The sequence below is a fragment of the Antechinus flavipes genome, chromosome 5, assembly GCF_016432865.1.
Source record: "Antechinus flavipes isolate AdamAnt ecotype Samford, QLD, Australia chromosome 5, AdamAnt_v2, whole genome shotgun sequence".
NCBI classification, from domain to species: domain Eukaryota; kingdom Metazoa; phylum Chordata; class Mammalia; order Dasyuromorphia; family Dasyuridae; genus Antechinus; species Antechinus flavipes.
In genome coordinates, this window is record NC_067402.1 from 34,676,569 (window position 1) to 34,964,926 (window position 288,358).

At 39.3% G+C, this 288,358-nt stretch overlaps 1 protein-coding gene and 1 pseudogene across 3 annotated transcripts; both read right to left on the reverse strand.

The window, feature by feature from the left end:
• Nucleotides 1-18,563: 18,563 nt before the first annotated feature.
• On the reverse strand, nt 18,564-235,467 carry PLCL2 (phospholipase C like 2). Of its 3 annotated transcripts, none has more exons than XM_052001846.1 (7): nt 235,337-235,467; nt 233,271-233,806; nt 100,519-103,005; nt 96,535-96,738; nt 62,641-62,716; nt 34,572-34,681; nt 18,564-19,489 (listed from the first exon to the last, which is right to left on the reverse strand). In XM_052001846.1, the coding sequence occupies exons 2-7, from the start codon at nt 233,598-233,600 to the stop codon at nt 19,307-19,309; spliced, it is 3,390 nt and encodes a 1,129-aa protein (XP_051857806.1). In that variant the 5' UTR covers nt 233,601-233,806; nt 235,337-235,467; the 3' UTR covers nt 18,564-19,306. The 3 variants fall into 3 exon arrangements, with proteins under 3 accessions (XP_051857806.1, XP_051857808.1, XP_051857807.1); XM_052001848.1 differs by lacking the exon at nt 235,337-235,467 and adding an exon at nt 234,260-235,219; XM_052001847.1 differs by lacking the exon at nt 235,337-235,467 and having other exon boundaries at nt 233,271-234,148.
• LOC127564738 (40S ribosomal protein S4-like) lies at nt 145,926-149,153 on the reverse strand (annotated as a pseudogene).
• Nucleotides 235,468-288,358: the final 52,891 nt, after the last annotated feature.

A 288,358-nucleotide genomic window follows, 5' to 3' on the forward strand; every position in this document is an offset into this window, starting at 1 on the left:
CTTGGGACCATTATCATTATAATATTCACATAGTTGATCTCCTACAAGTTTCCAATTGTCTAAACATATCTCTTCTTCATTGAAGAACCAAGGGGACGTACATTCTAATGTATCCAGGAATCCATCAATCTGCTCCCAAATCATAAATAAGCCCTGTCTCTTTATCAGTTTGAGTATGCTTCTTGCTTTGGGGTGAGGGTGAGGGTGGGGGAAAATCTTTTCCCAATATCTGCCCCATTTCAGCCAGAAAAGATTACTAGTTTAGCCCTTAACAAAGTAAGTTCCCTGTTTGTCTATTAAAATATTCACCCAATTTCCTGGTCACTGAAGACTTCTTCAGTGAAAGTAGGGTCCTTGGTCTCACATTGGGGCGCCAAATGTGGGGACTTAGTTTAACACCCTGGATACTTTAAAATCAGCCAGAGACAGGATAAGCGAAAGTCCTTGATTTTTATTCTTTGTGGACGTGAACTGAATGGCGATATGAAGTGAGAGGAATTGTGACACGAATGGCTTTCTCACTCCGAGCCACCTTGATCATCCTACTCCACCCTCTAAATCCTGCCTCAATCTCTCTATAAGCCAATAGATTAAAATCTGCACAGAGTAGTGGGTAGGGGCATTCTTTCTCCAAGCATATACTAATAGAGTATCATCCAATTGGTAATTAGCTTTAAGTGCTTGGACCTCAGTGCATCTGCTCAATTTCAGCCCATTACAAATTTTTCTTTTGCATGGATGAATAAGACATTTGTTAAATACTCACTATGTAAAGCACCATGTAATGCATTGGGGATACAGATAGAAAAGCAAGAAAGTCTGTTTTCCAGAAGGAGACAATATGGAAGGTTTGAGCTGCACATCAGCTACAAAGGTCCCATGATCTTTAGAAAACAAGAGCAAAGCAGATGATAAAGACCCCTTTTAAAAGTTTTAATATAGTTTGATTTTGTAAACAGTATTTTATTTTTTCTAATTACATGTGAAGATAGTTTTTGACATTTTAAAAATAGTTTATTTTTCCAAATTCATGTAAATATAGTTTTCAATACTCATCTTTGTGTACCAAATTTTCTTTCCTCCTCCTCTACCTTCCCCCTTTCCAAGACAGCAAGCAATCTGGTATAGGTTAAATATGAGCAATTATTTTAAACATATTTCCATAGTTTTCATTATGTACAAGGAAAATCAGTTAAAAAGGAAAAGAGAATGACAAAGAAAGAAAAAACAAGCAAATAACAACAAAAAAGGTGAAAACCCTGTTTTCATCCACATTCAGCCTCCATAATTCTATCTCTGGATGTGGATGGCATTTTCCAACCCAAATCTATTGGAATTGCCTTAAATCACATTCAACATTCATTTTTATAAGATTTTGAGCTTCAGTTTTTTTCTTCCTCTGTCAGCTTGGTCCATATTGCTTTCTGCCTCTCCCTGAGGGTGCCCCATTACCTCAGCTGGGCTGGTTTGATCAGAATGAGACAGTTGGTGCAGATAGCTCCCCACTTCTTTAGTGAGGACCTCTTTCACAAGAGGACTTCAAACATAAGTTTTATTAACCAATACCCTGTCAACTTGTAAAAAGAATGCTCTGGCCATCTCTCCCAGAGTCAGGTTACCCATACCTACCCCTCAAGGTTCTAGAGTCTAAGAGGCTTGGGGATGGTGAGGTTCTCTCTTCTCCACTATCATGAACTGGAGCCCCCATAGGTCCCCTATAATCATTAATGGCCAGAGATCACTGTCACCAGTTTCATTTAACCATTTAATATTATTTATTTATGCAATAAATAATTTCAAACACAGTATATACTGCAAACAAAGGAGTATAACTGCAAACAAAGCATGGGAAAGGATGGAGGCTACATGACAGCGAGGAGCAGGTAAGCCTTTTTGATGCCTCTGCAGTCTGTACATGAGCCCCCATTAGTGTTCTGGCTTACCAACTAGAGCCAGCTACATAGCATCTCTGCATGTTTCAATTTCTCCTTAAAGGTATCATGATTGTCCCAGAAAGCTCCGGGAGGGAGCTGCCATGCCAAGAGGCGACCAGGCACCCGTGGTATCTGATCCCACCCCAAATCCTAGAACATTTAGTCTGAACTACTGAAAATCTAAGATGGGGAAGGAAAGGACCTGGGTTCAGATCTTAGCTTTACTCCTTAGCAGCTACTGACCCTGAAAGAAATCCTCTGGATCTCTGGCTCCTTACTCTTAAAAGGAGAGAGTTTAATTCTGCACTGGAGACTCTGCACCTGGTAAGGTGGGAAGACAAAAAGTCCACTAGCTTTGGATTGCATGTTCTGATAAGGCAGAAGTTGACTCGGGGTGGATTTTTTCCATCTCCCAGCTCACCTCCTGCTCACTCAGCATTGAACGGCCTGATTTTTTATGATCCTGTATGAAACGGGACTTTATCTTGGCATGGAAGGGCTCTTATTTTTCTCTACAGGAATTTATGGTATATTTGTCATTTGGAAGAAAAAATTGTCTTACGGCAACTGAAGCAAGGAGAAACCCCCAGCCTCTCCGTTTACTCAGCGCCCTTCACTTAATAAAATCTGACACCACAAAAAAGACGCAAAATTTATGGGCTCCTGGTGATTCTTAATTTTCACGTGGCAGATGTTTAGGAAGCTTGTTAATCTGGATTGATGGCTGGCTTCATTGTGATGGGGATGCAAGCAAATGGAGGCAGAAGATCATTGACAGGATTCTTTCAGTGAAGTGCAGTGAATAGTGTCTGTGGTTTGAAATGAGGGTGCCAGGTTCAAATTCTACCTAATATTATCTGTGTGGCCTCAGGAAAGTTACCTTTCCTCTCTGGGCTGATTTCTTCCCCAGCAAAATAAAGAAGTTGGATGACTTTGTATCCTTAGGCTTTGCATTCAGTTGGTACTTAATAATTTTGACCAATTCCCTCATTTTGCAGAGGAGGAAGTTGTAAAATAGAAATATTAACACCTATCTGTTGTGAGATAATATACAGAAAGTACTTTACAAACCTTAAAGGGTTTTATAAATACTGGTTATTGTTATTATCATTACTACTAATAATAGATAACATTCATAGGGGGCTGTTAAGTGGCATAGTGAATACAGCGTCAGGTCTGGAGTCAGGAGGATGCGTCTTCCTGAGGTCAAACATGACACTTCCTAGCTCAGATACTTTCTAGGCAAGTCACTTTACCCTGCTTGCCTCAGTTTCCTCATCTGTAAAGTTACCTGGAGAAGAAAATGGCAAATGCTCCAGTATCTTTGCCAAGAAAACGTCAAATGAGGCCAAAAAGAGTTGGACATGACTGAAAAAGTGACTGAATAACTAAAATGGTTTTATAGCCCTTACTATGTGCCAGAAACTATCTGAAGCACTTACGATTATTATTTCATTACATACCCATTTATCCTAGGAGGTAGGTGCTATCACTGTCCACTCAAGTGGGCGAGAAGATCAGGTTGGAAGGATGGTAGGCTGCCCTACAAGGACTCATTGGTTCTGGTCATTTCCCACCTCTTGGACCTTTGTTTCCTTCTCTGTAAAACGAGTTGGACCTTAGGAATCTAGTTAGCAAGAATGAATTGCTCAAATGATTGTAATGAGTCTTTTGTGAATCTTGAAACAATCTTATACATAAAGAGTAATGACTTTATAAATATTATACTTTAACTACAATACATATAAATAGCAGTGTGTGTATATATATACATATACAAATATATAAAATTTATACGTGTATCTGTGTGTGTATGTATGCAGTTGTTCAGCCTTTTTCGAACTTGTGTCCAACTCTTTGTGATCCCATTTGGAGTTTTCATGGCAAAGATACTAGACTGTTTTGCCATTTCTTTCTCTAACTCATTTTACAGATGAAGAAACTGAGGTAAACTGGGTTAAGTGAGTTGCCCAGGATCACATAGCTAGTAAGAGTCTGAGGCTGTATTTGAATTCAGGAGAATGTTTCCCTGATTCCAGACCTAAAACACTTATCCATTGTAGAAGGCCAGGAATAAGAATTTATTCCAGATCTTGAATCTTACAGCAACTTGGCTCACCAAAAGCTCCCTTTTGTTATTGATACAACAGAGACATACTTGTTAATATGTGATTAGAAATCTAGTGACTGAAGCAAAGTGCAAACTTTACTATTCAAGGGATCAAAGGCTTACTTTTGATATTAGGGCAGGAAAAACAGAGACAAACAGAGGCATTTGAGAGAAAGGCACTTGAGGACATTGATATGATGTTTACTCTGATGTTTATCTCAACTATTTACATCTCTAAGTAACCAAGATTAGGGCTTAATCATTTATATCTCACTAGATCGTGCTTCTTAGAAAAGGTATTGGGACATCAAAGAATGCATCTTGTATCAAGCCTATAAGCATCGGAAGTATATGTATATTAATAATCTATATTGGATTATTTTCCATCTAGGGGAGGGGGCAGGGAAAAGGGGGGAAAATTGGAACACAAGGTTTTGCAAGGGTTAATGTTGAAAAATTACCACGAATATGTTTTGAAAATTAAAAAGCTTTAATAAAAAAGACCAAAATGGTGAGTTTCCAGTATGGTAAGATCCTGTCCAATACCAAAGGAAAGACAGTGAAGAGAGAGAAGCATGAAAGGGCTGATGGGATTTGACTGTCAATATTTGCTGCTGTCCAGGGAGGACTAGACCCTTCCCCAAACACAAATTTATATCTTACTGAGTTTTCCTTGCTTGAATATTTTTTCTCAAAGGGCTTTATTTTTATGACAAAGAACTTTCTGAGAGATTTTTCTTTTTCTTTTCTCTTTTAAAGAATTCTGAGAAAAACACAAAGTATCTTGTTCCTCTACTGCATTTGACAGCTAGAGGTAAGCAAAATTAGATTCTGAATAGTTATCAAAGCCTATTGTGCTGCTGTAGCCCCCAGCTCAGCCCCTCCTAGATCACACACTCTCAGTTCCTTCTCACCTTTCCTATCTTATATCACTCAGTCTAGGTGCCTTGTAGCCTCCCCTTCTGCTACCCACCCAGTCAAAGTCACAACCCCCAGCTCAGGAGATGCACATAACCCAGATCAGCCACCTGCAAGCTCTCAGTTGGGGAACCTTATATATAACCACTCAGCTACCTTACAATGCCCATTTCAGCTCTTACAGCTCAGCTCATTTTCACTTGTGCCCGGCTCAGCTCACCTGGAGTCCCCAGTCTGGCTACGTTATATAACTGGGCTCAGCTAATTTACAGCCGATGGCTCGGCTAATTTTCACCACTCAGTTTAACTCCCAGCATCCAGGTCAGCTAACCTTCAGCACCGGCTCGGTTTTAGTTAGAGCCAACATATGGTTGGGTTAATTTATAGCATCTCCTTTTGTCTACTGGGTGAACCAGGTCAGCTCGTTTGTGCCATTCCGTTTAAATGCCTTACCTTATACTGGTAGGAGCAAAGACTTCCCAACAGAGCCATCTAAGCTGCTGTATAAGGGCCAAAGAACATCAGGCTTTCTTCCCATTAGGCTGTTGTTCAGCCATGTCCAATTCTCCATGATACAACTTGGGGTTTTCTTGGCAAAGGTTTGAAGCGGTTTCCTTCTGCAGCTCGTTTTGCAGGCAAACAAGGTCACACACCTCATGTCTGAGGCCAGATCTGAACTCGGGAAGACAAATATTGCCGACTCCAGGCCCAGCATTCTCTCTGCTCATCATCTCGTTGCCTTCTTACCTCGTAGCTTAATGCAACTTTCTGAAACGCTCTTCTTTCCTCCTCTTACCTGGACAGTTGGAAAAGGGGATAAATTCTTATCCATAACTTGAATCATGAGTCTTGCAAATTTGTTTTTCATAAAGAAACTATTCAGTCTTAAGAAGGAAATAGACCATGTGGCCCATCAAGTAGGGACAGTCCACAGGAGACCGCACCCTTTGGCTGAGGACTCTGTGGGGCGAATGAGTCAGTGGTTGGGAGCATTTACTTGCCCATCACTCACCACCCTCCTCCCCTCTCCAATCCCAGTCTTGGCTGTTGCTATCGCCTCCCCATGCTCCTGCCTTCCACTAAATTGTGCTTCTTTCTATTGGAACAGTTGAGTTTATTTTCTCATTCAACTCAATCCATAACTTGAGAAAACTCTTAATATTTTGTCTTTCAGTAGCTTCAGTTTCTTTCTGATGAAGTCTCTTGTTTCCCCCTCCCTTCACCTCCTGCTGCTCAAGGAGTCTCTGTTGCCCATTCATTTCCTATTAGGTTCTTCCCTTCTCCTTGCTTCCCTCCAACTCCCTGGAAATTGAGCTGGGGATGGCATATTTGCTTTCAAGTCCCCAGTTCATTCTGGTATTTTATATGTCAATAAAAATCCTGCTTTGTCTTTGTATATAGCAAATTCAAGTTACAAAGCCTTTCATCTATGTTATTTTATTTCAGAATCTCAGAATTTCAGAGTTGGAAGGATCTTGGAGCCTACTTAATTCATATCATTGCTGAAAAAGACCCCCTCTTCTACGCACTTGAGACTTATTAAAGTCCTCAAGAGAGGAGCATTCATTAACTTCTGATGCAATCCAGCCTACCTAGGGATCAACCTAATCATTAGGAAGTTTTTTCTTTACATGAAGCGTACATTTGTTTCTTCTCTTTCTCTTTGGGGAAAAAAATCTAATTTCTCTTCCCTAAGACACCCCTGTGAATACCAGAAGACTGTTATCATGGCTATACTCCAATATCTCCTACTGATGAAACATACCTAGAACCTTCAACCATTTCTCATATTGTATAAAATAGAAGTCCTCCACCATCTTGTTTACTGTCTTCTGGGCCTTCTCCAGTTTATTCATGCCTCTATTAAAATGTGGGAGCCCAAACTGAACCCAGTACTCCCTACATGGTCTTACCAGAGCAGAGCACAGCAGATTTATTTCCTCTCTGCAGATAGTACGCCTCTCTTTTAACACAGTGTAAGATTGCATTAGTTTTCTCAAGTGATCTATCACACTTTTAACTCATATAAAGCTTAAGGTCTGCTAAAAACTCCAAATTTCTTTCATCTGGAACCACTGTCCAGACACACAATCTCCATCTTGTATTTAAGAAGGTTGTTTTTTGAACCCGTGTGAAGACTTTGCATTATTCCTATTACATTTCATCTCATTCCATTTGACAAAATGTTCTAGCCTGCCAACAATTCTTAAAATCTAATTTGTCGTCTAGTGTGCTAGCTCTCCCTTCCAACTTTGTGTCATCCATAATAGCAGAAAGATGTGAATATTCTAAGAATTTATACAAGTTAGAATAGCAGATGTTCATCCATGAAGGCATTCAATATTCCTGAAGCTTTCAATGTGTTCCAATGAAAAGTTATATAACATTTAATAATCTCATATGGATGGTAGAGTTTATTAACATACTTAAATCATCCAGAAAACGTTCCACCAGCACAACTGTATGAGCTGGGATTCTGAATGTTCTATGGGTTACAAAGGTGACTCGCCTGCAGAATTTATACTTCGAAATAGTCTGCTGAAAACTGCAGCTCTCCAAAGCACCCTCTTTATTAAAAAGGCAACAATAACAGAATGAAAGCAAAATTCTCAGTCTTGACTCCATGCACCTTCTATGAAAGTGGAGAAGGCTTCATAAAAATAGGATTTTCTGAACTGAATGAGATTAAGAAAAACATTTTTTGTTATTATTTGCCCAGACTAAATTCTTACAGGTACCATGAGTAAGAATGATGATTCCAAACTAGAAAAATATGTGGATCTAATCAGAGCCATAAGTAGAATGGAGAAACCAAGGTTTTTCCAAGGCACTCTACAGTAGTGACTTCATGGTCAACTCTCCCAAAGTTGCTACATTTCCCCTCCTCACCACCATAATCAAGGAATTTTCCCAGAGGTCTCCCTTTATCACCTTACCTTACTATCTCTACTAGCTTAGGACACATTTTGTGGCATTCTCTCTCTCTCTCTCTCTCTCTCTCTCTCTCTCTCTCTCTCTCTCTCTCTCTCTATATATATATATATATATATATATATATATATATATATGTATGTATATATATATATGTCTACAGAGAATTCATCTCTTAGTTCATCAGAGTTGGAGAGACCTTAGAGATCTGGGTTCTAGATTTGTTCTTTATAAGTCTTAATCAACAAAACTATTTGGTATGGGTTTAATAACTGAAAAGTTGATGAATGAAACTCAGTGAAGTAGGCAAGAATCAGAAGTCCTCAAACCCATTAGCTTAATATTTTATAAATACAAGAACATGAACTTATATACAGATAGAAAGCGTTCCTTTACAACAAGAACAAGGAAAACTTGAAAGCAGTCATTTTATATCTGGCACTTAGAATAATGCCTAGCAAATAGTAGGAGCTTAATAAATGTTTATTGATACTATATAAGACCTTAAGATCCAAAAACAATTAGAGGAGAGTGGAAGAAGGAACTTTTTATAATCAGGATTATAGGGAAGGTTCTTAAACAGAGGACATATAGAATCATTGAAGAACATAAACAATTTTCATCATATAAACTTAAAGTGCCTTTGCACAAACAAAATCAATTTGGCTAGACTAAGAAATAAAGATATTGATTGTAGGAAAAAATCTTTGTAGCAAATATCTGAAAAAAGTTGTCTAGCTAAGATATACAGGAAAAGAATACAAGTACATATGAACCAAAGTCAGTCCTCAATAGGAAGTTGTTTAGTGATCATGAATAAATAATTTTAAAATGAAAAATATCAAAATTATATGAGTATTTCAAATAATGAATAATAATATAAATGTGTATTAAAATAACTTAGAATTCACTTGATTCCCATAAGATTGGCAAAGATGACAAAAGAGGATGATGGTGAATGTTGGAGGGGCTGTACAAAGATAGGCAATCTAAAACACTGTTAGTAGAGCTAGAAATTTAATTAACTGAACAATCAATAAACATTTATTAAGTGCCTACTATGTGCCAAGCATTGTGCTAAGCACTGAGGATACAAAAAGAGGTTAAGGATTGACCTGCCCTCGAGGAGCTTACAATCTTATAGGAGAGGTAACAATTTAGTCGTACTATTCTAGAAAACTATTTGAAATGATAGTAGAAAAGCAATAATTGTGCATATGCATTGATAGCATTACCAGCAATACCACGACTGGGAAGGTGCTCCAAGAAGTTCAGAGGCCCGGGGAACAACAGTGCCTTATATGCCAAAATATTAATAGCAGCATGTTCTGTGTGTTTGTATGGTAGAAACAGAATGCTTACTGATAAGGTGTCGAATCTATCAGCCCTGCCCCTGATGGCACTCCAGGAATATGGGTACCTAACCTTGTTTTTCATATACCCAGCTATGGTGAATCCATCTCTTAGCTCATCAGAGTTGGAAGAGACCTTAGAGATCATCTGGTCCAACCTTTATTTTATCAAGCAAAGAATCTCCTTTGATGAGACACTCTACGGAACACTGTGATTACTACATTTCCTCTTGCATTGTCATGCTATTTAGTTTACCACCACAAACCCCCCAAACTCTTCTGGGAAACGTGTGCAAACCCAGCCATAGCTCATTTTATATTTATGTCCCTTCCAACTTGAAAATTCTGTGATTCATCTAAGTCATTAAACAAATATGACTAGAACACAGTGAACTCGGATGAGCCGTGCTTGGTGACGGAAAGGGAGGCATAGATAATTTGATACAACAGATAGTCAAAAATAATTTATACTTGGCTTAGGAAGCAGCTGAGACAGAGTCAGACATACATTTGCATACACACACAAATTCTGACATGCACACACTCAGCTCATTTGTTCGTAGATCTGATTTCCTCCCAGTTCAATCCTACCTATGGCAGCCAAACACAGGAGAGACGGTGACTAAATGAACCCCCCCCAAACATCTCTCTTAATTGTCCATGGATAGATAGATTATCTATGAGTGTCAAGACTGATCTTTGTGAAATTCTACTAAATATATCCTTCAAGGCTCCTTGGATGTAGCAATTTCTTACTAACCAGTACAGGACTTACCTGCTAGGAGGATAGTCTAAATCACAATAATCAGTCATGTAGAAAGGACTTGAAGGAATGTTGGAATATTGCCATCTTTGTCGTTTTATACTCAATATCAACACAGCACTTTGGATACAGTGGGTGCTTAATAAATGTTTACTGAATTATTGAATTTATTCTTGAATTGAATAGAAAATAATATAGGAAAAAAATTTTTTTTAGTAAACACTAATGACTATTTTAAAGAGATGAGGAAGAGGAAGAGTACAACATTCAGTGGAATAAATTGTGAATTGCTAATCCAAATGAAGGTATCTTGTAAACAGAAGGAGAATATCTTTTCTACAATCATCCCAGATGAGACATTTACTTTACACTAAAGATCAAGGATTAGTAAGTTGTAACATTATTCTATTTTAATATAAACTAATTATTCAATATTAGCTACAACATGTAATTCAATATTTTGAAATTGTTGTTAAATTATTCCTACTCCCCCCAAAAAACAAACCTGAGCAAATACATACATACACACAACACACACACGTACATACACATATATACATATCATCGATTCAATTAGCTATATTAATTGAGTACAAAGAGGAAGAGCTGGGATGTAGCTAGAATTAAAATAATGCTTAATAGCTTTGTGACCCATTTTTTCCTTGAACATGGATAGAATTCAGTTTCCTTACCACGTGATTTTTCACTGAAAAGGTTTAATATGAAGGAACTTGAGAGCTGAAAAATTTTCTCCATCTTGCCCCTTGTTCATGTTGTTGATGCATCCCACCCCATGCTGATTAAGAACTGAAGCTCTTCTAAAATTAATGCAAAGAACCAGCCCATGAAGAGCTACAGTTTCTCCCTGTCTCAGCTATATTTCCAGTTTATGCATTTCATGGTTGAGGCAAGATAATGAAATACTTCAGTTTAATAGATAGATCTTCCCATCTATTGGACTAAAAGTTGCATGCTTGTAACAAAAAAAAAAAAGAAAGTATCAAAGCTCACAAATAACGTAGTAAACATTTGGAGTGATAAATTCAAATAAAGTCTACTTGTCTTATGAGATTTTAAATATACAAACATGACCCAAGTTATTTTTTCAATAATCTGCTGGGTATTGACATCAAGAAGGCAAAAAACAATTAAAATATTTTCTATTGTTATGGATGACGTCCAGTAACAATGGTAAGAAATGATTTTTGAATTCTCCTGTTTGTGAATGTTAAGCTCTAGAATACTATAGAGCCTTCTTAGGGAACTCTGGTCATTCAAGAAGATATTCTAGCAATCCATTCTGGAAAAACAAAGTAGAGGGAGAAAGTAGACTGCCCGGATTCTAGGCAACACTGGGAGAGGCAGCCTATTGAGTAATTTCACTAGATATGGATGGATCCACATACATATGCCCCTTCTACCTAAGAACTATTTATCTTCAACAGATGTATACCCACAGAGATGTATATATGAATACATCATGTATATGTGTGTGCATTTGTACTCACAAATCTATATTCCCTTATACACGTACACCCAGATATTGTATCATGGATAATAGGTTTGATCCTGAAGTGCCTCTGAAAACCTAAGGGATTTTACTGTTGCCAACGTACTCACTGCCGAGTTCAACTCCAGCCTTCGACACTTGGTAGCTGTGAGACTGGGCAAATCACTTAATCTCTATCTGCTCAATTTCCTGAAGTGTAAAGTGGGCTTAAAAACAGCATCATCTCACAGGGCTGTTGTGAGGATCGAATGGAATAATAATTGTGAAGTGCTCAGCACATGGCAAGCCCTTAAATGCTTAGTCTCTCCAACATCAATATTTTCCCGATGATGCTTCTGACTTCATGGAAGTCCAACTTATTATATCTCCTCATGGCACAAAAGCAAGCATGGGTTCTTGAAGTTATGCCAGCGGAATGCCAGCTTGGGCAGATCTGGCCAGAAATGCTCAAATTAAGGATCTGATGAGAAACTGCACATGCTGCTGGGATCCGAAGAGTCAAGTTTTTGAGCTGTGGGAAGCTTCTAGATGACAAATATTTTGGGCAAACTCTTAAAGATCACTTAATAAATTACAGAAGAGCCTCGATCTGTGTAGGAGTAAGGAGAATAGGCCCTGATGAAATCATTGATCCTTGAAGCTGTGAATTAATCTTCCTGTGAGCTATCCCTGTGTGGCTACCATGAATTGTGGAATAATAAGATCTCAGAATCACAGTTACAGATGGTTCCACTAGAAACACGATGGAAAGACATGGTGAGAAAAAATCAACCACAGCCTTTTATCAAAGATCACTTATGAGGGCTCCAAAGACATGATCAGAGACAGATGTGACTGAAAAAGGAGATAAACCAGAGATACAGTGAGAGTGGATGGTCCAACTCCTATAGGAACGTCACGAAATCTCAGCCCAAGGGGAGGAAGCCCTCCAGTGCATTGGGCAAATCCTCTCTAGAGGATTATATATGGAAAAACATGTGCAGGGTGAGAAGTTGCTAGTGGGGCTAGAATATATTCTGGTGAAAGGAATAAAGAGTCTGGCGAATCCAGGATCCATCCAAGAATCAAAGAAGTGGAGTTTAAAGACACAGAGAAAAGCCATTCCAATGACTTTGTATTGTCATTCTTCATTTGGTTGGGTGAAGGATTAGAGGTCAGTTAGTTTTGAGCAAAGGAACACTCATTCTTCTGTCCGTGACAGACAGAACCAAGAAAAGTAGAAGAAAATGAATGCACTATGTTTTGCAAACTTTAATGCATCATGTAAATGTCAGATGGGATTATTTTCATCATCTTATCATTTTAATTTTTTGGATGAAATACAGATAGAAAATGGTCTTGGAAACTGCTATCTTAATATTTTTCTTTTATATCTAATTTTCTAAAAATTGTTGCACAGGAGGATACACTTTTTATTTTTGTAATTGGACAATTATTGATTTTCAAACTCATCTTCTATAGACTATGGGAAAACACCAGCAGCAGATAGGACGATGGGATGTACCACATCCTGTTATCACATGGTTTTGATTCCATCTGCTAGGTCTCTATATTTTGACTTTTTTTTTTTTTCATTCCACACAAGTGGGAGATGGTGAATATTCAGTATGGCAATATCTATTAAAAACGTGTGACCAACAGTTTTGTCTGTGATAATGCTTCCGTTATAGAACAGTTTGTCGAATTCTCCAGGAGAGTTTGAGCTCTGTATTTCAGTATGAGGACTTGTTCGTTTATGAATGATAATGAGCTTCTGGAGTATAATCCTGGCCTCTAGATTTACATTTTGGCTACCTGCATTCTGGTTGCTGTTTCTAGCATTGACTTGTTGACGTTGTTATCCTAACCTCAGCCTCCTGTCTAATGAATATTCTTGTGCTTATATGACAAATATTCAGCCCTTGAATAGATCCATGATCTCATCTATATGGGTTTTCCCTTCAATGATGATTATAAAGCTCGGCTTTCCTGAATCTCTCATCTGGGGCCTCTCCCTAGAATGTTGGTAGGGGTCTTACTTAGCAAGCCCAAGCCCTTCCTCATGTCTTCTTACATTGGGCTCGGGAAGCCTGAGCTCTGCCACTGGCTACCCTTTGCTCTGGCTGTCTTCTCTTTCCTCAATACGTTTCTTGGACGCCATCATTTCCCCCTCTTTGCAATCTCTTGCCTACAACGCGCCACAGCCCCTGCCCATGGCCCATGTTCCCACTGCCCACTGGATGACCTTCAAGTTCAGTTATGCAGAGATGGGAGGAGATCCTGACTTACAGCCAATCAACAATACTGGGAGAATGTATTAAAGAGAGATACCTTTGTCTGACGGGGAACTTGGCAATTTGCAAAGGCAATTCAGCCTGCCTTCCTTCTCTTGTTCAATTCCCGGATTTGTCCGAGATACATATATGTGTATATATAATATAGATAGGCAGGTAGATATGTATAACACACATACACCCATATATATAGATATGCACACATATAAATACTATACATGTATATACATACACATACATATCTAGTCTATTTAGTGAGCTTATAGGCTGTCCATTCAACTGCATGTCTTTGATTGGACAAAACACAGTCTTCATCCACTTGGTTTTTCCTACGTGGATGGTTGGGCCAAATTTTTCTGACTGATTACGGTCTAATTTACAAGGATCCATACCATTCAGGCCCTTGATGCCGTCAGCACAGGGTCACCTCCAGAGAACTTAAAGGCAACCCTAACTCAAGCCTCTTCAAAGACTTTAGTAAATACATTTGTTAACATAGTTCTTCTTGTTTTACCTTATGCCTGATATTAACTCATCGGAGGTGCATTGAATATGGCCCAAAGCACTGAAGGATTATCTGCTATTTTATCTTTAATGGAACCTTATATAATTTTGACGCTTACATTAAAGATGAGTTCTTGGAAGGGGCTGTTAAAACTGTATTTTAAAGGGGTCAATAGACTATAAATATATGTATTCTCTGTCTCTGAGTCTGTTATGTAACAGTAAACATGTGGAACTAGTAAAAACTTAACTATCCAAGAAAAAATACACGATAGAGGAAATATTCAAATTTAAACTAAAACTACTCTGTTGTCACCTTCAATTGTGTGTGTGTGTGAGACTGTGTGTGTGTGACTCTGTGTGTGTGTGAGAATTTCTGACTCCTTTCAATGGGGCCCGGCAGCCCCGGGGCTCTCCCGGCAGGGGAGATAACAGTGAAGGGATTCGGAAGAACAGGAGAATCTCATCATTGGGAGCAACCTTTTATAACCTAGAAATCCTCCCCCCAAATCCTTGACAACCGTCCCGTGGCCTCTGCTTAAGGTCCCTCACCAAAGGAAGTTTGCTACCCTCCATAGACAGCTCATTCCACTGAGGGCAGCATTAATTATGCCTACATACATATATGTGTGTATATAAATATAAATATATATATATATATATTTCCTTTCCTCCTAATCTGTGCCCTTTGGGGCCGAGCACGGAAGGCCCAGTCTCTCCTCTGCATTTAAGAGTCTGAAGCCCCCGACTTTGTTGCCCTCCCGGTGGAGGGCATTTCCATCCCCGAACCTCCCGAGGCCCCTCCTTCTCCCCCCTCGGGCGAGAACCTTGCCTTGTCTCATCCACAAGAAATGAGGCCGAACCGCCCCCTCCTCCCCCGCCCCTCACCTCCCACACGAGGCACTGAGCCCGCGGATCCCCTCCCTCTCCTCTCCCCACCAGCCGCCATCCCGCTCTCCCAGGCTGGCTCCTAAGGAACACGCCAGCCCCACGATCTCTCCCGACCCTCCACCCTTCGTGACCCGACCTGTCATCTCCTCTCCTCCTCTTTGCTTCCTCTGGCTCCCGGAACTCCCAACAGTCCAGCTTCCGACCTCGTGATCTCCGAGTCACTGATGATCTTGGTGGCCGGAGCGGACCCTGGGCCTTCGCAGCCTCTCAGGCTGCCGCGCCCCCTCCTGCCCTTTCTCCCGGTTCTCCTCTCTCTCCCCCGCTCCTTCTCTGCCTCCTTTGCCGGATCCTCTCCATGACCGCACCTCGCGGAGGCTGGCCCCCGGGGTTCTGTCCTGGCCCTTTTCTCTCCTCCGTACTCTTTTATTTGCGAGTTAAGTCACCATCTCTATGCTGACGGTTGTCCGCCATATTGCATCTCTCCGTCTGCCATCCCAGACCCGCCATATTGCATCTCTCCGTCTGCCATCCCCGACCCGCCATATTGCATCTCTCCGTCTGCCATCCCCGACCCGCCATATTGCATCTCTCCACTTGCCATCCCCGACCCGCCATATTGCATCTCTCAGTCTGCCATCCCCGACCCGCCATATTGCATCTCTCCACTTGCCATCCCCGACCCGCCATATTGCATCTCTCCACTTGCCATCCCCGACCCGCCATATTGCATCTCTCCACTTGCCATCCCCGACCCGCCATATTGCGTCTCTCCACCTGCCATCCCCGACCCGCCATATTGCGTCTCTCCGTCTGCCATCCCCGACCCGCCATATTGCGTCTCTCCGTCTGCCATCCCAGACCCGCCATATTGCGTCTCTCCACCTGCCATCCCAGACCCGTATTGCATCTCTCCGTCTGCCATCCCAGACCCGCCATATTGCGTCTCTCCGTCTGCCATCCCAGACCCGCCGTATTGCATCTCTCCACCTGCCATCCCACAGACCCGCCATATTGCGTCTCTCCACCTGCCATCCCAGACCCGCCATATTGCGTCTCTCCACCTGCCATCCCACAGACCCGCCATATTGCGTCTCTCCACCTGCCATCCCAGACCCACCATATTGCGTCTCTCCACCTGCCATCCCACAGACCCGCCATATTGCGTCTCTCCGTCTGCCATCCCAGACCCACCATATTGCATCTCTCCACCTGCCATCCCACAGACCCGCCATATTGCGTCTCTCCACCTGCCATCCCAGACCCGCCATATTGCGTCTCTCCACCTGCCATCCCACAGACCCGCCATATTGCGTCTCTCCACCTGCCATCCCAGACCCACCATATTGCGTCTCTCCACCTGCCATCCCACAGACCCGCCATATTGCGTCTCTCCGTCTGCCATCCCAGACCCACCATATTGCATCTCTCCACCTGCCATCCCACAGACCCGCCATATTGCGTCTCTCCACCTGCCATCCCACAGACCCGCCATATTGCGTCTCTCCGTCTGCCATCCCACAGACCCGCCATATTGCGTCTCTCCACCTGCCATCCCACAGACCCGCCATATTGCATCTCTCCGTCTGCCATCCCCGACCCGCCATATTGCGTCTCTCCGTCTGCCATCCCAGACCCGCCATATTGCGTCTCTCCACCTGCCATCCCAGACCCGCCATATTGCATCTCTCCACCTGCCATCCCAGACCCGCCATATTGCACCTCTAATTGCCTTTCCGGCATCCCAGGCCGGAAGTCCCCACAATTCATCACGCCCAGACTGAACGGCCCCCCTCCCCCACCTTCCTCACTACCGGGAGGCCGTCCTCATCCTCGCGCCCTAGAAGCCATCCCGGCCTCCTCCCTATCCCCCCTCCCCGCCGCTTGCAGTCTCTCACCAAGTCCCGTTGATGTCGCCTTTGCGCCGCCTCTAGAGTACGTGCCCTTCTCTCCCTGGCACTGCCTGGCGCAGGCCCCCGTCCCCTTACCCCTGGATCCTGGGCCGCCTCAAGGGCCTCCCCGCCACCAGTGATCTTCCTTAAGTGCGCGTCTGACAGAGCCAATGAAAAGTCCTGGGCTCGGCATTGGAAGCCCTTTGCAGCCTGCCCTCCCCACTGTTCCAGAACACCGTCCTCCCTGGCGAGTGCTCTCGGTACCATGCACCACACGGTCCATTTCTCTGCTCCAGGCATTTTTTCCTGACCATCCTCTAAGCCTGGGACACACTCGCTGCTGACCTTCATTTATGTCCCAATTCAAATCCCATCTTTGGCTGGGTTTTTGCTGCTTTTCTCAGTTCCTCTGAACCATTTTCTATTTTTCCTGTATATAGTTTACTTGTCTTCCCTAAGGGATTGTAAGCTCCTTGAGAGTAAGGATGTTTTGTCCACGTTTTGTATCCCTAGAGGTTGGCGCAGTACCCAGCATACAGAAGGCACTTAATAAATGCTTATTTAATTAACCATAAGTCATTCACCATCACTGAGGCTTGGGCAACTCTCCAGACTCATCCCCTGGGTCACTGGAAGAGGGATCTGTGAGGGGACTGGGAATTTCCTGAGCTAAGAGACACAAATCCTTTGGGCACTTGTGCATTCCCAGGCCGCGGGAGCTGCATCTAACAGATAACCAGAAACACTGAGTTCCCCTCCTTCCACATTCTAAACTGCAGGAAGAACCAACCCCCAAACTGTAAGTCCGGACGGGGCAGGGAAGACCTTGAGAGCTTCTAATCTTCAAAACACTGAAACCATTTTGGTTTGTATAAGGCGGTAATGGAGTCTGAAACGTTTTGTGAAAACCGGCCATCTGAGTGAAAACCTAAGCTGGCTACCCAAAAACGTCATCCCTCCCACCTCGGGTCTCCTCCTGCCTTTTCCCTTGGACCATGGGATCCTTGGCTGACTGGTCCATCAGGAGCATTGAAGGGTGGAACATCAATCAGTTCCTGTGAAATAAAATCATCAAAAACCTTATAATAAAAACGAAGTGAACACAACCCAGAGATTATGTGGTCGACTTGCCTCTTGGCTAAAGTATGATCTATTCTTGAAAGTAGTAAGATAGGGGCAGCCAGGGGGCTCAGCAGTCAGAGCATCACCCCTGGAATCAATAAGATCTGAATTCAAATCCAGCTTCAGATCTCCTATTAGCTGCATGACCTTGGGCATGTCCCTTAACTCTGATCCCTCCCCCCCACAAAAAAAGTAGTACATTAGATGAAGAGCTGGCCTTAGAGCTTAGGAATATCTGCATTTGTGTCCTGCCTTTGACATATCCTGGCTGTGGAATCTTGGCTAATCAATGGATTCTTCATTGCTCTCAACAACTCTCTTTTAAGTCTTTTTTTTATAACTAGAAAATAAATTAAAAAGTGAAAATTTAGTTAAAAGCTTTTACTGGTATGGGAGAAATATCATAAAACTTTTTTTAATGTGAACACATCACTTCACACAATGAAAAACTATTTACAATGTGTTGCTTGCAGTTTGATCACTTGTATGTTCGATAGACAAGTTTGCAGAAATGCTCTGGCAGAAATCACACGTGTCTTAGACGGAGGCTTGAGGGATGGATCACTCGTCTTCCTCGTACCCCGCGGGGTCTCCCAGAGTGCCCTGAGAGTGAGCACTGTCCAATTACATTCTCCTTTTTAATTATGGCTCAGCAAGCATCCCCCCAAATCGTTTGTCCCCCTAATACCTCGGATCAGCAGAAAATCACACATCCAGAAGAATGTGTCGGCTCTACCCCCCCCTCCCCAACACCATTTGTCAAGCCACGCCAACTGTAATTGCTTTTGTTCAAGAAAAACGAGTTTGTTTCTCAATGGAACTATGATGAATGATCTGTTCTTTGCACTGTTACTGAATTATGACATCTGTTACACAAATATAGCATATTTTGGCCAGTAACATAATTTCTTTTGAAACAATTTATTCGCCTTCACACGCAGAATTGCTACGTACATTCACAGTTGTAATAGACTGTAATAAGATATTCCGATTGTGCTTTAAAATTCCAAACAGCATTGTCCTTAGGGAGTGCAAAGCCAGGGCCTGTCCGGAGCGCCTACAGTTGGTCCTAGAGTTATAAACTCCATAATGACTGGGCGAGCGGTCCCTCATTCTCCGTTCTCATCGCTGGCTTTTTCCGGGATGACCTCCAGGCTCCTCCTCGTCTTGGGGGCCGAGTCTGCGTTTTCAGTGCCCGGTTTATTCAGTCCACAGGAGACAGCAGCATAATGGATTTGTTTCAGGTTCTCCAAGGTCTCGTTTTTAGCATATTTCAGAAGATCAGCTTGCCCCTGGAAGTACAAAAGCAAAGATATTCATTACGGGTCTTTCTGCAACTGCAGCCTGAAAAGCAGGCAGCTTGACCGCTGTAACCAAAATATTTTGAGGTAGGGAGATTCTATATTTCTTTCTCCTTGGCATTGCATCCAAACGGTTGGATGAACTTCCAGAAAACAGGAGTCTGTTTTTTCCCAAACTGTTTTTAATAGCATTTCTGAAGAAGTCTGGGAAATAAAGATATAATCTGTCTGGGAAGAAAACTCTCCCCATATATATCATTCCCTGACCTTTCGCACTCTCACTTTTCTCTCTTGCTTTATTTCTCATCTTTCCTCCCCCCCCCCATTTTTCTTTCTTTTAAAATTTACTTTTTTGAAGCCAATAAGAGCTTTCCCACAAAGGTTAAGAGTTGTTACTCATCATTTTATGCCCTGGGAAATATTTCATAACCAAATATTTAGGCTTTTTATGACCCAACAAGACAGTAAGGCTCCCTGAGGACATGGCTTAGCAAGGATGGGGGGATTTAAGGCCTAAATATTTTCTTTGCTCATCTCAAAGATTCATTAAAACATAGAAATTTCAATTTTTGGTATGGGGATGATGGTGGTAAGTGGGGTCAGTGAATTGTGAGAAAATGAAGTTGCTGAAAATTAGTCTGTAGAAATTATATTAATTTATCTTTTAGTAGAGGGTTCTAGCAAGTCTATTTCAATATAATTGGCTTCCTTTGTAATCCTACAATTTTATTTTTATATATTTTGAAATATAAAACTTAGACAGGGACTGCCTATAGGTTTTACTAGACTGCTAAAGAGGTCCACAATGAAAAAAAAAAAGATCATCTCACCACTATTGACGGAAATTCTACTGGTAATAACACAATAATAAAGATGATCAATGTTTAACACCTTATGGCTCACAGAGTGCTTTATTACATACATTATCTCATTTGACCTTCAACATTAGACTTGTAGGTGCTATAATTAATCTCCTTTTTATAGATGAAGAAGCAGCTTCTGAGAAGTTAACTCCATGACACCAGACAAGTTATTTAACAATTATCTGAAGGAGACCTTCCTTGCTCTTAAGTACAATATAATTAACCCCTGCGCCATGCTGTCTGTGGAGATTATTGCCCGTCTTTATCTTCTCCATCCCTAAGACTCTTGTCTGTGGCTTCCACACGCTCCTCTTGTAGCATCTACCCAAGGGGCTGGAAGCAGTTGGCGCTCCTGATCGGGACAGGAGGCTGGACCGGCTCCCCTTGAGTCCCTAGGCTGGTTCATCCCCTTGCAGACAATCCAATGGGTCCCCACCAGTGGGGGCTCACTGCGGGGCTGCGGATCCTCCCTCCTTGGCTCCAGGGCTTGGCTAGGCTCTGCCTCCCAGGCTTTCTGGCCCTCTTAAAGTTTCATACTTCTGTTGAAGGCCAGGATGACCCTGCTTATGCCTTGGTCCCGCTACCTTAGTAGTCCCCCTCCCTCTCTAACCATATATATCCTAGATGAGGTTTATTTATAGTTTCTATTTATAATCACCAATTTAGGGTTTTAGAGTTACTATTTATATTCATTAATGGACATTAGTCAGTAAATGGTCATATTAGTGAATGGAAAAGCTGACTTTCCTCAGAACCACACTTTCTGTTTCTCTCCTCTTGGCTCTTTTCCTCCTTTTCTTGCTTCCTAACCAGTGTCTTTTTACTCATACTGTCCCTCTTGCCTCTGTTACTTTAATTTTTGCTTCATTTACTTCTTCTATTGGCTATTACCTTTCCTTCCTTTTTCTTATTATCTTCCTAAAATTCTTTCCAAAAACAATCAGGGACAAATTATGATGTCCACTTCTATTTGATCTAATACTAAAAATGCTGGTTCTAGCAATAAAGGAAGAAATAGAAATTTCGGGAATAACAGTAGGTAAAATAATAGCAAAATTATCATCTTTTATAGATAATAATAATAATAATAATAACAATTGTTTTTGATTTTCTTTACAACCTTCATTCCTTTCCTTTCCCTTTCCTGGAACAATCCCTTCCTTTTCCCTTCAAACATTATGCCTTTCCCCTAAATTGGATTCATGGAAGAATCAGAGATCCTTTACACTGGAGTCGCTTCCGGTGGTCCTTTCTTAAGTCCTTTAAGATCCTTCTATTGATCTGATGTCCAATGCACAGAGGCAGCTGCAAAGGATAGGGACAGGTAACGAATACATAATCCTCAGTTTCCCCTCCCCAGTAACCAGCTGCAGGAGAACTGAGTTTTAGTTCCTAGGGGGACAAATTGCAGGGCCATTTTAAGCTGCTGGGAGAGTTGAATGCACACAGTGGTGAGCTATTTACCACTTGCCATTTCTGATTTTCCTGTCATATACAGAGTATTTTAATTAGTGACTATAAAAAGACCTCCGTTCTCTGGCTTAGTTTGGTTGAATACTGCTTTCCTTTTACTCGTTTTCTTTTTTATTTTGCTATCCATTGAACATGTTAATTTAAAAACTTCATTCAGATTTCAAAACCAAAGCAAACTATCTACAAATTTCACTGAATGGATGCTCGATTTGAAGACAGTTTAAAATTCTTCCCCCAACATTAATAATACAAAAAATGCATTTTTAATATCTAGAAAAATAATAATGGCTTTTGCCCAATGTAACTTGTTACTTGTAACTAAAGAGAAATATCAATTAAGCTCAAGGTAAAGTCCAGACATCATTATTCAATGACAATCGTTTTCTCTGCTTACACAGACCGTGCCCTGGCTCTGTACTAGGAATGCAAAACTGGTTGAATATTTGAAAAATTATTAGTCTAATTAACTATATTCATAACAAAATAAACAAAAATCATATGCTTCTATCAATAGACACTGAAAAAAGCTTATTAAAAATGTAACACCCATTTCTATTAAAAACAAGCATTAGAACACAGAGGTAAGTGAATCTTTCCTTCAAGTGATAAACAGATATCACTAAAATAAAAACCACTATTTATTACATGTATGGGAGATAAATTAGAAACCTTTCCCTCCCCAAAAAATAAGTGGCAAATTTATAATGTCCACTTCTGTTTGTAATAGTACTAAAAATACTGACAATGAGAGAAAAAATAGAAATTCAAGGAATAAAGAAGTAGCAAAATTAGCAACTTTCATAAATAATAATAATAATAGAAATTATATATTTACATAGTGCTTTAAGGTTTGCAAAGCTTTTTGTATGTTAACTTATTCAATGAGATTTGATCAGATGATATGAACCAAAAGAATATGCTAAAAATTAATGGAAATAATAACCAGCAAATTTGAAAGACACAAAATAAATCTACACAAATATCATCATTTCTACATAATACCAATTAGCACTAGCAAGATGAGAAATTTCATTTAAAATCACTATAGTAAGTATAAAATGCTTTGAAGTCTATCTCTGATGATACAGAGAAGAACTATGTAAATACAACTACAAACCACTATTTAAAGAAATAAAAAAAAACAGACCTAAATAATTAGAAAAATAATATTTGTCCATGAGTAGGAATTCAATAAAATGACAATACTCACTAAGTTACTTACTTATTCAATATCATACAAATCAAACTACTAAAGGATTACTTCATAGAACTAAAAATTATAATAACAAAATTCATACAGAGACCAAATGATCAAGAATCTCAAAGGAAATAATGAAAAGTGGAAATAAGTGGGGAGGAGTAGAGCAACATCAGATTTCAAACTATTCTACAAAGCGGTAATTCTCAAAACAGCTCAGTATTGGTTAAAAATATATAGGGATTGATCAATGAAACAGAATGAATACACATATACAAAATCAAATCTATCTAGTATCTAAGTATTTGATATATATGTATTTATATATAATATATCTCGTATGTATATGTATGTATGTATATATATGTATGTGTATATGTATGTGTGTGTATATACACACATATACATGTAAAGACCTCGGCTACTGGGATAAGGATTCACGATTTGATTAAAAAGTGCTAGGAAAATTGGACAGCAGCATGGAAAAAATAGATTTAGGCTAATACCTCATATGTCAAGATAAATGCTAAATGCATATATGACCTAGATATAAAAGTCATCTGCCTGAAGAAATTAAGAGAAATATGGAAAAAAATGACCTCTCAGCTCTATTCAAGGAAGAAAAGTTTGTGACCAAAAAAGGTAAAAGATCATAGAAGATAAAGCAGATAACTATGATTACATAATATTAAAAAAGTTTTTGAACAAACATCCCAAAAAGTTAAATGAAAAATAATTGGGGAAAAAATCTTTGCAAATAAGTTTCTTTGATAAAAGTCTCATTTCCGAAACGTACAAAGAGCAAATTCAAGTTTATAAGAATAAGAGCCATTTCCCAACTGATAAATGATCTAAGGATACAACTACAGTTCTCAAGGGAAGAAATCCAAGCTATCTGTAGCCCTATGGAAAAAATGCTCCAAATTACTAATTATAGAAATATACACCCTATTTGTAGTGGCTAGAAACTGGAAAATGAATGGATGCCCATCAATTGGAGAATGGCTAGGTAAATTGTGGTATATGAATGTTATGGAATATTATTGCTCTGTAAGGAATGACCAGCAGGATGAATACAGAGAGGCTTGGAGAGACCTACATGGACTGATGCTGAGTGAGATGAGCAGAACCAGGAGATCATTATACACTTCGACAACGATATTGTGTGAGGATGTATTCTGATGGAAGTGGATTTCTCTGACAAAGAGACTTAACTGAGTTTCATTGGAGAAATGATGGACAGAAACAGCTACACCCAAAGAAGGAATACTGGGAAATGAATGTGAACTATGTGCATTTTTGATTTTCTTCCTGAGTTATTTTTACCTTCTGAATCCAATTCTCCCTGTGCAACAAGAGAACTGTTCGGTTCTGCAAATATGTATTGTATCTAGATATACTGCAACATATTTAACATATCTAGGACTGCTTGCCATCCTGGGGGGGGGGGGGGGAGGAGGGAGGGAGGGGAAAAAACGAAACATAAGTGATTGCAAGGGATAATGTCGTGTAAAAATTATCCTGGCATGGATTCTGTCAATACAAAGTTATTATTAAATAAAATAAAATTTAAAAAAAAAAAAGAAATATACATTAAAAAAATTCTGATATTCGACCTCCCATTCATTAGTTTGGAAAAGATGACAAAAAAAGGAAAACCTAGATATTGAAGGCGCTACAGAAAATAGGTGCATTGATGCACTGTTGGTTGACCCATGAATAGGTGTAGTCATTCTGGAAAACAATTTAAAATAATATATAAAATGTTACTAAACAGTGCACATTCTGATTCAACTCTACCATCACAAAGTCTATATCCAAAGAGATCGAAGAAATAACTAAAGTTCTTAAATATACAAAAATATTTATAGCAACTCTTTTTGTGGTAGCAAAAAGTGGGACACTAAAGGGATGAACATCAGTGTAGGAATGATTGAATTAAGTTGTGGTATATGAGTGTCAGTCAGAAGGTGATGGAGTGCTGTTATGGTATAAGAAATGAGGAAACATGGAAGGACTTGTATAGCTGTAATTTATATCATATCAATGTTACAAAAATAAAGAATTCTAAAAGCTTTTATGAACTATCAAAAATAAGAGAGAATAATTTGTTCAACAACACTACAATGACAAATTAATTTAAAAACAAATGACTATCCATGATTCCAGAGGACCAAGAATAAAATATGTTATTCTTGCTCTGTTCAGAATGTACAGAATGAGAAATATAACTTTGTATTCAGCCAAAAAGGGAATTTGCTTGCTTGACTACACATATGTTACTAGGAAGTTGTTTTTTCTTTTCTTTTTTTAATGGAATAGAAGGGAGAGAAAAAAGCATTCTATTAATTAAAAAATAGAAAAGAGAAGGCACTAGACATTTTGAACACAGCATGCACTTTCAAATGAGGTCATTGTGCTGTTAGTTTTATTCATTTCTTTTGTTACAATAGATCTTTCTCATGGATGAGGGATAATCTGTAAGTTTTTTAAAATAAAAGCTTTTTATTTTTCAAAATACATGCAAAGATAGTTTTCAACATTCACCCTTACAAAACCTATAAATTTTTTAAATTTAAAAAAAATGAGGGAGCTGGTAAATATTAATTAATTTTGGAGAACATGCCTGAGGGGGGCCCATGAACAATACTAAAAAACACTCTAGATTCTCATTTTTAAAAAAAAAGCAGTCAGTGTCCCTCATATACTTCAGGCTGCATTGGGAAAAGTAGCTTTGGAGAGGGCACTGCATGTACATGCTTTCTCCCTAGCCATTGTGTAAGCTCCTTGGGGGTGAGGGATATTTCTTTTTCATTTGTAACTCTAGCACATTGCCTGGCACATAGTAGGCATTTAATAAAGACAATATTTTTTGAGTGATTGATTGAAATTGCACCTGAAATTGATATCAAAAGGAGACTGTGAGGGAGAACAAATGGGAAATTTTATTCTCGAAGGCATCAGATTCAAATGATTGTTTATTTTTTTATAAGCAGAAACGGGTTCAGTCCCAAACATTATGACTATGAGAGATAATTCAAAATGGGAGATTTGAATCATATCTATGATGTTCCTGTTTAAATGTTGATGTTTGAGCTCAACAAGAACATTATGTAAATTAGCCAAGATGAGACAAAAAATCAGTAAGTGGGTGAGGGTGCTGAAGTTGGAAACTGATAATATTCAATAACATTCTTGACAAAATGATGCCGAAAAGGGCATCTACTGAATATGTATGAGTTAGGAGTAAGAATAATGAGGAAAGAATGAAACAATATTTGAAAACAACAATAATAACAAATGGCTAGAAAGGCTTAATTTCATCAGAACCCTTGGAATGTGATGCACTGGGAAGAAAGGTTATTTATCTTAGATTAGAAAAGAAATGGTTGAATACTTGTTCTGTTCCCTGAAAGTCCAGAGGATGACATGTTAAAATGAGATTCATTCAGCCCTTTCGAATCAGACTGTCAACAACTGAATGTCAAAATTAGAAATGGCAGTCAATTATATATGCGAAGTGTGCACACCCCAATGTGGCTGGAACTGCTGCTTTTTTCAGACTTTGCAAAATGTTAACACGCATTTTTAATGAGATGATATCTATTTAAGACTCAGTATCTAAATATCCTATTTCATTTACCCCTTAGACAATTTTTTTTCCCATTGCCTCTTCTCAAGGCTAAGCTTTGCATAAGTAATAGTGATTCATGGGATCAGGTAGAAAACATCCATAGACAGTGAAGGAAAATGGAAAATAACATTGGGTTTGGTGCGGGTCCCGTCTCTATCACTTCCTGGCTTTGTGACGTCTTTTCTTTGGACCTCATCTGTACAATGGGGAGATTGGATCAATGACTTCTTAGGTCCTTTCTAGACTAAGGGCGTGCTCCTGGTCAATATTGATTTTCCCGGGCTTAAGGAGACCTTTGGGGCACTCTGTTTGGAGCCCAGGTGAGGTCCTTGAGGCAGTGGAATAGAAGTTCAAACCCCACTTCAAACACTTACAAGCCTACATCCCTGGGTAGGTAACTTCATCTGTCTGCCTCAGTTTCCTCATTTGTAGAATGGGGTTAATGAAAGCCCCTATCTCCTGGGTTGTTTGTCCCTCACTTGTTCCAGAATATCAAACATTGGTAAAGTACTTTGTGAACCTCAAAGCTAAACAAGGCAAAGGGTTCATTCTATCAGGATGATGGTGCCGTGGATGGAACATGCCACATTTATAATCTGCTCACAACAGTCCAGCAATGACTCGAATACTGCTAGCCCCATTTCACAGATGAGGAAGCTGAGGATCAGAAAGGGAAAAGCCCTTTCAGAGGCCACAGGCTATTAAACCGCACTGACAATGAGATTGGTAATTGAGCAATTGGATGCTCCTGAAAATAAAGACCATGACCCCAATAGTGGCTATCAATTCAGAGGATTCTTTAAGGTTCACAAAGCAGTTGACAAATACTCTCATTCAGTCTTCATAACAGTCCTGGGAAGTAAGCACTTATCATGGAGAAGATGATTCCCATTTTACAAATGAGGAAACTGAGGCAGGCAGAGGAGAAGGGACTTCCCTGGGGGCAAATGGGCCAACACATCCGGAGGGTTTTCATTCCTAGAAACTGTGGGATTCTGCCCTGTTTGGACCCACAACTGACATAATCTAAGGATTTGTCCTGTATTTGGTCCCTATGCTCAGAGCTATGCAGTGACCCCAGGGGGAAATCACCAAAAGTTCTGGTTCCGATCCACAGAAACTATCTGGCAGAGATGGGCCCGTGGCACCCTCCAGGTCCATGCCACAGCTAGCACCGTGACTGCTTTCAGGGTCAGTGCAGATCCTTTCAGCTTGTGTGCTGACAGCTATGACTCATGAGGATGAAGATGCAGAGAATTTTAAAGAAGCATTCAGTATGGCTTTCCAAAGTAAGAAAGGACAGAAGGAAAAGAGGGAGGGACAGAGGGAGGGACAGAGGGAAGAAGGAAGAAAGGAAGGGAAGAAAAAGGAAGGAAGGAAGAAAGGAAGGAAGCAAGGAAGGACAGAAAGAAGAAAGGAAAGAAGGAAGGAAGGAAGGAAGGAGGGAGGGAGGGAGGGAGGGAGGGAGAGGAAAGGAGAAAGGAAAGAAAGGAAAGGAGGGAGGGAGGAAGGAAGTGAGAAAGGGAGGAAGGAGAGAGGGAGAGAGGGAGGAAGGAAGGAAGGAGAGAGGAAGGGAGGAAGGAAGGAAAAGAGGAAGGAAGAAAGGAATGAAGGAAGTGAGGAAAAGAGGAGAGAGGGAGAGAGGGAGGGAGGAAGGAAGGACAAAAAGAAGAAAGGAGGGAAGGAAGGACAGAAAGAAGAAAGGAAGGAAAAAAGGAAGGAAAGAAGAAAGGAGGGAAGGAAGGATGGAAGAAAGGAAGGAAAAACAAAGGAAAGAAGTGAGGAAGGAAAGAAGTGAAGGAGAGGAAGGACAGAAAGAACAAAGGAAAAAAGGAAGGAGGGAAGTGAGGGAGGGAAGGATGGAAGGAAGGAAAGAAGAAAGGAGGAAAGGAAGGAAAAAAAGAGGGGGAAAGAGGAAAAAAGGAAGAAAAAAAAGGAAGGAAGAAAGACTCTGATTAAACACCTAAAGTGGATGTAGGGGGAGAGAGGTCAGTAGAATGGCCAAGAGGAAAAAAGCCTGGAATTCTGTTCCTCCCTCCCAGCAACAACCACTTGCCGGCTCCAGCATCCCCTCACCTCCCACCCCACCCCCAGTTTTGCTCTAATTCTTCTCCTCTGAGAGGAGAAAAGCTCTGGAGAGCAGAGCAGGGCAGGGGAAGTGTTCTACTTAATTCTGTTTTATCTAATCACCTTCTGGCTAATCCCTGTAAGACCTCCCTGAAACCAACAAGCTCAGCTCAATTCTCCTTTATTCAATCACTTTTCCCTGGACTAATTCTCCTAAGGCCTCCCTCTGTCTCTCAGGCCCTAAAATAGCTTCTCCATGAAGGCTGGGAGGAAGAAGAAGCTTGACCCCAACTGACTTCCTCAGGAAAGCTCAAAGTATCTTTCTGGGAAGAGACCAAAATTATTGCTTTCTTCCTTTGGTTCCATTTGTTTGGTATTATCCAAGACATTAGGGATGTCTGTCTCCATCTCTTGATATTGCTTAAATGTCTTGTCCTGCCATGTTAACGGTCCATCTTTTTCCTTGTCACGTATTCCTTTGAGAGTAAACTGAGTGGGGGTTGGGAAATGGCAGGAGAACCAGTAGATTATTTGCTAAAGAGTTTTCTACACTGGGAATTCCCTATACCAGTGAAATAACAGATCGGATCTAATCCCTCTCCCAGCAAATTGTCAACCATTCTTCTCCTAACATTCTTTATCCCACTTTGGGTCATTCTGCTTGGCCACTCCCGGAACAGAACAGTGTGACGTGGGTTAGAAGTTGGGTATCATACGAAAAGGTTCTGTCTTTTTGTGAGATAATCAAAATGGGGTTCCAAGCTTAATTCTGCTATTAATTTAAAACTTGCCATTTCAAGACAAGTTTCTTTTCAAAGTCGGTGAGGAATACAGCTCTTAGTGACCATTCTGACTTCTTGGTGAACATGTCAGGTAGCCCTAAAACAAGATTGGAAGATATTCCTCCAATTCCTATAGCTCACAAGTAATTTAAAACCAATCAGTGGCTCCAGTAGCGACAGCATTTTCAGGTTTTACAAAGAGCTTTCCTCACCACGAAGTGGATAATGGAAGTATTAGTATCCTTACTTTACAAATTAGGAAACCAAGACAGAAAAAAGACTGAAATGATTCACGCGGACTTGTCTAAGAAGCCACAAAAGTCAGGTTTGAAACAGAGGTGTTCTAATTCCAATCCTAAAGAGCTTTTTAACCTATGCCATGTCTTAAGAAGATCCATAATTCCTTCGTGTGTATACTTTCTTTATCTGTAGATAGTCTTTATGAGTTGGTATGGCCAAAAAGATCCAAGAGTCAGAGCTAATCTAAGTGGTGGTAAACATTTTCTTTTGCTGGCCTTTATTTTCACAGTCCATTTCCTTTGTCCTCCTGTTTTAGACAATTCACTGGAAAGGGGGGGAAGGGAGAAAGATGTGGGGAGACTGGGCTACATAGATGATCCTTCAGTCATGAAGTAGAAGTCAGCCAGCACCATCATTCCCTCAACACATATAAACAAAAGGATGATTGCTCCCTGTCCCAAATGGACTTTCCCAATGGAGGTACCCCCTGCTCTTTGTGAGCCTATGGAAGCTATTTGTGTAAAGGAGGGTTACTCATGTATTTCATACCCTTCTTTCCTTTTATTTTCCTAACACAGAAAGATTTTTCAAATTGCTCAAAAAAAAAAAAGTAATACAGTCAAAGATTTAAAGATGTGGAAACTGACGTAAAAAAAGTTAAATATAAATCATGGTGAGTCAGAAGAAAAAGTGAGGAGGAGAAACTCATATTCCTTAGTTCTAATCATGGGCTTGATCTGTAAAGAATGCTACTTGGGCTAATGGAAAGAAGAGTTTGATAAGGAGACAGGCCAGGAGACAAAGCATTAGTTCCAGTTCTGCTACCAACTAAGCTGTGTGACCCTGGACAAATCAACCTTTCTGATATCTTTTTCTTATCTGCAACATGACAGGATTGGACTAGATCATTTCCAGTGGCCTTTCTTGCTCTACAGGTTTATGATTCTAATCATTTAATTACAGAATAAATCTACTGTGGAGAAGGGAATGGACTACGTAAATGTCTAGAAAAGGAATGATGGGTTAAGATATGACCACTTTTTAAGGCTAAACTTTATAGAACATACTCCAGAGCTTCAGTACCACTTGGCTCATCATCATGGCAAGAATGTGGATTTAATACAGGTCAACTCGCATTTTCTCCAAAATATTAACCAAAAGCAAGAATTTTGTAAAAAAAAAAAAAATCTAAGATTGGTCCTGCCTTTCCATTCCTTACTTTAATTAAATAAAAATTATTCATCTATGTTCCATTTCCCCTCAGATATACACAATTAAGTCAGCCAAAACCCAAAAGATAAAAGTCAGTCAACTATCATTTATTAATGTGCCAGGCACTGTGCCAAACTCTAGATTAGATTATGGATAAGAAAGAATTTGAATAAAAATGACAAGTATAACATGACTGTAAGACAAAGGGGTAGACTTGTAAGTGCTTAAAAATGGAATTTAGTTAAAGAGAAAAGTGTAGTGAACAGATAAGTTTTTCAGGATGGAAAATGGCTACTAACTTTACAAAGATTAATGCTGGTATAGAGACCATTCAGTTGGAAAAAAAGATCTGGTGTTTTTAGATAATTGAAAACTTTATATTTTAAGATATCTTTAAGCAATGAGAACATTTTTTATGATGATAACAATGTGCTGATTTTTTTAAATGGTAAATCAGAAAAATCCCCCAGATTTAGGGAAGGAGAGCAAGTCTAACATAACCCCAGTACATGCTGACATCAGAGCAGAGGCTCTTTTGTTTTAGGGGTGGCAGTTATTGCCTTTCTTTGTATCCTCAGGGCTCAGTCAGAGCCTAGCACACAGTAGGCACTTAATAAATGCTTGTTGACTTGATCTGAAGAGCCTTGAGATGTGCTCTATGACCATCAGTAGAAGGAATTGAAAAAGGACTTAATAGAGAAATGCTAGGTCTTCCAAATCAGAGCCATGACTGCTGTTGAAGAGTAACATACAGGGAGAAGCCATCCAAGGAGTTCAATCAGGTGATGTGGAGTAAACATACTCTACCTTTCTAGTTGCTGAGAGCACTCAGCTGTTATAGGCCTTCAGGCCATTCAATCCAACCTTCTCATTTTATAAATTAGGAAAATAAAGCCCATAGCACTCGATCATCTTTCCTAGGGTCACACAACTAGTAAGGAGCTGAGAGAAGATTTTCTCTCTGGTCTTTTCTCAAAGTCCAGCATTCTAACTTCTGTGCTCTGTCCTGATACACTGGTCAACAGTTTAGAGACGTTGAAGCTATTGGATTTGGGGTATAAGATTCTTTGGTGACCTTAGCCCACATAGCTTCAGTAGGGAGATTCGTGGAAGTCATATTGCAAGAAATTAAAGAGAGTATAAAAAGTGGAAGCAGCAAGTAGAGATAATTTTTTGAAGAAGGTCAACAGAGGAAGGAAGATAAAAATTCAGACTCAAAGCTGGAAGGAATCTTAGAAAAATATCATTTTGCTGATAAGCTAAGGACCACAGATCTTGCCCAAACTCACAAACTTATTAAATGTCAATTAACTAAGTAGATTTGGACTAAGGGAGATTTGGACCCCATAACCTGCTCTCTTTTTTTGGTTTATTTGTTTTTGTTCTTTCTCAATAATATTTTACTTTTCTAATTACATGTAAAGTTAGTTTTCAACGTTCATTTTTGTAAGAATTTGCATGACAAATTTTCCTTCCTCCCTCTCTTATCTTCCCCCTCCCAAAGACAGCAGTCAACCTGTTCTCTTTTTACCATATCATGTAGCTGCATTATGTTGGGGAAAGCAGGGGTTAGGAGAGGTTCTGTTTTTATTTTTTTAAATATAGTGTCAGACCTCATCATGTGGGTAGGCAGAAGGTAAGACTCCTCTGGAGAAAGAGGAAATTATTAAGAGGTAGCAAAGGTTAGAATCAAGGGCCTAAAGTGAAGCGGTAGCCTTTGGTGAGATGGGACTATGCAATGCGCTCCCTCAGGTCTCAAGCCGTGGGACCAGGCTGGTTAGGGAGTCAGTCAACAGTGAAACCAAAATTCGTTTTCATTGTGAATTTTTGGGGCTGCTGTTTACCGAGCTGTAACTCACTGGACTTGAAGCAGATGATTTTGAGATAGAAGGAACATGTGGAAGGAAGGAGGGGGAAGGTGTCAGAAGAAATTTGGAAAGTGATTTCATTGATTAAGTGAAAGAGCTTTGAGTGGAAAGAGGGACTTGGGATGGAACCAAACACGAAAATGATTCTGAGTCACAGAGACAAGAGACCAAACTTAAGGGGTGGGAAGAGGAAATTATAAGAGGCAGCTGTGATAATGTCCTCGCAGTCTGGATTTCAGCAGAGCAGAAAGCCACGGAGATGAAATGGCTGAGAGGAGCCCGGCATTTTAATTGGCCTAAGTCCTGAACGAAAATGACTCTGGTGGATTATCTGGGTTCACAAGGCATCGGGCTGCAAATACTAAACTCGGAGACAAAACAAGAAGAAAGTTCCAATGTGCACAACACATTCCTCCAAAATGTCACCAGCTCACCGAAGTTCTAGACTGGCTCTTTACAGAACGGGGAGCTCTGTGGAGCAAGAGGCCTTGACTCTGACTATTAAACAGGCGGGTTTGGGCTCTGGGAAAGCAAGGCCGTCCTCTAAATGAGAGATTGGAGAAAGTAGAATGGGTGGCTCAAGAGTCAGGAGAGACATGAGATCTTTTGGTTGGACAGATGAGGAAACTGGCAACCTGTGAGATTCGGGGACTTCTTTAGCATGACACAGCTAGAAAAAGGCATCTGAACCAGTCTGACTCAAAGGCTCTCATATCTCCACTGTATCAAACACATCTTGCCTAGGCTAGGGATTCTTAACTTGAGGTCTATGAGCTTGTTTTTTAAAAATATAAAAATTTTTAAACATTTTAAACTTAAAAAAATTTAAAAATAAAAATATTTTTAAATACTTAAAATATCAAAAAAGTATCTTTCAATATAAAAGGTTTCTTTTGAAATCCTATGTATTTAAAAACATTCTTTTGACTAAGGGTCCCAGACCTCAGACAGCAGCTATGCAGGTAGGAGCTTGATGGATTGAGTGCTGTGCCTGAAGTCAAAAAGACCATCAAACGTGGCTTTCAGACACTTACTGGTAAGTGTGATCTTCACCTCTGTCTGCTTGGTTTCCTTAACTTGTCAAAAAGGAATAATGGTGGCACCCACCTGCCAGGGGAGTTGTATGGATCAGATTGTAAAGCACGTAGCAGACTGCCTGGCCCATAGCAGGTCCCATATAAATGATGGCTATCATCATTTTTAGTCTGCCAAAAGGGCTCATGACACTCAAAAAGGCAGGAACCCCTGTTGTGGCACTCATAATATTGGAGACCCTGATATGGGAATTTGTGATGAAGTTCAGGGTGGATTCAATGGCTCTTGTCCTTTCCGGCTCTGAGATGCTCTGATTCTGGTACTGTGGAGTACCAAAGATCCCCTTCCTCATTTCTCTCCAGTGAGAAGAATATTACGGCAGTTGCTTCTATCTTTTAAACTATTCAATTATACCTGAGCAAGCACAAGTTGGCTATTTTTTGGCAGTTGTAATCATTATTCTCTAATCAATAACACTTTATATCTAAACCATAGGGACCTGTTAACATTAAAATATTCTGGAAAAAAGATGGCAGAATGGTTGTGAGGTCCATCCCGAGGGAGGGAGGAGGATCTGAGTTTGGCTGGGTTACAGACTCGAGTGGCCAGTGATGCTCACAAAGATACACAAAAGGAGCAAGATGAGCGCCCGGGTACCAGCAGGACAAATCTGGGCAGCAGCAGAGCAGATCCCCAGTTACCTTGAGGATGGTGATGTTCCAGGTAAAGCTCTCCACTGCCTTCTGAAGCTTCCTCTCCTTCAAGCCTTCCTTTGCCCCAATGGCGTGCAAGTGTTCGTGGAACTCCATGGCTGAAAGGAAGAGAAGGAATGCATGACTGCTGGCTGTCAGAAGGTTTTCCCAAGCACAATAGCCACCTTTGAGACAGGACTACCCAGTGACTATCGCTCTGGGCTCAGAGCCCGCATATGGCCTTCAACCCTTATGGTTCAAACAGTTTGCATCTATCAAGCACAACTTCTGGGTGCCAAAGACAGGTGGAAACAAGAGGTCCCTGCCTTCAATGAGTGTCCAACTTAGCACTTAAAGTATATGGGCCAGAGGCAGTTGAAGCCCTCATTCAGCACTTAGTCTATCTAAGGGCCAGAAATAGAAAAAAGAGAACTATTAATAGCTTCCTCCCCTCCCCCCCCCCCCCCCCACCATGCGACGCTGCTGTTGAAGGCCAAATTTTAAGTCAGATCATCCTAACCCCAGACCCAAGATACATCTGCTTTGACTCCAGCTGCTTGATAATATCTACATTTTACAATGCTTGTTATGTAAATGCACCATACAACCCTCAATTCTCAATACCAGAACTTGCAAATCCAAAGGCTCCAAAGTTAATTCAAAAAAAGAAATTGCAAAAAAAGTTTTGGAAAAGAGCAGTTAGAGAGGAATGAGTGTATAGTATTTCCAGGTTGACAACTGTGAAGGGAGGTAGTCTGCTGAATTTGTTGGCTTCTTGTTAAATGTCAATAGCATTAACTTATAGCCATGTCTATGCACAGCATTTTTGCACTAGAAATGTTGAAAGCAATTTTTTTGCAAAGACCCAAGCAAGCTTCCTTTAGTGACTACATCATCTGATTAACTCTCATTACTATGCACAAAATTAATTTCTGACACAAAAGTTTAATTACTTCTAGAATGATAAGGGATTATTATTAATGCTGGAAATTATACCAGAGATAACAAGATACCTACAAATCTTAAAAGTCTTTAGTAACTTATGATCTCAAGCTTTGATATTCTTCTAGTTTAATCTTCTTTAAGTAATTATGCATTTTCTCCTAAATTTTCAGAGAAATCATAACTGCTTGAAAACAGCCATCTAGTTACTCAGCATCAACTACACTCCCTTTGAGGGTTCAGAGTATAGGGAACAGCATATCTTGTCCTTTGCTCTTAGATGAGTAAAAAATTCAATTTCATGTGACACAGTTTATATGATGGTGTTTGTGCAAACTATCAATAATCCACCCCCCCCTCACCGATGGCCACCACTATCATTAATCACACAGATAGCACCTTAAAGTCTGTGAAGCACTTTGCAAATACTGTCTTCCTTCTATCCCTACCACAAGATATAGATGCTATCATGAATGCAGGAAAATGGGGTAGAAAGAAATTGTCATTTGCCTGAGGAAGATTCAAATTCAGATCTTCCTGCCTCTGAGTCTCACATTGTCAACTGTACTCTGTAGCTGCCTCTTTACATTGATACAGTCAGAAATTAAATGTCTAACTATTTCTAAAACTTTAGATTTTTTTAAAAGTATTTTTCAGTACAGATGAAGAGGAAAGATACCATTTTCCTTCACTGATGAGGAAAAAGTCTATTTGGTTTTGAAACAAAAATACTTCTTAATAGATACCCAAACCACTCCTTTTAGAAAATCCATTCCCTGAAAAAGTAGTAAAATTTTCCATTATTAACCACAAAGAGACATGTAGCCTTTAATCTTAGCATTACAGTACTAATGCTGATAGTTTTTATAAAACCAGTATTCCATAGCTATTCTATATGCACTATAGTAATCACCCTACAGATTATATTTCTGGTCCTGCTTGCTTTACTTTTCATCCAAGTCTTCCTGTGATTCTCTGAATTTCTATACTCTCTATTGCTTTTTATACTCTAATTATTTGTACTATATTTATACTATAATATTTCATTATTTATTTTCCCTCCTCTCTAGGATATACCTTTATGTTCTTAACCTTTTATTTTTGTAAAAAATTTTTTTCTTTGTTCTTTGTTTTTGTTCTTACTTTGTTTGCTATAGTTCTAAATCTGTAAAAATGATTTGAATAGTATTTTCATTTTTACCATGTTGGGATAGCATTTCTGTTGATTGCCTAGTCAAATTGAGTAAAATCAACAAATATGAGTTGATTAGGCACTCACTATGTATCAGGTACTGGGGCTACAAAGAAAGACAGAAAGAATCCCAGTGTATAGGCAAGCACGCAGTTTAATGGGGGAAACAATATGCAAATAATTATATACAAATTAGATTCATCCAATTACTTGTGTCTTCTTTTATTTCTGGGAAAATTGTCTTATAGTTTTATTTATTTTAAGTCTTGAATGTGTCTTGCTAAACTAATTTCCAGATATATAATGCATTGTGGTTATATTAAATGGAATTTTTCTTCCAATCTTTCTCTAAGGTTTTATTTTTAATGTATAGAAAGGCTGATGATTTTTGTGGATTTATTTGTGGCATGCTCTTTTATAAAAGCTATTGTTTTGATTAATTTTTAAATTAATTATCTGGAATTTGCAATGTATATTTTTGATTACATTGATGATAGAGATCATTTTTGCCTACACTCATTCCTTCCATTTATTTTTCTGGTTATTGTTATACCTTGTATATATAGTACTTATGCCAAATCTGGTTGCTACATTTTCTGTGGAGGTTAGCTTTTATATGTGTCAAAATAACCTTGAAAATCCTCTAAATTATCTATAAAGTACAATTTTTTAAAAAGAAAATTGTGGCTGAAACAGGGCTATTATATATGTGTACATATACATATGTATATGCATATTATATAATCTTCTAGGAGGGATGAATGGAAATTGGGTCTCAAAATTATTTTTTAAGATTAAAATTGTTTTTACATGTAATTGAAAAAAAATTAGAAAATGTTAAGTTATAGCTGAGGAGGTATTTGGATTTTTTTTTTTAAATGAAGGCAATCTGAACCATTGAGCAGATGAAACTGAAATTTTTATAGTGGACAAATAGAATGTAACTTTGATTTTTTTTTTTACAACAGATGGCTAAGTTATTTGATTATGAGATTGGTTTGATAGAAATATATTTAATACTTACTAAAAGGCATGTAAAAGCTGAGAATACAAATATAGGCAAAAAAGACAATATTTGCTCTCAAAACTTTACATTCTAATGGGGGGAAATAACACATAAAAGGGAGGTGAAAAGGAGGACATACCAAGACATTTATAAGCTGGCATAGGACTACTACTAATTTTTTTATATCTGCTTTTTTCATTTGCTATGGCTTTCCTTCTCTCACTTTTATTTATATATAGTTTTCTTCTCAAAGCTAAATTAGCTAATCATTTATTTATATAATTGTTTTTTAATCCATAATCAATACTTATTAGCTGATCCCATTTTATTTCATTTTTACTTCTAATTCTCAGAATATTACTTATTTTTCTTTTTGGAGACAAAGTTGATTGAATTCTTTAGTTACATGCACATTATCTGTCTTTTCTCTTAACATTTGTTCACCGATGTGTTTTCTTCCAACAAGGACCTAACTCCATCAGATTTTGGATGTTTGTTTCATTGCTATAATTTTCTTTAACATAATGATTTCTTTTTTTCTTTGATTTCTTCTTTACTACACTTATTGTTTAGGATAACATTAGTTTTGATTTAAATCTCAATCTTAAATCTATTCTTATTTATCTGATTATAATTTTATATTGTATTGTGGATTTCTGACTTTATAAATTTTTAACGTTCTAGTACATGGTTAATTTTTTACAAAGGTATAGAACAATGCTAAAAAAAAGTCTAGCTATTTTCATTTAATAAACTTGAGATCCCACCTATCTAGTTTTCCTAATATGATGTTCATATTCTTTTTTATTTTTCTGTTTGATTTTTCTAAGATTAAAAATAGAAAACTGAGGTGAATTTTTTACTGTAATTCAACTAGATTTTTCTGTAAGTACTAAGATGCTATGCTATTTTTCTATTTTCAATACATTTAATATTATCTCATCTAATATAACATTTTTAAATTCAGTTGGAAAAATTCTCTAATATCTCATTTTAACAACATGACTTTTTGTGCTTTAATTAGATTTCTTTTATGTAACAATTTGTTAAATTTTATTTTTCTATTTAATTATTTTTATTAATTTATTATATTTTATTATTTTTATTTTCTCTTTCATTATTCTATCATTTCCTGTTTTAATGGTGAGTTTCACATCATTCACATCCAATGCCATGATTGCTGAATTTTTTTTCCCTTCAAATCCTGGCATAATATTTCTTCTTTTTTTCTCTTTTTCTTCTTTTAAAAGGCGGTGGGAAAAGAAAGAATGATATCACAATTACATATGTGTAATTGCTAATGCACTGAACAATTGAATTCCAGACCTCTTTTGCCTTGCCTTTGCTAGCCAAACTCAGATATACTGGTCTTTTCTTTTTTTTTTTCAGAATCAATATTCTATCACTTAAAATGATTTATTTCAGATAATTCCCTCCCAGATCCCACCACCCCTTCCATATGTATTCTTATTCGAATCCCTTGCTTACTTTGTTGAATTTCTATAATTATAACCTTTAAAAATCTTTGCTTGCCTCAAAATACATTTTTTTCTTTCCTTTATCATTGCCAATGGATAGCTTTGAATAATCCTTATTGTAGCTTCTTGGTATATATATGATCTGTTTCTTCTTAGCTGCTTGCAGAGGTGTGCTGGTAAATATTTAACAACCAGCTGTCTGGACAAAATGTATATACAATATGCTTTTAAGTTTAATCTGAATTGCTAACAGTTTTCTATCACTTTCTTACATCTATAAACAACGAAACAATAAACAAATCTTTATTTGTAGTATTTGCCAGTTTCTAAGATTTATCAAATTTCCACACTGAAAATTTAACAATTGACTCTTAGCGATCCAATTCAAAATGGCCCTATCATTCCTCTGAATGTTTGTGATAGTTTCTCTTTGAACTGGAATATCTCAAGCTTGAAACTCAAATTTCTGGATAAATTTAAATGGAAAATTTTTTGTGGTAGTGATCTGTGGATTCATTCCAACTGCACATTAACCTCTGGCTCTACAACTTAGGGTCGATTTTTTTTTTTTTTTTGATTCCTGAAACACAGTTCTCACTTTTTGTTATGTTTTGTTGTGTTTCATTTCGTCCTTCTGGATTTCTGATAATTTTCAAGTTTTCTCACTGTTATCTGATTTTGTAGGAGTTATTTTTTTAACAGCAGTTATCTCATATATTATCTGCTAGTTGTATCTTGTGACTTCCCTCATATATATTTTTATTATATCATTAAATTTTTGAGTCATTTTTTCCATTCACTTTTTCAGGGTGTCTGCTGCTTTTCCAGAATTTTCAGGCTTTAGTCCTAAGCCATCAATATTCTGTCTGAATTTTTCATTAAAAATTCAAATTCCATTCCTAACTTTTTTTGTTCAGTTCTCTTACATGGTTTTCTAGCCATGCTTGGAATTCTTGTGGCCCTTTCATTCTCTTTTCAGACATTCCATTTTCAATTATTTTCTTTTCATGTTTTATCCAAGGATTTTCTCACCCCTAGTATTTTTTCATTGCATTAGGAATTTTTCTTTGGTAACTCATTCCCCAAGGTTTTCAATTGTTCGAGTGTTTTTGTTTTATTTTTTTGCATAGTGGTTTCCCAAAATGACCTTCTTTTACCCTCTTTTAGATCTCCCCCAACTCCGCCGCTCTGATTTATTTTATGTCTTCTAGCTACTTAGTACTGCTATTAGGAAACTAATTTCTCATCTGAAAATTCTCAGCTAGTATTGATAGGGTACAGATTCTAGGGGAAACTTAACAGGGATGAGGTCTCCTGGTCTTAGAATGCTTTTGTTCTGTCAATGATTCTAAACTCTTCTGGCCTTAGAATAGTCCTACAAACATTGTTGACTGTCAGATAAATGACTGGCTGGTCAATGATAACCAGATTCCTGAGACAATAGTGAACAGACCACCCCTCAGTTCTATGTCTGGGCCATAAAATGAGCCAATCAGTGACAGGAAGAACTGGATAAATTTGTCTCCTTGCTCCTGGTTCTTTGCTAAATCCTTTTGGAACTCAGCCTGGTTAAATGTTATAATGACAATAAACTTTAACTCTTGACTTGGAAATGACTTCAAGTCTGCAAAAACTTTTGAGACAACTTACAACACTGGTCTGTGACCCCAGCCTCTTGGGGTCTCCTTTTGAACCTCAACAGCATTAGAGTAGACCAATACTGCTTCACTTCCTTTTCTCATTCTCTGTGTGACCTTAACCCTAGAAAAACCAGGTACATCAACTGGTGCAAAAATATTCTTGGTCCTTCAAGATATTTTCAAATTCAGTTCTTCTTAAGAAAGGCCCCTAACATCTCTGACTCTCAGTTTTCTCATCTTTACAATAAGAAGGCTGGACTACTTTGTTAGGGTTCCTTCCAAATCTAAATCTTATGTTCTTACCATTTAAATATCGTAAAGATGATTATTTTTCCTTATTCTTTGAACTTATTCACTGTGGGGCATAGAACAAAATGAGGAGGTTTTATTATTATAAATAATAATTAGAAAGGTACAAAAATAAAATAGACCGTCGAGGTTTTATTATTATAAATAATAATTAGAAAGGTACAAAAATAAAATAGACAGTCTTGAAGGTGATGGGTTCTCATCAGAGGCTGGATCACCACCTGTCAGCAGGATGTAGCAGTGGTTAGACCCAATCTTCAGGTCTGTCTGAGAGATGAATTAGCAAGTCACTTAAATTTTCTCAGTCTCAGTTACCTAATCTACAAAACAGGGATAATAATAGCACACCTATTTCCAGGGTTGCAGTGAGGAGCAAAAAATATTTCTAAAGTGCTTTGCAAACCTAAAAGCACTATATAAATCCTAGTCATTATTGTCATTGTTCTATGTATAGTGGGGTTATGGACTGGACTAAACAGTCACTTACATACCTTTCAAGTATGAAATTCTATGATATGAATTCAATAACCACTTATTAAACATCTGATGTGTGCAAAACACTGTGTAAGGCAAAGAGGATACAAGCAGAAATGCAAAAACAGGCTCTGCCCTCAAGGGGTTACATTCATTGGGGGACTAGCAGCTCTCCAGGTCAGCTGATCCCTATTAACAGTCAAATTTCAAGACTGGGACTCTGCTCCTTCCACCGCACTTGAATTAACCCAACAGCTCCTTTAAAAGCTGACTTGAGAGTGATCTCCTCTCAGACAACTACCCAACGGCCACTGTCTCGCTCCCAACACCTTTAGCACAGAAGCATCTAGTGTCTACCACACAGAAATCTACCACACTCTAGCCGATCTCTGTATGCTTCTTGCATTTCTCTTAGAGTCTAAGCTTTCTGAAGACAGTTTTGTGCTCTCCAAGGTCCTGAAAAAAGGACTAACTCCACAACATGGGGACTTGATGCATATTTAGGGAACATTCCCTAGATACAGCTGTGGGCCAGAGCTCTGAACTTGAAACAAGGTACTAAGTCAGTGGAATTGATAGAGACAATAGTTATCTAGTGTAGCATGGTTCCATATGATGGATTTAATCCTACAACAAATAATGATTTCCTAGTGATAAAATGATTGGTGTATGCTCAGTGTGGAGCACATAAGCAGGGACTGAGAGCCACAGAGGACAAGTGCACTAGAAGCGCACTGGAGGCTGAGGCACAAGTCCTGGGACTCGGATTCATTGATCCCATCTCACACCCTGGGGTGGCAGGCCTGTCCTCCTGCGCTTCCTCCACTGAAACCAAGATAAGGCCTCCAAGAAAGCTAGCCAAGGCCCCAGGAAAGGAGACAATAAAGGATTTGGACTTTAATCTGGCTGTACTTGTGGTGATTACTGAACTTAAAGGAAGGCTGCTCCCAGAGACCCCAAGAAAATCTCAAAAGAGAACATTACAGGTGCCCTGGTCTAACCCAAGGTGCCAAGTCATTCTTAATTACTTGATTTTTTTTGAAGTGATTGGTACCTTGCTTCTGCCTTTCACAACTAAAATAGAGCTTTTATTTTTAAAGCCACAAGCAGGCAGGTCATTCATTGCCTCCATTGTTTTATACCTGAGTGCAAAAAGAAAACAAACAACAAAACTCTTCCCATTTTGAAGGGTTTTGCAATTTCCAATGCATCTGTCCCACCATATGGTAAAATCAGTTCCTGTATAACTTAGCTATTTAGGGCTCAACTAAAGGATTTATGGCAAAATCAACTGTGTTAAGATCCTAGAAAGAAAAATGATTAAACAGGCTTTTTTTGGCTTTGACACTTAAAGTACAAATTCCAAGAACATAATAATTATCATCAAAACTGACAGGTGAGGGAGCACTGGAGGTCACATAGGGAATGAGAAAAGGGAGTGAAGCAGAATTGGTCTACTCTAATACTGTATGATCACCACTCTCTGGTGATCAGAGAGTTGGCATTGGAGCCAAGAGGACTTGAGTTCAAGTACCATCTCTGGCACATACTGACTGTAGGGATCTTGGAAAAGTCATTCAACTTTGAAGTCTTTCAGACTACAAACTGCAGAGCATGTGTTGATCTGCACTGGAAGGAGACATTTCTTAGTAGAAGCACCCTCTAAACCCCAGCTTCTTAATATGTGGTTCATGAGCCTATACAGCATCTCTTAACTGAAATTTTGATTTATTATCAGTAAATGATTTGAATATTCATTACTGTATTTTATATCTACCCAGGATCACATAAAATTTCTCAGGTAAAAAGGAGCCACAAGAAGAAAAAGTTTAAGAAGTCCTGCTCTAGAGGAAACCACAGGTTTGTTAAAAAATCTACCACACAAAAGTGACACACACTTTTAAATACACATTGTCTCATTTAAATTACCCCACACCCTGAAGGGGAGGAATTGGGGTTATTAATAAGCCCACTTCACAGATGAAGAAACCAGTCATCCAATGTTTCCCACAGCTAGTAAATGTCAGAGATGAGATCTGAACCCAGGACTTGCTAAGATTAAATCTGGCAATAACCACTACAATAAACAGTTTGTTATTACACCACAAGATCCCTGTTAGTGTAACTCATAAATCCCCTGAAATGATGATGTATATTAAATTCATACTATTCAAAGTTGTAGTTATGCAAAATACAGTCTTTGGTTCCAACCCAATGGAAACAGACAGTGAGAATATAAGTAATGTGTACTTCAGGAGATCCATTTTGTGACTAATAGGGATCTAGTGGTGTCATGTTCTGATTAGAGATAAGGCAACCAGTTTTAAATGGAGGTATTACTTATTTCTTCTTCTTCTTCATCTTTAGTGTCTCCATTTGGTAGAAAGAACCAGAAAGAGTTGGGACATGTAAGCAGTTAAGTCTTAAAGCCTTGGGCACCAGGGTTCAGATACTCACTACTTTGTCTTTTCCTAAAACACTCTGTATGAAGCATTTGGAGTCATTAAAAGATAGGTTTTTGATAAAATCAAGGGAATAATGCTTGAGTTAAAAGTATGTTAGGCTAAGGTACTAGTCTGTTGGGAGACAAGGACATCATCTCATGCAGCAGCTTGTCAGCCTCCTTGCATTTACAATCTTTAACATTTATCAACTGCTTTAAAGATATGGTCTCATTTTATCCTTACAACCACATTGGTGTTATTATCTCCATTTTATAATGAAGGAAACTGAGGTAGACAGGGGTTTTGGCCAGAGGCACACAGCTAGTAAGAGCATGAGGCTGGATTTTAACTCTGGTTTTCCTGACTCCAGGTCCAGCCTCTATCCAATGTGACATTCAACTGCCTAGTTCTATCAGAATAATTCTCTGTCCTTAATTTTGTTCTCTCTAAATCTCATTCTCATGACAAGTAAATGACTGGCATCAGGACTGTAAAATGAAGTCTGTTTCCTAGAATATTTAAGTTGTTGAGTCATTTCAGTGATATGCTTCTTTCTGATCCCATTTAAGGTTTCCCTGGCAAAGATACTGGAATGGTTTCCCATTTCCTTCTCCAGCCCATTTTAGAGATAAGGAATCTGAGACAAACAGGATTAAGTGACTTTCCCAAAGTCACATAGCTAGTAAGTATCTGAGGTCAGATTTGAACTCAAAAAAAAGGGATCTTCCTGACTCCAGGCCTGGCACTCTGTTCACTAGCCACATACTCTCCAGTTGTCCTAATTTACATCTAGCTACTGGACCGAGAGGGTTCTTGGAGAAAGTGAGGCTGGTGACTTTGCACAGTCTGTGTCACTTAAACCTACAAGCCACAAAGACATTTAAGTAAATTTAAGAATGGGGACATTTAAGTATATTTGTTAAAGAAAAACATACAATACTTCCAATGATACCAAACTGCCTCCTCTAAAGACAGTAATATTATGCCATGCTTAAAGAATAGCTGTTCTATGAGTCAGGAAGACCTAAGTTTGACTCCTACTTTGATGAAACAGCATTGATTTTGAAGTTGAAGGACCTGCTTCTGTCATAAGCTCCCTGTGTGATCTAGACATTACTTAAAGCTCCTCAGTTTCCTTATCTGTAAGTGGAAGATTGTGGACTACATGGCTTCTGAGGTCCTTCCTAGCTCCAGACTGATGGTTCATGAATAAGGTATCTCACTGAAGCACAGTTTCCTTATCTGTAAATGGAGGATTTGGGACTACGTGACCTCTGATATCTAACTCTAGACCTGTGGTCTTAACATCAGGCTATGTGACCTTGGGAAGGTCTCTTAACCACTGAGTGTACTGATCAAGTCTCTATAATGAACAATTGTTGGTTTGTACTGGTAGATAAGTTTTCTCATCATGAGATCCCTACAACAATCAAAATATAGGTTTAGACCCTCCTTCCCTCTTACCCTCATTCTTCTGGTGATGCTCTAAGACTCTAAATAACAGAAAACTACTTTCTCTGAGGAATCTCAATTCCAGTTGGTCACAGTTGGCAATAAGCAGACTGAAGAATATTACCAACAATGCCATGTGTACAAATAATAGCAAAAGAGATAAACGTAAACCTTAAGTTTGCATTGAAAAGAAAAGGGGGGGCAGCTTGGTGGCACAGTGGATAGAGTACCAGCCCTGAAAACAGGAGGACCTGAGTTCAAATCTGACCTCAGACACTTAACACTTCTAGCTGTGTGACCCTAGGCAAGTCACTTAACCCCAATTGCCTTTGCAGAAAAGAAAAGAAAAGAAAAGAAAAGAAAAGAAAAGAAAAGAAAAGAAAAGAAAAGAAAAGAAAAGAAAAGAAAAGGAAAGGAAAGGAAAGGAAAGGAAAGGAAAGGAAAGGAAAGGAAAGGAAAGGAAAGAAAAGGAAAGAAAAGAAAAGAAAAGAAAAAGAAAAGAAAAGGAAGGAGCTGGTCATTGAGACAAACAGCTAGCTAGCTGGAGCACTTATGAGACACTAAATGGGTCCCAGGCACTGGGTGAAGACTTAGGGAAATAAACACAGCAATGACAGCCTGTACCCTCAAGGAGATTCAGCACCTTGGATAGGTCCTTTTTATAAGCCCAAGGAAAGGACTTATTACCCCAGCTAAGAAGCACATAGACTTATGGATACAAATACAAGCAATACCAACAGCCTGTACCCTCAAGGAGATTCAGCACCTTGGATGGGTCTTTCTATAGGATTTGTGGGCAAGGAAAGAGCTTAGTACCCCAGCTGAGAAGTGTACAGATTACAACCTGAGTAGGATCACCAACATTACTATGATCACCAAGGTGAGTGATAAGCAATGAAAATAAAAAAAAATGAGTAAAATCTCTGTACTTTTGGAAGAGAGAATTTTCCACAGACAGATGGAACTCCAAGTTGCTATTTTAGAGGCTTTGAAAGACGTTGGCAGCCAAAGCCACCTCAGAAGATGGAGATGGACAAGTCTGTCAGATGGTGCCGAGAAGGAAAAAGTCTCTTGTCAGCATTGCTGCAAAGCTTCCGTGCTCTCTCCTCATAGATGGCTGGCATTCATTTAGGGCCCTCGACTTCAATTTGCCTTTTTCTTTTCAGAGCATCTGTAAATAGCCTGCTGTTTGTGTTGTGATTGACAGAGATCTTATTTCTTTGGTGTCATTTAAGTGTAAAGTGAAATGCAGTGGGAAGAGCTGCCAATTCTGTCTTGGTTTGCTGCCTCATGGGAAGTATGTCTTGTCTGTATTCCTGCCAGCCTAATAGGGCACAAGGGGGCCTCTTGGTTTCAAGACAGGGCAACAATTAATAAAACTGATTCAATTATCTGGAGAATTAACAAACTGACTGCTTACCACCATTTCATCTCATCACAACCCCCACACAATGCAGAGAGGCTAAGGAGAATGCTCTGGGCTCCCTGGATCATCAGGGCCATGGGGTTTCCTGGGCATCCTGTCTCTTATCTCTGCAACTCCCATACTCCAGATGGATACCGGGTTAGCTTTTAGGATTTATATCAGAAACATGAGTTATAGAGGAAGAGGCCTAAATCTACCCGTTTAAAAGAGGAATTTTATTTACTTTTCAGTGAACAGGTTGATATCTACTCTTCTTTTTTTTCATTAGCATGGAAAATTGAAAATATTAACAATAAGTGGCAACACCCCAATCAAAGTTTCAAATAGACAACTTTGCTGACTATAACTAGTTTAATGACCCTGGGCAATTGATCACTGAGCTTCAGTTTTCTCAATTTCAAAATTCAATGATTTGTCTGGATGGTCACTGAGATATAATCTCTGATGGTCTATGGGCTTCCAAGATCTAAATTTTCGCACCTTGGCTTCTCTAAAAAGGGAAGAGGTAGATTATAAAAATGAAGGCTTATTATGAGCATCTAGGAGATTAGTAAGGTTAACAGTGAGGTAGAGAATGTATAAACTGACTTAAAATGAGCACTCCCAGAATCCCCAAGTAAACAGACATAATGCAAAAGAAACATTTTGCTGTGTCAGTCATGTAAGCAGTTTCTAAGGAGAGTCAGAAAGCTGCATTGTTCAACTTCAGACTCAGGAAATAGGTATACACTAAGACCCGTTCCAGGCAGGGCCTGTGTTTTGTTCATCTTCCTGCCCATGGCAGTCATTTCCCTTAATATAATCTTATGACAAGGATGTCTTCCTGCCATGTGAGAAAGCAAAAGTTACCTTGTCTGAGGAACATTTTCCATCCTATTGCTTATTAGAGAAGATAAGATTCCCATACAGCAAAGGGACGATAATGGAAAAAGATTCTAAAGAGATGGGGGGTAATCAGTATTAGGCAGAGAAGAGAAAGAGAGAAAGGAGGAGATGAATCTTTTCCCATAGAAAGTAAACAAACCCAGACCTTTTGAAGAAGCATTATCCCACACTCTGAGAACAATAACAAGGAATCACATCTAATGTCAACATCAAGGATGCTACCAATCCTAGAAAAGAAATCTCAATGGTGGTTGATTTTATATACATATATATATATATATATATATATATATATATATATAATATATATATATATATATATATATATATATAAAATACTATAATACTGTTAATTAGTAGTGTTTTGTGTTTCAAAAGTTTCAGACTCATTAAATCCTTACCCATTTTGATTGATTTGACTCGAAATGAATGATGGAATCAAGAGAAATCTATATTTTATTTTTAAGAAATTTCTGATGTCCTATCTCCTGTGATGTCCTTCTCTGATCTAAGCCTTGTTTGACTGGATCATAGGGTCAATTAAAATGGAGTCTTTAAGATCTGTGTGACTACCATTTAAAATTGGAATCATATTTTTAAAAAATCAACCCAAATTCAAGCTGTATTTGAGGATTGGATAGAGATTAGATACATTATTGCACAGTTAGATAGATTTTTAGATGAAAAAGATCAAGGAATTTGGCTGATCATGTAGTGACCAGCAGTAGCTGCTCTAGTACCCAGGTGATATGAAGTTTGGAAGAAGATGCTCAAAGCAGTGAATCACTCCCTGTGAAGAATTTATAAGGAACCTGGACAGGAGTTACACAGCATGAAAAAAGCAGAGACATATTGTAATTTGTGCCAATGGAGGCAGTGTTTACTTCCCGGAGATACCGGGCCCTCTGAAATATATGGAAATAGAGTTATGATTGGTGTCTTCTTTGCTTCCTTGAAAGAATATCAGGGATAAAAATGGCCCATTTCCTTTTATCTTTATTTTTAAACATCAGCCCATCAAGACATCAAGCATTTATTAAATATCTACCAGACATCAAGCACTTCAATGAAGTTAATAAGAACTGTAATAGGTAGTAGTGATAGAGACCAGCACAAAACAGAAAAAGATAAGGATCCCCAAAATGGCAATATCCTATGTCTCAGCCTTATTTATAGGATCACAGGATTTGTAGATCATCTTTTCTAACCCTGGTTTTTCTTAAGAAGTAAGAAAAAAATGAAGTCCCGATTAAGTGATTTGTTCAGTCACAGAGGGAATAAAGTGAACCCCCATTTTCTGGCTCTAATTGCAGGACTATTTTCATGATGCCTCATTACCAATCTATTTAGGTCTTGCTTTTCTATATACAATTTTTAATAATTATATACCATAGCTTGGTCTGATATGATTTCCCTATCATTTTCTATAATATTCTATTAACTTACAGCTCACTCCATGCAATCATGCTTTAAAAATGATCTTTCATTTTCCAAGTCATGCTTTGATAATAATTATAATTTAGATGTTATTTCCCAGCGAAAGAGGAACAGAGATACAGCAGTAGCAGAAGGGTGGGTGTTGTTTTGGTGAAGTTGTTTTGGGGTTTTTTCACATTAGGGGAAATATAAGAGTCTTACTGGGAAAGGCAAAACCCGCTGGAGAAGAAGGAGAACCAAATATACAAGAAAGAAAAGAGATGATTAATGGGGTTGTTTCTGGAGAAAAGGGGTGGAATGAGACCAGGGGCAAAGATTTAGCACTGAAAGAGGAGGAAGGGGCTCTAGGCGGCACAGCCTTGAGGTCAGGAGGTCCTGAGTGCAAATCCGACCTCAGACCCGCGGCTCTAGCTGTGTGACCCTGTCCAAGTCACTTATTTTGATTGCCTCACTAAAAAAGGAGGAAAAAAGGGAAAGACACACCTTTAGAGGATGGGTAAAGATAGAAGGTCTCTACTTATGTCCTTCCAAAACCAGAAATGGAAGATGCTTTAAATGTGGGATCTCCATGTACACTAGGACCATGATTTCTCTTCCTCTGGATATTCTGTCTTTAATTCATTCTGAGATTTGTTTAATCCACCCCACCAAACTCTATTATTCTGTTAAACTATGGACCAATGTTTAGTTCACAGCCCAGGAAAACGTTGGGATCATGGCACAGAACAGTTGCCTAACCCTACCTCCCTAGCCCCGCCTCTCACTGTTGCCTAGCCACTCCTCCTCCTGCCTAGCCCCACCCTACTGTTGCCTAGCCCGCCTCCCACTGCTGTCTAGCCCCGCCTCCTCTATCTTGAACTTGAGAGGTTTGAACATAAACAAGATTTTACAATTAAACTTATTCAATTTCATTTCATCCAGTCTGTTGCAATGTTCTATAGAGCGTCAAGTCTTTTTGGATCCCAGCAATCATCACTCAACTGACCAACAAATATGTATTTATTAATGTGCCGGATACAGGGCCAGGTGCAGGACACATAATTACAAATCTCATCCTTTATTTAAAATAATATCAGGCGGCACAGAGCTGGGCCCGGTGTCCTGGGGGCCCAGCAAGGCTCGCCATTCCTGGCCAACATGGAGCCAATAGCGGCCACTCTGGTACCCGTCCTGAAACAAAAGGGGTCCCCGGCTGTGCTGGCAGCTCGTGCCCGTTCCTGTCTGTGCTGGCTGCAATGGCAGAAAACAACAGGCACAAATTTCTCGACAAGCGTACCGGTGGTACATGCACATGGCGTATGTGTGCCTGTCGTATGTAACATGGATTACATATGTGTGGACTAGACATTCCCCATGTGTATGCAGACCCATTCATCTGTATTATGTTCTCATAAAGATATCAGCTATACTTGTGAGAGACTCTTAGCAACGGCACATTAACTGGACCTGGCCGGAAATAGCCCCAGGTGTGTGTAAAGTTACGTCAGTGTGTGTGTGTGTGTGTGTAAAGAAACTGTGTGTGTCCACATATACATTATAAAAATATCTCCCTTATCTAGAACTTTAAGGTTTGCAAAGTACATGTCTGTATATAGAAACGATATGTATGTACATATATATAAATAATATATGTGTAGTGTGTATATACAATTTTATATGTATGTATATATCCCTTACATAGAACTTTAAGGTTTGCAAAGTACTTGCGTGTGTATATAAAGGATATATATGTAAATATATAAATAATATGTGGTCGGTATATATACACACACATATATACCTTATACATACATATATAATACATACATGTGTATATGTATATATACATACATATATCTCCTTTCTATAGAACTTTAAGGTTTATAATGTGCTTTGCATCTACTGTCTCATTTGATCCTCACAAACCTGCGAGGGTAACCTATTATTATCCTCATTTTGCAGATGAGGGAGATGGGTCACATCTGTCTACTACATGGACACGGTTGCCTGTGTGCTTTTTACAGCTGTAGCTCCTTGCCCATGAAGAGCCAGCTGATAACCCTCCATGAGAAGCTGCGAGAAGCCGGCTGAGAATCCCCGAAGTCGGACAAGATTTGAGAAACGCTCTCTCTTTCTCTGGTGCCTTTCCATTTTCATCATCCCCGACCCTTCTTCAAGCCTCCTCCTTTCTAGTTTACTTAAAACCCCATTCTTCTCGTTTTCGTCAGCATTCCTCGCCCCTCTGCCCTTTGGTCCTCTGACATACGATGTGCCCTCCATGCTCCTGTGATCTCATCAGTTGCCCACCTTCCCCTGACAGACAAGGGGAGTGGATCGCTATCTGGCCGTGGGGTTTTAGCCCCACATCTCCTCAAGAAAAAACGAATTTGTACAAGAGGAAATCACATGCATGAAATCACACGTCATTTCAGGCCTTTAAGAAGCTGGACTTTACCGAGATGCCCGTTTATTATCCACGTCACTCACCTTATTCAACTCCATTTATCCATTTTACTTATTTGACTTTTACGAACAAGGGCTTGAGCAGGGAATCTGACTGGAAAGATTTTTTTTAAAAAATGGAATTTACATCCAACTACAGTCTACATGGAATCTTAAAAGTCACTTAATCCAACTTATTTTACAAATAAGCTTTTTACAGGAAACCACAACCTTGAGAAAGGATTGACTTGCCCAAAGTCATAACAGTCAATGGGTCAGAAATGCAACTCCTAAGTCCTGGTTTCTCCCCTAGGATCACAAAACCTAAGTATTCCCTAAGATTTTGCTTCCCATGTAAGTTTAACTGAATAGCACTTTGTTTCCAGAATTAGCATCTCCAGCCCTGGAGAGGGGAATTAATACAATTTTAGATAAATTAATGTACCAGATGACAGCCGATGTTACCAGTCAGTCGATAAATACGATTGGCCTGGTGCTCCTGTGCCCGGATTTTTCTGCTTAGCATCGTGGGGTGCTGAGGATCACAAGCAGTGACTGTGGGAAGGTCACGGCATTGCCCTCTGACCCTACTGGTATTGCTGACGTGCTTGGGTCACTTCTCCGTGACCCCTATTTACTCCCAGAGGCTAGCACAAATATGTACGTGCATCTGCAATAACAGGATGTGCCTGGAACCATCAATCTGATAAGAGTGACTAGGACTACCTGACACAAACCAGAGACATCAGGGAGGAATGGCCACGTAACGCAGCTGTGGAACAGAGTTGCGCGTGTGCCATATACACCTTGATATGTGTATGGTATGTTTTGTGAGCGTATGGTATATTTACCATATAGACTTATATCCCATGTAAGTGTTTAAGACTGAACAATAAGGGGGCAGCCAGGTGGCGCAGTGGACAGAGCACTAGCCCTGAAGTCAGGAGGACCTGAGTTCAAATGTGTCTTCAGACACTTAACATTTCCTGGCTGTGTGACCCTGGACAAGTCACTTAACCCCAATTGCCTCAGGGAAAGAAAAAAAGACTGAACAGTAAAGTGGACTCCATTTTCATGAGTTTTGGTTCCCCGTCTCTTTATTCCTAGCTCGCTTTGGAGATATAGAGCAGCACTCATGTCTTCAGAAATACGTATCTGAACAGTGGGGAATATTCAGACTTCACTATGTAAAATAATAGGTATTTTAGAATTCTGAACTATGGACTTGGAGATCTGTTACCTTAAAACCTGGGCTAGCCAAATAATCTTCTGTGTTTTCTTGACGATATATTGGCTTTTGTTAAGAAGGCACATTTCTTTCAACACGACAATCTATCCTTCCTTCCCTTTCATAGCTAATGAGTTCACAAGTTCTATTGATTTTATAGACCCGATATCACTGAATCCATTCCCAGCTCTCTTTGCATCTGCCATGATATTATTACACACTTTTATTCCTATCGGTATAAACTGTCACAATTGTCTCATCCCAAGTATTCCTAAAGAAATTCCTAATTCCTAAAGAAAGAAATTCAGGCTATTCACCAGGAAGTCAAATGCTGAAGCTGAAATGTAAATACTTTGGCCAAATCATGACAAGATACAACTCATGGAAAAGGATCCTCATATTGGGAAAGATTGAAGGAAAAAGGAAAAAAAGGATGGCAGAGGATGAAATGGATAGATGGTGTCATGGAAACAATGAACCTGAACTTGGGAAAGAAATAGTGAAGGACAGGAGGACCTGGCCCACTATATAAACAATCCATAGGATCACAAAGACTCGGATGTGACTGAACAATTCACCAGCAACAACGGCAAGAATTTCTGTTTCTCCTTTTACTTACCACAGTATTGTCAGACAAATGTTCCTTATTCATGGATTCATGTCACCTCTCTAAACCCTATCCAGGTTCCCTAATGCCCATTGAGTGAGATCAGAAAAGCCCCCAATCTTTCCAGCTTCATCTCTCATCACTCCCCTCCATGGATGCTCTTCTCCAGTGAAACAAACCTACTCATCCTCCAGACACAACATACAATTCTCCCAGGTGCTCCATGCTTTTGTACACACTATTCCCTATGTCTGGAATACCTTCCTTTCCACTCCTTGGATTGGATTACTGAATTCCTCTCCATCTTTTGAAGCTCACCCACCATGACACTTCATCCATCAGACCTTCTCCGATCCCACTATTCCTTCCTCCGACCTCATGTAGCTTATGATCTATTACTTTATAATAATAACTCAGTTAATTGGATTCATCACACACACACAAATACACACACACATGGGAAAATAAATTCATTGAGGGCAGAGAATTAATCTTGTTTACACTCTGGGTCTCACCCAGAATCTACCAAGCACCCTGCTTTTGCACATGGTAGGTGCTAGATAAATATTTGCTAAATGATTTAAAATTAATGTTACTGACATGTGAGCAAAACTGTTATGAAGTAAAAATAATAATATGAGAAAGCATCTAAACTATTATGCTCTTTTAGAATACAATTACAAAGCAGCCTCTGCAGGGAGAATAATTCAAACAACCAATAAGGGTTTATTAAGTAAATACTACAATGCCAGATGTACAAAAACAAGTGAAGTAGTTCTTGCCCTTATGAAACTTATATTCCGTTATATACAGAGGAAAAAATGTATGTATGTATGTATGTATATGTGCATATATATGCACAAATTACAAGCAAAAGATTGATAAAGTGCCTGGGGTGAGAGGAGAGAGAAGTAGGCTGAGGATCAGAAAAAGTTTGAGATAGAAGAGTGACTTGGAGTCAGGAGGTCCTGGGTTCAAATCCTACTTTCAATGCTGAGTGATCCATTCTGTTCATCTCTAAAATGAACAAGAAATGAAGCATCTCACGGTAGCTGGATACATAGGAGATCATGGAATTGTAGGCCCAGACCTGGAAGGGACCCCAGAGGCTAACTAATCTACTCCAGCTATGGGAATTGAAGGCGCTTAAGTGATCTGTCCAAACCCGTCCCAGGTAGTTTCACTCAGAGGACACATTTGAACCGGGGGCCGCTGTCCATAGTGGGCCAGATGGCCTGGGGCAAAGGAGGGAAGAGACCGGAAGCAAGAAGTCCCAGAGTCCTGGAGATGAAAGGGACTCCCCTTAAAGTGGAAGCTCCCTGAGGGCAGCAATGGCTTCTCTTTCTGCTCTTATTGATAGCCCTCATCCTTAGCACACACATCTCCTGCACACAGGACAGGCTGAATTAATGCTTCCTGGGGGCACTATCTGAAAACTCTTGCTTGGGGATACAGAAAGGAATGGGAAGGGTGGGCAATAAGGCAATCAGTTTTTCATGCGGCTGCTTAAAGACAGCGGCCAGACATTCCCAAAGCCTCTAGTTCAATAATAGAAACTTGGCGAATGCTGAGGTGGGAATTGTTATCTCCATCCCACCGAAATCTTTTGCTGTTTGTTTCTATATTAATAACTTCTAAATATTAAGATGATTTTCCTCCACATGTGTAATTTTTTCCAAAGTGTTACAGACGCTGATAACTGGTTGCCTTGAAGTTAATTGTTTAACGGAAATAATTACATGTTTTTCTGATCATATTGGGAGGCAGCCTGAGAGAAAGTACAAATTCCGTCTGGAAGTCCTGGGTTTGAATCTGCCTGGGGGCCTCCGCTTGACAGAGCTGAGAAGAAAAAGAAAAGCTAAAGTTCATGCCCTCTGCTCAAAATGCTTTAGCAAAGCAATTCCAATCTCCTTTTATCCTCACCACACTTCCATTAATAGACTGTAAGCTCCTTGAGGGCAGCGTATTTTTTGTTTTGTTTTTTTTTTGTATCCTCAGTGTCTGACACACAGTAGGTGTTTAATAAATGCTAGCTGACAGCCTCCAAATATTCTATTCTCATTTTACAGAGGAGATCCTGACTTGCTGGTGACTATGTCATCAGTAAGCTTTTACTTCCATATACAATGAAGGGGGTTGAACTTGCTGGTTCTGAGTCCACTCCAGCTTTAGATCTTTCTTCCCAGGAAGGGCTTCCCTTCAATCCTAAAGTTCAGACTTGTCCTGAAAAACGCATCTGTCATCCCCTTAAAGCTAAATATAAAAAGCCAAGTGTTGGGGAGGGATGCCAGGCATATCATGTAAATTTCTAAATGAGACCTGTTCAAATGAAAGCACTTCACTAAAATTTAAAAATCACTCTATTGATGTGGAAGGTGACCATTTCCCACTGTGTCTGAGAACCTAAAGCACTCGTGTCTCTTTTTGTAGATGTGTGTTTTTGTTATATATGCTTTCTAAATTATTGAGAAAGACCATGTCCTTTAAACAATACCTTAAGGTCTTTCTTTTGGAGCAGGTGAGTGGGATAAGGGTTTAAAATTAATGACATTAATTCAAGTCTGTTTGTGAGCTTATGAAAGAAATATTAAGTTTTATGAAAATTGATCACTGCTGAGTAGCTACAAATTTTTCAAGATGACATAATTAAATTAACAAGGCACATTAGCAGTCACTGAGTATACTTGGAGTCTATTTACAATTGAGACCAGCTGTAAGGGAATGTACCGAGAAGTACTCAGAGCCCTGGCTGATGGCTGATACTTTTACTTCTCTGAGGTACTTTGCATCCCATGAGAAAACAGAGGCTGGCCCTGGGCATGGAAAGCCACACACTATTTTAAAGTGTCGCCTATTGTGATTGGCAAAGATGGGAGAAAGAAACCTTTGCTCCCAAAGAAACAAGACCCAATCAGAACTGCATTTTACCCCTCTTTCTGTCTTTGAACTAAAATTATTTAGTCTTGCCAAATAGAACAAACATTTTCATTGGGATTTGTTCTGTGAAGTCTAAATACATACATATGTATATATGTGTGTGAATATATAAACATCTATATCTACATTGGTTTTATATATAATATATAACGTATAATAACATATTTATGCACATGCATAAATATATATCCTATAACGTATGTTATACACATAAACTCTTCCCAAAATTTTTCTATTAGGACCTGAGTTCCTAATATAGCTCAGGAAGGAGACATACTGGCTTCATACTTTGATACATGTGAAGCCATTTTTTTTTCCTAGTGAAAATTTTCCTTTGCCTTTCTAAAAAATCTCACTTGCCACACACTTCATAGATGCAAAAATAGACACAAAATATAAACTGGAAAGCCTTGCAAATGGTGAATATGAACAGATCTTAAAGAATGATGAATATATGAAAATTTGACCCTACTCCAAATTTAAAAAACAAAAACAACTACATGGAAGTCTCTACAAGAGTAGGCTTTGCTACAGAACAGACGCCCATGTAACATCTATTAAAATATGCTACCTTTGAATCCTACACAATTTGTCAAAATGATCAAATTGTGTAGAGTTTGGGTGGGCTATTATGTGGGCTTTACAACCATAATTCCAAAGAAAATAGGAAAGTGCCTAATTATTATTTTTTTTTTTGTAGCTCAAATCTCTTTCTTGGCTGGCTTCCAAAACAATTTTGGCACCCACAAAGGCCAGATTATTTTAAGATTGGTTTTGAGCTGTTAAATCCTGCTTCGTATGCAACTGAATAGCTAATCCAGATCTCTCAAACAAATCATTTGAACCTGGATGGATGAGGTGGAGTCCAGAAATTATCCAATTCCCCAGCACCACCTTTGGTGGATTAGCAGAAAGTGGCCCTTTCTTCTCCTAGATCTTCTTCCAAGTCACCTGTGCTTAAGCCTTCTGGACCCAAAAATTCTTTAACAAAACAGATCCAATATAATAGGACTGTAGATTTAAAGCAGGGAAAGACCTCTGAGCAGACAGGTAGGAAGAAGGGGCTCGTATCTACAACATGCATGGGAATAAAGGGGGACAGCAAGAGGATTAAAAAAGGAATAAAGATGGAATTGAGTTTAATCTTCCTGTGTCCTATTTTCTCCATTCTTTCAATGATAAGCCTTTAGTGAATGGCATAGACTTTATGCTTCTCCCTCCATAGCTCTTTGAAATTGGGCTTTTTTTCCTCATGGCATTCCCAAAGTGTGACCTTCTCATTATTAAGCCAGATGGCCAGAGCTCAAGACTAGGAGCGAAGGGTGGGAGAGGTACTGGACAGCTTTCTCTGCACTTTCGTGGTCAGGCCCAGGGCTGTGCTCCATCCCCCAATGGAATGGCCAGCCCCAAAGGTCCTCCACTGCTGGAAGGCCTTGGTGAGTGAATGCTCGGAGAGCTGACTCCAGGGATGTTTAAGGAGTGAATAAGAAAACATTGTTCAAGTGTCTTAAAGTGCTGTGTAAATGTTAGCTCCCATTATCATCCACTCCAATGAGCATTTATTAGCGCTTACCTGGTGCAAAGTGTTAGGGACACAATTAATAACCGGGAAGTCTGGGCCTGCCCTACAGTCTAAAGGGAGCGACATTATCTCTATACATTTAATTCCCCAATCCATATCTCCACACCCGAGTTTTCTAGGTACAATCCTATAATCTTAAATTTTCTACAGGATGGACAACTCTGCGGTCCCATTGGCACTTTCCAGTTATCTAAACCTGAATTTGGCCCAAAAAGAATTTCCAGCTCTGACTCCAGACAAACTTAGTGAATCCGTCGGATTCCTGAGAGCGATACACTTTGAAGTTTTTTCTCCCCCAATTCATGCTGTATTATAGTGCATTGGCAGGATTCCATACATAGCCCCTTCCATCATGGAGTGATAATACCATGGCAGGCTCCTGACAGAAATCACTTAGCCCAGCCATCTCAAATGCACGAACTACTTTCTTACAATGATTTGTATTAGTACAGTGCTCAGCTTAATAAATATATTTATTTACCTAACTTTATTTTATTTATTTATATTTATACATAATATAATAAATACAAATATAAAATATCTATATATTATATATAAACAAATATAATATATAATATAAAATATATATAACAAATATAAAAACAAATAAATAAATAATGTTGATTGATTACTGGGGATACAAATTAGATACCTATTAGACAAGTGGTGAGTAAAAATTCATAATCATTTGGTTTGTTTTGGCTCATGTTCATACTGGAATTTACCCACTAGTTCCCTTTCCAAATCTACCCTTACTCTCAAACCAGATGTAAAACACAGTGCTGGGCACTATGGGGTTGATAATAGAGATGCAATAAAAGTGGTTTTTCCTCTTTATATTTCTTAATTTCCATCATTACCAAGGAAATTGGATCTCTTTGGGTGACAATTTCAACACAGATCACAACTCCTCTCTCTTCTCAGAGGCAGTTTACTCTCAAGTCCATCATTTCCTTGACATTTATTGATTACCTGATGTTATTTATGCCCATCGAATTTCTGCATACACATTTTTAGAAAGAATCCTAAATTCTATCACGACTCAACCCAACCTTCTTCCTTTCTTCCCTCCGTGTCTCCATCTGGAATCCCCAGTCTCCTGGCTTGTGTTTCTATATCCCCAGGAGCCTGTTGGAGCCAGTTTCAACAGGCTGGCAGGAGACAATTGTTCTATTTATGTGTGGACATTTCCACCTTGAATATTGGCAAATGGTACAAATCAGGGCTTGATTTATTGTTTTATTGATGGCTTTGATTTAAGAAAGCAATGCAGAAAATGTTAGTAAGGCAGACTAAACTTAAAAGTGCATCCTACTTATATTTCCCTCGACACTGAGAGCTAGTTGTTAAACATTTATCAGCACATCCCTGCCCAGGAGCGACCTTATCTAAGCTGAGTGCCACAGATTTAGAGGTAGAAGGAGGTCATGAAATCCAACCCTCTGGTTCTAGAGATGAGAGCCTAAGGTCCCAAAAGCTAAAAGGTCGGGCTTCCAGGTAGGAGGATTTGAACTCAGGACCTTTAACTCCCAAAGGAGTACTCCTTCCAGAATACCCTGCCATCATACTGCCTCTCACTTAACTCACCTCTGAATTTATACCCAGTCACAGCAACGAGTATTTAGAGCTAAGCCATAGGGATACAAAGAAACTTGCTCCCAAGAAGCTTGTCTAATAGCATCAATATTACCATTGCTAAAGACCAATTACTTTGTGGTTACCCTGCTCCAACTACATGTTAGTTTTGGGGTCCTCAAGGACCAACTTGCTCAGCCTTGAGTCTCAACCTCTGGAACCTTTGTGGAAGCCAGAGATGAATCAGATTTTAAAAGTTAAAAAAGAACCGAAAAATAATCCTCTCTCTTCGGGTGCTTTGCATTTCCGTCACTGTAGTTTCCAGATTAAAGCTTTGCTGATAGAATTACAGTTACCTATCAAAATGAGAATCTGGTGCAAATCCCTTCTGAACCAGCTTTTATTTTTTCTGACACAAATTAGCATTTCTTGATATGACTAATGACTATCAGTCCTTGCCTGTAACTATAAGCACAAGAAACAAAAGATCAAGAGACTTTAAAATAAATGCTCAGGAGAACAGAAGGGCTGTGTGGGTGGCTAGGCCCCAGCAGCAACTGTGAAACCCAGAGAGTCTTTCTGATCTCTGTGGTGGTTCCTTAATCCCCCACCCAGCCAGAAAACCCCAAGGATTCTGGCAATACTGTTGTTATCGTCGTCTCCAGGAGGACCAAGACATCAGGGAGTGACACCGTGACATGAAAGTGAATGAGATTTAAGTGAGGGAGGCTGGGCAAGGTCACCTGTCTCACCTCCCCCTCCAGAGCCATCTGAGTCCAGTGGCCAGAGACAGATCAGGATGACTGAAGATACAGTGGGAGATGTGGAACTTTTTAAGTTAAGGTCTTCAAAAGGTCTCAGTTTGACTAAAGTTGCACCCACAAAATGGGTAGCAATCTAACAAATAATTTCCTTTTTAACAAACAAACAGATAAACAAATAGATAAATGAGTGAATGAATGAATAAATAAGAAACTAACTAAATAATAATAAATAAATAAATAAATATATGAATAAATAAATAAATGGATGGATAGATAGATCTGGGAAGAGAAAACCTTCAGGATTTCTGGCCAGAGCAGAAATGATTGCTTTTACATTCAATTCTAGCCAATCAGGACCCAAACAATGACCTATGGGGTTTGGCTTGGGATCTATTGGTGGCCAATCATGGTTTTGGTTCAAGGCATAGTCCTTAAGAAAGAAATCTAGCCAGTAAATCCCAAGATATACTGGGAAGGTTCAGAGAATCAAACTGCTGGTAACCTACAGCCTTGGGTACCAACACCTGCAATAGAAAGGCCTCCCCAAGGACAATGCAGGATCCGTGATAAATGAAGACAAAAGAATATCATGAAATCATGCAGCTATTGAATTACAGGACCAAAATGGACCTCGGGGGCAATCTGGCCCAACCAAGGGACTGACTTGTGGGTATTCCATCTTTGCTTAAAAATCTTCAAGGAGGAGGGATCTTCCTCCTCTACAGGAGCCTCATTCATATTGGAAAATAACCCCCATCTCCTAGGAGGCAGCAAGGAGGCTCAGGAGGTAGGGCAGTGGGCCCTGAGTTCAAACCCAGCCTCAGACACTTAGTAGCCGTTTGACTCTGGGCAAATCACTTCACTGTTTACCTCAGTTTCCTCATCTGTAAAATGAGCTGGAAAAGGAAATGGCAACCACTCCAGTATTTTTGCCAAGAAACCCCCCCCCCCAAAAAAAAGTCACAGAGAGTTGGATGTGATTAAAACTACTCAACCACAACAACAAAAACACAAAGGTTCCTTAAGGGGCAAGTAGGTAGGGCTTGGAATAAAGAGGACTTGAGTTCAAATATGCTTTTACAAGCTGTATGATCCTGTTTGCCTTAGTTTCTTTATCTGCAAAATGGGGACACATTGGAGAAGGAAATGGCAAAACCACGCCAGTACCTTTACCAAGAAAATCCCATGGACAAATCCATGAGGTCACAAAGAGTCAGACGTACTGAATGACCGAATGACAAGGGTCTCTTATAGTTCTAAATCCTCAGTTGATAATAATAATTATTATTGTTTTTATTATTATAGTTAATCCAGCTAGTGATTATAGAGCACCTATGAGGGGCCAGGCACTATACTAAGTGCTTTATAAGATAATATTGAGCTGTGACAAAAGCTTGTTTCATTTATGTTCTTATTTTGAGACTGGATGTTCTGTGGAGAGCCACTCGCAAGGCATTCCCAGGAAGGATTGTTGCAGGAGCTTTAACCTGTCCTGTTTTCCTCATTTGGGCAGGACCTTCTTCCTTCAGCATCCTCCACTCCCTGAAGGCTCCCCACATTTAGACCAGACTCTACACCCAATTGCAGCTCAGAACTCCTGAACTCCAGCAATTCACCATGTTCAGCACACAGAAGGTGATCAAAACATGCTAACTGATTGATCCTTTGATTGAACTGAATCTTAAAAGCTGACACTTGGAGCAAAATTTAAAATGCAAAGAGAATCCTACAATATTCTTTTTGTTTTTCCAGGATTAGATAAACTCCCTTATCTTCCCCTGCCCCTTCCAATTTTTTACAATATGGAAATTGGGTAGAGTGTGTTTGTGGTATGGGAGAGTGAAATCATATTTATTTATCACTATTCAAAATTCTCTACACATCTGTCTTCCAGATCCGCAAAAAAGAACGAGAATGCAAATCATGTCAGCACTTGAAGTGCAGTGTTCAAAACTTCCAAATCTTGGTAAAGGTTACAGTGAGTTCAAAGGCTGCCCAATTCTTAATATACTACCTTGTCTTGGTCATTCACTGCCAAGCTGTGCGAGCCCTGCCCTCCTTAATATGTATGGGGAAATCCTGGATCACGAGTTCAAGATTTGCCAACGTCAACTTGGAGAGGAAAGGATTCTTCTTCTCTTTTACATAATTGCAAAGTTTCCTTTTTTAAATCTGAATTTTCTGTAGGAAATGGCAGTATTCTGTACAATGTACGGGACAGTGGCCACACCCTTATTTTTTATTATTATTTTAAGAAACAGAAGCAAATTGTCACTTACCCGCCTTCTGACACTGTACGATCTTCTCGTAGACAGAATCGGCATTTTCAATTAAAGTCTTGATGGTCTGAATCATCTGTAAGGGGAATATCCAGACAGAATGATTAATGCTAATAACAGGCTACTATAGTATAAGGCCCTGATACATTTTCACTTGCAAAAATATTACACGAGGCTTTTGATCTAAAATGTCAGTCCTAGATTAAGGTTTGTGCTCTCCTTTGAGAGAGCTGATACAGTCAGAGACTGTTAGGTCCCTGCGGAGAGATGCCCACTGTTTTCCTGTGATTACAGGTGCTAATCATGTCCTCTGCTAGAGTTCAGGCGATATGACCTTGAACTTGAACCTTGAGTCAGTGAAGGAGGATTGAGTTTAGTGTCTGAGCTGGCAAAGCTACAGATAAGCTTGCATGGCTGGGAACGGGAGATTAAAAGCATCCTTAAATCATTCATGGTGACAACAGTGTCGGCCTTTAGACCTAACACCTACGCATTTCACACACCTCAGCCAATGGCCTTTATTGAAAACTGAACACGCTCTATTGCTATCTTAAAACAAGGATGAAAGATCCCCTGCTTCCGAGGCTGTTGTCATGAATTGTACAAGCTGCATGATCTGAATGCATACTATCAAGTGTCTCGATCGAATGCAAAATGGTAAAAAAAAAAAAAAAAAAAGTTAAAATTATATTTTTATACATAATTATATATACATATATATAATATAATAATAAAATATGAAAATTATTTTTAAAGAGTCTTGAAATACAAAAATTGATTGTTGTTCCAAAGGGTACTGATGCACTGGCTTGTTTTAACAAGATGGATGAGGAGGAAGGAACCAGACTGAGTCGGTCGGTCCAGGACAATGCAACATGTTATTTTATTATCATAAGAAAAAAAGTCTTCATGAAAACCAGTGTAAAGACTAGCTGAATTCCTGGCTCTGAAATTATAAGCAAAATGCACTTTAACTGGTCTCTTTACTTATTACCTTCCCCATTCTCAATGAAAATACAAACAACCCAAATGATTGGAAACATTTGAATGGGTTCATTTGTTCCTCATGCCTCATGGTGCCACAGAAAAATCCTCATTCTCTTTGTTGTGTTGCTGCTCAGTCATTTTTCAGTAAAGTCTGACTCTTGCAGACACCATTTAGGGATTCCTTGGCAGATCCTGGAGTAGTCTGGCATTTCCTTCTCCAGTTTATTTTACAGATGAGGAAACTGAGGCAAGCAGGGTTAAGTGCCTGGCCAAGGATCATAATTAGTAGTTAAATTCAGATGCTCCCAACTCTACTCACTGCCTCACCTAGCTGTCCCTTTCTGCTTATACTGATCTCTTTAAATCTTCCAGAAGAATATCAACTCATTGAGGATGGGGCTGCTTCCTTTTTGTCCTTGTATGTTCACTTCCTAAACCAATACATAGTAGACATTTAATAGGGATTTGTTGGATCAAATTGGAACCTTTCAAAAAGGACATGAGATCTTCAGCCTAAAATAAAAATTTCTAGCATTTATACAGCATTTTAATATCTGCTGAGCATTTTACAACATATCTTCACAACATGCTGTGAGATGAGTGCATTATTATTCCCATTTTACAGATGAGGAACCTGAGATTGAAAAAAAGTTAAGTGACTTTCCCAGGAGCACATAGCAAATAAGTGTCCAAGGCAGGATTTGAACTCAAGTCATCTTGAATCCAACACTCCATCCAATGTTCCAGCCACCATCATTTGTCAATGAGTCAGTTGTCAACACTGACTAGGAAGGAGCTCGCCATGTTTGGGAGCCCGTGAGAGGAGTTTCAGAGTCAGAATCCCAAGGAAGAGACTTTTAATTTTCTGAATTTCATGTTTTCAAATGGGTATTTTAGATTCTGGTTAATTTTCTGTGAAATTAGAGCATCCTAATCTGCAGCATGGCATATTAGTGAGCAATGATAGGATGGAAACGAGAAGAATAAGAATGAGATCATTTAGAACAAATCTGGCAACTTTCTCATTAAGTCACAATCACACCCCAAATCTACCGCGGGCTTGGAAGGCTCCAACCAGGCCGAGTGGGGCTCGCTGGGATGGACGCCAAGGAACACACTTGTCTCCTGGCAGGGTCATCCCACGCACTCTGGGATTCAGAGCACTCCCAGCATGGCAGAATCACCCCTCAGCTCCTGTAGCCTCAGACTGAAACCCGAGCTCCTTTCAGCCTGGCAACTAAAACCCCACAGAACCAGGTCCCATTAGTCATGTACGGCCCAGCCCAAGTAGCCTAATAACAGTTCTCTGAGCTCAGGGGGGTCACCCTCCCCATCTGTGCGGCTGCAGAGGCTTCCACCGGGCCCTGCTTCTGCACCTTTGCCTCTGGGAACTCCCAGCTCCCTTCAAGCTCAGCCTGGGGACTCCTCATGGTCACGACAACAGTAATAATAGCTCTGAAGAAAGCCTTTCTCAGGACTTGTATTTTCTTCCTTTTAAAACCCTTTTAAATTTACTTTTAAAATTACTTTTAGTGTTTAATTATCTATGGACCTGTTGGCCCATGGACAGCCTTCTGAGTGCAAACACTTTGTAGTTCTTACTCACTAGAGATTTAATTAATATTTATTGAACCGAATTATTAAGCACCTTCTGGGTGTTGGTCACTGAGGAGAAATCTGAGAAAGGTTATGGTGGGCAAGGTGACCACATCCAGGACAGCTGCCAACTGCTGGTCCAAATAAGATACTCTGTAAAGAACTTAGTGCAGTGCCTGGCATGTGGGAATTAACAAATCCTTGTTCTCTTTCCCTTTTCAAAGGGATCTGGAATTTTTTTTTGCACCCTTAGCCCAATCACAACCTCCTTCCCCCTTCCCACTCTCCAGCAGACACGCTCTCTCTGTCCACATCATCCAGAAAGAGCTATCGACTGTTCCTGACCTTCCTTCTGCTGATCTTGGTCTTACTTAGAAAAGCTTTCTGGGATAAGAAGCCAAAATAATAACTAAGACAGGAACCCAAAAAAACATATCACTCAATCTAGGGCATTCACTGAAAAGTGTCTGTGTTTGGCTTCTGCCCCATGGAGCACGCTGCAAGCTGGGAAATGGGCCTTTGTCTTTGGGGACTAAAGACCAGCTTACCGTCCACTCCTTCATCCCCACTGTGCTCCTCCACAGAGGTTAAACACAGCGTTTTATTATTGGTATGATTGTCCAAAGGCGATTTCCTGAAGCACTGCAGATGTGAGCCAGCCCTGAGAACTGGTGTGATCAGTGGCCTCCACAGTCCCTTCCATTGCCTACCTCTCTGATTCTACTCCTGAACTAACCAGGAATCTATTAGCTACCTCTCACTTGCCTCCATTAATTCAATCTAATTCTTTAAAATGCTTGTTAAATAATCTATTATGTGCAACATGATGCTAGACACCAGGTACCAAGACAAAAACACAATAGCCCCTGGCCTTGTGGAGCGAGGGGGCACGGAAAGCCCATTTGCACGTGAGACAAAGTCTGCGTATAGTAAGCATAAGATGATTTCAAAAGAGCTGTTGCTCACAAATACCCCCAGAGAGAAGACCGTGGGACCCGAGTGTGGGTCACACCATAGCATTTTCACTTTTTCATTGTTGTTCACTTGTATTTTGTTTTCTTGCTCATTTTTTTTCCTTTTTGATCTGATTTTTCTTGTGCAGCAAGATAATTGTATAAATATGTATGCATATATTGGAGTTAACATATTTTAACATATTTAACATATATTAAATTGTTAGATATTAGATTGCCATCTAGGAGGGGGAGGGAAAAAATTCAGAACACAAAGTTTTGTGAAATGAATGTGGAGGAATTATCCATGCATGTGTTTTGAAAATAAAAAGCTTTAATTTAAAAAAAGGGTTGTTGCTCAGTAGCATCTGATTCTATGGGACCCCATCTGGGGTTTTCTCGGCAAAGATGCTGGAGTGACTGACCATCTCCTTCTCCAGCTCATTTTACAGAGGAGGAAACTGAAGCAAACTGGGTGAAGTGACTGCCCAGGATTACCCAGCTAGTGTCTGTGGCTGAATTTGAATTCAGGTCCTACTGCCTCCAGGGTGGGTGCTATCCATAGCCCTGATCTAAAAGAGGAAGAGTACTGATTATAGGCAGGACCACAATGGGCCTTGTGCAGAAGGTGGCACCGAGCTGGGCTTTGAAGGAAGGAAGGAATTCTGTGAGGTGAGGAGTCTAAATATCTTGTTTTCTATCAGCCAGTTTTGCTTTTAAAAATCACTTAGGATCTCATTTTTAGGTAAGAAGGGAACCATTAAGTGGTTACTGCCTCAAATTCTTTAGATTTCAGAGCTTGTAGCTCCTTCGGTTTCAATAACATTTGCCCCCTGGCAATGATGGCTTTTTTCGTTTAGTAAAACTAGTCCAAGGAAGCTGGACCAGGCCAAAGAGAATGTCCAGAGAGATAAATAAGCAATTGGAAACAGACCTTCTTGTGTAATCTTGCTGTTTCTTTGTGCGCTCTATTTTCATAGCAAATATGACAACACTTCAAGAGAAGAGTGTTTATAAGCAGAGGGAAGTTTCCAAAACTCAAGAACACATACCCTCTTACAGGATAGGTTCTGGTGCCTCCTTATACAAAAGTTCTGCAAAGACCGTTCCCTGGTGCCATGCCCTGACCCAATCCACCCAAAGATACCATGGTTTGCCTTCATGCCCTGAGCCTAGCATCATCCCAATGGACTATGTGTTAGTGTGGAAACCGGGGACATCTCAACTTCTGGAATTGTGTTTAAAAAACAACAAAAATAAACTAGGTAATTAAAATAAACCAGAAGGTCAATTCATGAACATCATTGGTTGGAATACAGAAATGAGATGCTGGAAGAGTGGGGCAGAGACACAAATACAAAACATCTTATTTCAATTTTATTTGAACTTGCAGAAAAAATCTTACATCAATTAACAGGTTGTGTTGTCAGAAGCAGCTCTGGACTTCGATGCAAGAAGAAGTCAAACTTCCATTTTTATAAATAAGGTAGTCAAGGGAAACAGAATAATTATATTTCTGTAGATTTCCCTTTGACTTTATTTTAGAATGTGAATGCCCAGTGAATGAGGCACTGGCCTGGGTGTGAGGGAATTTCTGGGTTCTCTCCTTACCTCCCCCCAGTTAGCTCCTCAATGATCAGAGCTTTCCAACATGGCTCCTTGAGTTTCCCTTTTGTCAGTTATACCTAGCACAATTTCTGCTACAGAGAAGGAATTTAATTGATGAAGCCCAGCTTCGTTCTCTTTCCAGATCAGGAAACAGAGGCCCAATGAGGAAATGTGTTGATCAATATGGAGTGGTGGAGTTGGGATTTGGATCCAGGGACCCCCCCCCCCACTTGATCACATGTTATTTAGTTTTATTTTTGACAAGTGGAGCTCTAAGGAAAACAAAGTTTTACAAGTATGAAAAGATAGCTTTAACAAGACGTTTGCTTATAATACTGTGAATTAACTTGGCTATTCTTTAATGTTTCAAAAATTTGAGATTTTAAGTCCATGGAAATTCCCTTTGCCATTGCTGGTCACAGCTCATCTTTAACTTTCTATTACTTATCAGATAAATCCTAGAGGGTTTCTGATGTTTATTTGTTAAGTAACTTGTTGAATTAATAAGCTTCAGAGGCAGGATTTGAATCCTTGTTTCATCACTCTAACTTTAATACTTTATCCCCTTCTAATGATGGTTTATTCAAGCTCAAAAACCCTGGATGTTTTATTCAGCAAGCTCAAAACCCTATATGTAGGTTAACTCTCTGCTAGTCTTTGGATCTGAAAGACAATTTCATTCTTCCTTTCCCATATAGATATTTGTTTGTTTTAATATAAAATCTGATGAAATTTGAGAAAACAGACCAAGTCATTCCTCATCTCCCTTTTACAGTCAAGCATCTGGCATTGGATGGGCTGCTCTTTGTTTGGAAGAACGAGCAGGATATGTATTTACTTTATGGGTCACTGTTCTGAGTCAAGTTTCAACAACCAGAAGACCAGGAAAATGTGGGAGATTATTTTAGGTAGGCAAACTGCATATGTAGCCAAATCAGCAGCAACAGTTGCTAGAAGTTGGTCATATTCACACAGTGGCAAACATCAGGATGTTTGGAAATTATTTACATTTTTTCCATTTTCATCAGAATGTTTGAGGTCATGAACACAAAGATGAGAAGCAATTCCACAAAGTTCTTAGTATTTTTAAATTGAAAATGCCTTACCACACTTCTCTAAACAAGAAATAAACATTTCTTAAAACATTTGTTCTGAACCCTCATTTCCAGATGTAAAATTTTTGATTTGTCTCTTTCAGTCCTTTATTCTTTTCTATATCCTGTTAATTATCTTGATAAATTTGGAGTCAAGGGACTGAGTTCAAATCTCCTATCCTAAACCTTATTAGCTTTGTAAACCTGAGCAAATCACTTAAACTCCAAGTGACTCAATAGCTCCTTACAATTTCAGTGATGGTCCACTGCCATTTGCCTTGTTTTGATGGGTTGAGGTCCTCAAACTGTTAAAATAATTTTTTATGTCTTCCAAGGGGGCATTGGAACTTCCTAGTGTATAGCCAGTTGGCTTAGTGTGCAAGACAAAAAGAAATTTAAAAATTAGAAGACTCTTCTTGTAATGGGCTGAGGCTTGAGTTGATGCACTGAGGTCCCAAGCACATGAGGCTAAATAGTAATTGGACCATACTCTATTAATATATAAGCTTGGAGAAAGAATGGCCCCCACCCACTTTTTGTGTAAGTCCTGATGTGTTGTATAGGAAATGACGATTTTGGTGGGTGGAGGCAGGGGAGTGGAAAAGGAAGGGGAGGAGAGACTGTTTGCTTTTGCCATTGCAGCGAGCTTTCTGTGGAGATGGCTCAGTGGGTAGAGCACCAGTCCTGAAGTCAGGAGGACCTGAGTTCAAATCCAGCCTCAGACACTTAACAATTCCTGGTTGTGTGACCATGGGCAAGTCACTTAACCCCAACTGCCTCAGCAAAAAGCAAAAAGAAGAAGAGAAACAAACAAACAGAAAGGTCGCTGCAATGGCAAAAGCAAACAGTCTCTCCTCCCCTTCCTTTTCCACTCCCCTGCCTCCACCCACCAAAATCGTCATTTCCTATACAACACATCAGGACTTGCACAAAGAGTGGGTGGGGGCCATTCTTTCTCCAAGCTTATATATGTGCTTAGGACCTCAGTGCATCAACTCAAGCCTCAGCCTGTTACATCTTCTAGTCCATATCTTTGAACCACTTATCCAATTTCAGAACATTTTACATATATATATAATAGATATTTACATTTATACATTATTATTATGTATATTATATGCATACATAATGTACATTTTATATACATTTATAAACCAATATTTTAAAATGAAGAACAATTCTGGGATCAGACAATTTCCATGTCAGTGGGTGGATTTCACAGCCTCAGTTGAGAATCAGGGAGGATCCCAGAAAAGTCTGCTTAAGCCAAGACTAATTTTGCAGGATTTTTAGCAGAGAAATTTAAATTCCCACATAAAAGAAGTATTATATCATTAGAAGAAAAGAACAAAAAAGTTTCAGTATGGTCCAAAGGTTCACTTTGTTCAGTGATGGCGAGATAGGCTACCCACGCCACTCAATTTTCTGGGGAGATTGTGGGCCCTCCTTTCTACACTGTGCAATGTATACATCTATACAGAAAATCAATTTCCAAATGCCAGTCCTGGGACACAAAGTCCTTTAGGAATATCCAAACACTGAAGCTTTCATCGGAGTGATTCTTAAATAAAAGGATTCCTTTCTGGGCTGTTCACAATGCCTCTATTTCTGGGGTGAAGAGTCTCTTATACAGTAACTGACGGACAGTGTGTCTCTTAAGTGGAGGTCTGGGAGACTTCAGGGAGATACCAAAGCCCTAGAAGCAGATCTCTGAGAACAGTAAAGTCTCTTAAAACAGTGAAAAGGGAAAAAAGTTAACAAATGCTATTTTAATGTGTGGAGGCAGGATTCCCCAAAGGTGTGGGCAACTTTAGCTGTATGTTACTATAAGAAGATCCATCAGATTAGGGATGATTGCTAGTCATCCTGCAATCCAAGGGGTACAGAAGGGAGTGGAAGTCAAAGAATTGGAGAGTCCCACATTACAAATTTCAATTTGGTCAAGTTTTTCCCTAAGCTTTCAATGTCCCATCAATGCTTACATTCATGGCCTTTTCCTCTATCCCTCCTTAACCTTCACAGCACTTACACAATTGTCATTTCCAGAGAAATATTGTCCTAGTTTCTTCATGAAATTTTAATCTTGCCTTCATAGTTTTACTATGCAAATAATGAAAAAATGGGCAAATAATTTATATGGGGAAAGCATTATTTGTCTCTTCTAGAAAATGAGGGATACTGGACTGCTTGACCTTCAAGGTCAATTCTCCAATTTGTTAGGAAAAAATATGACTAATGTTTACAAATTAAATTAATGAATTTGTATTGATATTTTCTGAATTTTTATTGCAGAGTCTAGAGCCAAATTTTAGAGACCTTGAATGCCAAACTAAGGAGTAGTGGGGAGTTACTGGTCTTTTTTGAGCAGGGGAAGAATACAAATTAGAGTGATATTTTAATAAAATTAATCTGATAACATTTAACATGAGGAATTGGGGAGAGATTCAACAAAAGATGATTAGTCAAGAATCTATTGGATTAAAGAATGAGTGGGTAGAAAAATGTTGATTCCACTCACAGCAACAGGAAAGTGAGGAAAACAATCCAGGTTATGGGGAAGAAAGAGATGGAAAATAGGAGTGAGACAAGTTGTTTGAGAATGTTCAGTTGGAGGGGACAGGAGGCCATCCAAGTGGAAATTCACAACAAGTCATTAGAGATTTGGAACCAGAGCTCCTGAGAGAGATTTGAGTCATCCATACAGATTTCCTAATTAAAGCCATGAAAAGAAAGGCTTCTGAGGAAGAGAAAATAGCACCGTAAACACAGAAGATGTAAGAAACAGATCTTGCATAAAACTCACATGCTAAGAAGAAGGCAGAAAATTGATGAGGGAGCAATTGGAGATTGGGGAATTTTGATATAAGCCACAGGAAGGGATTTTGAATAGGGAGTGTTCCAGTAACAAAAGCTATCAGGGAGAAGTAAGACAAAGAAAAGACTCTGAGAGCTTATAGACCCTGGATCTATCATCAACTTACTATATGGCCTTGGGCAAGTCACTAGCTTTTATTTTCCTCATTTCAAGTATGAGGGTATTGGACTTTGACTATGATTGTCAGAGACCCTATTTACTTCCTGCTGTTTACCACTTGTGTGACTCCATTCGTCTGTAAAGCCAAGAAACTGAACTACATCAAGGAGTCTTTTGGGGATCATGGGGGCCCTCATCATACTTTGATAATCTAGCAAAGCCTATGGATCACTCGGAATCATGATGTTAAATGCATAAAACAAAAGACAAAGGATTACAAAAGAAGCCAGTTATATTGAAGTAAAGTTATTAAGTTATTATTAAAAACAAGAACATGCGTCCCAGATTAATTTAGTAATTTAGACCCTTGCTTTAAATGAACTCTCATTTTAACTCTAAATCTATAATTCTCATTGACTTCTAAGATCCCTTCTGGTTCTGATAGTATGAAAATAGACAGTTATTGGTGAACCTATACAGGGCAAATTTCAAGAAAAGCAGATTGTAAGATGACAGAAAGGCACTGTGATATCATAGTGAATTAAGAGCCAGTCTTCATACCAAAATAACTTTGTCATATCTTGACCTTGGCCAAGCCAATCAATTTTATCAATGTATTGATCAACAAATGCTTATCAAACATTTACTCTGTAAAAATCCCTAGAGATATAGACTTCCCCCAATCTCTGCTATTACAGAGTTAATATTCTACTAGGGAGAAATGTCTGTCTGTCTGTCTATCTATCTATCTATCTATCTATCTATCTATCTATCTATCTATCTATGTGTCTGTCCATCTGTCTTGGATCTGGGTAGGAAAGGGTATTTTTTGTGATGTTATTGATTCCATTGTGTCAGCCTTTCCATGACCCCATTTGGGGAACACTAGAGTGACTGCCATTTCATTCTCCAGTATTTTGAGATGAATAGAGGTTAAGTGAGTTGGCCAGCTAAAAAGTATCTAAGGCCAAATTTGAACTCGGGTATTCCTGACTCCAGGCCCATTACTTTATCCATTGAGCAACCTGGCTGTGAAAAAAGAGAATTGTTTGTTCTGCATTTCCTGACTTGCAAGTGAATTGGAGTTAAGGGACTGCCTAACTGAGTCTGAGCCAGCAAAGTAGCTAACAAAGGTTAGATCCAGTCACTGAATCTCTCAGTGCACCCCCACCTCCCATCAAAAACTTTCTAATGGCTGTAAATTACAGAGCAGGTATTTTTTTGGCACAGGTACAAAAGTAGAAGGAGTTTCTTTGCAATGAAATCAAAGGTCTAGAATTTTTTTTAAGGAAAAGTAAGGCTTAAAATCTTTCATAGAGGGGCAGTTAAATGGCACAGAGGATAGAACACTGGTCCTGAAGTCAGGAAGACCTGAGTTCAAATCCAACCTCAGATACTTATTTCTTCCTAGCTGTGTAACCTTGGGCAAATCACTTAACCCCAAATGCCTCAGGGGGAAAAATCTTTCATAGATATTTTGTAAAAAATTTATTACAATGAATTATAGTATGATTATACATAAAATTATATATAATGACTTTAATGTATTATCATATAATTATATAAACTGTTAAATAATATTATATAAAATTATAGAACAACTTTATTCCTAAATACAAGGAATTACTGAAGTAGCTATCTCATCCTCTAATTTCAATTACATTTTTTGATGAGGACTTTGCTTTTGTATAAAACTGCCTCAACTCTGTACTTGGACAAAATCTTTTGATAATTATTTCTTGTCAGAGAAGGAGATAATAATATTGTTAACATTTATGTGGCACTTACTATGTGCTAGACTTTACAATTTATTATTTCACTTGATCCTCACAATGACACTGAGAGATGAGGGCTATTATTATTCCTACACTTGATCCTCACAATGACAGTGCCATTATTACTCCCATTTTACAGATGAAAAAACTGAGGCAAACCTTACATAGCTAGAAAGTGTGTGAAATTACATTTGAACTCTGATTTCCCCCCAGATTTGGGGCTGTACACTACGGTACCGCCTAGCTATCTTGTGGACTCAAAGATACAGAATGCTTTGTCTATCTAGAATACATCATTAAGTATTTTATTATATTGAGTATTTTAAATGGCCTAAGTATCCATTTATAGGGAACCCCCAAATCTCTAATTTTCCAGCAGGCTTAAGACTTTTCAATACATGGATTGGATGTTACCAAAGCAATGTTACTAGAGCAGGATGTGACCAATAAAGAATCTGATTTCATTTTATCTGTATCATTCTGGGCAGTTTTTTAGATTATTAATACACACACATGTGCACACGTGCAGCCTTCAAGCCCAAATAAGCTGGATTCCAGTCCCACATCCTGGCGATGGGACTCTGGGCCCTTAACCTCCTAAGCCTCTAAGGCAATTCTTTGATACTATAAATCGCTAAGAACCAGTTGGAGTTTGCTTACCTGGGAGATCCTTGTCCTTATACCCACAAAATCGAGTCCTTATCCATCTGTCTATCTGTCCATCCACTCATCACCTGTCTGTACATATGCAACATATACCTATATTTCTATATATATTTTCCACTAGAAGAAGACCTACCAAATGTCATATATCTGTTGCTATTAGTCCACACACATTGAATCAGAAAGATAAAGTAGCACAATGGAATGAGTCAAAGAACCAGGGTTCACTTGACTCTTGTTTGTGGGACCCTGACAAAAGTCCCTTAACTCCCCTGATTTCCTAATATAGTAGGAAACACACGTGTATGTGTATGTATATGTATATGATATCCATGTGATTATATATGTAATATATAATCACATGGATATCATATACATTTATAGGTATATATGTATGTGAGTCTGTATATATAAATATCTTTATCTTAGAAAAGGCTACATACACTTCAGGGATAAATACCAATCCATGTGCTTTTATTTCAGAAACACTTTGGCAACACCATGTAGTATTGCCAGATTTATTATCTAGGAGAAGATCTGGGCTGCTTTTACCCAGCACCCAAACCACCATTAAATCCAATTAATTCTAGGGGGAGAATCCATGAAAATGTGGCTAGCACCCACGCTGTCAGAGCAGCCAATTCCCTGACTTAATTTTTCACTTTCAATGGGTTGTTTTGGCATCCTCGAGACAGCCTGTTTATGCTTTTAGGAATTTCCCAGAAGCACTTCCCAGGGTTAGCCACTAGAAGTCCTTAGTAATACACAGGAGTTGAGAGGGGAGAGAGAGGAGGGAGGTGAAAAGAGATGAAGGGGTGAGAATGAAAACAAAAGAAAAACAACATTCTGGAGGGTGGGAAAGCAACCAAGGAACACAGTGCATGAGAAAATAAGACAAGCAAAATCACATGGGGTGAAAGATAAGTGAAATTCAATCAGTGACAGATCAGGGAGAATTAATCCTAAAAGGAACAGGCTTTCCAGCTGGACCAACAAGAAAAATCTCCTATCAGGCAGTAGAGCTAAGGAAGCATAGCAGAGAATACTAAATAAACTAGGGAAGATAATACTTTTTTAAAATTTTAATATTTTTATTTTTCCCCAGAATTACATGTTAAAGCAATTTTCAAACTATTTTTTTAAGCTTTCAGTTACAAATTCTATCCCTCCCTGCAGAAAGCAATCACATAGAGGTTATACATGCACAGTCATGTAAAACATTTCTATAAGATAATAGACTTTTAAAAAATGTAACCTACACAGAGAAGTGGATTACAGCTTCCTCCTCTATGAACTGAAGGAGACAGACTGTGTCACCTCTAAGGTCCCTTTCAGTTATAATTCTAGGATTATCCTGATTTGGAATGGACTGAGCATCTCTGAATGTCTACACCGGAAGAAACTTTGCTTCTGTGCACTTAATGGTGGAGGGAACTGAAGAGGCTCTGCTCTCCAGAGTATTCTGGATGAAAGCACACAACTAAATAAACCAGAAATACTGATGGCTCTTTAACATGGCTTAACATGACAGGATTAAGAATAATTGTAAATTTGAAATGTCTATTCCTATTGCAAAAATCTAATAAAACAAACTTGAAAGGTGTAGAATTAAAAAAAAAATTTTCCTCCAGCCCTTCATGGCAGCTTTGATGAAGAGCAGATTTTGGACTATTCAGGAAATGAACAGAATTTCAAACAGTTTAAAAATGGTAACTGTTTAATGCTTTGATCTTGCAGGGTTTGTGGTTGGGTGCATGGCCCTGCTCATGCAGAAAAGGCAAAGTGCTATAAAGTCAGGCAGCAAACTGAACCCCAACGAAGCCAGAGCGGGCAACTGCTCGGGCCATGAGAGCGAGGTTCAGATCCTGGTTTGACCATTCAGGCAGTCTGCTTAACTCGCCTGGGCTCTGGCTTTTTAATTTGTAGAAAGAAAGAGATAGACTAGGGATCTTTGAAGCAAAGTAACATCCTGCTTCCTTTCATCCAGATAAACCATGGAAATGACCAGGGGCATGGTGGGTAGGGGACATTAATTCTTTTTTCTTCCTGATCTCTCCCCAATGGCCTTTTGTAAAACTCTCCCATGCATCCTGGTCAGTGATGGTCAGTGCATCCTGGTTGGTGTCCAGTTTTCAAAGTCAGGTGACCTGAAGGTCATGTACAGAAACCTGACTGCTTCATGAAACTTCGTCCAAGTCTCTTCTCTCACCTGGCACTTTTAAACACTCTCTCTACCATTGATTGGAAAGTAAAATACATATTTATTAAACATCTTTATGAGCTCCTGGGCTTTAAACAACTCAAAGGGTAGTTGGGAAAAAGTTGTAAACTCCAGGAGGTGATTTACATATGAATAGTGTAATTCTTAGTTAATTATTAATTACCTGTAAATAAAATTATTAGTTAATTAATATTTATAAGTTCAAATCCAACCTCAAACACTTACTACCTGTGTGATCTTGGGCAAGTCACTTAACGTTTGCCTCAGTTTCCTCAATTATAAAATGGGGTGAAAAACAACCTACCTACCTACCTTGCAGGGTTGGCGTGAGGATCAAATGATATATTTGTAAACTTCTGAGCAGGAGATTATTTTCTTCTCGTTATAGGGCAGTGGGGAACACTGCTGATCCCATATTCGCCAAAGAGGTTAGGAGAGAGAAGAGATGGTTTCAAATAACTTGGAAGGGAGAAGTTTTCCTAGCTTTCATTTCACTCCCCACCGTACAGTGAAGCCATCAATCTTTCCTCCATATTTAATCTTTCTCTATCCCATAGCTATTTCCCCATGCGCCAGGACAGTCCTTCGGGCTTATTCCACAATTCAGACACCTCATCTTTCTTCTCGGGCCCGGGGGCAGCTCGGTGGATGCGCTTCGTGCAGAACCCTCGTGTCCAGCACCAAAGGCTCCTTACCCACGTCACCGGTCTGAATGATCACAGGGCTCCACTGTGGAAATTCTGTGTCTGCCAGGGGTCACCTTGGACTGCCCGACTGGAAGGTGCTGATCTCACATTACTGCCATACCAATTAATGATCAACCCAGATAATTGCTTGGCTAATTAGTTAATTGAATTAATAGGTGTTTATTAAATGCCTATTATGTGCCGAGCTCTATGTTACTCACCAGGGATATAAATACAAAAATGAATCCGTCCTTGACGTCAAGAAACTTAAATATTAAATGGAGAGTGGTTTATAATATATTTAAAACTAAGTAAATAATATATTAAAAATAATAATAAATGGTAGAAAGGATGATGAGAAGCATTAATAAGTGGAGGAATCAGGAAAAAACTCTTGAAAGAGCTGATAAGATGAGTTTGTATTATGCTTTTAGGGGACAGAGACTGATCTCAAAATTAGAACTATCTAGGGTGGGTTAAGTCTCTCTGGATGCATCTTGGCTGGGGGGCCCAGCCTTATCACTTAATCTCTCAAAGAAGCAGTCAAGCTCTCCAATACTCCATATTTTTTGTCATTATTATTTAATATTTGTAAGTTCAAATATGGCTTCAGATACTTAGTAATTGCTAGCTTGGAATAGTCACTTAACCCTGCTTACCTCAGTTTTCTTATCTGCAAAATGGGGCTAATATCTATTTTAAAGGGTTGTCATGAGGGTCAAGTGAGATAATATTCATAAAGCTTTGAACACAGTGCTAATATTCTAAGTTGCAAAAATGGTGCTGACCTTCGTTGATAAAGGAAGCTTTCTTACTGGTAGTCCCTTATACCAACAAAATCACAAGTCTACTTCCTTACTCCTGGTTCATATTATATGTTCTTCCTCCTTCCCTGCCTCCCTCTTTCCCTTCCTCCCTCCCTCCCTCCTTCCCTCTTTCCCTGGAACCTTCCTTCCTTTTCTTCCCTCCTTTCCCTCTTTCTCCCCATCCCCCTCATACTGTACATTTTTGGCAATGGGGTTAAAAAGGCCTGGCCACTTGCCGCCCCCAGGACAATGTTGGAAGTGGCTCACACAAAGCCCCCTAGATGAGTGGCTCCTCCATCAGCCTGATTTCTTTTTGTACAAGAATAAGAGCTCTTGGTCCGCCCACCCCAGTTACTCTGGCCCGAAAGCCGCTGCCTGAGAGCTAACCGTGACCTGGCTACTCCGGGAAGCTTTCGCATCCGCAAGGGTCCATCAGGACCCAGACCCTCTAGAATCACTATTCCTAAATTGATTTAAGGATTCAGAGGCTAAATGTAAATGAACACGCTCCAACTTTTATTACCACCTAGTTAGAAGGCGTCTTCCCTCTGAGGAGTTCAAAGTGATTTACAAACTCCTAATTAACAGAGAGCAGTTTAATCATGCTCTGACTGCATGACAACCTTACTTCAGGGTACGACACCTCCCTCTAAGGGGGGCGTTAAGAAGAGACTGGAATAGACCTTTAGCAACTCTTGGTGGCAGTTCACTGTGAGGGAGCTCTGTGGGGAGGAAAGGGCCCGGGCGCCCAGGAGACCCACGTTTAACCAAAGGAGCTGTCCCTGCTTATTGGGAACATCTCCCGGCTGCTTCTGTGCAGGGACCGTCTGGGGTGTTCATCGCACGGTCCATATTTTGTAATCTTCCCCCAGAGGGACCACAAGGTCAACGAGGTGCCGTGAAATCCTGACTTCCCCTTTTTGACTTCCCCGAGGACAAACTAATCATTTGCCTTCATGAACTGGGGGTGGTAGGTTCCCCCTAGAGCCAAGGGCAGCATGGGAAACCAGGCTGGCTGATCAGAGTTCACCTCTAGTTTGCGCCACTGCTGTGATGCACATTAATGAGATGGGAGCTATTGCACAGTCTTCCTGGTACCCAAAGCTGGAGACCCCTGGGTGCAAAGGAGTGATTATAATCCAAGTCCCCGGCCTCACCCTTGTGGTGCATCTCCACCCACAAGCCCTTAGTTACAATTCGCACTAGGATTATTCACACACAGCCTCCACGAGGACCTGAGCACACTTGTTGGGTCTCCTCAAGTGAACCTTGAGGGGAGGGTTTTAAACTGCGTCAAGGAGCCAGCTCATAGCCACCCTGAGCCCACTCCAAGGTCACAGGATAGTCTGAGAGCCACAGAAGAGCCCGGAAGGGACTTCAGAGAACATCTAGTTAATTCATGAACTCATCCTTGACAAACATAGCTATTATTTATATTACAGTGGTTAAGGTTTGCAAAAACACTACATACAAACATATTCATCATATAAGTGTAAAATCTCATTGCATCCTCACAACTCTATGAGGTACACGCTGATATTGCCCCCAATTTACAACTGAGGAAATGGAGGCTGTGAGAGGCTGTGACTAGGCCAGGGTCACACAGCTATCTAAGGGAAGATTCCCACTTGGGTCTTCCTGACCTTGAATCTGGTGCTCCAGCCGCTTTATTGCCTAGTTTCCCTGCCAAGAAGTCATTGAATATCTGACTGAATATTTCTAATGGTAGAGAACTCACTCTTCCCCAAAGTAGCCCATCCCATTTTTGGACAGCTCTAATCTTAGGAAGTGTTTTATTATGCCGGCAGTGACCTGTCTCTATGCAATTTCTATCCGCTGGTCTCAAAGGATCATGGACTGCTGCATCTTAAAGGGGCCACAACTTGAGGTCTTCCAGCAAAGGCTGGATAGCCATTTGTTGGCTAGATTATGGAAATGGGTGGATGCCTGTCGAGCTTAGCTTGAATGAGTTGACCCTTTCCCCTACTGAAAATGCTGTGATTCTGTAACTTCAGACACCATCTTAGGTAAATCCCTCATCTTTCAGATAAGGTAACGGAATCCCCAAGTTCCATGATCTAGGACCAAGCAAAACAAGGCTAATCCTTTCTCCACATTTAACTTTCCCAATACTGGCAGACAGCTCCATTCCCCCCCTCTCCCCTCTTCCCTTCTCCATACCAGAATCCTAGGCTCCTTTATAGGTTTCTAATTGCAGCAAACCTTTCATTTACTTCACATGCTGATCCCCTTCCTTTGGGCTCACCCTAGATTGTTCGGGTTCCTTTTAAAACTGGGGCACCCTGAAAAGTTTAGGATGTTCCAGCTGTAATTTGACCGGAGCAAAAGACAAAAATGGAAACAGTGGAAAACGGAGACCAAAGTCAGCATATTGGAGGGTGCGATGGTCAAAGACTGGCTGTGGACTGGGGAGGGTTCAAGAAGAGGCCCACAGCCCTCTGCTCCCTCAGAAGCTGATGAGGGCAAGTAGGGAGGCTCTGCTGGGCTAATGGCTCCTGGTCCCCCAAAGTCTCTAGTTCTCCTTCTACACTGTGACTTTTATAATCTGCCCCCTGCTCCACTCCTAGGGATGCAGAGAGATCTTGGAAAGCATCTGGTCCTCAATCCTGAGAAGTGACCAGTGTTCCCAGCAGACAGTGGGAGGCCTTCCTCTGAGAAGTCGGCTTCTCGGCAGCCCTCCCAGCTCCCTAGTTATCACTGCCCCAAATCATCACCAGCCTGCTCTCTAAGCCTGGGAAGGTGACTGAGGGGGAGACCCCTACTCTGCCAATGAACCCCAGAAACGCTGGGACTGAATAAAAGGAGCACTAATTGCAGCCACTTAGGTGAATCGCTAACCAATTAGCCCTAATTACCAGGCAGCACAATAATAATTATACATATTTATGTATGAAGTTCTCCTCATTACAGATTTTACTCAATTACTCTGACACGACTCCACTCACGTAGGCTCGGCCTTCATGGCCTGATGCAAGGGAAGCAACAGTTACCCCGACCTGTGTTATTAGGGCAGAAACAGACAAGAGGGAATCACAGCAGGAGAGGACGCCATGTCCCCCTAAAACATTGGGATGCATCCCACTGAGAAGCAGGGAACGAGAACATGGCCACAGCAATTCTTAGTGAGCTTCACTCATCGGGGAGGTCCGGCTTCAGAGCCTTCCTCAGGCACTTGCTGTGAGAGCAGCTGCAAGCCACTGGAGATTCCCTAAGGCAGGTATACTAAGTCACATACAGTCAGAGAACCAGAGACAGTGAGAGAGATGAAAGACACAGAGAGAGGAAGGAGGGAGGGAGAGAGAAAAAGAGAGGTGGGAGGGAGGGAAGGAAGGAGGGAAGGAGAGAGGGAGGAGAAAGAAACAGAAAGAGAGAGAGAGGGAAAATCAATCATTGTTCCAGCAAGTCCATCAGAGAAGGCTGGCTATCCACAATGGTATAAATCTGACTTGTGGGAAGCATCTGTGTATTTTCAGAGTCCAAGGCTCTGATCTCAGACACTCAGCTTGGGCAGTCTCATCTGATGCCCTATCTCGTTACAAGTGACATTCTAATTATAATTATCTAACCGAGTCTCTGATTCTATCCACAGAGAGAACATTCTCATTCCTGGCAGGTCTTAGATGAGGTGACATCCTTAATCAGCATTTACCATTCATTAAGTGCCTACTGTGTGCCGGCACTGTGAATAAGTGATTATTCACAACAATAAGGGCGATGTCGCTAAGTCTCGCTCCAGCACAACCCAGTTTACTGTTAATCACAAACCAGCTTTACTCAGGTCGACAAGCATTCAGCAGGCACTCACCCCGGGCCAGGGGCTGAGGATACAAAAACTTTTTTTAAATGAAGCAGTACCTGACCTCAAGGAGAGTGGGATTACAAAGAAAACTGGAAGAACCAATAATCGTTGAGCTGAAAACACTTCTATTTACTGGAAGATAAAAACAAATGAAAGGGCTTCGTGGCTCTATACCAGTTAGCTTATACTAACTATGGTAGGAGAACATTTTAAACTACTTACCATGTTCTTTTAAAACTAATTGGTAATTAAGCTTGTAGAGTCAAACTTAACTCTTAACACATCATATTGTCCACCCACTGAGTTTACTGCTAGAGTAATTTTCTCACGGTTCAGAATTTTAAATGCTCTAATTAAGTTTAAAAAGACTTGGAATCCATTATTAAATACTATTTTTATTCTTAGCAAATTCATGTGGTAGTAAAATCAGCCTTTTTCATTAAATTAAAAATGGTCTCTGGGGGAAGCAGGTGGCCTTAACAGTCTCAAAGCAATTCTGGGGACTGGAGGCAGGTTTGAAGAGTAAGAAAAGGAAACTTCAAATGAAGCAATGAAGAAACAATAAAGTATACTTTGGAACTCCCATGTAGCCTGCAAAACTCCAGAGTGGATTCGAACCAGATTAAAATATAATTGGGAAATGTCTAACATAATAAATAAGAATATCATACAACATGTAAAATGTGAATTTATAGTTTTCTGTCCACATGCAACCAGAAGGGCTCCATTTCTAGGTGAGTTTGACACTTCACAACAGATGATTCCCAGTTTAAGAAAGCTGTTCACTGATAATAAAAACGAGAGAGGGTGATCAAAACATATATTTATTCATTTTATGAGAAAAATCTGATTATGTGTGGAGACAAAGAGTGTTCCTTACTCAATTTCTACATATGTAAGAATGGAGAGTAGAGGGATAGAATTTTATAGGAAATAGTGACATTGCTTAATTCATTTCTCATTCTAGAGTTTGGGCAAAAGTCAGCCATGTCAGTAAAAATAAGATGGAACCCTTAGGTATTAATATTAAAATGTTCTTTGCAGCATCATTTCTGTCTATGAAAAATAGTGACCTTGGTATCAAAAAGTTTTTAGAAAAATATTTTTGTGCTTGGACTTGTGATTTTTAAAAAATGGAGATGAGCTGAACTTTTCATATCTATAGTTAAAAAGGGACAAAAGTATAAAATATAGGTTTTCTCATGTGAATTAGTTTTAGAATAATTCCTAGTACCTAGAACCTAGTTCCTAGGGCTTTTTTTAAATCCTTATTTGCCTTTTGTTCATATTCAATCATTTGTTAAAGGCCTACTCTCTGCATGATATTATAACGATTATAATCATCATAATAAGAACAACTGGCATTTACATAGGACTTTAAGTTTTTCAGAGCATTTTTACATACATTACCTCGAGGAAGATTATCCTACTTATTGAAGATTCCTATTTTAAATTGGAATTTTACATCCAGAGAGGTTTTATGCACAAGAATAGATCAGAAAGCTTGGCAAAGCTCGACAATATATAAAAATGAGCGAGCCTGGAGCTCCCTAGCAGTTCTATTTCCCTGGGCTATTTCCCAAATGACCCTACTCGGCTCCAAGGTCACATGCAACACTGTCCAGTCTCTCCTTTGAAAAAACCCAGGCTTCTATCACTGGCATTAAGAACTGGCAGTGATAACTTGAGTTCAGGCTATTCCTGCTCGATAAATCTCATAGTCGAAAATTCCAACAAAGAACATGTGATAGGATAATTGCAAACCATCTGGTTAAAAGTATGGCTAATTTAAATATTGAAACCACTGGGATAATAAGTAACAGCCGAAGAATTGTCTATTTTGTCCGGGCTCTATCTCTATCTTTGAGATTCCAACAAAAGAAAAAGATTTCAAAATGTCATGTAGAGCAGATGTATCTACAAATTACCCCCTTCCCATCCCAGTTTAATTTTAGGCACAGATTTGAAATAAATACGGAATTTTACTCTCTGCGAGGTTTGGCTCAGTGGATAAAGTACTGGATCTGTAGTCAGGAAAATGAGCATTTCTAAATACAAAGCTCACGAGTCATATGATCCTGGGCAAGTCACCTAAGTTTGTCTGCCTCAGTTTCTTCATCTGTAAAAATAAGCTGGAGAAGGAAATATAGCTTTGCTAAGAAAATCCCACGGCTAGTATTGGCTAATACTGTGGTTTACTGGGTCATAGAATCAGCTAGGACTGAGCCATAATAACAACAAGGTTGGCCATACCTACAAATGCAGGTGTGGATGAGGTTTGTCATTACCTCCATAGGAACAAAGGGATTTGCTGACTGAAGGTGATTGGTTGCCTGAGGTAAGGACCATATGCAGGAAGACCTGCACCTACTATTCTGACACCTACTAGCTGTATGACATTGGGCAAGTCACTTGTACTGTGACATTTACTGTGTAAATGGAGATTATAATAACACCTATCTCATAGAGGTATTGTGAAGATCAAGGGAGATAATGGAGCATGTTCCACATGGAATGGGAGAAGGACCAGCACATAAACTGACGATGAAAATGATGAATAATGACCATTTTTTTTCTCCTATCTGTACAAACTTAAATACAAATTGTTGCTTTGAAATAAAAATGTCTCTCCTACCATCAACTGGTGCAGCTTGGGAGACACTCTTAAATTCAGGCGCTTAAAGTTTTAGTAGCATAAAGTTATACTTCTGAGACACCCTCTATCTCTAAAATGCTTTAGAAGCCTAAAAGTGCTAGAGAGATGCTAGCAATTACTATAGGTCAGTCCTTCTGAGCCTCATTTTAAAAATATCTATAAGAATCCATTCCTCACCCCTCCACCAACACGTGTGGCAAACCCTTTTCAAGTTAGGAGACACTTTTCCAGAAGGATTGGGGCTGGAAAAAACGACCAACTTGTGGATGAGCCTCCCTAAGCTTAGCTTGGATAATGGCATCCCGTCCTTTCCTCACCAAGCCTTTCTGTATCCAAAGCCCTTCCAGATGAGCAGGAACTGCCCAAGGGTGGATTCAAATGGCATTGAGTGCCCCCCTCACCTGGGAGTGAAGGGAGCATGGGAGGAAGATGAGAGCAGAAAATGCTGAAATTCCTTGTGAAAGGGACGGTTTATGGTCTTGTGGTGAGGAGGAGGAATTAAGGAAGAGAGCTGACCATCGGGGAATCCCAAAGTCCTTGCACATGTGGCTTCCTCAGGACACCTGACAAGTCTCACATGATGCTCCTGATGACAGAATGCAGAACTGGCGACTGGACCGTCATCCAGTGCGGTGCTTTTGGAAGTGGCTGACCAAACTAATGGGTCGATGGCAGCCTAGGAGGAAATCTCTGGTCGGATGGCGGGGGACTTTCTCTGAGTCATTTCTTTTTCTTTTGGTCAATGACCTGAATGAAGGCATCCATGATTTAAACGACTTAGCAAATCTTGTACAAAACTGACGTGGTAACTAACATCACACGCAGTAGAATCCAAGACAAAACGACTCTTTTTGGCTAAAACGGTGGACAATGGTCAACCAAGCGAATATGTTAGAGCAACTAGTGAATCTGGGTGGAAGGAGCAAGAGGCAACTTTAGGTTCCATGAAAGGGGAAAAATCTTTTCAATTAACTCTTAGTAGAATGGATTACCTCCCTGGAGGTCAAGCAAAAATGGCCGAAAAGCCACTTATTGGGGATGTCAGATGGGACTTTGATCAGGGACTTAATCAGGGAATCTCAACTCTGAGTGTGAATGTGTTGAGTGTGTGTGAGGTGGATCCTTCAGAAAGTCTTGTGAAACCTACAGATTTCTCCAAATGCATAAAATAAAATATGTGGGATTATAACTGATTCATTACTTTAAATATAATTAGCCAAATATCAAAAATTTTTTTAGAGATTTTCGTCACATACTCAAGGTTAAGAACTTCTAGTTATTGGAAGGTTTCTGAAGTCCATTCCAACTGGGAGACTTTATGCTTTTCAACCTCAGTTTCTTCTTCCATGAAATGGGAATAATAGCATTTACAAATAATTACTTCATAAAGCTCAAATCACTAAAAACAACAATAATGATAGTGAGCATTTACATAGCACCTTAAAGTTAGCAAAGTTCTTTAAAAATGTTGTCCCATGATTCAGGCCAGTTCCAATGAAGAGAGCCATCTGCACCCAAAGAGAAGGCTGTAGGGACTGAGTACTTAACATGGCATTTTCACTCTTTTTCTTGTTGTTTGCTTGCATTTTGATTTCTTTCTCATTTTTTTCTTTTCAATATGATTTTTCCTGTACATCATGATAACTGTGGAAATTTCTTTTCCACAATAAGAAGCCATATTCTAGGTCAAAGAAAAAGGGAGGGAAAAATTTGGAACACAAAGTTTTGCAAGGGCAAATGCTGAAAATTATCTATGTATATTTTTATTAAAACTTTTTATTTTCAAAACATATACATGGATAATTTTTCAACACTGATGCCTGCAAAACTTTGTATTCTAATTTTCGCCCCCTTTCTCCCCATCTCCTCCCCTACATGGTAATTCAATATATGTTAAACATGTTAAAATATATGTTAAATCTAATACATGCATACATATTTATACAAATATCTTGTTGCACAAGAAAAATCAGATCAAAAAGGAAAAAATGATAAAGAAAATAAAATGTAAGCAAACAACAACAAAAGAGTGAAACTTATGCATATATTTTGAAAATAAAAAGCTTAATAAAAAAAGAATCAGAAGAAGGAAAAAATAAAATAAATATTGATTGTGAAAAAAAAGTCTTATTTTTATTCTCACAACAGCCCTAGGGAATAGGTACTGTTATTATCCCCACTGTAACAGATGAGAAAAATGAGTGTGAGTGTGTGTGTGTGTGTGTGTATAATAAGAGCTAACATTTATATAGCATGTATTATGTGGTAGGTATTATGCTAAATGCTTTAACATCATTTCATTTTATATGTGTATATTTGTATATGTATATATGTATGTATGTATGGATAGATGATAAATAGAAGGATAGACAGGTAGATAGACAGACAGATAGATGGATGAACAGACAGGTAGATAGAGAGATAGTTAGATTCTTTCATAGCAGTGAAAATAGTCATGTATAGAGAACAGATACTCTCACATTCAATTAAGAAGCATAGTTTTCAGTTAAGGATCACTGGCACTCATTCATTCAATCTCTTAACAGATATTTCATGAACTTTATGAGCAAAACACATGACAAGTGCTGGGGATAAATGGATAAAACCAAATAGTCCCTGCTCTCAAAAAGCTTCCATTCTGTGTGAAGAGGTGAGGGTGCAGCAGGGACTTATTTCTTTTCTGGGACCAGAGTGGTTGGTAGAAGTTTCCCAAACTCTAAGTAGGAAGAATCAGGCTGTGGGTATTTCTTAGAACTCTAGAAGCCATATTCTAGGTCAATAGATCTTCCTCATTCTATAAGTAAAAGAATCTGAAAGAAATGATCCCCATGAGTGAGTTCCTGAGCGCCAAATACTGAAACAAACATTATTTATGGTAAATTTCATCACTATTTTCAGTTTAAAAAGGAGGGACCCAAAGCAAACACCAGTGATATACTCTTGTCTCTTTTTTGGTCCAAACAAAACAGAATTTGAAAGTAACAAAGGAACTATTCCAAGATTGTTGCGAAAACAAAACAAAACAGAAGTCAATCTCAAAGCAAACTCAAACAGATTCTGGAATCTATGAAAATTGAAAAAGAGGAAGGAAAAAAAAAACTAGATCCTGAAAGTCACGTTCAATATTTCAAGACAACTTTCAATAAAAATAAAAAAAAACCAAATTCATATCTTTTTCACAAAAAGCCCTTATCTAGAAAGCCATTTCTTTTCACAAATTATACGTCACTGGCCATACCATTCTCTTTTTCTTAGTTATCTTTTAGTAATGACTAAAGTGGACATTCATTATTCCTCACTCTCAAAGTGAGAAACACCCATGAACTATATCACTTTCCTCCAAATATTCAAAGCAATCTACCCCAAAGAAGTAATTGAGGTTATAGAAGAATAAATTGTGAGCACTGAAAAAGATGTGTCCAAAGACAAGAAGAGAATCTTGGTCATTTTTTGGGGAAATGTCAGATGAATGGAAGCTCTTCAAGGGCAGGGACTATCTGGTGCATCCCTTAACCCCCCTACAGGGCCAGGCACTCTGCTTGTTGAACTGAATGAAATCAAGTTCAGTTACTATGGACAGCATGAGTCTGGCTGTTAATAAACAAATACCAACTGCGTACCCCTGTGTTCAGTGCCATACTCAGCCTTATGGGATATAAAAGTAACAAACCTAGTTTTGTCTCCTAATGAGCTCACGAGTTACTGCGAGAGAAAATACTAAAAATATATGAAACAGCAAATAATTGAGTCTGTGTGTGCAAGTCCATAGACCAGGAGTCCTCAAACTTTTTAAATAGGAGGCCAGTTCACTGTCTCTCAGACTGTTGGAGGACCAGACTATAGTAAAAACAAAAACTTTGCTTTGTGGGCCTTTAAATAAAGAAACTTCATAGCCCTGTGTGAGGGGGATAATTGTCCTCAGCTGCCACATCTGGCCCACGGGCTGTAGTTTGAGGACCCCTGCCATAGACAATGTGGTGGACTCTGGAATCAAATCTCAAGCTCAAGTCCACCATCCACCATGTTCCCTACAGAGTGGTAAGAAAAAAAATGACAGTTGTAAAATTTTACAACTCTCAATTTCACATTTGATCCCTTATCAAGTTTGGGTTCAGAAGGAAGCTCTCCTCCATCGTCCAAAATCCTCCAGAGTGGAGTGAAAGAATGTTCTTGAGAATGAAAAATGGGCAATCTCCCACACAAAGCACATGTCAACACAGAGGTTTGGAATCATTTCTTGAATTACCCTGACTGTACAGATAGATTGGAAGCTCGCTGAGGGCAGAGGCTGTTTCATGTTTGTCTTTGAGCTCCAGTGCCAGGCACACAGCAGACATTTAATAAATGCCTCTTGATTGCCAGTTCCATTTTTATTGAATAACAACCCAATATGCTTATTCATACCAACACAAGAGCTCCAAGGAGGCTTGCTCAAGAGCCAAATGTGATGCTAATGATATGCTCTTGTTTCTCAATTATTCAGATATTTATGCAATACTCACCATTGCTGATCCTTTCTGCTGTTGTTGTTCCACTTTGAAAATTAAAAATAAGACTGTCTCCTGGCCTGTCAAGTGATCCACTAGCTCTTTGAGTTCCATTTTTAATAGAAATTCCCAATCGGACAACATGTTATCAATGCAGCAGAACTCCATTAAGGTTTCTGGAGATGTCTCCCAAGGAGAATTTTGGGCTGCCTCAGACCAAGGCAGACAGTTATTCAATCCAGCCACCATTTATTGATATACGACCTCAATCTCCTTCAAGGTGAATGCCAGACCACTCGATTGAAGTCTTTCTGTAATTTCCTTATTATTATGGTCTTCAAATCCAACCCAACAGTCAATAAGGACCTACTATGTGCAAGGCACCATGCTACGTGCCAGGTGGAGAGGAGTAATAGGTGCGAAGGAACTTTATTTCTTCACTTTTAAATATCTGTGTCTCAATGACTTTGTCATAAATCAGCATTTATTAGGCGACTACTATATGCCAGGCTTTTGGGCTACAAAGATAAAAGTGAGAATTCTTGCCCTCAGGCAGCTTATATTCTAAAAGAGGAGGAAAAACCTTCATATCCAGGTATATACCAGATATAAGCCAAAAATAGAAGGTTATTTTTCAGGGGGGGAAAGGGACTAATGCCTGGGGAGAAAAGCTTCCTATAGAGTGTGGTGGAATGTGACTGAATCTTGAAGGAAACTAGAGATTTTCACTGTAATAGCTCTTGCAGGAAAACTGGAAATTTATCTTTAGGATAACGATCATTTGAACTTCCCTCTCTACAATGTTCTTTCTCATTTGCTGGTGACATCAAAGCACCCCACCCTTCCTGCTAATGACCTCTCTTTCAAATGACTTGGTATATAACTTTAAATTAAATTAAACATTTAACTTTAAACTTATCATTGTTTATTCTCTTTACAGTTATTCTGGACATATTTATATGTGATATATTTATGCTGTTTTCCCACCCACTTTAGAAGATGAGCCTCTGATCAACAGGGGTTACATTTACTATATGTATACCCCTCCTGCCTAAGACAGTATCTGGCAAATAGTAATGATCACTTGTCGATTGACTCACTGACTTCAAACCAGAGCTTCTCCCCTTCGACTGGCTGAGTGGTTAGCTTTGCACAACTAGCGTTAGTCTTCCCAGTAAAAACTAAACTACATTTATTTCTTCCACATTGTGACATTCTCTATCATGGTTTTGATATATTGTGGATTGATAAAGAAATTAAATGAGAAATTTTTGAAAGTTTTGCAGAAGCTGTAGACAATACGAGAAAGCCAGAAGAAGACAAAGAAAATATTTAGAAATTCAGAAATACATATAGAAGTATATATATATATATATATATATATATATATATATATTATATATATATATATATATATATATATATATATATATATATATATAAGAAATATATATAGAAGTATAGTATCATATAACATCAATATGTTTTATCTTTTAACACTGTAAACATCTCATAAAAGACAAAGAGAAAATTCAGACTTCTTCTTCGGTACTGAAGGGAAGGCCAAAAAATTTTAGGCAGATTTTCCAGCTCACAGGGGTGTTTTGGCCCTAACTCCCATGATGGGGAAGTGATATGGAACTCAGATAGTGACAGAGTAATTGTAGTTCAAACCCTCTTTGTATTGACAGTCACCCCATACCCAGCCACAAGATCTGAAACTAGAGCTTGTGGGTTTCTGATTCTTCCTTTTGAGGACCCCACCCCACCCACCTCTTCCTTACTGAAAAACTTCATTTCTCACCCCAGCGATCTCCAAGTTCACTCTTATCTTCCAGCTGAGCCAGACTCCCTAGCCTTTGTATTCCCACTACAGCGGCTGGCAAAGTTGACACCTTCAATTAAAAGAAGCTTTTTAATGCTGTCTTCTGTAGCAGTCCAATGATAAAATAATACACAAAGGAGGGCAGAAATCAATAGTAACCTTATTACAAATCATCTCTGGTTTGGCCCAGATGGTCAGAATCCATTTCTTATGAAATGTAATTCATCTCTTCAGCACATTTAAAAAGGGCCAAGAACAAAATAAAAAGCTAAATCAACACTATACAAGATATGGTTGAGTGAATCCAATGCCTGTACTTTCTTTTTAGGGAAAATCCTTATCAAAGCTAATAAGTAAGAGGGAGGAGTTACCTCCTATAATTAATTTTATTAACAGTTTCTACCCTAGGAAAATAGAGATTTTTACTGCGTGAACAATTCAAATTACAGGTTAATAGAGAAGACTGAGAGATCTAGAATTGAATAGAGAATTCTCAATGAGTCAGTAATAAACTACTATTTATTAACCACCTACTATGTATCAGTCATTGTTCTAAGTGCTAGACAAATCACATCTTATAAGTTGACACAAATCATCTAATCCACATAAAAGGAATGATCTTTAACAGCTGAATGGACTAACCAACCCTTCATTTCTTCATCCACACTAGAGGGAGGTCACCACCAATAAACTAATAATGAAAATGAAAAAGGAACTATACAACAGATTCATAAGAAAAGGAAACATACTGGTAAAAATATTTTTTTACAGCATGATATTCATCAAGAGGCAGAACCAAGGCGTGAAAAACATGTGCAACTTAAGACCCAGGACATATGGGTTCAAATCCAAGAACTGATACTTTCTAGTAGCATATCCTCATTGTGCATATTTCATCTGTAAAATGGGCATAATTTTAAATACCTACTTCATGAGGCTGTTGGGAGGAAAAAAGGTTGGCAAATGTTAGAGCATTGTATGTATGTTGGCGATTTTCCAATTTTTTGTTCTCAGATTACAAAGGGGAGTTCAGGAAGACTTATAATGTTTCACTCCAAAGGTAAGATGTCAAAAGAAAAAAAGCATGTTTCTAAGGTGAACTTTTGATCAAGAGCCATAGAAAACTCTTTAAGGATAAAAAATAAAAATTTAAAGGCCCCCAGGCAGCAAGGTGGTGCAGTTGATAAGGGCACTGGGCCTGGAGTCAGAAAAAGCTGAGTTCAAAGCCAATGTCAGACACATACCATCAGCTGGTCAATTCACTTCACCTCTGTCCACTTCAGTTTCCTTTTCTGTAAAATATGAATAAAATAACATCTCCCTCCCAGGATTTTATGAGGATAAAATTAGAAAATATTTATAAAGTACTTTGGAAACCTTAAAATGCTATATAAATATCTGGAATTAGTATTCTGAATATTAAAGGCTATAGGTTGCCGAGGCCTTCTCTATGTTGCCTATCAATATTTTATGAAATCAGAGCCTACGAGCAGTAAGAAAGGGTCCTTAGCTATTTATTCTCTTCTTTTAGCTAGTTCTTCAATACCTCATTCTAACTCTCCTTTTGGATGGTGATAATATATTATCCTAAGAAGAGAAACTATGAATTTTTTTCTTTAAAAAATAAGAAGTTCCAATGAAAAGTGACCATAAAATACTAGAAGAAATTTTTTTTGATAATACAGCTGTAACAATCATATAAATTTAATTTTGGCTCTTTTCATTACATAATTTAACAGACAGAATTAATGAGAGAAGGAAATAGACAAAGCCAGAGGCATAAGGCATCAGAGCTATTGGAATTCTAAATTATAGAGTACATGATTCCCCATTTTTAATTTTTAATTAAATCAGAATGTTTTGCCTGATCATTTCATAACACAAAAATAAAACGAGATGAACATAACAGATGTTCCCATCCATAGGATTATCAGCCAGACAGTCCAGAAACTGAAATTTTCTACCTCGACTACACAACGTCCATTAATGTAGAATTTCAAAGTAAAGAGGCTCATTCACCCCAAGGTCACACACCCACTCCAGGGCCCAGTTCTATCTCTGACCAGATCTAACCAGCAGCAGTGATGTCACTCACCTTATGAAGCCCTTTTGTGAATCCTCGCAGAAATGGCACTTCATGTAATCATAGATTTATAACTAAAACAGACCTCATTGTGGCTGTCTCTCTGACCCCTTTTGGGTTTTCTTGGCACAGTCACTGGAGTGGTTGGCCATTTCCCTCTCCGGGTCATTTTACAGATGAAGAAACTGAGACACAGGGGTAGGTGACTTATCCAGGTTCACTAAGCTAAAAAGGGCTTTAGTCTGGATTTGAATCCAGGACTTCCAGTAAGCCACCTAGCTTCCACTTGCATTCTCCATTTGCCCAGAAAAGCAAAATCATTTCCCCATCATATTAAGGGATTTTAATTCACATTCTTTGCCCTTGAAATCTATGTTCTATCTATTGTACTAAACTGCCTCTAAAAGAATTAAGGTGGAATTAATGAGTTCCTTCAGTTATTCTGAGAGGCAACATGGTATGGTCAATGGAAATTTGGCTCCATGTCAGAAAAACCTGAGTTAGAGTCCCTTCTGACATGGACTGGCTATGTGATCTTGGGCTAGCCATCTGGCTTCTTAGGACTGTGAATTGCACAGAAGAGGCTCATGAGGCGTCCTCATCTGGAGTTCTCTAGTCCAATGAAATTGAAAACAATTTTTGAAAATGGTTACAACCATTAAGAACATACAATATCAAGACAACTCTGAGATACCACTACACACCTGTCAGATTGGCTAGAATGATAGGGAAAGATAATGTGCAATGTTGGAGGTGATGTGGGAAAACTGGGACACTGATACATTGTTGGTGGAACTGTGAATATGTCCAGTCATTCTGGAGAGCAATTTGGAACTATGCTCAAAAAGTTATCAAACTGTGCATACCCTTTGATCCAGCAGTGTTACTACTGGGCTTATACCCCAAAGAGATACTAAAGAAGGGAAAGGCACATAACCTGTATGTGCCAAAATGTTTGTGGCAGCCCTGTTTGTAGTGGCCAGAAACTGGAAACTGAAAGGATGCCCATCAATTGGAGAATGGCTGAATAAATTGTGGTATATGAATGTTATGGAATATTATTATTTTGTAAGAAATGACCAGCAGGATGATTTCAGAAAGGCCTGGAGAGACTTACACGAACTGATGCTGAGTGAAATGAGCAGAACCAAGAGATCATTATACACTTCAAAAACAACACTATATGATGATCAATTCTGATGGATGTGGCCATCTTTAACAATGAGATGAACCAAATCAGCTCCAATGGAGCAGGAATGAACTGAACCAGCTACACTCAGTGAAAGAACTCTGGGAGATGACTAAGAACCATTACATAGAATTCCCAATCCCGCTATTTTTGTCTGCCTGCATTTTTGATTTCTCTCACGGGCTAATTGTACAATATTTCAGAGTCCAATTCTTTTTGTACAGCAAAATAACTGTTTGGACATGTATGCTTATATTGCATTTAACTTATACTTCAACATATTTAACATGTATTGGTCAACCTGTCATCTGGGGAAAGGGGTGGGGGAAAGGAGGGGAAAAGTAGGAACAAAAGGTTTTGCAATTGTCAATACTGAAAAATTACCCATGCATATATTTTGTAAATAAAAAGCTATAATAATTTTAAAAAACATACAATATCCCCATCATACAATACCTATAATACATATATTAATACAATAATCCCAGTGGTTCTGAAGGGGTTAAAGCCAGTCTAATTTTAGTCAGTGAAAAGAGGATGTCTAAGAATGCAAAGCACCCAGCCCTTTTTTTGTTTGTGGATTAAGTTGACAAATCATTTAAATTGTCCTTAGTATTTCCTCTTTCCTTCCTTTCTAGCCACTGTTGTGTGCATAGAGTAGTAGGCCCTTAAAAAGTGCTGTTGGAATTGAATTTCCCTTAAAACACAGCAGGGGCAGTCAAAAAACTCAGCACGTTAGAGTAAATCACAGCAGAAATATAAGGAGGGGGGACCCTTTTTCATGTCTTTTACATATTTTAAAGCCATAATTCAATTTTTTCCAATAGTTTCCCAAGTGTCAGGCTCTCTCCAGGTGAAGAGTTTTTGTTTATTTATTCCCTTGTTTTACTGTTTGTCTTGTGTCAGAAGATCCACTGTATTCAGGTGCATTTGGTACCTAACCTGGATTAAATCCTTTGCAACTTTAACAACAGAATCAGGCTTTCAGCCAGAGCAGGAATTATGGACAAAAACGTGTTGTTTAAAGGGAACAAATAAAGGGAACAGGAACAGGATTTTTCGTTCCAATTATCCGTGTACTAAATTGCGGATACTTATTTATAAATTCTTCTTCACTTGCCTTCCCCAGCCTTTGTTCACCTAAAGGAAGCCTTAGTGTATCTCTAGAAGCACGGGGGTTTTGTTAGGAGTTTTTTCCTCACTGAGTCATAGAATCTCTTGGTTGGAACAGCCAAGGTCACCCAGCCCAGGCCTGAACAAGTGATCAGCGGCCGCACTTCTGAGATTCTACTTTGGGACAACTTTTATAATCAGCAGTTTCCCTGAAATCTGTCTTCTTGCAGGAAAGGGACCCACATGTGCAAAATTGGCAGCCCTTCTTGTGGCAGCAAGAAACTGGAAACTGGGGGATGCCCATCAGTTGGGGAACGGCTGAGTTATGGTATGTGAATGTTATGGAACATTATTGTTCTGTAAGAAATGACCAGCAGGATGATTTCAGAGAGGCCTGGAGAGACTTACATGAACTGATGCTGAGTGAAATGAGCCAGAACTAGGAGATGATTGTATGCAACAACAGCAATATTATATAATGATCAGTTCTGATGGATGTGGCTCTTGTCAATAGTGAGATGATTCATGGTCTTGTGATTAAGAGAGCCATTTCCATCCAGAAAGAGAACTGTGGGAACTGAGTGTGGTTCACAACAGAGTATTTTCACTTTTTGTTTTGTTGTTTGCTTGCTTTTTATCTTATCATTTTTTTCTGGTTTGATTTGATTTTTCTTGTGCAGAAAGATAACTGCATAAATAGGTATGTATATATTGAATTTAACATCTATTTCTACCATGTTTAACATACACAAACAAAAAAGAAATCTGTCTCCTTGCAATTCCCACTCACTGCTCCCAGCTTTTTCTTCTAGGCCCAACAGAGGGTATCTAAGTGCCTACTGTGTGCTTGGTGAATAATGAAACAGCTCAAGGAAGCGGAATCAGCAAGGAGGCCCTTCAAATGCCCAATGACAGTTATTGGGACTCTGGCTTAAGCCTCTCTCCCAGGTCCCCCAGCCAATGCTCACAGGGCCACCTGCCATCTTGGGTGTCTACACTGTCCGTTGTCCTTCCTGAGATATGGCATTGCACCCAAGCACAGCCCCAGAAAGGCCGGATCTTATGTGAAAATCATTCAATCTCATCTAATGTCTCGCAGCAGACTCCGTAACAGGGGAGGTGAGCACACTGGATCCCGTGAGCTTGGGAGTTTGGAGCTGGGACCAGTAGGTCAGTAAGAAGGGTCTCGGGACGCTGCCCTGGTTGGGGACTGAACAGCTCAAAGACCCGGTCTCACCAAAACAAACCAAAAACCCAAGTACCTCATAGGCAAGGGAGCAACACTTCTACCACAGGAAAGAAAGCACGAGGCAGGCGCCCTTCCCGTTCAGCTGCGGACGGCTCCAAGAGCCACTTACCATGTCGTATGTGGTGACGATCTTTTTCAGAACCTCCGGCACGATCCCTTGCAGCTCCATCGTGGGGTACTGATCGTTGAGATTCAGAACCACCAAGGGCGTGTTGTCGGGTCCGAGTAAGCGTGTCGACACGGCCAGAATGCACTGCATGAGGTTTGCTACAGAAGAGAGTCCGCATAATTCTTTGAATGAAACTACTGCGTTCTGTTAAAGAGAGAGAAAGGAGTTACTTTATTGGGAGTCATTTCCTCCCTCAGGACACGTTGCGTCATACTCGAGTGGCCCGGCACAATGGCCACTAACAGAGCCATGAGCGAATCTGACGGGGATCGCTTTATCCGGAAAAGAAAAAAGAATTAATTTTCCAAAGTAAATGCGGTGGTGGACATCTGTAATCAGAAGTTAATCAAGCACTGAAAAAGGCAAGAATCAAAATTCTTCTGGAGGGCATGACTTCTCCGGACTAAAGTTTGCAGCAATGCTAACACTGATGTACAATTGTGAACACCCCCAAACGAGCTCCTATCTTCCTTCAAAGGGAAAAACGTATTTTAAAAAGTCAGTTTTATTTCATGTTTGAAACAAGTGCCAAGTTCATCACAGAGGAAGGTGAAATTTAGAGAAATTTGAATCTCACTTGCTTATTTCCTGCAATAAACTGACAAATACTTGGGTCAGGGCTGGCTCCAAATGCCCTTTGAGCAGGTGGTTAGCCAGTGACCCCATCATGAGCATATAGCCCCAGAGGGCTCAGCCTCGGTTTTCTGAATTAACTGATCTTCTTCTTCTACATAAAGTCCCATAGGCCTCTGGGTTCTCACTGTACAAGAATATCCATTTAAGAAAACTCAAGGATACCTTGTAATGAGAGGCAGAGACTGCAGAAAGCGCCCTGGGCCTAAGTAAGGGTCTTGGCTCAAACTTAGCAACTCAGTTCTCAGTTTCCTCATCAACAAACCAGGGTAAATACAATTTTACCTGACTTATCATTGGGTTATAGTCAGGAGAGAGCTTTGATTAGAGTAAAGGTTTGTACAAATATGACTATTTGTTATCACTATGTGTGATCACTATCACTATTATACTAGGTATTCCCAATACCTAAAATACTTAAAACTGTCCAAGACTTTTGGGATACTCAGTATAAAGAATAATATTGTGAAGTGCCATGGGATAGCTATAGGGCCAGACATAGGTTCAAGAAAATCTGGATTTAGTCCTACCTCTGACATATACAAACTGCTTATATGTGACCAAAGTTAACTTGATAAATCTCAAGCCTCTGGTAACTAAGCCTCTAAGTGGCAGAAAGATTGGATTCTGCATCAGTGAAGGGGCTTTAACATGCTAGGAATTCATCATGCAAATCCAGGACTTCTTCCTGCAATATCACCAATAAGCATCATCATTACACATTTTTAGTATTTATTTTCACAGACTACCATCGATAGGGGAAGTATCTAACCTCTCTGGGCCTCAGTTTTCCCACCTGTAAAATGAGGTCATAGGACTAGATAGCTTCCCTGTTCAAAATCTATGGTCCATGACTCTGAACCAGGCAAGGTAATTATGAATGAATGTATATATAGGGATGTCAATCTGAGCAGAGTTGGCAACTACAAGTGGGGGTACGAGAAAGAAAAACACATTTAACAACAGCCTACAGAAGTGACTAATCATTGTGACTTTTGCCAATTATCCTTGTTTTAGGGAGGAGGTGCTTAAGCAATCATTCTGGATTATTTTTGGCTGATTCTTATTGTCACTTCAATACAAGCATCAAACTGATCCCTGTATCTTTTTGCCACCTCCGCCATACATCATCCAAGGACCAGCCTCAGTTAGGAGATGCTTATTACCAAGTCGCCCACAAAATGATAAAATTTTCAGCCACAATGACTCCTCAAACCTGTCTACTATGTGAAAAGGGAGCGTGTGGGTAGAGGAAAGATCCACCTCCATAAAATCCCAGGATTATGAATTAATAAAATATCTTTTTTGCATAAAATTAAATCTCTGCCCAGTTTACCTGCCCAAGAATAATTCAGGCTGTGCTCCATGCTCCAAATTATCCTTGTGAAAACTAATAAACTTCTACCAATGGAGTAAATCAGAATTTTCTCTATTTGTCTGTTTCTGGACAACCTTTTGCTATTTGGGTCTTGGAAAAGCCATAGAGATGGTGTTCAAGCAGGCCAGTATCCCGGATGAATGCATCATTGCACTGGGGAGTGGCACATAGCACCCCGTGGTCAGTTATGGCTAATGCTAGATCCATTCTTCATACTCTAAGAAAGAGCGGGGTGCTTTCATTGCATGTTTCCCCTGCCCCACCTTTTTTGGATCAACCCTTTAATAAGGAACTCCCAGGGAGGAGATTCCTTCTCATCCAGAATTCCCTGGGAGAGTGAGAGTTATATTGCCAGTTATATGTCCAGATCTTAAAAGAGAGACCTGAACTCAGATAACATTCCCCAACTAAATAAGAGATTACACAGCCTCCAGTGAGGATGGGGATTGATAACTGAGAACTGACCAATAAAAGATCTTATAACTCTGTGAATACACAAGCCTCCAGAGTTACAAAGACCACAGGGGTCATTTAGTTTTTTCCATTCATTTTACTAACAGGGAAACAAACTGAGACTCAAAGAAATTGCTGCTTAGCCCATGTGCCTGTACACAGTAGTCACTTAATAAATGTTACTTGATTGAAGAATCAGCCTAAGGTCACAGAGGATATAAGAAACAATCTTGAAGCTAGCAGGGGGTAAAAACACTTAAGAAAAATGTATGAAAATCACATAGCAGATTTTACCAGCCTGCTGACTTCTTCCCATTGTGGTCATTTCCATTTTTCCTATTATTTTAAGGTACCTAAACCTTTCAGAGAATATTCTATAATTGGCTTTGGATTTTTTTTTATCTTCTATAACCCTTAGTACTTACTAATTATAAATGACATTTAAATGGCACTTTGAGGTTTGCCAAAAACTACATGCCTGATTGGAGCCAGATTACTCAATGAGAAAGGTTCTTCAGAGGTTTTATCCTCACATTAAAAATGGAGACATTGAAATTCTGAGAGATTGAGTGACTTGACCACAGGATCATAAATTTCAAGCTGGATGTCATTTAGGCCAACCTCCTCCTTTGATAGATGAGGAATCAGCGTTCAGAGAAATGAACTTTTGCCCAAGGCCACCCGGGGAATAAGTGTAAGATTAGGACCTGACTTAGAAGTATCATTCAATCTACAGGTCTCATCATGGCCACACAGCTAGTAAGCCTTAGAGGCAGTGCAGAACCCAGGCCAACTTGAGCATCCATCCACCAGCCATATGGTAGCTGCTTGGCAAGTAATTTGTTGTTTGATTACTTTTAGACACTATTATACTCTCCACATAGGCAGTCCTTATCTCCTACTATAAACATAGATACCTTAGAGTCTTTGTTTAAACAAATGAGTGTCTATTTTTAGATATTTAGAAAAAAAGTCTTCTAAAACAATCTTAACAAAGCAAATGAATCCATCAACCAGCAATTATTTCCTGAGCTCCTCCTCTGAAATCATCCAGCATGGAATATATCACAGAAGGTACAGGAACATCACAGGCCCCCGTTGCATTTCTTGAATACACGTTCAGTTGTATTTACATTAAGAAACATTTATAGACATCTAGGCAGAAACAAGATTTCTGCTTCTCATTTATTTATATTTTCATAGGAAGAAAAAAGCTCTATTAGCAAGCTCTTGTACCAAGAGTTAATTATTTTAACTTATCATCCATTTTTCAGTACACAAATACTCATTTGTAGTTTAAAAAACCTGGTTGATGGAGGCAAAGGAGGAAAATGTAATAAATGAAAAATATTTTGAATGTGATTGACATTTACAAATCATTATTCACAGCGTAAACAATATACATCTGAGACTTGGGTGGAAACAGCAAAGGGTGGCTTTTTAAGAAACAAGAAATGTACCTGCATGTTCTCTCTCAAATCTGTGGCATCCCGTATAGGCGGCTGGGCGTTCTTGAATACTTCGTCTACTGTTTTAATCCATAAGGTTCTCAAAGAGGCATATTCCCTGGATTTTTTCCCTTTCCTTACAGAAAGTCCCCTCTTGTGCGGTTTCCCTCCTCCCCTCCTGTTAGTGATAGCCACATGAACAAATAGAGATGCGTGAGGAAGCACCTCCCCAGTCAAAGACTGCAGTGGGACATGCCGGTAGCCAGTCTGTAAACATTCAAAGGGAATGGTGTACTGCCCGATAAACTCATCCCCGATGTAATCATCATCCAGAACTACAAAGCGCACCATGGCCAGCTCCGGGAGGTTGATCTGAAATTCAAAACTTTCATCAAAAATGGGAGTGTCTCCATTCTGGTTCACCGTTTTTGTCCTTTGTTCGGCGCAGTCTGCAGGGATTCCGTGGATTTCCACGTAGACATACGGATCCACCACGTCCCCTTTGGCACCCGAGCCTTTTGGCTTGGGGAAGTTCTGCCCGCTGATGATTTTGATATGGAGGAGCTGTGGGGATACCCCAGGGACAGAATCCTTTGTGTTGGCACTAAAGAAAGAGACCTCCTCCCTCATGATGGCCGGCCGCAGGACATAGCCACAGTTCCCATTCTGCCGGAACCACCCGATATTCAGGTCCATCATCAAACCAGGGGTCTGAAAGTTCATGGCAACAATTTGACAGCCACACTTCCAGAAGTCCTGGGGGTTCATGTTGCTAGAATCGATCCTCATGGGGCTGGGGAAGACCCTGGCCAGAAAGCGTTTGTTGTAATTGACAAAATCCCCCGGATTTTCGTTGGCGTATTTGCTGGCAAGCACTTCGTTGAAGGAGCAGACCTCCCAGTACTTCTGAGCCTGAAAGGACACTTGGAACTCTTTGAACTGAACCGATTTGCAGATGCTCACCAACTCGGAGAGCTCTTTGCACAGCTGAAATCGTTTTACAGGCACCACGTTAGCCTGCTCAACGTTTTCCTTCCCTATTCTCTGAGACATCTCCGCTCCCTCGTCTTCGTCAGTGACGTCTCCCTCTAACCCGGGGCAGTTGGTGGAAAGCTTTTTTGCCTTAATGAGTATTTTCCCTTTCAGGACATCAGGAGATGGCAGGTAGGATTCCTCCATGTTGGGTGATGTCGTATAGAGTTTGTCCCCCAAAATTTTCTTCATATGTTGGACCATGACCTTTTGCTGTTTGATGGAACAGTGATTTTCTAGACAGAGAATGAGAGGGTATTCGGATGCAAAGAACGCATACTTGTTAATGATATCGATCACACTCCGGAAGACTATCTGCGAGGTCATGGTGTGGCCCGTATAAATCACGGGCTCGTTGTCCGGCCCGTCCCACACGTCTAATTCAACGCTCCGACAACCCATTTTAAGAGCCCGGATGTAGCCCGTGATATCCGACGGGCCTCGGAACTGGTCTTCTATCAGGTAGGTATTATGAGATGAATTGATGAAATAATGGGACAAAGGCTGCTTCATGTCCTGACAAACCTTCTTGTGCTCGGGATCAAAAATATAACAATCAGGGGACATAAGGTAATTGGTGAAGCCGTCTATGGAGAGCCAGCCCCGCTCCTGGCCCTCTTTGGACGGTTCGTACTTGTGAATAATCTCAAGGCTGACCTCTTCGTCAATGTGGGCCACCCCTTGCTCTGCCTCTAAAAACATCATTAGGTCCTTAGTATCAAGGAATTCTTTATTGCTCGAAAACTGAACTAACAGGAAATAAATTTCGGGCCGGGTACAGAGCTCGTGGAAAACCTCGGCAAACTCTTCCTTCGTCACCTCGGTGCCCATTTTGTCCTTTGACTTATGCAGTTCTTTGAACTTTAGCTCAATTTTGCTTGTTTTTAAGCCGGGGTTTAGGTTTTTGATGCACTGCACAGCACTACACAGAGACATGTGTCCAAAATTATCTACATCAACCTCACTAAACAATTGGGAAACCCAAGAAGTCCGCATGTTGTCCTGGCTGCTCTCGATCATGTCCAGCGTGTGCTTTCCATAAGAGATGAGGTACCGCAGTCCCGTGACCCAGATGTTGGCCACGTCGGCAGAGTTGGCCACCAAGTCGAGGGACTCGTAGTTCTCCCCGTAGATCACTGAAAATGCGCAGTCTTCGGAGATCTGATCCGAAATCCCATTGCTGCGGAAAATATCTGTATTTTTCCCTGTTCTCACTTCCTTGATTGACTTAATGTCAATCTTGGCTTTCTCCGAGTCCTTCTTGGAGGGTTCCCATCGCAGGGACTGCATGTCGGCATCCAAGAGAAAATACCGGTGGTAAATTCTAGAATTGGAGCGGACCTTCTTGAGCTCGGAGCCTTCAACCATGGAATTGATGCAGTCGCTTGCGCTGCTGATCTTCTTCTCTGTGGGCATGCTGCTAAATGACACTGTCTTTTTCCGTTCTCTTTTCTGTTTGGTGCCATCCTGGGGGAAGAGAGGGGAAAAATAATCAATTTTAGTATATTTGGGTAATATATGCATTTGGTTTCTTTGCTCTAGGCAGGGAATAAAATGCAAAGATATTTTCCCTCCTAAAAAATTCAATTGCCTTTCACTCATTAAGCACTCTATCCCTTGGGCTATGAATTAAGATATCCATTAACTTCTAATGATTATTCAGGGAAACACAAGAAGAGTATGTATCACTGACAGGTATGGATTCACTCTTAAATTGATGCTCAATGGGATGTGTCAGATAGCCCAAGGTAGCTAGTCCTAATCTGTATATTTGGGCTATTCTGGAGGCTAGACAGCAATCCATGTCAAAGGGTATCACGGCAAGGCAGGGGTACGATGAACAGAGGGAGTATTAGGAGCCAGAAGTTCTCCTATTTCTGGATTTTTATATATCTAGATCATTCATGGTTTCATGAGTTATTTATACACGTGCGATTCTATTTCAGAAAGGGAGAGAGGAAGAATGAAAAGAAGAGAGCAAAGAAGAGGAAAGGGAGAATATAAAAGACAGGGGCAGAGAAAAATAAAAAAGGAAAGGGAGACAGAGAGAGAGGAAAGGAAAAGAGAAAGAAGGGGGAGTAAGAAGGAAAGGAAAATGGAGGAGGGGAGATGGAAAAAAGAGAAGAGGGTAAAAGAAAGGAAGAGGAAAAGAGAAAAGGAATAAGAAAGGATGAGGAAGGAGAGGGAAGAAAAGGGAAAGGGAAGGAAGGAAAGAGAAAAGGAAAGAGAAAGAGTGAGAACGAAAGGAAAAGGAGGAGAGGGAGAGAAAGGGAAAGAAGGGGGGAGGATGGGGACAGGGGAATGGGGGAAGAAAGACAGAAACAGGTTACAGGGAGGGAGAAAGGGAAGATACTGAGAGACAGAAAAAAGAAATATTGACCAAGAGGCAAGAGACACAAACACACAGACTTAGATTTCTTCTAGCAGTCCTTCCCATCATTACAATTCTACAGCTTGATTTCAGCCAAGAGTTTTCTGCATTTCCTTAAGGCCCCACAATCATGGCACCTCCAGTATTCTTCTCATAATCCTAGTAATAATACTATTTTAATTAATGAGATCTGTGGTCTCATTAATATGAATCATGTAACCCACCTTGCATAACCTGTGTTACCCTCCTCCAGGTCCTTCCTTAATTCACCCCAGAAGTGACATTTCATGGGTAACATATAGCCCACAAGCCATCCTTGATTCTCCCTCTAGACTTTTACCTCCTCTCCCTCCACACATCCAGGCCTTCACCAGATCCGGCCATTTCTCCCTTCCTAGCTTTTCTCATGTTCAATCCCAGCTCTCCACTCACAGAGCTACCACCTTCGAGATCCTATTACCTCCCACCTACATTATTACAGCCAAGTCCCAATTGTTCCCATCCTGGTTCTGATTCTGACTTTCTGCCTCAGCTGCTGTCTCACTCTGGAGCTTCCCTTGGTACCTGAGTCCTTCTCACTCTAGACCATTTGTCTCTGTCGCCTTCTTACCCTGGAAATTCTCTCTTCTGTTCCCACTGGGGATCCACACCAGCCAACACTTTTTCCCCTCCTGTTTTTATTTTCCTAGCTGCCTATTTGTATTTAACTACTTTATTTATTTTCTTTATATCAATTCTGTGTATACTTAGAGATGTTCTTGCTAATTTCCCAGTTGGAATGAAAACGCCTTGCAAATAAGGATCATTTCACTCACTGTATTTGAATCCCAACCTAGTAAGTGCTTGCTGTTTGCTTTCCTATTGACATCTTTTGCTCCCCTTCTCCTTGGTACCACACTGCAGTTTACTCAAACTCACACAGACCCTTTGCCGACTGAGGTCATCCTCAGTTTTTCCTTCAGAAACAATGAATTGCATTCTTAGTAGCCATGAAACGTCAATGGAAGGCAATCCAGTATGATTAAGCCATTAAAATTACCCCCCGCCAATTGGAAGCTATAGAGCTTCCTAAAGTCCTTCCAAATTATAATATCTTATTTAGTTCCAAAGGCAAATCACACAACTCCCTTCCCCCAAACCCAAGCACACATTTTCCTATTTCCAAAAGTTGATTTATTAGTAGGCAAAAATAATCTTTATGATAAATAATACTCTGTTCAAACTAAATATGGTTTTAACATCTTCTTCCCCTTCATCTAAATAAATAAACCATATGTATATGGTTTCAAACAATTAAAAATATTTAACTTACAAAAGTTATAACCTTTTAATTTATACATGAAACCTGTGACAAGTTTTCAATCACTAAGATTTTCCATTGTATTTCAAGGTATTATATTTTTTTCTTATTGCTTTCACATTCAGAGTATAAGGCATAGGGATAAAATTTGGAGTTACAAAATGATATTAAAGGAAAGTATCATAACCCCTGGGAAGTGTGATGCAGTCAAATGATATACTAAGATCATTCTAATTCTCCTAGTCTGGACATAAGTAGTTGAGAAAAAATCTCTTTCATCTGTATTTTGAAAAGCTATTATTCTTTCCTCTATGGGTGAATCTCAAAATTGCTCTTACTTTTTGAATATATTCAATTTCATAAGCAAATTGCATCTCAGGTAATTAAATTTCAACTCTATGTCTTCTGAGTATCATTTCCCTCAAAGTTTCACAATGAGTAATAGAGGCATCTGTGATTTGGATACTAAGAAATAAGGTATAAAACCTAGCAGTAAAAAAAAAAAAAACTATCTTCAGACACAAGAGAAGCAAAAAAAGGGAGGGGGTCACTGTATCTACAAAACCACATTTTATTAGAATGGCTCCAGATTGCTAAAGCGTGCATAGTGTTTTAAATGTTCAATCTGTTTTGCATGAAATTAAATCTGTGATCAGCCCTAAGTGAGGGCATGAAACTTCTGAACATGGAAATTCAATTTTCCAGAAGAAGAGTGACTTTATTAAAAAGCAAGATGAATGCAAGGGGAAGCTGAAAAATAAGATTATGTCCTAATTGGTATAAGAACACCTCTCTGCATTACAGTTTCCTATTTTAAAAAATCAGAAAATATTGGTATTGGGAAATACTGAAAAAGGAGTAGATGAAAAAGTATGAAAAATCTATTAGGAAAACAAATCTTCAAGTTTTTATTATCCATAAACTCCACTCCCATAATAGCATAATTTCTTTACTCCAGACATTTGGACTTTTTTGGTCAGGGTCTTCCCTCTACTGATATAATCATCTGTTCCTCTATGGGAGCTAAGTTGGAAATTTGCTGCAACTGGAAAAGAAATCTTTCAGCTAACCTAGGGATTAACTAGTCTAAACATAGTTCATTATGAGCCATCATGAGCCTTTTATGAGCCATTATGAGCCTTTTAAATATAGTAAATACTCAATAAATGTTTATTGCTTAATTGGTTACTTATTGCATAGGGGTAGGGGTGGGGATGGCTTCATGACTTCATTTATTTAGAGAAGTCCCAGTGTAGAAGTGTTTTCTCTTGGTACAGGCTGACCACTCACCTTTAATTTATAGACTTCTAGATTGGCTAGGGGACAGTGGGGAATTAAATGGCTTTCTCATGATCACATAACAACATTATATGCCAGGTCTTCCTGATACCAAAGTCTGTCTTCTAATCAATGAGCCATATTATTTCTCAAAAATATCCAAAAAATATCCCACAAAACAACCCAAATGCAAACAATTTTCTTTTTTCTTATTGGGAAGAAAGACATGAATTGCTCAAATGTATTCAACATATTTTGTAAGAGAGCAAGTTGTATGTTATTTGTTGACTGGCTGATATGTGGCTTCTCTTTTGATTTTAACACCTTCTTCCCCTTCATCTCCTTGGCAACGGCCCCCCGACATTTCTTGAACATGACATCCTATCTCCTGACTCAGCATTTTCACTAGCTGTCCCCCAAGCCCAAAATTTTGTCCCCTCTCATCTCTACCTCCTGCTTGCCTGGCTTTCTTTGGGCCCTATTTTTTGCAAGATCTTTCCAAATCACCATTAAACATCAGTGAGTGCCTTCCTTTGACTACTTCTGTTTACCTTACATATGTCTTGTTGTTTGCATGCTCACTTCACTGGACTGTGAGCTCCTCGGGAGTGGGAACCATGTTTTTCCCTTTCTTTGTTCCCCAGTGACTAGCACATAGTAGGTGCTAAATAAATCCTTCTGAATTTGACTTAATAGAGGAGATTTGGAGTTATGAAATTATATTAAAGGAAAGTGTCATAACCCCCGGGGAAGTGTGATAGTCAAATATTAAATTAAGCTCAGACTCCATAAGTGGTACCCAACCTAATGTGATATCATAAGCTAGTAGTTAATTGGAAGGATTGGCAACTTTAAACACAGACACATACTCTACCACCCACAAGAGTTATATGGATTTAATGTGAATAGAGCACTGGACTTGGAGTACAACAACCTAAATTCAAATCTATTCTTTGACACTAGCTGACCGACAGTTGGCAAATCACTCCATATCTCTCTGACTCAGTTCCTTCTTCTGTAAAATGGAGATAATAACAGTACTATCTCCCAGGATTGTTGTGAGGAGCAAATGAAATAACATTATAAAGTGCTCAGCACAGTGCCTTGCATCTAATAAATGCTTATTCCCTCTAATTATGGGCTGTGTACAGTTAGGAGAAATTTCCATCTTATCATAGTTCCATGATCTACATCCAGAAGGCATTTCTGAATTTTTATAAATGCCTTCATATTTGTGCTCCAGCATATACTAGGAAATGTTTCACAATTGGCATTCTGGGAAAGTATACACAACACACTTTTAAGCTTAATCTGCTTTACTAAGGTTTTCTCCATTATTTAAGTCTAGACAATCAGCAAAAACAGTCAATCAAGCCCTGATTTGTAATGTCTGCAGATTTTAAAAATCTAAATGCTCATAATAAAAATTTAACAATCCCTTCCCAAGCTGGAATATGAGCTGCTTCAGTAAACCAATATTAAATATTGGTGAGTGTGTTTTTAAAATGTGCATCATTCAACTGTTTCGTAAATGGCTCTGATATCACAGAATGTCAGAACTGGGAGAGACCCCAGAAGTCACCAACCTCCCTGCTATGTGACTTTTCATTAGACAGCACTTGTCCCCATTTAACTGAAACCCCATAATTAATTATAGTGCCTTCCTGCTCTCTAACTGCTTATTTGAAAGATGTGCCTTCCATATCTAAGTTCAAATTCTATGTCTCCATGGAGCCTTCCCCATTCCCTCCAGGTCTCAGGGAATCCAACGAATTCACTGCCGTAAATGGCATTTTAGAGTTTACAAAGAGTTCTCGTGTACATTACCTAATTTGATCCTCATGACAACCTTGTGAGATAGTAGGCCAATAAATTCTTAGAACATAAATGTCAATTAGTCACCAGACCAACCCCCAAAGCTTCATACACGGGTATTTGAGGCAACTGCGGGATGCAATAGATAAGGCCCAAAACTTAGAGTCAGGAAAACTCATCCTCCTGAGTTCAAATCCAGCCTCAGACACTTACTATGTAATTCTAGTTTCCTCTTCTGTAAAATAAGCTGGAGAAGAAAATGGCAAATCACTCCAATATCTTTGCCAAGAAAACCCCAAGTGAGATCACAAAGAGTTGGGCACAAATGAAAAATGACTGAACAACAACAAAATAGGGATAATGATAGCTCCTACCTCCCAGGGTTATTGAGAAGACCAAAAGAGATAATAATTGTAAAATGCTTACTAACACAGTGTTTGGGCCCACAGTAAACTCCATATAAACAGTAACTATTCTTCTTCTTCTTAAATTATTATCTGTTAAATTACAGAACATGACTCAACAGTACAACTAAAGAAATTCATAAAATTGTAATTTATGGTAGAGTATTATTTCCTTTGTTTTAAACTCTGTTTTAACTCTGCAGAGTCCTTTCACATCTATCGTGTCTGACCTTCACAACATTCTCCCTAGGCCTGACAGGATCTTACTTATTACTGAAATAGGGTAATACAGCAAGTAAAAATGTGAACTTCCTCTCATTCTGTCTAATCAAGTCATACAATAATGAAAAACATATGTTGGAAAAACCATTTATTAATTAAAATAAGAGGATAATTCAGTAGATTACATAAGCTATTTCACTGGCTTGTCTCTCTTTTTCTCTTTCTTCTCTCTCTCTCTATGTCTCTCTTTTTCTCTCTTTCTGTGTTCTGTCTCCTCTCTTTTTTCTTTCTTTTCTCTCTATCTCTGTCTATTTTCTTTCTGTCTTTCTCTCTCTCTCTCTCTCTCTCTCTCTCTCTCTCTCTCTCTCTCTCTCTCTCTCTCTCTCTGTGTGTCTATCTCTTTCTCTTTCTTCTCTCTTTCTCTGGATCTCTGCATCACTGAACTAAATCCTGAAAAGTTGGCTTCAGCTTCTGCATCTCATGTGTAACTGCCTATCATCAAAAGGTGATGGGTGATGACAGTCCATGGAAAACACATCTGTCCACTAATTCCTTTCCTCCAAGTTAACATGATTTGTCAACAGCAGAAGGAATAAAAGTTAAAGACATGAGTAAGCAAATGAGTTTTATCAAAAATACCAATCCTAGCCTTCCAAACTCCTGGGTACCTTAGAAGACAATTATTTTCTGCTATTTCCCAGTTGGGTCCATCAGAAATGATTTGCTTGGACTTCATTATTTAAGACTGATCTCTCTGCTTGCAATCAGAATTGAAATGCAGCTCAAGCTCCACCTTCCCTAGGAACCTTTCCTGATTTCCCACTGCTGGGGCCCTCCCTTCCCAACCATATTGTCATTTTCTTTGTAATTACTCCATATATACTACTATTACTATTCAATTTCTTCTGTCCTACTACCATTGTATTAAAGCTTAAAACTGTACAAAGACTTTGGAATCTCCCTTTATGTGTACATGCTATCTCCCCAGAATAGGAGAAAGAAGAAGACAGCATTTATATGATTTATAAAGTGCTTTATGTGTGGTAACTTTTTTGCCTCCAGGGCCTAGCACAGTCCCCAGAATGTGGCAGGTGTTCAGTAAATGCTTTTTTGGATGATTCTGTTAGTCAGCTAAAGAAAAATACTAGTGACTTGATCAGGATCAGTGCCCTGTGATCAACCAAACTGTAGTCCTTTTAGCTAAGTGCTCCATCTTCCGATCTGATCTGAGTCACTGGTGCTTCAGTGGGGGGCTAGAGAAAGGAATCCCTGCCCTTTAAAACACACACCAGAACCATACGGTTCAGTCACTCTAGGCTGGCCTTTTCTTGCATTCAATCGCACTAACTTGGAATGAAAGAGTGAATAATTCAGGCTACATCAGAGATCCCGTGCAGGATTTTCCAGACAGCTTCCAAGCCTTGACCTGCCTCCAAGAACCCCAGAAAGACCTAGGATGTAGGTGGCCCCTTTGAAGACACTTTAGAAGGATGAGCCCATTAGGCCTTAAAGAAAAACAGAACTAGTCAACTACGGGTTGTGTGTCCTCAAGGCTACGGCCTTTGCTGGAAATAATACAAAACTGTGAAAGATCTAAGGCGGTTTTCTGCACAACGAGGCACTCTTCCCTCACATGCTTCACCATTTCCACTTAGCTATTTCTTTATGTGCTCTTCCACCAAAGAAGGGATGACTTTTTCAGCCATATTGACCCTCAAAAGTCAGCTGTTGGGTAATAAAGTGTTGTAATTTTCATCCCTTGAGGGAGTCCCCCAAGTGACAAAATTGTAGGCACTTTTTTTTTTTTTTTTTGCTGAGGCAGTTGGGGTTAAGTGACAGAGCTAGGAAGTGTTAAGTGTCTGAGCCCAGAGTTGAACTCAGGTCCTCCCGACTTCAGGATTGGTGCGCCATTGAGCTGCCCTACCAATGACTTCTCTAGAAGAGGTATTGCCTTTTTAAGAATTACATATTTCTAAATTTCCCAACGTTTCAAAAGACATCTTATTGGAGAAATTCCAGAGACAAAAAAAGGCACAATTCAAAGGGGAGAAGATCAGGGAGAGAGACTTTTTACCATTCTTCAAAATTAGAATGATAGAATGTAAGAATTAAGTCTTTTAAAAGAATAGCTTTTGGGGAAAAATGAAAATGAAGTCATTCCCTTAAAAAAAATACAAACTTACAGCAGGGACCTGTCTCCATGCAGATCTTGAAGAATACATCTTTATGATTCTTGGTAGAACTAAACAACTTCAATAGCTTGTGAATGTCCCATCTCATGAATAACCCAACATCAAATTTGAACCTATAACTAGTAAAATACCACTAAATGGCTAAGGATTTCTGTCCTCTCTTCTTAACAGGCTCTTTTAAGCTGAGATTATTTCTTTAAGAAAGAAAATTACAAGGGAAGAGCAACATCTAAAAAGCTTTTGTGTGAGACATAGCCAAAATGGCAGAGAGAAGCCAGGAAATCTGTTTCCCTCAGAAACAATGTTAAATAGAGACTATAAACAGATTCTGGAGTGACAAAACTTATAAAAAGGAGGGAAATAATTTTCCCACTTAAGACATCTTAGAAGGACTTCAGAAAAGGTCTGTCTTACTCAGGTAGAACAGGAGCTCAGCCCAATGCAGAGAGTGTCCAGGCAAGCCAGTCAAAGGATACTGCACAGATCAGTAACCTGTGGCCCTCTGCCCTAGCTCAGCAGAACCAGCAGGAGGCCCAGGCTTAGTACTGGAGACAACCACCAGCCCAAGAACCCCAGAACGACAGGTGTGATGGGGCCAGGTTACCCAACTGCAGTTGACAAGTCTCCAGTAATGAAAGCCAGGCTTCTGGACCCAGCACAAGAACACTGTCCCCTATAGCTCAGGGGCAGAGCTCAATGAACAAAAAAACAAAAAAAAGAGCCTGATCATAGAAAGTGTCACAACAGGGAAGATCAAATCACAAACCCAGAAAAAGACAACAATGTAAATGTGAAGCCTCAAAGCAGAATATAAATTGGTATCTAATCAAAAGTCCTCATGGAAGAGCTCAAAAGAGTTTGAAAAATCAAGTAAGAGAGGTAGAACAAACAGTGGGGAAAGAAATAGGAGTTATACAAGAGAATTATGAAAAAAAAAAAAAGGTCAATAGCCTAAGAAAGAAAGGCACAAAAACTGGCTAAAGAAAAGAATTCCTTAAAAAATAGATTTAGCAAAATGGAAAAAAGCATATAATGTCTTATAAAATAGATTTGATGAAATAGAAAAACAAAACAACTCCTTGAAAAACAGAATTTGAGAAATGGAAAAAATCTAATGAACAAAACAATTCATTAAAAGTTCAATTGGCCAAAAGCTAATTGAAGAAAATAATTCACTTAAAATTAGAATTGAACAAATGGAACCAAATGACTAAATGAGATATCAAAAATCAATCAAACAAAACCAAAAGAATTAAAAAAATAGAAGAAAATGTAAAATACCTCACTGGAAAAACTACTGACCCAGAAAATAAATCCAGGAAAGATAATTTAGGGATCATTGGATTACCTGAAAACCATGATTAAAAAAGAGCCTAAAGAGCATTTTCCAAGAAATTATCAACACAAACTGTTCTGATATTCTAGAAGCAGAGGATACAATAGTCATTGAAAGAATCCATTGATGACTTCCTAAAATATATCTCAAAATGAAAACACCAAGGAACAATGTAGCCAAATTCCAAAATGATCAGGTCAAGGAGAAAATAGTGCAAGCAACCAGAAAGAAACAATTCAAATATCAAGGAGAAACCATTCAAATATTAAATATCAGGATTACATAGGATTAGCAACTTCTACATTAGATGATAGGAGAGCTTGGGTTATGATATCCTTAAAGGAGCTTGAACTACAACCAAGACTCAGCTATCCAGCAAAACCGAATATTATCTTTCAGGAGAAAAGATAAATAAAATAGAGGACTTTCAAACTTTTCCTGATTAAAAAAACCAGCAGCATAGAAAATTAGATTTTCAAATACAAGACTTACAAATGGAGAAAAGCATGAAAAAGTAAACAGGAAAGAAAAAAATGCTATCAAATAATGTTAAACTGTTTACATCCTTACATAGGAAGATGATACTTATAACTCTCGAGAACTGTATTTTTATTAGGACAATTAGAAGGAACATACATAAATAGAAGGTGTGGGTATAAGTTGATTTTGATGTGATGTTACAAAATAAATCAAGGGATGAAAAAGGATTGTATTGGGAGAACAAGATAGGAGGGAGGTTGAATAGGATAAATTATATCATATGAAGAGGTAAAAAAGACTTATTATAGTAGAGGGAAAGAAAGGATGTAATGAGAATTGTTTGAACTTTACTCTCATTGGATTTAGCTCAAAGAGGGAATAATATACATATAGAATACAGAAATTTATTTTACCCTATATAAAATTAGGAGGAGAGAGGGGAAAGAAAAAGGGATGAGATGATAGGAGAGGGAAGATTGAGGGGGGTAATCAAAAGCAAAACATCATTGAGGAGTAAAATGAGAAAAGTGGGGTGGGGAATAGAGTAGAGAAAAATACAAAGTTAGTAATCAAAACTGTGAATATGAATGGGATAAATGCTCCCACAAAATGAAAATGGATGCAGAGGCTCAGATGCAGAATCCTGCAATATGTTGTTTATAAGAAACACATTTGAAGCAGAGACACACAGAGTAAAATTAAAAGGCTGGAGCAGCATATATTATGCTTCAGCTGAAGTAAAAGAAAAAAAAAAGCAGGGGTAGCAATTCTGAACTCAAATCAAGTACAGTATATTTGTTTTGTACTTGATATATATAATTAAAAGAGATAAGAAAGGAAACTATATCTTATTAAAGAGTACCATAGATAATAAAGTAATATCAATACCAAATATGTATGTACCAAATAGTATAATATCCAAATTCTTAGAGAAGAAGTTAAGTGAGTTGCAGATAAAAATGGTAAAACTATACTAATGGGGAATCTCAACAGTTCACAGAACTAGATAGATCTAACCACAAAATAAACAAGAAAAAAGTTAAGGTGAATAGCATTTTAGAAAAGCTAGTAAGAGTATGATAAGTCTCTGAAGAAAATTGAATGGGAAAAGAAAGGCATATATCTTTTTCTCAGTAGTATATAGCACAAATACAAAAACTGACCATCTGTTAGAGCATAAAAACCTCACAATCAAATACAGAAAGGAAGAAATGTTCAATGTATCCTTTTCAGATGACAAAATAAAAATTACATGTAATAAAGAGCCATGGAAAAATAGATTAAAAATTAATTGGAAACTATTTTAATTCTGAAGAATGGGTGAGTCAAACAACAAATCATAGAAACAATTAGTAATTTTATCCAAGAGAATGACAATAATGAGACACAATATACTAAAACATATGGAAAGGAGCCAAAGTAGTTTTTAGGGGAAATTGTTTTTTAATCTCTAGATGTATTCATAGATAGAACAGAGAAAGAAGAGATCAATGAATTGTGCATGCAACTAAAAAAGCTAGAGAAAGAAATTAAAAACCCCCAATTAAATGCAAAATTAGAAAATTTGAAAATCAAAGAAGAGATTAAAAAATTGAAAGTAAGAAACTATTAAAATAATAAATAAAACTAAGAGTTAGTTTTATGGAAAAAACCAACAAAATAAATAAATCTTTGGATAATTTGATTAGAAAAAGTTAAGAAGAAAACCAAATTACCAACATCAAAAATGAAATGGGTGATTTTCACCCTTTCACCACATCACAATTTCACCACATCAAATTTTACCACAAATGAAGAGGCAATAAAAGCAATCATTAGGAGCTATTTTGTTCAATGCTGTGCCAATAAATCTGGCAATGTAATTTAAATAGATGAATATTTACACAATATAAATTTTCCACATTAACAGAAGAGGAAAAAATACTTAACCCCATTTTAGAAAAAGAAATTGAACAAACCATCAATGAATCCCATAGAAAATATATCCAGGGCCACAGATTTACAAATGAATTCTATCAAAGATTTAAAGAACAATTAATTTCAATACTATATAAGCTATTGGAAAAAATATATGTAATATATGATAAAAATAACAATTATACCTAAATGAATTTATTTATTTAGTGCCACACTAATCAAACTACCAAAAATACTTTCTAGAGCTAGAAAAAATAATAACAAAAGTCACTGGGAAGAGCAAACAGCCAAGAATATCAAGAGAATTAATGCAAAGGAAGGTAGCATAGCTGTACCAGATCTAAAACTATATCATCATCAAAACTACTTGGTATTGGCTAAGAAATAGAGTTGAGGGTCAGCAGAATAGGTTAAGCAGCACTGAAGACATGGTAGGATATGACTATGGTAATCTACTGTTTGTTAAACCCAAAGACTCCAGCTTTGGGGATACAATCTCACTATTTAACAAAAATTGCTGGGAAAACTGGAAAACAATATGTCAGGGGATGGCTGGAAGAGAGAGAATAAAAATATTGGAACTCAAAATCTTAGAAAAATGAATTTTAAAAACTATCTTTACATGTAATTGAAAAAATGTTACTAAGTATAGTTAGTGTACTTAGTACCAATCCCTAAGGAAGAACAAAATTTTATCCTTTTGGACGCCATTTGACTGGTGAAGTTGTTACTGTTAGAATTAGTCTCCTAGTTATCAATAAGTACATATGAAAATGCCCAAAGAACAACAAATATAAAGCCTGATAGGAAAACGTCTAAAACAGTAGGTTCCCCAAGAGAACATTGTACACAGCGACAACATCATTATTTAATGATAAGCTGTGAAGGACATGGCTTTTTTCAACAATGAGGTGATTCAGGGCAATTCCAATAGACTTGTGATAGAGCTATTTGCATGCAGAAAAAGGACTATGAGGAGTGAATGTGGATCACAATATAGTATTTTCCCCTTTTTTGTTATTTTTCTTATTTTTACCTTTTTGATCTGATTTTTCTTGTGCAGCATGATAAATGTCTAAATATGTTTGAAGAATTGCAAATGTTTAACATATATTGGATTACTTGATATCTGGGGGGGGTGATAGAGAGGGAGGGAGAAAAATGTGAAACACGAGGTTTTGCAAGGGTGAATATTGGAAACTAATTTTGCATGTACTTTGAAAAATAAAAAGCTAATATAAAAACCAACAAAAATCAGTAGGTTCCCAATTACAATGGAGTTTTGAAATCTTTCATTCTAATGTTTCTTAAAAACACCAACTAAAAATTAATTTATTGGAAAAAATTTGTAAGTAGTATTATCAACATAATCTTAAAAACCATACAACTCAGTTTTAACTTTATATCTTCATGCCTTGAAGTTATATAACTAAAGCAATCATCCAAGTAATTCAAATGGATGTAAAACTTTTGCTTGAAAAAAAGTAATACTAATAATTTGAAACAAAGCATTTTTTTTACTTGAATTATTCAGTTAAGCATTTTCCGTTTGGATTCCATTTCATTTTGCATGTATAGACAAAAACATGACATTCAAGACATCTAATGTTAACTGAAACAGAATCAGAATTAGAGAGCAGGAAGGACTCTCAGCCCATATTTGAAAAGGAATCTACATTTTAATATACCAAACAAATGATTGCCCAGTCTCTTCTTAGGGACCTCCAAAGGCAGCCATTTTTGCATAAATCTAAGTATTATTTGTTAAGTTTTTCCTGACATCAAGCTTCAATTTGTCCCTACCTGCTTTTTCTAAATAAATCACTGATCTTTATAAAGCTAGGAAGAAATATATTCCAAGTTGAGGCATTATGGATCAACTTATCTTTCAAAATCAATCTCTTATCACTAGACTATAACTTCTGGATAAAAGGATGTGTTCGGGGAATCACAGAATGACACGGGGATGAAATATAACTCTACTTTCATGACAACACTCGGGCTTTCAAGCTGTTAAAATATTAATTCAAAGTTAATTTACAAAAAAAAGAGAGGCCCGTTCGTGTCCAATGTAAACTATAATAAAATTCATCATCTTTCTCCAGTCATGGAAAACTTAATGGCGGGCGCGGAGCCCATATAAATGACACTAGTGACACTTTACATTCCAAAGAAAATATGGACGCTAATGAACTTTAATTTATGACCTATAATGGCACTTAAGTGGCTCGCTTTAGTGTGAAAATTGTCACCGCTTCTCAATGGCATGCGAAATATAGTACTCCAGGAATTCCCGCTCACTCACTTGCAATACCGAAGACCTATTTCAAGACACGGTTACCTGCCTTCAAGTTTTAAAACTATCTCCTGGGACCTTCTGAATAATTATAAATGACTGAATAAATAATAAATGAAAAATTAAAAAATAATAGCTATCATCTAAGTTGCAATTGTATTGTGCCGATGTGTCGCGTCTGAATTAGGATTTGGATCTCAAAGCGACTTTCCAGCCATTGGAACTTTGAGCACACGCTTCCGGGTCCCAGGACACACTTCCGGGGTCATACATCCGGGGAATGCAGGGATCTGAGGCGCCATTTTGTTCAATCACCGACCTCCTTTGGTTAAGTGACTCACCCATACAAAAGGGGGGGAAGGGCAGAATGAGCCTTCTTTCTACCTCAGGAGTAAATTTTCCCTTAGATCAAGGGTTCTGAGGATTTTCAAATAGGCAGGAGGCAGCCATTGAGTAACCCGACTGTCCTAACAGGGACCTGCGTCTCCAACTGGAAGGAGATAGAGGCTATCCTGAGGCACAGTTGGTCCATCCCATTGTCCCCCCTTCCTTCCCCTCCCCCCCAGGTGATTACCTCACTCATTCATTTATTTATTTGTTTTATAACACTTTTGAAAGGAAATGTCCTATCCATAGCTTAGCGGTCATCTTTGGGGAAAGGGGAAGGGAAAGGGCGGGGAGAGCTGGTTATTGTTATTTACTCTTGAAAAAAAAAATTCAGGTACTTCCCTTCTGCTTTTTTTAACTCAGTGAGTCAGGGTGGGGGGGAGGGGGAGGAGGGACAAGTTGGGGTTTGCGCTCCACACAAAAGCTCAGGAAATGTGAGAAATGTTACTCTCCGGGGAGGCTCCTCGGCCCCACCTTGTCGGCCGGCCCTCTGGAGCTCTCGCCCACCGGGCCCTGAACCACGCCGCTCCCTCATTGCTTCACGTGGGTTACTTTCATTTTCCCGACTCCGCGGTCTAACTGCCCCAGGCCGGGCCGGGGCCTCCTTCCCATCTGCGCGGGAGGCAGAGCATCCAATGAAGGCTACCGTGGGGCCGATCCCAATCCCCCAGTGCGAGAGTCACTGAAAAGATCTGGCCAGCGAGTCCCGCCAGGCCGGGGCTGGTCCCGAGTGACACGGGGACTCCCCGGCGGCCTCGGAACATCTGTAGTAGTTTTTCTACTAGGGTGTGTCTGTTTTTAATCTCTCTGTGACTTAATGTTTAAAAAAATACGCTTTTTTTTTAAACTCTCTAAACCTGGAACACCCTACCACTACCTCCCCGTTCTGACTTGAATCATCCACAACACAATGTTTTGTTGAGGTTTTTCTTGTTTTTTTTAGTAGGTTCCAAAATCTGTTTATGTCCCATTTAATATTGCTTTCATTTCCAACAAGTGTCTTATTATTGACTGTTTTTCTCTGGGACATCACCTTCTCTCCCTTCTCCTAACCAAAAAACCCTTACACAGTTATCCCTTCCATACTGTGGGGGCCGCGGCCCTTGATCTGGAAATTCCATGTGAAAAGTTGGCCCGCCCTTTGCACAGAGGAGAAGATCGAATTTTGTATTTTTCTCTCATGGAGCGTTTACAGTACCTTATTGTAAAATTTGGGTTAAGTATTTGGTCGCAGGTATGTTTTATGCATTTCTGAGTTTCTCACCTATTCCTATGTGGTCTGCAGGCCTTCCCACGCTGCCTGCAATTTCTGCAAAACTCCCTCAAAATTCCCATTTACAGTAATTTCGTAGACAGATGCACAATATATGAAAACCACAACGGGGAAAGCAGCCATGGAGAAGGGATGTCTATAATAGCAGGCAGCAAAGCCTGACAAAGGGGCAGGTAGGTAGAATGCTTGCTGGACTCATCTTCAAGAGTTCAAATCCAGCCTCAGACTACAGGAAAGTCACTTTTCCCTGTTTGCCTCAGTTTCCCCATCTGTAAAATGAGCTGAAGAAGGAATGGACAATACTCCAGTATCTCTACCAAGAAAACTCCAAATGGACTCTTGGAGAGTCAAACATGATTGAAATAACTGAACAAAAAAGTCAAAGGAACCAGCTCATGGGAAGTCCAGCCACATGGCCCTTTTCACTTCTCTCCCCAGAAGAGTTCCAGTTTTGTCATTACATTTGGTTAATGCATTGCTCAGATTGCCTTCTTTACATTATTGTGGTCTCGATCTAGTGTTTTCCTGGTTCCTTCTGATTAAGTCCCAAGAAGCCTGGGATTTCTCTGAATCCCTGATATTCAGCATTTCTCTGTTTCATTATTTCCTATGGCACAATAATACAAAACAATAATTACATTCATACATCACCATTTTTTCCAGCCATTGGTACCTACTATCATCACCAAAAAGTTATACTATCAGTATTTTTGTTTACATAGGATTTTCTTCTCAGAATTAAAACTGGGTTGTAATGTTAGGCCAAAAGGTATGAACAGCTTAGTGACTTTTCCAGTGTAAGTTTATATTCTCTTCTAGAATGATTTTTCTTCTGTTGTCATCTTAATAAAACTGATGGATAGGAGGTGAAACCTCAGAGATTTTTAATTTGCATTTTTCTTACTAGTGGTTTAAAGCAAATAAGTTATTTTTAGTTTGAATGTTTTTTTTTTGATAACTTCATATTTTTTAAGACAATTTATCTGCTGGAAATTGGCTCTTAGTATTTTTGTGTCCTGGACCCCCTGATCCTCTGGGAAAATCTATGGACCACTTCTTAAAAGAAAGCTGTTAAATACACCAAATAAAAAACACAGAATTATTATATTATTTTTTAAAGTTATGCAAAACAAATTAATATATTAACTGTGTTGCAAAAGAAAATGCTCTCTTCCCCTAAAATAAGAAAAATAATGAAGATGAAAAGAATCTGTGCATAGTTCATCAGTTCAGAAGCAGCTACACCCAACTGGGAAATGAATGTAAATTGTTTGCATTTTTGTTTTTCTTCCCGGGTTATTTTTACCTTTTGAATCCAATTCTTCCTGTGCAACAAGAGAACTGTTCGGTTCTGCACACATATATTGTACCTATACTGTGACATATTTAACATGTATAGGACTGCTTGCCATCTGGGGGAGGGGGTGGAGGGAGGGAGGGAGGGGAAAAGTCGGAACAGAAGTGAGTGCACAGGGTAATGTTGTAAAAAAATTACCTAGGCATGGGCTCTGTCAATAAAAAGTTATAATTATTAAAAAAAAATAACTCATGGATCCCGCTCTATTCCAACTGTCACCGTCCTAGTCCTAGTAGGATACAAGTTCATGGAGTAGGAGCAGGGGCAGCTGGAGAAATCAGATCATTCCCAGCTGGACCATCCCCTCCTAGGCAGTTACCTTAATCACAGCCTCTGCCTCAACCTGGTCTCTCTGCCTACAGTCCCTTCCTCCCTTTGATAAACCCCATGTAGCACAGTGCTGATTACTCCTCCTTGTACTTTGATTATTTATGTCCACAATATAAGACTTTATTTTCTGTTTTATCATTTACAAAGCATTCTCACAGACATTATTTCATCTGATCCTCAAAGTCACTCAATGAAGAACAGGCAAATATTATTCTTGTTGGAATCCTTACTAACTGTTAACTAATTAGAGTTGATCTAATCTTACAAGAAGATGTTTTGGGCAGAACCTGAAACAAGGTACTAAGTAGAACTAATTAATACAAGGCTTGTGTTCACACCTTTACTCATTGGAGTTCAATGAGCTCATACCTCCCTTGAAGCTCTTTGGGCCAGAGAGCACTATGGGAGAAAACCCATAATCCCTCTCTCTAGAAGGAGCATAAATAGGCCAATGGGCCAGTCGAAGAAGTTCTTGAGAGTGAAGACGCTACAAGTCGAGATTTTGCCGAAATGACATGAAGAGTAGAGCTGGCTGGAGGCAGAAGAAAGCAGAGGCAGAGGCTGAAGAACCAGACCTTTGGATTTGGTGACATTCGGAGGGAGCTCTTGGAACCAAGCAGAGAGATAGGCCTCTAAGCTAACCGGGCTATATTGGAGATAATAAAAGATCTGAACTTTTATCACCTGGCTGCGTTTTGAGAAGAAAAAGCTCACAACAATTCTCATTTTACAAATATTATTCCCATTTTACAGACAAAGAAACAGAGGTCTAGGGATTTTCTTAAGGTCACATAGATTTCTTTTCCATTATTCCTTACTTAGGAATCTCCAATGATTCCCTGCAATCTGTCACTTGAAATCTCATCAGGTCCACGCTCTTTGAACTTATTTGTGTCCAACCCTACTTTCTACTCTTGTGACAAATGCATTTTGTGTTTTTGTCAGGTAAGACGCATCACGGTCTTCCCAAGGCATCATTCTCACCTTAACTTTGGCTGTTAACTACTTACTTTTTGGGTCTGTCTTCGTTCCCCGGGCCAACCAGAGCCAGTTTCTTTTACAGATATTCACAGGGCATGCTGTCCAGGTCCTGGACAGTCTCCAGGTAATCAATGTCCCCCAAAAGCATTAGGCTTCAGCCAGGTATAGGCTGGGATGCACCTGCCAGATCCCTAGTACTGGCCATGAACCCTACTCACTGACAAAGTAAGAAATTATTAAATGAGAGGTTTGAGCAACAGCTCACGGCAGCTCTGGGGGAGATGTCCGTCCGTCTGTAGCCAGGGCATTTGCTGCCAAATGAATTTCATAGAAACATATTCCTAGGAGAGTTGGGAGGAGTGAAAAAGCTATGTTTTAGTTTAACACTAAATATTTCTTCAGATATTTAGATATCCCCAGATATTTCTTCAGTTATATACAAGACTCTTCAGCTGGAACCTAGATTTATGGAGGATCATCCAGTGTTTCAGGGTTTGCTCTGATAATGGGGAGGCCGACTGCAGGAAGTGGGGTGAGGGAGGGAGGGAAGAGAGAAGGAGTTTTTGGACGGCCGATTCTGCTTCTAATACCCAGGTGGCCCCAGTTGAGACAGATGGTGAAATTGGGCATGGGGCTTATGTTCTAGGATCCTGTCCTATTTATTCAGTTAAATTTCTTTCATAAGCACTCAGTTATTTGGAATTTCACAAGAAAGAATAAAATTCCCGTCAACACTCTTGGGCTAGCTCATTCTTCAAATTTAATACCGTTTCTCCTCTGAGTGAGTATTCAGGCTATTTAATGAGCTTTCCCAGCTCAAGTCCGCCACCCCCACCCCACGCTCCACTCATTCTAACCTCTCCTGTCACATCGCCTTAACCTCAAATAATCCTACAAAATTGGGATTTGAATGGCTCTGAAGGTCATCTGGTAATTCTTAGTCGCTAACCCTCTTCAATTTTGTATTAATTAAACAATATTCAACAAACATTTATTAAGAACAGCACCATGCTAGGCACGGGGGAGGGGAAAAGGGCAGAAATAGGAGGATAAATGAAGCTCATTAATGTCCATCCAACTACAATAATTATTGTCAACAAATTCAAGTCACTCATTCCAATTAAGTCAGGTCATTTCTTCATTTTGCCTTCTTTTGAATTCTAATCCTCTCCTTCAATACATGGGCAATTAGTAATGCATATAAATATCTGAAAATTTTAATTAGATTCTAGTCCATTGTTTTATTTTCTCCAGACTGGGAAGGGTATGAATTGCAGACTCAACGGAACCTCCAGAAGGTTCCTCCAGAAGGTTGGATCATAAGCCCAATGATTTGTAAATGAAAGGGACATAACTTAACAAAGGAGTATTTGAAGCTCCTAGTTGGTCCAGTGGATAGAGCACTCGGATTTGGAATCAGGAAGACCTGAGTTCAAATGCTTACAGGAATGTGACTAGGCAAGTCACTTAACCCTTATTGCCTCAGTTCCTCATCTACAGGGCTACACTTGAGAAAGAAATGGCAAGCTTTTCCAGTATCTTTGCCAAGAAATCCCCACGTAGTCACAAACAACCTGAACAGGCTCCATTTTCATTGTCACATGGGGGCCTTTGGTCAGATGGTCTCTCAAGTCCCTTCTGGCTGCAGAACTGATCATCACCCCAAAATTTCCCTGTTTGGAGATCCCTAATGCAGCACAGGGCCATTCCCACGCGAATTAAGTCATGAGACTCTTCCAATTCCCCTTTCTCTCTTAGTAGTATTTTTTTTCTTGTTTTCTCTTCAACAATTTTAATCTCAAACAGTCTGTCCCAGTTTCTAGATAACTAGTCATCAATCCTTAGAATGTCACCACAACCCACAAGGGTGAACATAAAAATGGAAAAAAGCAAAAACCTGACCTCCCAATTTCCCTTATGCTGGTGGGTCTACCACCATGCTTTAACCATGGCCCTGAGCCAGCCCACCTCACCTCAGCCATGGGGACATCTTGGATGAAAGAGGCTATGAGACATGAGAAACATGGCTGTACCCTAATTATCTGGGGTTGAGACAGAAGCCCCAAAGGAGGGAAAGTTTTGTGTCTATGTGTCCTCAGCAAAGGATCTTGCAAAGGTGATTAATAAGTGTTGGTTGTATTGAATCTGGTCTCTTACTCTGAATTGGGCCTATGAAATGCTGTAGCAGAGGCTAAATGCAGACTCTTAGGAGCTTGAGAAATTGTTACTTATCTTCCCAAGGAGATTCCTTGCTTAATTCATTCACTTAATTCATCAAATATTTATTGAGTACTTAGGTATTAAGGGGAAGATAAAAATTAATGAGATATAATGCCTGCCCTCCTAGAGCTTCTAACCTTCTAGGGATCACATACATGCTCAGAATATCTAGAATTGGAAGGCACCTCAAGAGTTCAAGTATTCTATTCCCTCCCCAAAGAAAAAACAACTGTCGGGAAAGGGAAATCTTGAGGGTGACAAAACTGGTCATCAGACCCAGTCTCCCGTTTTCAAATCCCTACACCAGTCTGCCTTAGGACAATCAACAAGTACCTACTGGATTTTAGGCGTGGTTTCTGTTCTGGGAATACAAAGAGGAGAATGGAGTAGACCCTGTCCTCAAGGGGTTTACAATCTACAAAGGAAGAAGCCAGAGATACATGTAAATTAAATGTATAGGGGCTAAGTGCTAAGGGAGAGCAGAAGAGGGAAAGGTGATCCTTCTTTGAATTATCATTTTCTCTCTGTTATCTCTCCATACCCATCAGGAGTCAGTTCACAAACATTAAGTCTTCTATGGGCCAGGCACTAGGCAAAGCCAAAGGGAATACAAAGAAAGGCTAAAACCATCCCCTGCCCCCTGCCAGAGAGCTCACAGTATAACATGGGGAGCCTTGTACATTGTAGGTGTTCAGAGCTGGAAGAATGACTGTATCCTACTTATTAACAGATCTCAGATTCCAACCTGAATTATGGCAGCATCCGACTCAAGAAGCCTCCATGGAGACGGCCAGAGTGATAGGACATGGCTCCCTGTCTGAGCTTCTGAAGAAAGGATGTTCAGGGACTTGACTGATGATAGACTGCATCTGATAGATGACCATTCTCCTATTCCCCTCCTCCCCCCAGGAACTTTTCTCAATTTGGAAACAGTGTCAGAAGATGAGATGATAAAAGGGAAATGAAATCCTAAGAAAACTCAGAAGGGTGGCACTGGAAATATATACAAATAGCTGACCCTTATGAGGGAAGAACAATAATCCAAAATATGTGTAGAGAATTGTACATGTTTCAATCTATATTGGATTACTTGCTGTCTAGGGGAGAGGGTAGCGGGGAGAGAGAGAGAAAAAACACAAGGTTTTGTAGGGGTGAATGTTGAAAACTATCTGCATATATTTTGAAAATAAAAATTATTATTACCAAAAAAAAAAACTAATCCAAGTGACTCACCAAGTGACCAGAAGTCTGCAAAACTTTCTAACAACACCCTTTTTTTCTTAAATGTATGATTGAGTTCAATCTAATTCAATCCAGCCACCATTTAGATGACCCTGAGAGAAAATCAAAAGAAAAAAAATAGTGGAAAGAGTACTGGGACAGAGTGAGAAGACCTGTGTTCAAATTCCCCCTCTAATACTCATTACCTGCGTGACCTTGGATAAAATCACTTAAATGTTCTGAGCTTCATTATGTTCATCTGTAAAATGGAGGGGGAAGGATTGCACTGGTTGACCTCCTAGGTCCTTTCCATCTCTGGATCTATGTTCCTATAATTGGGGATGGAATCCCAGGATGCAATTGCTCAGCACCTCAGTTCCCTAATCTGCAAAATGAGACTAATGACAGCACTTACTCCATGGGGTTGCTGCAAGGATCAATGATGTAACATTTGCAAGTGCTCTGTGACTGCCAAGTATCACATGATGTCAACTAGGATTACTGAGACAGTTATGATCTTGTTCAAAATTTGTTCCCAATCTCTATTTACCTAACTTTGGACACTCATCGGTACCTGTCAGGCTAACCAAGAAACCCCACTTTTTTCCTTAATTAAAAGCTATGATTATGTTGAGAAATCAATAATACCATCAACTTCCCAATGGCAAGACTCCAGGAGACTCTGCTGATTACTCTAAGAGCCCTCGCCAGACCGAGCCACGCCAATCAAGCCTTCAGAATATCCAGTTCTCCCACATTTCTTAACCACCGAGTTCTCGCCAGCCCGAGCCACGCCAATCAGGCCTTCGGGATGTCCAGTTCTCCCACATTTCTTAACCATTGTCCGCTTCTCAAAACCACAAGCATCTTCCAATCAAGTGAAAATAAAAAGCTGTCCTAAAAATGGGCAAATCTCAGTATTAGTACTTCCTAAATGCCACGTGGTTGAAGCTGCTGTTTCTAGCACTCACCGTACTAAATATATACACCATGGATCTACAGAGGGAAGGGACTACTTAGCCCAATCCCTTCACTTTACAGATGAGGAAACTGAGGCACATAGAGTAGAGTGACTTGCCCAGGGTCACATGGCTATCAGGTGTCCGAGGCCAAATTTGCACTCCCCAAGGAGTCAGGCCTGACTTCAGGCCTGGTGCTGCCTTCACTGTGCCATGAGGTTGGCCATGTAACCATTATCTCTCCCTACAGAATGTATGCTTCTGAAAGGCACAGAAATGCTTTTTTTGCTTTTTACATCCAGTGTCTAGCAAAGTTCCCATGTATAAAAGATGCTTAATGAATGCCTATAGACTGATTGAGGTACAACAAGTTAAGGTTCACAGATGCAAAGTGCAGATAGGGAAACTGAGGCTCGGAGGACTCTCATTAGCTCATAGCCAAAAAGTTAATTAACAGAAATGGGACAAGAGCACCAAGTACTTACTATTTGTAGGCAACAGCCACATAATTAATTCTAAATATGTCTTTTTTGAGGCTGGTTGGTATTTTTAACAATACAAAGCACATGGATCTGGGATGCTTAGGGAACCTTAGAAAGTCATTAAGAAAGATGAAAAAGAACACTGGTCCGAAACCATCCAATTTAAGGCACAAAAATGTTCTCTATTGAACCAGAAGCAGCATGGTGACAATGGAGAGAGTCAAAGTACCTGAGTTCATGCACCCTCTGTGGCGTTAAGTTGCTAATCATAGATGAGCATTGATGAAAGTACTTTCCTCATTGGGAGGTCCCTGTCCTGAGAATAACAGGTCTGGAAAAAAGAATCCTCTTCAGAATCAGTCTTAAGTCACAAGTATAAAGATTTTTCAGATATCACTTTCACCATATTGCACATCTTCAGTTTATAGCATTAAGAGTCGGCTCCAAGGGGGCCTTCCTTCCAGCCCCCTCCACAGCAGCCCATCCAGACACACTCAGTTTCACAGGCCAACTTGCCCCAAAAGTCTTACTGTACTTTTAAGCATTGTTAGCTTTTAAAACACCCTCTATGTTCTAAAGCTGAGCCTGAACAAGAATTCCCTGACTCCCTGTCTGACGGATAGTCATCCAGACCCCAAAGGAAGCAGGGCTCACTCCTGCCCCTAAAGATGGACCATTCCACCCTATTATTCCGTTTACCCCTAGCTTCCAATATTTTCCACCTGTGACTCCTATTTCTTTCCTTTCCTCTTCCCTAAGACACCCCTCCAACCATCCCGTCCATACTTGGAGATGGTCACCATTGGCTCTCCCCTTGGACACTCTCCACCTTATCTGGGTGGTGCCCACCCAGAAATGAATGCCCTCCTCCAGAGGTTGGCTAATCAGGACAGAACATGATGGGATCTTCCAGGGTCATCACTTAAACGAGCTTCAGATCACGGCCCAAGCACGCTGAAAGCTGCGATGATGCTTGTGGGCCCACGCTCTCTCAGGTCACCCACTATCTGGCTGTGCCTCTCCATCTTGTCCTTGTGTTCTTTTATAATTTATAATTAGATTTCATTTTATTAGATGTAGCCCCAAATTGGCACAATATTCTAGCCACTTAGTTCATTATCTTCTGGATTCTTTTGTAAATCAGTGTGATACATGATCATAGGTTTATCGATCAATTGGCGAACATTTATTAAGCTCTTGCCTTACGGCAAGCATTGTGCTAAGTGCTGGGGATACGGAGAACGGCAAAAACAGAGTCCCTGCCCCTCCGGGAACTCCCATTCTAAGTGGGAAAACATGAATGTATGAAGTTCAGGAAGGGGGAGGGAATCCCAGAACCAAGTCACATGGTATTTAAGTGGGAAAGGTCTCTTGCAGAAAGGGGGATCTGAGGAGTCTTGAAGGCAGCCAGAGTGGCCAAGAGGTGGAGGACATTGCCTGCAGGCAAACCAAGGATACAGGGTGACCATCGTGGTGAGGAAGCAGCAAAGGGGCCGCTCCTGTTGGGCCATAAAGTCCGAGGACAGGAATGGAGTGAACGGACTGAAAAAGTCCTTAAAAGGCATACAGAGGGTTTGATCCTGGAGGTAAGAGGGAGCCATCGAAGGTTACTGAATAGAGGGTGTCACGGTGAGATTTGCACTCAGGTATCCTCCCTGTGGCACTGCCAGGGCTTCTGGCTCTAGATACCGTAGAAGAGACATTAGAAATCCAAGCCCTCCATTGCTGGGGAAGCTGGGGTTTAGGTCTCTTTCCCAAGGCTTGCAGGTAGAAATCAGGGCCTTTGACTTCTAGGTTCAATGATCTGCCACTCTGCCAAGCTGGCTCCTGACCCACCAAGTTCAATGCCATCAGGGGTCTCCCGAGGGCACTAAGACAGGATGCACAAGTAGACAAGGAGGAAGCTGTGGTCGGCCGAGCAGGATGGCATCACGGAAGTGCCCGGGGGGATGGGGGTGAGGGCATTTACTTTGGGGACTCCAGGAAAGAGAACCAACCTAGGCCCTGTGACAAAGAGACAGGCAGGGCCATCGAGATAGACAGAGGGGGCCAGGGAGGAGGGGGGCATCTGTGCCAGGCAAGCGTGGGCTCTGCCATCTCCCCCACAACAAAACACTCGTGTGCGCCCGGTGGGCTGCTCGCCTTTCACTTGTGGAGACCACAGCTGTGAACCACAGGCACTCGGCTAAGGGGAGCCATGGAGCCGCCCACCCAGAAATAGATTTCTATTTAGAAACGCTCCGGGGGGTGGCTGGGCCCAATGGGTTATTTACTGTGCGGGCCCACAGCGGTTTTGTTAGGGTTCCTCCTAGAGGGGGAAGTCTCATGGAAAACTGGTGACATGATCCCCTGAGCCCCGAGGCAGCAGGGAGGGACTCGGGTCCTGGCCAAGGCCAGACGCACAGACCCTCTGAGGGTCCCTGCACTCCCTCTCTAGGCTTTGGGCCACCCGGAAGCACAAGGTCAGAAGGAGAGCAAACCCATTTGTGGGCAGCAGTGCCAGACGGGCCCGGAAGAGGCTACCAGTTCTGGCCTGAGATCCCCCGGTACTAAAGAGACGAGCGGCGAGTCCGTCCAAGCTGCGGCGGCCCAGAGGGCTGGTCTGTATCAGGGGCTCCGGAAAGCGGTTCTGGGCCCGGCCCAAGCGCGAGCACCTGCCCGATGGCACGAGGGGGGAGAAGTCCAAAGGCAAGGACATGGAGCAGAAGCAGCTCCGGCCCGCAGTGGGAGCCGGGACGGTGGGGCGGGCTTCTCGGCCATGGGCTGGGGAAGGTGGGGAGAGCACAACGTCCTGGCGGGCCCGGGGCACCGGGGCCGAGGTTAAGGAACAGTGTGGGGGCTGAAAAAGCCGATCCTGCCTCACCCGAGAATCAGGCTAATGTCAGCCCCCAAAGCAAGCGGGGATCGCTGACAGGGCAGAATTAAGGGCCGGAACTCAAAAAGGATGGACGCAAACATGGAGCCCTGGGCTCCCACGTCACTCCCTGTTGTGATCTTGTTCTTCTCAAAATGCAGCCAGGTGATAAAAGTTCAGATCTTTTATTGTCCCAATATAGCCCGGTTAGCTTAGAGGCCTATCTCTCTGCTTGGTTCCAAGAGCTCTCTCCGAATGTCACCAAATCCAAAGGTCTGGTCCTTCAGCCTCTGCCTCAGTTTTCTTCAGCCTCCAGCCAGCTCCAACTCTTCATGTCATTCCGCTGAAATCTCGACTTGTAGCATCTTCACTCTCCGAAGAACACTTCTGCCACCAGCCAGCCAAGTGGAAAATATTCTGCCTTGCCTCGGAGAGAGGGCTTCTGGCGTAACTCTACTGAAATCTGACCGAGAGCTTCTGTCTGTTTCTTTTATCCAAGAGGGAGGAATTGTGGGATACGAGAGAGAGGGATTATGGGTTTTCTCCCATAGTGCTCTCTGGCCCAACGAGCTTCAAGGGAGGTGTGAACTCATTGAACTTCAATGAGTAAAGGTGTGAACACAAGCCTTGTATTAATTAGTTCTACTTAGTACCTTGTTTCAGGTTCTGCCCAAAACATCTTCTTGTAAGATTAGATCAACTCTAATTAGTTAGCAGTTAGTAAGGATTCCAACATCTCCCCCTTTCTTTTGTTTTAAAACATAGGGGGTTTCTGAGGGGGTACACATAAATCCATCAATATGGGCCAGAACTTTGTAACAGATATACATGGTATACATAAATCCATCAATATGGGAGGCATTATACATAATTTACAAAAGCACACAGCAATATGACACAGGCTAGTGGTAATGTTACAAATAACATGAATCAACATGAAAATTTAACTACTGCAAAAGTCTCATCAACAATCTTTCATCTCAAGAAATCCAATGATTCTTGCAATTGCTTAAAATACATAAGCTAGTAGTAATGTAACAACATAAATCGACCTGAAAATTTACAAATGTCCATAAGTCCTAGAAATAGTCCATAAGGAATCCATTGTCCATTAGTTCATGCGCCAGGAATCTAATAATTCCTGTAAGCTCTGAAGTACTGCAAAAAGTCTCATCAACAATTTTCATCTCAGGGAATCCAGTGATTCTTGCTGGTTTTTCAGGAACTGAAAGCTGAAGATTTTAAAGTTCTTTTGACAGTCTCATTGTTAGCCATCTGATTCCTTTTCCACCTGTGGAAATATAAGCAGATCCTCTTCCCCAAGCAGTTAACCTATCTAATTCTCTTCTATTTACCACTTTTGGGATTTCTCCTCATCATCTGGTAATTACATTGGAGCTATTTGCATTGGATATTGTCTTGTTGTCTTAAAAGGCCTGTATTCTTCCCAACTGTAATCCTGATTGCTTTTCTGTTGGTTGATGACATCAGAGTTCTGAATTTCTAAAGTCTCTCTGGGTGTAATCTCAGCTGCTATCATGCCCCACCTGTCCTTTGATTGATACTTTAGAGCTGGGCCCTGCCTCTCATTCCTCTGGGTCAATATACATTTAGAGGCCCAGTGAAAGCCTCGGTTACATTTTGGACATGAGGTTTTGGGTTTTCTCTCACCCTGTCTTCTCACTCTATCTCCATATCTACAATGAGCTCTCAAATGTCCAATTTTTCCGCAGTGAAAACATCGACGAGTTTCTCTAGAATTCCTCTGCCAAGAAGGACCTTGTCTTTCCATGTTCATCATAGTCTGGGCATAATAAGCATTTGTGCCCACTGTGGCACAGCGTCTAATGATTTCCTCTAAAGGAGCATCTTTGTCTAGCCCCCATATAATTCTTTTGCAAACCTCATTGGCATTTTCCTTAGCCAAATGTTTAGTCATTATTTCTGTTGCTGCATTGTCTCCAATGGTTCTTATTACAGCTGTTTGTAAACGTCTCACAAAATCTGCAAAAGGTTCATTGGGACCTTGCTCTATTTTTGTGAAAACATTATTTCCATCTTTCTGTCCAGGGAGAGAATTCCAAGCTTTTATTGCAGCCTTAGAAATTTGCTCATACACTGTTATGGGATAATAAATCTGTTCTGAACTCTCTGCATACTGACCTTCACCAGCTAGTTGGTCAAAAGCAACTTGTACAATAGCTCCTGCTTGCCTATTGCGTTGGGCTTGAATCCTACATAATTCATGAAACTCCGAAAGCCACAATAAATTTTGTCCCGGTTCTAGACAAGTTTTCGTTATGGATTTCCAGTCATTTGGGGTTAGGATTTCATAAGACAAATTATCCAGTAACATCTTCACATAAGATGATGTAGCCCCATAAAGAGTGCAACCCTTTTTCAAATCTTTAATTTTTTCCAAATTAAAAGGAATGTATTTTCTCTCTTTTTGACCTGAGAAGTTGAGCTCTTCAATCACAGGATATGCATTTATAAAATCAGATATATCTTCTCCTTCATTTTTTGCTTTAATTAATGCTTTTTTTAATCTTGTTAAATTCTGCTTTACAGGAGAGGCTGACTGTGTTTCTGTCTCTCTCCCTCCCCCTTGTTCCACCCATGAAGGGTTAATTGCGGAGGGAGGGTCATGAGATGTGGAATCACCTAATTCCTCCTGCTGTGAAGTATCATACTCAGAATTGTAATTAAATCCATTCTCATCTGATTCGTCCTCCTTTTCACCTAGTAAAGTTGGCATTTCTTCCTCCTGTACTTTCCTTTTCATCATTCTATCACTTAAATAACTTCTTATAGCCAATTGTATTACATTATATGTATTAATTATTGAGTTAGGCCCATTTTTATCATAGAATTGACAAAGATCCTCTCCAACCAATTTCCATTCATCTAGATCTAATTCCTTATCAAGAGAGAAACAAGGACATATGTCCTTTACAGTTTGTAAAAATTCAGTGATTTGCTGTAAACTTATAATTAAACCTTGGCTTTTCATAATTTTGACAATGCTCTCTAAACATTTTCCTTGAACAGAAACAGGCTCTTTTGTAAATATCTGTCCCATCTTAGATGAAATTCTACTTTAACTCTTTTAACAAAATTTCTTTGTTGTACTCACTCTAATTTCTGGGTTGAAGAGTCTTTTCCACTGGATCAGGATCAGAGGCTTTTCCACTTGAATCAGGATCGTAGCTTTTCCACTGAAATCCACTGAGGGGTCTGTTTGCCCCACGTTGGGCGCCAAAATGTTGTGAGCTTTTTCTTCTCAAAATTCAGCCAGGTGATAAAAGTTCAGATCTTTTATTGTCCCAATATAGCCCGGTTAGCTTAGAGGCCTATCTCTCTGCTTGGTTCCAAGAGCTCTCTCCGAATGTCACCAAATCCAAAGGTCTGGTCCTTCAGCCTCTGCCTCAGTTTTCTTCAGCCTCCAGCCAGCTCCAACTCTTCATGTCATTCCGCTGAAATCTCGACTTGTAGCATCTTCACTCTCCGAAGAACACTTCTGCCACCAGCCAGCCAAGTGGAAAATATTCTGCCTTGCCTCGGAGAGAGGGCTTCTGGCGTAACTCTACTGAAATCTGACCGAGAGCTTCTGTCTGTTTCTTTTATCCAAGAGGGAGGAATTGTGGGATACGAGAGAGAGGGATTATGGGTTTTCTCCCATAGTGCTCTCTGGCCCAACGAGCTTCAAGGGAGGTGTGAACTCATTGAACTTCAATGAGTAAAGGTGTGAACACAAGCCTTGTATTAATTAGTTCTACTTAGTACCTTGTTTCAGGTTCTGCCCAAAACATCTTCTTGTAAGATTAGATCAACTCTAATTAGTTAGCAGTTAGTAAGGATTCCAACAACTCCCCAGGCCTAGGCCCCGGGGGCTCCCCCGTGCCTCTGAAACAGGTGGGCAAAATAAATGCCTCTGCCCCTCACAACCTGATTCCAGATGGCCTTGACAACATGCGATCTTTAGTTAAACCAGCCAGAATGGCTGGCCTGCTGGTCCCTCACACAAGGCTTCATCTCCCATTTCCACACCTTTGCTCTTGCCCTACTCCCCTTTGACACTCAAGTACACCAGCCCCTTGCGGACCCCTTAGTAGTCAGTGTTCTCCCACCTCCCCCAATTACTTGCTTTGCGCATCTTTTTTCATTTTCATGCTGCACGAAGCATGATCTATTCCCCCAGAAGAATGACTGCTTCTTTAGGGCAGGGATTCAGTTTCATTTCTGTCTTTGTGCCTCTATCACTGAGCACCTATTTATAAATAAGCAATTTACATAGGCTTTTTAACGCCTAGCCAGAATAGGTGTTAAAAAATGTATATAAATAGGTTATTTATAAATAACCTATACACATAAATAAATATTTTAAAAACTCTATACACAAATACATATTATATATATAAAAATATAACTAAAAAGTATAATAATATATTATGTCACATAATATATTATTATATATAATATAATAAGTATAAATAAATAAAACTTTTATATAGTAAATGGATAAATAAAAATTAAAATATTATAACCTCTGCATACCACAGACAGTATATGAACTTTTTTTTATCCTCTTAATAATACTATATATATATATATGTATATATACATATATATATATACATACATACATATATATATATATATATATAGTGCTTTACAAGTATTATCTCATTTGATCCTCATAACAACTCTGAGGTGGGTGCTCTATTATCTCCACTTAACAGATGAACAAACTGTTTGAGAGACTTGCCTGGGATCACATAGATAGTGAGTGTCTGAGGGTAGATTTAACCCCAACCCTTGGCTGATGCTTTAACCACCCCCTTCTCCATACACTGCACACATGGTATATTTTTCTACTAAAGCATCACCAGAAACCTATAAGAGATTGGTATGATCTTGTCATAGGCAGCAAGACAACATAGTGGCTGTACCTGGAGTCAAACCCCATCCTCGCCCTTATGAGCTGGACAAACCACTTTACCTCTCTGGGCCCAAGTTTCCCATCTGTAAAATAAGCAAAATAATATCACATCGGTCCCAGGATTGTTGTAAGGATCAAATGAGATCCCGGCTGTAAAGCGCTCTCTCAATGCTAGCTAGAAACAGAAACAGTAGTATCAGAAAGTCAGAGAGTGGGAGAGATGGAAAGAAAACCCAATGGTCTTCTCTTTTCAGAGACACAGAGTTTGGGAATGCGAGGAGCTGAGCAATGGTATTATCCTGAAACCTTAAGGAGGAACCAGGTAGATCTCACCTTGCTAGTAAGGAACCCACAAAGAACGGGCTTCCAGGGTAGCTTGGTCCCCAGCATTCCCATGATATTCCCTTCCAATAACATAGGTGGAAACTTACCTGCCAATTCACCTTACTCCATCCCTCTCATCCAGACTTTTAGCTGAGAGTTAACATAAGGAGAATGTCAAATGGCTGATGGAGATCAAATGGGGAAATGGGACATATATTAACAACAGGAACCAGTACCATGGGGTTATTGTTGTCCTTCTTGGTTTGCTCTGACTGCCCGCACTTCCACAGGATGCCAGCGTATTATATTTCCTTTTGGTTTTTTACCCATTCTCTGATTCCCGCCCCCCCCCCACAGAGCCGGTAAGCATCTTTCATCGCCTCAAAATGGCCCAGAGCACTAAGAGGCCAAATGACTTGCCAGGGCTCACAGATAACATGAATCTGAGTTAAGACTTGAACTTAGATCTTCCTGTCTCTGAGGTCAGCTCTCCATCCGCTATATCATGGTGTCGTTTAGCCTATTATGTAATTGTTTGTTACAGGTCAAAAATACTCTGATTCTAGCAATCCTCTCCAAAATTAATAAAGAACAGCATTCCTCATGGGACTTGAGAAGAACATCATAAAAATGGAATTTGCAAAAGTTTAACTTTCAATAATTCAATTATTCTGAATGGCCGAATGACAATCTTACTCAATCCAGCATGTAAAAGCATGAATTCTTTTCAATGAAACTGGGAAGCAGAAATCCCAGGGACTTCTCAGAAATTATAATGTCGGCATATAATGCACATTCTCTTCTCTGGGAAGAGCAGCGTTTAAGTTAAAGCTGATAACTATCCCTTGGAAACTGAACTTTGCAATTCTAGAATTATGAATAAATACCTGATAGACATGGCTTGCTATAAGACACTTCAAAAGGATAAAACTTGGCTGTATTTTTGGGGAAAAAAAAAAGGAAAGGAAAAGAAAGGGAAACAAGCCAACTTTTACATAGAAAAAGTCTGAATTAAGCAGACATTGAGAGAGCTGAGAGTTTTACAAGCTGTTCACCCTGTGAGGTTATCCAAACAGGAATACGGAAATGTTAAAGAAACCAGTCCTCTCAGCTAGAGGGTCACCAGCCTTGAAGATGAGTTATTCATCCTCCTAGCCTTTGCTTGATGTTTTAGCCATCACTGCCAAACTCAAAGGAGCTGTCCACACGCCTTCCTTGTTTACATCCCAACTGACTGATTTACAACACCAAAGTGGGTCCCAGCCTGAACATCTCTTAAAAATAAAATATAAAATAAACTTAATTTATCCTTAAATAGAAAGGTGGAGATTTGGAAAGAGTGGGGAGAATAGCAAACAAATATTCAGATAAATTAAGAAACAAGATCAGAATAGAAATTATTTTTCAATCAGATGCTTCCTTATGGAAATATTTGTTAATGTGTTTATATTAGATATTAGATATAGATAGATTATATTAGATGCATATACATGTATACAAATATGAATACATATAAATGCATACATATGAGTCTATGTACATTTATATATGACTTTTCAGTACAATGCAACAATTTAAATCATTCCTTTATTATTAATTTATACAGGATGTCCCCAAAAGTCTTGGTGCAGTTTTTAAGTTTTAATAACTTGAATAATTATTAAAGTTACTAGAGGACTTTTGGAACATTTTATTTGTTTTACTTAAAGTTGTCCTGCCTTTTCTCTTAAGTATTTTTCTATGGTATCTTGAGTGACAAAAGGAAAAAAAACTGAGATTTTTTTTTCCCTAAAGGATATTCCTGTAGGCTTTTGAGGACTGAAGCAGAAATATGAAGAATTTTATTGTTTTGGGGTTTTTTTTGGACAAAGACAGTGGAATAGTAAGCCATTTTCTTGTCTAGTTCAATTTACAGATGAGGAAACTGAGGTTAAACAGGGTGAAGGGACTTGCCCAGATCACATATTTAGTGTCTGAGGTCACATTTAAACTCAGATCCTCCTGACTCCAGGCCCAACGCTCTATCCACTGTACCATCCAGCTGCCCTGCCCTTTACTTTTCCAAGTGCTCCTCCACCAAGCCATGTATTAATCCATTTCTAGAGAACTTCAACGTTACAAATGACTAATCAAAAAACATTTACTAAGCACCTACTATGTGCCAAGATGCTAAAAACTAGAAGAAAATGTAATCATTTAATCCTCATTTTAAAAAGTTGGAAACCACCTTTCCACAAGGATGGAGCTGAGTCCATCCCTTTTCCGTCTTCTACTGTGTTTATAGATTAATCAACTGAAAAATTAAAAATTTAGGTGATTATGCAGATGCTTTGTCTACATAATGACAAATACCCAAATGTTCAGAAACATCTGGAAGAATGACGGTTTTTTCAGCTTTCATTTGAATGCCTGATGTCCTGTAGACATAGCCCAAGGGAAAGGAAGAAATACTGAAAACTAACAAGCAGCCTGTTGAGATTTGCTGAGGAAAAGTACCTCAAACAACATTTCCTGCTAATAAAAAAAATAAGTATAGTATTTGCTGTCATTTTCTAGAGATCTATGTCATTGGCCCAGAAAGGATAAATGGAGATCTCCAAAGGAGAGCATGGAGAGAGAAGAGGACAAGAAAGGGAGTGAACCTTGTGGAACACCCACTCTTGGTGCTCGGAAAGATGAAGGTGAAAATAGAAAGGAATCAAGAGGGGGTGGGGAAGAAGGGGACAGGAAGAGGGAGGAGGGATGGAGGGAGGGATAGAGGGAAAGAGAGAAGAAGGAAGAGGAGGAAGAGGAGGAGGAGGGAGGAAGAGAGGGAAAGAGAGAGGGAGGGAGGGAAGGAGTGATGAAAGAAGAGAGAGAGACACAGAGAGGGAGGGAAGAGAGAGAAAATAGTGTCATGGAAGCCAATGAAAGAAGAAAGGAAAAGAACAAAGGAGAAAGAATAAGCTTCTAAAAGAAATAGCAGGGAATAGGTACTATTGATCATGGTTTCCACTATCAATTAGGACATAGGAAAAAAGGCAATATCCTTGAGAGCAAAAATCTTTTTTTTTCTTGTCTTGGAATCTCTAACCACAATATCTGGAACATAATAGGGACTTAATAAATGCTTTTTAAAATTTATATCATCAAGCCTGACATATAAGCACTTAATAAATGATTACTGATCGATTGGCTGATCAATAATACAAAGAGAAACAGCCTACAGGAAGGAGAGATCCAGGCACAGTGGCTTGGCACATAGGAAGAGATTAATTAATGCTTTTAAATTTATTCATTCCATTCACTCCCTCATTTATTCACTTCTCTAAGGAACAATTTTCCTGCGTAGTTATATCATTTTAAGTTACGTTATGTCATATAATAATATCTCATGTCATATTATGTTAGAATTTTATTAATAGCTGAGCATTTCCAGAGACAGACCTGAACGAAACTGTATTTATGATAGCTAGCCTTTATACAGCCCCTTAAGGTTGGCTTAGCATCTTACAAGTATCATCTCATTTGATTCTCGCCACAACCCCAGAAGGCAGGTGCTTTATCATGTTCCTTTTATAGTTGAGGAAGTTGAGGCAGACAGAAGTTAAGCGACAGGGTCCCACACATCCAGGAAATGTATGGGGCTGGACTTGAACTCAGCTTTCCCTGACTCCAAGCCCTCATTCTGTCTACTATGACACTTAGTTTTTTCTTAGTATATTTTTTTAGACCAAACCTGTGATTTCATCAGTATGGGAAATTTGGGATGAGAAGACTCCTTCTATCAATTGCAGATTCACTAATTTGCACTAACAATAATATTAATAATAATTCTACAAGCACTCTTTACCTCATAGGACTTTGTGAGGGAAACAATTTGTAAATTCTTTAAAAAAATCTTAATAGGCAAAACTAGACATCGTTATTATCATCTTCCTTGTCCTGGCACTTGGGACCTTGGATGCCTGGTGAAATGTGAGTCCTGGGAACAAAGGGATTCTATTATATTACTTTTGAAGTCACCTGCCTCAGGTGCCACAATTATATAAGGGAGCAGAAAGTGAAATGTTACATAACTCCTGGTAAACATGAGCAGCAAATGGCCTAGATACATTTGAAAAATATGTACAACTTCCAGGGGATTTCTTTCAGGATTTAAAAATTAGCATCTGTATTAAATGCAACATCAAGTGTTTTCTAATTAAATAGGTTTTTCTTACATAAATTGAGATCTGGTGATGATGAATATCAAGAAGGGGAGTTCCAGGGAGCTGTATACTGGGATATAAATGGGGCAGTGAATGGATTATAATATTAATGCGTAGGCTCAAGCTAGAGATTACAGGGAATGAGAGATTAGGATAGCACCAAAATGTACATCAATGTCACTGTTGTAATTCTACAAAATCCATGAACTGTGTTAATACAAACAGCTGTTGCAGGCCACTCATCTGGGCAGCTCACACTTCAGTGATATATTCTCAGTCTGTAGCAAGACATTTTTTTCTTAATTGCTATGAAGCAAATTCAGAAGAAAATGACTCCTTTAATCTGAATGCAGATTGAAGTATACTTTTAAAATTTTATTATTCTTTTGTTTGGTTCTACATTTTCTTTTGCAATATGTCTAATATGGAAATGTTCTGCATGTATAGTCTCTTTTTAATTGCTTGTCTTCTCAAGAAGGGGGGAAGGGAAGGAGGAAGGGAGAGAATTTAGGGAACTCAAAGTTTTGGGTTTTTTAATGTTAAAAGTTTTCATTTTCATGTAACTAAGGAAAAAATAAAAATTAAACAAAAACAGAAAAATAATTCTTTTTAAATACTTTCCTACCACTCCCTTAATAAAAACTCAAACAGGTGAGGGGAAAAAGCAGAAGTTGCTTGTAGAGAAAAGAAAACAAGAAAATCATAATAACTACTTGTATTTCTCTGGTTAAGAAGATAAAAGGTACTGCAATAGATTTACTATCTCTTCCACATATGTAGTCCTTCCAGTAAAATAGATTGCAACTTATCCTGTACGACTCTTGCCTGGGTCCCACTGTAAATCCGCTGAGGAAGGGTCCCCTTTGCATGTTGGTACTCTTCCTCTAAGTTGTTTGATATTGAATGGTTATTAATAAAGCAGACAGTATCCACAAGTCTTCCTTTGGTTATTTATGCCTTCTTCTTACTCATGACCAGGCCATTGTTTTTTCTCACCATCCATTTTTCCCATGCTGCTCATTATACTGCTTCACTCAAGCACTCCTTTTTTTTATTATAGCTTTTTATTGACAGAACATATGCATGGGTAAATTTTCAGCATTGTCCCTTGCACTCATTTCTGTTCCAAATTTTCCCTTCCTTCCCTCCATCTCCTCCCCTAGATGACAGGCAATCTCATACATGTTAAACATGTTCAAGTACATCTTAAATATAATATATGTGTACAGAGCCATACAGTTCTTTTGTTGCACAAGAAAAATAGGATTCAAAAGGTAAAAATAACCTGGGAAGAAAAACAAAAATGCAAGCTGTCCACATTCATTTCCCAGTGTTCTTTCTCTGGGTGTAGCTGATTCTGTTCCTCATCGATCAACTGGAACTGAATTGGATCTTCTCTTTGTCGAAGAAATCCACTTCCATCAGAATTGATCGTCATATAGTCTTGTTGTTGCTGTGTACAATGATCTCCTAGTCCTGCTCATTTCACTCAGCATCAGTTCCTGTAAATCTCTCCAGGCCTTTCTGTATTCATCCTGATGATCGTTTCTTATAGAAAAATAATATTCCACAACAGTCATGTATCATAACTTATTCAGCCATTCTCTAACTGATGGGCATCCATTCATTTTCCAGTTTCTAGCCACTACAAACAGGGCTGCCACAAACATTCATGCACATATAGGTCCCTTTCCCTTCTTTAGTATCTCTTTGGGGTATAAGCCCAGTAGAAACCCTGCTGGATCAAAGGGTATGCACAGTTTGATAACTTTTTGAGCATAGTTCCAAATTGCTCTCCAGAATGGCTGTATGTGTTCACAATTCCACCAACAATGTATCAGTGTCCCTGTTTTCCCACATCCCCTCCTACATTCCCCATTATCTTTCCCTGTCATTCTAGCCAATCTGAGAGGTGTGTAGCGGTATCTCAGAGTTGTCTTAATTTGCATTTCTCCGATCAGTAGTGATTTGGAACACCTTTTCATATAAGTAGAAATAGTTTCAATTTCATCTTCTGAAAACTGTTTATATCCTTTGACCCACCTGAGCACTCTTGTTTTACAACCTAACCAATTATTTTTTGGGTAACCCTCAACATGGGAGATAAAGGATTCCATTTAAAGAAAAAAATGGATGCTACCAGTAAACAACACCCCCATAACCATTTAATATAGTAACTACAATTCAGCAATGTAACTTTCACTCTTAAGAGTTCATTATGTGTTATCAGAAAGAAAGAAAATGTTTTTTAACCTCAATCATCTGGAGACAACACTGCCTCAGGACATATTGTTCTGTGTCTATTGTGACATTACATCTATTTTTTCCCCAACCCTTCAGTCTTCATTTTGCATCATCATAGAATTCCTCCTGTGTTTCTCTAAATTCTTCATAATCATTTTCCTGGATGGCTCAAGAATACCCTGTTACATTCATATGTCATCTATTCTCCAACCAATACACATATAATTTTCTTCTAGGTATTTGCCCATTACAAATAATAATTGATGAATATTTTTGTGCATTTGGGACCTGTCATTGACATTTTTAAGATATAACACCCTATTATAGGACTGCTGGATCAATGGCAATAAACGCTTTTGTAGTTTTGCTCATATTATTTCAAATTATTTTTTCTAATTTTTGGATCAATTCATAACTTTTCCTAATGTTCCTGTTTTCCCACAGCCTCTCCAACACTGACTATTCTCATCTTTTATCACCTTTCCCAGTTTGAAGCATCTAAGGTGAAACCTCTGAGTTGTTTTGATTTCCTATAGTTAGAGATTTAGAAGCCATCCTTTTTATTCTGGTTAAATGTATTGTAAATTTTGGTAGCATATAACAATAAAAAACTTAATATTGTCAAAAATATGTGTATAAGTTCACATATTTACATGTAGATGTAGCTATTTCATTGATAAAAAAGTCAAAGATTTGGGAACCACTTTTATTGACCTAGCCATAAAGCTGTAAATATTACCAAGGAGAGCCACACACTTGTAGCCTGAAGAAAATCAACCAGATAAAGGAAATCAGATTATGTTTTAGGAGACTGGACTCTATCCTATTCAATCACCATTCAACAATTAAAAACTGACTTTCTTAAGCAGGTCACATGTAATCAGAATTGTGTATAATTCTTTATACAAGAATTTATATAATTCTTTGTATAATAATTTGTACAATCTTGTATAAACTTATAAAGTATTTTATGCCCATTACTTAATTTGCTTCTCAGAAGAACCCTGTGTGAGATTAACTGAGAAATGAAATAATTTGCTATGGTCACATAGCAGCATTTTGCAATTGAGAAAGTTTTTTTCTTACAATACTCGCTACAGTATCAGAGAATATTTCTTTTCTGGGATTTCACTTTCAGGCAAGGGTCCCACAACCAAGGATTGGGTTGTGTCTAGGGGTTAGGTTTGGGGTCTCTAGGAGCCAGGTCTGGGGTAGCTCTTGGGTGCCCATCACACCAGGGTGGAAAGAGGGCCTGCAGAAGACCTGAGATCAGATCCCAGCTTCGCTGATCCAAACCTGTGTGACTTTGTACAAATCCCTTAACTTTCCCTAAGCCTCAGTTTTCTTATCTATAACATAACTGGATGGTCACTACGATTTTTACCGCTAGAAATCTGTTATCCTACCTACAATCTCAGTGCCGAAGTAGCTTTATCCATTTAAACTTCTCTTTGGTTGAGGCTGGAGTCTGATATCAAAGCTGATTTGAGATTTATAATTGGCTTAATAAGTCACCCAGATGCCGAGTCCTTTCATTTTGCTCTGCAGTTCTGGAGTTGAGCAAATTGGATAGTGTTGTACCCTCGAGGGCACGACAAATTATTTTAAAGTGATTTACCTGACTGAGCGAGCTGATTTGCATTTTGCCGGCTGAAAGTTAAATGTGACTTGCATTTATTTCATTCCTAAAACTTGAAGCCCCTCATTTCAGTAATGTTAAGGGGAGGAAAGGAGTCACTTGTCATTTTCATAAATTTCCCAGTAACAAAACTCAATTTTAATCCATTTCCAGATTTCCTTTTTTTAAATCTCAGCATTGTCTATAGTCACTAACATGATGCTAAACATAAGAAGACATTTCTCCCTCTCTCCCTCCCTCCCTTTCTCCCTTCCTCCCTCTGTCTGTCTGTCTCTCTGTGTGTATATATTAGCATTTGATCTGACTCGACAATTAGTTATCATTCTCCCTGTTAGAATACTCTGTGATGGCAATCTGAGATAATGTTATGGTCAAATCTTAAAACAAGTGAGATGCACAGACTCTGGGACATCTGCTCTCCAGATGCTCATACAGACCATGGGTACCCGGCCTGTGGCAGAGCTCCGGTGGCTCTGACCAGCCACAGGTGGACACGCTTGACCCCAGCAAAGTGAGGCCATTTAGACTCTGTTAAAAGGCCCTGCCCTGCCTTCTCCTCGTATCCGTCATCAGTGGGGAGGCCAGACAATGAGCAATGTGCGCATCCATTCATTAATTCAACAAACATCACTGTGGGCCTCCTGTGGAACAGTCCCTGCCCTCCAAGAGCTGGCAAGTTCCACTGCCATATCTCTTCCCTTCGCTCGCTTTCACTCTCACCGGGATTCTCTCCTCATCACCTTTTCCTGGCTCCTAGAAATTTTCAAGTCAGCTCAAAACCCACCTTCTATAGGAAATGGCTTCCTTTTAAATTATTTCCCACATATTACATACATATATATACACACTATACATGTATACACACACATATATTTATATATGTATGTGTCTGGAAAGCCATGGTTGATACATAGGCTATCTCCCTCCCTCATTAGATTGGAAGTTCTTTCAAAGCAGGCATTATTTTCACTTTTTTCTTCTTTTTTAAAAAATCCTCACACTTAGCACAATGCCTGACATATAATAAGCTCTTTTAAAATGTTTGTTGATGAGTGGATTCTGTAATAATAGCTTTGTAAAGAATTCACCAATATGCCGTGCCCACTAAACTGTATTAGTTCTGGGAAAAAACAAAACCCTTGCATTAACCCGTGAGACCACCTCTTAGAGCTCTCTTCCCATGCATTGTCTTCCCCCACTAGATCCTAGGCTTCTTAAGGACAGTGGATATCTTTCTTTTTGCCCAGCAAAGCACTGTGCTAAGTCCTGGGGGCACACAGAAGGGTAAATAACTACCACAGCTCTCAAGAAGCCCCAACTCTAATGGGGAAGCGACACCCAAACAATGATGTACAAACACGGCGCTCGCTGGTTTGGTTTGACTTGTTAGACATTATTCATGAATTCATTTGCCAATTCATTCATTCATGCATCTAACTGTCCATCAATTCATACATGGAATATTTAATGTCCTGCAACATGCACGACACTGTACTGGGTCCAAGAAAGGACACAAAGACAAGTAAGAAACAGGCTTGAGCTACAGCAGCCGGCTAATGCCATTTGCTCCTCTCATTACTTTTCCACCAGAGAAACCATATCAACATCTACTTAAAAAAAAATAAAACATCTCTAGCTTGTAGACACACACAGATGGCCATGACAACCCAAGGAGAAAGAGTATATTTAGTTTCTCATTAGTTCTAAGTTTTTGTCTAAACTTAGGGCAGATGGGCCAGAACCTGTTTTCATGGCATCATGAAAAAGTAACATTAGCAGAATAACCAAGATTCACATTCGATTATTAAGGAGAGTAATAGCCAAGTGTGAACTTTAAAATCTGTTTTGTTTTGTTTTAAGCCTAAAGAATGGGAAAAGGTCACTCGGTAATGTGTGTTAATGAGAACATATCTTGGTTTATTGTAAAATGCATCAGAATGTCCCAGTGAAATAAGGGCTACTTATTATATTATATTATATTATATTATATTATATTATATTATATTATATTATATTATATTATATTATGTTATGATGTGTGTGTGTGTGTATACACAGACATATATGCGTGTGTGTGTATCTACTAATTGCTTCAATAAGAATGCCAAAGTTCTTCTGCTTAAACCACGGAGGGGAAAGAGTCCCTAGGACTCAGAGAACCTGGTTCTGCTACCTCCAGCTGTATGACTTCAGGCAAATCCCTTAACCTCTCTGGACATATAGGGGCAATGTGATCCAGAGCACATCAGTAAAAATCTCCATGCACTAGACAAGTCTCTAAGGCTACAAATCATAAAGAACTGCACTGCTAGAACTATTTTCTTTCCTGGGAGTTAAAGAAATCATGGATCTAGTCCCTCCAAAAAAAAATTCATTCTTTGACTTTTATTTCTAGGTATGCACACACTTTCCCTCAATTTAAGTAAGCTCCCAGTTGGCAGTGACTGGGTGCTTTAAAATGCAATAAAACCACAAATCTAATCCCTCTTCCTATGACGTGTACATCTTCTTAATCATTGGTCATCTTCTAGTGTTTTTTTTTTTCATTTTCCATTATTCAGTCAACCAACAAGCATTTATCAAATTTACTATGTTCTAGGCACTAGGCTAAGTTCGGATGATACAAAGAGAGGCAAAAAAAATCAGTCCCTATCCTCAAAGTACTCATACTCTAATGGATGAAGTCATACACTAATTTAGTTCTACTCCTGGCCATCACTTGGCAAAAAGATTGTTTGCTGATTAAAGGTGATGAAGGGGATTCTACCCTCCTCCTTATGGTAACATTTGCATTCATTAAACTTCACTACAAAACAGTAATGGGGGCACTGACTTGACTTTTCACCTTATCTGCCATTTCTACTGACAATTTGCTTAAGCAGCTCGTACTTAGTGCCTCCTTCTTCTTCTCATCTTTATGCATTATTGTAATTTGCTGTCTACTTTGACATGTTCTTCAGTTACCAGTGATCAGACACACTGCATGCAGTTACATGAATCTGAAATAACTGCTGTGTCCTTCTTTTTCACCTTTTATAAAAATAGGGTCAACTTTCAATTTTTGTAATACCGTCTGGTTCTTAGTGTGTTGTTTTTTTCCTTGAGGTTTTATTGAGAACTTTTGCTTTTACATCAGCCACTTTAGGATATATTCTCTCCCCATCCTTCAATCAGTGAGCCTTTCCATGTAACAAAAAAAAGCAGTTAAGTAAAATCATGTTCTAACATTTTAGACAACATTTATACCCATTGTACCCTCATCCAAGGAAAGTAGAGAAAGGCGTTTATGGCTTGTTCGATTTCACTTTATAAGACTGAGTTGTTTAAACTACCTGTTTCTTATTTGGTCTATTTTATATTTTTGAGGGAGAATCACATTTTTTATTTAAAATGGTATTGTAGCATCTCACTTTGAATGAAACCCTACAAATTCTTATCTGTAATCATTTAGCCATTGCTCTGCTTAACTGCAATCTCATCACTTTCTTCAGCAATTGTAAGACGGATCCTTATTCCTCAGAGAAAAGAGACCCAAGGCTTATCTTTGCTAATCATAGAAATGTCTGAGAGCAAACCTTGCCATTGGCATCTTTTACACGGACAACATCAAAAGAGCCAGAATGTTTCTCCTTATCTGTGATCATACCGATTCGACCCAAGTTAGCTTCGCTGGTCACTATATATAAGCCATCAGTATCAAACCTGGTGAAATCAGTGATCTAGCCAGCTTCTAAATCAATCAGAACTATATCATTCACTTTGATGAGAGGATCTGGACAACAGATCGTACGAGCATCACGGATCACCAGGTGGGGAATGCCTTTTCTACCCACAAAGATTTTTCTCACTTTGCACAATCTATATTGAGCCTTCTCAGCAGGGATACGATGGACAGCAAAGTGTCCTGTTGTATCATAAACCAGAGGGAAATAGTCATCCATCTTGTCCATGTGAATGACATCCATAAAGCCAGCAGGGTATGGAATATCAGTGTGGACCTTGCCATCAATCCTGATGGACAGCAGATGCAGATTTTCTTTACTTCATCTTCAGCTGGAGTCTTCAGGAAGATGATGATGGGAGGCACCTCAGCTTGTGAGGAATCGTGGATGATCTTGGAGAAAAAACTGTTACGTTATCCAGCATCCAGCGCTTTGGAGCTGCTCCACTCTTCTTAGGACCATGAGCCACAGTTGCATTATGGCTGAGGTAGAGAGGGAAATGTTCTCGATAAATTTAGGGCCAGAGGCTCTGTCCACTTATAAGCTGTGCGTGTTTAGCTATGTCACCTTAGCCCTCTGTGCCTCAGCTGCTTTACTAGCAGGACAACCAGTCGGTCCCAGGAACTAGAGACCTAGTCCCTAGTTTTTAGAGTCGGAAAGAGTCATTTCAGACCCTCACTAGCTATGTGATTTAACCCTGTTTGTCTCAGTTTTCTCATAAAATGAGCCAGAGAAGGAAATGGCAAACCATTTCAGTATTTTTACCAAGAAAACCCCAGATGGGGTCATGAAGAGTTAGATATAATTAGAAATGGCTGACCTGCACTAATTCATAATGCGCAGGTATTTCTGAGTAGTCTGCAAGCATTTAGCAAAGTTTTATATTTCTAACCTAACACCAAATAGATAGAAATATACAAAGTTCAAATTACAGAACTATCTTTACTGAAAAGGGCTATTGAAAAAATTTCAAGAGCAGGGGAGGGGAATGGAGAAGATTCTTTACAAGTGATGAAACTCTCTACCATAGGTAACAAGAATGCCTGACTCTCCCTCTTTTTTGTCCTTTATTCTTTAAAAAGGCCACTGAAGATTGCCATCTAAGTTTCTTTTAAAGAAGTGTTTGTCTCTGAGGGATCCAGAGTCACTCATTGCTTGAAATAGTCCAGAGAGTCTTAACTATCAATCTTTAAAAGTGAAGTTGGGTCTTGTTTTCTCCTTGAAAACAGTGTCTTTGTTCAGTGTCCTTGTTAGTGCCACTCAGTGTTAGGGTCTCTCAATGTCTTTATTTAAATTTCTTTTAGCCAGATTTTTCCAACTCTAGAGATCTCAAGTGAAATGGTTTAAACTTGTAAAGGAAAGTCTTTGATTAATTTAAATTAGCACAGCAGAATTCACTCCCTTCCACCTGCCCAAAGAACAATAAGTGAAAGTGTTCTTCTTTACATAGTATTTTATCCTGTGGGATCAGAATAGAAGATTTGGGCAAATTGTTAATTATTTAATGGAATCCCTAGTGTCAAAATTTAATCTTTCCAAACAAGTCACAAGCCTATAATCAAAAGCATTAGCAAAAACAACAACTAAAAGAGCCATCTGTTCAAAAGCTTTCATAGCAATATTTTTCAGATGTGGGGGAAAACAGGAAGCAACTGAAACGTCCAACCAAAGGTGAATGGGTAAGTAAATTTCAGCAGATTGATGTAATAGAATCAATGGGATAAAGCAATTAAGATTGACAAAAGTGATGAATACAAAGAAATCTGGAGACTCTTATTTAAAACTGCTAGGGACCTTTCTCCACCTTTCCCCTCAAAAAGTTGAATAAGGAAAATGAAAGACATACAAACTATGGTCATATGAGGGTAGATAGATGAGAATTAATGGGCAAATAATCTTAATCAGCACTTTTAAGAATGGGATATATCCACTGATATATCAATGGATCTATATATAGCATGGACATGGCTATTCCCTCCAAAGGTGGAGCTGCTATTGTCAAGCCACTTTACATATTGAAATTAACTAATTTAAATCAGTTAACCAAATTAAATTAGTAATCGGTCAAAATTTTTGATATTCGTATCAATGCCTGATATTACAGTCCTAATAAAACGTTATTTTTTTTTCAAAGTGAGTTACAAGCTATCAAATAAATGACTAAGCAAAAATGCTGTACATGGAGAAAGGCTAGTGGCAAGTTATTTTCCTGCACAAAATAAATAGTCCTTCTGGTTTTTTTCCTTCTTCTTTGATTATTTGTCAAGTAAGAGAACATTTTCTTCAGAAAAACAAGAATCAACACCTATCAGTAGGGTCTTATTATTCAGGGTTTTAGCCTTTCAGAAGTTTTTGAAGTAGAAATTCTCTCAATGCTTTCAAGAACTCAGAGGCATAATAACTAGGCTTCAGCAGGAAACCATAGAATTATCCCATTTTGTGCCCTGATTGTAAATAATAATTTACCTAAATGGCTGAAAATAAATAACTTTCATATTACAGCTGAATGCCTTCACAATTTCCAGAGAAATGTGGTGTGTCACTGACCTACATTGAGTAATTAAACCGTTACATTAGAAACTTTGCTCATACAAGGCAATGAAAGTGTCAAGTGGTATTTCAGGAAGTCAGGGGGGCCATGAGATAGCATCGGGATGGGTGCTCGCTCCACAGAGGCACATCTATACCTTCTTCACCTTCTCCTCCCCTGGATTTCATCCATGATGAGAAATCCTTTGTAAAGGATCCATCCACTACACTTCAAGGTTTCCCCTCAGTCTCTCGTCCCTTCCTGGGCACTACAGCACATTTAAACACAACAAGAGCTAGATTTCCTTCTTGCATATCACCTGATTTTTTCAATTACACCTTTACCACATGGTGTAATTTAAAGCACTGGTACCAGATTAAAATACAATTAGGAAATGCTTAACAAAATAAATAAAAATATAGTACAATAGAGAAAATGTTCATTTTTGTGTTTTCAAAGTCATCAAGGATCCCTTCCTAAGTGAATGTGGGAGCACTAATTTAAAGCACTTCTTGAACACCAGGTAAGGTTGGTAATATGTGGCACTCTGCCTGACCATTCAGTGCCTCCTGGATCTACTATATAACTATCTTATCTATGCCCATTGATATACCGATTGTTTCCTCTAATGGCATAGTAAAATATAAGGGCAGGGACCACTTTGACTTTTTTCTTTGTATGTCATGGTCCCTGGCCCAGTAAACCTTAAAATGCTTGTCTATTGATTCATTTCCATTGCCCTTCCTGATCACCTCTAATTTTGATTCTTCAGAGATCATGGTGTCTCATGAGCTGAGACCATGGAGCATATAATCAATTTTTTCTTTTCACCTAGTGAACACGGAATTGATGGCAGTAGTTCCTCTTCCATCTTCCCAGTTGGCAAATGTGGAAATGTGACTTCTTTTTTTATAATAAGAAAATGTTTAATTGTAGAACAAGTTTATCTTCTTTGAGAAAGGAAAAAAAATGTAGCTCAAATAATCATTAAATAAAGTAGGGATGGCAAGGGCAGTTCCTTCCAACCAACCACTCCAATGGTTCTCTAAAGTAGAACTAGAAAGGCTTTGATACTTCATGTCAAACTTTCTCCCTAGTTAATTGAACTGAGGCTGAATAAGGCAGAAGTCCTCTGCCTATATACTTCCTTCTCCACCACAACTGGCTAATAGCTTCCTAAATTTCAAAACCATGTGTTTGTAACTTGACTTCTGGCCACCTTCCTGTGATGTGGTAATGGGATAAGATGTGCTTTTCTAATCCCCCCCAAATGCCACTCATACAGAGCTCCTAGGAGAACACAGAACTCATGAGTCACCATATGACCAGATCTATAAGAGACAAAAAAAGAACAAAAAAATTGCTGTGTTAAGAATTGTTTAGCTCTGTTAATCTCGTGTAGGAAAGGTAATATTCCTCCCGCTCTACCATTACCCCCAGAGCCCAGGAGTCATAAAAAAGGAATGAACAGCAAGATCTGCAAATTTCTAAGGACAAGGACAAGATTGCCAGCCAGCAAGGAGTCTCAGAAAGAAAAATTCTCACACATGAAAGCTAATCCTTTCCATTTTAGAAAACTCAGTTCAGTGTTCATCATTGGCAGTAATGTCCCTGTCTCAATTATTTTTAAACCGTAAGGGGAATTCATTCTCCACCCTAGATATTACTTCATTCTCTAGCTGCACGACTTCCTTTACCAGTTCCAAAGAAGAGAGAAAATGAAACACTATGGCCTGTTCTCCCCCTCTCTTCACAGCCACACCATTTCCTATACTTTAGCTTTCTAGCATTTGGTCCACATCTGCTAGTCAGTTGACATATGGGGGCAGGCTTCCTCATCAGACAGGAAAAGTTTAAAATCACTTCAAGAATTTCCTGCAGAAATATCAAAGTGTCCATGGAATTTTTCAGAATTGTATGAGGAAGTTGGCTGTTAACTGGAAAGGATTACACCTGGAGCCAGGACTGCTAGGTCCTTGTTATAGTTTTTGCCACTGTCTAAACACAGGAACTTCATCTTCTCTGAGTTTCGATCATTCTTGTTTACAAAATGGGGACAATAATATGCTACTGACTACACCATCTTGCAGCGTGTGAACCAGAATTCACTCCATCCTGGATGAACCCACCCTCCTATGACTTAGCAGACAAGAAGTGTCGGAGACTCATAGGTATTCAGTGATTTGCCAGAGTTTCAGAGCTAGTAAATCACAGCGGTGGGATTTGAACTGAGATTTCATTCATTCCAAGCCCAGATCTTTAACCATTATTTTAAACTGCTTCTCAGAACCCTAAAAAACCTTCATAAATATGTAATTATTGTGTTATTTATTCATTTGTTTAGCATCTATGGCCTGCCCACTCTCAAAAGTATGTGAGGCAGTCTCTACCAATCAAACATCATATGGTAACCAAAGATTAAAAACAGAACAGAGACTTCTAAGAAAAGAGCAGAGGGAATATTGCTCGCCAGCACCTTGGAGGAGCTGGTTATTACAGCTGGACACCAAATTTGACTCTATTTCTTGGCAGCAAAGGCAAGAAGGGAAATGCATCAGGTTACACAGTTTTCATTGTCTGACAAAAGAGAGCAGACTGATCGGTTTGCAGAGACAAACTCTTCCTTGTAGCTGAATTAATGGACAATATCTTCACTACTTCTTAGAAAACAGGCCAGCTTAAGGCTGGGAATCAATACTCTGTTTAATTTTCTCCTGCAATCTCTGGCAGCGTTACCCTGAGCTGTGGGTGACGAGATATACAACGTGTGTCCAAAGAATAAAGAATTCTGAAAATATTCATGTGGATGAAAGGTTCTATAACAGAGAAATAATAATGAAGCAAGGCGGCAAAGAATACCAGAGGGCCCCCGACTTATTTTCCAGCTCCTAATTATGCCCCTTTGGACACTGAATTAGTAGTAAAAGGAGCCACTTCTTATGGTGAGGAGGTCTGGAACAGGCTTTAAGATCATGGGATATCCTGCAGAAAGCCAGCAACATGCATCCGAGTTCAGATGCAGGCTCACTTCGGAGTGGACAACAGGGCACTTAATCTCTAGGGTAGTGGATAGAGTGCTGGCCCTGGTGTCAGGAAAACGTACTCAAAGATGTCTTTAGAAATGAGCTTGGCCACTTCTCTGCCTCAGTTTTCTCTTGGGGATGATAACAGTACCTCCCTCCTAGGGCTGTTGTGAGGATCAAATGGAATAATCAAATGTTTAGCACAGTGCCCAGCATATAGTGAGCTAATGTTAGCTATTAATAAATCAGAGAGAGGCAGTACAGCGTGGAGTTTTTAAGGGCCCATTCTACGTCAAGTATTAAAAGCTGGAGATACAAACAGAAAAATAAAACACCCTCTGCCCTCAAGAAGCTTCCATTCTATTGGGAAGACAATGTATACATAGAGAGAGATACAATGTGATGTTGGGGTCTAGAAAAAAATAGCCCATCTGGGCTACGTTCTCAGAGGCTCATCACCAAACTGACTACAGGGTGATGGATTCTCCCACTCTCAAAGCCTCCCTACTGTTTACTAACCTCATTTCTTTCTGTGGGAAGCCTTTCCCCAACCCAACACTTCTTAGGGTCTCTCCCTCTGAGACTACCTTCCATTGGCAGGACGGCTGCGTCCCAGGCCATCTCTGCCCATCCTGACTTTGGTCTCACCAGTGGCCTTCAGTGACTCTGGAAATGTGATGGCTGCACTCATTCATCCTATCATTGGTGTCCTTCTAAGCAAAGGGCAGAATGACATCGGCTAGCTCTTATGTACTTAATTGCTGTATGCTGTGTCCCCCATTGGAATATAAAATATATATAAATGAATATACACATATGTATATATATTCTTTGAAGAAGGGACTGGATTTTCTTTGCCTTCCTTGGTATTCTCACCACTTATCCACATCCCTGACACACAGCAAACACTTAATAAATGCTTCTTGATGGACAGATTGACAAATGAGGAAACTTTCAAAGAGCCAGAGTTTAGAACCAGGGCCTTTGACTTCATATCAAATAGTGTATTCTATCCTCTGGGCTATTCTGCTTCCATAAGTATTCAATCAATGGACCAACAAATATTTAGGAAGCACTTGCTATGAGTCAGACCTGATGTTTTTGTGCTGGACATATTCCAACTTGATGATATATTTACTTCTAAAGCCCTCTCTGATAGATTGGGACTCAGAAGGAAACCTATGCAACAAAGAAAACACCCAAGTTAATCACGCTAACTAACAAAGAAACTTCCCTCCAAGGACAAACTGAAGAAGTCTTGATTTTTCTTTCCCATCAGTATTTTTTTTAACCTTTGCAAGACTTATATTGTTTTATTAAAAAGCCAAAAGGGCCATCCAAGAAAAAGGCTAAATACTGTATGTTTTTCTGTGCTTTGGCAAAGAGCAAAATATTTTTGAGATTTGGGGTTTTTGGGGGGAGTCAATGATATTTCCCAACACATAGAGTAATTTTCTAATAAGGCTTCAAAATCTGATATGACTACCATGGGACTGGTTTTGTTGTATGGACACAGTGTGCCTTGGCAAATATGCCTTCCAATATCTTTCAACTGGACCAAATAATGAGTTTATAAGAAGATTGCTACAATATTATAGTCCCAGGAACATAAATCAAGAAATCAAGGCTGCCAATATTTAGCAAACATTAGCATATTTATGTTCCCTTTCAGTGGAAAAATGAAGTTCTCAAAATAACATTTGAAGGGTAATCCAGATTCGGTAGATCCAGAGGAAATTAAGTTAAAATTGCTGTTTCTCCTTTGAATTTCATACCTCCTTCGTCATCTCATTTGTCAGTCCCTTCTTTCCCAAATGCAATACCTTTCAAACAATAGGTAGTTACCAAGGATCTCACAATCCTAGCACTAAATAAGAACTCATCAGAGGTAAGTAGTAGAAATGGAAAAACTAAAACCCATAAAATGATCAATTTCATTGGTCCCATGGAGTACTATAGACCTCTCATTTATACTGTATTTATCGAGTATGCACCTAGTTTGCACCTCCATTATGAGTTTCTTAAGAACAGGGACCACGTTTTTGTCTTTTTTCTATCACTAACACTTAGAGTGCCTAGCACAGAGTAAGCATTTAATAAAAGCTTGCTGATGCAGAAATTGGTTTCTCTCAATTCTAGATGTATAATGGAAATGGGAAAGAAATATATGGAGAACAGAAATCACAGAATAATCTACAAATTTCATTGTAACTGAAGATTTAAAATCAGATTCTCATCAAAATTTTTATATCACTACTGGCTGTTGTTGATCATTCTCAAGGAGGACCAGTGACTTCATGAGCCTGGTATCTTGACTTTTAGTAAATTGGATTTGAGTGAGGCAGAGTTCTGCAAAGTCACCAACCTCACTCTTTCCTCCAATCATCCAAGTTTAGTGGCAAAACAAAGGTCAAGGCAACTGGCACTAATCTTTCTAAATTAAGGTCTTTCCCATATCCCACATCATTCCATGACTAAGGCCTAGGTAAGAATTCAGAAAAAATGGTCCAATTTACCATCCCAAAGATATCCATCTGGGAGGGAAGGACTTTAAGAGTTTTTGCCCAAAATAGAAAACAATTGCTATTTACACTCATTTGGAGGAGGAAGACAAAGAGGAGGAAAATAAGGAGAAGGAAGAAGAAGAGAAAGAGGAGGAAGAGGAGAGGAGGAGGAGGAAAAAGAAAAAGAGGAGGAGAAGGAGAAGGAGGAGGAAGAGGAGGAGGAGGAGGAGAAAGGAGTGATGAAGGGAGGAAGCAGCATTTCCCAAATTCTTTTCAAATTGGCAGGTTGGATCTCTAGAAGGCAACTACTACTATCCTTAGATAACATCCTAAGTATAGTTACTACTAGGAGATAGTTATAAGACTATTAGATGGTCCAATGGTTATAGTGCAGAACCTGCAGTCAAGAAGAGTTCAAATCTGGCCTCAGACATTTAATAGCTATGTGATCTTGAACAAGTCACAATGTCTTAACTGGCTTAAAAATAATAATTTAAGAATAAAGGAACTTTTCAATCTTGAAGTGCTATCAAGTTGGGAACTATCATCATTATCTCCAACTATCATCAAAGGGATTGAAAAGGTTCACGATGTTCATCTCCTAACTGGCAGATAAGTAAAATGTAACTTAAAAGTTCTAAAATACTTACACTGGCAAAGTTATCTGTAGAACTACCTCTCAGTTTAACTACCTAGTACAAACCTAAAGTAAATGGCCACAACTTTTGTAAATAATCTCTCTTCCACTCTTCCTGCATTTCTACTCCTAAATGAGATTAATTATATAGAGTGCACCCAACTACCACATCCTACAAGACTCTCAGCAGCCTACATAGTCAATATTATCCTTGCCACTCTCCCTCCTCCAAGCTCCTAGTCTCCTCACCTCCCACCACCCTAGTCTTGAATTCTGGATCATCCCAGCTCAACCCTTGTTATAAATCCCAGGCTTGGGTCTGCTGTTGGAGGGAGATCAGAACAACGAAGACCTGGCACCCTTCGAATTTGTGCTATCCAGATTCAACAACACTCTTGTCCCTGCCAAGCAATCCTTTTAGTCATCTCTGACTGACTCCCTAGGAAGTACCTCTCACTGACCATTATTCCTCAAGGGCCTCTTTCTCCTTCACCTAACTTCCACTTCTGGCAGATAATGTAGACTCCTATCGGAACGTGATCTTATAGTAATGCACGAGGGTCTTTGTCCAACTCAGACTGATATTTAAAACTTCTTCATCTCTGCTTCTTGGTGTTCTCAGCTTCCTTTAAGTCTCAGCTAAAATCCAGATGTTTTTTTCAATCCCCCTTAAATTTAGTGTTAGCATTCTCTCTGTTAATTAACTCCAATTTATCCTGTCTCTATCTTGTTTATAACTAGTTGATTGATAATGTCTCCCTCAACAGACTGTTATCTACTGGACAGAATGGTTTTTTTATTTGTTTGTTTTTGCCTTTCTCAGTATATCCATCATTTAGTACAGAACCTGATATGCAATAGGCATTTAATAAATGTCTATTGACTTCCTAATCAGCTTCCATACAACCTTTCTACCTTTATTTCACATTTCTTCCCTTCAATACTATAGTCTGGTTAATCTGGCCATCTTGCTGCTCCCTGAACATTCTACCTCATAGCTACAGCTTTGCAAAGGCTGACACCCCAGCTTCAAAGGCTCCCCCCTCTTCCCTTCCCCTTCTTAGATTCCCTAGCATCCTTCATAAGTTCAGGCTTTCCTTCCCCATGGGAAACACCATCATCTCCCCCATTCCAGTTCTTTAGTGCTTGTCCCCTCCGCAAATTATCTTGCACTTTATCTGTTTACAAGTTGTATCTTCTGGTAAAAGTGAGAGTTTTTTGAAGACAAGTTTGTTTTTCTTTTTCTTTTTATCACCAGCACCCATTACATGAGTTTGCATATAGAAGCTATGATTTCTCAGTCACATCTCACTCTCTGTGACCCTCATTTAGGGTTTTCTTGGCAGAGATACTGGAGTGCTTTGCCATTTCTTTCTCTGGCTCATTTTACAAATAAGGAAACGGAGGCAAACAAAGTTGAGTGACTTGCCCAGGTTTACCCAGCTGGTCTGAGGCTGGATTTGAACTCAGATCTTCCAGACATCTACTGGACCACGTTAGCAAAAGCTTGTTGAGTCGATTAGCTTGATCTGCTATCATACATCACTGTCTGCAAATAGTTCTATAATCTTTTCCAGCTTCAAATACTAAGATTATGAATAGAATCTGTTTTGTTTTGTTTTGAATCTGCTCCACCTAAATCCCTTCTCAGTCAGTCTGAGTGGCTTTGGTATACTTATAGCAAGCCAAAAGTGGCTTCTTTGCAATTTTCACCCATTGCTCCTTTGACTTTCTGGACCCAAGCTAGTCAGTTAATAAGTGGGGGTGGAAGTGGGGAAGGGGATACAATTAGAGGCAAAAACAATCCAAGTAAAATAAGCTGATTTAGAATGCTTTTCATATGCTAGAAGGTAGCCATTGCATTAGTCTTCTCCACTCGTAGATGGTGGTATGATCTACAAGCCCTCTACCATTTTGATTGCCCTCCCCACTTCTTGACATTTTCTAGCTTAGGAAGGTTGTCCTTCCTAATGCAGTCACTGCCCCTTGGAATTGGGGGCTCAAAACAGACCCAGGGTCTTCCATTTTCACTGTGGAACAAAACTGTCCTTAATGATTTTTCCATTTTCAAACAAAAGGAGAATGCCTGTGAACAAGAATGACTTTTCCCATACTAACAGTTCTGAGTTCCTAGCCTGGACATTAGCCATAGATCTGGTTCTGATTTTTTTTTTCACAAATCTGAGAAGCTGTTTTTTACTTATGTAAAATAAATGAGGTTGGCAGGTTTCCTGAAGCTTCTTCAATGTCTCTGGAGTCTCGAGATGTGATCTTGCATACTTTCCTTGTCTGAGCCTTGCTCTTGAGATTTATTGGAGAAGGATGGAAGTCAAAGAGAGCCAGTTAGAGTTGCCCAAGAATCAACTCTTTCTTATTCATTGTAACAAGTAGCATCTTGTCCATCCCACTCTGTGGTCAGACTTTGGCAGGACTTACAGCCTAGGAATGTGCCTTGTCTTTGAAATCGCCCACTGAGGCTCTATTTAGGCCAGTGGCTAGTTGAGCTGCCCTAGTTCACATGCTTCCCGACTCGGACCCCATTTGTTCAAATTTCTTCTTTCATTGCTCAAGAGAAATGGTTTTTTGTGACCAAAGCAAAATCCTCCTTTTCACCTGAGCAGCCAAGATTTTAGGCTGAGGCCTGAATCCACGAGACAAACACAGTAAGCCTCTACAGTCAGTTTGTATGCTTTATTCCACTGGCAAATTCTGAAATGGGTATAAAGAGTCAGCCTTCCCTTCCTTTGCTGATCCAATTCAATGAACTTTTGTGAATAAGAGAATATTTGTAAAGTACTTGAGACATAGTAGGTACTATATAAATGTTTCTTTTCCCCCATTGGATGAATCTATTATTATTATTATATTCTAGGGCTTTGACTCTAATAGCTAATAATAATAACAACTAGCATTTATAGAGGGCTCTTTCTGTAAAGAACTTAATATGTTACATCATTTGATTATATGTTTTTTCATTTGATGTTCACAACAACTCTGGGAGGGAGGTACTATTATCTACATTTTGCAGATGGAAAACATGAGACAGAGATTTTAAGTGATTTGCTCAAGATCAGACAGTAGGAAGTGCCTTGTGTAGAATTCAAACTGGTCTTCTTTATTCTAGGTCCAACATTGCAAGTGCTGTGTCACAGAGCTGACTTAAACCCCTTCCTTTGTACAACAGTTTATAAATAAGGAAAATTCTCTCTTTGGTATTTTATTTTAGCCCATCCCTTTTTGGACAGGTTGTGTCTGATCCCCAACAAGAAGAGAATGGAAAAACAAGGCAAGCTGTTGTATGTCCAGTCATTCAGCTTAGTGAGGGCAAGAACAAGAAGATGATTTTGTTTGATTCAATTTTATTGCATTCAACTCAATGATTCCAATTCAATGGTTTCAGTAATGGGAGAATTAGGGCTAGATACGGAGTGAGAAAGCTGGGGCTTGAAGCACCCAGTGTAAGCTCATTTACTATCTATGTAGTAGATAAGTCTCTGATCTTCTCAGCCTCAGATTTTCTGTCTCTAAATAAAAGGGGATGGAAGAGAATTTCTGTGAGCACTATCCCAGCCAACAGAGGCCTGAGCAGGAGTTCCCTCTGTAGCATCCCTGCCTTTACACTGGAGGAGATTTAGTGAGGGGCAAGGGGAACCCAATCCCTCCTAGTCTTGGCTTCATGATATGGGATCATGAAATTCCCTACCACAAATATTGTAAAATACTTCATTACAATTGGTTTCCTTTGTAATCCTATGTATATTATTTTATTAACATAGAATTTTTCCCCTGGAGTCCAAAGACTCTATCTAGAAAAGGTGAAGAAGTCTTGCTTCATCAGGAATATGCATTGCTACTCTCTCCGGAGTCACTAAGGGTCTCTTAAATGATGATTCTGGTGGGATTTCCTGTATCCTCTCTTTTTTTCCCCTCATCTGAGCCTATGAAGACCCTTCTTCAAAATCCTTCTCCTCTCCAGGTTTCTGTGGCAATGCTCTCCGCTGGTTTCCCTCTTCCCTGTTGGATTGTTCCTTCTCAGTCTGAGGAGCTCTATCAATCACATCATGGCCTCTAACCGGGGGTGTACCCCAGGTCTCTTTCTTGGGCCCTCTTCTCTTTTCTCTCATTACTCTTCTCCTTAGTGACAATTATCATCTCCTCACAGATGTTTCCTAGATCTATATATCCAACCTACCTACTTGAGCTCCGGTCGGTATTGTGATATTCCAAACTGGATGTCCTACAGGCATCTCAAACTCAGCCTGCCGAAGACAGAACTCATTATCTTCTCTCCAAAAGCCTCCTGTCTTCCAAACTTCCTTATCAGTGTTAACGACCTAGATCTGGAATCAATATCATGCTGGATTCTTCCCTCTCACTTATACCACGTGTCCAATCACCTGCCAAATATTCCCATTGCTATCTCCAAAACATGTCCTTCATCTTTCCTCTCTCACAGCTTTTGCCCTAATTCATGCCCTCATAACTCTTGCCTGCACCCTCTGCCTCAGTTCTCGGCCCACTCCAAGCCAACCCCCACAGAGCTGCTGCAATGATTTTCCTAAAGTGCAGATCTGATCCCATCACCCCCTTAACTGATCAATTCCAGGGTCTCCCTCTTACCTCTAGGGTCAAATATAAACTCTTTAGTGACATTTAAAACTCTTCACACTCTGCCCCCTTCCTATTTTTTGCTTTATAAATGTTACCTATTATTATCTTTATCTATAAACTGGGGATAGTAAAGGCTCCTGCCTCAAAGGGTTCTTGCAAGCATCAAACAAGATTACATATTCAAGGCACTTTCTTTAAAGGGCTGTCTATAAATGTTGACTATTATTATTGTTGGCTCAGATTATAGTTTGGAGGAAGCTCTAGCTGAACCAACAGAAAGGCTTCATTTTTGATGATAATTGCCTTCTCTTTTTTTGTAGCATCACTGAGAGATGTGGAGGTAGCTGTTAATGTCATGGAGGCTGGATCTTTCAGTCAGGTAACAAGAACCTGTCTTTGCTGTCTCTCTCCCTTCTCCCTCCTTCTCTCTCTCTCTCTCTCTCTCTCTCTCTCTCTCTCTCTCTCTCTCTCTTCCTCCCTCTCTCTCTTTGTTTATCTGTCTCTGTCTCTCTCCCCTTTCTTCCTCCCCCTTCTTTTCCTTTCCCTCTCTCTCTCTCTCTCTCTTTGTACTTCCTCTATCTTTTCCTTCACTTCCTCTCCTTTCACTTTCCCTATCTCTCCTTCTATCCCTCCTCCCCTTTCCCTTTCTTTTCCCTGTCTCCTCTCTTTGTACTTTCTCTACCCTTTTTGTCACCCCCTGTCCTTCCACTTTCCCTCTTTCTCTCTCTCTCTCCCCTCCTATCTTTCTCCCTGCCACTACACCTCTGTCTATCTCTCTTAGACCATCTCATAAGTCTATTATCTAATATATAATATGTATGTGTCCCAAAAGTCTTAGTGGAGTTGAAGCTATTATAGGATGCTTATGTATATTAAAACTGTAACAACTTCAAATTGCACTAAGATTTTTGGGACACCTTGCACTGCCATATTCTGTCCATTATATCTAGGAAAGCCTCACAACAGCAACTAAAAGAACAATTTCAATTCTTATCTTAAAAAAGGAAATGATTATACTGATCCTGCATGATGCATTTTAAAGAGAAAACAAGCCAATTCTCTGCCTGAGTAAATTTCCAGTCCCAGAAAATGCTGAAGAAAATGGCAAAACTGATCAGACTAAGTTTCTATGGTAGTCTGTTCTTTAGAGCGCTAGCCAGCCTTGACTAGCCATCTTGAGGGCAGTCCCAGGCACTGGAAGCTTGTCTTCAAAACAAAATGCCAGAGTACACAATTAAAAGACTGGGCCAAAATAAATTGACAATAGCATGGCTGATTTAAGAAGGAAGAGATTTCAGAGGCCATCTTGCCCAAACCCCTCATTTTATAGGTGAAAGAACTGAAAGGTTCTGGAAATAAAGTGTCTCAATTAAAATCATAACAGTAGTAAATTTCAGAGATGGGCTTTGAATCCAAGTCCTCTAAATTCATCACTCCTTCCAATGCATAATGCTGTTTCTCATAACCAATCTTTCCTGACATCAATTGTGGCTGAAGGGGCTGGTTTATTTGTTTTGATGAAGAATCTGACTCAGCAATGGATTCCCAGGGTGAAAACTTCCTTGGGTTTTAGGGAAGTGATTGGAACATTGAAAATTAAGAGACTTGCCCATGGTCACAAAGTGTCAGATAGGGGACTTTCAGCTCTTTCCAAATCCAAAGTCAAAGACTGTGCCCTTCACTATTATTTTAGAGAAAGAGAGAGCCAGGAAGAATATTATATTTCTTATACTCCCCTCTTACATATTTGCTTTGAGGAACTTACTTTGTAAACCTAAAATTTTAGGGGGAGAATAAATATAATTATTGTCCTAAAGAACCATGTTACACCTGTAAACTTCAGTCATGATCCATTCTGATGCCTTTCCTCTTTTGAGGGCAGAGTGACACTGGACCCTTAAAGGATGACAGAATCCTAGAACGGGAGCTGGAAGGGGCCTGACAGACCTTATGGTCCAAATCTCTCATTTAAGTGACCAAGAAACAAAGTGTTAGCGAGCTTGTGACTTGCCCAAGATATCAGCAGTCAGAAATGGAATTTGAATTAAGGTCTTGAAAATCAGGGCTCTTTCTACTGGCCCTGGTGCCTACCCGGATGTTGCAAGCTCTGGGAACTAATCAATGAAGGTGCTATGGACTGCACAGTAGTCAGGAGGAGTTGGATGTGACCGATGCAATTCAACAACCTCCACATGGTTTGGAGGAGAGCTTGGACAGAGGTCCTGCCACAAGGGGAACTGAACTGTTTTAGCAGAGAAATCCATGAAGATGCTCCCCAAGGGCTTGGAAGGACTGCGATCTTCATCCGGTTAAGATCCTGAACTCTGAGCAAGTTTCTGGGGTAACTCATTTCTATCTTAGAGGGGAGAGCAAGGAGAATGTAAGAAAGAATTGGGACAAAAATCAATCTTTATTAGTTATCTGGCTTTCGCTACTGATTTAGAGGCAGATCTTTGACCAGATTCCCGGCTTTAACGCCCTCAAGTTGCACTGTAATATCCAGTGCCCTGAGACTGACCTAGCATTCCTGCTAAAGGCTTTGCTTAATTCAGCTCGGCTCTTCGTTTTCCTCAGCCTCCTTTATTCTCTCCCTTGCTGAAAACTCCTCCTGCTGTTACCATTGCCATATGGCATAACTGCCACTATATGCTAGTCCCAAGAAAGGGTCCCCACCCAAGATCTATGACCTTGAAAGCTCCCAGCTGTAATCTTGTGTGGCCAGAGCCCTCACACCCATCGCAGGCTGGAAAACCTCTCCCAATTCACTATTTTAACATTCTTCTTGGCCACCGTTCTCCTCTATATGCTGAATCTCCCTATTAGAATGTAAGCTCCCTGAAGGTAGAGACTGTCTTGCTTTTTTAGATTATATCCTCAGTACTTAATAAACACAATAAAAGATTTTTCTGATCCTATAGATAAACTGTTTCAGGATCCCTACCTCTTTGCCACATTCCTAGATACCAGTGAGTCTCAGCCTGGCTCAATTGCTCTGCTGCCTTATCCAACTCCACTGTGACCATCTTTTACCAACTAGCCATTGTGAAGGCCCTCATACTTTTTTCTAGGCCCGATACTTCCATGCTTTAGGCTTCTTGCTCTAGGAACCCATTCAACTCTCATTCTCTCCAAGCCCTCCTCCTCTCTTTCCCTGTTCAGAAGGACCTCAGAGACAACATGCCCAAGGTGTCCTACCACTGGTTCTACTGCTCTCGGTCCCAAGATTTCTTGTTCTTTATCCCTTCCCACCACAATCTAGCCCAGTCATTCAGACCCTACACTCCCTCAAACCCTATCCCTCCATTTCTAACTCATCTCCCATTTATAACATTATTCCTATGGAACTAATTCTCCCCGTAATGTCATTTCATCTAAAGTCATGATTTCATTAACAAAGTTAGGGACGTATGCCTTAAGAAACTGTGCTTTTCCATTTAAAATATAATGGAAACATATAATAAACATGGAAACAACCTTTTTTGGGAGTTGGGAGTTGTCCCATATTGTTTGTTTGTTTGTTTGTTTACTTCACTGACAGAAACAAAATCTGGGTTTTTATTCAGATAAAAAAATACTACAAAGACCTTTAAAAAACAATGCTTTATATGGAGAACCACTGGCCAATTAAAAATGTATCATTTATTCTAAAATTCAAAGCACATGTCCAACAAATATGGCCTAAAATAGCTTGTGACATGACAGTTAGCTTCTCATTTTTCTTAAAACGCCCAAACTATTTGACCACAGTGAATTTTTTGGTTGATTCTCTAGAACAGATATGGAATCCAGGTCTCTTGAGTGGTGGGAGCTGGGGCCAGCCTGGAGGGCTAGCACACATTACTGAAATATGAACAGGAGACACATGACAACTCTGGACAAGCAAAAGCTCCACCTAGATGTAGAGGCAGAAGCAAGCTTAGTGCTCATGTAGACCAATCCTCTCATTGTACAGATGCGTAAACTGAGGCCCTGAGGCGGGAAGGTGATACACTTAGGAAAGCACAGCAATAACATTGGAAATCAGGTTCCCGGACGCCGGAAGAGCACTCTTGGCCTTGTACCATCCTGGCTTGCGGTCTAAAGCATTTTCAGTCAGATGGATTCAGAATCCCTTTTTCCCAAATAAACAATACTCTTACTTCCCTGAGTTAGCCCACAAAAGCCTACTGAACCCTTAATATAGCTGAAATAATGTATGTGTACAATGAAGACTACTGGGAAACAATACTGCTGTAATACCAGTAATTATGCAAAATAGGAAAATGATAAATATTGAATTGTTTTCTGTTTATTTTTAGAAAATAGATGTTTAAATAGGGGGGGAGGGGGAAGAAGTCCTTGGCCACAGTGTGGAGGTTTTCAAGACCATTTCTGGTCTCTAACAAAGGCTTTTGAGACTGGTGGATGTGCTGATTGGTTTTCTCATATGATCTTGCTCAGGTCATCCTGCCTCCTCCATACTTTCAAACCCTAGAATGTACTTCAGAAATAGACAGTTAATCCTAATGCTCAGGATGCAGGATTTAGAACCTGAGTTCAAATCCTGTCTATATAGCCTGCATCCCAGAATGTTTCTTCATCTGAAAAACGGGGATAAAATAGTAAGTGTCTTAACAGAATTGTTGTGAAGATCAAAAAAACACATGTAAAGTGTTTTGCAAATTATAAAGACCTATGTGAAAGTTTAAATGACACATTACTTCATTTTCACTCTGCCCAAGAGGTCTTTCCATTCAACAAAATGCAGACTAAAACTCTACCTCTTCCATAAAACCTTCCTAGACCAACCCAGCCCTTCTTCCTCCTTTAAATCAGACCTGAACTTATATCCTTCCTTTAGTAATTAATCATTCAGAACCTTGTGACTGACAGCTCTTCTATTGTTGATTTGACCTTAAGTATGCTCCCTGAGATTGGGATCTCAGTTTGGTTGAACTTTCTATCTCTCTCAGGCTGCATTTGATAAATGATTGCTAACGTTATTCTAATCCTATTTTGTTTACATTTTTCTATGTATTTGCCCCTCCCCTCCCCCACCCAGGTGGATAGTCATAACAATAATAATTAACATTTAAATAATGCTTCCTATGTGACAGGCATTGTGCTAAATGCCTTATAATCTCATCCGGAGCTGACAACAATCCTAGAAGGTAGGGTCATTATAGAGTTATTATTATCCCCATTTTATAGATGAGGAAACCGAGGCAAACTGAAACTGAATGACATGCCTAGAATCATACCCATCTTTTTATCTCTTCCAGAAGTGTTTCCCAATCAGGGCCTGAGGACTCCTGAGAGGTCCAGAGCTATTGAAAAGTATCTGAAAATTCATTAAATAAGCCACCATATTTTCTTTACATTGAAAAAATATTATACATCAATATACACGTATGACTATTATTCAAGGGCAAATATATACAAGAGGAGTGTGGCTTAATGAATAGAGCATTAATTCAGGTTTTACTTCTCACACTTACTGGCTTAACCTTATTTATTGACCCCAACACATAACTTCTCATTACCCCCAGACACTTCTGGTTGCTGAACCATTGAAAATATGGATTGGCAAAAGGGAGCTTACACACCTGAAACTTTCCAGTATGATGAAATGTCAAGTCTGACCCAAACAATAAATGCCTGCAAAAGATTTCTTTAATGGCCCCTAAAATCTCCCCTGAAAGAAAGGCCCAACTTTATGAATGCTAGCTTCCTCTGGGTGCTTTACGGCAGCCGTGTTATAAGCCATATCTGTGTTAGCTGTTATATGAGCAGCATAGGATATTATAGCCTTAAAAAGTACTACAGATACATACCATTGAGAGGACAGAGGAGGTAAAAGGGTAGCACAGGATGCATTACCAGAGAATTTAAATATGACAGTACCCAAAAAAGGTATGATTGGAAAAGGGATATTATGAGGGGTTCTTAACTGGGAGGGGGCAAATAAACTTGATTTCTTATTTTTTAAAAAAATATTTTGATAATTAAATTTCAGCATGATTAGTTTCCTTCTTAATCTATATTTTATTGAAGCATTTAGAATATGGCAGCTGGGATGGGGAAGGACAGATTGACTGCAGTCTGCATCGTACTAATGGAGAGAAGATACAAAAGGTATGAGATACAATGCCATATGTGATTATGTAGATGTTATTGTGATAGATAAAATATACAACCACGTTAAGGTATTCATTGTAAATGTATTTACTAAGTGGGATCAGTGCTGATTAAATTCATGGCAGCTTTTTAAAACTTCTATTTTTTCTCAAATGTCGAAAGTTAAGAAGACGGCAACACGGACAAAGGGTCTCAAACTCAAAGAGTTGGGAACCAATATCTCTCAGGGCTAGCACATCTTGTGCTAACAGGCCCTCATAGGATCGTAGATTTAGAGCTGGAAGAAAACTTGGGAATAAAATTGAGTCAAGTCTTATTTTACAGGAAAGGAAACTGAGGTCTAGCTCAGGTCTTTCTGACTCTAAGCCCAGGGATGTCCTGACTCCGCCACTGGCATGGGTTGGTTTGTTTGTTTACTTATTTTAATTAAAGCTTATTATTTATAAAACAAATGCATGGATAATTTTTCAACACTGACTTTTGCAAAACCTTGTGTTCTAATTCTCCCCCTTTTCCCCACCCCCTCCTCTAGATGGCAAGTAATCCAATATATGTTAAACATGGTAAAAAAAAATATATGTTAAATCCAATATATGGCATGGGTTTATTTAATATGTCTCATTTAGCTTTTGAACTGAGGGTTTGCTTTCTATTTGCCGGGGCCCTACCTTTATGTTGGTCAACAATGATCAGTAGGGACTTAAAATGGAAGAAAAGGGGAGAAAAAGAGATTTTTCCTCTGACCAGCTGAGGTTAGATGGGAGAAAAGATGTGTGTAATAAATTAATGTCCTACAGTGGCAATGGCTTTGTACAGAGGAATACAAGAGATAGTGTTGTGAGCTTTGTCTATCTCTAAGAGGTAAGAATGGGAGATTATCAGGTCAGGAAGCTCCCACCCATCTAGCAAACAAGTGGCTACCAAGTAGCATCTGAGGGTTGTTTTTTAGCCAGAGTCCTGGGGCAGATTTTTAAAAAATCTGACTTTTGGAAGGCAAAGGGTCATAAGAGAAGAATAGCTATAGAGCCACTCTGTGGCTAGCCTAACTGATGGAGACAACAGCATCTAGATTTCCTTCAGCTGTTTTTAGCAATCTCTCATCATCCCAAATGCCAAGATGTCTAGCTTCGATGGGCTTATTTTCCTATAGAAATATAAAATGGATCTTTCCATTTTGGGGAGGGGGTGGAAGAAAGGAGAATGGGATAATGACAGAGAGAAGGGGGAATGAGGGAACTCTAGGTCCAGAAAAGAGCATAGCACCCAATAGAACCAACATCCAAAGATACAAGAGACCCAAAGGTGAAAACAGTTGGAGGTGATGGAAGGACAAGTATCTGAATGTCAAAATATTTGTGGCTCGTCTCCTAATTGAGAAACCCAAGAGTCACAAGTCTTCCTAAGGGATACAGATCTGGGCTGGCCATTGGGCTGAGTCTGGGGGCAGGCCCAGACTCCACAAACACTCCCAGTTCAGTTCTGAGAATAAACTTCAGCAAACCAAATGGAGGGAAGGATGCCTTTTTCTTCCTTGAGAGCTTGTTTCTTAGGCTGACAGGAGGAAAAGGATCCCCACCCTTTCCTTCCTTCCCTCTACTGGTCATTTGAAAACCACCTAATGCAGCCTGGTATCTTTAAAAGACAAGATTCTTCTGAGATAATGGCAAAGCCAGTTTGTCTACTTCACTGGACTGGGCAGAATCAATCTGCTTTTTTACTAAATTATCTCCTTGAACGTCCAAAAGCAGGATCACGTTGCTTCAGAGGGACAAGGAGCATCTGACCTAGGAGACACTCTGAAAACCAAAAGAACTTTGCCTATGTTGGTGAAATTGCATCCCAAGAATTCAGACCTCCTCCATCTAATTTTACCCTTAACCTTAAAGCAGTAAACAGATTATTTCTTTCTTTATTTTGGATTTGTAAAAATTATATTTATTATAGTATTCACAAATCTTTTACACTAAATAAATATCAACATATATTTATTTCTTAATAATTTTTCTAATGTTCCATAAGGTTCCATTCTAGGGCAGTCTCTTATTTCTCTCTTCCTTCTCCAAGCTTAGTAATTCACTTCAATGACTTCCTTCAAGCAGATGACTGTTCACATCTCTACATTCAGTCCTGACCTCTCTCTTGAGTCTCAGACCCCAAATCATTAGGTATCCATAGGACATTTCTTTTTTTTTTTTTTTTTTTTTTTTTTTTGCTTTTTGCTGAGGCAATTGGGGTTAAGTGACTTGCCCACAGTCATACAACTAGGAAATGTTAAGATTTGAACTCAGGTTCTCCTAACTTCAGGGCTGGTGCTCTATCCGCTGTGCCCCTAGCCGCCCTTTCTACAGGACATTTACACCTGGGGAGTTCATGCATTTGAATCAACAAGCATTTATTAAACACCTATTAATGTGCTTGTTGATTGAAATCTTGAGTTTCTGATAGAGACAACAGATTATCGCAGAAGAAGCATCGGATGGCAAGAAGAGGACTTTTGTTGGGGCAGTGTGATACGGCAGAGAGAGAGCACTCCAGGGGCAACATTCTGGACATGTGCATCCAAATCCCTGCAGCAACATACACAATTTATTCACATTTCTGAAGACCCAGACTTCAATGTCAGTTCACCCAGTGCAATCATTTAGAGCTACTTTTTTCCTTCGTGGAGCTGGGGGGTCAACTTGCCTTCTCTCTTGCTCACACTGGGTTCCTTCCTTCAGAACCACACTGTGTGTCAGTCACGGCTGCAGAAGATCAAACAGCCTGACTTTGGTCTCATTAGCACCCTATTCTAATCAGCTGAGTTGCTGGTAACCGACTTCGGCTAAAATAAGTTGTTATCTGAATGAACCTTTGAGGACCAAAGTCCACTAGCTGAAGCTTCTCCTTGTTCTGAAATTAATGGAAACTGGAACCGGTTGCAAGACTAAACACTTATTTGGAGCCTCTCCAAATTGCAACAGCTGTTAAACTCTTTCCCAGAAAGAAAACATGTCAAAAAGACGCGTGTGACTCCCCACGCTCCTTGCCAGGTCTCCTCTCCAGAGTGTGAGCCGTGGATGCTACCGGCAGCACGTGGACCAGCCAGGCCCTCTAACCCCCGGCTTGCTGCAGGCAGGCCAGAATGTAAAGCCCGGATACCTAGGACTCCCAGGAATGTCTATATTTAAACAGAAAACAAGGTCAGATGACTCAAGGATCCTCTCCATTTGTTTACAGGTTTTATGAAGCCACTTGGTGAGGCAGCTAAAAACAGAAGCAATATCCTTCCTCAAATAAACCCATCCATAGGCCTGCATTGTGCCGGGGAGGCGTTCCTCCTAATCTAGCTGCAGCACACCCCGGCCGGTGACATCAGCCAAGGAAGAGACGTGGAAGTGAGAAATGACGGCAGAAATCCATCACCCAACGGCGCCCATTCCTCAGGGCGGCCTTCCCAGCCCAGGGACGGCAAGGGGAGCGCCTCCATCAAAGGCCTGGGTACCAGGTCCTGCAAAAGGGAACGCTAACGCTCTTTTTCCCATCACTTGTTGGATGAAACTTCTCATAATTGTTTCTAATTTATCCTGTACACTTTTTTTTTTCTCAGTCTCCCTTACTGGACTATTAGCTGCTAGAGAATAAAAGTTGTCCTTTGCCTATCCTTGTATCTCCAGGACTTAGCACAGAGTATGACATGTAGCAGGCACATAATAAATGTGTATTGAAAAAGAGGCAGTTTGGGGGTACTAGAATTGGGAAGGTCTGAGTTCAAATCCAGCCTTAGACCCTTAACTGTGTGAATCTGGGCAAGTTTTAACCTCAATTTTTTCATCTGTAAAATGGGAATAATAATAGCCCCTACCTCCCAGGATGGTTGTGAAGATCATATAATATTTAAAGCACATAATTAGAACAGAGTAGGCTCTACATGGATGCCCATTCCCGTGTCCCTTTACTTTATTAACTAACTAAAAAAAAAAGATCGCCACTTAAGTTCCTTAAGAGTGGGCACCTAGCAAGCACTTAATAAATGCCTACTGAATAAGTGATTAAGATCTAGAGTTAATAAAGTGCAAAGGTCTAGGGCACGAAGGACTCTCAGAGGCTATCAGTTTCTACCCCCTTGTTTTCCAGATGACAAAACTGGAACTTAGGAAGGTTGTGACTTATTCAAGGTGGCATAGGTGGTAAATATCACAGGTGGAATTTGATCCCAGAACCCAAACTCCAGAATCAGACCTCTTTTCCTTATATTAAGCTGACTGATACATACGCACTTTCTACGTGAGTTTCATTCATCAACTTTCACATTTTTATTGTTGAAAATGTCTTGAATCGGAAGAGTAGAATTTTTTGTTCTTGCTGCTGTTTGATAACTGGGGCCGGCCAAAGGGTACTGAGAAAAGATAGGTATTAGATTTCTTCTTCTTTGTCTTTCTCTTCCTTCCTTCCTTCTTTTCTTCCTCCCTGCCTCTCTTCCTTCCTTCCTTCCTTCTTTCTTTCCCTCCTTTCATTCCCTTCTTTCTTCCTTTTACAATTATAACTCATTACTATCTTTGAGATGTGGACTTTTATACTCAGGTGCTAGGATACCAAGGGTGTAGTTGAACAGGGAGAGCTGGGCAAAGGGTAAGAGTAAGAATATATGTTATAAATTTTTACACTCCCCATTTTAAAAATCAGCACTGCCTCTCTACTAACATTGATAAGTGAGAGCTGACTACAACATTATAATTCTAATGTCTAATTTCTTAAGCTGGGGGAAGGGGATGGGTACCATGACTTCTTCAGTTTAGAACTGTGAGAACTCCCTCTGTAATGCCAGAGAAACTGAGGCAAGACAGAGATAAGAGGCTTTTAAATATTTTAATAGTGGAGAATTTGGGCTTGTAGCTGAACAGGACACATGTCCCACCCCCAAGTTCACAGACTCTAGTCTCAAAGCATCTAGCAACAAGCAAGTAATTACAGACACTTTTATATGGATCCAGCAAACAGGAAAACAAAGGCAAGGCGGGGGGGGGGGGGGAGGAAGGACCATAACTTTTTAATTCTGACAGTTTGGGAGTGAAGAAGGTGGCCAAGCAGGAGACAGGAAGGCTGGACCCCGAAAGATAACCAGGCTTTTGAGATAAGCCATCTGGAGTTTTATGGCTCTTTGGAATGCCAGAGCGCCCAGAGCTCTGCAGCCCTAATTATCTCAGTCTTAATGGCCAGGAAGGGGGGAATGCCACCAGGGAAACTGAGGCAGAACACCTCCACCCATGCAGATCACTTATTGGTTTGTATCTTATGGTTTTGGAGAGACACAGGTGAATGGTCTGCCCCAGAATCACACAGCTAAAAAGTATGGATCTAAGACAGGTTAACCCCGAGTCCTCCTGACTCTAAAGCCAGCCCCTGCCCACTATGCCATGTTGCCTCTCTGATAACTTCATTTTCTTTCCATTTTAATTAATTAAGGGTGTATTTATTACCTTCTGTAGAAAATGGGAGAGGGACTGAATTTATGATTTCACTGATAAGGAAACTCCTGCCACCCATACAGACCAGCACCTTTTCCCACAACATAGAGAGGGTGGTCCAGAGCACTAAGGACTTAACAGATTTTCCTAAGGTCACACACCCAGAACCAGTCAGAGATGGGACTGGTACTCGGGTCTTCCTACCTTTGAGATCAGCTCTTTATCTGCCTGCAGAATTTTAATCTGATTAACAGAAAGCTACAAAACAGCAGCAAAACTTTATTTTAAACAGCTCCAAACATGATTAGCTGCCAATGCTATGCAAGTACAACAATGCCTTTGGCAGGTGATTTACAATTCACTTTAGCCAAGTAATTAGTAGAAACACATTAGCAAGGAATTAACTGAGCCATATTATTCAGACAGTTGCATTTAACATCAGCTATTAAAAAAATGGGTTATGCAACGGGATAGAGTGCCAGGCCTGGAGTCAGGAAGCTTCATCTTCCACAGTTCAAATCTGGTCTCAAATACTTATTAGTTGTGTGACCCTGAACAAGTCACTTAATCCCATTTGGCTAGGTTTCCTTATGTAAAATCAGGCGGAGAAGGAAATGGCCAACCACACCAGTATCTTTGCCCAAAAAAACCCAAATGGGGTCAAGAAGAGGGGGACACAACTGAACAAAACAATATAAATGGATGCCGGACGAGTCAGATCCCATGGGGGACATCAAATTCCTCTTCTTCTTCTTTTTTTTAAATTAAAGTTTTTTATTGACAGAACATATGCATGGGTAATTTTTCAACACTGACCCTTGCAAAACCTTGTGTTCCAAATTATCGCCTCCTTCCCCTCATCCCCTCCCCTAGATGGCAGGTAGTCCCATACATGTTAAATATGTTAAAATATAGGGAACATCAAATTCTGCACTGACTTCCTCACTACAAACCCAGTCCATATCAACAAATGTATAATGAAATCTGCTACCCAAAAGAAAAGGCTGGGGCACAATGAAAGGTTTGGCTTCACTGTTTGTCCTAATCTGGCTCTAAAGAAATCCCAGATGTTTAAAGTGGGGTTAGAGCCCAGAGCTGAAACCAAGGTGGAGTTGCCAGGGCTTTGCCTCAGGCTAACAACATTTAGGGAACACATTTCTTCCATCTGGTGGTCATCCCACACTTTCATTTCTCAGAGGCCAGAGTCTTTCATTTTTTAGATAAGACTAAGAGGCATCGTAGGGTAATGGAGGCTCAGAGATGCCTTGTCCAAGGCCACCTGCGTCACAAACAGCAGAAGCAAACCCAGCCCCTCTCACTCCAGCTGAACTGGTCCTAGAGGTCTGGTCAGATCTGCCTGTCCAGGAGTGGACACTCAGCTTCAGATCTCTCATAGCAGCCGGCGTCGCTTCTGGACAGGTCAGCTTTCCGCAGAAGGCCCGAGCTGACAAATCTTTCCTAGCCCAGAAGGCCGAGGATATTTTAGGAACAAGGAACTTCCTGTTCTTTGATTTAAGCCACCAGGGTAATGGCTCAGCCCCTACCTCTGAGTCACTCTAAGAAGGCCACAAGGTCCCTGCCCTTAAAAGGGACTGGGAACTATTTGAAGGATACCTGACTACGAAACAACCTCCAGCTTCTCATCTGTTATCATTTAACAGACATTAATTGACCACTTACTATTTTCAAAGTACCATTATGGTCTCCCAGAGAAGGATAAAGTATAGAGAAGATGTCTGCAAGGAGCTTGCAGTCCAGGAAGTGGACAATGGGCAACATGGCAAAGTTTCCAAGTCAGGAAGAACTAGATTAGAATTCTGCCTCTGACTTATCCCTGTGTGTGAGTCTGGGCAAGATATTTAGCCCCTCAACACACCAGGCTATTCTAATATAAAGGAGGTTTTTGCAGGTGTCTTTTTCATCTATCTAATAAATACTATGGACAGCTGCCTTCTCAGAATGTTTTTAAATGCATAAAATAAAATATGTAGCATTACAAAGGAAGCAAATATATTGAGATAATTATCCTTTATTTAAAAAAAAAGTCTGCACATCACAGGTTAAGAATCCCTACTTCTAAGACTATCAAATGAAGGGCAATTGCTGATGTAGAGAGCTCCCTATAACAAGCGCTAGCAAACACAGAGCACCCTAAACCAGATTAAAATTGGGAAATAGTTGGCAAGATAAATTTTAAAATGTAAAGAACACAGATAGCATCAATATGGCATTTTCTAAGTCACCAAGCAGAAGCAAATGTAGGCCTCTGTATATATGGCTTAGTTGAGCATAAGTGATATCATGCTCAACTAAGCCATATATGAACCAATGAAATCATAGGTCTTAAGCAAAAAGAAAAAAAAGTGACTTTCTAATATGTGGTCTTCCAACTAAGTACTTCATAAAGGTGTCAGACAAAGTACTAAATAAAGAGGAAGAAGACATCTTCACTAGGGTGGGAGAGGTCAGAGAAGGCTCCTGTCCTAAGGTGACATGTCAATGAAATCAAAATTCACTCAATCGATAAGCATTTATTAAGCAGCACATAGTAGGTAGCACCTACTTTGTGCTTCGAACTATGTAACTTGAGTTCATGGCTCAAAATAAATGAATAGATCAATGAATGTCAGAAAAGTCCATAAAGAATCCTAATCTTTAGGTTAAATTGTTTTTTTTGTTTTTGTTTTTGTTTTTTTGTTTTTGTTTTTTTTGCCTTAAGTGGAAAGATAGAACAAAATCACCAGCCTCAGTTTCTGCTGTAAAATGGGGATGATAAGAATAGCACCCATCTCCCAAGGTTGTGGTACAGAACTGAGAAATATTCTGCAAACCTTAAAGTGCTATTTAAATGCTGCTATTGCTATTGTTGTTCAGCACCTACTAAATTCGGGGTTCTGTGGCTACAAGGACAAAGCACTTCTGCTTTCCAGCAGCCTCCTCATGACGGACATAAATGTACTTATCAAGCTAAATATCCAACTTCAGTCATGTTACAAAACCTATTAAAAAATATGCCCAAAACTCCTTAGGACATAATCTGTGTGTGCATGCATACATTTAGCCACAAAGTCATTATATTTTAGGGCAGTCAGATTTCCCATAAATTCACAGGAAAAAGCAAACATTGGGTGTATCATACATTCCTTTGGAAGCTAGCAACAATTTACTGGCAAACAAGTGAAGTCAAATAAACCACAGCATTAATCAAAGAGGTACCCTAGTCCTCCAAATGCCTCTTAAGGCACCAAGTCCAACATTGGAATCCTGGACTCCGAGCAGCAAGTCTTGGGAATTGATGATTCACTCCGGATCCGGGGGCATTGGTTCCCATGAATATCCTTGGGGCTAGCACGTGGTCCAGTTCTCACTGCTAAGAAACCCAGGGCTCTGGGTGACTCTGAAGTTGCTCCGGAGAGCGAGAAGAGGAATCTCACAGCTGTGCTCAGGATAATGCGAGCCAGCGGTAAGAAAGTGCTGGTCCTGCCATCCAGCTCGTGGAAGCCCGAGCCTCTCTGGGATATTAAGAAATGTTTGCCTTGTCCATTGTACCTGAGAGGTCAGAGGTTAACTGCATTATAATTCCTAGTGTAGTTATATAAGATTTTGCTTGGGAGAAGAAGGAAGTACAACATAACATAATATGGCACAGTATATTATAATATGGTATAATATAATTAATATAGTATAATACACCAACACAAAAGAAAACATAGTATAATATAGTGCGGTAGAGTATAATACAATATAGTATAATATAACAACAAAATATAAAATATAATATAATATGTTACAGTAGAATATATAATATAATATAGCATAATGCAACCACACATAAGAAAACCTAATACAATATAGTGTGGTAGAGTAAAGTATAACATAATATAGTATAATACAACAGCACATAAGAAAACATAGTATAATGTAGTGTGACATGATATAAAATAATATAATATAGCATAATATAATAATCAAATAAAATAGTATAATGAACAGATACTGCATAAAATGAGCAGGACCAGGAAAGCATTATATACTTCAACAACAATATTATATGATGATCAATTCTTTTTTTTAATAATTTTTTATTGATAGAACTCATGCCAGGGTAATTTTTTACAACATTATCCCTTGCATTCACTTCTGTTCCGATTTTTCCCCTCCCTCCCTCCACCTCCTCCCCCAGATGGCAAGCAGTCCTTTACATATTGAATAGGTTACAGTATATCCTGGATACAATATACGTGTGCAGAACCGAACAGATTTCTTGCTGCACAGGGAGAATTGAATTCAGAAGGTATAAATAATCCGGGAAGAAAAACAAAAATGCAAGCAGTTTATATTCATCTCCCAGTGTTCTTTCTTTGGGTGTAGCTGCTTCTGTCCATCTTTGATCAATTAAGGCTCTCTTTATCGAAGAGATCCACTTCCATCAGAATCCATCCTCAAACAGTATCGTTGTTGAGGTATATAATGATCTCCTGGTTCTGCTCATTTCACTTAGCATCAGTTCATGTAAGTCTCGCCAGTCCTCTCTGTATTCATCCTGCTGGTTATTCCTTACAGAACAATAATATTGCATAACATTCATATACCACAATTTACTCAACCATTCTCCAATTGATGGGCATGTGATGATCAATTCTGATGGACCTGGCCATCTCCAGCAATGAGATGAACCAAATCAGTTCCATTTGTTCAATAATGAAAAGAACCAACTACATCCAGCAAAAGAACTCTGGGAAATGAGTGTGAACCACACATATCATTTCCAATCCTTCTGTTTTTGTCAGCTTGCGTTTTTGATTTCCTTCTCAGGTTATTTTTACCTTATTTCTAAGTCTGATTTTTCTTGTGCAGCAAAATAACTGTATGTGTGTGTGTGTGTATATATGTGTGTGTGTGTATATATACACACACACACATATATATATATACACAGACATATATTGTATTAAACATATACTTTAACATATTTAAAATGTATTGATCAACCTGCCATCTGGGGGAGGGGAGAGAGGGAAGGAGGGGAAAAGTTGGAACAAAAGGTTTTGTAACTGTCAATGCTGAAAAATTACCCATGCACATATCTTGTAAATAAAAAGCTATAATAATAATAAAAAAACAAATTAAAAAAAGAACAAGTTAAAAAATAAATAGTATAAAATAGATGATAGAGTAGACAATATAATATAGCATAATATAACAACAAAATAAAACATAGTATAATATAGTGTGGATAATATAGTACAATAAAGTAACATAAAACAAAACGTATAATATAGTGTGGCATGATATAACATAATATAATACAGCATAATAGAACAACAAAACAAAACATAGTATAATATAGTGTGGTAGAGTATAGTATAGCATAATATAATATAGTATAATACAACACATAATAAAACAGTATAATATAGTATAGTATAATCTGGTACAGTATACCAGTTATACACACACACACACACACACACACACACACACACATAAAACAAGTTATGTATAATATTAAGTTAAAATATAAAAATAATATAATATAGTATAGTATGGTATTGTATAATATAACATATAATACAATATAGTATAATATATTATGCCATAACACCATATAATATTATATTTTATAATTCAGTATAGTATAGTAAAGGGCAGTTAGGGGGTCACCATAGTGCACAGAACATCCTCTTGAGTTCAAATCCATTCTCAGGCCCTTCCTAGCTGTGTAACCCTGGGCAAGTCATTTCACCCCGTCTGCCTCAGTTTCCTCATCTGTAAAATGAGCTGGAGAAAGAAATGGCAAAACTGCTCCTATATCTTTGTCAAGAAAAGCCCAAATGGGGTCACAAAGAATTAAACAACTGAAGTGAATGAACAAAATATTATATGGAATAACATAATAACATAAACACATAATATATCAAGGGTTCACAGAACTAGTGCTAGGAGGGACATCAAAGTCCATCAAGGCCAACCCCCTCATTTTACAGATGAGGAAACTGAGGCAGAGTGAGGTGACTTCCTCAGGATCCCACACCAGTGAGTACCTGAGGCCAGATTTAAACCCAGGAACATGAATCAGCCTGACTCTAGGTCTGGCGCTCTATCCATTCTACAATACTCAAATCTGAGAATACTTTGATAGGGCTACGCTCTCAACACTATGTGTACACCCTCCAAAGACACAGGCTGAAATCCACGCATGCCTTTTATTTGTGTGGGATTATTAGAAGAAATATCACTCCAACCTATTCCTGAAAAACCATCTTAATATTGGAAAGCAAATCCCTTGGGAATACTATGACAAAATTCCCTTATATCTGACATCTTATTAGTCAGATATTCCAATAGCTGTCTCAATGATTTTAATAGGCCAGCTTCTTTATCATATACACAAATATCTTTGCTCCAGTGTCACTGGCTCCATGATACATTATAGGAATTGATACTCAAATTGAGCATGTCAAAAAATTGACCAAGTTTTTCTATTTGCTGACTCGGAAAGTGTATCCTATGACTGAGCTATTTTTGCAGAAGCAAAAAATTCTATGCACTAATTTTTTTATGTGAAAGGGGGAAGAAAAAACCGGAATGAAGCTGGAGAAACAGAAATTTTGCCAACTCCAAAGAAACACGGTCAGGTCCCAATTAGTATGACTTTTCACTGCAAATTTCCACTGGGCCAGAACCAATCATTATATTTTACATAATTACTAAGTAATGTGAATTTGAGTCCATTTTACGACTTTAGGATTTGTTATCCATACTAATTGGGATCTAGTTATATTATGAGAACCACATGCAATTACTTTTCTTTGCACACAATGGGAAAGTGAGTTGATCTGGGAATGAGAGGAACTGGATTCAAATCCACTCACTGCTTTCCAGTGCTCATCCTTTCCCTGATGTTCTCAAATCTGTGTCTGCCCTAGTGTTAAAAAGTTGTCCCTCTTGGAGTGATGGGGGTATTTGGGAGCAGGGCAGGATGGGAAGATAGGACATGGAAGCATTGCCCCTTTATTATTCCAAGTTATGTTTCTTAGAAAAGACCACCGGTGAAGCAGAGTTATATACCAAAGGACAGGTTGACTTGTGGCCAGAGCCTTTTACTTATGGCGAGTCAATTCAACCCAATAGGATCAGCAAAAAGCTTGTTTGGCTGTAGATGTACAGACTGAAGAAATCACCATTTTGGAATGGATTAGCAAGCTTTCCAACACAGCTGTCACCAGGACTAGCTCGGCCCCAACACAGTAAAGACAATTTCATTGTTTTCTTTTGACCACAAGGACGGATGCCCCTGGAGTGCGGCTCCGTATCTGGGTGTTCTACTGCTTCATGAAAACTCATCTGTCTTTGGAAAAGATGGAAACAAAAGTTGAAGCTCAGGGGATTACTTTACTTCCCTGCCATGCAGAGGAGGAATAATTAAAACCACATGTTTATTCAACCAAATATCTGTTTTTTTAAGAAGACTCGATGGTTAACGGCGCTCACTAGTCAACTACTGAGGAGGCACTGAGAAGAACAGCACGAGGACCGTGAGGATGGAGTCGGAGGACCTCAGTTGGAATCCCATTGATTGGGAAGGCGGTAGCCCCTCCCTGAGCCTCAGTTTCTCCCCTTGTGAATGAGGTTGGATTGAATGGCCTCTCTGACTGTTCAGTAGAGTTGGAGACTCCTGCCTTCAAGGGAGGGGATGATTTTTAAGCTGGGATGAGCCAAGGGTATAATACAGACTTGGGAAACAGCTTTTATAACAGACGGGCCGAATCGGTGTCAGAGAACTAAGCAGTAATCCGGTTTGTCTGAAGTTCGCGGAGGGAACGGGACAAGAAGGCAGGAACGATGGGGTAGGGATGAGGAAGCCTTGACTGCCAAGCCAAGGATTTGCTACTGTATCTCTGGGGCAACAGAAATCCACTAACAGCAACTTCAGGAAACTGACTAGCACCACAGACGCCATTTCTCTTTAACCAATTAACTGAGCAAAGCCGGGGATTATCTAGCCCCACCCCTAAGGAGATTTCATTACTTCCCTTTCACATACATTTCCAATTTTTGTTGTTGTTGTTGTTGTTGGTAAACGTTAATATTTTGTGAACAAGGCTTTGTTTTGATTTCATGAGCAGCAGCATGTAATTGGGTAACAGTTACACAAAACAACAATTCGCCGGATTTAGTCACTCACTTGCTATAAAAATGGAGGTAAGCGATAAAGGGAAATGTTGTTGACACCCTGGTTATGCAATCCAATCTTTTGCAAACATGTTCTAAACCTTCCTCCTCTAAGAGTCCCTTGTGAAGCACTGCTAGAGGGGATTATCATTCTGGTTAGCTTTGCATGGTAGCTGAAAAAACATCTCAGTGGCCAAATGCCATTTGCTCCAGGAAAAATGAGAACGAATTTTAAAAGCTCTCCTCAGTCTCATAAACAATAAAAGCAAAATAATCAGCCCAATCTCCCCCCAAACAATGCTAACGTGTTTGTTCTTCTTCATCAAAATAATAATAATAATTTCTCCCCATAATAAACAACAGCAGCATTTTAATTTTTTTTAATTTTCATTTATTTGTTTTTATTTGAAGCATATTTTATGAACTCTGTACCCAGATTGACTGATTGTCAAAGCCAACCATAATCACTGATACTTTTCCCATAGGTCCCCACATCAGTAGAATAAAATTGCCTAAAGGGCAAAGCCTATTTTAATTTTGATCTTTGTGTCAGGATGTCAAGTATACAGTAAGTGTTTAATAAATGCCTGTTGGATGACTGATATAGAAATATGCTTTGCATGTCTACTTATGCATAACTCATGTCAAACTGTTTGTCTTAAGGATTGGAGAAGGAGTGGAGGGAGAAAATTTGGAACTCAAGTTTTTTTTGTTTTTTTTAATGAATGTTCAAATTTTTTAAGGATTACCAAAAAATAAAAGTTTAAAAAAAAAAAAAATAAATGTTTGACGCATTGAATTTCTTCTAGAAGTTCAAAATGTTGTAAAAAGTTTGTTAGTCAGTCAATAAACATTTCCTAAATGCTGACTGTGTCAAGCACTATGCTAAGTGCTGGGGATAAAAAAAAAAAAAAAATCAAACAGAAAGATTGTCCCTGTTGTTCAGAATACAAAGTCTGATGGGGTGAGATACAGCATTCACTTTTGATGGTGGTGGGAGTATGCTATTGATTCCTGTCTTACTCTTTGTAATCCCATGGTGTCCATGGGGCTTTCTATACAAGGATAATGGAGTGTTTTTATCATTTCCTTCTTCGGTAGATCAAGGCAAACAGGGTTAAATGACTTAAACAGGGTCCCGTAGTTAGAAAGTATCTGAGGTCACACTCGGATCCTCCCTACTTCAGACCCAGCACTATATCCACTGAGCCATCTAGCTATATGTAAGTAAGATAGATATACCATAAATTAAATAGCAGGAAGACAGCAGCATTTTAAGGGGGATCAGAAAAGGCTTCTTATAGAAGGTGGGATTTTAACTGAAGATAAACAAGAGGGTCCCAGAAATTGGGAATAGCCAGTGAAAATGACATCATAAGTATAATTATTCCTTTTCCTAGGTAAGAGAAGATTGCTTTTTATGGAGTTTAACGACTTTCCCGTACTGTGGAAGGGTAACCAAATTATCACATTGCATAGATTTATTATCTTATTGGCAGGGACCCCAGAGAGGAATGAGTGTTTCTTCCTTAAATACCAGAAGCTGTAGAAAATGTCAGATTGGGTTTATATTTCAAACTAGCCAATCAGAATTGGCATTTCCATTTATTATCACTAATAAGACATTTTATTCCTATTGAGCATGGAAAGAATATTCAGAAGCAAAGGACATAGTGATGACTCTAACCAAAAGGGGAAGGAAATGAGACCCTTTTACAGATCCTTAAAACAACCATGAGAAGAAGGTGCTATTATTATCATCACTTTACAATTGAGGAAACTGAGGCAAGAGACTTGCCCAATATCACATAGTTGATAAGTGATTAAAGCTGCATTTGAACATGAGTTAGGACTCAGCACTCCATCCCCTGAGCCACTTCACCGCCTCAGGACAAAACTGGGTTCAATAATGTGTCTCTAACACCTATGGACATTCACTCCATCACTGTTGACTATATTGAAGGGATGAATCAGCATTATTGCTGAATTATTCTTCATTGGATTTAAAGGATGGAAAATAAGAAAGATTTGGGATCAGAAGTCACCTATCCAACACCGTCATTGTATAGATGAGGAAACTTAGGTCTAGGTAAGTTAAATTACTGTCCCAACCTCATCTAGGGTCAAAAGTGAGATTTGAACCCAAGCTCTTTTGACTTATAACCTGATATCCCTATCTAAGGTTTCAACCTGCTTCACATCCTGTTGAAACAATTCAACAAATATTTACAAAGCACCAGCTACTACTATGTTCCAGATAGAGCCCCAGGCACTGAGATCATAAATATAAAAATGAAACTCGGTCCTTGACTACTAAGAGCTAACTTTCTACAATTATCTCAAAAGTAAGTCATCCCCAGCTGCAATGGAGAAAATTAACAGACATGCAAATGTTTTGATATTTAAATCCAATAAAAAGATATAAGTATCAAAATGTAATTTAAGTTAGCAAAGAGAAAAAGATGTGTGAACAAGACCTCTCACTGCATATGTCTATCTCCCATCTCCAGGCCTTTGCCTGGAGGAGGGAGGGAGACCATCCCTCAAGCCTGAGACACACTCCTTTCCACATCTCAACTTCTTAGCAATCCCAATCTTCCTCCAAAGCTAATAAACTCAAGCTTCATCTTCTGCGAGACCCCTTTCCCAATTGCCCTCACTCAAGGAAATTACTTTGTTTATATTCTGTATTTTTTTAAAAAAATATATGTACATGTACATAAGTTCTCTGAGGTCAGGGATGGCTTTTGTTTCTTCTTCCTAGCACGTAGCACATTATATAATACTTATAGAATGAATTTTGAATTATGCAGAGTTAAATTATGTCACACTCCTAATAAAGTTTTATTTTCTAGTTTGTCCTTCAAACAAAGCTTGAATTAAACCTTTAAGACCATGATTTAGATGACTTCCCTAGTCTCTTCAACTCAAGTATTCTTTACAGTAAAGCCTCTGACCCTAGAATTAAAGCTCATTCCAATGATGTCCGTCTTTGTTTATTTCAGATTATACCAGAGTTAATTCCAATTATCAACCAACAATTTAATGGCATTTATATGCCGTTCAGATGGGTCAAAGCCATAATCTTCATTCCCAAACCAAACTTTTCAGCTGCTGGAAAAAAAAGGGTTACAATCCTGACTCAGCTGGGCCAAAAAAAAAAAAAAAAGTCTATAGTTCTCCGTTATCTTATTCCTATGTTCCATACTCACCACCACTACCACACACACACACACACACAATCAACAGGTGATCCTTCTTCCAGATATGTTGCATCATGGACATACACATAATGTTTCAAGTTTAAACCATTCAAATTCTGAACTTTTCTCTTAGAATTCAGTCTTACCATTCTGAGTATTTTCTAACCCAACAGCACTTTTAGCTAGCTTAAATTCCAGGTCAGTTTGGTCCTGACAAGTCCAGCTGGAAGCAATTAAAAGGTTGCCCTCCAGAGAACTGTGGTCTTTGGTAAACTCTAAGTTTGCCACAAAAAAGACCAGAATATTCCATCCACTGACCCAGGATGTTTTCCTGAGATTGCATATCATCTTTATTTCTAAGAAAAAAAACACTAGGGAAGCAATTGAACTGGTAAACTGTGGTTGAAAATCCAAAGTATTTAGAGCAAAATAAGTCTCTATTAATACCTCAGGTAAATGACCATTCCTTCATTTTGAAGTTAGGGGAGTGGCCATCAACTATGCAATAAGCTTTTTATGAATTTATGACCCAGACAAATTTTTAGAAAGTTGAGCCCCTGAAGCAACTGGACTCTTTTCCAGACTAATTGGAGGCTCATGGGAAAATTGCTCTTGTGTGTTTACAAATGGACCACAAAAAATATTCTGCATCACATAAAGGAGATGTTAAGAGGAATCTCTCCTGTCCTTTCACAGAACAGATCATTTGGAATCAAGGACACACTCTGAGTTCTTGGATTTAGGAGGAATAAAAAATAAAGCATTCGAGGAACTTTTTTCCTCAGATGGGAGTTAGAAGAAAAAAAGTCCAGGATATAGAATTTATCTTGATACCCAATTTTTCAATAACACATATCCATTCAGAAGATATGAGAGAGAGAGCGAGCATAATAACATGCATGGGGAGCTGGCCTTGATGCCAAAAACCCTGGATTCAAGACTTCCTTCGAACTATAGTGTCTGGAAGATCATGGACAAAAATGCTTCATTTTTTAGTGTGTCAAGTAACTGTCTAAAATTAAAATTTACAGAACAATAGTGTTTGAATTTCCTACCCTCACAAATCCCAAGTCTGAAGACCTACTCCTAAATCTGGATACTGAGGGGTACTTAACAGAGGCCTATTGGCCAAGAAGACTCACTTTTATTCATTCTCATACTCAGACTGATCCATATTTTAAGATTATTTCTTTCTCATACTCAATAGACATATACAAAATAAATTTTAATGTAGAAAATATTATATATGTATAGTTCATAGAGATTGATCAATACATACACATGCACATATATACTTCAGATCTATTGCTCTCTAAAGAACAGTTTTTAATAGAGGTTTGTGATAGATTTTATACACTGCTATCTAGATGAAGAGGCATAGAGAATGATAGAAATATAGATTGATAGAATAGAAGGATGAAAATGGGATAAATAGGTAAAAAAAAGATGATAAAAGAATAGTTGGAGAGGATAGACAGAGAGCCAAGATATATACATAGATACATAGGAAGTTAAAAAGGAAGGAAAGAAAAAAGGAAGGAGGAAGGAAAGAAGGCAGGCAAACTAGAATATATTTTATTTTCTTCCTACCAAAAAACAAAACAAAACAAAAATACATCCGTAAGATCCATTCCATTTGTCCTACATTTGCCAACCATTTTGGTCCATTTATATGCTTCTGTATGGGACATACCAAGCATTAGTCTAAAACCCCCAAAATGGAAGCAAATTCTAACAGAGCCGTATTTGGTAACACTGTGGAATCCTAGCAGAAATTTCTTGAGACAAGGAGAGCCATCCTTATCCCGGCTCAAGATCCAGAAAAGTTCTGTTCAGTATGAAAAGCACAAAAAGGTCCCGACTCTTCAAAGATTCCATTATTAGAACTTTCTGAAATTTCAGACATGCTCTCAAGACTCCGTGATGCTTAAAATAGGCTTCAAGTTGGCATTTCTGTTACAAACTCTAAATTTCCAACTTTGATTTTTGAATACTAAAATTCTGCCTGAATAAATTTAACATAATTCAAACCGTGGTGCTAAAGCTTTCTGGCAATAACAACTCTCTCTCTGTAACAACTAATTGAAAAAGTTCGTAACTGTGAAAAAAAAATGTAAATCCTCCTCCTACCTCTCACCCTAGCATGAGTTTAAAATAGATTTCATTGCATCACATCCTTTCCAGAGCACTAGTGTGAAAAGTTTAGAATCTTTTTCCACATTAAAAAATATTTTGGTCTCTACAAAATGGCTGAAACCAAAGCACTTTTACTTCTTGCCCCCACCCCCGCACCCCCAAAGAAGAGATTTCTTGAAGGAGCTTCTTTCTGTCAGTCTTTTATGACACTAACCATGCACACCACTTTAAGAGTTTTTCTCTTTCATTTGGCCTATTATAGTCAACTCAATTATTCTCCCTAATAGAAAGAGGTAGTGGGTGGATAATATAAAATGGCAGATAATATAAAAATCACTTTTCTATGACTTTATAATTATTTCCCATTTACATCTGAATATAGGTGTTCTGGGGATTCAGGAGGAGCTAAAAAGTTGGCCTATTTCTGCATGGCAGCCGCCTAAGCTTTTTGCCTCTGTCTGCCATATTTCTTTTCCCCATTTTCAGAGGAGAAAGAGCTTAACATTTCTAAAGTACTTCAAGGTTTGTAAAGTACTTTACAAATATAATCTCATTTTTCACTCAACAATCCTGGGAGGAAAGCGCTATTATTATCCCCATTTTAGAGATGAGGAAAGTGACTCAGACAGAGGTTAAGTGACTTACTTAGGTCACACAGCTAGTAAGTACCTTAGCTTGGATTTGAATCCAGGTCCAGCACTTTACCCATTGCACTACCTAGCTACCTCAGAATAAATAGGGTTACAAAGGAAACCAGTTATCCTGAAATTCAGTTACCAAAACATTTTTAAAAGCAAGTTTAGGGACTCCAGTTTAAGAACTCTTGCCTTGGAGAAAGTAAGTCACCTTGCTTTCAATGGGGTATATTTGGTGTATTATTTCTTGGAGATAACCCATTGGTCCATGTAGTCATTACTGGGAAAAGAAACTCTCATGGTATATGGCCCAATATGCATGCCATCATCAACACCAAAAGCATGTTGTTTCCTTCATAAAAATGGGTACTCTTTGAGAGCAGAGACTATATCTGCTTTTCTATTTGAATCTCTAGTACTTTGTACATAGTAAGCACTTAATAAATGCTTGTTTTCATTCTAAAAGCTTACCAAAGATAGAAGGAAAATAATGATTTTTCTGTTTCTGATAAATGGCAGCAACTGTCAAATCCACCCTATACAAAAACTATCCTTAAGAACAGAGAAGCTATGATAGGAGATATCCAATGGATGCGTCCAGTGTTAGACTTGACTACCTATCAATTGCAACCATTATATGGCATTTTAAGGAGAGACAGTGCTTTAAACTCACCACGCCAGCTTACAAAAGAAGCTCAAGAGGTGTTGAGAGAAGTTGAACTGGCTTTATCCAATGTGGTTGAAAGAGTCACTCAAAAACCCTTGGAAATTATCAGTTTTTGCCACACAAGAGGCACCCACAGCAGTCCTTCATCAAGGAAACAGTGTGATAGAGTGAGTGAACCAACCAGCACAACCAGAACAAAGCCTTACTCCTTACCCAGGGCTTGTGGCTAGAATTTTATTGAAGGCCATTAAGCGAGCAGTACAATTATCTGGGGCAAGACCTGACAAGATATACACCTTTTATACTAATACACAAATTAATGTATGCTGTGAGACCATCCCAGAGTGGCAAATTGTATTAGCCATAGCTCCAAATTTTACATATGGGTCTCCATTAAAGATAAGCAGACTATTATATAATTGGCGATGGATTCTTGAAGAAAAGGTTTCTAAAGTTCCTCTTAAAGGACCGACTATCTTTACAGATGCATCCAAACACAATATTTGCTCTGTATACTCTTGTGACTTAACTATAAAGAACTCCTTTTCAGTCCACTCAGCAGAATGAATTGTATGCAATTATTCTAGCTCTTACTTATTATCCAAGAGATATAAATATAAAATCTGATTCGGCCTATTCAGTAGGTGTGGTACAAAGAATTGCCATAGCCCAAACAAAATTTGCAGCCTCTAATATATACCAGCTCTTTAAGGAACTTCAAGAGCAAGTGAGAAAACATCCAGGTAAGATTTATATCTTGCATGTCCACTCTCATAGTGGACTTCCAGGTCCTATTTTTGATGGTAATTCAAAGGCAAATAGCCTTCTAACCATGTTGGTCAATACTCCAATATTCCAAGAAGCCCAAGAATCTCATTTTAAATACCATCAGGCTGTTCAAGCTTTACATTTACAATTTGGAATAACAAGAGAGGAAACTAGGAGCATAGTAAAAAGGTATATGGCTTGCCTTCCTTTCCACGCTCCTACACTGTCTCCAGGGAAAAACCTTCGTGGTTTGAGACCCAATGAAATCTAGGAAATGGATGTGACTCATTATAAATCTTTTGGTCGTCTGTCTTTTATCCATGTGTGGTAGATACCTTTTCAGGATTCACTTTTGCAATACCAGCAGCAAAAGAAACAGCCTGAGTGGTCACTGAATTCCTCACATAAGCATTTGCCATTATGGGTGTGCCACAAGCCATAAAAACAGACAATGGACTTGCAAATGCTTTCAAACATTTTGCACACTTTTGTGCACAGTATAAGATTTTACACACCACTAGCATACCCTTTAATCCTCAAGGACAGGCAATACTAGAGGAGAGAAACAGAAACATTAAGATGCTTCTCCAAAAACAAAAAAAAGGGGGAGCCACAGGTAACCCTAGAGAACTTCCAAATCTAGCTCTTTATACTATTAACTTCTTGATTTTTGACAAAGATGCACTGGCTCCAGCAGACAAGTTTTATAACCCACCAGAAGGGTAGTGTCCAGTGCGAGCAGCTCCATGATCTTTAGATAATCGCGAGGTGATGTGGAGAGACCCAGAAAGTGAATGGAAGGGACCAGATAAGTTAACTGCTTGGGGGAGAGGATTTGCTTGTACCTCTATAGATGGAGAAGGAATCAGATGGGAGCCAACAAGCCGTATTCGCCTTGTCCATCACAGAGAGACAGAGCAGACCCTTGAAATGAAGGAGAAGACCCAAGAAACATCAGGTGGTTCCATCGCTGACTGTGCCCATCACTGAATGAGCATGGCAGTTATGGTCTTTGACTCATGGACATCAAAAATTGTTAGACTTGAAAACCCTCAGGAATCATTGGATTCTCTGAGACATGGTAAGACTTGTTGCAGGACTTGAAAACCCTCAGGAATCACAGAATTTTCTGAGACATGATAAGACTTGTTGTAGAACTTGAAAATCCTCAGTAATCATTGGATTGTCTGAGACATGATAAGACTTGTTGTAGGACTTGAAAGCCCTCAGGAATCATTGGATTTTCTGAGACATGATAAGTCTGTTGTAGGACTTGAAAGCCCTCAAGAATCGTTGGATTTTCTGAGACATGATAAGACTGTAGGATTTGAAAACCCTCAGGAATCCCTGGATTCTCTGAGACATGATAAGACTTGTAGGATTTGAAAACCCTCAGGAATCATTGGATTCTCTGAGACATAAGACTTGAAAGCCCTCAGGAATCGTTGGATTTTCTGAGAAATAATAAGACTGTTGTAGGACTTCAAAATCTGCAGGAATCATTGGATTCCCTAACATATAAAAAGACTGTTGCAGGACTTCAAAAACTTGGGGGGATCATTGGATTCCCTGACATATGAAGCAATGGACAATAGATTGGTTTTGGACTATCTCTTGGCTGTTGAAGAAGGCATATGTGTGACTGCTGTTTACATACCCTCCTTCTAGGACTTGTGGAAATCTTTTACAACACCATTTTGATTTATATTGTTTGTTATACCGCTACTGGCATGAAAAATTCATGTTTGTTACACCACATCAAGCCTGCACTGACTGTGGAGAGAGTCATCACTAATAGCCTCTGTGTTATTGCTATGTGTTTGTGTAATACCTCCCATGCTGATGGGTTTGTGCATACCTGTTTCTAATAAGACCCTTCAACCCAGAAACCTGCTAGTGATCCTCACTTCCTTTTGGTGCTTTTCATCTCCCTTCCTGAAATGTCCGGGAGGGCATGATCACCTCCTTTTTAGTGCTTTCATCTCCCTTCTTGAGAAATCGGGGGGGAGGGGGCATGATCATCTCCTTTTTAGTGCTTTTACCTCCTTTCCTTAGAAGTTGGGGGGGGGGGGCATGATCACCTCCCTGTGGGGGCTCTCACTTCCCTGAGAGGTCAGGGATGGCATGACCATCTGTGTTCTAAAACAAAAGAAAGCGGGAGCTGTAATGGGCTGAAACTGAGCAGATGCACTGAGGTTCGGACAAGCAAGCACTTAAGGCTAATTACCAACTGGATAATACTCTATTAGCATTTGCTTGGAAAATGGCCCGCTCAACCATTCTGTGCAGGCTCAATCTATTGGTGTATAAAGAGATTGGGAGGAGGAATTCAAGGGTGAAGTGAGAAAGCCAGAGTAACTCCTGACTAGATTTGTGTTGCCATCTCTCTCACTTCTACAAAGAATAAAGATCAAGGACTTTCACTTATCCTGACTCCGGCTGATTCAAAAGTATCCTGGATGTTAATGTGATCATCACACCACCTTTACCCTGATACCAATAGCAACTGAAATAACAATGTTCAAACACAAACACACACACACACACACACACACACACACACACACACACAAAACTTTAAAACATTCACCTTTAATTTGATATCTACAATTACATTATGAGAGAAATATAACAGAAACTTTACCCTTTTACAGGTGAGTAAACTGAGGCTGAGGGAATTTAAGTGTCTTTCCCATGATTACAAAGCTAGGAGGCATCTAAGCCATGGATCAAACTTGATTTCTCCTGACTCCACACTCAACATTCCGTCCCCAATGCCATAATTATAAAAGCCCTCCATTAGGTAGCACGCTGTTCAGATGAACATGCTTTTAAAATAAACAGGTTCCATTTGACACTGCAATTATTCAAAAGATGTCCTTCCTCCAGAGATGATTTCATTCCATTACGGTCCATTTCTGGATAATTGACAAAATTAGTTGATGAGTCTTTGCTGCGGACCTACCAGTCTCAGAGCCTTGGGTCTGCCAGCAGAAAACACAGGAAGATGAGGGCAGGCCATTGACTTTGAGAAGCTTAAATAATTTCCAGATACACTAACAACAGGGGGTGGGGAAGTGCTAATATTTAAATGTAGACAAAATAACTGAGCACTTTTTTCTAAGGTCTTCATCCTTGAAATATTTATTTGAGTAACATTCTTGGCAAGCTCAAGAAACAAATTTACCATCACTGTCACTTTGCAAAACACCAAATTCTATAAACCAGAAGACAGAAGGGAAAAGAGAATGATCAGATTAACAAAATTCAGCTCAGAAATGATTTTTACAGAAACGTGGATCAGGGTCATGGGATGAGCCCAGGATTTGAAGGATGAAGAATGATGGTGCATGAGCACCAGATCTACAACCTGGGCTTCCATCTCCTTATCTGTAAATTGAGGCAGTTACACTAGAATTCTGCTCTGTGGTCTTGGAGTTTCCTTCTAATTCTACATTATATGTCTTATGACTTCTGAAATTTTCCATCACAGTTCTCATGGGATTGTTACTAAACTTCAAGCAAGATGATGAAATCAAAGGTCTCAATAATTTTTCTAAAGCCCCCAAATCTATGTGTTGATTCAGAATAATTAAGGAATTAAGTCTTCTTCAATAGAAAGTCATACGCAAATCTGAGACAAAATTCCACACATCCAGGCCCCACAGATACCACCATGTTTCACGGTGTCTCTCCCCATCCATCTCAATCTCTGGATCCTAATGCTGCCTTATTGACACGGAATGTTCTGTCCATTTATCCAGGTTTCAAAACTAAGGTCAAGATTAAGATGTACTTGGTAAATGCTTAACATCTGGCTCTCTGAAAAGGGGAAAATGTATAAATAACTCACTTTTACGTCTCTCTTCTGACATTACTTTTTCTCCATTATTTTTCTAATGCTGGACAATCAACCAAACTATAAATCTAGCCATGATGTGTAGAATTTGCCAATTTCTACAGTATAAATGTTCACCCTGAAAATTCAATTCCTGGAGTTGGTTTGAACTGGCTCTTCTCTGGGAAGCTCATTCTGACAAAGTCAGACTGGAATGAGCCCTCCACTCCCTAAGTTACACATTAGCTGGACCTTTTATTTTAAAATGAGCCTTTTCTTTCGTAGGAACACAGATCAAGGGCTAAAAGGGACCTCAGAATTCATCTAATTCAGCTCCCTCATTTCCCAGAGGAAGAGTCTGAGATCCAAACAGGTCAAAAAATTGACCTAAAGTCATAAGGTCATTGGGGGAGGGAAGGGGGAGCAGAAATTAAATGCAAAATAGCAGTACTTGACTTTAAACTCCAATTATTTCTACTGCATCCAACAACCTCCTAGAGTCTGGATATAAATAGCATTCTACACCAGGAGGTCCCACTCAGACAGAATCGGGGGCTTTAGAAAACCATTTTTCCATATTATCTGTGTTTTATACTATTTTTATTTTTGATAATTTAATCTGCACCCAGCACAACTGTGACCCATGAGTAAAATATGTGCAACATTTCTGGTCTAGATTATTAACATAACACCTGACATTTGTACATGGAGTGGCTACATGCATGGTGGACAGGGATCAAATCCAGACCAGGACACCTACTAGTTTATGCGACTCCAGGCAAGTTCCCTAATTTACTCAAATGGCAGTTTTCTCTCCTGTAAAGGGGCTAAATGGCCGCTAGGGTCTCTTCCAAAACTGACTCTGATCCTCAGACAAAGTAGACATAATAACACTTGCCCTGCTTATCTCAGAGGGCTGCTATGAAGAAACTATTTGTAAAATTTAAAGTAGGATTTTAACCTGGAACTAGCTACTTATTTGGAAATTTTCTCTCTTAGGAATTCAAAGTATTCTAGAAACATTTTCTTATTGTTTCCAACAATAGTTTCTCTGAGACAGGCAGAGATTAACACCTTCTTTTACAGATGAAGAAACTGGGGAAATGAACACAGCAAATCATTCAATTCCAAAGAATTAAATTAAAAATCTTTATCAGTTATACAGCAGTTTATACACATTGTCTTATGTGACCTTAAAACCAATGCTTATGAGAGTAATGGGTTTTTTTGGTCATGATCAGTGATTTCATTGGGGTGGGAGCTCCCAGTATGAAAACTTTCTCCATTGACCTTGATCAGCAAATAATCTGTAACTTGGACTCTTTAGGGACTTACCCAAGTTCACATTGCTGAGTCAAAAGCAGGTCTTCCTGACTTCGTGGCCAGCTCTCTAGCTATGGCTTTGGGTTATTTCTCCTGAGGGAAATACTACAGGCATTATTATAATAAATAATATGTTATATATTATGTATATGAGATATAATAATATTATAAATGAGAAAAATGAGGTTCAGAAAAGTGAAGAAGACCACTGACTGCTAGCCAAGCTATGAATAAGTGTTATAAAGAGGATTTGATCCAGATTCAAGTCTTCCCATTCTACTGTACTTTCTCTAAAAACCCTTATATCTGACTTTTAGTCTCCTAGTGGAGGGCTTCCTTGCTTCCCATTCTATGTATGAGGAATGGATGCATTCTATGCATGAGGAAAGTCAAGGGAAGAATTGGGGTCACATTGATGTGCTACCCAGGGATAAGTTCTCACATTCAACAATAAATAGTGTCCCCTGGCTAATAAAGCACTCTGGAGGAAGGATTTCTAATTTGCTCAAAAATGTGTGAGCTTCTTGACCATCCCAGAATTCTTATAATGATCACAGTATCTCAGATTCAGAGGAAACTGTCTGCAATAAATGGGGCTGACAACAACATGAACCATGATTGCATCTTGGATGGCATCTCTACCACTGGTGTTCGATGGGGCCGTTACCTTTTCAGGCTGATGCATTTTCTATTGCCTTGGCAGATTGATCTGCTATGACCTCACAGCCTCCAGAAAATACTTCCTCAAAATCCTTGCCCACAAGAAGGACTTTCTTCCAAGTACCAGGTGCTGCAATGCAGAATCCCTGGCAGTCAGCTCCCATCGTAGTTAGAAGGCTATGCTATTTACTCCACAATGAGAACCAACCTCCAGGAGCCATGATTCTCATTTTCCAGCCATTACTGTGGATAATGGCATTCCTAACTCAAACATATGCAACATGATTTAAGGTTATTTCACAATGGACCAAGATAGTTACAGGAAAGACTATTTTCCATTAACTTAACCACGGACAATAAGTCATAGAATGATAAATTTACAAATATCTAGAAAGGACCCCAATCTCTACAATCTATAATATGGGTTCTTAATCTGGAGTCCAGGAACATATGTTTTTAAAAATATTTTGATACCTGCATTTCAATGTGATTACATTCCTCAGGAATTTATTTTATGCATTTAAAACATTATTCTGAGGAAGAGGTTCCAAGATTTATCAGATGCCAAATAGATCCAAGACAGAAAAGAAGTTAAGGAACTAAATCTATCCCTTAAAATACTCACATATAAAAAAAGATATAGGACCTAGATTTGACACTGGCTAGTGAAAAAAATTAAAAGCTCTTACATCCTCCTCAAAGATAGGTGTTAGACTCAGAGAACCAATTGGGATATATTGAGTTTTGGACATCTCCAATACAGGAAATTGTTTTATTTGTCTATACATTTTTATAACAAGGATGTGGTTTTTTTTTTCCTTTTTTTTTTCCAATGGGAGAGGGAAGAGAAAGGTTAAGGTAAAAATGAGAAATCTTAATATAAAAATAAATAAATTTTTAAAATGAATCAAAGGACTTGTAAATCACAAAGTTCAGGAAATTTTTAAAAAATCATTCTTTTTTTGTAAATGCTTATATTTTCTCTAATTAGCAAGATATAGGAGGAAAGGAAGAAGGAGGTAGGAAGGGAAGAAAGGAAGGAAAGGAAGGAAGGAAGGAAGGAAAGAAGGGAGGAAGGGAAGGAGGAAGGAAGGAAGGGAGGAAGAAAAAGAAAGAAAGAAAAAAGAAGAAAAAGAGGAAAAAGAGAGAAAAAGAGCACGCATTTCATTTTCAGTGCTGGAAAATTCCATTTTTCTGGAACTGAGGTTTATAATAACTTTGATAAAATGTGTAATAATCTTTCCAAGTTAAATCCTCAGATTCTTAACTAGCCTGCTACCCATATCACTAAATTTATTTCCTCTGGAAATTTATGTTTCAAATGAATTAATTTAGTTCTCTCCTTCCTTTTAAACGATGTAGCCTTCATATATTGGTAAATGTTTAACAACAAACTCTCCAGGGGAAAAATGCCTTGGTTTTTAAGTGAAATATATATTATTAACATTTTTCCACCACTTTCTGAAGTCTAGACAATTGACAGAACAGTAAGTCAACCTCCAATTTGTAGCATCTGCACATTTCTGAGGTTGTGAATGCTCCTTCTGAAAACTGATCAATGCAGCCAGTCCAAACTGACTCCAGCAAATCCCTGATGTCGTGGATAGACTACTGGGCCTGATCATATTAAGAACTCTTGACCTGTGTGATCTTTGACAAAACCTTTAGCCTTTCTGAGCCACAATTTCTCCATCCATAACAAAGAAAACCTGTAGCACTTATCCCTTAGGGCTGCTGGAAGGACCAAATGAGCTAATGCCCGTGAACCACTCTGCAAAACTCAAAGATTTTATCTCAGTTATTATTATCAAATAGCCAAACAAAACATGAGAAAAAAAGATCAGAAATCAAATAATTACTCTAAAAGATGACAGAATTTAAATCTTGAACACATTATTTCCTGGTCCCCGACCTCTTTTAAAAGTTTCTCTAGACGAAATCTGAAACAACTTTTTTATATTTCAGTTTCAGGTTCTTTGACTTTATAAATGCAGTTTATAGCAGATGAAAACTCTCTTCACTCAAACAAATGACCCTTGAACTACTTCACTAAAAATTAACCTTTTTGCTGGTCCATAACCATCTGTTCTTGGTACCACTTGTGGGCAATGAGGAGCAAATGCTATAGTATCATCAAGTTGGATGAGACCTCAAAGATGATCTGGTCCAACCCCTAAAACTCATTTAGAGTATTAGTTTAGCTTTTTTTCTTTAATGCAGAAAGACAATGATATCATTACCATCATCATCTTCACTAACACTTATACAGAACCTACTATGTGCTAGGTAGTTACTATGCTATGCATTTTACAATAATAATTGCAATAATACAATTATAATAAATTACAATTAATTTACAATACTAATTGCAATAATCAATGCTTGTCATCCTCACAACAACCCTATTATTATTCCCATTTTACAGCTCAGAAAACTGAGGCAAACAAGACTAAATCACGTGCGTAGGGTTATATAGCTAGCAAGTGTCTGAAGTTAGATTTGAACTCAGGCTTTCCTGAGACCTGTCCTCCTCCCTTCCTCAGCCTCGAAGTACAGAATAACCCATCATCAGACCTGGCCAGTATGTCAATTTGTTTTGTTTGATTGCATTTCTTTATCAGACCCAGCCAGTATGTCAATTTGTTTTGTTTGACTGCATTTCTTTATTACACAGAAGGGTGCTGTGGGAAGAAATGGTGTCTAGTGAAAGTGATATACACACGTATACATACATATTTTTAAAGAGTGTCAATAAAACAGTTTTTTTAAACTCCCAAACATAAACAAAAATTATGACTGCTTGAGCCCAAAAAAAACCTGCCTGAAAAATGAACATCTAAGGCTTCTATAAGAATGTTCTTCCTTCATAAATTGAAGCCAAACTTTCAAATATTTGCAAACTCCAATGTTTCTGATTTTAAAACATACAGAACCTTGGCACTGGGTAGACAAAACAGCTCAATGATTTAATGTTTTGGCATCCGTTCGCGATAGCCTAAAACTAAGATTCTGCCATATTCATGGGCATCTATTACCCTGTAGCCATGTAATGAGACACATTCCTTCCCTTTATTTAGTGTGGAACTAGGCTGACAGATGGGCACATAATATGAGTATTAGAAATGCTCTTGAGACCTAAGATGGTGACAAACAGATCCTGTCCTCCTGCCACTCACAGGATGAAGACCCCTACACAATGCCATATAATCCTAACAGTTATGGTGGCTTAAGGTTTGTAAAAGATGTTATTTCACTGGATCATTTGATTCTCCAAACAATCGAGGAAATTGTCATTTAAAAACTTGTCCACAGTCATGCAGCAATAAATAAATAAATAAACAAATAAACTCCCTTCAAATAAATAAATAATTGTAGTTATGATTTAAATAAATAAATAAAATTATATATATGTATTAAGATTTGAATCCAAGCTTATTGACTAAGCACCTACTATGTGCTTGGAACTGTTCTATGCACTCGAAATACAAGCTAAAACAAAAGACACTTTTCCTTCCCTATCTGCAAGGTTGCAAATCATTACAATATGCTACTTCTGCAGCATCGAGCATAGAAAAAGCAAAAAAAAGAGGTCGTAAAACTATAAGTTCAAGGCTTCCAGAATAAGAGAATATTTTAGTGTTAGGAGGGGCCTTTAAAATGAAGCTTATTTTATTGATCATGAAGCAGATGCTCAGAGAGTTTAAGCAACTTGACCCCTAAGGGAAAGGAAAGATCATTCACAGCACAGAAGACAATTATCTCATTCATTGGTAAACAATTTCCCAGCTATTCCTCAGAGGAAGAGATACAAGTCCTTTAAAGGTATTCAAAGCAGTCAGATCATGAATGGGAGAGAAGGAAAAGTGAAAGATGGGAGACTCGATACCCAAGAAGGCTCTTGGCAAGCATCCTCCAGTCTCCTGGACACAGAGTGAAGAAGAAAGCCCAGAGAGATGGGGAACAACACCAGTGAGAGAAAAATACAGTTACTGAAAGCGCTCCTATTGATAATCACCACTGCTGAGAGTAATTCAATCTGCAATAATCTCTTATTAAGGGGCAGTGCTTATAATCTCCACTTGCTCTCTCTCCTTCCAGGGTTGAGCCTTTGTCCAATCCATGTTCCACATATAACAGCCAAATGAATTTTTCTAAGATGTATGTCAAATGATCAAGCACACAGTAGGTGCTATACAAATGCTTCTCCCTTTCCCTCCAACATGTGCCTGAACTTCAACAGTCTTCAGCAAAAATCTGAATTCCTCAACCTCTGAATCTTCCCACCTGACTTCCATTCATTTTCCTAACCCTATCATCAATTTTTCTCCTCTCTGTATATTGTCATAAACTCATTAGATGACTTGCTTTTCCCTGAATTTAAAGTTCCCTTTCCTATAGTTATGCCTTTGCCCATGGCTGGAATGGATTCACTCCTGAGCCCAGGGGGTATTAATTTCTCCATGAAACTTTCTCTCCTTACCCTCATTTTGTAATGCTTTGTCTCTCCCCAAATTATCTTGAATTTACTGATTCATGGAATCCTTCCAGGCAGAGCGGAAACTCATATAGAAATTTGGTCCCATTTTGTTTTCATGTTTGGGTCTCTTATAGTACTTAATAAATATTACTGAATTGTCTGACATAGTATCATGCATATATTAAGTACTTAATAAATGTTTCTGAATTGAATTATAGCTATCAAAATCCCACTGTCCCCATGCTTAGATTCTAAATTTCTGAAACTAATCATTTCCTAATGTGAAAATAATGAAAAATTCTTAGTGACAATTTGGAATTTTCTCACTAACCAAGCTGGAAAGCCAGTCTAGTCATGTGAGCTCATTCAGTTAATATCACCATGGCAGTGACCCTTTTCATGGGCAGTGTTAATTTTGTTCCCAGTTTTGCTAATGAATTTTGAGTACTGGTTATTCCTGGGTGCCTTTGGCAGCTATAGACCCAAATGCCAAGCTCAAGAACAAATTTTTTCCATCAAAAACAGTTCACTCAGTGGCAACCTTCCCATCTGGCCACATCTCAACCCAGCAGGCCAGCTTTCTCATTAGCCTATTTCAACACTGCACAAAAGGTTGGGATACACTTCTCAGCAGACCCCAGGAGAAAGTTTCTTTAGAGCGACTAGCATAATATTAGTTACCTAGAGAAAGCCATTTCTATAAACTTCATACCGTTTTTACCTTCAAAATACTGGATACTGAATTTATTCTTGTTCTTTAAGAGGCAGTAAACTTCAGGATTGGAAAACCAGCCACAGGGGCAAGAAGAATGAGAGTTAATCCTGCTTCTAATGGCCCTTATACCGTGTGAACAAAGGCTGGTTATTCTCAGTGCCACAGGCAACTCAGTATAGGCTCATGAAGGGATTTTTCCATACTAGAAGGACACCAGGCTGAACTTGAAGCTCTCAAAGTTCCCTTCCAACTTTAAAAAATGCAATGATTCTAGGACAAAATGAAAAATGATTTCCTCAGTAACAAATCCTCAATAGAACATTCTTCTATTTATGTAATTAAAAATACTGGAAAACATTTGAGGGCCATTTTATAGTTGTCCATAAAATAATACACAAGGTCCTGGGAAGTAGTCCTTGGTAATTCCTTTGGTGGCAAATCAAATGCAGTACCCGGCCTTTTCTTTTCCTCTTTATTCAATCCTCTCCTCAAAGCTAGTTTCTGGATAGAGATGGTGAGGGGGTGGGGTAAATATTCTAATTCATCTTTTTGCCCCCTCACAAGTCAAGCACTAAAGGGGAAGAGAAACTTAATGGAGGTGGCCAAATGTTCCCAGAGTTTGAACGATTTACAGAAATAGCCAACTGACACTATCAATCAACAAGAAGCAATTTTCCAATGACAGGCCAACAAAACCCCATATAAATAAGAGGAACAAAAAGCCATAAATTTGAAAAACAGAGAGGCAAACAAACCCATCCACAGAGCAGTAATGACAAAATAGAGAACGGCTATTCCCGTGCTTTGGAAGGCTGGCTTGTAGATCATGGGTCATAGCAGGGTTCGGCACATTTCTAGCTGGGACTGGCTCCCGTGAGGTAGCTCAGACATGTCATGGTAGATATGAGTTCATCATAGAATAAGAATGATAGTGAGTCTGACTGATGTACTGGTTCAACTTAAATAGGGGTAGATCCAGAAGGAGACCTCAAGAACATTGGGGTCTTCCAAGAAGTGCTCCCATAAAAAGCTGAACAAGAGTTCCTTAGGATGGGAAAAAATGCCTCGGACCATGCTTACTGGCATTGGCAGAGGGTTACTCACCATGGTGAAATCAATGACACATTAATTTATGGAAGATGATATTTAAAAAGCATTATTTTACTATCATTTAAAAAATGTGGTGTTTCAAAGAGACAACCTAACATAATTTCTAGGCTGAATGAATGTGTTTCCTCCCCACTCTCAGTCTTCATTGCTAAACACTTTTCCTTTTATGATTTTTTCTGGAAAGGTAGAAACAAAGTACCCATAACACAGTCTCTAGACAATCACTGGTAGGCATGAGTGATCATTTTTTATTCCCTTTTTCCTTTCCTCTGTTACGGCTGATCCAAATTAATTAGCAGATGTGTAAGAGAATCCATTATGCTACTCTTACGAAATTATCCCCAAAGCTCTCTTTTGGGTAATTCACATCTAGGTTCTGCTATATTATTCTCACAACATCTTTCAAGGTTTTGTAAGGTGATGATGCTAGAATCTTCACAACTATCTGTCCCACAGACGACTTCTCTGTCTTCCCCACCTCCTCCTACCACTCCCATGCCTAACATAACTTCCCTAACAAATCTTCATCTGCTCTCAAAGGATAACATCAAAACAAGAAAATGGAACAGGTCAAGAGTGAGCAAATAAACGCTGGGAAATAACATTCTGCCACAACCACCAGATTCAAAACTGCTTTGGAAATGAGTTCTATCACTGCTAAAAAAAAAAAAAAAAAAAAAGCACCAGATGAAGATATGTTCACATGGAAAGATCCTGTTGTACGTGGCACGCTGATATGAACATCTTTATCAAGTTTCAGATTTTAATCATCTAAAATATGTCTTCTTTACAAGATTTTAAGTGTCTTTATGAATTGCAAAAATGTGGGGGGAATTTTTCTTCTAACTACATAATCAGAAGCTTCTAAATCCATCTTACTTGAGTTTTAAACACTAACAAGGATTTTTTAAAATTTTCTAGACAATTATATTTTTAAAAACAACACAAAGTAGAGAATGAATTCTTTCTTGGAATCTCAAATATGTGCCCTCCCAAATACACCTCTTCAAAAATAAACTACCTTCTGTATTCCCCAAAGTCTTCATCACTTATCATTCACCAAAAGAAAGGTACAAAAGAAAAGAAGTCTACCATTCTGGAAACATTTCATGTTATTCTTCTTTTAGCCAAATCGGGTCATTAGCTGGTCCCCTAACTCATTGTGCCATCTCCTGTCTTCATAAATTTGCATAGGCTGCCCCTATTCCTGGAATAAATTCCTTTTGTCATCCTACTCTCTTAAAATTCCTAGTTTCCTCCCAAGTTCAGTTGGACGCTGTAGAATAGAATTAGTATTTGATAGAGAGTCCAAGGATTTTGATGGAAAGTCAGAAGAGCATGCTGGCTCTCACTTATTAGAAATTTTCTTCAACCCTTTGAGCAATCCAAAAGATTGGACCTTCCCTAAATCTACAATAAGCTTTACTGAATAGCTTCCCCTATTCTCTCTCGCCTTAATATAACTAACATATATAATGCTCCTTAATGTTTGTATCTTAAAGCATTTTATAAATATGATCTTATTTTACTATCACAACAGCCCTGGGAAGCAAATGCTATCATTGTCTCAATTTTATAGATGAGAAAACTCAGGCAGTGACTTGTCCAGGATCATCCAACTAATAAATATCTGAGGCCAGATTGGAACTCAGTCATCCAGATTCCATGTTTAGCACTCTATCTGCTTAGTTACCTCGATGCCTTCTTTTGTTTTTTCTTATTTCATTACAAATTACATCCTTCCACCTCCACTGTCTCAATAGAAAGAAAGCCCCTTAAGAACAAGAGCTATTTCATTTTGCCTGGATAATCCCAATGCCTTGCACAAGAAGGTGATTAACAAATGTAATTGAATTGAAAGGAATTAGTAATTAAGCTACAATTGAACCACCATTTCACTTATACTTGGCAATCAGCAGATTTAACAATGATCAAACTGATAGGACCATAGTGGAGGAAAAGTTTCCAAATTGGGATTCATTCCTGGATGCAGAATATAAAACCTACTGATCCATCCATTGTGAGAATTAGTGGATTAACATAACATGCTATTCAACAGGATGTTTAAACAGAAAGATTTTTCAAGATGCCACCATCACAAAGAAATCAGTTGTAATTACAAAGTCTTATGGGCGCCACTTGCTAAAGAAGGATCATAAAAATGGAATTACCTGGAAATCAGCATCCACAATTGCATTGAGCTCCAATAGTCCCAAGTGGGGGAGAAGAGCAATGGAATATGGAGGAAAATACCAAAGGCGTGAGACCGTAGACTAAACAATCTATCAATCAATAAGCATTTATTAAGCTATATGTTTGAGATACTGTGCCAATTACTGAGGCTACAAAGACAAAACTGAACTAGAATCTGCCCTCAAGGAACTTAAAGCCTAAAGGGAGAGAACCATGTATGTACATAAACAAAGTGGAAGTAGGTACACTGACAGTTACGGACACCAATAACACTTTTTAGGGCCTTAACCTAGAGTTGATGAACTTTATTTTTAATAACTATATTCTAATAGAATTGGTTTCATTGTAATCCTTGTAATGTATTTTATTTAGTACAATGAAATACAGTATTTTGAGAAGGGGTCTATAAACTTTACCAGGCTGCCAAAGGCAACCCCCAAAAGGTTAAAAGTGCCTGATCTAATAGGAAATGGTTGAGCTGGGTTTTTAGGAAGCCAGGGATTCTAAGAGGCAGAGGGAGAGAATTTCCAAAATGGGGGAGGAATCAACATAAAGACAAGGGGATACTGTGTTGCATAGGGAAAGCAATAAGTGGGTCAAAAGAATGTGGAGGGGACTAGAAAAAGGAAATGAGGTATGGAGTTTATTGAGGGTCAGGAGAGGGAGCTGACTTGGTCAGACTTTTTGCTTTATCAGCTGTGTAAAAAATAACTAGGAGATGGGAGAGGCTTAAGGCAAGGAGACCAAATCAGAGATAATGCAATAATCCAGGAAAGAGATAAAGACATCCTGAATTAGGCCAATTGCTAAGAGACTGGAGAGGGGTGGGCCCATAGGAGAGATCTAATGGTACTCATAACCACTATTTATGGAATGCCACAAGCCTTCACATTAAGATGATTCCATTTAACAGTCCTGCCTCACTTAGTACAGAGAAGGTAATAAACCAAACTGGAGTTTCTTAGCAAACTCACTCAGAATGCTTCCTTCCCCCAAAGGAATATATTCAAGTATGTTCCTAGGAAACATTTTAATGACTGAGAAGCCATCACTGCCTGTTAACATCCTGCTAGGACTACAAATGAGTCCTGGATCTGAAAGAATTGCTATTTCTAATGATTATATTTCAACATTTAATTGAGTATTAATTATTCAACACTAATTATTAAATGTCAATGGATCTTTTGCCCATCAGTGTCAAAATGGCCCTCTCTCAATCAGGGCAGATTGCAATTCACCCATGCCTTCTCATCCTGTGTGACTGTGTCCATGTTCTCATCTATTTTACAGCGGATTCATCCAAAGTGATGGTGGCCTTCCTCTACTTTGCCCCCCCCCCCCCCGGTGGAGTTTTTGGAGGGGATTTTTTTGCATTTTATGGTTACTCACTTGAGTATACAGCATTCACTGCTTAGCCCTCAGTTTTGCCACGACTGGCTCACCATCCCCATTTACCTTTTTCCTCAATAATACCTATCTCTTGCACCACTTCTTGAGCCCAGCAATCATTGAATTCTGTCATCCTGAATCTACCATGTAGTTGTCTGTCATGACCTTGGGGCCATCTGCAATTCTGCATCTTTGGAGATTGGAAATCCCAAGACTGACAATAATCCAGCATTCTCAGAACAATATTTGTGTCAAAAAAGATGGTTTTTGCACTGGAAACCAACTTGGAATTTCTAAAAGTACTGGTCAACTTTTCAAATGCAATCTAGCTTCTGTTTCACATTCTCCCAGACTGATTTGTTTGTGAAAGAAAACGTGGCCATCTTTTGCTTCAATTCTTACCTAGCTTTTAATGACTAAATGGACATTGCCCCAGACAAACTGGGACCTAGGAAAGATGTCAACTTCAAAAGACCGAGATCTCCCATTGCATCCTGGACCATCTCCAATCACCTTGACCTATGTCTCGCCACTGGACCATACTGGCTCTGGAAGAAGGAATGAGGCTGATGGCCCTGCACAACTCTGCCTCACTTAAATCCAATTCAGTTGGAAGACATCACCCTCCTGATGTCATTGGTCCTCTTCAAGAACAAAGGAGGAACAACAACAAATAATCTTTATTCACTGCTGAACCAAACTCAATGATTACAGACAATGTCTATAGCAGTGTTTCACATGCTAGTCACCTTCTGACAAGAGGGGTGATAGATTTAGGGCAGAATGAGAATATATTTTTGCATTCAGCCAATGAGGGAACTTGTTTTGCTTGACTATATTTGTTATATGTAATTTATACATATGTAATATAATATTATTTACATAATATATATATATATATTTCAATTAGGAAACTTGAATTTGTAAACGAGTTATATAAGTTAATATGTTACAGATGATGAATAATCCTTTTTTTCTTTTATGTAGTTATAGTCTATTTATATGTTATTTATATATAAAATATATATTTACATAAATTTGTTATATGTATGAAATATGTTCTTTCTTCTTTTTTTTTAAGGACTGGGGAGTGGAAGGGAAAGAAAACAATCATCTATTCATTTCAAAAAATTTTAAATAGGTTAGGGGGCTACAGCTGTGGGATACTGCAAGCACTTTCAGATGAGGTCACTGACAAGACAGCTCTTTCACAGAGGGGTGGTAATTTAGAAATGTTTGTAATGTAAGAACAAAACTTTAAAAGCTGTGTGTGTGTGTGTGTGTGTGTGTGTGTGTGTGTGTTCATATAATGCTAGTGAGCTGACTTTTTGGACAGGCCATCCAACCCCATCTCAAAATCTGGTCAAAGACAATTTCCATTTATTTACTTTTTCCTACAGAGATGGTTTGGCTGATCTAATTACTATAATGTCATAGCATTTATTTTTCCATCTAGTCAGCTATGCGATGAAAAAATACCGATAGTAAAGGCAAAAGAATTGCTGAAGGTGTTGGAGGTGGGGAGAGGTGAGGCAGAGAAAGGGAATTATAGAGAGTGTTCTACAAAGATGCTCCTGAGACCGGAGGGCAGAAAGATTGGCTCATTGTTCAGGTATAAAGTAATAAAAACCTCATTAGACCAGTGTCAGTGGGAAGAGAGAGAGAGTGAAGATCTGGGGCCATCCAGAACACAGCTGGCTAGTTAATCCCTCAGCACCAAGGGCACAAAAGGCTCTCAGAACAGCCAACTCTGAAGGTTAAGGTCTCTTAGGGAGAGCAGGCTGCCTTTCCCAATGAATGTCTGCTGAGATATTCTCATTCCCCCGACCCTCACAGACAAGAAAAAGGAGGAAGTCGCCCCAGTATATGCTGGCTGTCAGCATATGGGGGAGTCATATACAGTCTGAATGGGCCCATCCCCCAAATCCTGAAGATTTCTTGGTGATCCGATCTCTTAATTAATCACACTGGTCTTATCCAGTCTTCACAGACACCCCAGAATTAATCACAATTGGCTACATAGTAAACAATTCAATAGTGTGTGTAAATACATACATAGATGTGTATTTCAGATGCAAATAGAGCAGATGACTGAATAATTCAGCAAAGAGAGCACCTGGCCCAGCACCCTGCCGGCCACAACCCCATTTTGGGCTTTGCCTGCAACTCTGTTTGCTCGTAACCTTGCACCACCCCCAGAAGCCTTGGCTCCCTTAGGTGAGAACCTACTGCCTGAAACAACGTAGCTCACAAGGGCATTCCGAGTAAAACCACAAACACGAACGGTGGTCATGCTTTGAGGAGCCAAACTGAGAGTCTTCATTATTTCCGAAACCTTACCTAAAACTAAATGATCTTTCTGAGGGGGAGAAGGCTCCTTTCCATCCATTCTGGTCAATTTCTTATCCTCTAGTTTGTTCATTCATAAATGTCACAGCTTAGATTATAATTACATAAAAGAAAAAATAAAGGATTATTCATTGTTTGTAACTGATTAACTTATATAATTCATTTACAAATTCAAGTTTCCTAATGGAAATTTTATTGCCGGTGAATTTAAGGGCAAAGCCTAAATGCAAGTGCAGAACAATTAATTCAGCAGCATCTCATGTGGTTCTTTTAGAAAGATCATTAAATGAAGGCAATATTCACTTAAGCCATCCCCATCCCCGGAAATGCAATATAAAACAGGATCTTGTCAAGGCTACTTGCTAATCACCTATACCGAAAGGCAAGCTTTCTTTATACTATCTCCTGTCTCATAAAGAGAAAAGGGAGCTTCTCCATTCAATTTGCAATTCGGTCAGAGAAAACTTGCAACCACTAACACAGATCTCACTGGTTTCTTTTTCTCCATTCAAGTTGAGACTGCATGCACTAATTTTATCTTGGCACCCAGTTCCTATAAATAACTTAAATGATGCTCCTAAGTTGTTAAGCACTGTTATGGGAAGGATGTTCTGGTCTCCCCTTCCTTGAAGAGCTATTAAAGGAAAAAAAGAAAGAAAGGTAAAACACTATCTGTATGGTTTTGCTTTAAACCACCTAGAAGCAAAGCAATAAAACAAGATTACTTAAAAAGAATTCTGCAATCTTGTATCTCTCTTCTATGTTGTATTATATTAATTTAATATTCAACTAGGTTAATTTAATATTAACTCCCTTTAATATTAAGTGAGAAATTGTATTATAGCAATATAAAGGATAAGGTGCTCCATAAATTCTGAAATAAATAAGTATGGATGCTGAGGAAAACTGGGGAATCTCAATTCTCTTATTTGCTGAATTACCTTATTCAGAATAGTAGCATTACCTAATTCAAAACAGTAGCATTTCCCATCCCCCAGCTCAAAATGATCTTTGCTTTCTCAAATTTTCCTAATGCATTTTGTGTAGATTTGTTAAAAAAAAAAAAATCTCAAGAGTTGGAAGGGACCTCCAAGGACATACCTGACAAAGAATTCTCTACCATATCACCAAAGAGTGATTATCTGGTTTCTGCTCAAAGAATTCAACTAGAGAGAAAGTCAATCCCAAATCTGGACAGCTCCATCCATAGATGGTTTCTTTACATTAAATCTAAAGATGATTCTCCATGACTTGCAAATTGGAGGTCTTGATCTGGACCTCTTTACATTAAGCAGAACATGGTTAACTCTCTTTGCATGTGACAGCTCTTCAACTGACTGAAGATGTTCACCTCCACCTTATATCTTCTCCTAAACTTTAAGTCTTTTCATGGATAAACATTACTTCAGGATTGTTCTCCCTCATTAAACTGGAAGCTTACTGCAAGCAGAGATTGCTCCATTCTTTATACTTATATCCATGGTGTTATAGCCTTTTAGTTTGACCAACAGACACTCATATAGCAAGACCCCCAGACTCATTGGCTTATCAATATCCTTCCTAAGATGCAAAGTCCATAACTGTACCCAGTATTTCAGATATGGCCTGATCAGGGCAAACAGCACTTACTACAGAGCCTATTACATACTAAGCACTTAATAAATGTTTATTGACTGAGGACAGAGCAAAGACTATCACCTCCATCATCGTAGATACTCTCAGTGCAACTCAACACTGTATACAACACTGTATACTCAGTCTCTCAAAGCCCTGGGTTTTTTCCCCCTCAGGAAAATTAGTGCAAACTCAATTTTTAAAAAAATTTAATATAAGATTTTACATTATTTCTACCTTTATTTAATTTGGTCCAATGTTCTAGACTATCAGGCTCATTCTATACCCTTCTCCTGCTACCTACTATGCCAATTATCCCCCTCCTCCAGCCCTGACTTTGTGTCATCTTCAAGAATGTACATAATCACTGTATCTTTACTCAGCTCCTTGATCAAGATATTCAGGGCCCACACCAAATACACCACTTCTTTCCAAGCTGAAAATGACTAATGTTGGGTCTTTGGGCCTAGCTATTCAACTGGCTTTCAATCCACTTTACAACTTTATGAACAAGACTAGATGTCTTCAATTCTTTCACCAGACTAGCATGGAAGGATTTTAATAAGATCTTGACTGACAGAATAAATAAATATTTGACCACTCACAGACTCAGATTTCTCACCAAAAAATTGGATAGTACCTGCCTCACAGGCTAATGTGAATTGTAAATAAGATTTTTATATGTGTGTGTACACACATACATACACACACATATAAAATGATTTGTAAGTCTTAAAGCATATGCTTTACTCCCTAAGATTAAAAAATGTTTTATTTTTGTCTTTTGATTTCCAGTATTTAGCAGAGTAACTGGCACATAGCAAGCATTTAACATCTACAACATTTCCACAATCTACCGAACTGGACCCTCCATGCCCTCGTTACTCCCTATACTGTATTATGTATGCTCATCTGTGTATATTCCATATCCCCCTACCCCACTTAAGTTCTATGTAGTTTTTCTTTTTGTAGATACAAAAATTACAGCATTTAACTCTTTGCCTTGCACATAGAACCCACTTAATCAATATTTGTTCAACCAAACTAAACTTAGTTTCAAGCTTTCTTCTTCATACATATTTTCTGCCAAACCAGACTGTTCCTCAATCATATCTTGCCTTTTTCAACTTCCCCTATCTTCCCTCATGATAGTCCCATACCTTTGACCATAGTAGCATGGAGTAAATGGCATTTAAGCTAGGCTCTGAAGGCAGGGGAGGATTTCAGTTAGAGGGAACAGTGGGAGGAGACACTTCTCCTAAACTCAGGTGCCATTTACTTATGTGAATGATCTTGTGGAAGCTTCTGTACCAGACTTGCCCACAGAGATCTAAGACCCAGAAAAAGTTAAAACCTCTTTCCTCAGAGTGCTGTCTAAATGGCAAATTTTATTATTTTGGTTGTTATTTTTATGTCGTTTTAGTAATAGATTTCATTTCCTCATCTGTAAGATTAGAAGGCTGAGCTCTATGGATTCTGAGGTACCCCCAGTTCTAGAACTATATTCTTATGATAAGTGGAGACATCATTCATCTTCCCCATTAGGTTAAATGGATCTTTCTCTTTATGAATCTTTTATCCTCTTCTGTTAGAACATCTCTAATATACTTCCCTCACATCCCCTCTTATAGTCATGTATTTTATACTATCTCTCTCTGCCCTACACCCACTTTAATTAGTTTGGAAAATCCTTAGGGATAAGAATTGTCTTGTTTCATCCACACTCCCACCCTCCCGAATAAAGTGTAAGCCATATAGCAGACCCTTAATAATAAATGTCTGTTGAGTTGTATTAAATATAATATACCCTTGTCTATTGCAAAAAATAGAGAAAATAGGGATAATTTAAATTCTCAGAAAGAAGAGAAATATTTTAAATGTGGTAAGGATAGATCTGAATACTTCCCATGGGGCTGGGCAAGTGCTCTTGTCTCTGTATGTAGGGACATGCATTTTAGTCCTATACTTAAGGACATGATCAACTTAAAAATTTCCTAGATTTGGTCTCTCCCAATTTGGGGGAGTTCTATTAGTGACTGGCCACAGAGTGGGAAAGAAGCTTCCTCCCTAAGGTCATTCCACCCTTCTCTCCTGAGCATTCTGCTTTAGGATTGTGCCATGTCTCTTTGGAGAGAGGGAAGGAGGGATCTTTCTCTATCCCTTGGGATGTGGCAGAGTCCATCAAAGTTTTAGTCACAGTTGTTCCAGAATAGTTAGCATAACTGACAAGCCAGAGACTCACTGTCCACCCTCAGATGGAAGTAAATTAAGCAGAGAAGAGGACAGCAGCAGGGAACACAAGTAGAAGTGAAAAGTTTAAACCATTGAAAAATGGGCAAATCATTACCTACATTAGCCAAATTCGTGAAAATTAAGCGAAGAGATGTGGTGTAACAAACAGTCCAATGGATTTACTCAAGAATCATTTCTGAAGGACCTAAATGTGCTAGACACAGTTCTAACTGTTGGGGATAAAAAGATAAAAATCTGGTAGATGCTCTCACATATCTCCCAGTTCTAAATCCCATTATCTTCTGCTGGAAATCACACAATAATAAATTATTACATTTATGGATATTGGTTTATAGCAATGGAACAGCCCACACAGAGAGAGGCAATATCATTTAGTTGGGAAAAAAAAAAACGCTAAACCTGGAGACGTGATCAAAGCCCATCTCTGCTATTTACTTGATGGACAAGTTACTTTTCTTCTCAAAGGCCTCAGTTCAATCATCTGTAAAATGAGAGAGTTGAAGTACATGATCTCCAGAGGCCTTCCCATCTTGAAATCCCTGGTGGACTAATAGGCAGATTAAGACTTAAAGAATCAAAGTGATACCCTGAGAAACACCAAAAAGGTAAACACACTCGAGAGGATTCTCCAAGCTTTGGAAGGCCTTTAGACTTCATTAAAAATAAATGACAAGTCTGGGGGTTCAGAAGACAACCATGTAATTCAAGATTTAGTAAAACCTTTTTCTTAAAAAAAAATTCTCTACAGAAACAAGGGAGTTTGTGGACACTGAATTTTTGAAAACCATTTCCTTTAGCTAATACCTAGATGATTTCTAAATGGCTTTGCTCTTCAGTCTTCACAATCCCTCCCATTCCTCTTCTGCACTCCATTTTCTGGAATATCACATTACATTTTGCCCAAGGAGAGAATTAATATGGGAAGGAAAAGGGCTGTACAACAGGCTGCCACTGCCATCCTTTCCCCACTTCAATTGAGGCTTATTAGAGAGAGCACATGGAGAGAGCTGCTGGCACACAACTGGAAACAGAACTATGAATGCACAAAAGGAATTCTCTTCAATCAAAAAAAAAACAAAAAACAAGAAGCAGCAGCGGCAAAAATTTATCCTAAGAGGATATACTAAAAATACAACACCGAGGGTGTGTTTAGATCATCAGCGCAGAAAGCAATTTTGTAAAGGAAAACACACATGCACACACACAAAACCAACAATTGCCTTGGCGTGTGCAAATGTTTCCACTCTTCCCCAAGCGTGGCAGGTGCAAAACAGCAGGCTCTTCACTACCACTGGGACTTGGCTGGGAGCATGTGGTCTGCGCCCTGGGATGGCATCTTTAGCAATTGTTGCTGCTGTCAGAAAAGGATGAAGGCAGAGATGCTGAAATATATACGTGTGTATGTGTGTGTGTGTGTGTGTGTGTGTGTGTGTGTGTAGTGTTCCCAATATTTAGACAACTTGAACGGTACATGTACGGCATGAAGCAACCCACATGGCACAGCATTATTATAACTGAATGTAATAGGATAGATATGTATATATATGCATACACAAAATACACACACATATGTTGGGATCCATTAATTTACTTAGAATGCTCTCAGTCGTCTACTTCAATGGAATCAGTGATCTCATTCATTGACCAGAAAACAATAAAATACTTTCAACAGGCTAGCAATTTTTAAGGCACAAGCACAACAAAGAATTCTACACTTTGTAATAATAGCAAAGAAATAGTAAAACCTAGCATTTATCGATCACTTTAAGTTTGCCAAGCACTTTATAAATGTTATCTCCTTTTATCCCCATAACAACTTCTGGAGGTAAGTACTATTATTTTGTTGAGAAATACTATTACAGATGAGAAAACTAAGGCAGAAAGTAGTTAAGTTACTAGCTTGGAACACAAAGCTAATCTTGCCACCAGATCTGAACTCGAGTTTTCCTCACTCTAAACCCAGCATTCTATTCACTGTCCCACCTAGCTGCCAAGTATTTCTCAAATATTGCAAAAGCTCATACCTAGATTTTTTAAATTAAGCTGTCATGTCATTTTATGCACTGAAGTGAATTGCTTTAATTTAAATAGTCTTGCATCTAGTACAGTTATTTCTATTGACCTTGAGTGCTAAGTATCTAATAAAACATTTAATTAAAAATTAGGTTAAGTTTAAAATAGTGGAGGGGCGGCATACTGGTAAGCAGAGAGCTGAGATTGACCTGACACATACTGGCAATGTGACCCTAGCCTAATCATTTAACCTTCTGAGCCTGGGGAATCCTCTAAGACTCCAAAGAGCTGAGCATTTATTGATCTGCATTGGCAGAGGGAGCTCTATACCAGTGAGAGAGTGGATCTAGTCTCTCTTCCTCCCAAAAGAAGAAATTGTTGAGCACCTGGCTGGTTTGACCTTTGCAAATTTCAATACACTGTCAAACTTGCTCTTCTTTCTGATAAATGATCAATGGTGCAATGGAACCACAATCTCACCAATATGGATACACCCTCCAGTGACAATGACCATAGCCCCTCCATGCATGTACATCCTCTGGGACTGTTCATGTCTTCCCATCATTTTGCCACAGTGGGTCCTTCCAACATGCTCAGTAGCTTCTTTGAGTCCTTCTGACATACCAAGGGGATCATTGGAGCATAAAACCTGCCTCACCCCTCACTCTTCCTTTCTGTTCTCTCTCAGCCATCCGTCTCTGAGGATTCCTTTCATTTAAGATACTGCTTCTTTGTCATTCCTTGTTTGCCATGAGTTGCAAACCTACTGTGTCTGATCACACCTACTGTGCGCATCCATCTCCATTTCTTTCTCCCACTCTCCTTCTCTCTCTCTCCTCTTACTCTCCCTCTCTATCTTTTTCTTCTGTCTCTCTGTCTCTCTGTGTGTGTCTCTGTCTGCCTCTCCTCTTCCTATTTCTGTATCTCTCCTTTTCTCTTTCTTTGTTTCTCTGTCTCTCTATGTGTGTCTCTCTGTCTCTCCCTGTCTGTCTCTTTCTCCTCTTCCCCCCACCCCCTCTCTGTCTGTCTGTCTGTCTGTCTCTCTCTCTCTCTGTCTCTCTGTCTCTCTGTTTTTTGGGGTATTCTTTACCTCCAATTTCTTGGAAACTGTAGCTCTTCTCTCCTCTCTATCACAGAACATCGCTGGAACAATCAATGTTTAAAAGATTGGTCTCCACTCCAGAGAGACTGTACTAATTATAAAATTAGTGCTTTGTCATCTTAACTTGGCACCTTCAAGTGTTCCTGTCTGAAACAGCCCGAAGAACCCTCCCAAAGCACAGGAGGGCTGCATCTAGGAGAGGAGGGAAGCTTATAGTGTGAGATGGCAGTATGGCAATACACAGCCTATCTCATTCATTCAGGCTCTTATCAGTGGGAAGACAGCTTAAACTGAGCCCTGAGAATAAAAGTTCCTAGCTATCCCAAATGAAAGTCATGATCTTTCTAATGATGTCTTAGTTCTAAGACAATTTAAGGACTGGCACAACAGCACAATTCAAAATATATGTATTCATGCCTACTATGTGTTAAGTGCTAGGAGTACATGGATGAAAATCCAAGAGAGAAAGTGATGGGAGCAAAGGACAAGTGCTCGAGGGCAATCAGGAAAGGGAGAAGAGATGTCCATTAGGACAGATGCTGTGGGCAAGGAGTGGGGTGGAATCAGAGATAGATCTCAGAGGAAGAGAAGGATTTCCACAGAGATAGATGAGGAGGAACCGTATTCCAGGCAAGAAGTTACTTTCTAAAGATGACAGACAGTGAGATGAATCTGGGGAAATGGTAGCAGACCAACCTGGCTAGAAAATAGTTTGAGTAAATGGGATATTAGCACACTGTGTGACAACTACATGGTGGAAAGCCTTGAATACTAGGGTTAGGGAATTTGTAGTTTGTCCTACTGGCAAAAGGGAGCTACTGAGGTTTCTAAGCAGAGAAACTAAGTGTTCAGAACCTTGGAAAGGCAACTAAGTGTAATGTGGATAGAATGTTAAACTTGTGACATCAGGAGGACTTGAATTCAAATACTGCCTCAGATCCTTATTGGTTGTGGGAATTGAACAAGTCAACCTCTTAGCCTCAGTTTTCTTATCTGTGAAATGCAGATTATTAATAACACTCACATCCACTTCACAGAGTTGCTGTGAAGATTAAAAGAGATCACATATAAAGCACTTTGTAAACCTTAATGTGCTATATAAATGCTAGTTATTAATGCTTTTGCTATGATCAATGGTTTTACTGCAGCCATCATAAGAAGTTGTATTTTTAATATTTGGTATCAAAATCCCTTTAACATCACGCTATAAGGTCAATACAGGAATTAATTTTGTTTGAAAAAAAACCCAACTAGTTTTGTTTAGTATTGAGGCTCTCAAGAACTCAGATAAATATACTGCCCTTCATATAGTCATTACTCTAGTCATATACTATCAATGGATATTTAAATTAGTAGTTGATATTTTTTTCTCTCTAAACAAGTCCTTCCTTCTGGGATCATGATGGTCAATGGGGCAAAATTGTGCTTTGTATTTGTGTTGATAATAAAGATACACTGAAGCCATGAAAAAGATCTAGGTGAGAAGCTAACTCACCCGTTAAATGATTAATGGTCCAATGGAACCACAATCTCAAAATGTTGGCATTTGTTAACACCCTAAAGCTACCAACTTAGATTTATGGAATATCCAACAAATTCTAACTATGGATTTCAGGATACCAGCAAAAAATGCAATCAAAAAACTGTCTTCTCCAGAACAGAGCTGCCAATTCATTAAGTGTAAGTATGAAGAGTGACCGGTCAAGTAATTCACCAATGAGAGCAATCCCATCTCAGATAATGGCCTTGCCGAAAATCATTCATCTGATCTTCCAAAGAAAGGATCAAGGGCTCAGAGGCTGTGTGGATGAACCCTTCCCTTCTCGGTGCACATCGGAAAAATACACCCTCCAAATACACAGCGGCTTTCTCCAAGACTGCAACCACATGGCTGTATTTTGGATTGGGTGGGGCAGAGAGTAAACAAACAGTTTCCTTTTTTAAGCAGGCTTTTGCTGGTTGATCTAAAACATGCTCAGTTAACGGAATATAGCCTCCCATCCTTGCAAATTGATTTAAATTTATGGACCCATGGGAAGTGCAAAATCCAAGGGGGTGACATTTTTGATCAATAACACATTCTTTGAAACAAGGTTTGTTGAATAAACAAATGGCAGAGTAAAAGAAGTGCAAAAAATGTTTCCTTCATTCAATTTGTATCACTTCAAGAACATCCTTTCTTGATAGAAAGTTATATTTATATAGATGTAGCTATTGAAACTGTTGTTTTAAAAGAACTTTAATAAACACAAGTATATTACAAGGTCCTCAAAACTCCTCAAATTTGACAAGACTATGAAAATAAGTTTAAAAATAATGCATTTCTTATTTCTCAATTAGAAATAATGTCATTAACCAATTAATGTTATGTTTCTTATTTCTACAAAATTTAAATTTAAAATAGGATTATTTTCTTCTCTGAAACTCACTTATATACAAAAATCATATTTATTTGGATATTCTATGCCGAATAGCCATTACATATTTACAGACACATAATTGTCCCAGAATGACAATGGAAAAAGAGCTGCATTTGGAATGGGAGGAGGTGTATGCAAATGCTAGATCTGTCATTGACTAGCTGTGTGACTATGGGCAAATCCCTTAACATTTTCAGGTCTTAATTTCTTCATCAGTAAAACTGGAGATTGGGAAGGAACAGAATGGGCTGAAAGATTTCAACGATTCCTTCCAGCCCCCAAACAATATCGTATAATCCTTCTCATTTTTCTTTCTTTTTTTTTCTTTTTTCTCTCTTCTTTTCTCTCTTCATTCCTTCTTTTTCTTCAGGTTTTTTTTTCTTTCCTCCCTCTTTCTCTCCCTCTCCTTTCTACAATCGTTTCTTGGTTGAACATCCTTTTCCTATCAGGAATACACATTCACTGCTCTACACCCAGCTGCCTTTCATCTCCATTCTTTAGATCTAGTCTCCTTCCTTCTTGCTTCCCTTGAGATGAAGGAACACAACACATCTGTTGTGTCCCCTGTGTACCTTTAATATAATGGAAAAACTCAAGGAAACAGATGACAATAGAGTAGCTTCTTAGTCCTTCTTCCCCTGAAGTAAAAATACTAAGGTCCCAATCTGCAACTTGAACAAAAATCTTACATGTAAACATCTCCTCTGAAATACTTGCAGACTCCCTGGCAATCCCTATCCTCCCAGTCCCATACAACACAGATGGCACCTTAATTTAAAATAGCCTTTTCCTCCTGAGCAGTGAGGAATCACTAGAGCAAGGGACAAATATTGGAGCCAGAGACTAATTAGCTTGCCACTGCTCGGTAACTCTCACTGAATCCCTGAGCTTTCCTAAATGGTGCTAAGGAACTCAAAAGATAAATGCAGATGGCTGAGGGTGGCAGTGGGTGTGAGCTCAAATTCTTACCTAACTCATTCTTTTGACCATTTCAGAATGAAAACATGGGAGGGAGAGGGAAAGAGAGATGTAGCACATCAATAAAACTGTTAAGGAAGGTCTAATTAGTCCATATTCATAGCTGCAAAAATAATGTATTTGCTTAATTTTAAGAGTGCTTTGCATGTGAACAGCTAACACCTTCAAAAAACAAATAAAGGAAAATTTGTTTCTCTGGAAAGCAAGGAAAATGGAGGGATCTTCAATCCTATTGGACCAAACACATCTAAGCAAAAAAAGTTTACAGAGAACACATTTTTTAAAATCTGAATGATAATAGAAGGGAATATTTGTACAGCATAATGCAACTGAAGATCCTATGATGTTTTACAATTATATCTTTAGATAATATATGTACAATGCTTGAAAGATCTGTGCATTTGTTAGCAGGGAAAATTCTTGGATATCAAATCAATCAACAAGACTGATTGTTCCAGACTCTGAGAATACAATACAAGGACAGAAATGAGATAGACCTCCCCTCCAGAACTTAGCATTCTATTGGAAGAAACAATAAGCACGTATATAAGTACATATATAAAACATTCACAAGAGAATTACTTGGGGGTGAGGAAAAAACATTAATGGCTGGGAAAAACTCATCCAGTGTTGAAAATACTCCCCCTAACCCAGTGCAACCTGTCTATGATTTAGCAAAGAGGTCATTTTGAGATGCTGTAGCAGACAGAAACTAAGTGATCTGTACAGGGTCACACAGCCAATAAGTGTCACAACAGGATTTGGAAGCAAGTCTTCTTAGCGCCACACTACTATCTACTTTCCAGGATTTTTCTGTTTTAAATGCATGATATATGCTATTAGTGTAACAGAATCTGTTGTTTTTACTTTTACATAAAGTTTGTGGTACTTGATTTCTCTAGTTAGCATTAAATCTCACAAAATTGCCATAAGGTTAGGAGAATCAAGTTTTTTTCCCCATGAAAATTACTCTTTTTGGGGGCATAATACTGCTATACACCATAAAATGAAATCCATTTCTGAAACTACATAAAAATAACAACAAAAATAATGAAATTTGCCATTTAGACAGCACTCTGAGGTAAAAGTTTTTAACCTTTTATGGTTTCTGGATTTCTGTGGGAAAGCCTGGGGAAGCTATGTACTCCTCTCTAAAACAATGTTTTCACAAATGCCTGGAATAAAATACATTGGATTATAAAGAAAACCAATGGTTAAGAAAAAGAAAGATGTGATTTTTTTTCATCCAAATTCAGTCTCTCTGAACCTAGGCATCCCAGGGTAAAAAACCCCTTAAGATTTATAAGATGGATTACATGTATATTTCAATTGACCCTCATAGCAACTATGTAAGATAAGAGCTATAATTATTCCCATCTTATAGATGAGGAAACTGTGGCTTTCCCATAGTCAAACAATTAGAAAGTATCAGGATGTCATTTGAAAGCTCATTTCTCCTACTGCTAATGGCATGTGGTCATATCAATTCTTCTACATAAAATTCAATAAATTAAACCTTGCCCTTAAAAGAAATGCTGTTTTTTTTTAAATATAGAATCAATGCTACTGCTTAATAGATCCGTTTGAGTTGCTACATGCTCTCAGTCAACATCAGCCATTTATGAAAAAGCTGCCCAAAGTTAGAGATGCCCCTTTGGCCAAGTTTTTGTTCTGTTTTGATTTTTTTTTCTCTGCACAGAACTAATAAGCACAAAAATGGAACAAACCTATGACCTTGGCCACATTAACACTGTGTTCCAGCAGCTGTAATGTGACTATGTGAAAAGACTGGCATTGACACAGCTGCCTTGGCGGCACCCACATATTTCAAAGGGTCTCTCTTTATTCACCTAGGAGCAACCCACTCCCTGTAACAGATCCCCACTTTAAAGGAACAGGTGGCTTCTTACATGGAGACTCAAGGCACTTTCTCCCTTCTCAGAAGTCACAAATAGGTCAGAGGACTTAGTAAATAATTTTGTAGTGTCTAAATATAAATTGAAAATTCCAAGGCCGCACAAATGCCTCGCCTTATCAAAGTCTGAAGGGCAGAACCAGACTGCCTTTGAATTATAGAGATGAGACACAGCCCAGTCGGAGAGACCCAATTCCTCAGACAATATCTCCTTTTGAGACCACAGAAAAAAAACAAAAACAAAACTTCTATCTCAGCGTCTCTATCTTCCAAGAAGCCCGCCTGCTCAAAAAGGTGCAGAAAAGAAAGCCTGCTGGGTTTTTCCATAGTCTTGTTAAAGAAGGAGATGAGAACAAAGAAAAGAGCTTGCTGGATGTGGGAACAAAAGAGGAACAGGTAGGCACAGAATCACCTTAAAGGTTGATTCCCATGACCTATAAGTATATGGTCTTAGGGAATTGCCTTGGGACACTAACATCCTGGCTGACTTGCTCAGGATTTCTCAGCCTGGATCTGAACGGTAGTTCCAAAGTCAGCTTTTCATCCACTCTGCCATCATGATGGAATATCACCTCCCCACCCTCACAAACCCAATATGCTCAGATTCCTTTTCCCAAAGTCACTCCTCCTCTTTTCAGATCTGATTTAGAAATTGGAGGTAGGGGGATGGAAAGCTGGAAGCAATATGCTTCCTTACCTAAAAATACATATTCTTCTCTAGTACTGTATTTCCTCTCAAAATGAGAAAGCCTTCCTACTAAGCAGACAAGACTTTTCTATGCTATTTTCTTAAGCAATATTATTTCCACTGCTCTATTTTCATAATGCCTTGCTTCAGGAATTTCTAAGTTCTCACCCAATCTTATGAAGAAGATGCACAACAACCTAATGAAATAGGTACCCAGCTATATAGTACCATTTCCCTTTTATTGGTGGGGACTGGAAACATAAAATACTTAAGGGACTTCCTAAGGAAAAAGAAAGAATGGACAAGAAACCAGTTTAGTTCTTCTGATTTCAATCAAAAACACACACACATTCTCTCTCTCTCACACACACACACACACACACACACACACACACACACTCTCTCTCTCTCTCTCTCTCTCTCTCTCTCTCTCTCTCTCTCTCTCTCTCTCTCCCCCCCCCTCCTTCTTTCTTATCCCCCCCTTCCTCCTCCTTCTCTCAACAAGTGAATAAGACAAAACAAGATGAAGACAAGCTTTTCATTTGATGTATTCCTGCCATCACCTCAGGCCCACTGACAGTGGTGAACATACAGAAATAACAGCGTGTCCAAATTACACTTGCTGTTGCTCTAGCAGAATTGTCAGGTTGACTTGAATTCTGACTTTAGCAAGGAAAAACGAAAAGGTTATTTTCTTTAGAGCTATTGTCATTACTACTTCCTAACAAAAATGTTTATTCTGAACTATAAGATCAAGATATCAGCGATTCCTTTCTCCCGGTACTCTGGCCCAAAGCAATCTTGCCTATGTAACATCTCCAGTAATGTACTTAAAATTACAGACTGTGGGGCAAAAGAAGCTGGGATTGGGTAAAGGGCCTGCATGTGGAGGTCATGGAAACCACATGAAATTAAAGTAAACCAAATACCAAAATTCAAACACCAAACAAGATAGGCAGAAAGGGGCATGTAAAAAAACATAACTAGAATTATAAAACAGGACAAGGAAAAAAAAGCAATATCAACAATTCAAAATAGTTCATGTTTTTAACTTAAACTTAAATATCAAAATAATATCTGATTATTATGGAGGAAGCATACTGGTAGGAGTTTATGAGCTATAGAATTTAAAAATTACCCCCGATCTACGAGGGTAACCCTAGAATCTTGAGAGGATTCTGGAGCAATCTTCAGATAAAAAGTCCCAAAGTCTAGATATTATACTATTATCCTCTGAAATGAATCCTTGAAATGTTCACCTGAAAGAGGAGGGCCCAACATGGAGAGGAAGGCTGTGGAGGAAATATGGTATATTGGGAAGACTGCTGAACTTAAGAATCATAGGACTTGTGTTCAAACTTCCAACTCTACCACTGGAACCTCAGGCAGGTAACTTATCTGGGTCTCAGTTTCCTCATCTCATCTTCCAGTCTCCAAGATATTTCTGTGGGCACTGGCCAGGAATGAATCCGGCCTGCAAAATTTTCCTTGGGACCAAGTATTTAAATGCACATATCTATTTTAGGGACACTACATTGAGCTCCACCATAGTCCTCAGATGGTCTGACCAGCTGCTGCTTGTGAAAAAAGCAGGAGACACAAACTGGGGTAAAAGGTTTCAGTCTCTTGTCTTTAAACTTCCTTTAGTCTAAAAGTATTCTACTTTGTCCTTGCTTTGCAATCACCAGTCCCAGAAAAAAAAAAAAGAGGATCTTTCTGAATTAGCTTCCTAAAGAAATATTAAGGACTCCTGAGAAACAAGAGGATTTTAAAGTGTTTTCTACAAGAAAACAAAATGGGCTTTGAAAGACATGTGGTAAACGGTTCCCAACAAAAAAAATTAGGGTGGCTTTTGGACTGATGCTTGCAACTTCTCTTTTAGTCCCCAAGACACTTCCCTCTTTCCAGAGACACTTTTCTACAAGCTTCCTCCTCCTTAGTTCCAAAAAACCAAATAAGTGAGAAGATAAAGTTTCTTATAGGAAAGAGGTGTGAAAGAAGGAAGGTAATGATCAAGAAAAAAACACAACAAGCATGACACTCTCCAAATCAAACAAAGAAGCCTGGGAAAAAGAAAGACCAAATAATAAATTATTTTTCAGTCAATAAGTTAAGACATCTTGAACCATCTAGCTAAACTCCTTCAAGGAAGTTTTCTTTTCTCTTTTTCTCCCCTCTGTTTCCCTAGTACCAAGCACAGTGCCTGGAATATAAAAAGGGATTGTTAAGTGCTTGGTGGATTGGACTGGACTCTAAACTCATTGTTCTCAATCACAAAGGTTTTTATGGCAAAAGGAAAGTATCGATGGCCTAGAACACTTAGGAAGCACCAAGGGAGTCATTCTTATTCAACACAATTTTATCAGCTCAACATTGTAAGAAGCAAGGAAGCATTTCACCTCAAGAGTAACACTCATGAAATAATTCCCTTTTGCTCTCAATTCAAACCAGTCTTGACAAAGCAACAACAATAACATGTAAAGAAAGTTCATTTCATTTTTTTATTATTTTTGCATAAGATGAGAATATAGTGTAAAATGCTGAGGGACAATGAAATGTAGTTAAAAAGTCAGAAGACCAGAATTCTATTTCAATCTCTGCTTTTTTCTGCTCAGGTGACTCAGAACAAGTTATTTCTCCTTCAGGCCTCAACGTATTCAAGTTTAAAATGAAAAGATGATGCTCTCTGAGTTCCCTTCCATTCTAAATCCATTCTCCAATAAACCCATTAATCGATCAACAAGAATCTGTTAAGTGACTATTATGTATGAGGAAATGGACTAGGCCAATACTGGAGCTCTTCTACAAGAAGGTAGCATTTCTTCTGGACAGATTATTCAACAGCCATGGCAGGAAGTGACAGAATGCATTTTGTACCTTCTCTCCACTTAGTTTTGCTTATTAAGTCATTTTCAGTTGTGCTTGATTCTTTAGAGCCCCATTTGGAGTTTTCTTGACAAAGACACTGGATGGGTTGGCCGTTTTCTTCTCCAGCTCATTTTACAGATAGGGGAAACTGAGGCAGAGTTAAGAGACTTGTTCCAGCTAGAAGTGTCTGAGGTCCTCCTGATCTGGTCCACTACCCACACACCTGGCCAGGGCAAGAGGGGGCAGCCAAAGAGCATCGATGACCAACTGAGTCCAGTTAGATTGAGGGAGAACACAACATCCTCAGCCTATGTGATCATTCAGAAAGACTTGGAGGAAATGCAAAAATCTGCCTGCCTGCTAAGGAAATGGAGGCCTTCTGCATCATTTCTAAGACAGTTCCTGACCCTTTAGAAAGCTCATAATGAAAAAAGAGAGTTCCAGAGGTTAACCCAATGCATCCCACTAACACCTGTGCCTCCCACCTGCAGGGTGCTGGGCTGATTGCTCTCCAGTCCTTAAAGGGGCAGGGATGACAACTGGGGACCGGGGGAGGGAGTTTCTACTGATGGCTGCCACAAAAGACTTTCCCTTCCACATGAACTTCAAGTGATCCCTAAAGCGGCCCTCCATCTGAGATCTGGGGTCCTCTCCCCTTCATCTTCTATTATTAGAGAAAATATTTATATTGGACAGGAGAAAAGCAGAGCAGCCTCTAAAGCTGGGCTCAGCATTTTGCATGCTTAGCCCCTGGTGGGGAGATCTTCAGAACAAATGTCTCCCAGGACTGTTTGTCTTCAAATAAAGTTAATGTGGGGATATGCTCAGCCCAGAGCAGGTGCTTCAGAAATAGTTCAGAATGAGCTTTTGGGGGAAGGAGCGCCCCAAGGAGAAACACTGAAGGCCTTTCTGATCTGAGAGGGGGAGGAGAAAATCACTCTAAAAAATCTATAAATTGCATCTCCCCCTACAATAAATATTTGTTCAGCTGAATATTAAGATTTTGGGGAAAGGAGCACCCCAAGGAGAAATGGATGCAACCAAAACATTGAGGGCCTTACTGATCTGAGAAGGGGAGGAGAAAATCACTCTAAAAAATCTATAAATTGCATCCCCCCTACAATAAATATTTATTCAGTTGAATATTGAGCTTTTGGGGGAAGGAGCGCCCCAAGGAAAAATGGATGCAACCAAAACATTGAGGGCCTTTTTGATCTGAGAAGGGAAGGAGAAAATCACTCTAAAAATCCATAATTTGCATCCCTCCTTTACAATAAATATTTGTTCAGCTGAATATTGAGCTTTTGGGGGAAGGAGCACCCCAAGGAGAAATGGATGCAATTAAAACATTGAAGGCCTTTTTGATTTGAAAGGGGGAGAAAAAAAATCACTCTAAAATCTATAAACTGCATCCCTCCTGCAATAAATATTTGTTCAGTTGAATATTGCTTGAAAGTCATAATCTTCCAAAGTGGGATTTCAACTTTTCGAGAGTCAACAAGCTCTGTTCTCCCAAGTCTAGGATTACATCAAAACATGCAATGTCAAAACATCTGAAGGATTTTGTTGGCTTGGTAATTGGAGTAAAATATCTACAAAGCAACTCAGGAGAGCATTTAATTTAAAGGAGACACCCTAACTTCTACTAGAGCTTTCAAAAAAGGTATCAGCCCAACTCCAGAGTGGACATCAGGACTTGGAGAAAAGGTGATTTGGAAGTGGAACAAGGGGATTGGGGGTTGAAAGTAAGCAGTGTGTGGTATTCCTGGAGTACTGGCAGCTCTGAGAAAGTCTAAAGTATAAACAGGTAATGGGAGCCCTCTACCCCCCTATAGTTCCATAAACTGGTCAACAATATCAGAATCACCAGAGATCTTCACCAAAAAACACAACGGTCTCTCCCTGGACACGCTCACTCTGGAAAGCGGGCACCTCCTTCTAATTGAGGCGACGATAACTGTTAGCTAACCACAATTCCATCTGTTCTTAAACTACCACCAGGACATAGATTTTGCTGGCTGAATCCTAGCACTTGAGAGGTAGGGGCCCTAGAGCTCAGCTAGTATGTACACATTAGCATATAATGTATACACATGCAGATCACTTTACTCAAAAATAAACTGTCAAAAATAGACATTTAAAAGACCTCACTTTTTGTCTATTAATACCTCAATGCTGCAGTATTACATAACAGCTTTTTTTTTTCTATTCTGTTGTGCTAATATGCAAATAAATGTGCTCAGCCGTGGCTCACAGTTAAATGTACTAATCAGAATGGTTTTTTGCCTCCCTGACTGTAAAAGGGTTTTGTGCGCTCTCTCCCAGCTCTGAAGTCCTATGATTCCATTATTAATCCTTTTTAAACAAAGCTGCTAGCCTTCTGTGAAGATGCTAATATCTAGCTGCCATTTCCAAATCACCATATGTACATATGCCCAGGAGAGGAATCTGGCTATAGCTTCCACTGGGAGTTATTAAATAGTATAAATAAGCAGCCTCCATGGCTACCACCAGATTTGGGCTAAAAGAATAGAATAAAAAATGAAAAAAATGAGAAAAAAATGAGAAAAGGCCACAGGTTTTAACTAGATAGTTTTCCTGATATTCAAAAAGTCATTAGTGGTTCAATTTGTTACCTAGCTTCCCTTGCTCCTGCCTCTCCACACACAAACATGTACACACAGTGAGAGGTTAATGATGAATATATTTTATACAGATAAAAGAAAATTGTTTCCTTTTTAAAGGTGAAAAAAGGGAAGAAAATAAAAGGGGGTAAGGAACTCTATTTCTTAATGTAGAAAGTGGATCAGGGGTTCTGAACCTTTTGGGAACCAATGGAGCCTCTCTGGCAGTCTAGAAAAGGCTTCAGACTTTCCCTCAGAACAATGCTTCTAAATTCATAAAACAAAATACACAGGATTTCCGAGGAAACCGAATGTTATTGAAAATGAAAATGTAAGTTGTTTTCCTATTCAGGTCTATGGATACCTCTGGAATCTCTGCACAGTCCAACACACTTCAGGTTAAGCAACAGGCCAATAAGGCTAAGAAAATTTCAGTTGAATCAGATCATGGATGACCTACAAAGCTATCTTAAGAAAAAATTCCAAAGTTAAAATTAGTCTTCTATTTCAAGATCAGGAGAACCCATGGGTCAGAGGATCACAGATTTCAACACTGATCAGGGAATCTAATCACTTCATTTTACAGATGAAGAAATTGTGGCTCAGAAAAACCAAATGATTAAGTGTTGGGGATGGGATCTGAACTCAGGTCCTCAACCTCCAAATTCAGCCACCTTTTAGATAATCCATGAGATCAGTAAAAAATTTAAATATTGAGTAATTCTCTTGTACCTTGATTTAAAAATCTACCATACCACATAAGTCCTAAATGGCCTCAGTGGTCTGAGATCTAATTTCAGTAGTACAAAGGAAGAGTATAACAAGTCCAGTTAAGACTTTCCAGAACTTATTAAAAACCAAACCAACATTCAAATATTATTAAAATTATTACTGGACAAATATTATTGGAACTGGCTTGAAATAAAAAGCTTACTTATTTCCTCTTGATTGTTTCCAAAATACTGCAGATTAAAGAAATATTTCTTCTTTGTAATACATAATTCCCTAAGGTAGGTCAGCTAGTCAAATAGCCGCCTACTCTTAACCACCACCAAGAGAAACCAATGGCATTTGGAGGTTGGGCAAAACAAAAGCTGGGTTCAGAAACTGGATTAAAAGTCAAACCTTTCTATTACATAACTTTAGAACTGAGAGAGACCCTTTATTCTAGTCCCTGCTTTTTACAGATGAGGAAACTGAGGGAAAACAGATATTTGGCACCCGTCACACAGGTTGCAAAGTCAATTTTGAAAGAAAGTCCTCCAGTTCTGCCTTCAATTTGCCATCAAAACAATCATTCAGAGGACTGTGGGGCTCCTGAAATAAGTTTAAATAGAATGGAGAAGAGAGAGAGGAAGACAGAGAGAAAGGGAACATTATTACCTGATTACTACAAACTAGTCACTGTGCTAAGTGTCAGGGATATAAATGTAAGTTTAAATAAGTAGTTGCTACCCTCAAGTTGCTTACGAATGTAATGAGGAAGATAAAAGGGAGCTGGAGAGGAGAAAAAGGGAGAGATAAAGAAGGTCAATGGCAAAAAGGTGCAAAAGTCCAGACTGGGTGAGAAGTAATCATGATCCAAGTATTTCATGAAATGATGGTCTGGGCAAGGAACTCACCGATTGGAAATGATGGCCTGAGGATGGACGCATCTCAGGGCGAGAAGCCCCAGCAAGGTAGGAAAGTACGGACAGGGAGGAAGGGAGCTGAGGGGAAGGGAGCCCAGCCTGGCCATGGCCTTCTAGGATTTCATTCTGGAGATTGAAACTCTAAGGACTAGAGATCAATTGGCTGTTATTGCTGTTCAGTGGTAAAACTAGTTAAGACAGACAGATAGATATACACACATATGTTTATGCACGCACAAGTATGTATATTATATGAATGTTCCACATGTATAGTCTGTGAATATATGACATATATATAAGCAGATATGTATATATATATATACATTTATGTATACATGTGTATACATATAAATATAAATATACATTCATCATATCTATAGTTGTTGTTCAGTTATATTTTAGTCATGTCCAACATTTTGTGACTCCATTTGAGATTTTCTGGGCAGAGATACCAGCATACTTTGCCATTTCTTTCTCCAGTATATACACATATGTTTGTGTGTTTACAACCATGTATGTGTACATATATAAATATATTATATTGTAGATGGTGTAAATATATGGTATATATGTGTGGACATATAGTACTGTGTTTATACATATTTTGCTGTTGTTCAATCATGTCCGATTCTGTGACCCCATTTGAGGTTTTCATGACAGGGATGATGAAGTGGTTTGCCATTTCCTTCTCCAGTGTATGTATATACACATACATATACATACACACACATATACACACTCCACCTGAGAACAGGGCAAGACCTGTGTGAGTTCTGTCTTTACATCACCAGAACTCAGCCCAGCGTCTGGCACTGAAGAGTTGTTTAATAAATGTTTATGGATTGATTAATTGACGGAAGTAACAAATTTGAAAGTACCACATTATGTTTAAAAGTACTTTGGGAAATGCCTCTAGAATGCATGCTGAATATTTCAAAAGTTACAAATTTTTGCCTAAGTCTGGGAGAAAGGAGGCAGTCCATAGGATTAAATATCAATCAATCCAGAAGTTTTTAATAAGTAACTGCCATGAGTCAAGCCCAGGGCCAAAGTCATGCCATCGAGGAAACCAAAGAGATAAAAGATTTCTGCACAAATACAGGATTTTTAAAAATCAGTAAAATTCTAAATTTCTTCAGATTCCTTAACTCTGATCAAAAAATTTCCTTAGGGTAGGGCCTGTTTTTCCCCCTCTGTATTCCTAGCACAATGCATAGACACATAGGTGTTTAATCAAGATTAGTTGTCAAATTTAATTAATTTTTTAAAAACAGCACAAATAAACTGACCAAAAAACCTATTAGCTGAATGTACTGACAGTCCTTCAAGCCAGTGCTAGTAGAAAGAGAAAAAAAAAATCTATTGGTTGAACTTAGAAGTCACAAAATCAAAACAGAAAAGGAGAATTCCAGTGCCCTTACTGCTTTAATAACAGTATTTGCCACCAGTAATATTGCTTTATTTTGCTATAGCCAGTGCTGTGGGTGACTCGAGTACAAAAAAAGAACAGAGGCTACTCAGGACCACCTGCAGTGTAGTTTGAAATAGGAAAGCCTGCTCGCAGATTCAAAGAGAATTCTAAGAAATTCACTCCAGTGTCTGAGAGCAGCAATATCCAACTTCAAAGAACCTTGGGTCACTGGTTGTCATGGATTTGGTGAATATTCAGACAAACAAAAAATGTACCTATCTAGAGGGGGGGAGAGCTGAAAGAGGAAGCGCTTGTGACAAAGGTGAGAGAGAACTTTTCAGAATTAAGATGAACGTCCTCCATTACTCTTTTGTGAGGCAAATGCCAAATTCTGACCAAAGTTCTTCCAATGGGCAAAATCAGCCCTTTTCTACTTGGTCTTTTCAATAATCCTCCGGCAAAAGCTAAAGGGAAGATGAGGGATCGTCTGGTGATATTTTCTGAACTAAAATATTCAGGCTGGCTGTTGGCACAGGCTAAATGAAAGGCAAAAAGCTTTGGCCACAAAAGGACTGAATCTGAAATCGGAGAATGTCTGTACAGATTCCACCTGGACGACTTGGGGCCGGCCATTTAATCCCACTGTCCTTCGGTTTCTCCACCTACAAAAAGGGAAGATTGGACCACATGATGGCCTCTTCCAGTTTTAGATCAATCAAAAAAATCAATTAGCAGCTAGGTGGCTCAGTGGATAGAGTGCTGGCTCGGAAGCCTAACCTTGCTGAGTTCCAAGTATGGCCGCAGACGCTCACTAAGCTGTGTGATCTTGGGCAAGTCACTTTACCTTGCCTCAGTTTCCTCATCTGTTACATGAGTTGGAGAAGGAAATAGCAAACTATATTTATATCTTAGCCAAGAAAACCCCAAATGGGGTCACAAAGAGCCAAGACTCACTGAAAAATGACTAATGATAACAAAAGTATTTATTAAATATCTATTATACATAAGGTACTGTGATAGGCATTGGAGATACAGAGATAAAAATCCTAAATGCTGTTACAAAGGGAATGGCCATGTACTTTTGCAGGTGTATTTATAAAACAAAGAGTAACCTTAAGGGGGAGATTCTGAGAGCCATAACTAAGGCATGGTGATCAGGGCTTCTCCACAGGGCCCCAAAATTTAGAGGGCCACTCGTAACATATAGAAACAACTAAGTTTCATAGCTAGTCAGCAAGAATAATTAAAGTTGAAAATAATTAAAGAATGAAACTGTCCATTGGTTCAGAGCTCTTTCTGGACCTGTGGCCATATGATTGAGTGTACAAATATGGAAAACAACTCCTCTTACCCACATTCAGAGTCCGAGTTCCCATTGTTCCCTTCTTTAAACAGTCCCTGAATTTAAAATCAGAGGATCTAGAGTTGGAAGAGTCCTTGGAGGTGTAATTCTATCTGATAATCTCATTTTTACAAATGAGGAAACTGAGACCTCCAAAAACTTAAGTGACTTATTCACAAGGTCACCCAGGCAGTTTGTGGCAGGACTGAGATCTGAACTCAGATCACCTGGCTGCTCCAGAGTCCATGTGAGTGCCCCATATACCAGCTGCCTCTAACTATACCACGATGGCTGCCTGACCATCAGTGGCCAATTCCTATAAAACTGGGTGGTTATGCCAATTTTGGAATTCTTCTGCCAGTGGGCCTACTGCCTGCCAGAAACAGTAGCACTACCTAATTTCCAGCTCTCTGTCCATATTTGTAGCTTTCTAGCAAGATTTCCAGCTAGAGAGAGAACTCAAGCTAGAGCTATGGCAAAAGGGGAAGGGGAAAGAGAAGCATTTATATGGTACCTACTGTGTGCTCGAATGCCTAGTGGGGCACAATTTTACCTTCACCAAGATGTGAACAGGAGAAACAAGATCAAAGTGTTCTAAAGCCAATTTTCTTGCCAATAATTTTTAAAAATTCAAAATACATTGTACTTTTGGAGGCCCAAAGAATTTAATCTATAGGTACAAAATTCCTATTTTTCAAAAAGCTGCCAGGCAAATTATTCAATTAATTATACTCCTTCTAATAGCAAAAACTTCCCAATTCCATGAAGTGAATAACTAACATAATATGTACTGAAATATAACTTTTTTCTAAAATTGGAGGTTAAATGCAGAATTTAACTTCACATTTAACATTAATTTTTAAAAATATTTAAAGACTACACTGAATCAAGCATAGGAAGCCATTTGAGTAATTAAGCCAAATTATCTGCTTCAAAACAAAAACTGTAATGCATTTGAGTATTGTGATCAAGTGAATTGTGGGAAAGAGGAATGAAAGCAATGTTTTCACCTAATAGATTCCTGAAACTGACCCACTAATGGCTCTACCAAAACTCTAGACACAAGCCAATGAATTAAAATCTAAATATGTCATGGACTCCTGAAATAATTTTTAAGGACTGAAGAGAAAAACAGACATTACCAGTGACTAGCCCTCTGCAGTTATGGAACCATCAAAGGGCAGTTAGGGTGTCTGATTTGAACTCCCAATTCTTCCCACTCCCACCTAATATGTCTTCCCCACAAAAAAAGTCACAATAAATGTTTATTGAGTGATAGATGTCACTTATATGACATCACAAGATGTCTGCTTGTTCCTTACTAAGCTGTGCTACAACCTTACCTTGTTGTCTACAAAGCTGGATTTATTTCCAGAGAAGCAATTTTTAAAGACAAACATATTCCTATTCAATACATAATACCACTGCCATTTGTCGGATTTTTCTTCTGCTTAACAGTATCTCCCTGTCTTCTGCCAAGCCAAAATTCCAGGGACAGCTAGGTGGTACAGTGGATGGAGCACCAGCCCTGGAGTCAGGAGGACCTGAGTTCAAATGCCGCCTCAGACACTTAACACTTGCTGTGTGACTCTGAACAACTCACTTAACACTAATTGCCAAGCAGGAAAAAAAAGAGAGAGAAAAGAAATTCCATGTTCCCAGAGCTCCTGGAATCTATTCTGGAGGAATCTATGGTAAAGAGGCCTGCTTTAACAGAATAGGTGAGTTGGGCTATCCTGCCCTTCATCCTCCTTCTGCCACTGTCTGTGTGTCCTTGGACAAGTTGGTCTCAGTTTCCTTTTCTGCAAAATGAGGGTCAAACTAGATGAGCTCAAGAGTTTCTTCTAGGTTACATCCTCTAGGATGAAAGCTTTTTTTTTAATATTAGGATATTTTCTTACACTTACATCTAACATTCCAAACATGTTAACTTTCCTTAGGATTATCGCTCTCTAAAATGTTAATCCCACAAGTTTATCTTGACTACCACACAAAAGAAATCAGTAAATAAGTCATTTCAATCATAATCAGCTACTTTGCTATTAACTCTTTGGCAAAATTTGGCGCCTGCATTCATTCAGTCAACATGCATTTTTGTTAAGTGCTTATAAGCCAGATACCATTCTAGATGCCAGAAATGCAGAGACAAAAAACTGAAACTGTTCCTACCTTCAAGGAGCTTACATGTTATTAAAAGGGAAATAACATGCAGCCAGAGAAGGAAATAAAATATGTGTGTGATTGTGAATACACACACACACATATGTATGTATATGTATTAAATACAAAATAATTTCCAGGAGAAGGGAAGATGTATGTCTTTGTGTGTGTGTAATAGTACAAAATAATTTCCAAGAGAAGGGAGGAAATTAGCAAAGCAGGGAATCAGGTGAGACCTTCCCTAACATGTTACACTTGAGATGAGCCTTGAAGGAAGGTAGGAGTGATTCTAGAGGGGTTGCTTTCCTAGCATGATACACACACACAGACACACACACACATATAAATGTCAGAAGACTGGTATCAAGAAAAGAGCCAACTAAAGCCATTTGTACTGAAACATGACACACATGAAGGAGAAGAATGTGCAGTAAGCCTGAAAAGGCAGTTTTTAAATACCAGAGGTAGTTACACCTTGTCCTGGAGGCAAATGAGAACCACTGAAGCTTCCTGAGTTAGACATCGACATTGTCAGATCTATATTTTATAATAAGCAATTTGGTAGCTGTGGAATTGGATGAATTGGAAAAAAAAAGAGACTGGAGGCAAGAAAAGTTGCATTAGTCTACAGAAGAGGTGATGATATACTCTATGAGGGTGAGTGGAGAGAAGGGGAAGTATTCAGAAATGTTCCTGGAATTACAATCAACAAGATTTGTAAATGAGTGTATAGGGAATAATGGAGGAGAAAGAGTCAGGATGACTAAAAGGTCACAAAACCAGAAAGATGGCAGTGCCCTTTATAGAAATGGAGAATTTAGGATGGGAGAGGGCTTTTGAGGGACAGACAACGAGATTGGCTTTGGATATATCCATTAGGTAGTTTATGATCTGAGACTGAAGCTAAAAAGAGATTAAAACTAGAGAGCTAGCTATATCTGGCAATCACCTGCATAGAGATGATAACTGAACCCTTGAAGCTACTGAGATCACCAAGAGAATGTAGAAATAGAAGAAAAGAGCCAGGACAGATCACTGCTTTGTCTAAGTTCCAATAATATTTAATGACTCCTTTCCCACTGACATATAAGAATAAAAATTCAAGGATGATGAACTAAAAATGGTCAATCAAATCACCTAGAAGAGAAAGATCATAATAACTGACACCAATCATTAGAGTCTAGTAAATCCAAAGAAATGAAATTTATCCTCTTAGTACAATATTAAGAAATTATTTTGGTGGGGATTTTTTTATCCTAAATTCACCAAAAAGAATAAGGAAGAGAATAGGAGGATCATTAAATCACAGATCTACAATTAAAAGGGATGAATTATAAAATTATTTTTAAAATAATCCAATCTCTCTCTCTCTCTCTCTCTCTCTCTCTCTCTCTCTCTCTCTCTCTCTCTCTCTCTCTCTCTCTCTCTCTCTCATCATAGAAGCCCTTGTCCCAAAATAAGGGTATGTTTCACAATTACACAACCCTATTCCACTGTGCTGCCAGGGTCATGACCTTAAATGTCACATCTAACACAGGCCCTATTTCAATAGAAATCACCCACAAATTCAAATCGTCTGACATTTATTTTCGTGATCTCCAGAAATGCAAAATTACCATTCATTGTGATTAAATGCAGTTTGAAAATCCAATTGGAATAGCTAAATGCAACCCTACAGTACGCATAGGTTCCAAAGCACTAATTTTTTAAAAAAATCTCACCCCCAAACAATATCAAAACAGCATCCCCAAAACAATCTGCAAAAGGAAATCGAACAATTAACGAGGCTAGCAATTGTTTATAGTTTTAAATCAAATTTCACTCATGTAAACACTACAGACCAAAAAAAAAAAAAAAAAACACCCAAACACAAATATTTGACAGCCAATAAAAGTAACTTAAATTACTCAATCAATGTTATTGATTCTTATGCGTGAAGGAAAGCAATAGCTTTTATTCCAATCAACGTCCATGGAAACATCCATGAGTAAAAACGCCAGAATAAAGCTCTTGGACCACTAAGAATAGAGTCTGGGGTGTCCCTGGGCTTCAGGTAGTTAAAACATAAGCTTTCATCTCTACCCTTCACCCAGACACAAACAGCCCAAACAGATGACACAGCGAAAATCAGTTTCACAACTGCCTGTTCTGTGCAGTTGCTACTGTGGTCAGCTTCAGTGGATCCTTGCAGAAGTCCATAAGTGGGTCAGAAATACTTGGGAGATATTTTGCAGGCCCAAGTAGACAGAGAATCTCACCCTTGGTTCAATTCAGCTCCCTCTGAGCTAAGTTATGGTTTGTTTTCTACCACCCCCGACCCCGGCAGACCTCCCAGCCTTCTCATTTTAGCAGCAGCTAACAAGAAGCATCATTTGAGTGACAGGAAGGGTGGGCACAGTGCTTGTTAACTGTGTTTCACCACCGACCGTCCTTGTACTCCCCTTGATTTTCAAAGAAATCGAGATCCTTGTCTTTCCAAGGCAACTTTGGAAAGCGCTTGCTCGCCCTCATCACAGCTCATCAACTGGTTTTCCCCCTTCCTTGCCTTGTAGCATCAGACATTTATTTTTACATTGCAGACCGAAATGGAAAATTAGAGTGAAACCATAACAAAGTCAAGAACTGTGGATAGTACTTTTTTTAAAGCAAAAAATACATCTCTGCCCTCTACCTTCCTCAACCAAAACAACAATTTTGTTTTGCTTCTCTCTTCCCTTTACAAAATCCACCTTAGAGGCAAAAAGAAAACCGAGAAAAAAAACTGAAGGCCTCAAACCTATCTCGTCAGGTTAGAAAAAACTACTGATGTTTTTTGGGATTCAAGGAAAGGGAAATCTACATTTTTATGAGGAGTTCTATTGAGAAAACCTACTCATGTCTTCCTGTGATCCAGTGACTAGAGACCTTGTCCCATGACATGCATCCATTTCCTAGAAGCAACTAGTAAACACACCAAATTATCGCTAACCACACTCCCCGGCTGCTGCCTACCCAGACTGGTTGCAGGGGCAGGATTTCACATAATCCCCATGCCTTGAAAATGCAGTGGGAAACCTTCTGGGTTTCTGTCACCTGGCCCAGACTGCCATCTCCAGCAGCACGTAGGAACAGTGAGGCACAGACAGGTGCAGGCCGTGTCTCCGGATAACACAGGTGACTCGGGCCACTACCTCCCCAAGCCCCCAGGCTGGTCCCCAGGCTCCTGGCCCAGCCAGAACCAGCCTTCACATCTTGACCCCGTCCTGACCCTGTCACCTTCCTCTGGGCCCTAACTGCACTAGGGAAATGCCATGGAGCCCTGGATCCTCATCCAGTCAAAGCACTCATTCTCCAGGCTGTTCTTCCACCGGCCCAAAGCCATTGTCCGGCTTGCTACAGGGCAGTTTTCCGACGTCCCCTCCTGAGAAGGAAGAAAATCCAAGGGGCCCCTGGATCCCTTTCTGGATAGTCGGGGCCATCATGCTCCTTACCTTGATGATGCTACTCCTGCGGGGGATGCCACCGGGCTTGTTCTCGCGCCCCACAGCCGGGGTCCCCAGGGGAGGATGGTTTCCTCGAGAAGGGCTGATGGGCTTCCCGGTCCTGGGGTCCTCCCCTAATACCCCCAGGGTGCAGTCTCCGTTGGAAACCCCGCTGCTGCTGTCATAGCGTGCTCTCCCCGAGCTGACGCCACTGTCACCACCTCCACCTCCTCCTCCTTCTCCATCTCCTGCTTTAAAGGCCACCTTTCCAAGGACAGGTCCCGGGGAGGTGGGCAGGCCCCCGGCGCTGCCGGCGGCCCCCCGGTCCAAATCTGCCATCAGTCCCCCGGCGCGGCGGCGGCAGCCCAGGACAGAGAGGTCCCCTTCTCTCCCCGCTGCTGAGGGGCTGCTGCCGCTGCTGCTGTGGCCTCGGCCCCTCCTCCTCTGGCTGCTGCTTCCACAGCTTCTTCCGCTTTTCTTTTTAATTTAGATTTAAAATGTGTGTGCGTTCGGGGCTGCCTCCTTCGGAGTTACAGACCTGGAGGCTGAAAAAAATAAAAGAGGAAAGAAAATGTCTTCATTGCCGTTGGCTGGTTCGCGGCGGAGCTCGGGCTTTCAGCACCTGGGAGAAGAAACCGGCCCCTCCACACCCGGAGACACGCAGGCAGCCAGCACACGCTGACCACCTCTCCTTGCTGCAGGCTCCAAAAATAACACCCTCCCCGCGGCCGCACTCCCCGCTCCCAGCCCTCCCCCCACGGAGGCGAGCGGCGGGGGCTGAGGTGGCCCTGCCGCCGCCTTTCTTCCCCTTTCACTCCCAGAGCCCAGCACACACACGCACACTCACACACGCGCGCGCACACACGCACACACCTTCAGAGTCTCTGCCCCCCTCCCCAGCTCCTGGCAGGCGTTTCTGCCGAAGCCATCCCGGAGGCTGCAGCGGGGCCGGTGTCTCCCCATCAACCTCCAGGCACGGGGTAAACAAACAAACTTACACGGAGCTCGTCCTTGAGAGGCGGCCCGGGCGGAGCGGAAGGGGCTGCCCCTGGACCTGCCGAGCCCGCCCGCCGGCAGTCCCGCGAGCCCGGAGGTGGGCTGGGGGCTGCCGTGCCCGGGAGGGGCCGGCCGGGGAGTTCGCTCACCGCAGTGACATTGGTAGGCGCCTGGCCTCTCGCTCGTGTCCGTGTCCCCGAGGGCAGGGAGGGAGCCAAGGTCGAGGCGGGGGGAGCCGGGCTCGGCGGTGCCAGCCCTGCCGCCCTCCGCTCCCCAGTAAGTGAAGGGTCGGGAGCCGGGCTCCCGCAGCCCGCCCGCCCCGGAGCTCTCCCGAGGCGCCTGTCTCCATACGGACTCTTCGCTGCCCCCTGCAGCCACTCCGCAGTCCCAGCCCGGGCCGGGCGGGCAGGCGGGGGGGCAGCAGTAGCAGCCTAGCCTCTCGTCCCGGGCTCCTTCCTCATCTCTCCCTCAACTCCCCCGTTGTGAGTCCAGTGTCCCCCAAAGCCAGGACGTGGAGAGGGGAGGAGAGGGAAGGCTCCTTCTTTCATCCTCCCCAAACGTCCCTCTCCTCGAACTCGGCACGGAGCCAGGCGTCCGGGACGGCCGTGGTTAACGGCCCGCATCTAGCCCACCCGGGTACCTGCCCGCCCCGCCCGCCGCCTGCTGCCCTCTGGGCCGCCCGGGGTCCGGCCGCTCTCCGGGCCTTCAGTGTCCCGCTCCTGCAGGTCCCCTAGCCCACTCCTCATCGGCTCCTCAGTCCTCCATCCTCGTGTCCCGGCTTGCCCTCGTGCTCTCGTTCCAATCAAGCCATGCCCCTGCCTCCAGCTGATCCCTGGGCGCCCCTTCCCATTCATCCATCCCCTTGCTCCTCCCTCCTCCTCCGTTGCATGCATCCATCCATCCATCCCCCGGCTCCACACATCCACCTTTCCCCTTCCTCCCTCCCTCCATCAATCACTCCGGCCCCCGGCCCCGCCCTCCCTCCATCCCCCGGCCCCTTGGCTCCGGCGCTCTCCCCCCCCCACCCCGGCAGTAGCCGACCCCGACATCTCCCCGCCCCTTCCCCGGCCAGCACCCACCTAGAAGCCGCCCCCTGTCTCCCAGCCCGCGGTCGGGGTCTCCAGCGTCCCTCCTCTTCCTCCTCCGCCGCGGCTGCTGCTGCTGCTCTCCTCGAAGCCGGATGCACAGAGCCCGGCTCTTGGGGCTGGGGTGGCCCCGCGGCTGCCGCTTCCCCGCGCTGCTCCTCCTTCCGCGGGCTCCCTCCGGGCCGGGCGGACCGGGCGCAGGAGGCAGCCCCAGGGGCGGCCCGAGCAGCAACAGCAGCAGCAGCGGCGGCCGCGGCCCGAGCCCAGCCGCCCGCCAGCCCGAGCCCGAGCGCTCTGCGCCCGCCCAGCCCTCGGGCTCCCTGCCCCCAGCCTCGGGCCCTCCCTCCCTTCCTTCCTCCAGGGGCGGCGGGAGGGGGGCGGGCACCTCCCCTTCCCCGCCCCCGCCCCCCTCAGCTGCAGCTGCCAATCACACGGCCCGGGTGGCGCAACGGAGGCGCCCGCAGACCTCCCTCGCTCCCTCCCTGCGACCCACAGCCGGGCCGAGCCCTCCCCGCCGCGCCCTCCCGGGGCTGCGGGTCCCCCGGAACCTCCCGGACGAGCTCGCTGGGCTGGTTGCTAGGAGAACGTCCCGGGAGGAGCCCGTGATCCCGGAGACGCGTGGGATGGAGTGGAGGGGTGAGGAGGGCATACGCACCCCCCCCAAAAAAAACAGCTCCTCTCTTCTCGCTGTTCCCCACGACCCCTGCTCCCCATCACGGAAGGGAGCTTGTCCCCCCGGGGAGCGGAAGCTGCTGCTCCTCCTCGGCCCCCTCCTCACTTCCCCAGGTCCCCCAGGTGGCTTCTGTCCCCACCCCCAGTGGCCTGGGCCACGTTCGCTCCTGTCCAGTGATTGAGACTTAGGGGAATGGGATTGAAGAAAAGGAAACTTCTTCACGGGTGCAATTTGTGGGTGGATTTATCGGCACTTCAGTCTAGTCTGTGAGATAGGGGGGCAGGAAGGAACCCCGGGGTACCCTAGAGAAGGGAAGGGCAAGGCAGGGACTCTCCAAACTCCTTAGTGTTGCAGCCACTGACGGACACCAGCCCCGAAACTGAGGTTCTTACTTAACTGGTCCGAAAACTTGGAACTTGGGGTATTTGATAACTATTTCAAGACAACTGGTTCCCTTTTAATCCCACATACTCTATTTCTGCTCATAAAAATATTCGGGGAAGGGGTCTGCAGGCTTCCCCCCAGGGGTCCAGAGCTCTGCACCCAGGCCAAACAAGCCTCCTCCAGTCCATCTCATACATCGGGAGCATCATCCAGGGCAACATCCCCAGGATACCCAAGAGGCAGCTTTTAATAAGATCAAGAACTAGCTGGAGAAAAACTGGGTTCCATCCTGGCCTCTAACATGGTGGCTTTGGGATTCTGGCCACATCACCTAATCTCTCCATGCTCTAAATTAGCTCTCTGAGATTATAAATTGCAGAGAAGACCCTGACCTTCATCAAAGGAGGAATTTCCCCCTGCTGGAATATACCTCAGTGAATCACAGTGCTAGTCCTTACACACTGTTTAAAACATCTTGTCCTGAGATAGATGATTATCCAATAAATTGGATGATTTGGTGGATTGTTTATTGTTGTTTTGTTTTTTTTTTTTAAACAGCAAGAGTTTAAAGAGAAAAATTGTGACTTAAAGGTTAGAAATCCAGTTTAACCCAGTGACTCTTAAAAAAAAGCAAATTAAAAAAATAATTATGGCAAATTATAATTTAGTGTATCTGTGTGGTTCTGTTTATTTTCATCCTTCTCTCCCTATTGCCCCCACCCCCTTGTTCCAGTTTTCAGGGGAGTGAACTTGGTGAAATCATCCTCTGATTATCATTGACTCAAGCTCATAAAGGTATATTCATGGAACATCCAGGAACCAGAGGGAGGAGAAGCATAATGGAAAATATCTGAGTAAAGGTCAAAAAGACGGAGAAACAAATGATTTTGTCATCGGAGTATATTACAAGCCATCTGGACAGAAAGGGAAAATAAGAGGAGGAATTAGTGGCCCATCACAGCAATGTGGACAGGCTTCAATTGCGAGGTAGCAGTGGATTGAGTACTGGCCCGGCCTTACTAGCTGTGTGACTCTGGACAAGTCCCTTATCCTTGGTTTGGTTCAGTTTCCTCCTCCATAAAATGGGGATAGCATCTACATTACAGAGTCCAAATGAGATAGCATAGTGCTTACTTACACAGTGCCTGACCCATAATAATTAACAAAATATTAGGTATTATTATTATTATTATTATACAGACATCTATTGGAGCTCATTCTCTCTGCCAAAAGCACAGTAGCTAAAACTCTTTTTGACTTGCCTTAGTGATCATTTCAAAGGTAAAGGAACAAATGAAGGAAACATTTGTTGCTTTTTTTCTGTATCTGATTCTCACCTACAGGAAGGAACCTACTGCTGGGGTAGAAATGATGGAAATCCTGGGAAGGCCAATGACTACTCTATGCTAGTATTTGTGAAAGAAAGCTCATCTAAGCATATCTGACAAGCATCCTAGATTTCAGGAAAGCAAATTTTGTAAGGTTCGGGAGAAAGAGAAGAAAGATCCCACATTACAAAATGTCTCAGAGAAAGTCAGCCCAGGAGGGATGGGAGAGTGAAATCCAAAAAAAAAAAAAAAGGGGGGGAAATGATTCCTATAAATGAGATTTGTCTAAAGCAACCAATGTGGATGCACAGGGAACTCTCTGCCTACACATCTTTTCAGAAGAAATGTACAGAAGCAAGTCTGGTAGGCGAGGATAAATATAAGGGAAAGGTATAGTCCTATGAGAATATTGTCAGGAATGCGAAAGTTCAGGATGACTGACCTAAACTTAGTGAGGGAAGCAAAGGATGACAAAAAAGTTGTTTTTTAATCTATACTTAGAAAAAGAGGAATCTCAAAAAAGAGATAAGTCCATTGGAAGGGGGAAGGGGAAAGTCTATGGGAAAATGATACCTGACCCCCCCCCCAAAAAAAAACTACTCAATTCTTAGCTTAATTATGGTTTTATTTTCTGTAAAAGGATTTTCCCCACTCTTTTCTCATTTTTTTCTTGTAGAAAAGATGGAACAAGATGGGTTAGATGATACTATAATCCAAAGAATTCAGAATTGGTTGGATGGTCAGATTGGGAGTAGTTTTTCATGGTTTAATGCCAAAGTGGCAGGAAATCTCCAGTGGAGTACTCCAGGAATCTGTGCTTTGAGACATCTGATGTTTTTATTAATGACTTGGATAAAGATATAGACAGTATCCTCACTGAATCTATAGATGACACAGAGTTAGAATGGATAGCCAATATAACATAAAACAGCCAGGAGGCAAAAATATACATACAGACATACATGTTTCCATATATGTATGTATGCACATACCTCTTGACAGTTCAGAGTATTGGGCCAAATTGAATAAAGATGAAATTCAATCATCCTTATTCACTCACAATCTATGGTTTCAGTGGGGACAAATTCACAAGTATAAGATGGAAAAGGCATATTAGACAATACTTGTCTGAAAAAAGATCTGAAAGTTTTAGTGAGCTGCAAGCTCAATAAGTATCATCAATGAGAGTCATCAGGCTAGAAAGCTCATTTTATCTCAGACTGCACTGAGAGAGGCACCGCTTTTATGAACAGAGAATTCGTTGAGTCAAGTCAAGTCAATGAGCATTTTTATTAAGCATTGAATATGGTACTAATCACCAGAAATGCAAAGGCAAAAAAAAAAAAAAAAAGAATCTCCTCCCACACACTCCCACACAAAAAATCTCATTTCTCAAAGAACTCACAATCTAAAGCAGTGGTTCTCAAACTTTTGTTTGAAATTATTAATTATTATTAAAGATCTGTCCAAAGCATTTTTGTTTGTGTTGATTATAATTATAGATATTTGCCATGTTGGAAATAAAAACTAATTTTGAATTTGTAGACCCTCTGAAAGGTTTCAGAAACCCTCAGGATTCTCTGGACCACATTTGGGGAACTATGGGTCTAAAGGACTGTTCTATCATGCCTCAGATTTTTCCTAGAGAATTGTGTTCAAGTCTGGACATCAAGGACTGGGTAGCAGTCTTGAGTCCATATATTACGAGATAAGATGAAGGAACTGAACATAAAAAGAGAATTGGTGATGGGGATGAAGATCCCAAGAACTGTTTTCAAGTATTTGAAAGCCTACTATAATATAATAATAATAATAAGATATCATATAATAATAAAATAATAGATTCATTCTATTTGACCACATAAGGCAGAGGAGTGAGGGAATATACAGAAGTCACCAAGAGGAACATTTTGGCTTAATGTCAGGAAAAGCTTCCTAACCAACAGTTCCTTGGACATTCCTTTATTTGGATGATTTCAAGCAGAGGCTGAATGGTCCCTCTTTGAGTATGTTGTGCACAAATTGGACTACCTAGGTGCTGAGGGCTCTCCCATCTCTTAAATTCTATGTCTTTTATTTCCTTTTCTTCCATATGTTCTTCATTTATATATAACTATATGAGGCTAAGGTTAGTGAAAAGGAGCAAGAGGATATTTAGGATCTCAACATTTTTCATGGAGTTGTCATTTGCCATTTTTGGGACATTAAAAGCCAGTCATAAACTTTGCAAGTGGACTTTGTCTTCAAGTACTCTCCTTTTGGAATGAACACGGTCTCTCACATTGGCAAATGCTAGTGCTGTCATTTGTCAAATCACATTCTGCTTTGTTTTATGTCCACAAGTTTCCTGATGTAAAAATAAAGGAACAAAAGAAGCAGATTTTAACCCTTCAGGTTTTTTCCATAAGATCAACCCTCCATTCATCTATTTCTCCTCTAAAGTGAATAATATCTATCTTACTATCTACCATGAACAGATCAAGGGAGACTTCGTTGAAATAAAGTTGGCATTTAAATTAAAATGTTTCCCAAAGCATCTTGGCAGACCTATAACTACTGATGCCAGAAGCCAGAGGACTCTGCCAGATTCCTTTTTTTATTCCCCATAAATGCTTGTCTCCTCCATCTCCCTGGTCAGCATCCTGCTGATGCTTTAAGTGTGTGTTTTTTTTCATCAAATGAACAGCAAAGACTGTAGCTACTCTTTCTCTGAATGTGGGCCCAGGAAACTGCATGGTCTGTCCTCCATGTCTAGAGCTAGCCAATTGGCATGGGAATGACCCCCAATAGATCTCAATACCCAAGGAAGGACAACATATAGAACCATTTCTTCCTATTTATCACTTTTTCTCCCCCAGATTCTTTTGTGATCCTTTCTCATTCTGTTTCATTAAATGCTTTTATTGAGTAAGTTTTAATGTAACTGACTATAGAACTATCTTACTAAAATGTGTTTTCTTGGCATTTAAAATTGTATGGAAGTTAAATTTGGGGAGAAATTCACAAAATACTAGTCATTATTCTGCCAAGCCTAGGATTTTCTTGTAACAGAACGTCTAAAAATAATGTTCAAAGAAATTTTCAGGGCAGCAAGAGAAGTGAGATACTATATTATTATTCATAACAATAATAAAAATGATAATTGACATTTGTGCTGGAAATTTTGCAATGCATTTTCCATACAGCATGATGCAATGGAATGGATCTTGGATTTGGAATTAAAAGACCTGGCTTAAAATCCTGGCTCTGCCACGTAACATGACACTCATTCACTAAGTACCTATGGACCTCAGTTTTCACATCTATAAAATGAAGCTGAATTAGATGATCTCCCAAGTGCCTTCCAGTGATAAATCTATGATCTTATAATCCCTATGATCTAATTTCCAGCTTTGCAGCAATCCATCAAGGTAGGCTTCCTAAGCTTTATTATGCCCCTTTTGCAGATGAAGAAACTGAAGTTCAGTTAAAATACTAACTCATAACGTGGCTCTCTTCAACAATGAGATGATTCAGACCAGTTCCAATAGTGTTGTGATGAAGAGAGCCATCTACACCCAGAGAGAGGGCTGTAGGAACTGAGTGTGGTTCACAACATAGAGTTTTCACTCTTTTTGTTGTTGTTAGCTTGCATTTTTATTTTCTTTCTCATTTTTTCTTGTTTGATTTGATTTTTCTTGTGCAGCAAGATAGTTGTATGAATATGTATGCATCTATTGAATTTAACATTTCTAGCATGTTTAACATATATGTTGGACTACTTGTCATCTAGGGAAAGAGATGGGAGAAGGGAGGGAAATTTGGAACACAAGGTTTTGCAAGGGTCAATGTTGAAAAATTATCCATGCATATATTTTGAAAATAAAAAACTTCAATAAAAAATAAAAAGAAAACCTCAAGGAATAAAAAAGAAAAAATATTTTCCCATAGAAAATCTCAGATTTTCTAACTCCATTTCTATCACTTTATTTTCTGCACTCCTGCCAAGTGCTACAGTTCATGTATTCACTCATCTCTGTTGGTTACATTCAGATGAACAAGTCCTTTTTCTTATTTTTTAGACAATATCTCTGAAATGTTGGTAGTCTCACTCCTGTTTCTCCACACAATCTCTGTTTTCCTTTCCTAATTTCCTATTTATCCCGTACATAGCATGTTTGTATGCATGCTGCCTCCCCATTAGACTGTCCTTCGCCTCTCTTTGAATCCCCAGCACTTAGCAGAGTGCCAGGCACATGGTAGGTGCCTAATAAATGGTTATAGACTGACCAATTATCCTTCCTTTGTAATTGAAGACCTTCATCATTTCTAACATCATTCTCCAAACCCTCTCTCTTGGTGGGAATTTAATGAGAGACTACACCTAAGCATAGTATCATTGATGCTGTGTAAAGAGAAAATCTCCACTCCCTGATCCTTAATAAGATGTTCTCCAAGTCTTCCTAAAATAACATGTTCTCTGTTTACTGACACTTGCAACTCACATGCACATTCATTGCCAAAGCTACGTCTGCCTGTTCCAACATTATGGCTTTCCAAGTCTTTCTGACTCAGAGCATTTAGGTCTTAGATTTCCCCCCCCCTCTGGTGTATTAAAATAATACTCATTTTTCTAACTAAGTTCTTATTTTGTATATTTTTCATATGTCTTAAAGGCATAGTTCTGCTTTAAGCTCCTGAGTCGGGTTGCTATAATGGGATTTATTTTTCATTTTTGGAAGATAAATTAGAGTAAAAGAGTGAATGTTCAAATAGTTTTAGAATAGGGATCACTTATATAAATTTAATAGTCTTCTCTGGCTGTGTATTGGGTGGAGGATTGATTATTAATCTCTGAGGCTCTTAAGGTTTGTGCTCTGATTATTCTATTATGCTCAATAATCAAGGCAAAGGATATTTACTCCATGCCAGGCCCTGTGCAAAACTTCCTTCCCTCAAGGATCTCACAATCTGATGGGAAAGACAACATGTAAATAGCTATGTACATGTAAGATAGACAGGAGGTGGGAGGGAATGTCAGAGCAGGAGATTACATGTAAATAAGAAAACATATACAAGGTACATCCTGAGGTTGTGGGAGGTAATCTCAGAGGGAATGGCACCAGCAGCTGGGAAAATATTTAGACCTTGGCTTCCTTCCTAGGCAGCAGAGAGATATGCCCGTGGTTTCCACTTTCATATTATATTGAAGCAGAACACGGGTGTTAGAAAGATGGGTCTTTATTTCAGGGAGAAGTTGGAAATTATTAAAGGAACCTTGAAATTTCCCGCAGCCAGTCCGGCTTGTCTGGCTGCAAGTCATGGAACTCTAGAGTATATAAAGAATTAAAAATGAGGGCAAAGGAGAAGTGAGTGGTGAGTCTGAGCAGACTGCAATACTTAACACAAAAGAACTGCAGAGAAGAGCTGGAGGGAAGGAGGTGATCCAAGAAATAGAAGAATGTGGAGCAAGAGTTAAGGATGGCCTAAGTACAGCCTGTGTGCTCCACTAGTGGCCCAAAACGGCAAGTGAAATCGAGGAAGGTTCCTAGAACATCGGTGGTTGCTCTGTGGGGAACTTGGGGAAGGATATGGCCAAGAATAGCCAAAAGGGAAACATCAAATTAACAAGATTATGGGGGTGTTTGAGTATCATGGAAGGTCAAGATTGATTTAAACATTATAGAAGGTCAGGTGAAAGAACATTTTTAGGAGAGAGTCTTCTTAAAATTTTTAATCCTTTCTCCTGGTAGAACAAAGCCAACTATCAATCAATCAATGGTATTTATTAGACAACTACTATATATCAGATCCTATGCTAGGCCATGTGGATAAAAGCACAAAGAAAAAAACAGAACCTATATGGAGGAGCCTTACATTCTCTTGGAAAAGACAAGAAGTACATATATAAATAAAGAGAGAGAATAAAAATAAAGTAAGTAAATACAAATATGTACAAAACAGTTAAATACAAGGTAGTTTGAGAAGGAGGGCACTAGCAGCTGAGGGTATCAGAAAAGGTTTAATGAAGGTGGTACCTGAACTACTAGTACTACTACTATTTCTTCTTCTTCTTCTTCTTCTTCTTCTTCTTCTTCTTCTTCTTCTTCTTCTTCTTCTTCTTCTTTCTTTTCCTCCTCCTCCTCCTCCTTTTCTGCTATTTTTATTCGCATTTATTTACTTTTTAATAATTTTTTTTATTTTCAAAATATATGCAAAGATAGTTTTCAACATTCACCCTTGCAAAATCTTGTGCTCGAATTTTTTCTCTTTCTCTCTTTTCTCACCCCCTTTTCCAGACAGGAAACAATCCAATGTATGTTAACATGTGCAATTCTTCTATACATACTTTCACATGTATCATGCTGGACAAGAAAAATCAGATCAAAAAGAAAAAATAAGAAAGAAAAAAAGCAAGAAAGCAACAACAAAAAGGTGAAAATGCTATGTTGGGATCCACCCTCAGTCCCCACAGTCCTTTCTGGGTGCAGGGGGCTCTCTCCATCACAAGATCATTGGAACTGCCCTGAATCACCTCATTGTTGGAAAGAGCCACGTCCATCAGAATTGATCATCGTATAATCTCATTGTGGCTGTATATAATCTCCTGGTTCTGCTCACTTCACTCAGCATCAGTTCGTGTAAGTCTCTCCTGAAATCCTCCTGCTGGCTGTTTCTTATAGAACAATAATATTCCATAACATTCACAGACCATGACTTAGTCAGCCATTCCCCAGCTGACGGGCACCCACTCAGTTTCCAGTTTCTGCCACAAACATTTTGCCCATGAGGGTCTCTTTCCCTCCTTTAAGATCTCTGGGATACAGGCCCGTAGTGACACCGCTGGGTCAGAGGGGATGCGCAGTTTGACAGCCCTTTGGGCAGAGTGCCACTTTGCTGAGCTGCTTCTTAAAGGAAGAGAGGGCTGCTGGAAAGCAGAAATAAGATGTGTTGGGGGGAAATGGCCAGTGCACAAAAAGGAGGATGGAATGTCCTGTGGGAGGAACACAGAGAAGACCAATTCAGTTGAATCCCAGAGTGTAGCAAGAGAGGTAAAGCCCAGAGACATTGGACAGATAGACTGGGGTGGGCAGGGCTTTAACAATTAAACAAATGAATTTATATTTGGTGCCAGAGTCCCCAGAGCAGGCTAAGTGGGAGAGCCATGTGAGAGGATCCTCCATGGTACCTGACTGGGTCATAGACCCTAGAGACCTTCCAACCCAATCCTTTCATTTTAAAAGGACCAGACACATACCTGACTTGCCTAGAATCACACAGCTAGTAAATGGTGAGATTTGAACCCAGTTCTTTCTGAGTTCGGATGCAGGGATTTACCTAACACACCATGCTGCCTCTTCTATTTATCTCTTAATATTTACCCCATTTACTACAAATAGTCAGTGAGCTCCTTTGAGAGCTTTGGGGCCACCATCTTGAATTAGGAATCGTTGTTAACCAATCTCCTCTTGGTGGCTAAAGTTCCAGAAATTTGTGCACATTTGAACCTCCGCTCCTACCCCCCAATTCATTCTTCAAACCCAAGGTCCCTTTCAGCTCCAGATCTGATACTCTGGTCCCTTCCACTCTCTTTGTAATTGTCATTACTCTACTGAAACTGACATCATGATGATGATGATGGTGGTGACATCATAATAATGAATAAAAATTAACAATAACGCTGGTTTCTTCTGCTTTGTGAAGGCAAATGTGTAGCATTATCTCTGTGTGAATTTATTCCATTAGTATGGGGCAGTAGCCACAAAGGAAGACCCCCATTTCTCACCCTTTATAAGAGAAAGATCCTTGTCCTGGATCCTCATGTGCAACCCCTAGATCTTCTGTCAGTTTCCAAAGTAACTTTTATCAAAAGCCAGTGTTTTTAGAATTTTCAATTTCTGCAGGTCTCACATTTTTCATTTGTTCCATCAAAAATAGATTTTTTTTTAAATGAGTTCATGGGGACCACCATTTTGTGATTATTATCTTCTCGTGCATCTATTGAATTATTAGTTTTCTCAAAAGTTTCTTCTCTAACCCTTTCTCCAATGCATTTTCATAATAATAATAAGTGACTTTTATTGAGAGTTTTAAAGTTTGCACAGTGAAGAAGTCCTTTTTGCTTTGATTTTCTCATTCTATTTATTCTTCGGCATGGACCTAATAAAACAATCATGTAAATTTAAGAACCTGTCAACAATAAGTCACTAGGCAAATGTAAGGTACAATTCTCTTTTTTCTTTCAGACATTAATTAATGAGTTTAACTCGCTAAACAAGCATTATTTCTCGAGTTCATAATTTATGTATATAGTACTATATTTTATTCTCATGGGACATGCAAGAAAAAATGAGATGCCAAATTTTGCCTTATAATTCAGTTGGGAATATTAGTCTGGCAGGCAGAAAGTGAAGGAGGGGGACACTGAAAACAAATTCTGCCCATTTCCCAGATTGCCTTAGGACCAACCCCAGAAGAGAGTATTTGGCTTAAGGAAAATTCCTGGAACAAGGTAAATCTTGAATTGGATCCAAAAAAGTGCAATGAATTTGTTGGTGGAAAACAATTTGGAACCATACCTCAAAGCAATTAAATTGTGCATACCCACAGCAAAACCACTACTAGGTCTATAAACCAAGGAGATTAAAAGAAAGAGGGAAAGAACTCATATGGGTTTAAAATAACAACACGTGATTTGCATCTTCCCCTGAAAAGAAAAAAAGATAAAAGTATTTAATTCACAAATAGTTGGATGGAGCCTGCTCTGATCACCTCTTTTACACAGAGGAGCAAACAACTTCCAGGTAGGGGCCAGAGTGTGCTGATTGATGGTACACGTCTCACGAGGAAGAGGATTTTTGGCTACTTCAGCCTTTTCTCTCATGGCTAAGTACACATGTGCAAGGATATTTCTGGCCGCCATCTCTTATAGGCTGGCTGTGTTCACACCCAAAATTTTAACCAAGGCTTTAGACATGGAGTGATTCAGGCTGACTTTGCATCTATGCACAAAAATATTTCTAGCAGCTCTATTTGTGATGGCAAAGATTTGGAAACTGAACAGGGTGTCCATTAATTGGGAATGGTTGAACAAGTTATGTTATATGAAAGTGAGGGAATATTACGATGCTGAAAGAGGATGATTTCAGAGAAACCTGAGAAAACTTGCATAAACTGATGCAGAATATGAGGAGAACCAAGACAACAATTTATATGATAAAAACATGTTACAAACAATCCACTTTGAAAAGCTGAGGAATTCTGCTATTACTGTGACAATCATGCTTTCAGGGACTCATTATGAAATGGGCTGATAGAGAGGTAATGGGCTGAGTGTAGATTGAGACATGTTTTTTTTTTTTTTTTCCTTTACTATGGCCTGTGGGAATTTGTTTTACTTGAACAGGAGTTTTGTTTTTCTTGTTCTCTTAATTGGGTGAGAAAGGGGGAAATGAATGGAAAAAATAAATTTAATTTAAAAATAAATGCTATTAGTTGAAAAAAGAAAATTTAATGTAAAAAAAAAAAAGTAATGAATTCAGATTGCTGAAGAAGTGGCCAAAAGACACCATACACAGAAGCAGAGTCTGCTCTTTGCCCTTTTTTGAGGCAAATGGTATTTATACTAATGAGAGAGAGAAAAAGAGAGAGAGAAGAACAGAGTCCTTAATACTATGAAGACATAGCTGCAGGGAGATGATCATCTATTTTCTAATCCCACTAAAGAAAGAATGAGAAAACTCGCAATTACTAGAAGATTAAGCTATAAGGGAAGAAAAGCCACCTTGATTACTGTTGTAAAGAGATACTGGGTCCTCAGTATTATCAAGGGAGATTGTGGAATTTCCTTCCCTACAAGTCCAGAGGAAGAGAATAGATAATTATCTAACACAGAGCCATGGACAATCCTTGCCTAAAGGCAAAAGGTTAGAATGAATGACCATTCAGGCCTGTAGTTCTAGGAGTATAATCAATCACAGATTTCTTCTTTAATTCTTTGAGAAAAAAGTCCCATTAGATAGTTAAGAGAATTTTTTAAAAATTTATTTGAGAGGAATTGTTATTTGCTACAGTGTGTTTTGGGATTCCCAGGCTTTCTTCCATATGCATGAATTTCTCACTGGATTTCTCAATTTCTTCACATTTCCTGTCATGAAATTGAATTCCTTTATTGACATGTACTCCAAGTCCTCTGAATTCTAGCAGCTCCTGAAAACTGGCCTGTTCTCCTTGCTTTTTAAATTGGCTTCCATTTCCCAGAGAGTCAAAAATGCCAGAATGCTTTTCCTCCTTTGGGGAGGTTCTCTATTTCAAAAATCTTAAAGTTGGCCTTTACCTAAAACACAGTCACTTTTGTGATGTTGCTAATTTGGCTCAATTTGTCAGTCTGTCAAAAAACATTTATTAAGTGCCAGAAAAGGCAATTAAAGCTTCCAAGGAATAGGATATTTTATAATTATTGTATTTAAAGTATTTTATTAATCACCTCTCTTCACCTTCAATGCTTAGGATGGGTACATTGCTTTTGAACACTTTGTATGATATTCTTAACTAGGAAATGTCACTTTCAACTTTCTTTAATTGACTCTTACTGCCTATATGAATCCTTTCCAAGGCAATACTTCTTATTTCTTTAAATTTAAAAAAATTATATAAGAGGCAATAGAGGATGATAGAAACAGCAGTGATTTGGGAATCACAAGGGGTTCAAATTTCTCCTCTGATATTCAATGGACCCTATGACTGATCTCCACCTCCTGCCTCTGTTTTTTTATATATAACATGCGGACATGAGAGTATCTCTGAGTACTCCCATCCAAACTCTAACCCATCTTTTAAGGGTCATACAATCCTTGGGAAATCTGGTGAAACCTTTGGATTTACCTTAATGTCCTTAAAACAATGGGATTACAAAGGAGGTCAATTATGGTGAGTGTAGCTATTAAAATATTTTTTAAAAACAAGTTTCCAGACCTCATATTAAGAATCCCTGTTCTAAATCTGTGATCTAATTTTTATCCACATTAGTTGTTAAAAAATGATCCCTTGAGGTTTTATTTTTCCTTTTAAACAATCAGCTTAATCCCTTTTTCTTATGATTGGTATCTTCACATGTATTTAATTGTTAATAATTCATACCATGTATAAATCAAGCAATCAGTGAGCATATATCCAATGTCAACTCTATCGAGTCACCAGGCTCCATTGAAGGAGGGAGTTAAGCTCAGCTATCTCATTTCTCACCTGGCTGCACTAGGCATCCTTTGTAGCAGGAGGAGGTGGGCTTCCACCCCCACCCCTTTTCTTTTGTGTGCTGTTGTTAGCCATGATCCCACTTGGGACTTTCTTGGGGAAGATACTGGAGTTTTTTGCCATTTCTTTCTCTAGCTCATTTTACAGATGGGGAAACTGAGGCAAACAAGGTGAATAGAGATGTTCAAGTCACCTTCTGAGGCTGCATTTTAACTCCTGACTCCAGCATTAGTCTTCCATCCGCTAAGTTACCTACTACTACATGTGTGTAGGAAAAATTCCATTCCACATCTCCTACCTTGGGAGGCTGACTACTCTAGTAAGCTAGGAATGCATTAGCCATGAGCATGATGATGACTTTATCCAGAATGAGTCCTTCAACGACTTGAGGCCTTCAGATTCCTCATTGTTATCATGGGGATACAAGCTCCTACAGATATTGGAGGGCAAACTATTACATCAAATTTTCATGAAGGCAAGTGCACTCGTGATGCTAATTATTAATAAGGTAGCTCTTCTAGCTTTTAAAGGCCTTCTGAAAATCATTAGGCCATCAGAAAGCTTATCTGACCCATGACATAGAGCTGACTACGTCTACCGTCTATTTATGTTGTACAGAATCACAGAATCATTTCAGAGTTGCAGATGGCATTCAAGACCATTGATGAACCAACAAACCTTTTTAAATTGTCATTACATGGAAAGCCCTACTCAGGGTTGTGGGGAATCTTGACAGAAAGAAGCCCCAAAACACCTCTTCTCTTGCCTGGTCATCTTGTATGCACAGTACTCAGTTTCATGCAGAATCACAGGAGTCAGAACTAAAAAGGGATCATCATGGTTTGCCACAACCAGGTATAATGAGCTAATCCTAATTCTGTCACTTATTACTTTTTGATCTTGGACACATCAAGTGGGCCTGGACTAGATGTTTTTGAAGGTCCCTTGTCACTCTTAAAACTATGATCTAATTCATCTCTTCCTTTCAATTAGTCAACAAGCTTTATTAAAATGCCTACTATGTATGTTAAGCCCCCACAAAGATGCACAGAAAATGTATATGATTGGAAATTGGAAATAATCTCAGGGAAAAGGGACTAACTTTGAACTGGAAATTGGAAATAATCTCAGAGAGAAGGAGTTAATTTTAAACTGGAAATTGGAAAGAATTTCAGGGAGAAAGGACTAATTTTAAATTGGAAATTGGAAATAATCTCAGAGAGAAGGGGCTAACTTTAAACTGGAAATTGGAAATAATCTGAGAAAGAAAGGACTAACTTTAAAGGAGGACTAGAAAGGATTTTTAAGAGCTAAAGGAGGCCAGGAGGTAGAGATTAAGAAGGAACATGCCATTCCAGATGTGGGAGACAGCCGGTGAAAATGCACTTAATTTTTACAAAGGAGGGAACCAAAGCTATGTTTCTCAATAAACATATGTAACCTAGTTAACTCCCATTTGCCTAAGACTCTCCTCACGGATGGAGAATGATTACTCTCAGTAGGCTTTGGAAGAGGGACCCAATGAAACCTCCTGGAGCCCAACCTTGAGAAAGGACATGTATAGTCCTGGGCTCTCTTTAGGGAGGGGTCTCCGGAAGGAAAGAAGGACGCAGGACTTTGATCGTCTCCCAGTTCCCAGCTCAGATTTTCCTCTTTGGTGAAATCGGGTCCTCTCTCATGTTGAGCTGAGTTATCTCCCTCCAGTGTGAGAGCTCTTTGTGCTAGAGTCTAATCTGTATGACATAACTGATATGAGTTTGGATAAATAGATTAGCTTTTCACTCTGTGTGATGATGCTTGTGGAGCGGGCATTTGGCCGTAAGGTCACTGTCAAAGAGACAGTGACCAGGAGCACAGCATGAAACCAAATATTATTTCCCCTGCACTAGAATCCGTAGGAAATCATTCTTGCCTGATGTCCCTTCTCTGGGGAGAGCAGAGTGGCCAGCTCATGACCCCAATCGCTGGCTCTCCTCCTAGCAGGAATCCGAGTCTCCCTTGGAGAAAGGTGGATGGGGGAGACTATAGAAATATCTATAAATATCTCCCTGAGAGCCCCACTTAGGCAGACCCACGTGGATTCACGTGACCTACGTGGGCAACAGTTCACACAGCAATTGCAGAGCCATAATTCACACTCAGGTTTTTTTATTCCAACCCACCTTGCTTTCCTCTTTTCATTGCTCCCAGTTTGTCCCCTGCCTTCTTGGGTCCTTTCCCCTAATACTCTGTCCTTTTCTCTATCTGACACTCTCCCGGGAACCTACTGCGCCCGGCTCGGTGCTCATCGGCCAATTCTGCTTAATTCTTTGGGTCTCTTTTCCTCCCAAACTCCTTCCTAACTCCCCCGACCTAACTGCCTGTATCCTCATCCTGCCTTCCCTCCAAGCTGAAGACCACAAATTAAATCAAAGTTCAGACAAAGACAAATATAAATCAGGAAAGAAAGGACACACACAGAACCAAAGAGAACACAAAGATGAAGCTGACGGATCTGTAAGGAGAGAGACAGCCTCGGTGATTTCAATGGGGTGAACTTGGGGTATTAAGTAGAACCTATAATACTGACTTACCTAGAGTCACCAAGCCCGTGGCTATCCAAGGAAGGGTTGGAACACTGTCCACCCTGGAGACTCAGCACATGAGTGGGAGAGAGAAAATGCCACTTGAGTCCTAAGGAAGAAAGACCACTTGCTGAAATGGCAGATAAGGGACAACATGGTGGAGGGGGTGATGTTCTTGAGGGATAAGTTGGGTGACTGGGAAACTGGAACACCTTCTTCGGATCACACCCTGCAAGAATCAGTCCGGGAGGAGCTGGGGGGGTTCAGCCTAGGGAAGAGAAAGCTCAGAGCTGAAGGGGAGCATGTGCAAATAACAGGTTGCACTTGGATCTACCTGGACTCAGAGAGAAGAACTAGACACAGTGAGGATACAGATGGTTATTTATTTATTATTCATTCATCCATTCATCTATTCATTCATTTATTTTTTACCTATCTATTTGTTTGTTTGTTTGTTTGTTTATTTAAGGAAAACTTCCTGGCATGAAAAACTTTTCTGCTTAATCAGCACGATTAGCATTTCCCTCATCACTTTCTTAAGTCTAGACAATCAACACAACAATCAATCAAGCCCTGATTGGTGGCCATTTGTGAGGTGTAAGTGCTCACATGGAAAATTTAATAATGGTCTCTCATTAATCATTAAGAGCTGGGTTTGGATCCAAGATTAGATGCTGATTTATTGGATGGGGGAGAGGGGAATCCTCACTTAGGGATGAGAACAGATTTATAGTTAGAAGGCAGGGAATGATCTGAAGGTGCATCAGTTTCCCAGTCGCCCATCACCGGATCCAATTTATCCCTCAAGAACATCACTTTCTCCACATCGCTGTCCCTTATCTGCCGTTTCAGCAAATGGCCTTTCTTCCTTGTGACTCAAATAGCATTTTCTCTCTCCCACTCATATGCTGAGTCTCCAGGGTGGACAGTTAACTGTGAAGATCTGTGTTCCAATGCTTCCTTTGATATTCACTGGCACTGAGAGGTCATCAGGCCAAGGTCACCCATTTTACAGATGAGGAAGCTGAGGTTTCTTTGGCTTCCCAAAAAAACACATATCTGGTCATAATATACAATGAAAAATTCTGTTGAAACACATTCCCCAACTTAAGATGGTCAATTATATTCTAACAAATGACTGTGGTTCATCCTCCATCTATAATGATGTAATCTGAATTACCATTACCAAATCACCAAATTTACAGACATAATGGGCCTGGAGTTAGGAAGCCTCATTTTACTAAGTTCAAACCCAGCCTCAATCAGGCATTTACTAGCTGGGTAAGTCCCTTTCTCCTGTTTGCCTCAGTTTCCTCATCTGTAAAATGAGCTGGAAAAGGAAATGGGCAATGACTCCAAGAAAATCCCAAGTGGGGTCATGAAGAGTTGGACACGACTAAAAATGACTGAACAATAAATAAAACTCATAAAGTTCCCTCCCTCAATATATATTCCCAACCACACCAAGTTATAAAGGGAATAGAAAAGAGGAAAAATATGTTATCACTAGTTTGGCCCATCAACTGATTTTTATTTGGCCAGTCCCAGTTTCTTTTGAGCCAGGGACACATTATCATTTGTAAAGGAAGCTGGGGTGACCTTTCTCTACTCTTGATGGTTTTTAAGCCAAATTTATGTCTTTTAACCCCGGAGATTGATTTCTGTGTCCTTCAAAAATTCTTTGAAATTTTCCCCTGATCATATTTATTTGACCTTGTTATAAGTACGGACAGCATAATAAATATTTCCTTTTATAAATGGAAATTATAAATGACAATGATTACTGCCTGGGGATAACAATGTGACATAGTAAAGAGTGGGCTAGATATTTAACTTAATGGTAGAATGCCATCATTTCCTCTCTCCAGCTCTCATGTCATTGGCTATAAAATGAAGAGGCTGTACCAGATATCTCAAAGATTCGATAGAATCCAGGATTGTCAAGAAGGGGGATTCATTTGGTTTTGTCTTTGTACCCTCGGGGGCCATGCAGTCCAATCAGCTCATTTTAAAGATCTGTAAATCAAGGCTCAGAGGGCATGATAGCCTTGTCCAAGATAGGAAATGGTAAACCCAGTGCCAGGCACCTAGTAGGGTCCTAATATGAAATGAGATAATAGTTTTAAATCAATTAGTGGGATGCCTAGAACATATTTGTTGTTCAGTCATTTTTAAGTATATTCACATTTTTGCGACCCATTTGGGGTTTTCTTGGCAAAGATACTGGAGTTGTTGTTCATTTCCTTTTCCAGCTTGTTCTACAGATGAGGAAACTGAGGCAAATATGATTAAACAATTTGTCCAAGGTCATGTTAGTATCATCGGAAGGTGAGTCTTCCTATCTCCAGGTCTGGCATTCTATCCACTGGGCCACCCGGCTGCCCCACTTGGCACATGTGTATAAATGCTTGTTCTCTTCCCCTTTTCCTTTGATCAAGACTCAATTGATCACTCAAGGCTCTGAACCCAAGTCTTCCAACTCCAAACCCAGTGTGCTCTTTCCATCGTTCCAATATATTTATGGAACTGCTGTTGGGTACCTTGCACTTCAAGTATTTTAATATTCTATGATTCTAAACTTGTTTCTAAAATTCTATGGGCTTGTAATTGCTTTGTTTAGATGGAGCTCTCCTCAAATTTCTATTTTGTTTTTATTTTATCATTATTACACAGTGCTGTTGTTCACCAGAAATAATCCTTTAATTGAGCTATGATTCATTTCAACTCAATTCAACAATTCTGTACTGAGCACCTACCAATGTCCTCCAGTAAAAATTCAATTATATCACTATAGAAAGAGAGTGTAGAGTTTGGTATGCAATATGTAGTGTGCACACACACACACACACACACACACACACACACAAACACACTGTACACAAGCTTCTGGAAATAGAGAAAAGGAACCAAATTAACCAGTTTCATTTTTTGAAAAATATTTTGTAACTAATAGGTTTTTATTGTTATTTTTTGTTTTTACATCACCTCCGTTTCCCCCTGTATCTTCCCTTCTTCATCCTCCCAAAAAGACATCTCTTTTAACAACGAATTATTTTTTAAAAAGAAAAAGAGAGGAGAAAACAAAATTCAGCAACCCTGAAGTTACCTACAATATTCTGCAGTCATGGACCTCCCTCTAGTAACTCCACAAAAGGAGGGACGTGTCTTCTCCTATCTCATATCTATGCTCATTTATTATGATTTTGCCACATTCATTTTCAATTGTTTTGTGGTTTTCCATTTACATTGTTGAAGTCAATGGATATGCTGTTTTCTTGGTCTTGTGTTTGTTGGGTTTTTGCTTACTTCACTCAGTATTCATTCATGTACATCTTTTCTTGCTTTTCCCTATCTTTATTGTTTTCATCATTTCTTACAGCACAATAATATTCCATTATTTCATGTTCTACAATTTGTTTAGCCATTTTTCAGTTGATGGACACTGTTGTAGGTCCTAGTCCTTTACTACCACAAAAAAATGATGCTTTCGGTATATTTGGAGCTTTTCTTTTTATCTACGGCTTCCTTGGGGTATACATCTAGTGGGAACTCTGGGTCAAAGTATATAGGCAGGTTAGCTTTTACTTACTTTATTTACATAATTCAAAATTATAGAAAATGTTTTCTAATGATATTTTGAAAAACTTATTATCAATCTTATATTTTTGACTAGTTCTAAGAATTTTTTTTCATTTTCTAGCCACATTGATTCATAGCAACCATTCTCTAACCAACATGCAAATTTAAAAAATCATTTTAGTGTCCACTTATTATTTATTTACCAATATTATTTATATTTTAGGTTTGTGAAGAGTTCTGATTTAAGCTATCCCTTTTGCCTTCACCCCCATTAAATACTCTGAGTAGCTCTGAGTTCTGGAAGTGATTGAGCCTTTCTTCAAAAGAAAGAGGATGGATTCATGCTTCCCCCATATCAATGAAACATCGATTTCCTTCAGATTTCTCTCCCCACTCCCACATCTGAGAGTGATCCAGTCCTCCTTCTTATCTTTATCAACTCTGTATTTAGAATTTACATATATTAGGTAGGAAATATGCCCAGATTTTAGTTTTATTTAAAGCCCTGTTGGAACTCAAAGGCAATTTTGGCTTTCAATTATCATGGGGCAAAATCCTATTTTAATATAATTCTGTTTGACTTGAAATGCCACTTTTATGAAGTTAAAGGAACTGGTAAAGAAGATTGCAATGAGGTTTTAAGCCTTTTATGCAAGTTTTTATTGAGTTTTGTGACTTCTAATCCACTAAGGCAAGGGTAAAGGAGAATTGTTGATGTTTTGTTTTCTATCATAATTTTTGATAAATATTCCAAAGGGAAAATCTGCAATTTCTATTTTTCAGGACAGAAAAAATCCATTATAGTGAAATAGCACCCATCCTCACCCAATTAAAAAGACTTTGCAATTACAACATTAACAACAATAATAGCGATGCTAAATTCAGTGTTTTTTATCTAATTGGCAAAACCAATTGAGGATGATGCTACAGTTTTTTCCTTTCCTTTTTTGTCCAATGCTTCTTTATGTTTTTCTTTCATGCTTCTTCAATATCTGATACATTTTTCTTTACTATAATCTTTTTTATTAAAGCTTTTATTTTCAAAACATATGCATGGATAATTTTCAACATTCACTCTTGCAAAACCTCGTGTTTCAAATTTTTTCCCTCCCTTCCTCCCACCCCCTCCCCTGGACTGTAAGTAATCCAATATATGTTAATCATATGCAATTTTTCTATATATATTTCCACACTTATGCTGCACAAGAAAAATCAGGTCAAAAAGGAAAAAAATGAGAAAGAAAACAAAATGCAAACAAACAACAAAAAAGAGTGAAAATACCATGTTACAAATGATCTTTTTTTTAATGTCAGTAATACATCATCAAAAGTTACGCTACCTTAACATAAGTAAGCATAGATATGTTGCTAAGGTTTTCATTTAGAAGTAAATCCTAATGACATGGTAAGTAGTTTCACCCCAAACTGTTAAGTAGAAAACTAAAAAAAGAAAGCATCTTCAAAATGGGAAGCTAAAAGATGATGAGGATAGAGGTTTAAAAGTGATGGAACATCAGAGCACCAGTCCAACCTGGTCACTTTGGAGATGAGGAAGCGAAATGAGAGTCACAGCATCCAAACTAGAAATGAGATTACCTGTCTTTTGGCCCAATATTCTTTTCAACAAACTATGATTAGACAACCTATCTTTGTGCTAAAATTAATAGAAGTGATAATATGGCTATCATGAAAACTTTGTAAAATCAACTAACCAACATTTTTTAAAGATGTTACCTTTTGTCAGTCACTGTGCTAAGCTTTGGGGAATACAAAGAAAAAGCAAAAATAGTCCCTGACCTCAAAGAGTTTACATTCTAATGGGGGAGACAAGCATCCATACATGTTTGTTTACACATGTGTATATTTAGATATATCTATTGTATTCCATATGTATACAGACATTAGTGTGTGTGCATATATTATATGACACATGTATATACATATGTTATATTATATATTCATAAATAGGTACATATACATACATGCAAGGTAGATGGAAGATGACCCAAGAGCTGAAGGCAGAAGCTTGGAAGATCAGAAAAGCCTCGTATAGAAAGTGGCCCAGAGGTGGAAGGAAGGAAGCCAGGGATTCCAGTGGAAGTGAGGAGGGAGAATATTCCAGGCTTGGGGAACAGCCTACACAAAGGAAGGAAGGAGAAAGGAAAGAGGAAGAAGTATTCCAGTGTTGGAGTGTGTGGAGGGGAGAAATGTGTAGAAAATCTGGAAAAATCAGAATGGAAAGAGCTTTGAATGCCAGAAAAGTTTATATTAGATCCTAGGGGGACCATGGAGTCAGGACTGGAGGAGATCAGAGTATGGAGTCTTTTCAGATCCTGGAATGATCATTTCACATCACGGTCATTATCATCACTTTGCCTGCTGGGCTGACAGAACACATGATTAATGTGTAGCTTTGGTTGAGAAGTTAAATAACTAAAACAAATTAAAATAAAGAAAGTTAATTTTAACTTCTTTTGTGGAAACTAAAGATGAAATAAAAGCTAATTATCTCTTTATTGCTAACGTATCTAAAATGCTCTCTGTCTGCCAATCTCTGAGTCAGAAAGGTAGACCCAGTGGTCCTCTCCATACCTGGCGTCTCAGGAGCAGGGGGAACTAAGTTTGGAGACATCCCACATTTAACCGCTGAAGGATGGAGCCCTCAAAGACCATCTACTAAGCCATGAGCGTGTTACAATCAGCATAATAGCCATGATGGTCAAGGATGGAAAGACACCATACTCACAGAGGATTGAAGAAGTTGTCATGGCAACGGGCTGGTTTCAAACTAGCTGGTCATTTTCTAGAATTGGTCTCTATTTTGTTTGGCATTAAGTCCATATTAGAATGTCTTATTCCCAGAAATTCTGCATGTCCCTGGAAAGCCATTCTACCAATCACGTATTGGGTTGTGGACTCGGTACTGTGAGCCGATGGTTTATAATGTAATAATAACGGGCTAACCACAGAGCCACCTGAGTTTTAAAATACGACAATGCTCGGCTTGTCCCTTCGGCTACAGTCCCTTCCACATCACAAATATCATCTGCTTTGTCCTGTAGAGATTTAATAAATAGTGACACAAGATTGCTGTAACTATGGCCCATTTCATATTCCTCAAGGAGGCTGATGGTGACTCAGAGTAAATGCAAGAATGAGAACCAATCTACATATGCTGTATAATATTCTCCATCCCCTGCCTCTCCAAACACCAACATTGCAATGGGGCAGGAGGGACAGGGGGCCATAATTTGGACTTATTATAATTAGTTAAATATTTTAATGTCAGCTTCTAATTGAAATGAGTGCTGGAGGCTGAGAACCTGCATTCATTATCATCTCTGCCTTCTACTACCAAGGTGACCTTTGAGAAATAGCATAACCTCTATGGATCTCAGTTTCTTCATCTGTAAAATGGGGGTGGAGGAGGTATGGAATAGAAAATCTCTGAGAAATCTTTGATTCTTTCAGTCTAGGAAAACTGACCATTTACTTATCAGTCAGTACCACAAATGGATAAAGCTTGAGAGCTGGAGTCTTATCTTCCTGAATTTAAATATGATCTTAGGTGTGTTTGATTTTAGCGAGTCACTGTAACCTGTTGCCTCCGTTTCCTCATCTGTAAAATGAGCTGAAGAGGAAACAGCAGTCGCTCTAATCTTTGCTAAGAAAATCCTCCAGAAAAGATCATGAAGAATTGGAAACTACTAAAATGATTCAATAAGCTCTATAAGATAAAACTTTTAGTACTAAAACCTTTGGTTCTTAAACTTAATTTTTTTTTCAAAAGAATGAAACGTGTGATATAGCATTGACCCAATTTGTTCATGCAGATATTGATGTCTAAGACTTATGTATGGACATTATGCACATTTGTCTCAAATCTATTTGGAATCCCTGGCTGTGTCATCCATGACTGTTTCCCTAAGGAAAAAGGATTGTTCAGGATCTAATTTTTGGAGTTTTATTACATTCTTCTAATTCTTAACTCCAACATTAAAATGAAAATCAACCTTAACTCTGTGTCCTTTCAATATTGACAGAGCATGGGGTTAATTCTTAAAGCCCATCAGCAACAGGTTTCTGAAAATGCTTATGTACTTAAAAGGGAGCTCTTCAATGCTTCATTTATTTGTTTTATTTAACTTTAAGTATGAAGTTAGTCCTTTCTGTACACTAAAAATTTTCAAGCTATTTGCAAGACATTGATTAAAATGAACTAAAGTGAATTTCAGAAGTAGAAAGGATCTCACAGTATAAAGACTGAAAAATTGAAATCCTTAGATGTAATATCCTAGTCTATGGATACAAATATTGCTGGTCATCATTCATTCAGAAAATATCTGTGAAATGCCATGAACTTGATTAGTTCTATTGACAGCAATAATAATCTATAAAAAGGTAAATACTACAATGTTGTTGTTCAGTCACTTTTCAGTCATGTCAGGCTCTTCATGACACCATTTGGGTTTTTTTTGGTAAAGATACTGGAATGGTCTGCCATTTCCTTCTCTAGCTTATTTGACAGATGAGGAAACTGAGGCAGACAGGGTTAAGTAACTTGTGTAGAGTCACCCAGTTAATAAGTGTCTGAGGCTGGATTAGAACTCAGGTCCTCTAAACTTCCAGCCCAGCTCTCCATCCATCGCATCATGTAGCTGCCTTCCTCCAAATAATCCAGTAATTTAAAAAAACCCAATAGTTACGAACAAATCCTAATTCACGAATAGCAATCATTAAAAGAGTATTCACAGATGAGTAGCTATTCCTTCCTTTGTCTATCTATGGTCTATCATCTCTGATTAGATATGAATTTTCCCAGATTCAGATGATCCTTCACTGCATTGCTGACTCTGCTTTTGATTGGATGATCATCTCAGGCTTCCCTCTTCCCCCCTCAGTCCCATCCCCTGGGAAATGTTAACAGGGTGCCAGCATGAATTTACAAAATGCTTTTTTTCTCCTCCTTCACAAGAAACTCTTGCTTTTTAGCATAGGTGCTAATCACTAAGCCAGCTGCATACAATATGTCCATGAGATGTTTATTCTGCTCGCCTAAAGCCTTCCCAGCCAACTAAAAGCCCCCAAATGTTCTCCATAAAATATGTCCCTTTTTAATTTCATGCTTTCCAGCAAGCCTCCAAATTGTTCAAGCACTAAATTCCTCATTTAAAACTGGGGATAAGAGAATTCTCCCCGTCTCTGATTTTAAGCTAATCATTTAATTAAAAGTCCCAAGTCCCATGGGAGAGCAGGGAGCCTGACAGATGCTTTTGGAAGCGAGGCTGTACAGGAAGAGGGAGAAGGCACCAGGGAAGCCACAGGATGTTATTCCTCTCCAGAGGTCTGTGATCTGACTTCCTTTCTTGCAGGGGGTGCCCTCGGTAGAAGGAGATCAATGACAGGCTTTATAAACAAGGGAGCCCTAGGAGGGGTTTGGAGAGGAGGGTGAAGAGAGGAGGGCAGGAGGAGAGAAGCCCCTGCAGCTGTGGGGTGGCCAAGTCTGACCTTTCGATGAGCAAGAGAAATGTCCGTTTGATATGAAAACCCAACAAAAAATACACCGATATTGACATTGTCCTTTTAAAAAGTACTTTCAGGGAGCCATCAGGATAGCAAATGACTAGTTTTTTCTAGCACTTTTAGGCTTGTGAAGCATTTGACATAGACCGTTTGGTTCAATATAGTCAGTTACCCAGCTCTAACTGGACAATTAAACTCATTCTCCTCCACATTAGGAGGGAGAATGCAATCACATAATGACTCTGGGAAGTCTCTCTCACACATATGTATAAATATAAATAAATAAAAATATAAATATAAATAAATATAAATGTATAAATAAAAATACATAAATATATGTATAAATAAATATAAATGTATAAATATATAAATGAACATGTAAATAAATATAAATATATAAAAATGAAAAATATATAAATATGTATAAATATAAACATATATACATAGGTGTATAAATACATATATGGTGCATATGGAGCTTATCATTTTATCAATGACTTGATGCAGATCTTGGAAGTGTGGACAGAATTGGTATCCTGAATGAGGGAGCTTGGTCATTGATCATTGATTGCCTCTGCTCAATCATTAAGTTGAGAGCCAAAATGACTCTTCCAACTGGAAATGAGAACTCCACCCCCCACACACACACACATCCCAGTAGAGATTATGGATTTGGAAATAGGAAAAGGGAAAAATGTTTCCGGACAATTAAGGAAGTAAATGCCATGCAGAAAAGAAGAATGGCCATATAGCCATTAAGAAGGCTAAATCCAGATGGTCACTTTGAGTGGGGAAAAGCCCAATTATTTTAGAAGAACAGAACCAGCCTTAACAACTGGCTAATAAAGTTGATATGTATCAAGCAAAAGAACAAATAAAGCAAGCATTTCTGAGGACCTGGAACAATTAAAGCTTCCAGGAATGCGAAAGAGTGGATAATTCCTGTCAAAGTAGAATTGTCTGAAGACCCAGGGCTCTTCCTCTAAGGCTTGGATCCGGGCAAGACCCAAAACCTCAGAGGCAGATATTGAGCAACACACAGCCTGGAGTCAGAGAAATAAGAAGGAAACCCTGACTCAGTGATAAGTACTAGGAATTGAGGATTTCACTATTTTAGAGACAATGCTAATTTTCTTGAATTAAAAGTCTGAATACCTGTTTACTATCCAGACCAATTTTGAAATCTCTATTCTACAATATATCCATCGACTTGTTACAAATATAAAATAAACACAAAACTAAAAATGAGGCAATATAGTATATAATTAAAATAGCTCCAACCTGACCCATTTATATCAACCTTAATTCAAAACTAGAGAGACAGATAAAAGAACAAATACCCATACAGACTACCATGATTTCCTTAGAGTGTTTAACCCAAGCAAGTCAATCAATCAGTCACCATGACAAGGAGCCAAAAGAGCTTAGAAATTGATTCTACTCTCCTTATTACTCTGGGGTTATGGCCAGGAAGCAACATTAGTTTAGAAAACAAATGTTTGTAAAATCTTGCAGAGGAGGATGGTGAAAGATTTTGAGCAGTATTATACCATTTCTGTGAGGAGCAGTGGAGGAAAACCACATTTACAATAAGTTTGGCAAGGAATTCAGTTTAGTCAGATGATTCTGGGAGCATTTAAGGAAAGACAACAATAAAACAGAAGAAAAATTGAAAATAATCAAGATTTCTGAAGCTATCAATTTTATCTACCACTGAAGCAAAGCCACCCCATCTGGATTCTAACTTTACTGTCTTCAAATGTGCTCTATGAGGAAGTAAACAAACATTCCAAGAGAAAATAAAAGTGTGAAGACCATTTAGCCTAGAGCAGTCATCCATAGGAGAAGTTCATGAGGAAAGAAGCATAATTTTGAAGGACAGATTCTCAAAAGGCAGCGAGAAATAGCAAAAACTTGGAAAAACACAAAGACATCTTCATCCACTTTGTTTTTCTTGTGTGATAGCTACTCACCCGTTTTAGTGATAATAAAGGCACTTGATGTAATTTGTAAAAGATCATCACAAACAAGAGCATGGTAACTAATAAACAGAACTAACCATGTATATCCTTATTTTAGCATCTCTATAAAATCTTAATCTCCTTGAACCTTAGTCTCTTCACCTGTAAAATGGGGTCTGGGATTAGATGGCCTCCCAAAGACCTTCTAACACTGGATGAATGATCGTATAACTCTAGTAGCATAGGCTCTGTGCCTCAGTTTCTTCATCTGTAAATTGAGGGAGTTAGACATAATAAACTTACAATCCTACAAGTCTAGTTGCTCAGAATAATCCTTGCCATTGGTGGGACTACCCACATCCATATTATTATAGATTCACATAAGAAATCAGTGTCAAAGTTTCTTAGAAAATGATAATCATAAACCTTCAACCTATTTGTGAACTTCTCAAGAGGAAAGACTACGCCTTAGAGATTGACACACCTTAGTCAATATATAGAAGAACTCTGATCCCCTTTTATGACCAGGTGTGGTGAGATCATTAGCTTTATTGGAGAACCAGTAGGGGAAATAGGGCAGAAAGAATTCGAAAATTGAGGAGACACTGGATTTGATACTTCTCATCAACAAAAGTTGGAAAGCTTGTCTCCCTTTCCATTTATCTCCCAATTTAATCCTAAAGAAGTTCTAGGAGCCCCACTCTGGTCCTGAGAAGTCCTGAGCTAGCCCTGCTCCCCTTGACCCTCTCAGAAGTCAATTTTTTACCAAAGCTATCTTCAAAGTGTTCTTGTTTCCTACTCCAGAGAGATATTTCTTCCCTAATTGATCTTAAACCCATTTTGCACAACTCTGTCTCACCTAAATCCAATTCATGAGCAAGTCAAGACTTCACTAGTGAAGTCATTGGTCCCTTTTGAAAACAAATGAACAACAGTACCCATCTTAGCAAACCCTGTGGTTCAGAAGTTTATTGAAACAGAATCAGTCCTGTAGATTCTTTGCCTTGTTCCTGACTCCTGATTGCTAAATCTTTTGTTGGAGTTGCTACTGAGGTAGAAGAATGGTTAAAGTCTTAAACTTAGAAAAAACTGAATTTAAATCTTGCTTCAAACACTTATTAGCTACATGATTCTGGGGATATCGTTAAACTCAGCCTCAGCTTCCTCATCTGTAAAAATGAGGCAGAATTTGACAGCCTCCAAGATCTCTTCCAACTCTGATGTTATATTCTCTGAGGTACCTGTCTCAATCCTCCTGGACTTGACCCCTTTTCCCACCTTTCTCTTGGGATCTGCAAGTCCTGCTATTGTCCAGCAAAACTCAGGCCCTGACTCATCCTATGGCCCACCAAATCCTGGCCTGATTACACCCATGCCCACTTCTGACCAGGCTCAGACCTGCTCTTCTGTATCATACTCTTCCTCTAATTGGTGAGCTCCTCCCTGGAGCCTTCATTGAAGGAAATGCCCATGTAAATGCCAGACTGACTTTTAACCCAGCTCATCCTTCCTTTCCCAGATGATTTTTCCACTTTATGCATTTTCTTCCCCCATTAGATTAAAAGCTCCATGAGGGCAGGAGCTTTCTCTTTTTGCTTATATGTTTATCCTAGTACATACCATATTTTCTTTCTCATTTTTTTTCCTTTTTAATCTGATTTTTCTGTGCAGCAAGTGACTGACATAGTATGCAATTAGTAAATGCTTTATTAAATTTAATTGAATAGCAAAGAACAAGCCAAAGGTTGGGTCTGAGGATGGGTCTATTTTAATGCACCCCAGAGTCTCATAACAAATCCGATCTTCTCTAGAGTGAATGAAAATGCTAAATTAATCCCGAGAACGACTTAGCCTTGCCAGAAATTTTCCAGACCAGAGATCCTCCAGATTGACTTTGGGACAAACCTGTAGTTTTCAGGTTGGCCGACAGGAAACAGATTTCTGAGAGAAGACTGCTTGTCTCCTTGACCATTGATACCATAGAGATGCTGACAATTATTTCTCACAATGTGTGGTCAAAATAACTATAAAACTATTTTTTCCTTAATTCTGTCATTTGGATTTTCATGATTCATAGCATTTCTATGTTTACATTCCTGATATTAATTTTTTTTAATCTTTGCAGTTGGTAATAATTAGTAAATAAAGTGAATATTTCATGTAACTATATTTTATTATTTATTGTATTTATTTGTATATATGGCCATGTAGCACAGTGAATAGAGCAGAGGGACTAGAGTAGGAAGACTTCATTGCAAATTCAGCCTCAGACATTTAATAACTATATGACCTCTGATTGTCTGTGTCCTCAACTGCAAAATGGGAATAATAACAGAATCTTTCTCCTCAGACTGTTGTGAGGAAAAAGTGGGATAAGACTTGTTGAAGTACCTGGTACATAATAGGTACTTAATAAATGCATGTTTCCTTCCTTGAGATAAGGAGTTTAATTTTTAATACTTCTGAAGAGATGGAAAGGATATACTCTAAATACAGTTGGCCTATAATACATGTCTGAGAAATTAAAGTCCTTTTATAAAACCAACATATACACATAAAAACTCCTGACCTCAAAGAGCCTATATTCTATAAGAATTAAAAATCAGCCTTTTGAATCTCAAATGCATATTTTGGTGAATTTAAAATTGAGGCAAAGAAACCAACCAGCAAGCAAAAGTATGGAAAATTGAAGTAATTTTTAAGATAATGTGAAAGATTACATAATTTTAAAGAAAAGTAGCAGGAGATTTTCAAGTCTCCATGTTGGCCAGCCATATTTCAGTGTTATGAAGAGAGGACTATCCCTACAGTAGGCATTCATAGGCTGAAGCAGGGGGAGGACAGATAAGTGAAGACCTGGGGAACAGAATCTTAGCACCTTTAATCAGCTGCTAGTACCTTTAAAAATAGATGCCATCTATTGGAATAAACGTTGCTAGTGGGAAATGCTTTTGTTAAGAGATCATTTTGCAGTTATAAATAGAGGTCAATTCCAGGCTTAGTCCATGTTCTAACATTGCCCTGAATCAGGACATAATTCCCCAAGTAAATGGGCTGTAAATGCAGTTCTTCCTGACAGGCAGTTTGTGTTCGATGGCTCAGTATTCTAGAATATAAAACAAGAGACATTTTCTGACTTCTGAATACTGGGACATACAGGCTCTCAGTATTATCATGCAGGGAATATAAGAGATGCATCTATAATGTCATCACCCTAAAGGACACCTTTTAAAGACAATATTAAGCAATGGTTAAGTGGTCCCCAAGCTCCAACTCTGTCATGTTGTCTTGATTCCATTACAGATCTCCCAGACTGCCTCCTTGTGTCTCAGAGTAGCTCTGAGGATGAAACCAAAAAACAAACAAACTCCCTCTAATCCCCAGGATGATGACCAAGGACAGCTGAAGATCAAGATTTCAATGCACAAATCAGCTTGGAATCCCAGAATTTGACTGACAGCCCTAACTCCAGGACATTCTGATGCCCTTTAAAAAGTGGCAGCATACAGCCCTTTGTGTAGTAGCAAGAAACTGGAAACTGAGTAGATGCCCATCAGTTGGAAAATGGCTGAATAACTAAAGGTATATAAAGGTTATGGAATATTATTGTTCTGTAAGAAATAACCAGCAGGATGATTTCAGAGAGGTCTGGAGAGATTTACAGGAACTAATGCTGAGTGAAGTGAGCAGAACCAAGAGAACATTGTACAAAACAACAGAAACATTATGCAATGATCAATTCTGATGAACGAGGCTTTTCTTAACAATGAGATGATTCAGACCAGTTCCAACAATCTTGTGATGAAGAGAGCCATCTACACCCAGAGAAAGGACTGTGGGAACTAACTGTAGATCACAACATAGCATTTTCACTTCTTTTGTTTGCTTGAATTTTATTTTCTTTCTCATTTTTTTTCCTTTTTGATCTGATTTTTCTTGTGCAGCAATATAATTGTATAAATATGTATGCTTATCTTGGATTTACATATATTTTATCATGTTTAACCTATATTGGATTACTTGCCATTTAGGGGAGTGGGTGAGGGAAAAGGGGGAAAATTGGTCAGTAGTGAAAAATTATCTTTGCATATGTTTTGAAAAAAGCTTCAAAATAAAAAAGAAACAGCAAAAAAATCAAAATAAAAAAGGGCCAGCTTATCATTCAAGAACATCATTGAGAGCTGGAGGCAGAGACTTCTCCAAATGTCCTTAGATTTCCTACTTTAGTTACAGGTTGACAGCATCATCCCTGGCTCCAAATGTTCTTTTTCCCACCTCCAAATTACACAATATTCAATGGCTTAAAAATGAAGATTGTCAATAGACTGAAACAAACAAGAAAACTAATCAGTTTGCTAGGAAAATAATTCTCAGTTCTTGAAGACTGACATTGAAATGTGAAGAGCAGAGAGGTAAGAAAATGTGTGATTCTATGAAATCAAAAGGAGACAGACCAAGAGGAAAGTGCAATATACTAAGAAAGAAATCATCTCCTACTTCCAAGGTCAATGTTTTCTTCTACTGATTCTGGATGAGTTGCCATCAGTCCAGGATGCTGCCGGACATAATGGGATTCTGGGGAGATGGAGGAAGTGATGGGTGAGAACTAATCACTACATTGAGGGAGATTGGATGCACATCAAACATCGATAAAATGGAAATGCTTCCTGGGATGAACTTGAGTAAAAGACTATTTATCAGAGCTCGCTGTCAACAAGGAAAAGTTTTCTAGCCAGTCATCATCCTGTATTTTACAAAATAAAGTGAATCCCTGACATTAACAGATGACAAAAATGGACATTTCCATAGCATTTTACATACATTCCATCACTTGAGTCACACATTGATCTTGGGGGGAAGATGCCATCTATGTTTGTAGTTGTTCAGTTGTACCCAACACTCTGTGACTTCATTTAGTCACATTTCTTCATTTCTTGGCACCTCCCCCAAAAAACAGGTCTAGTTTGCAACATAAAACAGAAGGTAGTATTTGAGAGAAGAGCAGAAGTCAAATTTAGAATACAGAGAAGGTTAAAGTCAGGTCAGAGAAAGGTGGAGGATAAATTGTTTCAAATCCTGTTGCAGAGATACTAGAGTAATTTGCCACTTCCTTTTTCACCTCATTTTACAGGTGAGGAAAGTGAGGCAAACAGGGGAAGAGGTGTGCCCAGTCATAGTTATTAAGTGTGAGAGGGCAGATTTGAACTTGTGAAGATAAGTATTCTGCTTTCCAAGCCCAGAGCTCTATCCATGGTGCTACCCGCTGCTCCTGGAAGATGCTTTAATGTCTATTTTACAGATGAGTTAACTCAGGCTCAGTGCAGTTAAGTGATTTATTGAGGTTCATCTTCATCTCAGAGAGAGGATTTGAATCTGTGTCTCTCCTATCTCCCCAGATCAGAGCTGTTCCTCCTTCTTTTTCCACCATGTCACATTGCCTCTATGAATGGACCTCAGAGGAAGATGAAAGAGGGGCCTACGAGGTAGGCAATACTCCCAGCAATCCCAGCCTGATCCCTCCATATTCAGTTTCCACCTTTCAGGTGGATTTTCCCAGAGTTACCTTTGCTGATCACGCTCCATTTGGTTCCTAAAACTTTGTCATATCAGATTGTTTACCATCTTGGGAAAAGGGAGGGGAAGGAAAGGAGGGATAGAAAAAGGATCTAGAACTCAAAATCTTATCCAAGTCAATGTTCAAAACTATCTTTAGATATAATGGGGAGGGGGGAAATAACATGCTATCAAGTGGGAGACTTTGTCTACTTGGCTACATGGTAGAATATAAGGTCCTTGAGGGCAGGGTTTGTTTTATTTGTATCCCCTGACTTAGTTACAGGTTAGAGAGTAGGTACATGGGACCTACACTCAGGGAATCCTGAATTCCAATCTAGCTGTGTGATCCTGAATAAGTCACTTAACCTCTGTCTACCTCAGTTTCCTCATCTGTAAAATGGAAATAATTATAATAATAGCCCCAAACTCAATTTGTAAAGTACTTTGCAAAGCTTAAATCACTATGTAAATGCTAGCTATCATTAGTAGCTACAAAGTTAACAATAACGTAGCCTAATGTGATAATGTGATATAATAGTGTAAATCTTGTTTTCAAGACACTTACAGTGTAATAGGGGAAATGACATACATACAGACACTCACATGCATGTTACACACGGCATCTCCCAAAAAGTCCTGGTGTCCTTTTGAGCTTTAATAGTGTAATAATAGTAAAAAAAATCTGTTCCTCCTCTGGGCCCTAGTTCTTAAAGCCCCAGGAGCCGGCCCCTATGTGTGGCCCGCTCTTCCCTGTACTCCTCCTCTAAATGCCCTCGCTCCCACCGACGCCTTCTTTTCCGGGAAGTCTCCTTTGGAACAGGGACTGTCTGGGAATCCTGGTATCTCCGGAGCCTGCACACAGTTGGTGCTCCATAAGTGGTGATCAGGGTGGACAGGAATTCCCAAAATAAAAGGCATTGCTAAAGCCCACCCCACAAACAGCTACACTCCCGGTCCTGGATATCTTTCTGCTTTCCTCCTGGGATGCTCGTTGGGGATCCACAGGCAGGGCAGAACAGAAGGGATTTGCTTTCCTGAAGAACAAGATGGAGCATCTTTTGCAGGGATACAAGTCTGAACTGCTAACAGTATTACTCATTCTTCACGTCTGACTCATGCCCAAGTTCAGAAATAATACTTTTTTAAGGAAAAAAAAATGTCGCATCAGTTCCAAGTGTGGAGCAGAGTCTGTTTTGACCCAACTTCCTCGTTGTTTGGTTCAGTTCTGAGTCTTGTTTTCTTTCACACTTCCAAGCTGTATTCTCCATTTGCACACCCAGTGGGAGTGTATATGTTAGAAATGACTCTGCAGAGAAACTTCTGATGCACTTTAAACTCCCTCTGCAACCAAGCCGAAGAGCTTGCCCAGTATGGGCCATGGAAAAGGCAGCTTCTCTGGAGCCTGAGTTCAAACCTGCCTCTGGACCTTACTCGACTGTTCTGACCTCAGGCAAATAAAGTGATGTCTCTGGGCCCTGGGCTCAAGTGTAAAAGGAGAGGGTTGGAGCACATGGCCACCAAGGAAGCTTTCAGTTCTAGACCAGTCATTCTTTGAAATAAGCAAATTTCACACGTTACTTTCTATGAATGAATGCCTTCCAGCTAAAACAAGGGTACCGCTTACACACAGGAGCACGTTGCCAGTTGGAAATTCCTTCCCCCAGTGCAAATTTCCACCCATATACGAGTTACAAAAGGAGATAAAGGGAGTTACCTGGGACATTTGGAGTCCTCCCCAGTGCGCCATGATATCTTCTAGCTGAAATGACTGCACAATGGCTTGGCTCTGCACTGTACCCTGGGATATTTATATAATAGTAAAGCCCTCAAGGAACTTACATTCTTTGGGTACCACTTCTGGGTCTACAATATTTTTCCTAACTAGGCCCTCTCTGCTGATCCTTCCTTGGGTGAATGCTCTCTAGCTTCCCTCAAAGGCTTTTCCAAATCTTCTCTCCTCAGTTCCCCATCTCATCCCCTCTTCCTCCTCCTCATCCTACTTTACTGAGAAGCACTCCAAAATGGGGCAGCCAGTGAGCAGACCTGGGCCTGGAGGCAGGAAGACCCTAGTTCCACCTGTCCTGAGGTCAGCTCCATCCTTAAAAGCATCACCTTGACTCTGCTGTGCCCCTAAGGTATCATCCCATCTCTTTCCTCCCTTTCAAAAAAAGATCACAAAGCAACAGTATGTCACCTGCAGGAAAACACACCTAAGACAGAGAGACACTAAAATGAGAAGGTGTTACAAGACTTGGTCAGACTTCTGAAAAGCAGAAGGTAGAGTCGCAATATTGGACAAAGACGAAGTGAAATTAGAAAATATTAAAAGAGAAAAGCATGGAAACAATACTATGATGAAAGGTATTAATGAAAAAGAATATCAGGCTAAAATAGATAGGCTATTATTGGAGAAACAAATACACTTTCACAGGAAAAATTAACTCACTCACGCAGAGATTTAGACAGAAAACCAATAATAGCAGCAGATTTCAACACCCACAACTAATGGAATATGGCAAATAAAGCAAAGAATAATGTGAAGGAACATACAGATGTAAATAAGATACTGGAAGAAAAATAGATGTGATAGCTATATGAGAATCATTATACAGTGAGAAGGAAATTGATTTTTTATTCACACACGCTTGGAATTTTTACAAAAATTTAACATGCTGTAGGGTATAAAGAAAGATGGAAATTTTAAATAACATTTTTATAGATTGAAATATAAAAAATAAATAAGGGGAATACAATCAACAGCTATAGGTCCGATGAAGATTAAAAATGATTAATTCATTCCAGAAGAAATGATGGAAACAATAAAAATTATATTAAAGATAATGAGTGATAAAACATTTCAGAATGAACAGGACATAGCTGAAACAGGTAGCAGAAACAAATCAATGTCCTTGAATGCTTACATTAGCAAAAGAGTTAAAAGAAAAGACTGAGTTGACATTTCAGAAAAGAAATTAGAAATTTTACAAATTAATAAAACAAAATAAGAAATTATAAGAATTAAGTGACAAATTAACAAAACTGAAAGCAAAAAACCTTCATTGAATTAGCAAACAAATAAATATTTTAAATACAGAAATACACTTAATCTTATTTTAATTGGCAATTTTAAATTTTCATTAGAAAGAAAAGAGTAGAAAACCAAATTTTTAAAATCAAAATCTGAAAAGGAAGTTCATAAAAAATGGAAAAGAAATAAAATATATCATCAGCATTACAGTTGCACGCATTTTCCCCTAGTTCAACATAAAAAAATGGATGTTTAGTTCAAAACCATAAAATATCCAAATTGACAAAAGAAAAATTGATAGCCTACATAAATCGATATCAGGATAAGAAATTATGAAATTAATAAGCTGTTACATTATGGAAAATAAAAAGGGTCCATATGTATTTTCAAGTAAATTCTATTAAACATTTAAAAAATAATTTTATATATTAAAAAATGTTGGATGGGGGGATTAAATAAAAGAGAAAGATAGTATCTCATCCAATCATTCCTGAGACAAATATAGTCATACATTCCGAACCAAAAGAAAGACAAAGAATATCATAAATAATTTTAAATGATATTCATAAAGTCCATTAAAGTTTGCAAAAATGCAAAATTTGCATTGTGTGTGCATGTATACATAGTTTGTGACTATATGTGTATACATTTACAAATTATTTTGTGAAAATAAAAGAGAAATTAGATAATTAAGTTATTTAATGTCTACAAATTAAATGGAATTGACATGGAAAAGTTGATAATACGACATAAACTAATTTATGTATTTAAGGAAATATTCATAAAAATACCAATGAGATTCTTCATAGGATCAGATGAAACAGGCCAGGTACATGCCCATAAAACTTGCTACTGGGAAAGGCTGAGGATGGTGGATAACTGGAATTGGAGAGTTTTGAGCTGCAGTAGGGCTATAGCCAATTGAGTATCTATATCTGGAAGAATAAGACCATCAAGTTGTCTAATGGGGGATGGAAGGGAGCAGCTCAAGTGAACCAATTCAAGTCAGAAAAATGGAACCAGGTGAAAGCCAGGTGAAATCTGGCCTTCACGTGACCATCATACTTCCAGCTTAGCTGACAAAGGGAAATCCATTCTCAAAAAAAAAAAAAAAAAAAAAAAGAATCAGATAAAATAATAAAAATTCATTTAGAAAATAAAGAATTAAGCATATCAAGTAAACTACAGGAGGGAATAAAGCCTAAAGAGACCTTATCCTAGTAGATTTCAGTCTATATTTACAATTATGATTATTTAAAAAAAAAAAACTACCTTGAGCTGGATTTAAAAAAGAAAAATAGATATCTAGAACAAAAATGCATGCAATAGAATAGAGTTTGATAAACCTGTGATCACAAATACTGTGTGTGGGAATCATTTTTAATATGGTATAGCATAATGATAAATGTGGAACTATGTTTAGAAGAATTGCATATGTTTAACCTATATTGAATTTTTTGCTATCTAGGGGAGGAAGTAGGGGGAAGGAAAGGAGGAAAATTTGCAATATAAGATCTTGCAAGGGTGAATGTTGAAAACTATCTTTGCATATATTTTGAAAATAAAAGGTTATTATTAAAAATAAATAGAATAGTATAGCATAATCAGGATTAAAACTGTTGAAACAGGTATCTGGCGAAACAAACGGGAGAAAAAGTAGACCAATATCATACATATATCACAACGAATTTCAAATAGGTCCATGACTGAAACATTTTTTAAATCATCAAAATTAGAGGATAATGAAATGTTACATTTTTCACAACTGTGGATGCAGTGGAAAATACAATAAAAAGGAATGCATCCATTAAAAAGGAAAGAAACAGATGAGGAAAAAATCCTTTTTCAATACATATTTCTTATAAAAATCTGACATTTAAAGCTTATAGGAATTTGACAAAATATATAATAAAAGACCATTCTCCCACACATAAAAGGAATATCTCCTTTCTCTGCAATAGAAGAACAATTTTTTTGTTGGATATTGTTTTAAAGCTAAGTGCATTTTGTTGTATTGTAACACTTTAAAAATTGACAAACCACCTACATATTTCTACTTTTGGGTTATAGCAGAGGTGTAGCATCTATCTGACTGGCAGAATACTCCAGTCTCCAACCTCACTAGATAATTGAGAGTAAGAGCCATCCATCCTAAACAGTACCATTGTGGTGAACAGCATGACGTGACAAGGAGAAAGAAGTAGGGCAAGGGCAGGGATCACTCAGGGCAAAGTGATTCTGCAAGAAGAAGAAAAGTCCCTGCAGGTGATGGACTAAATAAATAATACTCCCAACTTAAGTATGGAAACCTCGTTGCAAATCGGAAGTGTGATGGTCTGGCTACTGTTCTGTTTCTGTAACTTTTCCAACGATCAAACTTTCCTTTGGAAAAATGAGAGCATGTGTAAAACCCATCTGAAACTCAACAACTTAGAATTAATGGTAAGCAACCGATGTTTTACTTGGAAAGTAGACCGCTAAATACAATTTCTTTGAGGCAGAAAAAAGTGGTTTTTCCCCCTCTTTTAATAGCATGGTGGATATTTTTAGAATCTGCACATATGGCCTGAGATAGCATTGCAACATACAGAATTTCAGCTGTGACTTAAACTTGAACATTTTCCTTTTCCTTCATTCTTTTTTTTTCTCTCTTTGGCCTAGAACTGTGATTTCATTGATATAGGGAACTCCTGGTATGAAAAGTCTCTCCACAGCTAAGGAAGAAACTACTACATAATTTTTAGCATCAAAAAAGTTGCCTGAGTCATCTTAATGTTAAATGTCTTGTCCATAGCCAAACAACCAATATGTAAATATTTAGATTTTCCTGACTCCAAGGTTGGTTTTGTACATATTGTTCAGTACTGTATTTTATTTTCTTTATGACCACAATCCAAAATATATTCAAATCAATTTAAATGAATTTATTAGCACCTAATATGTACAAGGTGCCATGCCAGTGATATAAAAACAAAGTGAAATGATAATCCCTGTCTCGAGAGATTGCATCCTATTTATTGTTGTTATGCAGTTGTTTTTCAATTGTGCCTGTCTCTGTGACCCCATTTGGGGTTTTCTTGGCGAAGATACTGGAGTGGTTCGCCTTTTCCTTCTTCAGCTTATTTGACAGATAAGGAAACTGAGGCAGAGTTAAGTGACTTGCCCAAGTTCACACAGCTAGTATCTGGGGCCAGATTTAAATTTGAGATTAGTCTTCCTAACTCTAAGCCTGACACTCCATCTACTATGCCACTTAGCTGCCCCTGCATTCTATGACATAAAGACATTGCAGTTATTTGATCATTTTAATCCAGATTTTAGAAAAGGAGAGCAAATGTCTTGGATGTTAATTTCAGCTGAATTGATTATAAAAAGATCTAGGACTCCTATTCTCTTTTCAAAATGTAACTGACTTTATTTAATTTTCTCTGCTCTATGAATACTTTAGAAAATTTTTAGAAAATTCTTTTTTCAAGATATAATTGCATTTATTTAAATTTCTCTGCTCTGTGAACACTTTAGAAAATTTTCAGTGAAATATGAATTTAACATCTCCAGATTTGAGCAAAGTCATAGATTTTTAGCTTTAAATTATTTTGTTCATTTTATTACACTATTATAAAAACAACACTATATTACAATAATTTTGTATGATACATAAAAATATCATGAAATAGGGATAGTAACAGATGAGACACTCATGTGCTTTGGTGTCTTATCAATAGGTCACCACCAGCTACCATCACCACTTCACTGACAATATTCTCAATACTCCCTATCAGCATTAAACCTCAGCTGAGAAAAAAAAGTATCCTGGACAGCCATCAATCCTCCCTCCACAATGGTGATTGTAATAGAGTTCAAGGCTAAGGGTTAATTGTTCAAGAAACATGAGTTTGCTGATGAGTTTGAAAGGAAGTCAAACGAGTGAACTAGTGTTACTGGGAGGCTACTGAAGGAATAAACAACAGCTACTTCTGTGTAATGGTAAAGTATGAGTCTTGGAACTCTCCTTTGTCAGAACGAAAATTGAGGAACAGTCTGAGCAGAATAAGATCCATAACGAACAAGGAATACAGAGGAGAAGGGATGCAAGGAGGTCATTAGTGAAACGTTACGGGGAAAAAAGGAAGATTGGCTGGTCATGGGACAACAAGCCTTAACTGTTCTCCATCGCCGTCTTTTCCAAGACAAGGGAAATCAAGGAAGACTACAAAAATTGGAGAAGTCATGGGAGGACGTGGGCAATATTACACAGAACGACCAAGCATGGATGGATTCTAATCTGTATTAATGGTGGGATGATATCAATGATCCAATAGAATATCTGAATATCCTTCAACTGTAGGAAAAAATTCTCCCATTGGTTTAATTCATTCTAAATGGAAATAACCTGAGAAGTGTGAAAGCAAGAAAGGCAACTGACTGTGACCAATAGGTTAACTGCCCAGTTGAGTGGGGTTTGGGGGAGGAAGGAAGAAGAGAGGGGGAGAGAGAAAAAATGGTAGGAAAGGGGGCAGGAAAAGAGTAACTAAACTATTCCATCTTCTCCTCTGATCATCATAGACAATGGTCCTGGACAGAGATAGTAACTGGATCAATTATGTGCCCAAGGCCTTCACAAGACTGCTGACCAACAGATGCTGAGGCAAAATAAGTATTTTTGTAATGTTTGGGGGCCATCCCAAGCCAGAGCCTCTCAGAGTTTACTGGACCTGGATCAACACAATTAGGGTTTGTCAACTAATTATTCCCCATATAAAACATCCCCTCTTCCATCACTGTACCTCTCCATAGGGATAACCTTCTTCATCCCTCCTCATCTCTTAGACAATGTCTAGTTTATTTTAAAGGCTATTCTTGGTACTACTTCCTTGTGGGGACTTGCTTGAATCCCTCCTGCCCCCAGGTATAGGCACTCTCCCTTCCCTGTCTAACTTTGCATTTTGGGTATAAATACAGTGAAATATGTACAAATGATCTTGTACTGACTTACTCGTATTCGTGATATATTTCCCTAAGAGAACATAAGCTTCTTGAGGGCAGGAGCTCTTTTTTGATCTTTACACCCCCTGCACCTAACTCAGTACCTAGTACATGCTAGTCACTTAATGATAAATATTTCCAGGACTGAATGAAATTGTAAGAGGTTCTCTATAGAACTCTGCTTCCTCTGAACTTCTGCTTATGCTAGGATGTCACCCCTCAGATCCCATCTAGCTATAGGAGTTAATAAACTAACTGGTTCTTTTTTTTGGCACAGAGAAGGAATATTAATTAGAAGCAGCCTTGAAATATCTTTCCATCAAAACATGTCCAGTGGAAAAGGAGGAAACTGAAGCTGGCTTTTCCTTGTTTTTGAACTTAGTGGGTGGCAGAAAGGAAGGAAAAGGTCCCCATGGAAAGCCATCTCCCTAGCCCAGCAGGCTTCTGCTTGCCCACATTGTCCACAGTGATTTTGGCCAGGTGTGACCTCCCTCCTGAGCTCTTCCCCCAGGATCTAGGGCCAGCCTGCAGCCACCCGATTCTCCATACAAACTGTTGGGCCATGGCCAACCTCCCCCCAAGGGGCCCTAGGAGGCTTTGACCAACAAGTCAACACAAGAGCTCCATCTCAAGCCAGCCAGGTGTTCCTGTCCCCAAGCTATCACCCTTCCCATTCCCTACTTTGGTCCTCAGCAAGCGGACTGGACAGAATTTTAATGAAGACCCCATACAACAGGAAGAAGAGAAGGAGCACAGAGATAAGAAATGATGCCATTTCTGACCCAAGGAGTCTATAGTCTAAGATATAGGAGGCTTAGGGGGCTGAGTGGGAGAGACATGAGAGGGAAAAATCCATTGTGTTCACTACTGCCTGACTCTTTGTGACTCCATTTGGGGTTTTCTTGGCAAAGATACTGGAATGTTTTGCTATTTTCTTCTCCATCTTCTTTTACAGATGAGGAAACTGAGCTAAAATGAGTTAAGGCTTACCCAGGGTCACACGGGAATAAACCTCAAAAGTCAGATTTGAACCCAGTCTTCTGATTCCAGAACTAATGCTCTTTCCACTATACTGCACTAATGTTCATTACAGACTGAAAAATTCAAGTGAATGTCTCTTGTTGGCCTGTCTGAAATATGTATTTAATTTTTGCTTTGTTTTTGTTAGAAAAACAGTATTTATAATAAAAATAAGAGCAAACGTGTAATTCTTTTTAAAAATCAGAGCATGCATATTTTGACACAATGCTCTGATTTTTTAAAAGAATTACACGTTTGCTTTTGAATAAAACACCCAGAATATGTAAGGCTTGTTGATTTAGATAAATAAAATATAACTTCCATGTTTGCTATTTGGGGTAGTGTTTGTCCTTCCAACAGAATGCAGCAAGTACAGCCCATCATCATTCATGATTAACTACTAGAATTGGAGGTGATCCATCTCTCAATGACTTTGCAAGCCTTAATTGATTGTTATGGTTTCTTTTAAAAAGTTATTCACTTTTCTGGTGTAATTACAAAATTAAACTAAAAAACAAAATAATACACAGTCTGTACCTTCTAAAAAGGAAACCTCTGAGTTGTGGAAAACTGTTTATCACAACTGGTCACCTTTGGGAATAAAAAATAAACAATTTTTTTTTGAACAGGCAAACCAGGCCATTTTTTGCCTAGACTAAAATGACTGAATGTGTGTTGTTTCAGACAAATTGAGACTTGAGAAATACCTCAGTTTCAAAAGGCTAAGGTCTCCCCACTACAACTAGGATCAATTCCTGCCATTCACACCTGTGTCTTGCTGTGTGAGCCACACTTGTGGCTCAGGTGACGCTGGAGGAGACAATAAAGTTGGTGACTTGGACAATTCTGACTCATATAAATCCAATTCCCATCTCAAAAGTCAATTCCCATCATTCTCCTGATAACACTAGTTCTCTCTGAGAACAAACAACAATCACAGTCAATGGCAGGAACACTCTCCATGTGGCCAACAGAATCTTTAACTTAAGATTCCAATCATGATATAAATTTAAGCTCATTTAAAATTGATTTGCTATAAATCAGATCTATTCTTCTAAGATTTCAAATGAGGGTGATTTGTAAATAAAGGGTAAGCAGTTATAGAATAAAATGCTTCAGGTGCCCTCCATTGGCCTGTGGCTTGCATATTAGAGAAACCATTAGTGTGTTTGCCCATTTCAATAATCTATTTGGTGAATATGTTACTTTCATTTTCCTCCCATAATTGATAAGAACACTCAGCCATATTCCCTTATTTCCTCTTAAACAGATAATCTCATTTAATTACTCAGGTGGCTTCATACTCTTGATTCCATTTAATCTATCAACAGCAGAGTTATGTCTGAAAAACACGCCATCAAATCCTATAGTCTGCTCCTAATCTTCAATTTCAGAAGAAAAAAATAAATTGCAATATGTATTAGTTTAGCTATTCACTTCATTAATCGACCTAGGAGAATTCTACTGGCAAAAGAAATACAATTAATTGATAGTTTGCTTGAGTACTTTTTGACAAGTTGGAATTCTAAACTTATCAAGTTTAGACAAATAATAATTTCAGCAAAGTTAAAAGACAAAATAAATCTCAAATCATCTGCATTTCAATATAATACCAATAAAACCAAGCAGGAAGAATTAGAAAGAAAATTTTAATTTAAATTTCTATAGAAAGGATAAAATACTTGAGAGCTTATCTCACAAGGTACATACAAAAAGTATATAGTTTTGCTGATTTTTTTCTTCCTATTTTTTCTTTTTTTAAAAAAATACTTGTTATAAAGGATAGTTCTCTAGGAGTGGGGATCAGGAGCGATATAAGGGAAATTTTAAGTAAAATATAAAAACAAAAAGATAATCGATAAAAATCTACTTAAAAAAGAAAACCTATGAGCTCTCCTCAAAGCTAGACTTGGGGAAAAAAATACTTATTATCCAATGTGACAAAAGTATGGTTTCTTGAGGAAGAGGTAAATAACTTTTTCAACAGCTTGTTTACTCAATGCCAAATAGTACAAAATAATTAACTACCAAGGAATGCATAACATATTTTAAAAATTTAAGGTGTTAAAAAAAGTATATAAATATAAGCACAAACCACTTCTTGTAGAAATAAAGACAAGTCTAAAAAATTAGAAAAATCAGTAAATGCTCAAGGGAAAGACTTGTCAAAATAATTAATTTACTTATTTGGTGTTGCACCAGCCAACTACGAAGGTTTTACTGTTTAGACCTAGAAAAAAATTATAAACTTTTATGGAGATGAAAAGGGCAATCATGTTTTACATACATTGCTTGCTGTCTAGGGAAGGGAATGGAGGAAAGGGAGGGAGGAAGAAAAATATTTGGAACACAAGATTTTGCAAAGGTGAATGCTGAAAATTATCTATGCACATGTTTTGAAAATAAAAAGCTTTTTTTTTTAAAAGAAAAGGGCAAGAATCTTAAGGGAAATAATGAAATTAAGTAGGAATGAAGGGAATCCTGCAGTGCCAGATCTCAAAAACAATTTGGTACTTGTTTTAAAAAACAGAGATTGGTTAGGGAACAGATTAACTATGCAAGATATAAATGCAATATATATACACGTATAGTATAGCATGTGTATATATATACATGTATATGTATGTATACTTGTACATACATATATAATACCCTAGGACCCAATAAGCAACTACCCTAGCTACTGAGTTAAGGACTTACTCATTATTTGATAAAACTGCTGAGAAAATTAGATAGCAGTATGAAAGAAATTAGATTTAAATTAATACTTTATATTTTATACCAGGATAAATTACAAATGGATCTGTGACCTAGATATAAATGGTCATATAAAAAAACAAATGAAAGAAACGGGGTATAGGGAAAAGAAAGAAGGAAGGGAGCATTGCCTATCTGATGTATAGATAATAAAGGCTCATGACCAAAAAATGAATAGAGAGAATCTATACAAACTTTATAGGAAATAAAAAGATTGAGTAGTTAATTTTGATTACCGAAAACTAAACAAGGTTTTGTACAAACAAATCTAGTAAAGCTGTATATGATTAAAAGAAAAACAATTTACTGGGGGAAAATATTGGCAAAAAATTTTCTCAAAAAAAGGTCATATTTCAATAAACTCAGATCCAAATTATTAAAGTAATATAGTTAATGTGTTGGTAAAATCTATATTTTTAAATGAAAATTTTACATTTTATTTATTGAATCTATCCAATGCCATCCCAATTAAATTACTAAAGAAATTATTTTACAGAGTAAGAAAAAAAATAATACCAAAGTTTATTTGGAAGAGCAAAAGTCCAGGAACTTCAAGGAAATGAGGGAAAAAGATGTAAAAGCAGTAGATTCAGTGGTATCAGACCTTAAATTATTTTATAATGGAGAGAATTGTTGAAGTGTTTAAAGCATAATTTCTATTATTTTGTTAAAATTTTCTTTATAAATAGAACCTATGTAGCCAAGAATAAAATTCAGAAAACCAGAGATAATACTTTCATAGACAACCTTTCAGATAGGATGTGATTGAGTTGAAATATTTGTGTAATATAGGAAATGATAAGCTGGTTCATTTAGAAAAACATGGAAAGACTTGGACTTATGAAGGAAGATGCTGTCCACCTTCAGACCAATAGATGATAGGAGGAAATAAGCATGCTATGGTCTTACGCATATATGTATGTGGACATATGTTGATGTTTATAGAATCTATGTATATGTGTGTGCATATCTCCAGGCTTAATTATAACCTTCTTTGTTGGGGGGATAGGGGCATAAAAGGGAAAAAATAAAGGAAAAAGCACACAGAAGAGAACAAAAGAAAATCAACCAGGAAGCACAGAAGAACTGGGCAGCTTTGAAAACAATGTATGGTATTTATTATATAGGTTTTCTTGAAATGAAAATTTATTGTTTTATATTGAATCCTCTCTTGTGTCTACTAGGTACATGGCACTATTTTTTTCTTTTCTTTTCTGATTTTGTATTTAAGTTTTAGATTAAAAAATTTAACAAAAAGAAAAAAAAAAAAAAGATGTCCACAGGACTTGTGGAGGGAATGACTAAACCAGCCCTTGATTTCTCAAATATCAATAATGCTTAATTAGCATTGTACCTGAAGAATACCAACCTTGAGAAGATTCTTAACCGTGAACCTTTTAGTCTCTAAATAGGGGCAAATTGAGAAGGCAAAAGTTTAAATTGGGATTTGGTTACATAGTGGCATTTCATACATTTCCTTCTTTTGTTCCTTATCTCCTTCACGTGTGTGTTCAATAAATAATTTAAAATTTTAAAAGAAAAGAAAAAGGTCTCATTCTAAAATATACAAGGAACTAATTCAAGTGCATAAGAAAAAAAGAACTATTTCTCAATTGATAAATCGTCTAAGTATATGAACAGGCAATTCTTAAGGAAAGAAAACTAGACTGTTTATAACCAGGCCAAAGCATCCAAATCACTGCTAATTCAAGAAATGCAAAGTACAGCAAATCTGAGATTCTACCTCATTTGCATCAAAGTAGCAATGATTGTAATAAAAAAAAAAAAAGGAAAATGATAAAAGAGGGAAGGGTTATGGGGAAAGAAATAGAGTGATACACTGTTGATGGACCTGTGAGTACGACCATTATGAAGCAAATTTGGAATTATACTAAAATGTTTGTAAAAAAAAATGCGTGCTAGTCTCATAGCCAAAAAAGATGTTGGTTTTTTTTTTAAATAGAGAAAAATTTTATATGTACAAAAAATATTTTTAGCATCCCTTTTGTGGTAGCAAAACCAAACAAACCCCACAACAAAAACCAAAAACAAAACCTTGGAAACTAAAGGAATCTGTATTAAATGATAAATGACTGGATATATTATAGTATATGAATTGCTAGATGACTATTGTGCTGTAAGAAATAAGGCGAAAGATTTTAAAGATATGGAAAGGCTTATATGAAGCAAGGCAGGATGAAGTGAACAGTATCAGGAGAAAAATTCACATCAATAGATCATACGTGGACAGTTTGGAGAGCTTTTATAAAATGATGAAGAATGAAATGAGCAGAATCAGGAGAACAATTTATACAATAACAAAAAAGTTATAAAAATACGATCAATACAATGACATTTATGGTTTCAGAGAACAAGGACAAAGCATACTATCCATGACAGAGGAGTGATGGATTTAGGCTGAGAAACATGTTTTTGTATAAATGAGGGAATTGGTTTCTCTTGATGATGCATATTTGATTCCAGGAATTTGTTCTCTTTCCTTCCTCTTTCCCTTTCTCTTTCTTTTTCTCTCTGTTTCTGTTTCTCTTTCTTTGTCTCCCTCTCTATCCCTGTCTGTCTCTGTGTATCTTTCTGTCTGTCTCTGTGCATCTTTCTGTCTCTGTCTCTCTGTCTCTGTATCTCTGTGTCTTTCTCTGTCTCTGTATCTCTCTGTCTGTCTGTCTCTGTGTCTTTCTCTGTCTCTCTATATCTGTCTCTCTGTGTCTCTGTATCTGTTTCTTTCTCTGTCTCTGTCTCTGTATCTGTCTGTCTGTTTCTGTGTCTTTCTCTGTCCCTCTATATCTCTGTCTCTCTATCTCTCTCTGTCTCTGTCTCCCTCTGTGTCTTTCTCTGTCTCTCTATATCTCTGTCTCTGTGTCTTTCTCTGTCTCTCTATATCTCTGTCTCTGTATCTCTGTCTGTTTCTGTGTCTTTCTCTGTCTCTCTATATCTCTGTCTCTGTATCTCTGTCTCTCAGTCTCTGCTTCTGTGTCTTTCTCTGTCTCTCTCTGTCTCTGTCTCAGTCTGTTTCTGTGTCTTTCTCTGTCTCTTTCTATCTCTCCCTGTCTCTCTCTGTCTGTCTCTGTATCTCTCCATCTGTCTCTGTATCTCTGTCTGTTTCTGTCTCTATCTCTGTCTCTCTCTGTCTCTGTATCTGTCTGTTTGTGTCTTTCTCTATCCTTCTATATCTCTGTATCTCTCTGTTTCTCAGTCTGTTTCTGTATCTTTCTCTGTCTCTCTCTATCTCTGTATCTCTGTCTGTCTCTCAGTCTGTTTCTGTGTCTTTCTCTGTCTTTCTATCTCTCCCTGTCTCTCTCTGTCTGTCTCTGTATCTCTCCATCTGTCTCTGTATCTCTGTCTGTTTCTGTCTCTATCTCTGTCTCTCTCTGTCTCTGTATCTGTCTGTTTGTGTCTTTCTCTATCCTTCTATATCTCTGTATCTCTTTGTTTCTCAGTCTGTTTCTGTATCTTTCTCTGTCTCTCTCTATCTCTGTATCTCTCTGTCTGTCTCTCAGTCTGTTTCTGTGTCTCTCTGTCTTTCTATCTCTCCCTGTCTCTCTCTATCTGTCTGTCTCTGTATCTCTCCGTCTGTCTCTGTCTCTGTTTCTCTCTGTTTCTGTGTCTGTCTCTGTCTCTTTTTATTTTGGCGGGATAAGAAGGAAGGAAAACAGGTTTCTCTTCATGAGCAGAAGAGAGAAAGGCTAGGTCTGAAAGCAGAGATGGGAGGGCCATTTATCCGAGCCCGTCCTGGGGGATTCCTGGACACTAAGACCAGGGCGGTGCATCCGGACTCTCCCGCTGTAACCTCTGGCTCACCAGGGAGACGACAGTCTCCTTTAAATGCCCCCTTAGTCACCAGCTCTGCCCACCCAATGGCCGAGAAGCCTTTATCACCTTAAAGCACAGGGGTCACCGATGCGCAGTGATGGGCGTGGAAATGGGAAGGCCCAAGTTCAGGGTAAATGTGAGCAGCTGAGGGGGTCGGGCAGGAAAGGCTACGAGTCTGAGGAAAGCTCCAGAGGAAGCCGGCGGTGGGCTGTAACAAGGTGGGGGAGCGTGGCCAGAAGGACGAGGACAAAGCGCGCGGGGTTCTGGGAGGGATCGGTAATTCTGCCGAGGCAGACTGGAGCCGGAGCGGAGCATAGGCCAGGGGCAGGAAGGGTGAGGGAGGGCCGGCGAGCGCTCCTGCCCCAAGCGATGCTTCTGTCCGTGCCACCCACAAGGGGGCACTTCACACCGAATCCGGGGCCTTGCGCACAGTAGGCCCTTGATAAAAACTCCTCCTCGTGGTTGAACAGGACCTCGGCCCTTGCTTCCAGCCCTGGGGACCCAAGCAGCCACTTGCCACAACGGTAGAAAAAGCAGCCCTGTCCCAGCCGTCAGTGGTTCCCGGGCACACGCGCGCGGGCGCAAAGATGGAAGGTGGGGGCAACCGGCCTCCTGGTGCCCAGATGCAGTGCCCGGTCTGCACTGGCGGGCAGCAGGCGCGGGGATGGCCCGCCCCCTCGCGGAGGAAATTGGCCCCCTCCCCGCACCCTTCTCAGGTTGCTGAGCACAGCTGTGCGGGCAGAGTGCCCTGACCCCTGGGGCGGAAGATGAGGACGGGGCCTGATGGGGAGTAGGGGGTCAGGGAGCTCCGAGGCTGAGGCGGCAAGGGCCGGGACATCAAAGCCCCTTTCCCCGCCGGGGTCCCCCCAACATCCCTTTCGCCGGCTTCCTGCTGTCCTTCCCCACCCCCCAGGACGTTCCCCTCTCAGAACCCTCCATCAGCCCCACGGGGCACTTATCCTTTTGTTTTCCTCATTTGTTATTTGGAAGAGTCTCCGGCCTGCAAAATCTATTACAGAAGAAACATTTTCAAGATCAAAAGAAGAGCCAAGAGGGGAAAGGTCACCAGATTTTGAGATGCGATCCTCGGGGCAAATTCCACTTCTGCTCCTTGTAATCTTAGGCCAGCGTCTTAATATCTCAGAGCCTCAGTTTGCTCGGCTGTAAAATGAGGCAATGGAGCAACACTCAGTGATCTCCAAGGTCCTTCCCCAGTCTAAATCCTCATAACCTATTTTAGCTCTTAAAGCTGATCTAAACAGAACCAGGGGAACAATGCCCATAGTGATCGCAAAAACAAAAGAAAAAAACCACAAAAATGAAAAAAAAACATGAAAATGAAAAAAATTGAAAGTGAAAATGTCCAAGACTTGGACATGTGCTGAGGTAACATGGGACCTGAAATACCTAACTCAGTTGAGCCTGATCCCTCCCTGCCTCAGTCTCCCCATCTGCAAAATGGAGATTACAGTAGCACTCACTTCTGGAAGTTTTGTGAAGATCAAATGAGGTAAGATAAGCACAGTATTTCACCAACCTTACCAGACTTTATAAATGCTAATTTTTTCATGGACTTCAGAGAAGAGAACAAATGGATCTCTCCATCCCCTCTTCAAAAGAGGAATATTGCATTTGGTGACCATCAGAGCCAATCAGTTATGTTTAACTGTTTTTCTTTTAAGGACAGAAGACGAGTTGATGGGAGAAAGAAGTTTATATCCAGAAATGACTATAATGTTTTAAAAAATCTATATATTTTTTCGAAATTCACATAAAATAATAGCAAAATATGGTATAGCCAATCTTATTTTTAACATGTCATTTATTTTTCAACATTCTTCCCTTTTTCAATTTTGCGTTCCAAATTCTCTTGGTTATAGCCTATCTTAAAAATAGCAAGGTCCAATAGGAAAGCCACTATCCTCCAAGTCAATGACATCCTGCTAGCTAGTCGGATGAACTCCAGGTCTCATTTTTGTCAATAATGAGCCGGATTAGATTGCTAAGGTCACATCTAGTTGTTCCATTCTAAGAATCAGATGATTTTTAGATCCCCCAAAGAAGAAATGAAACCTTTTCCTTCTTTTTCCTGGCATGGAGTTGCCATTGTCCATCCCATGTCTAACTAACCCTCTGAAAATCATGATGTCCAACCCAAACTTTCCCATTTCTGGAAAGGTGAGGGAGTTGTTGGTTTTCTAAAATAATCGGGGAGGAGGAAGCTCGAGGTTAATGTCAGCACCACAGTAAACCAGTTCCATTTTCCATTCAAAAGGAAATGCGATGACATCGCCCCATTGACTCTATTGGAAAGGAAAGCTAACTGTGGAGCAGGGTTGCTAGTTGCCATGCTTTCTCTTCCTGTCTCTAATTCACCGCCCATAGGTTGCTAAGCAACGGCATAGTATTTCTGTGAACTTGCTACCCAGCAATAACTGACCTTGCATTCTGATTTTTAAGTGGAAAAAAAAAAAAAAAGGACTAAAAACACAGGCATGGAGTATCTGTTCTTTTCGATAGGAATCATATGTGAAGAATTCTGGGAGTTTTTACATCAGTAGCAAACAGCTGTAGGAAAAAAAAATGTGGTCGTAGATTTTCCTTTTGCAGAAATGTTTTGCCAAAAAAGAAATAATGATAATTATAAATAATCCAAAGGATAGAAAAATTAGAGATAGTTATTGGTAAAGTGATTGTTTGAAGTTGATAGAGCACAATGGCAAAGGTAAAAAAAAAATTAAGGGGAAAAATATAAAGCCAGTTTTATTCTCATTTAATTATTAACACAGCCTTTAAGAGACAAAGATAGCACTGAATTGATTAGTGATTTAAAAAAAAAAAAAAGCTCAGGAAGGGCCCTTCTCAATCTTGCCATTTTTGATTTTCATGTGTCTTGGAAACATGCAGAGGGTGTTAAGAGGAAAAGATTGAATTCGAAGTTTCATATAAACATCGAGTGAGTCAGAGCCTGGGAGGGTTTGGTGGGGATGGCTTTATTTTTTCATTTTTTTAAACCACTGGGACTGAACTGAGTCTGATGGTTGGGTATTCAAAGCCTTATGGAAGGCATTGAAAGGCAAGCAGAGAAATATTCATGCTTCATATTTTAAAAGAAAGAAATAAAATTTAAACAAAAAGACAAGAAGACTTTGGGCTCAATGGAACAGACTATTAGGGGGTCACAGCACAGGGACATGGTTCAGTGAAAAGATCGTTTTAGAAATATCAATCCTGTATTAATTTAGAGCTAAATAATTATCAGTACTGCATTACTGGATTCCTCTGGCCCACAGAATAAAGTCCAAACCTTGTTTGAAATTCAAGGTCTGCTACAGCTCAACACCTGGTTACAGTTATCTAAGACAATTTTTAATTGTACAAAAAGCATCATGAAATGTAGATAATTGAATTAAAATAGTGCTAGGAAGCCCCTTGAGAGAGTAAATTCTCTCTTACATTTTGCATCTCCAGGACCCAGCCTGTCATTGACTCAGACCCCCAATAGGAAGACACCTTGGCCAATCCAGGACTGGTTCAACCAACCTCCTAAGGATTCCCCCAATTTCTCTTTAGCTCTATTGATCAACTGAGTGACCCCTCAAAAGCAATGATAATTTAGGTTTCAGTGATTCCCGTTACTCTGTTTCATCCGAAACACCCTGCCTTTCCACTCCATCCAACAAAATCCCTCTCCAGGGAAACCCTCTTCCTCCATTGAATCTTCCCTGGGCACTAGCCAGATCACAATGCTCTCTCTCCTGTGATCTCTTAGAGCATTTAAACCATTCTGTCAGCAGGCAATGTCACACGGTCTCATGCTATGATTTAATTTTTAGGAGGGCATAGATCAGGAAGAGCTGAGTCCTGCCTCTGACACATCCTGGCTGTGTGGAAAGTTGCCATTATTTGCCTCAGTTTCCTCATCTGTCAGATGATCTGGAGAAGGAAATGGCCGACCTCTCCAGGATCTTGGTCAAGAAAACCCCAAATGGGAGCACAGAAACTCAGGAACGACTGAAATGACTGACCACATCTACAAATGCAACGATTAGGTCTGGCTGACACATCACATCCCTCCTTGGGACTGAGAAAGCTGAGATGTCGATGTTTTTATATTCATTTTCAAACAAGGTCACTTTGCCAATAAAGGTAGTTTTTCCATTTTCCTTTTTTACATGGGTAGGCTCAATGTAAAGATATCCTGATGGTGGCAATTGTGCAAAATGCACACACACACACTAAAAAAAAATCAGTGAAACTAGTATGGCTCCAAGAAAGCTACCCCAGGTCATTTATTTGGTCAGTGACTTGGAAAGAGAAAACCTACAATAAATACTTGATTGCTACTCAGCACCTGGGAACAGACTGAGTTTTTAAAATGAATAAATAAATGAAAATTAAATTTGACAGATTCTGGATTGACTTTGGGGGATATTACAATAGTTTGTATAATGGGAAATGCGGAGCTTATGTGTGGATTTTTGTTTATCTACAGTAGTTCTGTTCTCTGTTGACTTGAACCATCAAGGGCTGATTGTACTATACTTGATAAAATATAAAGGGATTACTGGATTTAGGAAGAAATTCAGAAGAAAGA

Excerpts from the sequence above, each read along its gene's own strand:
- PLCL2 (XM_052001846.1), bottom strand. The coding sequence starts at position 233,600 with ATGGCAGATTTGGACCGGGGGGCCGCCGGCAGCGCCGGGGGCCTGCCC. Across the intron at positions 103,006-233,270 it reads GCAGGAGTAGCATCATCAAG|GATGGCACCAAACAGAAAAG; the intron begins GTAAGGAGCATG and ends CTCTTCCCCCAG. Across the intron at positions 19,490-34,571 it reads GGAACATCACCATCCTCAAG|GGGCAAGCTGATCTTCTGAA; the intron begins GTAACTGGGGAT and ends TTGTACTTCCAG.